Below are 288358 nucleotides of genomic sequence, written 5' to 3'. Positions count from 1 at the left end.
TCAGGTTTAAGTCCCATAATTAAGGTTTTTACAGTATTAAGATGGAATGAAAGGGACTGAAGAAAGTTAATCTTTTTATGAAATAGATGGTAAAATTCTCTAGCTGACGCATTGATGGAAATAATGGATTCCAAAGCAGGTTTCAAATGGATTTCAGATAGATTGAAATAATGTTAAAAAAAGGAAGAAAATGTCTGTATTATCCAAGAATACATGTAATCTATAATTTAGTGCATAATATCTACTCTAACCCAGACATTACCTGTCACAATATGAATCATTATTATATGAAAATGAATACCTCAAAAATGCTAAGTGCTATATGAAATCAAGTAGTATTTTTGAGTGGCAAAATCTTCAGAAATGAAGAGTTTCTCTCCAGATCTTTACTAAATCACACTCCTGATCATGTTAGGAAAGGAAAGATAGTAATTGTGCCTGCATAGTGCTAGTACAAAAATGTAAGATCTTTTATGGGAATTCTCATTTTTAGGTATTAAAAACCTCCTTCTCATTCTGCAGGTAAACTCCCATGTTCTCCTAATCTGTATGCACCTAATAAAGCAGATGGGATTGCTAGAATAAGAACTTGCCTCAGCAGGCAATTCTTCGACAGATTATAACATTTTAAAACTCAGTTTGAATGATCTTTCACAGTAACACATAGTTTTGGGAAGTGAAATGCATTGGTTATTCCTCACTGAAATTTTTTTCCATATGAAGAGCAATTTTCTTTCTATGTAGAGTGAAAAATAGGGGTCAGATATAAAACAGTTTAGTGCCTTTTTTGAGAAATCCCAATTGTCACATTCAACTTCTAGTTTTAGGAGTAAAGTTGAACTTTTAATTGCAATTCTTGAAGTGCAAACTTATAATTCTATTTTCTGTACAAGTCTACAATACCTATATATTAAAGTTTGTTATAAAAACCTTCTGAAGGTCAAGTCTTGTCCTTAGTCTGATTCAAACAGTTTGAAATGTTTCCTTCCAAACTGACTCTCTTTGTAGTTCTATCGACTGACAGTCTTTCATCTGTCTGAAACACATGGTTGTTTTGACAATGGAAGACTATATTTCTTGTTCATTGCTCTGTTGAGTGGTATTGATCACGGCATTTGGAAGAAAAATGCTCTTTCATCTGTCATAATTCTTTTCTCTCATATATTTTTTTTTCTTATATATTTTTTTTCCTTTGGATGCATCTATACAACATAATATAACATAATGCAGTGCCTTGACAGGCAAAGCTGCCTTGGGCACCAAAAGCAGTATAGCAATATTGACACAACAATCTGCCTAGGTTAATTAACCTGGCTGAGAAGATAGGCAGGTGGAGCATCATGCAGCTACTGTAGCCTTTATTGCACCACAATTATGTTGCAAGGTATTTCTGAATCATAGTATAGCCTTGTTCTTCAACATTGGCAGTGTCAGATGCTGCAAAAAGACAAAACCTTCAACATCTCAAGCAGAAATATAAGGAACAAGGATTGCTATTGTAAAGGCAGAAAACTCACATAGAAAAATCCCTTGGTCTGCCTTGGCTGCCGAGTCCACTGCTACTATCTGTTCCTGACAAGGGCTTATGAAGACTGAAGTAGCTGTCTGTGAGACAGAGTGTGTTCACAACACTTGAGCAGGATTATAAAAATCAAATCTTATAATCTATAAAGAATATCACATTTTCTAGAGGTCATCTCGGAAGATTGTTCTTCAGCATAAGAAGTCCAAGTCTTTTGTTACTAATGATGACTGCAGTGATTGTGTTGCTATTGAAGACAAATAGTCCCAGGATGCCACTTCTTTTGTGGAGTTATCTTTTTGGTTAATCTGTTTTATGCTAATAAAATAGGCAAACAGTCTGACTTCAATCTGGAAGAAATTGGAAGTAAAAAATTTCCCCCAAAAGACAACAACTGTGTTCAGTCTTTTTTAATTATCTTAGCCTCTCTAATGGCTGATAGGATACACACATGAAGTCAAAAATAGCCTGTAGACTCAAGCAGATTCATAATGTGCCTATACTTTCATGAGTGGCTACAAATGAAACTAATTCAATAGCTTTTACTTGTTCTGTGGGACTGGAAATAGAATAATGAAAAAACAAATATTCAAGGTATGTTACACTTGTGTGCAAGATCAGCTCCTGTGACATAATTCAGCTAATGGATAAAATATCAGCATGTTTGCTGATAATAGGTTGGAAACAGAAATCTTTCTCCCCATAAACCATCTGCATGGATTGCTCACAATGAAGACTTTAAATGACTGCAAAAGAAATGACTTTATATTAAAAGAACAGTTGTTGCTCAATAAGGTGTTGGAATACTCAAGATATAAAGGTCCTTTTGCGGCAAAGACAGGACATTTGGTAAAGTGTGGTGATTTGCAGTAGGGACAATATAAATTACAGCCAAAATAGAATTTAATTAACAGAAATCTTGCTAATTACTAGCAGTGGTTTATTAATCTTATGACATTTCTTCTTAAACAAATTAAAATAGCTCTACTTTGCAATGTCAGTGGCTGGAATTGGAATTGTTATGCAATGGCATGTATTAGCTGCAATATTACATAGTTTGTTTACACAAAATTATTTCTATCAAGCATATGGTTTGGAGCTGACCACAACCTTAGAAATGACATTTTAAGCAACTTGGGGATGGCTGTACCTGTGAGCTGATCAGACTGTATCTAGAACAGACAGGCAGAAATATGCAAGAGAAGCTGTTTACTTTGCTATGTCATAGGAAACTGCAATACCTGATTCATTTAATTACCTGAGGTCAAACCTGGTGTGTCTTGGGAATCTCTCAGAACATTAACACTGGGCTTCAAAACCACATCATAGATACTACTAATATACCTGTTAAACGTTTCCTGTATGTCTTTGGAGTGCCGTTAAAATCGGCTTCCAGTTCTAGTGTAGCTATGCAACACTGTCCAGAAGGTGAGTCAGGAGCATATACAGTTACAGATAGTTTTTGAATGAACACAGCTATATTGCTTAGTGATTCATCACTACAGTAGTTCAATTATGTTACCTAATTAGATGAAGCTCAAGATGAAGGCAAATGCATTCTAAATGTATTTGTTACCAGAATTGTGTAACAGGGTCATGAAAAAGGCTTTAGGAATTTTCTTCCAGGTATTTCAATCTTTTATGTAGCATTTATTTTTAAACCTGATGCAAATCTTTGTCATCTAGATATTTATCCAGTCTTTTGTAGATTTGATGCAGAATAAAATGTCATATATAAATAAAGAATAAGAACAAGCAAGATACCTGACATTGCTCATGGGTCAGCAACAGCCTCACTAACTATTTCTAATCTTGAATATCACGAGATTCTTGTAGCTAAACCAAGACACCAGTTCTGTCTATGAGAATGAAGTAAGTAATGGAAATTATAGTCTCTGAAAACAGATGTCTGTATGAAACCCCCTTAACCCAGTAGTCATCTATCCTGGTCTGAGTCTTGCTTAATCAAAGAAAGAGGTATGCAGTTCCCAGGAACTCAAAAGGGTGGATATAGGGTAAGAAATGTCTCCATGGAGCCTTCAGAAGGGCCAAAGTTTGTTTGTGGAGGCAAAGCTTTGTGTTCAATTGTGGTGTAATTACTGGGTAACAAGGGCTCATAGTGGGGGAATACATATGATGTGCAAAGTGCAAATAAATGCTGCTTTATGGAAGTAAGGAAAGAAGAGGCAGAAGGACTGCATTTTGATGAGTTACGGGAAAGGAAGATAGTTATAGTGAAAAGCTGGGAGGGAGGTAAAAAGAAAAGAGTAAAATTATGAGAACGGAGACACCAAAACTAGTCAGACAGACATTTTCAATTAATTTGATGCAATATAGAATAAGGAAAGTGTTGTTATTTCCTATCGTTTTGCCTATGTCCTATCTTCATGACCTGAATCAGTATCACTTACAGTTCAAATTTTCAAAAAGACCTTTGACATACAATTTCACTTGAGACTGCTATGAATCTGATATGTCAAGAAAAAAATATGCAGGGTTTTGTGGGCTGTTGAGAATAGCTTTCCTAGGCCATGTGCTGGCTACATGGCTAAGCTGGATGTGTTCAAGGGAAGGACCTGAAAAAAAGGCACAAAAGATCTAGAGCAGAGCAGGTGAGCAGATAGATTGCTCTTGAGAAGGCCATGCATGCAAAAACAGTTGGTGTGCTTTTTCTTAATTCAGGATGATTCCTGAACTGTATCAGGATGTGGAAGATTAACAAAGCTGCTAGCCAGCCTGTTGATATAGCTCCTGCTCAGAAGTGAAATCCCTCATTAAATCATGACATTTAGAAAACTCCTAGAATTTATCCTGTGCCTGTAACATTTGGACACTGATTAAACCGGATCATCAAACGGAGTCATCAGTATCCAGTTATACAGAGCAGTATTTAAAAAAAATAAATCACTTCAGCTCACAACAGATGGACTTGTGATGTGAGCTGCAGGAGTGAGCACTAGCAAAGAGCTTTGGACAGACACAGGAGCTCAGCAGCTACATCTGAAATACTATTTCATCAACTAAAACTGAAATAATTTCTTGGTGTCCTCCTAGTAAGTGTCAAAAAGATAATAAGAATCTAAAAAAGATATTTATTTTTTTACTGATAAAGTATAAAATACTACTGTAATAAATTAATTATTACAGTATGTAATAAATGACTATTAGGAAGCCAGTTTTTTAATAGACAAAAATGTCAAGGATTTTGGGGATGCAGATTGCTCCGGTGTATGTTTCAGACTGGCATCCTCTGTGCAGAGCCAGCTGTGGTAGAGTGATTTGTCTTCACCCCTGCCATCTGTATGATGTTTTGAAATGATTACTCTGTCTGCATGTGTGTGCGCACATGTGTGGAAGGGCCGTCTAGTAACACCCTTACTGGTTTTAGAAGCTTTCAGTGTACTTCCATAAAAAGAAGCTGAAGGTGGAGTTTCCACAGGAAGGTAAACCTGCTGTGGAAGTCTGTTGCAAGCTGCTTTGTTTGACAAGTAACTCAAAACATTTTTTTAACATATTGTAATTTTTTCCACCTTTTTTTAAGTTACTTTTTAAAAGTTAATGTAATTTGTATTTTAATTTTTCATGCAAATATTGAAGGAGAGAAGGTCTTACTATGAATAAAGAAAGACTGTTTCAGTTGCAACATGGTGGAAGTTTTGTATTTTTAAGGTTTTGAGAGGGCTCCCAAAGACTTCTCTCTACTGTGAAATCTGCTCCTCACTTAAGTGACTTTGTCACAGTCTCTGGATGACACAGGCACAGAATTCCTGTGCCTTTGATCTCAGTGCCTATGGGTAGTGTGAAATGACCTTGGTTTAGGGTTTCTTCCTGGGAGGGTTTAAGTAGTTTTCTTAGGATTTCATGCATCCAGTTCTGTGACTGGAGTTTGCCAGGCAACAGTCTATAAATTCAAATCTTCAGTTCAATTAATTCAGTCTACAGTTAGTACTGTACAACACATCTGTAAAATCAGGTGCAGAGGGCTGCAGGTCATTCTAGGTGTGGTAAAGTACATTAGAACAAGTTAGCACAGAAATGTATAATTAAGTATACAAAACATGGGATTTTTCAAATTTTGAGGTAGATAATGCTGCGTCTTCTGCTTCCCTGTGCTCTTGGGAATCAGAGAATCATAAAATAGTCACAGTTGGAAAGGACCTTAAGATCATTTAGTTCCAACCCCCCCTGCTATGGTCATGGACACCTCACACTAAACCATGTCACCAAGGCTCTGTCCAATCTGGTTTTGAACACTGTCAGGGATGGAGCATTCACAACCTCCCTGGGCAACCCATTCCAGTGCCTCACCACCCTTACAGTAAAGAACTTCTTTATATCCAATCTAAACTTCCCCTGTTTAAGTCTGAACCCGTTACCCCTTGTCCTATCACTACAGTCCCTAATGAAGAGTCCCTCACCAGCATCCCTGTAGGCCCCCTTCAGATACTGGAAGGCTGCTATGAGGTCTCCATGCAGCCTTCTCTTCTTCAGGCTGAACAGCCCCAACTTTCTCAGCCTATCTTCATACGGGAGGTGCTCCAGTCCCCTGATCATCCTCGTGGCCCTCCTCTGGACTTGTTCCAACAGTTCCATGTCCTTTTTATGTTGAGGACACTAGAACTGCACACAATACTCCAAGTGAGGTCTCATGAGAGCAGAGTAGAGTAGAGGCGCAGGATCACTTCCTTCGACCTGCTGGTCACGCTCCTTTTGATGCAGCCCAGAATACAGTTCCCTTCTGGGCTGTGAGTGCACACTGAAGCTGGCTCATGGCCATTTTCTCATCAACCAACACCCCCAAGTCCTTCTACGCAGGGCTGCTCTGAATCTCTTCTCTGCCCAACCTGTAGCTGTGCCTGGGATTGCCCTGACCCAGGTGTAGGACCTTGCACTTGTCATGGTTAAACTTCACGAGGTTGGCATCAGCCCACCTCACAAGTGTGTCAACGTCCCTCTGGATGGCATTCCTTCCCTCCAGCGTATCAACCGAACCACACAGCTTGGTGTCATTGGCAAACTTGCTGAGGGCACACTCAATCCCACTGTCCATGGCACTGACAAAGATGTTGAACAAGACTGATTCCAACACTGATCCCTGAGGGACTCCACTCATTACTGATCTCCAGCCGGACATTGAGCCATTGACCACAACTTTTTGTGTGTGGCCATCCAGACAGTTCTTTATCCACTGAGTGGTCCACCTATCAAATTGATGTCTCTCCAATTTAGAGAAGAGGATGTCATGAGGGTCATTGTCAAATGCTTTGCACAAGTCCAGGTAGATGACGTCAACTGCTCCAACCCTGTCCATCACTTTTGTAGCCTCGTCATAGAAGGCCACCAAATTGATCAGGCAGGATTTCCCCTTAGTGAAGCCATGCTGGCTGTCACCAAGCACCTTGTTGTTTTTCATGTGCCCTAGCATGCCTTCCAGGAGAATCTGCTCCCAGATTTTGCCAGGCACAGAGGTGAGACTGACTGGTCTGTAATTCCCTGGGTCATCCATTTTCCCCTTCTTGAAAATGGGAGTTATATTTCCCTTTTTCCAGTCATCAGGAACTTCACCTGACTGCCATGATTTTTCAAATATGATGGACAGTGGCTTACCAGCTTCATTTGTCAGCCGCTTCAGGACCCGCGGATGGATTTCATCAAGTCCCATGGACCTGTGTACATTCAGGTTCTTAAGATGGTCTCGAACCAGAACGTCTCCTTCAGTGGGCCTAGGGTTTCATTCTCACAGTCAATATGTTGATGTGGCACAGTCTGAAGGAACATTATTTATACTACTCATGTTACAAACTTGAACTGATGGAAAAACAAGAGGACTTTCTGCATTGTATTTCAACTTCATGTTGAAAGAAACAGAAGCTGAAAAGTTATCCAAAGGCTAATACTTCTCAGTCTGAATTCTCATGGAGGGGGTTTTGTTTTCCAAATAAATCATAGAGTCTTCTTATGCAGCACAGACTGGTTAATGCCTTGACTCAGTCAATGAAAAAAAATTTTGGCAGATACATTTTCAGCAAGGTGTGATTTGGTCACACATTTGAGATGAGGTAAACAAAGAAAGGTTCTTGTACCTTCCCACATCCTGTCTTTAAATGCCAATTTTAAGGAATTAAGCAAAATAGTAAGTTTCAAAATCTGTTTCTCTGCATTTGCACATACTTAAGTGGTCTTACTTAAGGTTTTTATGACCTGTGTGAATAATAGGCTACTTAGGTCACACCCCACCCATTATTGAATATTTTATGACATATCAGTAAGATATAGTTAACATTTTAATAAAAAAAATCCAAAGCCTGAGCAGAAACAGATCTTTCTTGTGCTTATCCTGAACCATGCAGGAGGAGTCTTTTAACAAAGTTGTTTGAACATGCACAATAATTGACCAGCACTTTTGTACAATATAAATTTCAATGAAAGCAATGATTTCTGTGTGCTGTATGTTTCTTATTTTTTCTTGTATATGTGCCCTGTATGCATATATTATTTTGTCTGAAGCACTTAACAGGTGCTGATTTTTAATTATTAAAGGTTACATAATAATTAAATTATTATTAAGGTTCATTCAATAATTTACACATGCAAGACAGCAAATTATTCAGTCAAGGTATTTAATATGTCCTTAAAATAGAAGAGGTGAAGTTCAAGCAACTATAGCTTTAACATTTGGCACTCCTTCACACAGAAAAAGTTCCAGTCCTTTCTCTTCCTCCAGCTCTGCCCTTGTCTTACTTCTGTAAGGTACTGTGAGGCTTAAGTGACTATTGCATTATGGAGCCCGTTCTCAGCACTGCCCAAAGAAAGCTTCCAGCTAAATGCTACATAACAAGCATATGCAGAATGTAAATAAACCCATCTGTGGGCATAATGATGGACAGTCTAATAATTCTGTTCAGTGTAGCCTAAGATTTTCACCCAAGACTGTACCAGGGCATGTTTCACTTTGTGTTAGAGTCAGCAAGTGGTTCCAAATATTTGCAGAAGGGACATTAAATCGTTTTCTTGTAGCAATTTTTACTGTTATTGATTTGCAGAATATGCAAGTTTACCTGCCATTAATTCTTTTTAGAATGTGGAAAAAACTCAGTATCTTGTTAGAGTGTAATTGGATGAGCCCTAATTTATGACTTAGGAAAAAAAGATCAGCCTTCATTATAATGCACAAGACTGGATTCCACTCAATTATGCTGATATAGATCCACTGTAATTCCATTAGCCAATGAAGATTTTTCCAGATTAATGCCAAAGTGACTGAAATTCAAATGCTTCCCATAATTTCTATTACCATCTTGAAGCAAAAGGCAAAGTCTCTTGGTCTTTTTCTTTCTTCTCAGACAGTTTTTAAAGAAGGACTTAGGGAATGGTAGGTGAATATGAATGGATTTTTATTATATGAGGGCAAAATTTTTGGATCCCTATTTGACAATGTGGAAATACTGCATGTTTACATTTTTTTGTCAGGGGACAGGTAAAATCATGCTGCACCTATTCCCTTGCACTGCAAGAAAGACCTGGGCAGACCTGAGCACTTGTCAGGCTGGAGGCATTCCCAATGGGCAGAGGATGCCTACAGTTCCATCTGCTTAAATACATATGCTTGTCCTTTTCCAGATGTAACTATGCAGTATCATTACTACTGCTTCATTCATGTACCTAGAGCTGAACAGGCACCAAAGGCTGATGATTCCAGGCCTTTTTCCAGATACCCATCCGTTAATTAAATGTTTGCCACACATTTCTAAACCAGTTACCCTGGAGCTGCCCAATTATGTTTTTTCTAAATCAATTATAAGCAATAAAAAATAAGTGAGATTATGGCTGTATTTCAATTATGATGATTAATAACATCAGTATGACAGGAAATTTAGCCCTGAAAAAATGAAAAGTACTGTTATACATAGAAATGCTATATTGCCTTTATTATGAAGAAGTAAATGACATTCTGTGGCCTAAGGAGAGCTTGAAAAATGGGAAAATAGCTGCTAAGAATATTTTAAATTTAACTATCTTTATAAAAAATATTTTTATCAAAGTGTATCTGCTAGGAAGAACTTTTCCTACATCAAGCATACTTCTGCAATCCATACCAGAAAGTGTATGTGCACTTTTTTAGAAATTTCAAGAACCTCTGCAATATAGAAATTACAGATGGACCAGAATGTAATGTCATGCCTGAAGCTACATGTTTAAGTCTTTCTCTGTTATGCACTTTAAGGAAGAGAAAGGAGCCTTTAAAAGAGACTTTTACAGTATATCTAAATTATGTCAAATGAATGCTCAGACTAGCTGCTTTCTTCATGGCAATCATGCATTACTTTATCAGGCAGTTGTATGAATTTTAACTTCTATTGTTCACTTGTTCACAGTTTCCTGAGGTGAGCTATTTGGAGTTGAGGTTTGAAGCACAATCATGTCAGATTGCTTTGAAAAATCTGGTCAAAACTCTCTGATGTTATTATTGTTGTGAAAACTTGAGGGCAGATGGATCAGTTCCTCTTCCATTCTCTGGTGCTATGAAGGGGAGAAATTTCTTTGCCTCATAACCAAAACCATTGGGCCAGGTGCTGACATTGTGCAATACCAAGCATAGAAGTAACATGCTTCAGATGGTGAAATCTGTGTGCCAGTTCTTGAAATAGATGGACTTCCACATTTGGTATGGAAATGGGAGAAAGATATCAGGTACCTGCATCGTATGCTATTTGCACTAATGCTTACAAATGAAAGGAATTAAATTTGCACTAATGCTCCTTCATGGAAAGAAGATACATTTAGAAGTAACAGTAAAGTCAACATGAATAGGTAGGTGCTTCAAGGTGCTCACTTATTCAGGTTTTTTTAGATATTTTTTAAAACATGCTTCATCTTCACCTTGAGAGATTTGACATTTGTTAAAGACTTCTTCCCTACCAGTTGACTTAAATTGGAAATAATTTCAATTTTGAATACAATGATATTAATAAAAATATTCTGAAGTATAAAATTCAAACTGAAAATAAGAGTGGTATTAGAAATTTACTCTCTGTACAAAAACTGTATCAGTTCAATTCCATCCATTCCTATCAGACCTAATTTCTGCAACATTTGTTTTTATTTTAATAACTCCTATTTGTTTTGGTTTTGGAATGATAAAATTGTATGTTGATGAGCTTCAAATATATGCAGCTGTGCCAGTATGCAGAATGGACACTTTGTAGATGAGAAAGTGTTGTCTAAGCAGTGATTGGGAAGATATTTATAATATGCAGAATCAGCTACTGGCATTACAATTCACTTCCTTTCACTCAGCATGTTTTCTCTGTTAGTAAATATGATTCTTGCTAGAAAGCCTGGCTAGCTTTATTCAACAATGTAAACAAACTCAGTAATGGGTCAGTGGTCATTCTGATCACTGATATGAAACACAGCTTAATTTCCACAAAGAAGCTGTTGTCACTGACACAGAATGGCATTCAACTGACGTTTGCACCTTAGGAGTTCATGTTTCTTGTCATGTTCTGAAATTAACGGTTTATATTGTGCAGGTATGCAAATGGAGAGTCCCAGGTTCAAAATCCTTTCCAAGCAGAAAACTGGTAGATAACTTAGGGAATTTTAAGACTTCTGACCTTTTCTAAACTTGCAATTAATGTTTCATTGTTGTGTATTTACAGTCTCTTGTTATTTGAACTTTTTTTGAAGTTTTGACTTTAGCTGGATGTCTGAGAAATGTGAAAATAAAACTGTGAACAGTAAAAAAGTGGAAGGAGGAATTTTTGGGGGTTTATCAAATAATCAGGTTTTGGTTTCTTTTCATTTTAGATTTCTTTCTAAATTATACTTTGCAAACAGTAAAATGACCAATACTATATCATGTTACTTAAGCAACATTTCCTGCTTTCATCTCCTAACATGTGAAATCAGGGCAAGGTTACAGCCATGTCTATCTGTGGTAATGAAAGGAAGGCATGTGTTTCATACCAAAGTATAATGTTTTACTACAGAATGAATTGCAATTATGGGCAGTTGCTCTGATAATCTGGTTGTACTAGCACTTTCTTTCAGAATGAGGGGGAGAATCAGGTGAGGAAAGAGACAGAAATGCACCTTCAGCCCTTCTCCATCATCTTTCCTTCAACTCTCATTAAAATTTCACTAGAAAGTAAGGATGCAGAAAACCCCACATGTATTTTATTTTCATACTAAGCTTTACCTAATCTCTTTGCAGACTCTGAGACTCTGGTGATTGATAAGCCTTCACTGATATCAGTTAGTGATGCTTAATGGGGCATACAGCTGACCAACTGAGCTGTGAAGCTCTCCCTAATTCATTCCAGCTGGGAAAAACTTCTTGTCAACCTCAAGCTAATATCTCAGGTTGCAGATTAATTTCACTTGGACTGCAGTCACACCACATTACCTCTCTGAACATGTCTGATGACAGCAAAATACAGATTTGTGGTATAAAAATGGCATAGGAAGCCATGAATTTTCTGTTATTCAGTGAGTGAAGTATAAACACTGCATAAAAATATAATTTCCCCAAATTACCTAATTGGTAGCTTTAAGCCTCTAATTCAGGATCTTAAAGCATAGCTCTTCCTGCAAGAGACAGTGAGTGATCATCCAGCAGCTACTCTTATCTGAATCCAGCTGTGGCTGTGGGAGAAGTGCAAGGACCCCTTATCCCTCACTTTACTTATTACTGTTTCTTTATGAGAAATTACTGCCCATCAGACTTGGTGGCTGAACTGCCTGTTTTCTGCTAGGTGTATAAGCTGCTTCTTGTGTAAACTGTGCCTTAACTGGCTTCAAGAAAAGTGAGCTAGTTTAAATAGTTTACGTATCTTTACTAACCTGGATTAGCTTGGTGCAGTTATCACATGAACCTCCAATCTGAGGAGACCACAGTGGTCGGGATCAGCTAGGTGTGGCAGCAAGAAGTGATAAAAAACTCATCCCTTGGCTCTGACAGAGTATACATGTATCTGTATCTGTGACTGATTATTGTTAGAAGAGAGCATTTTGTGGTCAAGATGCTGATATGCTCTGAAAAAAAGAAATAAAAAATTTACTGAAAGTCACTGAAATCAGTAGAATTCCATCTACAGCAACTGGGGTGAGAAGATAACGTTTTGAAATTATGATTTATCCTATTTTTGCACTTTAACAAGACTTTGTTACTTATGAACGGAGGTTTTGCACTGTTTGTGTTTCCATGCTATGGCCAGGAACAATCTTGAATTTCATCTCACTCTTTGCTGTAGAAGGCTGGCAGTGAAATATCATCACTTCCAAACACAGTGTTTTACCACTGATTTTTTTTTCCGGGAGGATGCCTCCACCTGCTCTGACACATTTCTACCATTTCTGTTCTAGTCCAAAAGCACCAACACAATGGGGCAGTTGGAAATATGCAGTGGCATTTCCCCACTGAGACCTTTCCTAAAATGTCTCTTGGTTTCTTCTCACAGCACCAAGGAGGTTCTGTACCAGGGTAGAGCTCATCTCAGTGTCATGTAATATTCTGTGGAAAATTTTTAAATCCTGTTTTTAATTACTGTCTTTTAAAACCTAGGTCATTTTTTCAGTCTCTTGACATACCTTAAGATACCATGTCCCTAGTCTCAGACTTGCAGTCATGAGTTACTATCTTCCTTTTAATTGTATTTCATTCCTTTCTGAGTATATTCTTCAAGAGTCTTTGCAAGTTCTAAGACTCAAAATACACTATCCAAACTAGATCTTTGCTCTGCAACAGGTACTGATGGAGAGTTCAAAGCTTCAGCTACATTAAAGGCAATTTTTCGCACATCTCTTTTTTTTTTCTCCAAAGTCATCAGATGGAATAATTTGTGGGAATTTGCATGAGACTCACAATTGCTTGTTCTTCTCAGTTCCACCTGTAATCTACTTATTTCAGCATGGTTACAGCAGGTTTACACATCAGGCTCAAATGAAGTCAATGGAAGCTGGCCTTTAACATATAATGCCAAACATGCTGAAAAATCAGATCATAGATATTATAGTGTGGCCATTCAGTGTTACTAAATACTATTTACTTTAAAATTTCTGGCCTACATCCATAAGGGGAATCTCTGGGAAGATATCCAGAGATGTAGTATCCAGCTGATATGCATAGCTAGACTTTCTATTTTTTACTGCTTTTATGCAGAGGACCACTGTCATCTTGACAGTTCTGAGTTGCATGAATCCTCTTCCACAGGTTAGCTTCAGCTGGGTTCACAAAAGAGGCTAAACCTTGATTCAGAACTGCTTATAAGAAGGAAACAGTTCTGGATAATGAGGCTGAGCATCAGGGAGACAGAAAGAAGGGTTGTAGTTCCTGATCTGGTGAAGAGGTACTTACATAACTGAGCTTTATAGGGAAATATTGACAGTTCGAATTAATCATGGACAGTATACCAATACCATAGTAAGAAATGTCTGCTGATAATAAACATAATCATATTCTGCTGTGATGATAAATGGTCAGCCATGCTGGTTGGATACCCTGCACTGGGGCCCAGTCCGGTGTCACACTGCCCAAATCTGCTGGCTCCTGACTTCAACCCTCTGTTTTTCCAGATGTAGTCAAAGCAGTGCTGCTGTACAGTCAAGCACAGGCCTCTCATCTTCTGAATCCACAGTGTGGGGAGTCCAGAAAAGGTCTCTGCTTGGTTTGAAAATCCCATTGTTTTGAGGGCAGAAGGAGGGCAGAATTTCCTAGCAAAAAATTTAGAGTCAGGTCCCAGGTCCACAGCAAGAACAGAGCATTGGGAGAGCAGTGAGGGAGTGAGGAGAAAAGTAACACCCTCTGAAACCCTGTCTCACATAAACCTACAAGTGCTGCAATACCCAGAGGTGATGTATTTGTTTTCAATTTCAGTACTGTCATATCCAATTAGGATTGATCCACATTAAATCTAGTTACGCAGAAGAAGGATTTGCATCTATTTTCTGTATTGTAGATAAAAGCTATTACCTACAAACTACAGAGCACAAGAAGAATGGCACAGACTCCATCACCCTGGTGCTCTCTTAATTAATCACAGAGGTAGGTCCTTGGCTGTGAACCTTGAGGGGAATAGAAATCTCCCACTCCTGGAAAAACAGTGCTGACTCTGTACCCTTCCTGGCAATATTTTTCCTTGGCTAGCTAATGCTGTTCTTTGCTCTGTTTGCAGTGGGCCAGGCACTAAATGGCAGGGTGTTTATAAAGTATATGCTACAAATTACACCCTAAATCCTCCTAAGAAAATAATTCCATGTCCTGGTTCTCAGTTTTGAACATAACTACTTCCACCTACCTTGCATGGATGTTGAAGAAATGCATTTAGATCTAAGAAATACCCAGATACTGGGGAAATGCAGAAAAGCCCATAAGAGGCTAATTCCAACTTTGGAAGGGGTTATAGAGTGTGGTAAATGACACCTTGTGAGCTGCATGCTGAGAAACAAGAAGAAAGCAAGTATTAAATAGCTGGTAGCTGCATAAGAATCTTGGGCTGAATAGGAGGGAGGTTAAAAAAAACAGTATATCATAAAAATGAGTCATAATTTATCGTTATACAGTGAAATAATTAATGTTGTACAGGTTTCCCCTAAATGTCAAATGATTACTTTTTTAAATTCTAATTTTTTTTTCAGGTATATAGATATACGTGTTTTTCTTTGAAAATGAAGTCATGGATTTCCCTAGGGAGTTTTTCCTCACCTTGTCCTATGAAAACTTTCTTACAAAAAAGTAAACCTGAAGGGTGTCCTGTTGAAGGAATGGGCTGATTTCTTTCATTCAGTTTTATTCTGTATATGACAGCTTTCTCCAGGGCAGACCTGCACAGACAGGTCTCTGCTTGAGCTCTGTTTCACTCTGTGCTCACCTGGATCACCAGGCTCCTCTCCCCTACCCCTGATACCAGCCCACAGTTTGTCAGATGTGCATCATTGCCTCCCATGCAGGAGTGTGCAGAACCCAGCTGCCTCTGATGGCTGCATGATGCTCTCCTTTCTGCATGTGTGCACCCAGCAGCTGGTTGGAGCAGATCGGAGAGGCTTCTGCCAGGTGTAAGTGTTGCTCATTTACCCACAGATACAAAGAAGGCCGAAGTGTTAAACACACACATCTGCTTATCTGCATGTACAGTGTCTACCCTTCTTAGAACTTAGATGGATGTCCAGCTATCTCAAGCTCAAACAGCTAACTCCAATTAGCTCTCCATTCCTGCTGCCTGCTGAAGGCACCACATATATGCAAAGGGTTTGTATATAAAAAATAAAATATATAGATGTATGTCTATACTTATCTCTTCCCAAGCTACTGCTACTTGCTCACCTTCTTTTTCTGCTGTCAACATACTATATTTGATTTTCAGGTTGGCATTTGTCTAAACTTAGATTTGACCTCAGGTTGCATAGCTCACAGCAAGCAAGTAGGTGTTTTCTGCTAATTAGCTCTCTTCCTGCTCCCTGAAAGACTGACTTCCATTGTTCACCCGTGACCCCCATCCCGGCAGAAGGAACCAGCGCATACAGTGAACAGCCTTGCAAAACTCAGTGACTTTCTCCAGTCTGGGCAGACTTCATAATGCAGAGCAAGTGCAGGTCTCAACTTCTCTCTATAGTTATATTATCTACTCAAATTCTCTTGCACTGAAAGCTTTATAATTTTGCATCAGCATACCCAGGCTTTGGCCTTTGTTAACTTTAATTAACATTTTGAAGAGCTCAGTGTGGTTTCCTTTTGAGGTTATCACACTGATGTAGGAGGCCTTAAGAGATGACTCCTGCTGCCACAGGCAGCTCTAGGAGTAGTTCTGGCTAAATGCCCTGGGAATCTGATGGAAAAGAGAAAATCTTTTAGAGCAAAAGATGAAGAAGGGAAGAATAATTTTATATGTCCTTCCTGCATGCACATTGACCTTCTGTTTGCCACTGAAAAGCAGAAGCTTGGAAACATGTAATTAACTTGTCTTTGTATGAATTTCATTTTCAAGCCTAAACAGTGAACAGAAAACCAGAGATAATCTGCTGGCTGTAGCAGATACATCAAAGCAGCTTTCCCTTTGCTTGAAACACACTGGAATAAAGCTTCCAGACGCAACATCAAGGTATGAACTCCATACACCATAATCAGTGTACTGTCAGATGCCAACCCCACCTGTTCTAGAGGAATGAATAAATAAGCATAAATTAAACTGGCCAAGAAAAAAACAAGGGTGAGGGGAACTGTAGTTCGTGTAGTGCCCCTGGCTTTAAAATCTTTTCATGTCTCTAAGCCCAGACCTATGTTTTATATCAAGCCTTTCCAACCGTTTATATTTGGATCAGTTGCAGACCCTGATATAGTAGCCAGAGCATGATGGCCATGTGGTTCCTGTGTGTGGCAAAAGTAGCTCATCTTCCTTGTGTGGTGAGGTCCATTGTTTGCAAACATACCTAGTTTACCAAGCTGTTTCCTATGGGCTTATGTGGAACTAGAAAAAGCCAGGCAGCTCAGTTTTGGATTTACAGAAGATACAGAGATATTATGCTTCAAAATTGAAAGAAAAATGATGAAACACACAGCTCTCCCCCCCCCCCCCCCCACTAGACCAGCCTTATGTAGCACAACATAATGTTATTACATGGTTAGCTGGCTTTTTGGCACTGAATGTATTGTGTTCAGAGCATGGAGATGGAGAACTCTTTTTAATACCTTGTCCAGTGTGCCACTCTGTCACTACTGAAATCTGAGAAGGCCAAGAGCAGCAAAGACTTCAACATCATCAGTGTGTAGAAGTCAGTGAGACCCAGCAAAAATAAAGACTTCATCTTTATCATATCCAAAAGTATGTTATAGCATTAAAGTTGGATTAACTACAGGGAATATGAGTAGATAGCCTCATGTATAATTTGAAAGCTTCGATAACTTCATGAAATAATGCTTTGTCTTCTTAGTACTATTCAGTTATTCTAATTTCAGAAGTTCTCTCTTGCTCTCTTTATTCAGGCATAGAGTCTTTCAAGGCTTCATCAGGAGACAAATATTTTTGATTGTGAGACAGAGCCAAAATTACTTCTATGATCTTTTAGGAGTGTGGCAAGTAGCATTCTTTAAGATCAAATCAGTTAAAAAGAACCCCTATAGGTAAGGGGTAAAGTTTTTCCTCACACTTTCTTCATGAAGTAACAGAGTTAATGCAGCTTTAGAGAGGCATATCTAATGAGCTTTAACAACAAGTGGTAAAACTCACCCAGTTTAACTGATTTTGGCTGTAAATGAGTGTCCCTCAGGAGAACCTGCTACAGAATGGCTCACTTCTTTTAATAATAGCAACCTCTGTTTCTATGGAAACAGCACATCATGTTTGCTGCTTGCAAGACATGTGTTTAGCCCCTTTTAAAATAAACTGTGTTCTCTTTACATTGTTTTTAAGACTGAAAGGATCACTCTGCTTCCAACACACCGAATTGTTAATGCCTTTCTCTTCTGTCTAAATAAAAACGGCATTGGTGTACAGTTTGTAATTGTTAATTATTATGAGAAGTCATGGCCTTTATGTAGTTTGTTGTTTCTAAGAACAATGGGTAGCTCAGTGCTTTATGGCAGGGCATTGGAAATTTTAGAATTGCGGCAAAAAAAACAAATGCTATCTTCTCAGAAATGGTATCTGTTTGGCATCATTAAGCACATGCTTCCCTGCATGCTTTTCCATATGTCAGGATTTGGTGATTTGCACCACTGCACTTTGAAAGTGCTTGCTCTTCGTATTGCTAGATATTGGAAGATAATAAAAGACCATCTGCCAAATACCTGAAAAGATATATGTGTGCATGTACTTACCTATATTTGTACTGGTCCTTCAGTTTTTCAGCTTGAGTGACTACTGAAATTAATGAGGTGTTCCTCCCAGACTGCTGATATGAAGCAGCACTGGGTAATAAATAAAATAAGATGTTAAAAACTTGTCTATGTCATTGATGGATGCTTTGATCATACTGAAACAATTTCGTAATCTGATGAGTTTACCATGGAAGCTGTTTTTATAGCTTTCCCTATCTTGAGCGGTGAAGATAGACTGGTCTGTTTCAAGCTGTGATGGAATGAAGATTTACAGAGCTTGGACAGTGAAAAGGATGGCATTATAGGGTTGTCAGAGTAACAGGCCTTGGGAGTCTGCACTGTTTACATTTAAAGGGAGAAGTCAGCTGGAGGCAGACATCTGAGGCATGTTGGATTGATTTTCAGCTTAAAAGCAGATTGTGTTTGAGGAGAGAAGAATGGAATTCTGGTTTGCATCTGTTTCATATAACGTAACAAAAAGAGGCTTTCTTGAAAAAATGGTATTAATGCAGCCCCTGTTCAGCAGCAACAGTTTCAAACATCCAGTGAAACACAGCCCCATCTTTGCACTAGGTCAGTAAGAAAGTTGGTGTCATGACTCGTATCAGAGCAAACCAGTCTAATACAGTTAAAAATGAAACAAAATAAAACCAGAGAATTATTCAAAGTTTAGAGAAAGGCACATCAGGCAGATTTCATACACCACTTTGCATGGTATTTGAATACCAAGTTTTGAAGTATGGAAGATATTTGGTCCAATATTTCTCACTCAGCAAGCTACCCTTTCTTTGATTATCATGTACAAAGTATAAAAGAATAATTTGCCTGTTGAACTTAAAAACAGCATTGTGGTGAATATAGGTTGGGAAGAGAGAAAAAAATTGCAGATGCTGTAGGGCATTACCAAGATCAAATGAAGGATTTATGAAGTCTATATATTTATTCGCTTGATTCACAATGCAAACATGGCTAATAACAAGCCAAATATCTCTTTCTTTTGTGGAAAATAGGAGTTTTATTGTGTTAGGAAGCTTTTTCTGTTTCTCGAGTACTTCTTGGAGTTATTTGCTGCAATTCATTACTGCAATGGACTTCCTTGCCTGTTAGTTAAATAATACTGCTCCTTAGACAATTTGTGAAGATTTGCAATTTCCTGTCTGCTCCTATTGTGCTAAATTGCACTTCATCTCCTATTACTGTAGCATTTTCAGCACTATTGATCAACATGGCACACTGTCATTTAAAGGAAACTTCCATACAGTTGAAAAGGTTTTGTACAGACACAATAATTTTCTCCCAAGACAAGTCATCTTTCCCTCTGATTTGTTCTATGCTATTTCTCTGGATCTTCCCTTTACAGAGAAAATTTTTAATATGAGCTTTTAAAGATGCAGGATTTGTCTCCATTACAGCTGAAACCGCTGATTAAATGGGTAGAGATATCATAAACTTTTTTAGCCAGTTCCTCGTGGCTATTTTAACCCTCAATTCCACATAATTCAAGCTACTTCTAGAAGAAACTTTTTAGTCTACAACAAGGTCTTTCAGCCTCTCCATTCTTAGTTTCTGTTTGAATGAAAGTATTTTCTGGAATCATCCAGGTATTTCTATGTAAATCCGGTGCTGAGGGATACAGAGCACCAATGAGCCTTTTGACTTGTCCTGCTCTTTTCCAATTTTTTTTTTTTCATAGGTGCTGGGAAGGGTTGTGTGACTTGTACAGTGCATCTTCTATGGACCCTCTATCAAACAGATCTATGCAAATCAGTGACAGTGCTTTTATGTTGACTGAGCAGAACTTAAAACATTAGAGCAATGCACTTTTGCGACTGATACACTGCAAACAAAACAAACAGAGCTGTAGGAAGGAGGAACCATGCACAGCATGAGCTCTCTCCTCACACAGGAGAGCATCCTATTCCTGCTTCACTCTTTGGTGTTCCCTCACTGCAGCAGCTCCTCTGCTGGTAGCACATCCTACTCCTCTTCAGCCATGCAACCCTCTGACATAATGGACATTGTCAGGCTATATATCATCTTTTCTGGCACAGCTATAGCAGTCTAAATCTTGTGTCCAACCTGGTGTTTATTGAGCCGAGAGTTTCTCTGCTGGTATCCAGGCTGTCAGAGATCACTTTCCTTCCCTCAACATCTGTCTGAAAAGTCATGACTGGATGCAGGACTAGTACAGGTAGAAAAAAATGCCTTTCTCTCACCAGCAATAGCTAGAGTAAAACACTTGGCCCCAGCTGTTGAAAAATGTAAGCCACCGAATAAACTTTTTTCAATCAACAGAAGGGGAAATACTGTTTTGTAAATGTCATGGAGAATTATTCTAGGCTGTAATTGTTAAATTATTTCTTCCGGTTTGTTGGTCCTCAGCAAATTTTGAAAGGCTGGTATGTGGGTTTTGATACACATTCAAAAATACCTCAAGTCTCACAAAGTCATCACTTTAACACCAAGCGATACTATGATTATGTCGATGTTCTGTGTAAAGTACACCAGGAAGATGCACCCAGTAAGTACAAATTCATGCTGAAAACGATCAGGTCTCCTTCAATCTTTCTTACATGATTAATGTCAACACTACTTGTTCACTCTCCCGTAACAACTGCAGCAGTGAGAGGATTACTTTTTATATTAAAAATCTTATTTTCTTAAATCTCTACAATTTATTTGACATGTTATGACAATGTTTGTTTAAACTCAGAATTGTAATTTTTGTGCTACCTTTGCACCAGTAATTGTAGTAATAGCTGTTTGTCCCATCCATAGGCCATGGCAGAGCTGAGAAGCTGTAATGAGTTTAGAAACTGTGCCCCTCAGTGACCAAATGTGATTCTAATACAGTTTGGGAAAGAAAAGGAGGATGTTTCTGCATCCATGTTCATCAAAAAAGAAAAGGAAAAATGTGATCATGAAAATGTGATCAGTGTGATCAATGTTGTACGACAACATATAAAAGGCAACTTCCATTATAACAACCATTATCAAAATCTTAATTTTCATTGAAGATCAGAACACAAGAAGGGAGAAAGCACTGATGAAGCATTTAAATACAGATTTCTCTAATTTTAATGATTTTCTCATTTCCTTTTCATTTGAGCTGTGTGAAATATTGTATGGGATGATTTGCAAGGACATCACCAGCTATTGCACTTCCTTGCAAATTATTTTGAAACAAAGACCCCTTTTAGTAGTGTTGCCATGTTCATATTTTCTTCTAGGTTGCCTTTCTGGCCACAGCATCACAACATTGATACAAACAGCATTGATAGAAACCCTAGCATGAGAAGATGAGTAGCTGCAGGGAGAGGTAGAGAGAAAGGTTGCTTCTTCCAGCCTTCCCTTCATCTCCTATTTAGTGAACATGAGATAAACAGCATTCAAGCACAACAGTATAATCTGGATAAAATTAATTGCTTCAAACACAGTCTGGTGATTTCAGCCACAAGATTTCTCCCATTTCTAGAATCTTTCAGATTATTTTTCACAATCTTGAAGACCCTTCCACATAGCCTTTGTAACATAGGTTGTTCATTTGGTCCTGGTTTTTCAGACTGGCCAATGACTGCTACTGCTAAACCCAGGACACCTACATAAGATTGTTTCACAATACCAAGGATGTTTCTGCTATCTCAGGCAACTTAGAATAAAAGTCCCATTCTCTGAATCTCATTTGGACCATTGAACACAGCTCAGCAACAATTCCCAAAGCTAAATGTCAAGGTGGTGCTGTGAGCAAGCTGTGAACTTGATGAAGAGAAGATAAGGACAAAAAATATGACATCCACCACTGCTTCCTGTGTCCAGCAAATGCACCCAAGCAACTAGATCTGCAATTCTGTACTTCAGTTGTGCTCCCTTTCTCACTAATCAGAATCTCCCAGTGCAATTTTTGTGATACTACTTAGTATTTAGCCTGTCTAGTGATGAGCAAGCACTAGGATTTAAAGAGGGAGAAAATTGAAAGTATAATTCAGAAACCTTTCAAGACAGTAATGAATTCATGAATATGGAATCGTGATAGTGATCAGCTTTTTCTAAATGTGTGATTTTAAAACACTAGATTTACTTCAGAGTAGATTTCCTGTGGGAATACAAAGCCAGAACAGGCCTCCTGAATCATCAAGGCCAGTCTTCTGTTTTGTCTGCAGTCTCAGGCAATCACATCACACACTCTTAATAACTGTTTAAGTGCTGTCTTTAAGTTAAGATGCACTTAGATGTTTTGTGCATTAGGAGAAGGTCGCAAAATGGTTTTTGGCTAAAATCTTACAATTTCTTAGTCTAACCAACTAAATAAAAGCATTTTCAACTGGATATACACTTTCATGACCCAGTAGGCTGTAGACTTCATGGGCTCCCTGACTTATAATCAGTCTTGTTTCCACCTCAGGCTGGGTCACTCTCATTCCTATTCTTCACCCAGCCTTTGGCCTGGTGTCCCAGTTTTCATATGTCCAGTAAGCTCTTTTTGTGTTCTTAAATACTCTTCTTTTTTGAGATAGCTTAAAGATTTTCTGCAAATATTTCCCCTTATTGATGTGACTGAAGTTCCAGATGAGTCATGGTTGAATCTTTGACTGCAAACATTTGCTTTCAATCCCTTGAACACTCCAGGTTCCTTCACAAACTGTTGGATTTACCACCATTGGCTTTGTCTCCATTCCACCCTCATGATTGCTTCAAGAACTTTCAATTCAGCAGAAAAGGTTAAAAGTGTCTGAGCTCATCATGGCACAGGCTTGAAAGTGTGAAGTATGAGGTGGGATAAAAATGCTTGAGGGAAGTATAAGGAAGTCTAAGTATAAGGAAGGCAAGTATAAGAAACACAGAAAGTGGACCAGAAGATTTGACCAGATTTGTATCCTCATGACTCAGCTTTTATGCTGGGGAGGAGGTTTGTTCCAGGGAAGAGAGTAAGGAGGGCTGGCAAAAAGTCACACAAAAGTCTGCTCAGGAGAGCAGGCAGTTACTTCCAAAAGCAGAAATTCTCTGACTGAGCTGATGGCAGCTGGTGAGAAAGTAGGTGAAAAATGGTAAAACATGTAAATCCAAAATACATCAAATTGCAATCTTACACAACTTCTGCGATGTTCACACTGTGGATCCCACTGTGCCCAAAAGGGATCAGTGGCAAAGTCTGCAGAGGTCCAGCATGCAGTCAGTTTTACACCATGTCCTCTAGTAGCCTCTTTCTTTCTGTTAATCACAACAGCAGCTACTATGTTTAGCATTGCCAGAGTCTTTGCAGTGGTGCACAGCAACAGGACAAGGAGCAATGGCCATAAAGTAAAACACAAGAATTTTCACCTTAACATGAGGAAGAACTTCTTTATGTTGAGTGTGTCAGAGCACTGGAACAGGCTCCGGGGAGGCTGTGGAGTTTCTCTCTCTGGAAACATTCAAACCTCACCTGGACACGTTGCTGTGTAACCTGCTTTAGGTGGCCCTGCCTTGTCAGGGGTTTTGGACTAGATGATCTCCAGAGGTTCCTTCCGACCCTAATGATTCTGTGATGAACTTGGAGCTACATAAGACAATTCTGCAACTAAAGAATTGATTGAAATTATTTTTTTTGCTTCATAATAACCTGTGAAAAGACTGAGCTGTGTAGTACATGAATGAATACCAGGGAGGCTTTGCCTTTTTTGCATACTTAACAGATAGCAGGCTGTGGGGGCCACGTTTTCTGTTGGCTGAATGAACTGTACACATCTAGTGCATACCATCTAGCTGAAAGCATACTTACAATAGATGATCCTCCCCAGGTAGTCTATGTGCTCTTTAAATATTCAATTATTTTGGGTGTTTATGGTAATTATATGTCTCAGGCTCAGTACTGTGAGATGAAATTCACTTTAGTGCATGATTCAGTTTCTAAGTGTGTATTGCTCTAATATTTAAACACGGGAAATGAGTTGCTGATTACATTTCAGTCATTACTTTTGATTCTTTGGTTTTGTCGATTTAATCAGATCCCATTTATTTAAATACTCAAAATTACCTTGTGATTTTAAACATGCAGCTAGTTATGCTGGTTAGTGTTTAATACAATGAACAAATCACTGCTTTTTTGTGTTACAGTTTTTGCAATGCTTTATATTGTGGCTAACAAAAATGTTATAATTTTTCTTTAGTATTATTCATTTTAAGGAGCTATAAAGTCATACCACAAGTATAATGGCAATGTGGCTTTTTGTATTTCCTTCCTTTTGCAATAGTAAAATAGCATGAAATCTGTTGGCACAATTCCAAGTTATGACTTTTCCAGTATATGCATATGTGAACTACTTTATATATAGAAAAATCTTCTTTATGCACTGCATGAGATCTGCTTAAATCTGTGGGGGGAAAAAAAATCTTTAATGTTTGTCATACCAGTGAATGTTTTATTCTTCCAACATTCTTTTCTCTCCCATTAATCATTGTGGGAGTGGCATTATAAGTAGAAAGCATATGCCACCAGCATCATAGTACCTAAATTCTTCTAAATGGTTGTGCTGTTGAGGCTACCAATACAGATCCAAGTTTGATGAATTCCTCCAGTATTTAGCATTCTATTCAAATGCAGCTATAATAACTCAAATTAGGATAGATTAATTTTAGACTTTTGTCATCTGTTTCATAAGATGAGGAAGAAAGTAATCACTCTGTATGTGCCTTAGTATGTTGTACTGTGTTTAATTTATGGGATTTTTTTTTCAGCTGACCACATCAGTGACAGGTAAGTCAATTAGATGAGAAAAAAATAATGTATCTATCTGAGCTATCCTGCCCCCATTCCTCCATACACAACTGGTTTTGTCCTGAAAAATACCAGTAGCTGAGTATTTCATCCACTTCCTGACTCAAAGGTTTTATATTAATAAAGAATAGATTCCTGTGTATGCGAGGATTCTGTACTCCACAGTAAACCCAGAAGACAATGCATGTGGTTGCAAAGAGCTTAAGCTGATTTCCAAAGCATAGCAGAGGCAGCACTTTATTTTTCACAGCACCTGGTCTGTTGTTCATTCTCAATCTTTTCCCATGATGATGCTTCATGAATGGGTAACTCAGGATACCATCAAAGAACAGGCACACCAGAGAGGAAGAGGAGGTTCAGGAGGTTCAGGAAAAGACTTAAATCATTGGAATGGGAACAAACCATTAGCACCACCAGTTAGCCTGGGCTCTTATGAAGGGCCAGTGTTTATCTCTGAAGAGATTCACCAGGAACTTCCCCACCTGAAAGTCCCATAGCTCTTCCCCATAGGGATCCCAGCTGTTTTGCAAGTCCCTCACAGGGTTCACTCCTCCAGGAGTCATCACCCTTTGCCAAAAAAACACCACTAGGAAATATGAGGTAAACCACATAACCCAAATCTCTGACACAGAGCACATGGTAAAGTACAGCCAAAGCAGTGAACCTGGAAGAATGTGGTCTTCCCCATTGCAACAGTTAACACAGGCAGTGAAGACCTGTGCTGCATAGCAGGCATCACTGCAGAGAGATGAGCTTACCCTGCTATGAGAAAAGGTAGTTATCCAAGAAATACACAGAGGATCATTTGACTTGTCTTGCCAATATCTTCTGGTGGTAAGACTATAAAGAAGCTTATGTCAAGGCAAAAAGCTGTTTACAATATTCCAGCAGTAGAAGTTTTGAAAAATAGAGTTGAAATAGCTTGAGAAAATATGAAACAAACAGGTGCAAATGTTACAAAACAAAGCAGAAGTGTAAAAGTTGATACCTCAATCAGGAAAATAAACTTCACTCCATGAAGGAGCATTTATTGCTGTAGTTTTAGAAGTAATCATAAGAGTCCATGTTTTTTTTTCATAATAATCTGATTTTTCATAATAATATAATCTAATTCATAAAATAATAATAGAATAATAGAAAAGTAATGTTTATATATACTTTTGAACTAGAAATTGACAGAAAACAGGTTTTTCATAAAAATGGCTAGCTGTTTTTTCCTATCCCTCTTGTGGAGTAAATGATATTTTAAATTAATTTTTTTTTTTTAATGACCAGTTGCTCAGAGTGTTTGTAAAGCATTAACTGACCACGGGTTGATTTAGGGTGCAAAGTAAATCCCAAAATTAAAATTGTGGATTTATCACTAAGTACGCACTGGGGAGCAGCGACAGCCCCATAAGCATGAAATCATTTTCTATTTGCATTCATAAATCTTGAAAGGACTATTTTTATCAGCAAGAAAGATAAGTAATAACTCATTTTGACTTTATACATTTCTACATAATCTTTTCTTTATTTGTTTTCTTTTCTCCCCTGCGTGTACTTTCTTCAGATGTTTAGAGCATTGCCTCTACCTACTTTATTCTCTAAATGCCACCAAAGCATATGGAATGTTTAAAGGAAGGATAAAAGGTCTGTGCTTAGCACAGACTAAGATAGGTCAGTTAGCCTATCAGCTAGTAATAGGTATCAACAGGGTTCCTGGCAAAAAGTGTAGGAGCAGAAGATCAGATGGGGAAACTGGGAATTTAATATAGGATTACATAGATTTACATGAACTGTGTAGCTCCTGCTCCATATGCACATCCCAATGTGATACAGGAAAGGCTGCTGAGGAAAAACTGGGAGCAATTGGGCAATTGGGAGCAAGATGTTAAATATTCCAGATTAATGCATCCTGCCTGAAGCTGAATGTCTAAAGAGGCAGCCGGAAAGAGGACCAGTGGGCCAGATGACAAATTTTCTCAAGGGCTGGATTTGACTCATAGACTGTGCGCTGGGTGCTCCTTACTTGGAGTGCTTGTTTAACTTCACCACAGGCCACTGAAGGTTGGATCAGTTTCAGCTCACAGGAAAAAGGATATTTATGAAGTATTGGTGTTTTTTGCATGACTCACCTGCTGTATATTCACTCGGTGGAGATGGCAAGGAGGAAGTGGTTGTAGGAGTGCTTCCTTACCAGTGCTGAGAGTGCCTTGAAGCCAAGCTGGACACATCCCCTGTGGTCTGTTTACATCTGCATTTTTAATGCCTTTGCTATACCTGCTCTGAAGTAACATGTACCTTGTCTGTCCCCAAATCTTTCTCTGCAAATGTTTATTGCTCAGCATATCTGGCCTTCACGTGTTAATTTAATAGAAAACTAATCAATTAATACTTTTGATAAAGAACAGGCTTTCCAGTTGTTGCTCAAGCCAAACACAAATCACATTTTATAATTAAGGTGACAGATGAAGAAATTGAACATGCCAGGGGTGAGCTCTGCAGTGGGCAATTCTAGCACTATAGTTGTGTTTTCTTATTGTCACCCTCACATTTTTCTAATTCCATTCCCCGGGATCTTTGTTAATGTCCAGATTATGATATCATTGCATAATGTAGGTTGGAAGGCATCTCTGCAGGTATATCATGTTGTGCTCTCCTTGAGAAAACAATAGAGAGTGTCATTTTCAAATGCCATAAGAATAATTAGTGTTTGTTTTCCCTTCCTCTACACACAGGAAAAAGTTTCTTCAGAGCAAACTATTTCTTAGTGATTGTACTTGGGTTCAACAAACCAGATCACCTGCTTAATAGGACCATCCCATTCATTCCTGGGACTACTAGGTCAAATGTATCAGTTACACCACATTTGCTTAGCTACCTTTGGAATAAGAATCTAGCTTTCACACTATTTTACTTTTTGAAAACTTGCTAAAAAAAATGAAGCAGAATTATAGCTGGTAATGGTCTATACAGTATCACAAGCTAGAAATAGCTGGTTTTTCTAAAGTAGTTCTTTCTCTCCTGCATAATGCTGTGAAATCTGCCACAGAAATTGTGTAAATACTTTGATTGACAGTATTTATACTTCAGCACTTGAAATACTAGTTTTAGTTCAAGACTTCATCAAAGCCACAACTTTTTTCTGAAAGTGTTGCCCTCAGATCTTTCTAACCCACAAAAATGAGAGACTTGGCCTCCAAGAGGTTGTCTGTTCGGTGTGACTGCCTGGTTAGTGTGTTTGCCTGCTGTGTTGAAAGGACATCTGTATAATATCTGATGAAAGCATGAGTACACACATGATCATCGTTTTGCAGAATGCATGAACTGTCAATAGGCTTATGATATGAGGCTTGGAGCTATGCAGCCCACAATGATGATGATAATGTGCACATCAGCAGTGGTTGCAATGGGCCCTGGTATCTTGCTCATAAGCAAGTGAGATGTGGGAAAGACCCTAGCTATTTGAATGCTTCCAGAAAGTCTTGTCAGAGGAACTGAAACAGAAAAAGCCTGAGGGAGAAAGTGGATGAGTGTGACGTGGGAAAATATGGTTTCAACACAATACCCAACCCACTTTGCATGCGGCTGTTGCTCAAATGAGAAAAAATGAGTGTCATGAGCCAGCTGGACACCTCTTTTGCCCATCTGTTCCATAGTTATTTATTTTTTCAACATTTGATTTACTGTTTAATGTTTACATTTCTCATCTTTGGTACTCAGTGGAGAACTGCAAAAAGCCGTCAACGCTTCCTTCCCTCCCAGCCATCCTGGAATTCCTGCAGTCAAACATGGCTGCAAAACCAAGCAGAAGCTTTTCACCAAGCAGATTGGCACTTGATTTATATGCTTACATCACTTTCAATAACTGTATATTTTCCAACTATCTTCACGCACTCATCACTAGCATAATATACTCCAGGATAAAATAATGTCTAATTTGACTTGGAGTTTCCTATTTTCCTTTCAAAGAATCAATAAATTTCTAATAGATGAACAAATCATAATCCTAAATCTAGTATAGGAGCAATCCTAAATTCTCAAACCCTTTCTTCACTTTCCACCTTCAAAAGACAAGAAACACGATGTGGTTATTCTTGGAAAATTTCGGGAAAGAGATAGAGGGAAATGAAACCAAATGCTAAATGTGCCTCATAGGATGCGTCTTTCAGTTCCAATTTAAGTCAGTCATTGCATCTCTGGGAATTTTCAAGGCTGGTAACCTGTTTTGGAAAGCAATCTCACAGATATAGTCTCAATAAATTAGTTTAGTTTTGTACTTGCAAGGCTGTTTCTTCATACTTGTTAATATTTGTATTGTATGTTTGCTACCGGAGGGACACAAGAAAAGAGAACTGGGAAGAATAAAAGAGTTACCAAGTGACCATAACCTTAATAAGCATTTAATGATGTAAGAGATCCCCTAACAACTACCACTCCTGGCAGCATGAAGAGTTAGAAAGAGATCAGATTGTTCTTGCTTAGAACAGCTAAATCCTAAGCACTCCCAAACATCTCAGACCTAGCAAGTCTAGGAGGCCAAAGTGCAGGAACTGCAGTTTTGAAGGAGCTGCAGACCACAGTACGTGGTTTGTGATCACTTTTGCCACAGCTCCACAGCAAACACCATCGCAACCACTCTCTACTATTTTTACTGAGTCAGGAATACAATGTGAAGTTACCAGTTTTATTAGCACTGCAGGAAAACTTGATTTTCCCTAGAAGGAACAAGCACTTGAAGTCTTATCCTGCACATCTAAGCTTGGCAATGTCTGCCATTTTTTCATTAATCCATTTCACATGTTATTGTTTGGAAGACCAGAGCTACTCAGCTCTTACATGTTGCCTGAATTTCTCACCTTTCATCCAATATATGGGTAAACAACCACAAACACACAAAGCAGTAGGAAAAAACACACCTTTTATCTGTAGTCCTACTGCAAGGCTCATGGCATAGGTGGATTTGTAATTTTACTTGGGTTTATAAATCCTTGTTGAGGAACTGCAACAGTCATCCAGACAGGACAAGGGAGGACAAGGAAGGAGGACATAGTTTGAACTAACCATGAGGCAGGCCAGCACAGCAAGTGCTCCTGTAATTGCCATATACTACCTGAGTAGCATGAATTGACAACTACTGGTATTATATATTTCCTTTTAGATATTTCTATATTTTCTTGTTTAAAACTTTGTTAATTAAATCATAGTATGCAGTTCATTTTGTTATGCTGATGGTGGCCTACAGAACAATTCACCTTTCCTGTTTTCTTTATTGTACAAATCAAATTGTATTGTACTGTTTTACTGCTGCTTGCAAGATTTCCAGAATTCTGATTTATTATTGTTTTCAGAACCTGGGCTGAGTCACACCTCTATTAACAGTAGTCACAGTACAATGAATTTTGAATTGAGCATGTCTCACTCAGAAAGATCTTCGTTTCCCCGAGTCTCCCACAAGTTTGCACAGTGTCTATGTAATTAAGCCTCTTCTGTTTAGGCTAGTTTTTTTTTATTTCAATGGGATAGATTTTTCTTTTCAGAAAAAGAGGACTCAGAGTGAAATTGTTTAGGAAAAAGTCAAGATGGTATTTTTGTAATACATCTAGTGTTCCCAAGCTGCGTGGGAGCAGCAGTGTATTTAATGACAGAAGAGCAGGCAGCCAGGAGAGCTCCAGTGGGACTGGGCTGCCCACATGGATATTCCAGAATCAAGAGGCTGAAAATGCTCACATCAGTGAAGTTAGTTGGTCAGGAGAAACAGTGCTGAGGCAATTCCTAACTAGATTTGCTGCAGAGCCTCACAATAAATAAATTAAGGCTGGAGGGGTTAGGCAGGGCAAAAAAAATGGATACAGGGCACATGTATAGTCCTGGAGATCTTTACAATTGTCTGAAAAGATTGTGATATTTTTTGGCATATGTTTAGGGCAGCATCCCAGCAGAAACCCACTCTCGTGTCAGCTGCCTGGCAACTGCACACAAGAGACGTAAGGATGGGCTCAACAGGGCTCTGCTGCCTGCAACCAGAGGTGCATTCCAGCTGATGCAGCTTTTTGCCTCTTGGTCTCTGCCTCAAGAAGAGGGGATGATTTAAAGAAGTCCTAGTCTTTCTCCATCTGATTTCATGACAGGAAGTCACTAGATAAAGAAGCTGTTTTGGAAGAGCCAAATTATTTTTGAAGTAAAGATATTCAGCTCTGTTACTGGTTCTGTGCCTGTATTATCTTTATTTGTGCATGAAGTTAAGGTCCTTTCCAACCCTAACTATTCTATGATTTTATGTATAAAACCCAAGAGTTAGTAACATTATATTTAATCATCAGAAAGCCCTTTTGTAACTAAGTTTATTTGGAGCAGTGCCTGGCTTTATAACACTGATTTTACACTTCGCTGAAATGATTGCTGAATTGCTATAGAAGAACCACAGCATTTTATGTATAATTACTTGGCAGTGTTGGGTTAACAGCTGGACTTGATGATCTTAACGGTCTTGGAAAGCAGCTTCAAGGAACATTTCATCCAACCCCCTGCAATAAGTAAGGAGATCTTCAACTAGATCAGGTTGCTCAAAGCCCCATCCACCCTGAACTCAAATGTTCCCTGTGATAGGGCATCTACTACTTCTCTGGGCAACCTATTCTAGTGTTTTACCACTGTCATTGTAAAAAATCTCTTCTTTATGCCTAGTCTGAATCTACCATTTTTTAGTTTAACCACTTCCTCTGTACCCACCCCAACTTTCCTGCTGATCTTATGACTTTTGACATGAACCCAAACATAATTGTATGTGATGTAAAGTGCTGGTGTTTTCTTGTCTCTATATTAATATCCAGCATCAGTGCATTGGGATCAGAGAGGAAACACAAAACCCTGAAGAGAACTGGCAAGAATAAAAAGTTCTTCGAAACAAAGCATGTCTATGCTTTCTTCCCTAAACCTTCCTCACATACCAGTTTAGGCAAGGAAAATGCCAGTTGATGTGTAGTACAGATGTGAAACAGTGTGGCTTATCCCAAGCACAATGCATGAGTCCTAATGGGATTTAATGTACCTGTTGATAGCAAAATATCCTGCACCCACTTTAGCTGACTCATGTGGGAGGTATGAACATAGGTGCAGGGAGAAAAAAGATCAAATATTATTCCATACATTGCTCTTCATATTATTAAAGGGGAAAACAGCTCTATTGTACATTTTGATACAATGCATTTATTAAAGTACACAGACACACCCCTGGAAGAATAGAAACAGTGGTTAGAGAGGGTAAAAGAAATACTGTAATTAAAAATGCTTATATTATTAATAGTTTTAAAAATAACCTAACCAAAACTATGTGACCAGATTTTGCTACCAACATAGCAATGGCTGTCTTTCTCCTTCTGTCCCTAGACTTTTTGTTTATTCATGTATAGGAGCATTTTTGGGATCAAATGCCTTTTGGAGGCAGGTTCCACATCTAAGTTATGCAAGTACATAAATAATAGTCAGGCTGTCTCTTTGGGCACACAGCAGTGTAAGAGGATGTGGGGGAAAACTGGGAGCTTGGAGATACTGTTGTTGAAGGGAGCAAAGCCTCTGTCTTGTCCAGAAGGTGAGAATGCCATACTCCTGAGACAAGAATAGAAGGTTGTGGGGTGACTGGGAACTCCAGGATATATCTTATATGGCTCTTCTGCTTTTTTTTCTGTCTTCCAAGAGCTATTAGCCACACACATACACAAACAAACCAAGAATAGTTAGACATGCTTTTAAAAAACCTTGCACTTGTATTGCCTCTTAAAAAAGGGTGTTGATACAGCGACAAAGCCAACAATATCCCCCAGCCAGTCAGTTATACTCAGTATTTCTTGTAAAATACACTCTATGTACTTCCCTGCTCTCCCCAGTCAGCCCTCCCACACTGCGGTGGAGGACCACTGTTTACATCTCCCTGCCCTTGCACCCTGCTTTTGACCCTATTCAGGCAGTACTAGAAATGTCATGCTCCATCTTGTCACTGGGCTGATCTCTGTACAGGAGCAATGGCATTTCTCTTTCATGCAACAAGAAGCAACGCCTGGTTCTAGGGGGAGGGGGAAAATAAAGTTTCAGATCCAATACTTTCCCATGTAAATTCACTCACACACCCAATGCAGAACTTGCTGTGGCTGTATATGGCAGTGTTTTGTGCAGAAGAGCACCTTTGTGAAGGTCTAATATGCTCCTGAAGCATCTGCTGCACTTTGAAGTTTAAAATCTTTCACTGGGAAATAATCAAAAAGTAAAGAATTCATAGGCAGAAAAACACTGAACAATTTGCAGGACACAGGAGTCACAGCAGGAATTGACTGAAGGTTTGATTAGGCTCATTAGTCTGTAGATGTTGAAACTCACTAATTAATACTGAGTGGTGATTTCGATTATTTAATTACCAGTCTCCAATGCACTGCAGCTCCTGAATTTTGTATTGCAGTTATTTCCTACAGAAAAGCATTGCCTTTCTTCCTTACCTCTTAGAAACACAGTTAAGAAAAAATAGAATTTAGTGCAAAGTTCCAGAATAGCAATTCAAGGGAATCAAATCTCCTTGATTATCTAAAGAAGACTTGATTATTTAGCCAATCTAAATTATCTAAAGCACTGCAGTGCAAACTTTTTCAATTGCCATGACAATGTGCCTAATACTGCCATGCAGAAGCACAACACAAGGTATTGAGTGGGTGTTTCATACTCCTTCGTTATGAAAACCTTGGTGTCTGCTCAACCTTCTACCAGGTCTTCCAATTAGTGTCAACTGTAGTGATGGTTTTGACCATGTGGATGCTTTTCCTTCAGTAAACTGAGTGAGGTCCCACTGCAGATCTGAAACAAGAATTCCTTGGTAAGAAAACAAATCTAGGAGTTCTAAGAATAGCATCTCTGAATGAAATTTAAATTACATATTTGCAATGTATTAAAATCCTTCAGATATCAGGATTATAAAAATATGAGAAAACAATGGTAAATAATAATAATACCAAAATATATTCTGTTCTTTAAGATACCAGTAGCAATTACTTTTCAGAAACCAGAGGAGAGCAGTGATAGAAAGCAGTTAATATTAGTGACAGGCTGCAAATGTGAGATAATTTTACACAAAGCCACTGCTATCATAAGTTATTACTTAAATTATTTGTCTCTGTTCTAAAAATCATTTGGACCAGCCATACCTGACTTTTAGTGCATATCAGTATGTGTTATTATTAAAATTCATCAATTCCCCCAAAATACTGTTGAAAGAACTCTCTGCATTTCAAAGAGACTTTGAGCAGTATTTCTTGGTTTACTTCTGAAATTAAGGCATGTAAATGATGAGCATTTCTATAGAGACAGAATGACTTGAGGTCAATGCAATTTTGTTTCCACCAAAATTCATTATACATGTGGGGAAATTTAACAGTGAAAGAGGACTGGGAATCTTCAAATGGAATAGAATAAAAACAGAGAAACAGAAAGGAAGAAAACTTCTGCATACATGCAATGCTAGTCCATGTGAGCATGCAGAAAACAGAAGTGTCAGCAGGGAAGATGTTACATAAGTACAGATTTCTTTAAAGATCATTCTCAAAACCAACTTATGCATCCCTGGATCTCCCTTGCCCTGTTAATCCAGAAACCTCATAGCAAAGTTACACTTGTAGAACACAAACTTCATCCTAGCTGGAAATATCCTGATGACTATGAGTAGTCATCATTTAGACATCGAGGACAAGGCAAAAGGCGTCTCTCTTTCCTACTTCAGCTTATTTCTTGAAAACAGGATGTACTGTTTGTTGAACTATTAGGAACATCAGTCACAGCATGAAGAAGGTGGCAGCTATGTCAACGCACAAGGAGAAATGCTATATTTTTTGTCTCTGTTAGCTTTTTGTAACAGGAATTGCTTTGGAATCAGCATTTATGTCTTCTCATGTTCACACCACATACTCCCTCTGCATTTGAACTAAATTTGGCTCAGGTGATCATTTGGATTTTCTATGCAACTAGTGAAAACAGTAACAACTGAAAAGGAATGATGAGCAGAAGTTTGTTCTGGAATAGGTATAATGTAGAAGGATGATTGAAAGAACCCGGTAATAATACTTTTTTTTTTTTTAATATTGAGGGTTGTTGTGTATTTCCAACTTCCGAAACATTTTCATTCAGCATCTTTCTGTTGGTTTAGTGTTATGTTTATTGCTTTCACCACAGGCTGTTCTGAAAAAAAGTTACGATTGGCTTTGCTTTAGAAAATCTAAAATCTGCCAGGGAGAAAGAAAATTGACATTTCCACATATTCATTAGATGAACTGGTCAAGTAACTGAATTTATGTGCTGTTAACATAGAAATGGGAAGTTCTGTTTTCATTCATCACATACAAACTTCTCTTCTACCAGGGTGGCCAGTTCTTAGCACATAGTCAGCTTTACAGCTCAGTCTGTGTCTGAGCAAAACATAAATTTGGTCTTTCAGGCAGCGAAATGCATGTTCAGTCCTCTTCGTATATTGTACCTCTGGATCAAGCTACTAAGCGGAATTTGGGAATCTTATTTTTCTTCCAGGAACAGCCAGCACAGGGGGAAAATTCTGCAACACATCAGGACTTCAGCTTACACTACATGCTCAAAAAGAAATATGCTCAAGCTATTACTCGTAAACCAGAAGAGATTTCTTCCCATCTCACCCCACAAGGATCTCATGTGGCTGTTTATACTCTTGTCACTATCAGGCCTCTTCATTTGTCTTCAGGCCTGAAGGCCTCTGTCCTCAGAAAAGCAGGAGCAGCCACAGCTGTCCTCTGCTGTGGATTTTGATGAAACAGAGCTAAGTTCAGGATGTTTGGAAAAAGCTGGAAACTTACATTCATAGTAAGTTTAGGCCTAGTATCCCTCTACTAACTGGTAGACAAAGAAGGTCTCTGAGGTGCTCTGAATTGCCCTTCTGTAGATCCTATTGTTTAGTGTATCTATCTGGGTTTGTAGGGAGCTAAACTGGGTTTCACCTATGGCTGAACAAGTGCACAAGGGTGAAATTCATTGACATCTACTAGACACAGATGACATCTCTGATTGGGCTGCAAAGCATCAAAAGCTAGAAGATTATTCTAGGGAAGTAATTTTACACATTTGCTCTATTTTTTTTTTTTTACTCTTTTCTGGGTCATTTTCTGTTGGTTACTTCTCTGAGTATTCTGCATTTACTTACGTGCTATGGTGTGCCACAGACAGAACTCAGACAAGCTGAAAATCTTCACCTGCCCCCAAAAGATAAATGATATACTGTAGCATGGCACCCCAACGTACCAGAAATTTCCACAACAGTGATAAACCTTAACTATGGAGCTTTTGAAGATTGACTTGCATATACATCTCATTCTCTAACTGCTGAGCAATCTGATCACCAAACTTATGGCTTTGAATCCCACCAGCTGTGTAGATGCTGATGTACTCTAGTGTTGTCAGTGTTAAGACTGAAGATACAGCTTTGTCTTCATCTCAGAAAGGCAGATACCAGAAAAAAGAAAGTTGTAGGTACCCTGCCCAATAAAGTCTTCAATAAGCAGCCTGCAGGGAAAGAGACAAGAGCTCTAAGATGGAAAAGGGTTAGCACTCTGGAACATGCAAGGACACATGGCACATTACTATGCTCAGGACAAAGGATGTGCTAGGCATGTGTTTCAGATACTTAATATACAGTAACAATCTATTTTAAGGAAAAATGTTGTAGTTATTTTCTACACTTAAAATCCAGTAATTTCAAAGTGCGCTGAAGATAAAGAAGAAATGTTCATGAACTTTTCAGGGATTTGGATCAGGCTGTTACAAATATCAAAACATCAGAAAAACAGGTCACATTATGTTTCAGCTGTGCCCAGCGCAAAGGACTGCTTCCTTTTCTAAGGCATTTTTTGGTATAATGAAGTCATAAGGAGCGTGCTGGGAATTAATTTTCTAAAACAAGACAATCTATTATATAACATAGATGACACTTTCAGGGCCTTTAATGGCTTTCATACTTGGTTGTAAATCAGTCACTGCTGAGATGCCAGGAAGGTTATAAAGAACGCTGCAGTGTAGCAAAGCCTTGAGGTGTGTTGATGTGTAGAGCAAACAAGAGCATAGCTGCAGTATTCATTTCTGAGTCAAAGCAGTGTTTCATTTTTACATCTTGACCTACCTTAAGTTCTCCACCAAGAAATGAGGAATGGGAAAATCCTCCTTCCTTAAAGTCTTTTGCTTTTACTATCACTGAAAATTGAGGGGGGAAAGACATTGAACGTACCTCTTTGTATGCCATCTGCATTTTTGTCAAGCTCCCTTACATCTGCAAACCAACAATGTTCAGAAAAGCCCTAAGATTACATCTCAGAAACATTTTACCTAAAGTTGCAATGGCTAATCGTGTTGTATTGTAAGTTAAAAGAATTCTTCCCACACCAGGCAACATATCATGCCAAGTTTATGAACCTTTATAGTATATTCCCTCCACATATGGCTTTCTGCCTGGGGCCTATCAGAGTAAGCTTTGTAAGGAATTCTGGTAACCATATTAAACCAAGGAAAGGGAAAATATGTTTTGTTGTGATGAGTCTCATTTTGTTCTTTTAGCCCTGCCATATGCTCAGTTCAAGGAAATATGGTACTCCTTCATTGCAGTTGTACAAAGAGGAATTTTTAGGTTATTTAACTTTGAAGATTTCACAGACTAAACTCAAATATATTTTTTCTCCATTTTGACATACATGTACACCCACATGTGAGAAAGTATATCCCACAGCAAGAAACATTTATAGAAAATCCAGCTATACATATTGTGCTGCATCAACAATGATATCAGTGGAAACAAAAAAAAAAATCAAGTTCACATCTATGCTTTGGTTGTGTCTAATTATTGCTTGAGTTGAACAGAATGAAAGTTTGTAGCCAGTGCTGAAAGCATACTTTGCTTGACGTCAAAGAATTGCCTTATGCAACAAGAATAGGCTTCAAGAAAATCTTGGCAGTGTTATTTAGGAACAAAAAATATTGTAAGCCTCTTGCATCCATCCTTACCCTGAAAACATGCCAGTAGCCGCTTATGATAATAGATCTTAAGATAGAAAATTAAATACTCAGAATAAATTATGTCTGAAATGGAACAGCTACATTTGCAGCAAGCAGCTTAGATCTTAGCCTTGCTCCAAAAGGTTTCAGGTTTTGCTAGGCAACTGTACATGTACCTTTTAAATTTTAAAGACATTGCATCTATTGTCTGTGGGAGTAAAAAATAAATGTTTCACATCACTTGGCTACCTGGGAGAGGTTTTATGACCACACATCTATGTATGTGTGGTCAGTTTAGAGTGCAAGGGAAAAAGTATAGAGAATTAAGCTGGCCATTTTCAGCAAATGAAAAGCTTCAGACAAAATAGATCGGACAGCCTAGGGTAAATTAAGGCTCTTCATTTAGTATATGGAATAACACAGTCTGCAGCACTTTTAGCTCAGTGTTAGTGAAACATTTCTACTAGTTATGAAAAATAACACCATCTAATTACAACTAGTGTAAGTAAAATGTACACATACAACTTTGCCAAAGGAGAACATTCTAGGTAAAATTCTGAAGAATTCTGATCAGAGGTAGTTCTTAGTGTGATTCTGGTTGTGAAGTCTTGGTTTACTAAATAAACTACATGACGAACATGTTTGACTGGCAAATCCATAGTTTTTCTCTGAATATGATATTAACTCTGAAAGTTTTCATGTGATTTAAAAAAAAAAAGCATGCAAAGTAGGATAGGTGTATTACAAGACCTTGCACTCACATGTATCTTTTCTTCAGGCAGGAAACAGAGCAGGTCATTAAAGCCATGTAGTCCCATGAAAGACAGGACATGGTTTGACACAAGTAATGCAACAGATCATTTGAATTGCAAAGAATTTATGTTTTAATCTCTAAATTACATGCATATTGATGTGATAGGATTAGTCCTTCTTGCCAAAGATTTTAGTGGTGTTTGTCTTATTATTTGTCTTATTATTAATATTAATACAGTGTTTGCAGGTTCTTATTCAGACTTCACACTGTGTTAATGCCAGAAATTGCTTACCACTGGCTTAAAATTAACTTTTTTACCAGCTGTATTTCATAGTTGTTTCAGTGAGTGATGAACTGAGCTCCATCATTAGTTTTCATAATTTTTTCCCTGATTTCACTCTGTTTATTGTAACAGACCACTTAAATGTTAGAACAATACTATTACTACTATCATTTTGGTTATTAAGTTTGTTTAAAAGCAAGACCAAAGCATAACTGTCACTGCAAAAGTAAATGTTGCAACTTATTCCAAGAATAAACAGAGAACCTGAGACAGCAATTTTATGTTCCTTTGAACAATAACAACAAAAAAGTATATTTCTTTCCCTTCTGTTCCAACAAGCATGAATATTCTCACTCTCCTACAGTGGGAGTGTGAGAAGTGTGGCAAGTGTGGGAGTGCAGAAGCTGGCAATTGCAGCTGGAATACCTGAGTGACTGAAGACGTTGCTCTCAAAATAATAGTTTGTTTTACCAGATAGCCATGAGATGATGAAGCAGATTTGACCCTGACACCCACTTCTGACTAACCCTCAGCATAATTAGAAAGCTTAGATTAAAGCTTTTCACTTCTAAAATTAAATATCTACAGGACCAAGCCTTAATAATTATGAAAAGGGAGGAATCAGGCATAGTGAGTGGAAAATGTAAATGCTGCAAAAAGTGGCCTGCAGGTAGCTGAATTATTTTGGCATGCCTGTTTAGTAACCACTGTGGTTGGGAAAAGGCTTCAGGCACTCAAGTCTGCCAGATGTGTTTCCTGGAAGCAGTCAGGTAACTAAACAGGAGGAGGAACCTAGAGAAGAGGTTGAGCTAGAAATTATACAGGAAGGCTCTGTGTATCTGTCACCCTCTCAGATGCCCTTCAGACATGAGTCTACAAGAGGCAGATGCATTCAAAGCCTTGCAAACCGTTTAGAAATAGTTCTCACTGGATACCTGCTTCTCTTCTCTTTGTGTACTTTCACTGCATTGAGCTGAAAAAGTAAATGGCTTAGAATAATGGCTTGGAGTTGGCTCAAGTTCTAGAAAAAATACTGGTAAAATCATACTGTGCCAATTACTATGAGCAGATGTTTAAAGACAGAAGCATAAATAAGGAAATGTACAGCAGTCAAGCATTACAAAATCTACTTAGAAATGCAGGCAAACTGGTGTCTGAAAAGACAGAAATTAAGGCTGAAATGTGATGTATAAACTAATTAGCCAACATAGGAGTAATACATTGCAAAGTTTCACAGACTTTCACAATGAACTAAAGGCTTAAACACACTTTGTTCTATTGTATGATCAATACAAGCACAAGCAGTTTTAGAAATCACAGTTTAGTTACTTTGAATTCTCAGTGATGAATTTTCAAACAGAACTAATTCTGCATTAACGAGCAAGCAACCAGAAGGGTTTCTTGTTTGTAAATTAGGTTTGGTTTAATCTGGAAGAGTTCAAAAATAGCAGCTATGGCTACTGAAGACATAGTGTAGTTAATGGCTAAGGATTTCAATAATAAAAACATCTGTTTCCCTTCATATCCAGATTTTGGGAAACATTGCAGAAGCAACTCCCCACAAACATAAAATAAAATCTCAAGGACAGAATCTCCCTCCTCAGGATTCATTAAACACTTGCTCTAAGTTCAGACTGTGCTTCTGCAGAGCTAAGAAGCCCTCATGAGTGAATGAAGATAGCTCCAGTGTGCTATATGCGTTGTGAATGCATAAAAATGACCATCCTTGCCCCTTGAAAACCATGACAACAAGCCTCAAATATGGGAGAGTATACAGAACATATGAGAAAATCTTTTTTATCACAGAATATGGTGATTTCAGACACCAGCAATTGAACCACTCTCAAGATTGGTTTGGAGGCTGCATGACAAAGGAGTTCCTACAAGGTGGCTTTCATGGTGATCCCATGGTTCTTTGTTTCTCAGGCAGAAGGGTCAACCATGACAATAACATGGCAAGGGAAAGTGGTCTTGCAGGCCAGTTTAAAGATGTAGGGTAAGGAGGCAGTGTGTGCATGTAACCTTCACAGTGAGAACTGCAGTGTCCCACTGTGTTCAAGAAGGTTTTTGCAATCTTTACTGAGATCAGCTTCAGCAAGGCATAGATGCCAAATGGAGAGGTACGAGGACCAAGACAGCAGTGCACAGGACAGCCAAGGAACTGACACATGAATGGCAGAAGGGCAAAAGGGGCTGGAGGGGGAAGTGGATTCACTGGTCAATTTCAGATAGATTTGACTTGTGAACGAAAAGTGTCAACTAACCATGAGAAGTGAAAGGAAGCTGCAAATTACCTGTGCAAATGAAGAAGAGCCAAGCAAAGGAAAGTAGCCAATAAATCTCTAACTCTGTGTATTTCAGAAGTGAGATTAAAGAGTCGCAGGAGAGGAAGTTTAAAAAGGGATTAGACGAGAGGAAATGCAAATACTCTGACAACTTTCTCTTTGAGGAAAGCTACAAGATCCTTATGCAGGATACAGAAGAGGAAGATGTAAAAGAATTGACACAAATGTAGCAGTAAACCAGCAGATTTACTAATTACTACAAAACAAAGATGCCTGGGAGCGGGGCTGCCCCCACCTCCTCCCTGCCCTGCCCTTCTCCGTGGCTGGGGATGACCAAGCAGGGCACTGGCAGCCAGGGACCATCCCACCATCCCCTGCCCATCTGACCTGGGCAGTAGACATCATCATTATTGTCAGTCAGGTCAGGGGTGAGAAAGTCTTAGTGGCTTCCTAAATTTTGTTCTCCTTCAAAATTTTCTGAATTTGAACTCTCTCTAATTACATTTCTTAAGTGTTTTTAAACATTCTTTAATTTTTAAAGAATGTTTAAGGAATGCAGTGACTCCACGTTTCTCACCAACTGCCTTACGTAGTAGGTTCACCCCAGTGATCCTCCTGATGCCCTTGGGGATAAAGAACTGTGAGGTAAAACAAGGAAGGAGTTACCAACTGCAAGAGTTGGGTGTCTCAATTCCATCAGCTTCCTGCTTTAGTGGTCTTGCCTAAGTACCTTAAAATAGAGCCGCTTACGGCCCCAGATATCCCCCCAAATGGTAGCCTAAATTAGTCCAACTGAATCAAATAATATGTCATTCCCTGGAGACATTGCATCTTCGTCACCAGCCAGAATTCTTGTGCAACTAGTTATGAAAAATATAGCAGACTGATCATTATCAAATAACTGTAATTGAACTTCAAAGCTATATTTGGGGCTTTAAAATGTGTCCCTTTATCAGAGATCAGGATCAGAGTATATGCTGATTTAAGAGAGTAGGAAAAGAGTAATAGAATATGTTCTGGAAGTATATTACATAGTTTGAAAGCACAACAGACCAAGTTATGAGGTAATGTGCTAGCTTACTACCTCCAAGATCATTATCATAGGAAACAGCACATTTGTCATGGGATGTGTATTATTTCTCCAATGAAAGAGCGAGACAAATTTTCAGCACTCTTCCTTTAGGAAAAAATATAGTGTTCTTCATTACTCCTTGAGTAATCACTACTTAGTCAAAGCCCTACAAATAATGCCAACAGTTACAATGAGGTGAGTTGAGGTGAATTTATACCCTACCTGTTGCACTTCTGAGGTATTGAACCTGGAGCAAGATACCAAGATTAGTGTAATGGCTTACACTATTGGTAATCCCTTAGGTGAAGCTATTTCAAGTAACTTTTGTCCAGAAAGCATTTTAAATAAAAGCCCAACCCAGTTCTCACCAGGTACTTTTCTTAAACAGTTCTTAAAGTATCTAATTCTTTAAGTGTCTAAGTGTCTCCTATGAAGTACTGAGTAATGTCAGTTTTCAAAGTCATCAATCATTTCTTTCAGCACAGAAATTCAGGATGCTTTCCTCTCTAAGGACCATTAAAGTCAATGAGGAACAGCAGATGGGTGAAGAGAGAGACAAATGCATGCAGAACTGCCACTGCTGATCTCAGGAACCAGGTACAGGGAATAAGAATCTAACTACTAAAGTGGTCTTTGTTAAGAAACCTGCTGTAGTACCCCTTTCTTATACCACCAGTGTCACAATTTTTTGAAAATATACTGATTGTGTTTGACACTCCCTGTGACTGCTGCATAAAACATTTAACCATGCTGTCTCTTAGAGCCTCCAAGGCTTTCACAGTCAGCTAAAGGCTTCAACGCTTTCATTTGTAGTGTATGAATAATGCATACAGCTTTAACATCTCAGAAGTCCTATTAGCCCTCCTGTAATGGGGCTTCTTATTATCAGCACCAAAGTTTCTGTGAGGTTTTATGTGTGATAAAAGTAACAATGCTTTGTGAATCACATACCTCCCTGATAGAATCAATAATCACTCAAGACTGTGCAAGTGAAATCTACATATAGAGGGAAAAGAATCCCTGCCAGCTTAAAAGAACACTTATCTTAACAGCTTTGTAATTACAGAAAATGGTCATCATCACTCATCTTTTTCCTTCTATATGTGCTTTCACTCATGTATTTATTTTTTAAACCATACGATGATTACTGCACATCTAGTGCTGCCATGTGTTGCTAGTTTAAACAGCAAAGCCAAAAGTTGGTTACCCCTATGTGTCTCCAGAAGAAGGAATCAGCAATCAAAACCCTGACCTGAAGCTAGACTGTATGCACATAGAAATGGGTCACTAAGACACCCAGCATCTTTTTATTTACTGTCCTAGAGTAGTAGTCGAATGTAAGCAGGTAGACTAGGAAGCCGGAGAGAGGAGTATTGGGTTCTGTTATGGTACAGTGGAATCCCATCAGATATGGCTGCTGCCATGTGCAACCATTTTGTCTGCAAAACAGGCCTTTAACCCCTCCCACCTATGCTTTTTTATTCTGGACCTGGGTAGGCCTTATAAGCATGATAATATTTTTTTACTGGACTGTGGTTTCATGAAGATTTGGTAAATTTGTATTTCAGTTCAGTGCTTGCAACCCATGGATTAACACTAGGAAAATAAGATATTGTTTAAAATTCTGTCAGTAGAATCCACACATTTAAACACTTCTAGTGTTAATCAGCTCTATCAGTGAATAAACAGTCTTTGCTGGAGACAGTATCAGGACACAAAAGAATGAAAAATACTGTAATAAAACAATTTTCATCAAGAAAATATGAACAAATTCTTCCTGCATCCGAGTGATCTGTCAATAAATGTCATCCTGTAGAAACCATGCTTTAAGTACTGGCATCTGCCTTAGTACAGCTTATCTTCATTAAGTCAGTGAGGCTTCTCATGAGTGGACCACAACATTTGATTTAAACCCCCTTGAAAGCAGCTGGGGACTGCTCTTTGGAGCATTCAAAGCATCAGTGGATAGTATTCCTGGAACAAAGATTCATTTAATTTTCACTTGATAAATCATACTTCCATGTAAAAAGTTTACCAGCCTTTAGAATACATTTTTGTATTGACATATGGTTGTATTTGCCTAAGTAGTTTTCCTTCTATTTTTCAAAATAATACACAGAATCAATTTGCTTCCTGTTACATATTTGTTATTGAGTTCTAGGATGACATTAGGAAACAAAGAACATTGCACAAGGCCTTGATTTATTTTTAACATGCTACATATCCATTTATTATACAATTTGAATTACTCTCAATACAATATCATCCCATGACTCAGCAGGAGAGCTGTCAGGAATGTATGAGCAGGTTACTCAATTTTTCTATGTAATTTATGATGTTTAGCTTAATTATTCACAGAACTTCTGTAGAAGACAAGCAAATTGATTCACGTCAGGGCAGGGAGAAACTAGAGAAAACATTTATCTAGTAATACATTCAAGTAGACATATATTAACACTAGCATTTGAAGAATTTATACTCTGTATATGCAATGACTACAAACTGATCTCTTCATGAGACCAAAGGCAGAAGGTCATGATGGGAAATTTGCTGATATAAGGTTTGAAGAAAACTTGTTCATCTGGTTTGGTCTCTGCTGATTAATGTATAAAATCATTCATATTTCAATCCTTTGCATGCAAAGTATGACCAAAATTCTGCTATTCTTGTTTTAACAAAGTGTGTCATGTCTCCACTAGACTCTTAGCCAAGCCAGTCTTTGCTGTTCAGGCACTACTGAGAAGAGCATAATCGTAGTCAGCTTAGAAATGTTTATGCATGTGCTTAATTATCTCCCACAAGTGGCCCTGCTGAAGCCAGTGAAGCTATTCTCATCAGCAAAGTTAAACATGTACAAAAATGTAAGTGGCAGCAGGGATCCAGCCTGTGGTTGCATTCAGACAAGAACCGAAGTGGATTTAGGCTAAGTTTAGGCACAGGTGTCAAAAGATTGCATGTTTACTAGTCAGAAATACTTTTGGAATTACATTTCTGACTTTCAGCTCCAAAAACTATTCACAACAATAGTGAGTAATGCCTTTGTGTTCTCTGTATACCCTCAAAGAAAATATTTAGCAATACTGTCATAAATGACATGATTTTCAAAAACACAGAGGGGAAAGGAGTGTCCTTTCCATCATGCAAAAGGAAAGGAGAATTTCCAAAGGATCCTCTGGAGCTGCAGGATGAAATGATAAAAGCTTGATTTTGAAATAAAATAGACTTCCCCTGATTTTGGGGGAAAAGGATGCTTAGGTCTTTATAAAGCTAGGATATCTGTGACTTGTGCCCATGAAAGATGAAAGAAGTGTAGACTCTTGTGTAGAATTTCTTGTCCTCTGACTTACTCCTACAACAAACTACTGAAGTGCATGCATGCCTCGATGTGGGATCCTATTCGTGTATTCCACAGCCAAGAAAATGTAAGGCACTTGAGGAATAAACTGCAAGCCTCAGGGCATGCTTAGAAATCTTAATTTAGGAAAACCAGATTTAAATATGGCTCCAGATACGGAGCATACAACCGGTTCATCATACTAGCTTGCATTGGAGGAACTCCACTGAAATAAATGGCAATCAGAAATCATCTACTATCTCCTTCTTCCATGCCCAACTGCAAAATTAGATCAACAGTGTATTATTGAAAAACTTTTATGTAGAAGCAATATGTTAAAAACTGTAATAACATGTAGACATTCACCAAAATATTCAGGATAGATACTCCATTCTCTCGAAAATACATGACCTTCATTCTTGCCATAAAACTTTATATTATTTGGGAATTTTGGTGAGAGAAGGGGTACCTGTGATAACAACTAAATTTAAGAACTTAGATGATTTTTAGTACAGAAAGGCACCAGTCTTATTCCCCTCCAGAAAATCCAGCATTTTGGATAGAATTAAATTTAAAAATTGATGGGTGAAGAAAGAGACAAATCAGGGACCTACAGCCTTTCCCAAGATAAGTGTTTACTTATTCATCAGTGAGCTTTCCAGTTATGTGAAGAATTACATCCTCCAGTTCATCTTCTTCACATGGAACTACACAAAAGTAGAAGTGGAAGGAATTTTCAGAGGCAGTGGCATTTGTCTCCCTGCTTTGCAGTACAAACAGGTATGCCAGTATCATTCATGACAAAAATTGAGTACCCTTTTCTTAAAATTGCCATCAGCTGAAAACCTTCAAGCAATGTCCCTTGGGTACAGAGACAGGGAGGACAGGAAAGTGGGAGATTCATGAAAAGGTGTCAAGAATATCACAAACCACTGAGCAGCAGCTCTTTTTCACCTGTGAGAACAGATTGTGACCACTGGCTGTGATGGTTCATGGGAAACATAGAGCTGATAACTAACATTAAATACAGGTATACTGCAATTCTTCCTAGGGAGGAACAGTTGTTTTCAATGCATCACATGGGAGCAAATGATCCAGAGGAAACACTTCCAAAAAGCTGGAGAAGCACTGTTTTCAGATACCTATTTTCTATTTGAATTGCTAGCTATTCTTTTCCTCTTAATTGTAATGGAGATCTTATTTACAGTTTAATTGTAATAGAGATCTTATTTAGAGTTTAAAGCTATTGCCTTTTTATTCCATTCATACCTCCAGTCTTTCTTGGTGAGCATTCTCACTGCTGGGTTCATTTTATTGGTCTTCATGTCTCTTAAACCATGGATATGCAGTATGCATTTGTACCCATTTTCCATACAGCTATTAGTTTCAGTGAGAATAAATTTTCTTGGATGGGGTATATGAGTATGTAATGAAACTATTTCAATGCATACAAGGCATGTACTACTTTTCTCCCACTCACAAAGTATATTGTCTTGTCCTGAAAGGAGTTTACAACAGTCTGAGGTGATTTGTTCTTGAAAAATATTTTTCTCATTTTCTGCTAATTCTCACCCATGCTTTGCTTATTTATTCCAGAATTTCAAGAGATGAAAATTTATTTGACCAGAGCCAAAACTCTGGCTCTTCTTTTCCCCTTTTTTAAAGACTACTACATTTAGACTTTTCCTCTCTTTCACAAGCCTACCCATCATCCACAGGTTTTTAGATCACTACTCTCTGTCCTGAAGTAGCCTTTCTCCATTCTCATGCTAGTGTAATTCATCTGAAACTGCTAACCAATTAGAAAATATCTTAAAGAAAGTAACACAAACACATAAACTCCTCATCCAAAATCTAGCCTAGTTTTGTATATTTTTTACTCTCATTTTATTTATAGAAGGTGACTGTTTATTGTAAGACTTTCAGAAAGATATTAACCACTTCAGACTTCTTTCCTTCATCCATTAATATAATCCATCAATTGCTGAATAGATGACAAATATTTTGTCTTCCTCTTAAGTCCTAATATGCCTTTTAAATTACGTTTTTTTAGCTTTTCTTACCCTTTCTGTCTGCATAGCCTTTTATAACCTTCCATTTTTCCTTTGTACATTACAATTATTTATCTTTTAAATGCATCTTTCAAATCTAACTTTTTTTTCTGCCTTATCTACATTTTCTCTTTATTTCTGTGAGGTCACTGCAGAGTTATCAATGCAGATAGCTTAGTCTTCTAGATCTTTCCATTGCTTGTCTCATTGGACAGTTAGGATTTGCAGTTCTGGTGTTAATACTTTCTGGAACAATCAGTTTCCCAAAGTCTGGTCTATCCAGCAGTTTCACTCATAAAGAATACAAGCTGAAAGCCACCATAGCTATTCTGATATTTTAACACTTCTCAATGTTTTTTTTCACCTGACACATTGAGGACCACATCTAGAGGTGGAGGAAAGCCAAGGCTATTACACTTCTGATTCTGGATGGGAAAATGTTCTCTGTACTCCTGAACAGGGAGAAATCTCTTCATTCTTTCCAATTTTCTAAAAACAGGTAAGCATGGAAATTTTTTAAACATTAAAAAAAATCCACAATAAAAATCTGTGAATACTTTCTTATTTCCAGGTTCAAACTTATAGAGGGGACATCTAGATATAAGATTAGAGGTAGATATAGATGTAAGATTAGATATAAGGATGAAATTCTTTACTGTTAGGGTGGTGAGGTACTGGAATGGGTTGCCCAGGGATGTTGTGAATGCTCCATCCCTGGTAGTGTCCAAGGCCAGGTTGGACATGGCCTTGGGTGGCATGGTTTAATGTGAGGTGTCCCTGCCCATGGCAGGGGTGTTGGAACTTGGTGATCTTAAGGTCCTTTCCAACCCTAACCATTCCATGATTCTATGATTTACCTAAAACACTATTTTGCTCAGCACTGAAGAAAAGTTTATACTATTCAAACCAAATTGATGACTGGTGTCAGTAACAACTCTTTATGCTCATTTTGGTAAAAGCCATCTCTCCCACAAGTCACTGTTAAATTTTAAACTTTTTGTGTATCAGGGAAGTGCATGAAGAATTGATCCTTAGGAACAGAAGGAAAACTGGATTTTATGCTCATTCAATGTTCATAATAGAAGTTCTTTGTACAGATCTAGCAGTACCAGGCAACTTCTGTTTTAGAAAAACATATTAATTTTGATATTCAGTTTTTATTAATGGATAACCTCGGAGACTGAAAGACACTACAAGTGTTAGACTGGTGACTGTGGCACAAGGAGTGATTTACTCATAGAATACCTAAATTTGCTGCTGTTAGTGCTAACAAGATTATTTTTTTTTTAATTTAAACTTCTTTTTTTTCACAGATCATTGTGAAATGAACTTTTTTTTGGCTAAAACTCTAAAACCTTTGAGTAGGATTCTGTTTACAAATCTCCTTTTCTGTAATGGGTTGTAGAAATTCTGCTAGCACCAGCCAATGTACTTATATTAAGAACGAAAACTGTCTATGGTTTGTTTATTTAGAAGTTTCTAAATATTCCTAAATAGTCTTCAGTGTATCTATTTGCATCCCACTGTGGCATGCATGACTCTGAGATGTGCTATATGGTTTTCTCTTAGTAGCAAAAAATAACCAACCCACAAAAAGAAGATCCTTCTTGGACCACCATCAAGAGGTAAGAGGAAGAACTTGACAAATACAGAGTTATTTTTTTTCAGAGATGCTCAACTACATTACACTGGGCCATAATTAAATCAGCAGAGGGTGATATCTCTGGAACACCCATTGTAAATCAGACTGGTATTAATCATCTCCAAGGTGATCCCAGTTACTATGGGAACTACAATATTTGTTTGTGTTCTTAGCACTGGCTGGTGGCTGCCAAGTTTGGCAGCCTCCTTGTAGTAATCCAGCAGATTAGAATGTTAAGTCTCTGTCATGAATTTTTCATTACTGCTGTCAGTATGAATCTGTCCTTTACAGAAATAATTACTAATTAATAAATCCTACTCTGTGTTCAGACAGGAAAGGTCTGTGCTAAACCTGCCATTTTATAACCAAGCTGTTTAAAACCTTTTGGATTTTGTCAAGAAAAGAAAGCTTTTTTTTTTTTTTTACTTGCTAAACTCTTCTTTCAAAAATGTGTAAATACATCACCATTACTTTTTTCGCCATGACTTTTAGAAATGTTTTCCTGCTTCAGTGGATGTCTTTCCTCTGTGTAGATGCCATGCTTTACTTCCCTTTTTATTTTGACAGGAGGAAAGTGAACAGCCCTTATAAAGTCAGTTGCACTTGGATTATGCAAAAAATCTTATCTCACTTTGCTATGAAGCAATATAAATTCTAAAAGACACCTTCATTGCAATGGTGAAGTATGGAGGTATCACAGTGCCTGGTGTTCATACACTTCTCTTTTTCTACAGAAACATGCTTACCCTAAAGAAGTTGCAACCACCCTGCCCCTTCTCCTTTCTCTTTTATTTCTTTTTTTTTTTTTTTCTGCTAAAGGGCCTTTTCAGCACCCATATCTAAGCCTTACTCCAGCCTTTGAATTGATTGAGGGCAAACCAGAAGAATTTCAGGGGCTCACTATAAAGATTTCTTGGAGGAATGGGGCCTTAATGACGATCATGGAGAGTAGTTCAGACCCTTAACAGGATGGCAAAAAAATCAGAGAGCAACATACAGGAGCCAGGAAGAATGAACTAGGAGCCAGTCAGGGCTGCTCTAAAGGAGAGCACTTGTAGGCAAAGTGGAAATTTTCATCTGAACTTGGTTGCTGATGTTCTGGTGTAGCCAAATAGGATCATTGGCAGCATTAATTTGTGCTGAGGAATTTGCATCTCCATTTTAAATAAGGCTGTCTTGAAAAATGTTACCTGAACACAAGATGTGTAAATGCTAAGGAACAATCAGTCAAGTGTTTAGAGCCAAGTGAAAGAAAATTTTGACGTTTGAACATTTGAAAACCTGTACAAGCAGCTTAAATAACTTAAAGAACCTATATCACACACACAAAAAAAAACCAACCACCAAAACAAAAACCAAAAGAAAACAAGACACCTTCGAGAATCCCAGAAATACAGTGTCAGGAAGTGTGGGTTGTTTACATTATGATAGAAACTCTTCGAAATATGACTGGTCTACGGTACACTTTTAGTATAGCAATGTATAAAGCTTATTGAAACATAATAAAAATGGATATATTCAATAAGCATGAAGACAAAGAATTTCAGTCAAAAATGAGACCCAAAACCAAATCTATAGAACTAATCTTGTGAAAATTTTATAATACTTTTATCATCATTCTATAGAAATAATAAAGTAGAAATTAAAAAGGACAAATTCTAACCCAAAATAAAATTTTCAGGTTCTTAACAAAGGATAAATCTTTAAAAGCATCTTATATTGAAAAATTAGCACAAAAAGGCTTTCTATTCTCTCACACCTTTCTGAATATTTTAACAACAAAATATGTGACATGCCATCCAGTAAGAATCACTGCAAATATTTACATCAACTTTATAGCATCACAGAAAAACATCATCATCTGCAACTTCAGAGACAAGGAAAATAACTGGTGAATTAATTGACCAAAATATTGGACAGGGAAAATTCTACATTATTCAAAAAGCCAATAAGTGCTATCACAGTTCTGAGAATAGTGGTTCTTTGCATATCACAGAGAACTGAAATCATTGAAACCATAGATCTGTTACAGAAGTAGAAAATGTTATGGAGTTTCTAAGTACATAATTTACATTTCTCCAATTATCTCTGCCATATATTACTGAAGTTGTTCTTTACTCCTATGAAATATTCATCATGCAGATTATTTTATATTGTCCAACATTCACAGTTATTATAATCTTTGTTTTTTCTTTTCTATTAAAATAGACTTTTATCAAAATGAGTTCAATTTAATTTGCCTTGTTCTTTGGAGAAGGAGCTTTCCAAAGATGAAAAAAGCAATAGCCACACAGACGGGCACCTAATCCAAGGCTCCTGACCTAGTCCAATCATTCATCTAATGTTCTGGCATTCTGCACATCACTTTAGACATAATAAATTAGAACTTTTGACACTCTTAACTTGGAAAGGCAAGGCAACCTCATAGTCACAATTCACTAAACTGCATGCTACCAGCAGCTCAGTGCTTAATTGTACTTACCAAAGAAATGCCAAAGGTTTATACAGATGTATTCTCAACATCAGTACTTCAGCCCAATTTTAGCTACTTTAAACGTACATAGAGTATGTGAGTCAGACATGTAGATAAGCTAGAATTAATTAAGATCCTTAGTCACACTGACTATGCCATAAATCAAAGCAAAAGTTAAAAAGAAAAACAAACTCATTTTCAGGTTTCTCTGGGTGGATGCTACAAAATATGAATTAGGATTTTGGGTTATTCTCTGCTCAGCCTACCATATTTTATGCCTGTGTTCAGTAAAATACTCACAGAGATTCAAAACTCATTTAAGAGGATATTCTTCCTCATCAAAAATGAAAGAGCATATCACATGAATAACGATGAGACTGAAATTAGCTCTTGCTCTTCAGAGAACCACCAGCTCTGTCTAGTTCAGAGTAGTTATGGAAGAAAGGACATCCTGGTGTCACAACTGTCTTTTGAAATTCATGTTGTCCACAGGGTATGACCACTGTCTGTGCATCACTCATGCAAGGCACCCTCATGAAAAGCACCCTTTTTCTGTGACTTCCTCATGGAAAGAAGCTGTTGTGAAGGGGGTGATAGCTGAACTGTTTAATCCTTTCATAATGAATTTAGTACTTGTGAAATGTATCAGATGAAAGGGTCTTCAGAACTGCCTGTGCACATCATAGGTACAGCCAAACCTCCCAACAGGGATCTGGCAGTGTGCCTTGCTTCTCAGAAAAAAGCATCTTTAAAGGTAACAAGGCAGTTCAGCCTCTGTATCCAGCCACAATTTCTTTCCTCTGCCATCTATAATCAGCTTGCCTTGCTGCAGCTCAGGCAGGGGAAACCACATCTTCCAGTAGTGCATCAATAGCAAAACTAAGACTATGTGATAACTATGACACTTAGTATAGAATTTTGAAAACTGTTCTGGTGGTAACTCAGTGATATCAGGCAAATATTTTGCAAAAAAAAAAAAAGTTTTGGTTGCATAAATGCATAAATTTGGGGAAGTTACTTTTCTTCATAAATGCCAGTATCTTTACATACAGAAAAAAATCTTGTGTATAAAGATTATTCAGTATTTGCTTTTCAATGTTCTTCTATTTAAAAAGCTTCTGTCACCTAGGCAGACAACAAAAAATACTATGAAACGTAGGGTTGCAGTTGCCAAAGGCATCTCAGGAGTTAACTGTCTGACATGGGAATCTGCAGACTCTCATGAGCTTCATTTAGAATGCCAGCTTGGATGAGCATTCAAATGTTTATGCTATTGTACAACAACCAGCAACATAAAGAAAAGTCAGGTTGCAAAAACCCCTTCAGGACTAAATGTAAAGGTACAATTTAGCTTCGACTAGCCTACATTCAAATTATTGATTGCTAACCAGGTGAATATCTGCTGCTGTTAGTTTGAGTATTTCACTGGGTATCTCTTTTCCAAATCAATATTTCAGAACAAAATATTTTTTTATGAAACAGCTAATACACCTCACAACAGGAAGCAGATTTTAAAGATAAAAGCTGAAAAAATGGAAAAATTGAATGTTATTTGAATCTTATCAGGAATCCTGTAGTAAGTGTTTGTGTGAGTACAGGGCTCTTGGTGGGAAGGAAAGGAGGAGTTATGTTTTAGCATAGCTGTTCATAACAGAATTAACATTTAAGATTTGCTTTTTTGTAGTTTTATCACCCAAAAACTGAAAAGAGAGATGGATATTTCATTTCAGGTCTGTTAGTGGATCTCTGATGAAAAAGCACCAAATGGAAAACTAGCCCCATCATAACCAACCATGCTAGAAATAAAAATAGAAGTACTAGTTGTATTGCATGTGTAGTAAGACAGCTCAGATATTATTCTCTCATTCTGATTTCTTTCCTCCACAGGAATGCATCATTCACTGTTCTCAGCAAACACCAGCATTGCATTACGTGAATGTCAACTTGATGGAAAATTAAACTGAAGGTAACCTGGTGAATCCAATTGCTGGCTTCACCTGACTTGAGGTGCTCACCCTAGGATGTGCCTATCAGAGCCTCAGCTTTTTGTGCTCAGCAGCAATGCCTAAACTCCATAAGGATACAAAGCTGCAGAAGATTGCAAGCTGAGAAGCCCTTCTGCATCTGGACAGCTCATGTTTTAACATCAGCAAGTTTAAAGATTCATTTGACCTTAGGCAAAACTTGAGGTTGTATCTATATCCCTCATTGCTGCCCTTTGGAAGAAGAAGGTTGGGAAAATTTTCTTGTAGAAAGTGTTGTGCAAGGCTTACTATCCAGGACTAATTTTTAGAAGAGCAGTATGCTGCTTTTGGAGAAAAAAAACCTCAAATTTGTCAAATAAATTAGAATTTATTAAAAATTAAAAGAACAATTAATTTCATTATTGAATTTAGTAGATTGGTTTAAGGCCAATATTGGCCTTATGGCTTAAGCTCATAGACTAATGATCAATCATATATAGCTAGATTAATTTCCTGTGTTTTTTCAGTAAAGGTGCAACAAAATGCAGCAATGAAGGAAGAGAGGTCACAGCTGAAGAAATCTGCTTTCACTGTCACTGTTGCAGTGTAGGTCACTGCAAAGCTTGATAGAAAAAGCAGTGCTGTGACCTACATTTACAGTATGTCACTTCACTTGCAGGTGGATAAACCCCATGTGATATTACTGTTAGATGGACAGAACTCTTGCCCCAGTGCTACCCTCAACAGTCAAACTACCATGTATGATCTGGCTTCTAATAAGTTTTAAATTTCTGCACTGCTTAACTAGGGAGAGTAATTCCAAGGTTCCCTTCCACACCAGTAAAAAGAAACTGGCTCTTCCAGAAGGTTATTGGTGTTTTAGATACATTGGATCACATTCCATAGAGCTTTTTTTTTTTCCATTTATGTATTAAATGTAAAGGCATTGGGGCAACTTAACCTCACTTTCAAGTTTGTTTACATGGAAGGGAAAGGAAAAGGTTTCAAACTCCTTTGCTTACCAAATAAGCTGCAATAGTTTTACATGACAGTTTATGTTAACTTCTGCAGCTATCAGTAGGAGTGCAAAAGGAACTTACAAACTTGTGAATGTTTGTTAAGAAAAGTAACCCTCAAGCCTGTCTTTTTTAACCTTTATGGATCATTTGCAAAAACATAGACAGAATTATTGGGCAGCTGGGATGCAAATCTTTCTTCATTATAATATCATTTATCCCAACATTTCAGCACTCTGACAGTCAGACAGAATGCCACTAATAAGGGAATACTGTCAGAGTGATAACAATGCAGTAATGGCACAGATCATCCAGATAAATTAATAACAGAATGGCTCGCTTTTTCTTTTAATTGCTTTTCCTTTTACTGAAAGATTGAGGCTCTGCTTTCTATCCAAATCTTTTCACAAGTAATTACTGGGTGCAAACTTCTGTCAGAAGTTAATATTTTTCCATAGTCCTTAACCAAAATAGGCAATAGAACATTAGGTCTGGCATTTCTAATTACAACTCTAATTACATAAAACCTTTTTGCCCAAAACAGCAAGAAACAGTTCCTACTGCTTAATGACAGTAGAGCTCTCACCAATCAACATTCTAGTACAGTATTCATCTATGTAAAAGTCTATTGCTGCATACTACCCACTGCCAACTGTTACCCACATGTAGCTTGAGTGGCAAAATCCATCCAGCAGTGTATGATCCTTCCAGCTTGCTTTAAAATTCTGCCTCAGCATGGTGCTTTTCATTTTTTAGTAAGTATGTTATCAACAATAAACTAATATCAGAAGCAATAGGGAATCTCGGCTACAAGCCAGTGAGTTCCAGTGTTTTTTATACTATCACTGAAGCACAGAATCATTTAGGTTGGAAAATATCCTTAAGATCATTGAATCCAAATGTTAATGCATCACTGGTAAGTCCACCACTAAACCATGTCCCTAAGTACCACATCTACACATATTTAAATACCTCCAGGGACGGTGACTCAACCACCTCCCTGAGCAGCCTCTTCCAATGCTTGACAACTCTTTGCGTGAAGAAAATTTTCCTAATATCCAATCTAAACCTCTCCTGGTGCAACTTGAAGCCATTTCCTCTAGTGCTATCACTTGTTACTGGGGAAGAGAGACATTGTGCCAATCATTGATAAAGACACCAAACAGAACTGGCTTCAAAACCGAGCCCTAGGGAACTCCACTCAGTCTCTCATTTCTGTTTATCACTGTTTATCACTGTTTCTGCATCTTATAGGCTGAAAGGCCACTGGCAGCTGATATCACCCACAGATAAATACCATATAGCGTTACTCACCAAGATCTTTCACCCAGAAATAAAAAAAACAGGAATGGAACCAAATGAAACAAATACCAACGATATCCAAGTAAGATGCCCTAAAAGGGAGTAGCTTGCACTGTATGGAAAGGAGGGGGAGTGGGTTAGGAATCTCAGGATGCACTCTTATCTACATTGTACCTTGCCTCCTCTAACTACCTGAGGAAACATGGAGCCCTACACAACAGACAGACACTGGCAAACATCATCATAACCAGGGTTTCTTCTACTTCTTTTTTTTTTGCTTAATCTTATGTAAAAGAATTTTTGAGCTCAAACGAGTAAAAGATAAAAAGAGAATGCAAAATTCCCAGCAAAACACAGCTTTCTACCATTAGGAAATGCCAAACAGCTAGCCAGGAAACAAACACATATTCCTAGCACAATAGACTCAGAAGCAACTAGCAAAAGTGGGTGACAATTTTATGCTCTTCCTGCCCAGTGTTTGAGTGCATGTAAACTGCATCAAGCTCATGCTACCTCTTACTTGCACGTAAAGACATAAGACCATACTCCTACCTAGATGGTTGTGCCAGGCTGTAATGTTGGTCATGTATAGACCAAAAAATTCTTGCAGAGGAGCAGAAATATCATTAATGCTGGCTTTACTATACACAGGCATCCCAACTAAAGAGTCAGAGGAAATCTTTCCCACCTGCTTTTGCAGAGCTTATGCTCAAATTCTGGAGCATGATTTAAATAGCCAAATCTGACCAAAAGTTAATTTTTATGGTATTTAGGTACCCGTTTCTCATTGCTACCTTAAAAAAAAAAACCCTACAGTGAACACTGTAAATTTGGCTTCACCCATATACAGGCTATTTTGCTTCCTGCGCTTACATGATATCAGATCTGTGGGCACATTTCCAGTGGTATGTCTGTAATTTCCAGCTGTATTCCCAGAGGCTCTGTCCTGCAGAAAGGCTTCTGATAAAAAGTGGTGATAAAATGGAAAAGATTCCATTGCAGTTTTGCTGTAGATCTTCCACATCAAACATCTTTCCATGGGCTAAAAACAGACCTTCAGCCTCTGCTGGGAATAACAGAAGTATAGCCCCAAGTCTTTGTCTTACCAGCATAAATCTTTGTGTCAAGCCACTGAAATTCTCATGTTCGACAGAGGTTGCCGAAGCAGTACAAAACATTCCTTCGTTGGAAAAGAGAGAGAAAACACAGAAAAAGAGAGGAATAACACATTTTTTCTTGATGCTTGAGATTAGTGGTTAGGATACTATAGGTGTTGCCTAGATATAGTTAGGAAAACTGGCAAATAGGGTTAGCAATTAGATAGTGGATCAGCACATACAAGCAACTAATCTGAAAGGTCTCTGATTGAGAAACAAACACTGAAGAACAGCAGTGAGAGGGAGCCTTTGACAAAGGAACCCAGCAGCTCCATTCCCAAAAGACAAAAAGGCAGTTAACCCCAGGAATGCCTGATCAGTGCTATCAGTCAGCTAAATGCATTGTTCCTTATCCAGATCCCAAATATGGCCTTTTACATAGACCTCTGCCTTGACTCATAGGCTGAAGCCGGTTTCTCCCTTGAATTTTTTAGGCCCTCACCAGAATTCCTCACTTGAATTAGTTATGAGAACAGGATATCAAAATTATGCATATGCTTAACAGAAAACAACTGTCTCTTTCAGTTGGTTAAAGCATTTCTTCCTCTTCACCTTTTAATTTTCTTTTCATTTAAAAAATCGTAATTATGCCTCAACATTATTCTTATGACTTTTGCTTCTCCAGCCTGCAGGAAGGGTCAGCCCCAGGGCTGATTTGGAAACACCTGCAGGGAATCGGCTTCCAGTGAACACTGCCCGGGTTGGAGGTTGCCTCTGGTCCTCCAAGATCATATGAGCCCTGAAGGGCTCTGCCATGCAAGAAAGCAGCCTCTGCTTATGCTTTGGGATGTGTTTGCTGCTACACTCCCCAAATAAGGACAGCAGCCATCTTCTGTAAATGGTGCTTTCTTACATTCTGTATTTGCAGGGGAAATCAAAATACAAATTCATTTACCCTGCAAGTTATTCTTCTCACATAAGAAGCATCCTTTCCAATGTTGATTGCCCCAAGAGTCAGCACATACCTAATCATCTATGTCCCAGGGTCTCTCAACTATTTTTGGCATCTTTGTGCTGTCTCTGTGTGGTGTTGTTTTCCCTGTCCACGGGTGGCTGAAGGCTCTGCTGCAGCCTGCAAGGCAGAATGGCACTCTGAGTGGGCAAGAATGTATATTTAGCTGTCAAGCACAGTTGGTTTGGAGCCACTCTGTCTGTCAAGTGCAAAGAAGGGCCAGGTTTCAGGGCAGTGTAGACACAAGTGGCAATGAATATGTCTGTTTAAGGGTGCTTACTCCACTTGCATCAGCCTTCAGCCACCAGCACCAGCTGAAGCAGACAGTTGACTTGTGATCTAGGAGAGAAGCAGAACAGAGCCCCTTGTTTCCTCAGGATGTGGCCCCTTTGCAGGCTGGCCAGCTTGTGTATATTTGTTGTGTACATCAAGAATGTGTTAGGGCCACATGCCTGGTCCTAGGCAGATTTACCCACAAAATGTTATAGGTATGTGACTCCATAGGATCCTTGCAGCTTCCTGCATGCCAGGGAGCATCAAAACAAATATTAAGCCACCTTTTTTGAAAAGCTGATGATCTATAGACACTTATATAGATCTATACAGATATATAGGATCACAAAGATCTATAGACACTTATATATTTCTGCTGATCATTGAAGTCATGCAGACAGATCCACACATGGGAGAAGAATGCTGTTCCCTTTTCCCAACACACCTGTCGAATGACCCCTTTTCACATGGCTTTGTTTCAAAAAGATGTTCAATAAATAAGGGATCAAGAACCCAAAGAAAGAGAATGAGAAAATCTTAGACATCTAGGAAGTCCGCAGCTTTCAACTTTTTCTGTTCACCAGCTCTGTGTTTTAATCCAGGACTCACTGAATTAAATGGTTCTTAGTACAGGTTTTAGTCCTACCAAATTCTGTCACTAGCCACTTCAGAGTAAAGAACTGGATCTTTCTGAAATCCAATATTGAAATAAATACAGTGTCATGAAAAACATCCCTTTTTTTCCCTATCTTTACACAAAAGCACAGAAACTACCTTTTGAAATGAGACTTCTCTTTCCTGCTCTCTCTTTCATATTTTCTTGTAAGGATTCTAAATGAAAAAAAAAAGCAAAAACTGGGCCAAAATCTGTTATAGGAGGAATCTCTCCAGATACACCTGCAGTTGTGTGGTTTATTCAGGGGTTACAAACTCATCCACCCAGTTAGACATTATGAATCCCACTTATCAGCTCCATATGCAGCCACAAGAGAGATTCGGACTCACTGCTGGGGTACTTACAACCTTTCCACATCAGATGAACATGTATGTTTTCTGCAGGAGCACACAGCCTTACAAATAGTTCCCTGTCTCCACAAGGATCTAACCTCCCAAAGCTGAGCCCTTCTACCTCGCCCAAATTCTCTTTAGGCCGAGGTCTTCAAAACTGGGCTAAGTCCAAAAAAAATCAAGAGCCTCCCTTTAAAAATTCTCAGATATTTTACAAATCACTTCTTAAACTTAAGGTTTTGTTTAAAACTTAAAATTTTAAGGTTTTTCTAAAACTTAAAGTTTTGCAGGGCAGAAGGCAAAGAATGGAGTGGTTGTTGAGGGTTTGTTTTCCCCTCTAGTGAGAACATGTATTCCCACAAACAGCAAGAAAATTAGTCTCCAAATACAGCAAGATTTGCAAGAAACCAATTGGCAATATGGTAAGACCAGCTACAGCAGACCATTATTTGGTTCCTGCTGCTTTCCAGGACTCTTTCTACTGGCTCTCAAACCCCCGCTTCCCAAAATACACAATTCCCAACATGATACTGGGTCATTGTCTTTGACAGAGCCCTTTGAGCTCTGTTCTCAGCCAGCTTGTTCTGATTCTGTGGAGAGCCACCCCTCTGACAGCTTTCTTGCTTACTCATCAACCTGTCCAGTTTATTGTCACCAGACTCCTACCCAGTTCATAATCTAGGGCAGCTGATAGATACCTCAGGCATTTCTGCTATCTCTGGGCTTGAAATTTCCTGCTGACTCTGATTTTTTCCAGGCTGAGCTTCTGCAGTGATCTGTTCTATCGTTGCTGATTCCCCAAGCTTACTGCCTGGCTGGGGGAACTGTTGTTCTGCAGCTCGAGTTTGGATGCAGAACCAAAACAACAGCACGCAGACCTCCAGCCCTCTCGAGCTCAGGAAACATTAGGCAAATTGGGAGGTGGGTGATCTCCTCTATGCAAGACTTTGAGGCAAAACAAACCCTAAGAGTCTGCAAAAATATGCCTACCAGACATTCCTTACTTAAAACCCATTTCTTGGTGTCCAAAGCATAGACACAGTTGTCACTGATGCTTGCTCCTGAGCTTCAGGGATACAAGGGACAGCAGGAGGGTTATCTCCTTCCTTTTTTTCCTCAGTTGCCTGTTTTCTCTCTTGAGGGATGCCACCTACCTCTAAGTGAAAAAAATTGACATTTTCTCCAGTCTGTTGATCTGTTAATTATTCCATTCCTTCTCATCCTTTCTGGCAATTTTTCCTCCATTTTCCTTGGCACTGTCCCAGCACAACAAGCTTCTTGCTCCTCAGCTGGCTGCCACAGCAGTTAGCTCAATTTGTCACCTGCTATGGCATTTGTAGAAAAATGTGTATTTAACTAAGAAAAGGTAGCGGCTGAAGTGTAGAAGGGGATGTGAGAGACCAGAGTGCAGCTCCCGTGCCCCTTCAAAAAAAGAAAAAAAAAAAAAGCTAAGTCTCCCTTTATTTAATAGCTTTGTGTGGGAGTAAAAATGAAAATTCACCTCCATTTTTTTCTCTTTCAAAATAAGCATCTTCACAGAAACTTCTACTTTTCAGTGACTCCATTTTGAGATTTTGTCATATATTCTGACTTTCACTCTTATTTTCATCAAAAGAGTGAAGGAGAATAAAAGTGCTGTATGTGGAGGAAGCAAGAATGATTCCAGCGATGAAGGAACCAGCCCCCCTCTGTCCCCTGATGCAGGTATATTCAGAGCTGTGGTCACACTCCAAAACAATACAGATTTTCTCTTTTTTGTCTCTTTGATCCTTGTCATATTTATAACAAGGCTTGAGGATGAAAATGAGGTCAGGCTGTGACCCCTGCCCTGCCAGGACTCTCTGTGGACTTGAAAAGGCTGTTCCATCACCACCTTCCCCATGGCTGTTATTGAGATTTGTGTTGGGTTTTTCTTTCAGGATATTAATCAGTGCCAGACCAGTATCTGCAAGGGACATTAACACTTAGCAAAACACTTTCCATCCCACACACAACATTTAAACCAAGCAAGAGATAGATAAAACTAACTGCAGGGACTTTTGTCTCTTTGAACTCAAATGTGAACAATGCCCTGTTGTGTGCACACAAGGTCTTTTTGTGGCTGCTTTAGAAATATTCCCAATAACATCAGTTCTTGGTTTCATAAGTGTTCACACTAGTGAAGTTCTGTGAACCCAACAGAAACTATTGGATTTAACTTTCTAGAAGACGTACAAAGCTATATTTCTTCCTTTGCTCATTCCTCTAAGAGCAAAATGGATTTATATTTGGGATTTTACAAAGAGATCTTAAACACGGACTAATGTGTTTCCCAGCATGCACTGGTTTTGATGGCACCTTTGAGCTTAGGAAATCTGTAGTCTGAGGTTTGTGATCTCCTTGTTGGAAGATGTGGGCTATGAAGGATAAGCAGAGATCCTGCAACAGAGTTAGAAGGACATAGAAAAAAAAATCAACTTAGCTGCGGTTGCGATGGAAAGGCTGCAGGAAAGAAACCATCTGTAGGGGTATGAAGAAGACCACAAATATTAGAAGTACAGTAGAAACCCTAGTATATGCATAAAGTGATGCTGGGATGTGAAGTCCACTGTATAATAGGAAGTAGTGTCAGTTATGGACATCAAACCTTCTTTTTCCACCCTTGTTTTGAGTCTGTATGTGGGCAAAATGAAGATGTTTTAAATGTGAAAAGGTTTAATGCAGAAAATGGAGTGAAGTAGATGTACACTTTCCACTGCATGAAGGAGCATGTCAGGCACACTGCTCTGACTGCGTTTTCTGCCATGACCCTGATTTTGTTGCATTCCCTTAAGTATCCAGTGAATCATTTTTCCCAGTGAGCAACTAAAGATGCTGGTCTGTACCTGCTGAAAACAGACACAGTTTGAAAACGACTGACAAAATCAGGAGAAAAAGTCAGTTAATTTTAGGGGTAGAAATTGGAATGGCAAGTGGCTGAAATAGGAAAGATTTAGACAGTCGGCTGGGCAAAATTGTTTTCTTATCTGTTAAAGCCAACAGTCACTGTGACAGGAAACATGGAGTAGTGACAGGGCTAAGAGAAAAAGCAATATAAACCTCAATTCCTACCAATAGAAAATTAAATTTCTGTTACTATAACTAGTTAAACTTCTGATATATACAACCACATACTTACTGTGGATGTTCATATACTTTCCAATATGTTATTTATGTTCCTTGGGGAAAGCAAATGTTGTTTTCCTTTTAGATAACATTATAGCAGTTATATATGTCCTTTGTCAGTATTACTTGTGTAGGAGAAAAAACAGATGGTTCCTTCATACTGAAAAAGGCAAGTACTACATTCTGAGCCTTAGGATAATGCCCACAGGCTTGAGTAACAGAAGAATCCTGAAGGAAATGATTGTAAATTAAGCTATGCTGATTCAAAGAGAGATAAACTTCAGTGGAAACTTAATGATAATTTCAAGGTCTCGATCCTGCTACTCCTGTTGTTGATTACCTTTTCTGATACTATCCCACTTTTCCCATGTTACTAGCTTGAAGTCCAGAAAATAAAGTTTTTATCAATTCTACTAGTCACTAAATGCCATTTTAAAATAGCTGAATCATTTGTACCATCAGATACTGGAGTTGCTGAAGATACAGCTGACTGCATGAAGATCTGTACCCAATACTGACACAAACCTTATTATCAAAAAACTAATATTCAGTAAAAGCTTCTTTTAGCCTTGGTAAAGTTCTGAATGCACCTAATGTTCCTAAGATAGTGAAATGTTATTATCCCTTACAGTTTAGCAACATATATGAGATAAATAAGGGGTCTTCAATCTGGTTTAGACACTTTCTTCTCACTATGACATTTTTGCTAAGTTTAGTAATTTTTTTTTCTACTGTTCCTACTACTAGTTCCTACTATTATCTACTAATAGAGATTCTATTAAAAGAAATAGAACACTTCAGTACTCTATATTCTTGAGAGGCTTTATTTTAAATAAGGCAGATGCCTGTTGATGAACAGATATGGAATGGCCTACATTTTCGTGAAGAGATACTGCTGACCAGCTCCAAAAATCTAACACACAATATATATTTTAGGCAGTTGTATGCAGCAAACAATTGGCCAGGACACATTTCCTCAACAGCTTCTGTTCTATAAATAGGAAAAGAAGAAAAATCCTTATTTCAAAGTTGTCCACATAATTTATCTGCTCTCTAAAATGGTATGCATCTAATTCTGTCAGCTGATGATATTTATGTCTTTCCACTAGAGCAAATCTATTTAGAGTTCACTCAATGTTGTGGGTTTTGACAAGAAGCAAGAAAGTCTTTCAAAACTATGCTCATTCAATTTCTACAAGTTCTTTGACAGCTTCATCACAGAGAAGATGGGTTTGAAAGTTATTAAATTGTTATTCCTGTATGACATTATTTTCTTCTACACCCTTAAAAAATAAGGCAAAAGACTACACTACCTTAAGGGAGAAAGAGTAAAGACAATGATAACAGGATCATGTTTGTCCTCCAAGTGTCTATAGTTTTAAATTCATGTATGTCGTGGTTTAAACCAAGTCCCCCAACTCCCGGAGAGTTAGGAAGGAAAATCCAAGGAATGTAGCCCCCACGGATTGAGATAAGAACGGTTTAATTGCTAAGGCATAACACAAAACCCCTACTGCCATTTACTACTACAAATAATAATGATACAGCAAACAGCAAGTGAAAAGAATACAACACCCCACCAGCCACCGACCCATAACTCACTCCACCCTGCCCGGCTGAGCACCATGTGCTCCCTCCTCCATTTTCCTCCAGAGCTCCCTCCTCCTGCCTTCTCTTTCCCAGTATGCCTCCTGGGCATCACGTGCTATGGTATGGAATACCTCATTGACTAGCCTGGGTCAGGTGTCCTGTCTCTCCTTCCTCCCGGCCTCCCCTCCTCCACCTGGCTGGAAAAAACCTTGAATAAAAACACCCTCAAAACATGCTCAAACCATGACAATGTATAACTTACAATTTTATACTAGCAGACATAGTTACTCATTCAGGAAGAAAACCATCTATAGACAGTAAAAGCAAAGCACATCTCTAAACCAGTCTCTTGGCTGCTTAGGAGGACATTTTTGTAGGTTATAGCTGAGCTGAGATTTCTGGACACCTAGTAATGAACCATCATTCTTCCCACAGCACTCAACCTAGATGACATTAAGTAGTTGCAGAGAATCTATCAACTTCAGCAGATTTAATTTCACCTCTCAAGAAAACCAGTATCCTCTTCACATGTCACTGTGCTCAGGCTCTAAATGATTCATATCCTTTTGCCTCCCATTGTATGTGCTTGTTTATGCTAAACCTATATTTTAGGAAATAGAGAAGCTTTCCTCAGGTAGATAACATGAAAAATCAAAAGTGAATGAAATTTTCTGCAGATACTAATTTGATTAATAAGGTCAGCTGAACTGTGGACATGATCTGTGTATGTGTTTTGGCAAAGAGTACTGACACATTGCTTATTCTGGCACCTGTGATGAAAGTAATTATAAGCATTGATATTATCAAAACCAGATGTGAATAACATCCTTGCAAATCAGGTTACCTATGATTAATTATTTGTTCAGCTCAGTGAAAACTAGTCTTTCTTTCCCCAGACCAAATTTTAGCCATGATCCAGGATAGTGTATTGCATTTCATGGAGTTTGTCAAGTCACCGACCTAGTCTGCTTCAGGTGAAGCTGATACTTATCTGATACTTATCTCCTTATCTGATGCTTTGCATTTGCAGATCACATTTGAAACAAGGACTATTCCTGAGGGTTATGTAGTTATTTTGTGTATAAATTAAAACTTTTATGTTGCAAACCATTGTTCTTTTACAATATGGGAGCATTTAAATGCCTTTCAAGCTGCCAAAGCCTAAATATGCAAAGACTGGTGTCAGCATCTCTGAAAATAAGAGCTTCTTTACTGTTAAACAGATTCCTGATATCAGGGAAGAGACAAAGAGAAATCAGAAAAGTTGTGCAATTACACAGAATTTACTGTTTATGTTAATCAGTATGAACTCTGCAAGAATTCTTAGCCACTGACTTTCTCAGAGACCTGCCTCAAAGAGGCTGCAATTCTCTGTCACAGAGTCCAGTAGCCCTTACTGGTTTCACATCAGCACACCAAATTTCAGGATATCAAAAGGAAAGAGTGAAGACAGGCTAAGAAAGGGCTGATCAGCCTGAGGAAGAGAAACTGCATGGAGACCTCATAGCAGCCTTCCAGTATCTGAAGGGGGCCTAAAAGGATGCTAGTGAGGGACTATTCATTAGGGATTGTAGCGATAGGACAAAGGGTAATGGGTTTAAAATTAAACAGGGGAAGTTCAGGTTCGATACAAAGAAGTTATTTACCATGAGGGCGGTGAGGCATAGGAACAGGTTGCCCAAAGAAGTGGCAAATGCTCATCCCTGGCAGTGTTCAAGGCCATGTTGGACAGAGCCTTGGGCAACATGGTCTAGTGTGTGGTGTCCCTGTCCGTGGCAGGGGGGTTGTCACTAGATGATCTTAAGGTCCTTTTGGACCTTAACTATTCTATTCTGTGATTGATTCTCCCATGGGGAATGTGGAAGCATGTGCTTAATAATGCTTTATACTACATGTTAAGGGGGTCATTCTTTCTCAAGGAATTCCTTTATAAGGTTTTTTTGTTTGTTTTTGTTAATAGTGTATGATAACAGTACAAGTAATGGACTATTCAAGTCTACTGCCAGCAACAGATTGCTCTGTAATTCTGACCATTAACCTTTTATTTTTTCTGGAGTTCTCCAACAACGATAACATCAGAGACATCACCTCATTTTTTAAAAATCAGAGAATTTGGTAACGTGGTGGCCTGAATCCTTCAAGGGTCAATTTGGTGATATATTAGTCTGCATCTTCACAAACTCATTTTGGCAACCTAGATTTTTTTTTCTTTTCTTTTTTTTTTTAATGTCTTTTTAATCTCATCAATAATTTTCTCACTTTTCTAAGTCTTTGTTTAATGATTTATATTACACTTACTTCCACTGAGACAGGAATGGATGAACGCAACCCAGCATTTTAAACACAGGCATTTTCCTCTCCCCATCCACTTTGCACCATGCTGTTTACCTCTGCTGGGCAACAAAAGCAGAATGCTCTAAAGTAGGTTGGCTTCCAGTTCCAATAAAAATGTTGTGTGTGTATGCATATATACCGATACATGTAAAAATGCATATGCATATATGATCTAGGACATGATTCAAATTAAATGATTTATTTAAAAAATAAACCTTTCAAGCTGTTATGGAAATCAGTAAGATATAGAGGGCTCAGAGGTACATAGTCTTAAGTTTGGAAAGCTACTTATAAGGTCAACTAATTATGATCTAAGGACCTCACCTCAGAGGAGAAAGTAAAAGACTATTATAAACACAGAGTCATTAAAAAGCACCCCTGCTACCTTTAGAAACAGAACAGAAGCTGAATTAAACATCTTACCAACAATACAGATCAAGCAAACTTTGCTCTTTTCTCTTTTCAGGAGTGGATTTTGATTTCACCAGATGGTGTGCCCATTTATATGCAATCACCAAGAAACAGTCTGATTGAAAGATGACAAGAGTAAATAGAGACCAAAAAACATAGACGGGTTTTACATAGATTCACAGGCATTCATTACCAGAACGGATATTCGAATCTACAGATAGTCCATTCTGCTTCTCTAGAAGCCATTACATGTAGTGGTGTCCAAAATTACAATTCATCTGAGTCACTATGATATTAAGAAGATAGGGTGAGGGTCACAATCAGCCAAAATCAATCTGCTGCCATGGCAGTCTGGCTCTTCCTCTGCACTTACACAGACCGGCTCTCTGATCCAGCTGAAATCTTTGAAGCAGTCTACCTCTCTGATCCTGTGCCTTTTTGCTGCTGATGGTTGCTGCAACAAGTTGTTGCTGCTGTAGTTGGTTTTGCTGAGGGCTTTTTTGTTTCAGTTCCTGACCTGGTTGACCACAGCTGCTAAGGGAGTAGGGGGAAAGGGTGGGAAGAAGGAAGGGAGTGGGAATCTGTCCCTTATTTTGGCAGAGAACGTCTTAGATCAGTTAAGAGACTAGAGACTAAAGCATCACTGTATAGGTGCTACTGTAAACATCAGAGAGTGCTTAATTACTTCCAGAAATTCCCTAACCTGTCCTACCTGCAAAAGAAAAGTGCAGAGTAAAATGAAGTATTAAGAAATGAAAACTTTGCAAAACTGACAGTCAGGATAACTGAGGTAGGTATCAATGTTATAAGAATAAAAACATTAATTCAAAAAGACAGTAGAAGAGAAAGAGGTGTATTTTCTCCCTTAGAAGAATGACCAAGACTATCTTCTATGATAATAAGCAAGAATCCTCCATTTCAGTGTTATGAGTTATATAGTTTAATGAGAATCTAATGTCCATTTCATTAATTCTAAAGCCCTCCTAATCTCTGCACTCACCTGACTCCTCTACACAAGCACCAGTCGGTATTGCCATTTAATTAAGTTGTAAGTCTAATCCTCTTCCTAGTCCTCATAAAGATAATAAAGAACACTTGTTTGCTGGAGATAATAAAATATGCTCAGTTTTTGTATCAGTGCTTCCTCTTCTTGAAAACTATAATGAATTCTCTATAGGTGCAAGAGGAGTTTAACTATATTATACCCTCTGTGTGACAGTAGCTGATCTTCTCCATATTATTAATTCACATATTTTTATCTGAATCTATTGAGACCCTTGAAAAACTAGTGACTACAATAAGACAGTAACCACAACAGATTGGAGCAATATTCCTTCAAGATGGAATAGAACATGTCTAAATTGATAATTATTTCTGAAACATGCTACAAAATGCACGCTGGAAAGAGTTTGTGAAGTGCTTTTGTATGGTCATTATTTCAAAATTGCACTCACTCTTCTCAGTGAAGGCAGCACAGATATATATATGTTCAACAATCAGACTGAAAAATAAAATTTTGGGATTATATTGAGAAAACTGTAGAGGTTAATAGCTGAACATGTTATATTCCGTTATATCTATTTCATTAACTCCACATAACAAAGTTTGTTATACTGTCATCTTGGATACTCAGTCTCAGCTCACTTTTCAGAACTATATTGCTCAAATATTTAAGAACTCCAGGCAGTCAAGATAAGTAGCTAGAAGGCACAGGAATATTTTCACCTTGTGACAGTTGAATTAAAAAGCAGCAGTATATTGATGATGCCTAACCAAGTTAAACATTGTCTTTAACTTGAATTTTTACCTTTGCCTTGTAAGCACTTAATTTCCCAGAGAAAAAGTCTGTGAAAAAATGGTGGTTGTGACAACTAGGCAGAAGAGCCAACAGACGTCTACCACAAACAATTGCTGTAGGAAATACTGACAGGCTTTTGTAAAGCACTGATTGTGCCATAGAAAAGATGCTCCTAGAAACTCAAGTGCTCGTGAGCTGATCCAACGAGCATTAAACAAAAAGGATAAACCACAGTGGGAGTCCAAGTAAAGTGTTGATTTCAGCTGAACAAATTTTGATAATTTCAGGAGAAAAGTAGTTACTGAAATCAGCCAGGCAGGAAGGCTGCTGCTCTGACTCTCAGGTAAGGCAGAGCATTTTTCAAACCAAGTGCACACAACCATGTACCTTGACTGTAGAAAGCTTCTGGAGATAAATCTAGGCATTGGTTAATGACAGCATCACCAAAGCAAAATAAATTAAGAAAACCCAACCAACAACCATCCAAACAACAACAAAAAAAAAAGCAAACCAACAAACCAAACAACCCCAAAACCACAACGGAGGAAACAAAGTGGGGAAATGTATGTTCAGGCACACTTTAACACATGTTAAAAATAAACAGCTCCCCCAAACCACTAGAAGTGATTGGTTAAGTCTAGATTAAGCCTATACACTAAGTGAATATGTCTTGGTTTAAACACAGCCACACAGTCTCTCTCACCACCCCATCCCCCTCCTTTTTTCCTTCCCCCTGCCCCCTCCCCACTTCTGGAGGGATGGGGAGGAGAACTGAAAGAATGTAACTCCCATGGGTTGAGATAAAAACAATCCAGTAACTAAGATATAATACAAACCCACCGCTGCTACCACCAATAATAATAATGATAAGGGAAATAACAAGGGAAGAGAATAGAATACCACCCGCCGAAATGAGCCCGACCCAGAAGAGAGCGTGCCCTTCCAGGGAACTCCCAGTTACCTCCCTGGGCATGACATGCTGTGATATGGAATACCTCTTTGGTCGGTTTGGGTCAGGTGTCCTGTCTCTGCTTCCTCCCGGCCTCTCCTCCTCCCTGGCAGAGCATGAGACTCACTAAGTCCTTGGTCAGAGTAAGCATCACTTAGCAACAACTAAAAACATCGGTGTTATCAGCACTGTTCCCAGGCTGAAAGTCAAAACACAGCACTGCACCAGCTACTAAGAAGGAGAAAAATTGACTGTTGCTGCTAAACCCAGGACAGAATACTTTGCCTCAGCTTGGTAAACTGCATTAGCAACAGATGAAAGGCAAGGTGACAGCAGGAAAAAAAAAAGTCTGGAAATGGGAGATAGGAAATTGTAGAAAGTCAAGAAAGTAACGGTGAAAATGGAAGCTGTGTAAATCCTCACCTGTGAGAAAGTTTAATTCAAGCTCTGAATGCTCTCATGGTTTGGGGGCACACAATCTCTGCTATAGTAGCCTGAAAAAATTGGCATGTGAAATACATTGTAGCAAGGAATTTCAATAAATGTACTGAGCTGACAGAGGGAAGGCAATGTGTATTAAAAGTAGTAATCTTTTAAACTGTACTTATGAAATGGCAGAAGAAAGGAAAGGAGGAATTACCTGTTCACTTCCAAAACTGTCAGTAAGATACAGGTAGTATGGAAAGCTTCAGAAAAAAGTAATTTCAAGGCACTAAAGACAAAAACGAAAATGGGAAACAGGATAAGATGATGAGTAGAAATGCTGATTAGATCATGCCACACTGAGCTGATCTCTCTTTTTGAAATAACTTTCTAGACAAAATATGCAGTAGATCTCATCTGCTCTGACTTCAGTGAAGCATTTCATACAGTGGCACATGTGAAATTATTAGCTAAGATGAAGAGAATCAGAAGGAAAATATGCTCAGTATTAACCAACAAAGGAGGAGGTGACAAATTAGGCTGGTAGGTGATGTGTAAGGCACAGGGATGTTATTAGTGGAGTTTTTCAAGGATCTGACTTAGAAAAATCTTACAAAATGGCATTTATTATCACATTGAAGAAAAATATATCTTTGTGCTGTTACAGCACTCACAATTCACTAAGGGTGCTGCTAAGCATTTTCCAGGTTAGTACTGTTCTTTTGAAACAAATCTCCAAGTTAGCTGTTTTTGTGAATGCCATCCTGAATAATTACATTAGCTGGAGTAAAAGCTGATAAGGGACAAGAATGGTTCTACGGACAACTCACAGTCATTGTATATTATTGTCCTCTAAAGCATTATCTATCTGAATTAGAACCAAGACAACAGATTAAACATACAGCTTTTTCTTTAATACAGTGGGTTCTTACATTTCAGTTTCAACAAACTTCTGAAATAAAAGTATTGTAACTACTAGATTTTCATTCTCTAAGAGAATCAGGGCTGTAATTCTGTCAACTGTCATTCAGACAAGTAACGCTATTAAAAGCCAGGCTTTACTGAATGTGTAATATACTCCAGCGATCTTAATTTGAAACACCAAGTCCTAACATATAAAACATCACCATACATAGAACATTGATGTAAGAGTCAACAACTGTGACCTGAAAGTTAAACATGTGATAGCTCTGTTAAGTACAATTAATTTACTCCTGAGTTTAATATGAAAAGGTTTAAACAAAGGACATGAACTTGCCCTTCAGTGTTAAATCCTACATCCAATTGCATTCTCTTACATACCTTCACACAGTCTCGCTAAAGGATTTCTACTTGCTCATCATGCTGTCTTTTGTAGAAAAATTAATGAAAAAAAAAGTAGCATGGGGAAGCAGAAGTTCCTGGTAAGGATCAAAAAAGACTCGCAAAAGAACTTGAGTGTGAAGGACTAAAGCAATCCAGGAACCTTAAATGCTGTCTGAAAAGCTTTTGAGAGAGAAAGCTGGTGCTGTAGGTTTAAAGTAGTACCCAAATTTCACTCAGCAGAAACCAAAGAATCAGTAATACCGTATTTGAAGGATAAGTAAAATCAGGTTGAGGTCCAAGAAAGGCACTCTGATAGGCCTGCACAAAAATACAGCCTCAAGAATTCTGCTCAGTTGTTATGTTAAAATTAAGTTTCTTTCAGAGCCAGACTGGTGGTGCCAGGTTGTCTTCCCATTCTCTAGAGTAAACTGGGCTCCCCAGAGGAGGAGTTAAAGTATCAGACTGGCAAGAATCCAGTCCCTGTTTCAAGAATTTTATCCAGCAACCATTTTATGTAAAATATAGAAACAATCCCCAAGAGACAACGTAACCCAACATTTCTGCTCAATCTCAGTCATGCTGTTCATTTACTGATGAGCCTTGCCCAATAAATGAGCAGAGAGAAGCAGCTTTGCCCAGGAAGGAGGGGCAGACCTTAACATCAGTCTCATACCTAGATAGTGGTTAACATGCTTACCTGAAAGGTATTTTTTTTACTAGTCTTAGTCAGCGGAAGGAGCAAACTAATTTCTTGCACAATCTAAATTATTTCCCTTTTGGAGTTAGTACATACAGAGGATGCAGTATTGTAACATTTCCTCTGGCTAGATCTAGTGTTTAGCTTCTCATTCCAACAAAACGCTTATGGTGTGCTTACACAATTATTTTGTTTGACGATAAAACTAGCTTAGAAGCTCCTGTCTTTGGCTTATTTTTCACCCTGCAGTTGTACCAGAGCAACTCATTGTGGGGCTGCATAGAGCGTTGATAACAGAAATTAAAAAGAAAAAAGTCTGTGAACTGAATCAGCAAGAGACTGAATATAATATGGGTGCCCTAAAGATACAATTTAAGACATGTTTTTGTCTTCACCAGTTTCTTACTTGCCGACTGTACATGGCTCCTATTTTGGCCACTGTAAGGTTCCTAACTCTCCTCGTGTACTACTACATTTTTGCTCTACTGCAGTTTCTGACTTCTGTACATGAAGACTAGTGTTCAGGCCTTTTAAATGTCTGCAAGTTTTCCTGACTAGCTTGAGCTGGAATTACCAAAGTAATATGGAAGGATGTGATGTCCTACATTAACATCAAGGGAGGGGATCCTTTCCCTCTACATGGCACTAGTGAGGCCACATCTGGAGTGCTGGGTCCAGTTCTGGGTTCCTCAATACAAGAGAAACACGGACACACTGGAGACATAGCAGTGAGAGGCCATGAAGGTAATGAAGGGACTGGAGCATCTCTCCTCTGAGGACAGGCTGAGAGACCTGGGAGCACTGCTTAGCCTGGAGAAGAGAAGGCTTAGGGGGATCTTAACACTGTGTGTAGGTGTACAGACACCTTAACACATAAAGGAGGGCACAAAAGAAGGAGCCAAGCTCTGAAAAGAGCCTGGTGCCCAGTGACAGGACACAAGGCAATTGGTGCAAACTGGAACACAGGAGGGTCCCTCTGAACATCAGATAACACTCTTTTACTTTGAGGGTGAACAAACACAAGCACAGGTCACCCAGGGAGGTTGTGGGGTTTCCCTCCTTGGAGTTACTCAGAAACCACCTGGACATAGTCCTGGTCAACCAACTCCAAGTGGCCCTGCTGGAGGAGGGGGTGGGACAAGATGACCTCCAGACATCCCTTCCAACAGCAACCATCTTGTGGTTATCTCAATGAAATATTCCCTTTTGGGGAAAATATTCAATTTGGGGGTAATTTGGGAATGTTTTGGTCTGTCAACCACAGAGTTTCTTTGTATGATATTATTTTGATTTCTTGCTTTAAGTCAGTAGCCTTACTCTGGTCCCCCAAGTGGGTAATTTTTCCAAAGTGAGTATATTTTTCAGTAAACAAGTATCTATGTTGAAATTAAACCTCATGCCCTCGTATCCTTAGAAAAGAACCACTATTCCCACATATGATGGTACCCAAAAACCAGTCTTTTAAGCTATGATTTAGTATAGCTATTAGGAAAATAAAAGCTTAAATCATTAATGTCTTTAATAATGTTTTCCATGTTTGTAAGAAACCTACTGTCAAACTGAAAAGAACAGGACATTCTTTTTATAAAAAAATTCCTTATATCAAAACCGCATTTCACATTACGTGAGGAAAAAACATCCAAGCCTTTACACCTATAAGGATGTCATGGAAATCAATTAGTCATAGCCAAATATCTAGTGGCAAGAATACATATTAAGCACAATGTTATACACAATGTTATGATACCCAATTATACTTTGGTATGGAAGATTTGAGAGCACAGAGGAAAAACAGGTCTTAAACCAGATATATGTAGATAGACATTTTATTTCAAAAAATAGCAAATGTCTTAAGAACACAAACCAGAAAGTTATTAAAAGCTTCATAGCAAAATATTTAGCCAACTTTTTTACAATATATAGGCTTGAGGTTCTAACAGTTAACACTATGCCTCAATTCACTGAGCGAGTAATGCTCCTGATACATAAACATCACGCAGTTGAAATACGGAGTTTAATATTAAAAAAAGAGAGGGCATTTTCATCTTTGATCTTCCATAATCAAAGTAAATGAAGAACAACCACGTTTTAACAGGTTTTATTCTTTTTGGGAAAAGCCATTAAAAAGAATTCCTGAGTATTTAGATTAAGTAAAAATATCAAAACCAACCAATTAAGACCAACATCCTGTTAGGTGAGCCTTGCAACAAATGTCACTTGAAGTGACATTCTCTAGCACGGCTGTCATGGCAGGATTGTGGACTAAATACCTTAGTGAAATACATGAAAACCTTCTGGTATGCACATTCAAATTTTCATTTTCTTTAGTAATACAACTGTCAACTGTGAAGCTCAGCTTGCTGAGAAAAACATTGTTTTAAATGTCACTTCCTTTTGCAAAATCTTGTAATGCAAATTGCCACAGCTAAACCTTCAGTGAACCATCACACCAATAATTATGTGAAATACGGAAATCAAAATTTAGTCAAAGGTCTTTCATTCTTTGTTAGTATACATATTGAACTGTATGCTTTGTATCGGTATTTTGAACACAGAGATCAAGCTATTTAACTTCTTGTTATTGTAATGAGAGGCAATATATTCATTTTCCATTATTCTCTTCAGATGCATGTCACAATATAATCTTATTATACACTATGTTTCTAAAATCCTGTTGGCATTCATCGTGTTCCTATGATTTTAATTGAATATGTATATTTTTATTTTAAAACTGCTGCCAATCAAAGTGGGTTAGATAACTAATCCCAGAAGAATTTTCAGATTTCTTACTTTATATATGTTTTCCCAGAATTACAAGATTAAATTACAGTGGACGTAGTAAGATTATTGTACAAAGCATAGTTAATAATTCACAACACTGGTATTCAACTCGACCAATTACAATGAATTTACAAAAATGTTTTTAATTATACCCACTCCTTTTTATCCACCCATCCCAATATGTAAACAAGTTTCTCACAATGACAATGGCAAGACTGAAGTTACCAAGATGTACCGTATGTAAAAGACAACACCTAGGATATAGGCCTGGATTTGACAATTCCAGGGTGTGCTCCTGTTCACTTCCCATTCCAGACTGCAAGCACTGTTTTCAGACTGTTGCAGTTATGAAATAGATAGAACCTACAGGTAAATGGAGCTTTTTTCCTAATGCAGACTTCTGGAGTCAATTGATAAAAGATAGCATGCTTATATAGAACAAAAGCAATAATGACTCAGGGAAAATTAGAATCAGTTCTACCAAAACTCTCTGAGCAATTGATAATGTACAGTATTGCAGCTGGATGTTACTAAGACAAAAAACCTGACATTACAAAGATGAAGATCTCTGTTCACACAAACCAGTTTTGATGGGCTATATTAAGCATTTGGTTAAAAACAGGCTAGTACTAGTGTCACTGAAAAGGAAACACTTGTCAAAATGTTTTTTAAAAAATACTGTGTGACATCTTCTATATTGCAATTTAAATATTAAAATCTTGTTTCAGAAGTTCCTCTCTTCAGGTTGTTACTCAAAAACTCATCATGTTCAAAACTCAAATTATTATGAGATCTTGATATCATAAGAAGTTTTTCCTTATTAGTAAAGTCTTTCTTGACTGCCGCTTGTGGCACAAGTAACCTATCCATTGGGTCCTCTTTGTTTTCTAGTTTCATATATCCTTTACTGTTGCTCCGATCCAGTCTGGGCCAGCTAGGGTGCTTCCTTTGTTCAGCTTGGACAGTGAGCATAGACGGACCCCTGTCCAAGTCCAGGGACTTTGAATGTGAAGACAGAAGATGCAAAGATGCATTGGACCCAAACTGTTTCCTGGCAGCACCAGGAGATAAAAGCTTTCCTGTGCTTGGTCCAAGAGTCATAGAAGATTTGAACTGATCAGATGGACTGTCCCCAAAAGAATTGTGTCTTGGCAGCATGGTAGAGGCTGGTCTATAGGATTCATTGGTATCAGTTAGTGGAATAGCCAGAGAATCCATCGACAGATTTCTAGACCGACTCCTAGTAATCTCCGAGTCCTCAGTTATGTTGTCTATACTGGGTTCATCAATAACACAGTTATTCAGTTTAATTACTGGTAGAGTGAAAGCACTAATTGAAGATGACACAATGGATTTTGTTTCACACTTTATAGAGCTAGTGTTTTTGTCATCTGAAGCCTTGCTGGAGTGAGGGTAAAGTCCAAAGACTGAACCAGATTGCTCTGTCAGCAGAGGTGGCAGGAGGCTACCAGTAGTTCTGTCTTCATTTAGGGCAGTCTCATCTTCTTCAGCAGAACTATCCATTCTAAAATTACTCTTGAAGCCAGAGAAAGGTGCAACTGTGTTTGCAGCCAGCCGTGAAGCACACAAGCTCCCGCTGTGCCCGAGTTCTCCTTCCCCCAACAAGCCAGTGAAGGCACCACTCAGCTGCTTTTGTTCCTTGATCCTCAGTGTGTGGATGTCTATTACAGTGGAGTATATGTCTCTCATGTGTATGATTCTTGTTTCCTTGTCACGATTTTCATGCAGAATGGCATTTGCACAAATAAAAATGAAGATTCCAATGCCCATAGTAAAAGGACCCAGCATTTTCATCTTATCCGAGTGCACATGCTGTTCAAAGAAACGAAGTAAAATGCTTCCTTGGCTTCTCAAGACTTGGGTTTCATTTACAGAGAGATTATCTTCAGATCCTAAAAGCTGTTCCTTTTGGGGCCAGTATCCAAGGATGGCCATTGCAATTCCAAAGAATGCGATAAGCACTCCCAAAACAAGGAAGAATCCCGATGGAGAATAGAGACGGATTTTGCCCCTGACAATAACTACATCTGCCCTAGGCCGGCATCTAACTGGTTTCTTCTCCTCAGTAGCTGGAGCTGTAGAAAGATTTATATGTTGCTGAGATCTTGCAGAGTCTTGCCTTTTTAAGGCAGCCAGTCCTGTTATGACTCCTCCGGTTGCTATCATAGTTCTATATTGTGCCCTGGGGAAGCAAAAAGAGAACAAAAAGCATAAATATTGAGGCAAGCAAAGGTTGCGTCTGCAAATGAAAACAGCAGTTTGTTAATCTGAAGATATTTCTATATGATAATAATATTAGTGAATTTTAAAAAGCTAATATATAAGAGCTAGTGCTCTTACTGGTGATATATCAGTATTAGAGATTAAATACTCAGAAGTCTTAATAGACAATTTATCTCTGGATTGGTCTGCAGCAAAATCAGTAATATACTTACATTGTATGCATTTTAGATAATTTCAGCCCCTTATTAGTTCTTTTAAAAACTTATTTTAAAAACATTTAAAAGTTTATGAACATGGATTCACTCTACATAGGCCCTTGAGGAGACCTTTCCTTAAAGATTTCAGCATATATTATACATATTTATTCCATAATTTAAAGATGCTTTTATTAAACCTATTCAGATCACCTGAGTCTGAACTACATAGAGTAGCTCAAACTCAGAACCATTTTTGTCTTTCCTAACAAAGCTGATTCTCTTTTATGCATATATAGATATTTTTTTCTCCCCTCCTTGGTTCCTCCTGGACTACAACACAAGTAGCTGTAGTCCACAATTTAATTTACCAGATAAGAAATTTTCATAAATTTCATCAATTCAAAGCTTCATCAGTTATAAGGAAAAATATTCATTTTAGACACAGTTTCATGTCTGGCTGTCTATTACACAAAAGTATTAATGAGCATGGGTTTAAAAAGAGAAAGACATGTTTGACAGTTTCATGAGTAATAAATGGAGCAACACAGCTAGGATAATGGGTTCACACTTAAACAGGGGAAGTTTAGATTAGATATAAGGAAGAAGTTCTTTACTGTGAGGGTGGTGAGGCACACTGGAACAGGCTGCCCAAAGAAGTGGTAAATGCTCCATCCCTGGCAGTGTTCAAGGCCACGTTGGACGGAGCCTTGGGCAACATGGTCTAGTGTGTGGTGTCCCTCCCTGCTCATGGCAGGGGAGCTGGAACTAGATGATCTTAAGATCCTTTTGAACCCTAACCCTTCTATGATTCTGTGATTCTATAACTGTATTTTATTTTATAAGGCATCTTATAATCAGACTCAAAAATAGTTTGTGAGCTTTATTAATTAATATTAGAATGAATACTAGATAATATTATAGAGTAAACTTAAGATATTGTAAGACAGGTACGAAAAAATTATGTTCTCTTCAGTGGCATTACTAGGCTCAGAGATAAAAAAGGCTGACAGTCTGTTGCAGAGGAAAAGACCCTGTTGAAGTTGGTGATGGCTTAATGAGCAGCCAGAGCTAAAGTTGGACTAGGTGAACAATGTGAGAGGCTGAAAAGCAGAGGCAAAGCAAGTCAGTGACTTCTTGCAATTCACAGGCCTCAATTTTCATCAGATCTTTGAAAAAACATATTTTAAAAATCCTAGCAGTGCACCCATGGGAAAAAAAAATTAGATCTATCATAGTATGAGAAACAGACAGATGTACACTGGGACATTATCACAGATTTCCAACATTGCAAGCAGGTGTCACATAAGCATATCTATGAACAGAAGTCGGTCCAACCCACCGCATATTAACTTGATTATGGAATTAATTATGAAATTAATAATTTGAGAAAGGGGTCAAGAAGAAGGGCTAATTAAAAAAAAATAAAATATCCACTGTTCATTATTACCTGTTCAGTAGCAATTTAGATGACAGACAGAAAATGTAGCAACCTGAACTCCCTCCCCACACCAATTTTGTTCTAGGACAGAGCACTTCCTTTCTCTGTGAGAAACCTTTTCTTTATGAAGAAAGACCTGAAAATAGACCTAGGGTGCTAAGTATACAGCATTTTCTGAACTTCTGAAGGAAACTCATAGCATTATTCCAAAAATCTCTGAAATTTCACTTGTACTGTCATGTTTCATTTTCCTCTGGAAATTCTCACCCTTTGCAATTCCCTTCCATTTTTATGCTGTGATCTGGGCAATTTCCATAGTTTGATGCCAATTAATTTCTTGAGTGCTTCATGAAAAGCCTTTTTTTATGCAACAACTTAAAATCTCCCACAGAAAGTTATTTGACATTGATAGACCTTAAAAATTAAAACAAAATTTTCTCATATGCTGATGTGTTTAAGGGTTTCTGCCAAAATAAAAGATCATTATTCTGCAAAACAATGTTTTGAATCTCTAGACAGAAATAAATACGACTTGTCCGTTATAAAAGAGTTGTGTTTTGTCATTACTCAATTAAATGTAGTTAGTTTTCTCTATGAAATAAATTACAATAAAGTTAGCATATTTTTACTGAAATGAATAATGATTTACCCATAATCTAGTTTATTCCATTATTCTTTTCCAAATCCCAGACCTCTGGATGGGGGGGGGAAAGGAGTTTCTATATTCATGTGGTATTTTACAGGCACATATCAACTCACCCTGTCCATTCCCAGGTCTGCCAAGGAACTCCACAGGTAAGACTAAACCACACTCTGCCAGTTGGTAAGATTTGTTATTTTGTTTACTGTACTGTGCTTATCACAGCTACCTGGATTACACCAAAGGATGAACTGTGTGAACTCACATTGTCTTGCTAATTATTTTAAACAAACCTCTAGCAAGAGCTCCTCTCTAACTCTGAAAAGAAGAACCAATAAAAAACATTCTTAAAAATTATGTCTTGAAGTGTCTTTCTATAGAAAGTTCTCATTGGCAGATTTTGCAAAAAAATGCAGGAAAACCACATCTCAGTTTTGTTATTAACTGAAGGACATACAGAAACTGAGATATCTTGAAGTCAAAGTGAGACAGGAAGCAAGATCTCTCAAGCCATGTGGCTGAATCCTAACTATTCTGTGATTCTATGATTTCCTCCCACCATTTCAGGAGAGCATGTTTTTCCTCTGTTCATTTTACCTGCGTCAGAACTTGAGCACAGGTGAGAGAAAGTCTGGCAGTAACAAGGTACAAGTATATTTTACACACAGAAAGACTCTTTCCTGAGCTGTTCACATCAATATTATTAAATCTTCTTTATGGAAAAAACACAATCAGTTTTGTAAATAATAATTTGTAATAAGCTACAGTGTTGGCAAGGTTTATAAGTTACTTAACAGCTGAATTTTGATCTCTTCTACATCTAGTAAAATCAATGGTATTAACAGACATATTCCTATGAGATGATTTTATTTCACAATGACAGCTTTTCAGAAACTAATTACAAAGAAGTGCATATTAAGATGTAAACCATTTTGATTTTTTTTTTTTAGGAAATGTTACATTTAGAATAAAGTGACATTGTATACACATTCGATTTATTCTGCAAATCTTTTTAGTTTGCCCACATAACAGCCATAATGAGTGCCAGTGACAAATGCTGCTTCTCTTATTTAACTTAGTACAGTGATTACATTTCATTTTACCCTCAAGCTTGAATTCAAACTTCTGAACAAGCAAAGACTTAGAAGACTGACTCAGAGGTAAATAAAGATTGCATGAAGAGCTCAGACAGCGTCTCTTTGGTGGCACTGTGAACAGCACAGGCTGGCTCTAAAAAGAATGATAAAATGGGTGTGGAATATAGAACAAAAAGGAAGGGACAAGCCTGTAATTCATTTCATAAAACAAAACTGTCTTGCTGATACAAAAGCACCACAGCTGCCAAATTTCTTTTGAACAAATGTTGAGTGAGTCTCTAACCTCATAGCTGCTCTCTTTGTTTCATCTTCAGCAAGAACATCAAGTCCAAAGTCCAGGACAGCTTAGGGTTTTAGTCTTCAAAGAAGCAGTGGCCCAGATTTACCTCTAGATTTAGCTTTGCTTTGCAATGTGGTGTGGTAATGGAGTGGCCTTGACACCAGCCCTTTCAGCCACTCAAAGATCGGCCAAGAAAAGCCTGTTTTGGTAGAGATTCTGCAAAGCAGCTCCCACTCACCCTAACTCTTAAACTCTCTTTGCATTGTTCACACAGGAGAATGACTCAGGCTCTTGATGCTTCAGTTCTAACCTCTTCAATAGCCATTATCAAGATGTACTTCCCACAGGCTGCCGTTCATCATGCACTGCTCCAGCGTGGGTCCCCCATGGGGTCACAAATCCCTACCAGCAACCCTGCTTCAGCATGGGTTGTTCTCTCCATGTGCCACAGGTCCTGACAGGAGCCTGCACCAGCATGGGTTCTTCACAGGGTCATGGCCTCCTTCAGACATCCCCCTGATGTGGTGTGGGGTCCAAAGCTGGATATCTGCTCCCCTATGGAACCTCCATGGGCTGCCGGGGCACAGCTGCCTCACCATGTTCTGCATCACGGGTTGCAGTGGAACCATTGCTCTGGAGCACTTCCTGCCCTCCTTCAGCACTGACCTTGGCTTCTGCTGTTTCTCCCACGTGTTGTCACTCTTCTCTCTGACTGAAGTGGCACAGCAACTTTTTCCCTTCTTAACTACATTATCCCAGAGTCACTACCAGGGCTCAGCCTTGGCCTTGGCCAGTAGTGGGTCTGTCTTAAGAGCTGGCATTGGTTATAACAGACATAGGGAAAACTTCCAGCAGCTTCTTACAGAAACCATCCCTGTAGCCCCCCTACTACCAAAACCTTGCCACACAAACTCAGTACAACACCTGCAAAAGTATGGGTGGGTAAGGGGCTGCAGACCATCTAACAAGAAAATACTAGAGCCAGAGGACTAAGTTCATGCAGGAAAGGTTTGCAGACATAATGCAAAATGGGTAATGATAAAAGAAGTGTCATCTTGGGATGTGGAGTGACATCTGCTTTTTCCTTATATTACACTGGCTACCCAAGTCAAGGCTGCCAAAGAACCTGAAAGGGATTCTCCTCTACTATCTTTCCATATGGGGAAAGGTTGCTCAGACGCTCAGTGAAAGGCTGTCATAAAGGAAACATAAGAAAGAGGGTAAAAACAGCTTCCATAAAACACTTTGTTATGAGTAACCACTAGACTTGCATTCACCAAGCAACAAAGTCAGGAGGTCAAACAACAAAGAAATGGTAGATTTGCTCTAGACAAGCTGTAATTTAGCACAAGTGGGTAAGGATCCCTCTTTTCTACTAATACATGAGGCTATCACTGACAATCAGACAGAAATTTGGTGCATTTATGCTGCTAGCATTACCCACACCTGACTTTGCCAGCCTAGAGAAAGGGAGGCAGGTAACCTGGGATCTCACTAGAGTAGCTGCAGCTCACGGAGCAACCTGAACAGCTTGGACATGTCCAGAGAGAGGTATGGCAGAAAAAAGGAGTGACTCAGAGTCCTTTGGAAGCTATGAACTGTCTTCAGAAGTAATACCCAGTTATCCTTTGGAAGTTAAGCAAATGACAAAGTGGGTGGGATAGGATTTCATGGGATTTGAGTCCAGTTGACTCACTGATTGATTATCCCAGATGTAAGAGATGTGTCAACTGCAAGAACCAATTACAGACTGCACATTTCTGTTTTATCAGCAACTGAGGCAAGAGCTGCTATTTAGACAATGGCTCCTGTGCTGAGCAGCTTAGGAAAATCTGAAAGATGTGTGTGCAAAAGCACAGACTCAGTGGAAGGAACTCCAGCTTGTTCTAGTGGCTCCAACTAACTTCTCCTGGTTCCACAAACTATAAGCTACTTATTTCTTTTACCTAAGAGGCTGCTACCTTAATATCCCTTTTTCTTAAAATCCCTATTTCCTCCTTAATGACTAGCATCACCTTAACTGTACTGCTGTCAACTAACGTTTTTTCAGAGATGTGACTGAAAGTGACTCAATTTCAAATTTTAACAAGAGGACAAATTTTAACATTAAAGAAAGTTTCTTTTACCTTTGAAGAACCTGGATGTCTAGAAATGAAGCAGGTATGTAACATACTGCTTACTTATAAAATATTTCTCATAATCAAGGATGCATATGATAAAGTAATAACAGAACTGATAACATAACCGAGTAAACAAATCAATATTAAGCTGTATTTAATACATTAATACTTTCCTCCTGATATACAATTATACATATCAATGTTAACAATGCGTAGGTATTGTCATCTGGTACAATCTATTCTATCCCAAAAATAAAAATATGCAACTTCATAGGCCCGAGGGAATTAATCATTCTGGTAGAGATGATACAGCAACAGCAAAACAGAGGGCAGTTCCACAAGCAAAAAAAATCACCTCAAATTACATTTTTATTTAGCAGTTTAACAAGCATCCCTCTTCAAGTGCCTAGCATACCAATGGGACTACCTTATAATGCATCTCTCTACTCACCTCCATTCCTTAAAAAATTACTTGATGGAACAGATTAAAAAAAGAAAAGGAAGCAAGAATACAGATTTCCTCTGTATTCTTGCTTATGGGGTATTTTAAATGTACTTTAATTGACAATAGGTGAGAAGAAAGCACGTGAAATGTGGTATCAAAAATCTTCATAACCTCAGCTGGGGTTTTAAAGTCATGCTAGCAAAAGGGTAGGAAACCGCATGCCCATTTAAAACAGTAAAGCTTTGAAATTTCCAGCTGAAAAGTCCTTTTTTATCAAAGTGACTTTGATACAACTCTGAAGGAGCCACACTGAATATATCAAATCTCTGTTTGGACTAACATCCATCCTATTTCATTAGCAAGCCTGGGCCATGACATTGCCTATCCTGACCTTTACGACTGCCCACTGCCTTGTGTTAAAGCAGGACTCTCACAGCTAGGAACATCCAAGTGTGACTATGAGTAACCCAACTTCCTAATCTAGCCTTCCTCAAGCTGTTACACTAAGTGTCTGCATAATGACTCAGCGGAAAGGTTATAAAATGACCACAATTCACAAAAATTACATTTATAAAAACAATAGAATCTTTAACCCTCTGTTATTATTTGGAGGGGGAAAAAATAAAACGCCAATCAAATCCAAATACAAAACAAAAAACCCAAACCCCACTAACCTATTTTTATAAAATCACGACTTCATTACTATTAAGTGAACCTCTCAGCTGGAGAAGGAATAGAACTTAGTTACAAAGATACAACCGATTGGTACCCAACCTTTCACAGCTAATCAGTTTGTGTCAGCAGCAGTGCAAGCCTTTCCATCCTTTATAAAACACATGAAAGTGAGCTTAAAGACCATCTTATTTTTCAAACAAAATTTTGGGATATACTGTCCAAGACAGCTGACTCAGGATGTCAGAGCCCTGGTTCATATACACAGTGTGAACACAGGATCATAAAATACTGGATAATCCAAGCTAAGCAGGGGCTTCAGGGGTCTCTAGTTCAACCTCCTGCTCACAGCAGAGCTAGCTGGACAGTCAGACCAGGTTGCTTATGGGTGTGTTCAGTTTGGTCTGGAAATGTTCCCAGGACAGAGCTGGCATAGCCCTCTGGTCCCACTGCCCCACGGGGAGAAAATTCCTCCCTATATCCAGTCCAAAAGTCTCTTGTTGCAACTGGTGTCTGTTGTCTCATGTCCTAACATCATGTGACACTGTGAGGATCCTTCCTCTGTCTCCTCAGGAACTTCCCTGTAGGTACTGGGGGATGTTGTTAGGTCCTACCAGAGCTGTCTCTTCTGCAGGGTTGAACCAAACTCACTTGCTCATTCTCTTTGCTGAAGCTCTCTCAAGAGCTTCAGCTCTTGACCTCCCCAAGGGCTCCATGCCAAACTTGCTCCAGTCTGCCAGTGTCTGTCTTAACATTTTATTAGTGTGAAATTCCTTTTTTAAAATCACCTGTGATTTTACTTGGCTCTAAACTAACTTGAAATAATCAACTATGAAATTTCAACTAAAAATTACAAACTCAGAAATATTGATAAATATAATTGTAAGCTAAGTGAAGATGTCCATTACCCAGATTTGGGGAATGCTGTGGCTACATTCTTGAAATCACACCAAAGAAAAATCCCTTTTGGATTCCTTCATCATTACAGTATCTCTCATATACTTTAAGTATTACACCAAGGTCAAAAGTAAGCTGAACACCCAGCAATACTGCACAAAGATGAATGCCTGAACTGCTTATCCTCTTTGCTATTATTTCTTCAGCCAGAAAGTTTCAGTGGGTCATATATATTGTAATTCTATGCAAAATCAGCAACATTGAATATTGGCAGCATTACACAGAGCTCGTTAGCCACTCACAAAAGCACAGAGCACACATCAAAGAGAGAAAGAAGGAACCTGACTTTCTATATTTTGCTTTCAAGACACTTCTCTATGACTTGGCCTAGATTTGGTGTACAGGCTTTTGCCTGGCCCAGTTGCACTCATTTTTAAAGTTGTTCAATCCTCAGATACACCTACTGGCATACTGCAGTAAATCAGGTGTGAGTCTATAGAAGTTCATTAATTTTACCAGCATAAACTTCAAGTAACATGAGTTTGGCACCAGGTCTCTCATGTCTAGAACAGCTCCACAGGGATGGTGCACTAAAACAAACATGTTCTCAAGGCCACAAAACATCTGTCTCATGCAACATAAACCCATCTGCCCTACCATTGTCATGTGGGATGTCCCAAATTTCCAGCTGTCCAGCCCACAATAGCTTTACCAGGTTAGCTCAGGTCTTTGATGACAGACTAAATAAACATAAGCTCTCAGACACTGGATGTATTTGTTTGTGGAATTCCTACTGTCATCTCTGTATTCACAGTATTAAATTATCAATAAATGGAGAGCTGTAACTTGTTCTCAGATGTGTGCACTGGTAACTTCTTTACTTATGCATGGAAATTTTCACTTATGCACAGATACATCATGTCCTGTTCCAAAGTATGCTACAGAACTAAACCAAACAGCAATGAGGAGCTAAAAATAAGACTGGAGAAACAAAAATTGGAAGAAGCTTTATTAGATTTGCAGACAAGGTGTTTAAAAGGTGGTTCCTAGATGAAAAAAAAATAGAATATGCATATAGGAAAATAAAAGCTGATACAGTAGGATTTACTTTTGCTTTTATTTGCTTGCATTCTCCAGTTTGCCTCAGTTTTTCCACTAAAAAGCAGCTAGGGTGTTTTGTTTGGTTTTTCTAGCCTAAACTGAGTAAGGTGATAACTATCCTGTATGACTAAAGTGACAAAATCTGTTTCTAAGCTATTCTAGCACTTCAGTTTGCGTTCATCCATTTTCTAGTGAAAATCAGTATTACAAGTGGAAGCAGATACTGGCTGTCTAGCCAAATATTCTTAATTATTTTAGACATATTTGTCCATTCACATTATTAGTGCTCATATTCAGCCATTTTAAAAGTTCCTGGGTTATCTATGTTTACAGGTGAAATAAATAGACTATTTTTTTTTATGCCAGACAATCTATCTGCTTTCACTGTTAACAGAAAGTAAAGTTTTTCATTGAAAATAATCACTTTAGGAGCACAATCTAATTTAAAATGTGTAAAAGAAGCATCTGGATCTTAATGCATTTATTCAAGTTTGCTTTTTTTTCACTTTTTATCTGTTAGACATTACAAAAAAATGAAAAGAAGGAGCTTCTTTTAGAAGAAAGAAAGTGAAAACTGTGAGGTAATACTATAGCTCAGCACCCCTAGAACTGAAATCCAAAAATGCACAGATCTAATAGGAGTTCTGAAGCAAGCTCGAACACAGGTAAGAGTATTAATCAGCTATCAACCACGTCATAAACCAGATTTTATGAAGGTCTCTAGATGTTTCTGAAAGACTGAATGTGTAAAAGCAGAGTAAAAGGTATGCTCGCTGTCATCTACTGCAAAGGAAAGGCATGACTAAATACTCCAGAGCTCAGTGTGCCAGCTAAATTGAGTTTGCTAATACAAACTGAACATGAAACAAGATTGAAACTGTTAGGAAATATCTTCATTTACAAGTGTTAGCATTTTGGGTTCTTCAGTTCTTAGGCAAAAAAATTCAAATAAAACAGTGGCAGGCACTTGGTGTGGAGGTATAAAAGCACAAACAGTGCTGGAGTGCTCTGGCTACCATGCACACTCACATCATCTAGCTTAACTAGCAATCTGCTACTTGATTTAGTCAGAGGCAAAATCTCCAGCCTAGAGACACACTTAATGTAGGCAGTGACCAGCTGTCATGAGAACAAACAAATGTCCTTATCTGCACTACATGCTCAGTTAATCATGTCAATTAGCAGGTTCTAACAACTGTAATTTCCCACTGTATACAAGCACAATGATTGTAAGATCAAATAATATCAGGAACAGTTAGGCAGTAGGTATTTCAAAGAAGGTGTAAATAATATAGATATTAGATATGAAATATAATCTATTTGCTCCACAATGAAGATGTTTGAGCAAAGCTTTCCCACTGACCTAGGAAATACTTCTTGTTCTATAAAACGTACACACTCAAAGGAGTAGAAGTTAGGATGCTCTGTTTACTGCCAGAGACCTAGAACCAATCTTTCAAACACACTCAAATAATGCAACCACATTGTGAGGTTCTATTTGAAAATCTCCGTGCATGATAGAGGTACAAAAAACATGTGAAGTGCTCAACTTAGCAGAACTTAAGGACCTATGATCAAAAAGTAACTGTGGAAGCACAGGCTTAACCCTGCTACTTGTTCACTAAACCTGGCAGCATAGTTTTAAACCAGTGGCCAAGACATTTCCTGGTTCCTTGGGTACCCCCAGCCACAAGGTGAGAATGTTTATATGGCCAAAAGGAACACCTGCTTCAGCACAGCTGAGCTGTGGCCCTATGCTATTGTTACACTCATCTGCTCTGTCATTGCCTTCTGAAATGCTCTTTTGCGACTATGATCTAAAGAGCACTTATAAAACATGGCTCAACGTTAGGACGTCTTTCACACTGAAGACCTTTGTATGAGTTAATTTGCACTGCCAAGAAGCAAGACAAATCAGCCTCTCCTAAGGTCTCTGTTGCCATAATTAGCAAAGTCATAGTATCTGAGCTGTCACATTTGAAGTCAGTTCCAGCACCTCTACACTAACTTCCAGTGACTCATGGGTGCAGGTGGACTCTCAGATAGTTACAATATAATTATATTCATCCATAGGCGCATAATAATCAGTGCATGAGGTTCAGGTTATTCTATCCAATTAGGTTTTAATAATAAAACAAATAGGGCACCATTACATTATTAGGACATTAATAATGGAATGAAAATTTTCTTGATTCTCAGGAATCCCCTGAAAATAAATAAACTGGTTAGTGTGATGCTATTCTGAGTAAGTCAACAATAGTTTCAAATGCTAGATACAAAAAAAGGAGAGTCAAGCAGTGTTCCATAGAGAATGGAAAGCACAGCTCAAAAATACTTCTGGTATCCTTCACATTCGAACTTTTTTGCCCATTAATGGATGTCACAGAAATAAATGATGATTAAATTAACAGTAAAAGTCAACCATGTCTTCAAATGCAGACTACAGTGATCGAGAGAAACATCCACATGGGGGCATCAGCAGAACCTGTAAGCATTCACACTGCTACTCGGCTTGTTGACTGGTAAACACAAGTTTCGAAGTACATGTAGAAGCAGGAGTTTCAAGACAAAAAATATTATTTTACTTGTATAAAACAATAGAAATGTCAATATGAAAGCTTGAGATCACTCCCATTATGTAAATTATCCTTCACAATTTCTTCTGTACTTCTAATCAACTCCATTATCACTTCCATTATAATAACCACTCTCCCTGTGCTGTAATATCCAAAACTAAGGATACTGTTAAAAGGAAGAACCCACATGGGTCAAGTGACCCAAGAGTTGTGAGATGCTAAGAGAAAGAAATGCTGAAATACTGTGTGTCACATTTATAGAATTGTATCTTAAGCTTTGATAAGCAGAATTCACTTACACAGATAAGCGATTTGCTTAGTAGATCCTTTTTTCCCTTTACCATGAATATTATGTGAACAGCATTGGAAGTTAAAGCCAAATAATTCCTTGGTAGTACATAAATTAAGGCCAGCTAAGTAGAGCAAAACTGCTACCTGCTCACTTCTACTTGCTTCCAGAATGCCCAGGTGTTGTTCACACAGGGAACACACCTAGCACAAACCTTTCTTTCACAACCCTTAAAATATCTGCCTCCCTCACCTCAAACATCTACACTGCATCCTGTTGCCCTGCATTTCAAACATATACAGCTTTTCCATGAGACCAAAGCCTCTGAAATATGGCAGTTGCTGTTACTTCATTTTGCATCTGTGAATCAGTATATGCCTGTCCTTCTGTTTTGCAGAAAACCAGCTCCACCCAGTTGTTCCAGTTAGATTGAGTCACTTACAGAGAGTTTGTGGAATAACAGGCTGCCAGGCCTTAAAAAAAAAGAGAATATTCCTTATACATGAGGAATGATTAATGGTACTGCTAGCTACAGTGTGGTGCCCTAGTTAAAGACCTATTAATGGCTGCGTTGCAGAGAGCATGCTAGCTTATCCAGTATGTTGCACTATTTCAATGCCTTCCATTCATGAAGTCTATACAACTCTGTTTTAACATCCTTGAGCTACCCTGTGTAATTAAAAACATCATCTGAGTTGACCCATATGATCAGGACAGATTTCAATACTGACTGATACTAGGTAACGTTAATTTTAGCAGATGACAACTTTTATTAGCATGTATTACAGGTTGCAATTTTTTTCACAAATGACTCGCAGTACTCTTTCCTCACATCGCTATTGGTACATCTTATATGCTATTAATATTTTACTTAATTTTAATTTGCCTGGACATGGTCACTGTTAAGTAAAAAGATAAGTATCTGTTTATCTTAATGAACATAATCCTGACTTACACAAAGCCAGGATAATGTTCAGAATCAAGCATTTATAAGTAAGGCACACTTAAACTAAAATGAATACACAACTGAAGCTATTTGAGGTACCTTGTTACAAACTGCTGGTTGATCTCTGATGCAGATATAGACGGCATGAACAACTAAGAGAATATTTCAATAATGAGTTAAAAGTCAAGACAGAAAATATACTGTCAAGTTTTTCCAGTTAGTGTAAAATTTACATTTTTGTCATATGTCTTTAGGGACTTCTAAGCTCATCACAGAGTATTTGTAGGTGTCAGTAAGTCTGGTATGCCTAAATCTTTAGCCTGAATTCTAAATGCACTGTTGAGGAGAAAAGAAAGCAAAGGTAAGTAAAACTCAGCAGAATACCAAGTACCAACAGATACAGCATGGGTTACTTTTTTTAATTTTAAGAAACTATTGATAAAATACCAGCTCTGTGTGTGAAAAGCAAGATGAAGAAATGAGGAGGAGATAAGTGGAAAATATATTTATGGGTTGAACAGCAGGAGGCTACCAGCTGTCTACCATAAAGTTTTAAGTTCAGAGTATATGGGAAAGAATGAAATACAATATCACCAGTTACTTATTTTTCAGTAGAAGGCTAGCAATGTGTTAGCAACGTACCAAATGACTTGAAATAGATTTACTTAGATAAAGCAACAAGCAAAACTAAAATGAAAATTATCTGCATATAATAGAATGTATTCTATAAAATTCATAAAAAATAGGATAATTTTTAACTAATGTTTCTTTATGATTACTCTTTTCTCACAGTTGTGCTTAAAGGCATGGTTCAATCCTTGTCCCTCCTAGTGGAAAGACAGCAGAAATGTCAGTGAAAGCATGGAGTAAGAGGCAACAGACATTAAAATACAACAGACATTATTAAGTAGTTAGCACTATCCAGATTAGTGCAGATAACACCAACCAGAGCATGCCTGAAGTGTAACCAGTCTCTAGTTTTGTTGAGATACTGTCCTAAAAGTTCAGTTAATAAGACAGGTATTAAGTTAGCTCTTTCACTTTGGGGAAGTGTTGAGAGCTTTGATTCTGCAGAAAAAACACTTCCTAGAAAACCAAGGGTAAAGTAAATGGGTTAGACAGCTGTATTACTATATATATATGAATGCAAGTTCAAGTTAATTATGTGACTAAAATGTGAATTAAGAAATTCGTACTTGTTTAAGACAATGCAAGTACTGCAGCAATGCCACAGTAAGCCAGATACATAAGAAAGTAAAAGAAAAACTGTTATTTTTTTTCTAAAAATATGTCCAGGAATTAGCAGAGCAAATATCACAAGGAAAAAGTTCTGTACAACATGAACTCAGCTTTGACATTTGAAATAGTGGCTGATAGAACTGCAAACATTGAGGACCACCCAGAGTGAATAAAGAGGTAGAGGACTATACAGAGATGAACCAGATAGTGCAACTATGTGCAAACAGCCTGGAATGTCAGAGATAGAATGTAATTTAACCAATGCAAATGCCAGAAAAATGAAGATAACAAATGAGAACATGCTAGCAGGCAAGGAAAAATCAAATCAACAAAGAGACCTACGCAAACAGTGGAAAAACATGACAGATGAGAATGAAACCAAAAGGGAAGGTTAAAGAAGCATCTGCTTATGAGAACTGTTTTATTCATAGGAGATGTGTAGCGTCTGTGGGAGTTAACTAGTTGGATGTATTTGCAGCTGCTGGCAGATTTGGAAGCTGATCACATCCCCCAGGTTCAGCTGGAGGATAAGATTTTACAGAACAGGAACCTTCTCCTTTCACATCACACTGTTGTTTTTCCCCTACAGAAAGGATCAGCCATCACCTGCCCAGTGGCTGAAATGACCACTTCCCAGGTGCTTCATGTAAGGCTTCTCATTTACCCTTCAATTTTCCTTATCCTAGAGCATTGCTAAGATAGTGAGAAAATTTCCTACAGTCCTAGAAGTCCAGAAGTCAGGGACTGCTCTATACTCAGTATAACCAACTAGCACAGCCACCGTTGGTCAGAGAAGTATGCAGTACTCTGAGCTGTTCATAAGCACCTAAGCCTCAGTCACTTGTGCCAGATGGCTCCCTTGGAAACATGCCCTAGTACACAAGTACACCTTCTCAGGCTGCCTTGACACCCTAGGTGTGGCTCTAAGTGAGGCATATCCTTACTCAGAGTGTTCCAAATTCCAGCCAATTCTGATGCTTCTGCCTTTCAAATAACTGTGAATTTGAGAAGATTTAACATAAGCCCCCTGCAATTTTTCATGGCTGATTGCTGAGTGGGTGGAAGAATGGGTCAGAACAGAGCACTCACAACATTTCTCCTGTAGCCCTCAAAAGCTAAATTCAGCAGAGGAAGATCCAAAGATAAGGTATCTACGACATAATTAGAAATACGGTATCTGTACTATCAGAAAATCAGATTGATCATGTTGGTTTGTTTGTTGTTGCTCCTGTTGGCAAATTTCTGTTGTAATGTTTTATTTAGGATCTTTGAAGGACTTCTGGTCAGCTGCAAATGGCAACCATGAATATCCCCAGCCTTTCAGATTGGCTGAAAACTGTGTTTAGATTTTTCACTTGGACAGTCCATCTCCATACAGTTCCAAGTTACATTTTCCAAGCCATGGAGAGATGCTTTTGTAGCAGACCCCTATTATGTGCTTGCTGGTAACACACAGCAGTGTTTTTCTGCCACTTACACAGAAGGAGCCTTCCCTATACCTAGGAACAGTGACAATACTACACTTGATGGTTTCCCAAGGACTGTTACAACATGCCTTTGCTGTAACAGGAGCACAACATTGAGCTCATTGCTGCCAGACGTGCTAAAAGCAGGAACACAGTATTACGATCTTAATGCTCAGTATATGTCTACTTTATTTAAGCTGACTTAAATCTGCAAACAGAAACCCAGCTGAGCACACTTTTCCTAACTTTTCAGTTCATAATCCATACGTAGATCCATAAATATAGCCTGAAGACTTCACACGTGAGAAACAAACCATGACCTATTTTACATAAAGCTTTTGTGTGCACATTTTATGGAGCCATGGTAGCACCTTAGCAGATTGTGAAACCAAAAAACCCCAGATAAGTAAAGCTGCTTTGGGACCAGGGGAGCAAATTCCTAAATAATCCCTAAAACTGGAAGGAATTATTGTTTCTCCAGCTCTTACCAGTCATCTTAACAAAGATGACTCCCTTGCATGCAGTCTACATGCAGAAACCTTCTTGATGAAATATTCTCACACTGAAATCATTACAGAAATGTCAGTAAAGAGTTTTAGTGTTAATAACATCATCATCCTCTGGTGCCATAAATATCATCCCATGTGATTGTGCTCACACAGCATTAATATATGCAAGGAGATTCTAATTTTCTTTCCATCTAAGGTATGATAAATATCACAGAATTCCTAAAAGCAAGACCATGGTATCACCTAAACCCTTTTCAGAACTGCTGGAACATTGATGTCACCCTGAAAGCCTCATGTCCTGTGAGCTGAGAAGTGGAGAAGAGTGGAGATAGCAATGTGCCAGATTTTCCAGCTTGGAAACTCGCAAGCCACGAATGACGTTGCACCCTATGCCACCCAGATTCTATTCTACTGTTGTTATACTCAAAAATAAACATAGTGAAACCTGTCCTTGGTAAGTGTCATATAGTCCTAATCACATTACATCACTGTGTAGTACTTGTTCTGAAAAAGCATTATGAAGCACACTGATGAGGTGCAGTACAGCCAGAGTATTTCTATGAAACCTTCAATTTTCCACACTTCCTGATTATCTTCTGATTTGAGCCATATGACCCAGCTGAGCATTAACATTGATTTTTGAATTTAATTACAGACACTTTGGCTTGGAGAGCTGTGACACTGTGAAATTCAATTGAACTGGGCTTGCCCTGGCATCCTTCAATACACACTGTGCTGATTAATTCAATCGTGTTCTGATTTTCTGCAATGCAGGCTACATTTATTTGTTCCCATTCCTTCACAATGAATGCTGTCCAGCATTTGCATCCCTGATTCAGCACTGGGTTATCATATGCCCCTCCTCATCTTGTCGTACTTTGTTGAAACTGTCATCACAGAAAGCTATGGCTTTAAAAAGAGCAGGATCAATAAGAACAAGACAAAGGAAGGACAGATGGGAACTCAACATGTGTTTTAGGGAAGAATTTACAGATTTAGATTTGCATAGGCTGCAATAGGCATATATTACTCAGAATATTTTTATTCTTCTACATCTGTATTCCTACCCTTTCCTTTGAGAGCACGTGGTTGTATTATAGCTCTGTTTTAAGAACCTTTATTTCACCAGAAATGTAAGTAGATTACATCCACCTAGTGCCAGCTCTTGAGGATTGATGTTAGCTATGGAATAGTGACAAATACTTGCTTACTCTGTAGGATTACTGACGGGGTAAGTAAGTTAAGAAGTCCTCATTCATGTTCTTACCTATAAAATCACAACCAGACCCCAGCATACTGGAACCTCTTTTTAGTCAATATCAAAATAAAATGGTGTTCCAGAATGTCCAGAATACAGCTATAAAAATTATGTCATCAGGAGATTATTACCAGGAGAATTTAAAACAGTTTAAAAAGCTTAACATCCATTTCCTCTTCATAGAACAGCTAATGCTAAAAACCCTTAGAGCAAGTGTTTTTCAAGAATGATTCAGAACCTCTTTCAGAAGTTACCTGGGAATCCCAATTCAAAATGGAAATTTTGCTCCTGAATTGCTTAAATGTTTTTGACACTTCCACCCTTAGGGTCTGAACCTTCAGTAACAGAAAGGTTCACCTTTAAGCATTTGAGGATTAGGACTTTGCTGTTTCCATCTGTTAACCAGGCCATGGCTCTTTTGCTCTGATCCTACAACACCCTCTTCAAATTCCTATTTACTAATCACCAAGTAATGAAGTTGTAATTGTTCCCCCTAGACAGCTATTCCTTCCCCATTTCTGCCTTTTCCTCCACATACATCAACCTTATAAAGAACTGGGTTTAAGACTTTCAGGCAACCTTTCAACCAATGAATTCACATCTTGCTGTCTTTAGGTGTGCAGATCTGTAGCGCTCTACAGTCTAATGGTCTTTATTAATGAGAAAAGGAGAAAAACCTTTTCAAACAAGTATACACAGGCTATATTGTTCACTGCCCTAATGTGTTTATAGGATGGTGTCTGTCATTAATTTGTGACCAAATCTTTGCATTTTCCACTTTTTATTTCAGCAGTTCAGTCTGCTTGAGGTTTTGAGTTTTACACAAAATGCAGATTTAAAATGCTAAATGATGCCCAAATTTAGTAATACCTCCTTCAAATTACAGTAGGCTTGATACAGCAACAAAATATAGGATGCATGATTGTGTTCATGGAAAAAAAAATCAAACAACAACCTGTCAATTCCAAAGGCATTAGCAAAGTTATTATCAAAGATTTACTAGTCTTTTGCTGAAAGGACCATTCTAATTATAAAGTCTTTCAATTTTGCTTTTTGAAAATATGCTTCCTTGTAGTTCACAGCCCACCTGTGAACTTCTGAAGAGCTCTTCTCTAGAAAATTACAGGGGAGGGGGAAACAACAATATATCATGAATATACATGGAAAACATTATTTATTATAAAATATTAGTAAGACATATGGGTAGCAGCAATAGTTTCTTCAAAAGCTCTCTGTCAGTTGAGCGTCTAACCTGGGGACTTAGCATCAATATTATTAACATGCTTAACAACAAAAATTCTGAAATATAAGTAAATTCAAAATTGTGTGTTTCTACTGTTGTAAGAATGATTACACAAGGGCTACATTACTGAATATACCACACATTCAAAATTGACTTGTTTACACAAACAACAAAATAAACATATCAACAGAATAAACAAATTTTGTAAGGATTTGTGGGGTTTTTTCCTATATAGTCTGCCTTGCTAGAACACTGAAGCTGGCCCCTAGACAGTGTCGTCTTCATAGGGATTACTTCATATTTTACATTTAATATTCAGCTGCTCAGTAAACATTGTGTTCTTTCTCTACACAAAATTAAAAAGAAAGCCATGCTTTGTACCATGTCAAGTGCAGCACTTTAACATTCAAAATAACTTCTACAAATATAAACTCTTGCCAATTAGGTGAAAATGTTTTTTTTTCATTATTTTTTAATTACTCTCTCTTCAATTCTGATCTTAAAGCCAAAATAAAATCTAGGGAGAAAACAATTAGTTTAGTCCCTTTACCAATAGTAAAGATAGCACCAGATACTGTTTTAAAAATGTAAGACTGGAAAAGATGTATGCTTCTTTACTTTATAATCAAAACCCATTTATAATCTTTTTCAACAAATCCACAGCTGCCACTTTAAAAGTGAAGTATTTGTTCCCACTGTTCCACAGGGATCACTTTACCTCAATGTCTAGAAACATTATTGTCACTTCCAGCTCCATTTTATTCCTGGATTATGCTCTTTTTATGCTCATTTGGGTTTGTGTAACATATTCTGATGTAGTTGAAGACAACTACATTTTTGAGATGCATCTCTGCTATTGAATCAACCCACTTCTGCTCCTCTCTCTAACGAAATAATTTGTTTCTGTACCTTCAGAATACCCAGTAATACTAAGCAGGACAGATTCATCACTTTTTACATTCTCAGAGCCATCAGTACATTTAACCCATCAGTACTTTTAAATGTATGCTAAACTTTATGAATATGAATACTGCAGCTGACCTTGACAGCATTACAAGTGTGCTTCACATTTTTAAGCTAAAATGCTCTGTGCATTGATGGGTTGAAGAAATATGCTCCTCAAGTTGCAGACTGAGGCCAAGGGAGCAGGAGGTCAGGATCTGAAGTAGCCAACACAACAACAAAAAGAGCCAATGCAGTGAGGACAAGCTTGTGCCTCAGTTACAGTATAATATTTGTAGGGAAAGGAAGTGTTGGTGTTCACTTTTAACACAGTAATTCTTATTTCTTCAATCATACTTACCTAATACTACTCTAGCAATCTATACCATATTCACATATAATTCAGATGATTAATTAGAAATCAAAGAAGAAAAGAGTACTCTACCTGATATCAGTGAATATCTGGTGAACTGTAGCAGTGGAGCACCTAACCTGCATCTTCTCTGTGTCTAGTGAAATGTGCAAGAACTGTGCTGCCAGTTGTAAGGCATATTAATCACAGAAAACAAATTTACCCCTAGCTGCCTTTATTATAACAAAAAGATACTGTAATTTTCATTATTATATAATGAAAATACTGTCAGCACATACTTAATCTTTTGAAGCTTAAAAAGCTTTTGATTTCAAATATAAAGAGCTTGTTTCTTTTTTTTTTTTTTGTAATGCAGTCTGGTTCTCCTGTGGGTGAAGATGAAACACCCACATTCATTACACTCATTGATTTGTAACCCTTCACATTGTCTTCTATTGTATGTTACTTGTCTGATGTTCAACCCTTTCAGTCTAGTTTCTTCAAAGAATTTTGTAACTTATAAGAACAGATCTGATTAAAATTCTCCTATTGCCACTCTAAAGCCTGTTACTCATAGTCTTCTACAGTCTTCTTTTTAGTCTTCTCATAGTCTTCCATGCTCATCAGCCACGAATAAAGAACAGTTGAAGACTTACATGTTATACTGTAAAATCTATAGGGCAGGTACATTGCAGATGATTCTTTTTTGTCTTCCAAGCTGTGTAGAAGTTCACCTTGATGTATACACAGCAGGTTATGTGGCAAAGCATCCCTTCCTGTTCCCCCAAATCGATAGCAAAAATCTAAGTCCATTAAACTTTGAATAATTTTTAATTAACAGAAGATTTTAAAGTGTTTTCTGTTGCTAGAAACATTTCCAAAATTAAAGCAAATGCTCTGAATTAAGTTTGCTTTGACACTAACTAATGAAATCTTCTGAAAACATATAAAGCAAAACTTTTGGTTCAGTTCTAGTCGCTGGGAAAAAGTGGCCTCATGGGCCTCATTGGAACCATCTTGACAGACACTTGCAAAATCTTGAGATCAGATTGTGTACTATACTCCTCAGGGGAACATTATTAAAAAAGAGATAAACTTGCAGCCAGTGAGATTTAGATGGACTGTTTGTACTAACCATAAACACAGATGTTTTCTTGAGTCACTGCCTGCCAGGCACCCTCGATTAACAAAATTAAATTCTCCTATCATCATAGACAAAATACAGATAAAGAACCGCCTGTGTGCTCTCATAAGCCAAATATCATATACTTAAGAGAGTATCTGCTGCTCAACAAAAGTGAATTTAATTATTTTGTTTCAACAGCAAATTTAATTATTTTGTTTATCTGTGAACATTTACGTGAAGATATATATCTTCGCATTTGCATCTTGACATGACTAATGAAAGTACAATGTTTTGTCTGCAACTAAATCATTTCACTTAGTATGGCAATGACTGATTGATTTCATTTTCTGGTGTGGAGGACATCCTGTGACACAGTCAATGTTGCTTCAGAACCTCTGAACTTAATTATCTAAAAATAGAAGGCAGAGTAATAGATACTATTTTTCTGTCTCTTTTTCTCTTTATCTCTGAAATTACCTTCTGTATATCAGAAGATTTTTCGATGATGTTATAGTTAAGCTAATACTACTGTTATTGGTGCTCAGTTCACAACAGGAGCTTTTTTGCATTACTAAGGCATGTAAAATTAGATCTGTAAATGTCTTTTAGGATTATGCTTAGTATAATTTATTGAAAACAAATTAGAAAAAAAAATCATCTACAATTAGAGGCCTGGTCCTACTTTTCTAAGTACATATAAAATTGTGATTGGCTTTTATGGAAGTTTTGAACGTTCAAGGAATACAAAATGATATGAAGTCGCCCTCTAAAATGATACAGGATTATCAATACCACATAACTACACTGTGATCAAAGGACACTGATGATGGGATCTTTTGAATTTTGATAACACAAACTTACAAACCTGCCCTCTCAATGTAAAACAAAGTTAGGTATTTTAGTTCAATTTCTAATTGTTTTAAACAGCATTCAGAGACTTTGCACACTGTTGCCAAAGTGTCTTTCCACTTGTCAGTACTGGGTTAATGGTTAGACTATATGATCTTAAAGGTCTTTCCAGCCTAAAGAGCTCTATGATTCGAAGCATTTCTTTCACACATGGTATCATAATTTGGAAGCTACACAAATGTGGGCAACACCATAGAGGAAATAAATAAAATATAGTATGCAAGAATTACTTTTTTTTTAACAGTGCTAGTTTTTCAAAACCAAAATATAATTATTTCTAATATTTTCTAGAGAATATTCAGTAACATATGTGCCAATTCAGCATTCTGAATTTTAGTTGCTGATATGCTGGGAAACCTTAGGCCCAGCACCCTTGCAGTGATCCTAAAAATGGAGTAAGACAGAAAATTGTTTGGATGTGAACATAAATAGCTTTTAGCTTTCTTACCAAAATCTAAGCCACACAAAACTAGTTCTAGGTCAAACAACAGATTTTCTTCTATGTTTCATTACCATTTTTAAAGAAGTTATTTTTAGGGTGATTTTTGACTAAAAACATACTTTCAAAAGGAAAAAAAAAAGAGAAGTTTCAGTTTCAACACTCAAAAAGTATTTTGGCTGTCTCTAAATCTGTTTTCAATCATTATTGAGGATTATATGGGTGCCCACACAGGGTTTGTCTTCTTTTAATCTATACTGCATTTTTGCAAACAGACTTCATTAGCAAAAATGCTGTTCTGATGTATATGTAGTGTATTCTCAATTTCAGTTCCATCCTACTTCAAAGTTTTGACAATTATTAAATAAAAAAGATGATGAAAAGAAACTTTACACCACTTCTTTCATATTATTGTCAACTGTGAGTGGGAGTGAAATGTTTCGCACGTAAAAGTGATTTTTTAACCAAAATATTGCACGCACAGAAAATGAGTCATATTATAAATCACACAACTTCTGTCAAAAGAAAGAAACAGTTCACATAGAACTGACATTCATCTAGTTAAAAAACTATCTGTTTTTATGAAATGTGATTTTGAACACCACAAATCATGCTGCTCATAAGAAACTTTCATACAATATGCACACAATTTTCAGATCCATACATTACCAGCTGTCAGACTGCAAGCAGGCCTGCCCCATTTTCCAAATTCTTTTCTTTGCAATGGAACATCCTACAAGCCTGCCAAGAGCTGAAAAGTTGATGCCCAAATACAGGAGACTTATTAGAACTGAAGATGTTTATGACAACGACCAGTTATTTCCCCTTAATGTATTCCATTGTTCTCTCACCGAAAGCTACTCTTGGTTGCCAAAATTTGTAGTTATTCCTGTTTGCTGAGGTTTATAAAGAATGGACTTTTAAATGGTAGCTGCAACAGTATTTTAAATCAGGAAGCTGTAGAAAATGGATATTCTCTAAGGGCAATTGACTTTCTGCACCTTATTTTCACTAGTTTTTTGTTAGACAACTTATCCTAAACAGAAGTTCAGTCAGGAAAACTTCTTGCAAGATATTAATCCCATTCATAGCAGCCATGTCGCACCTTCCTCTCTGCCAGGCAAAAGACTGCACATATCCACAGAAGCTCCAATTGCTGCCTGGGGACTTCAGAACAGCATTCACTGAACTTTTATTGCAGTGTCCCCTCTGTCCCCTTTTTTGGGCTACCAGCCTGGTATCATACGTATCTGCTGAAATCTGCTTATCATAACATAAGCAGAGAAGTAGAACAGATGGACAACAGATGCCATTGCTTCAGACAGGTGAAAGGATACAGTTAAATTCAGAGTCACATAACTCCCATCAATCCCTCAACCCACGTATTGTCACAAATGCCTTTTGTCACTGGCAATAGCCCTCTGTATGCACCCCAGCTGTAACTAACTTCCGTGCAGTCTTATTTCCCAACTTTGACACTGGTTACAATAGTCAGCTTCATGATTAGCTTCAACATTCAAATTACTTAAATTTCTATACAACATCATGTAACTGCTTATACCTGGCATTGAATAAATATTGACACATAACATGTAATTTAGAACTGAGATATCAAACACTGCTAAGACACTACTATATTACCTCCAACTGAATGTACTAGTGAAATTACGACGTTTTTTGATGCAGGATCAGCCTGTAAGATGCCAGGAATGAGGACTGCAAGGTATTGAGCATTTTAGCATTTTGGCATCCAGTGGTCTGAAATAAATTTTTAGCCTGAGACACATTATCAGGAAAGCAGGTTGCTTAACACCATATTCTCAGACCCACACAGGAATCTTCCAATTCAGAACAAATACAACACCTTGATCTGGCCTTACTCCACACTTAATAATTACACATAGCTAACTAAAATAAAATCAAATTTTAAAGACTTTCTACTGTTTGCTTTACTTGTTACAGCAACAATTGAGAGCAACTAGAAAAAGTCCACGTTTTACCTTAGTTTTGTTTATTTGCTAAGTATTTTTTACAGCAAGTTTCTCTTGCAACTGTTATTTGTAAGAGCTTTTTACATGGTAATATAGAAAACAGAAAATAAGAGCATTAACATTTTCAGGAGCACTCAGAAGTCTAGCATTTGAAACTTTTATTAGGTACTGATTTCTAGTGCATGTTGGCTTTTAATATTCTTTAATACACAGATAATGATGGAGCTAGGCTTTTTTCAGTGATATCCAGTGACAGGACAAGGGGCAATGGGTGTAAACTGGAGCACAGGAGGTTCCACGTTAACATCAGGAAGAACTTCTTTACTGTAAGAGTGACAGAGCACTGGAACAGGTTGCCCAGGGGGTTGTGGAGTCTCCTACGTTGGAGATATTCAAGGCCCACCTGGACAAGTTCCTGTATGATGTACTCTAGGTTACCCTGCTCTTGCAGGGGGGTTGGACTAGATGATCTTTCGAGGTCCCTTCCAACCCTTGGGATTCTGTGATTCTGTGATAATACATAAGCCAGAATAACTTTACAATTATTTGCACTAGTCCCAACACCCAGCCATAAAACTCACAATGAAAAATAAAATGTGATGTCTTCCAGGAAATTACTTCAAGAAAACTGCATCATGCCACCATCCAAAAAGCAAATACCAAATTCCAGTTTCCAGAGACAAAATGTCTAAGAAAGACTAAAAAACCAAAGAAGAGGGCAAGCCTTAGTACCTGTAATTCAGCTAGCAAAATATTCATATTCTAAATCAGTGAGTTTTCAAACTTCCGATGTTTGTAGACACCTAAAAAATTTCCAATGCAACCTCATGTATAGTTAATATATGTGAACTTTTTTTCCTCAGTCCTATTCCAGAAGTAGTCTTAGAAGTTGTTCACAGACCACAGACCCTTCTACTCTCCATGGAGCCCAAAGATCACACTGTGAAAGCCAAACAGAAATTCAGCAGCCAAATGAACTGTCCTTTAAAAATAATTGAAATCTTAGAAGACAGGTTTGTGAGGGAAAATTACAGGGGAAAAAACACAAAACCAAAACAGAATCAAAACACATATATAAAATGTCTTGATTGCATGTAAAAAATGATTCCATAGAAGTGTTTGGATATTGTAGCAAACTTTTTGACTTGCTAATTTCTTATGAGCAAACCCTACTATCCTCATCCCACAGTAAGTTCAGATCTCCAAATTTCTTATGTCCTTAATGGATTGCTACTGAAAGTCAGTGGCTAAATCTCATCTCGACTGACTTCCTGATGACAGAATTGGGGAGTGATCATATATCAAGTCTCTTCATGCCTGTTATGTCTCTGCCAAATAACTCCCTAAATCTTCATGGCAAACTGTTATTTTAACAGTCAGATGTCTTAAATGGGCACACTTGTGCTATGAAGCAGATCTTCCACACAAGATGGGTCCAGGCACTCCATGCTGATTCTGACTGAAGGTGTTTCAAATACATGTAAATGTGGGGAGTGCTATAACAAATTAAGAAAGATCTCTGCAGCATAAGAACAAGTAGACCTGATAAGAAGTAATGAAAATAAGAGGCTAGAAGAAATCAGAAGAAACAAAATGCCTACTATGCACCTTTTACTCATAGGAAGAAAGTAACCATACACTAGCCTAAGAACTAGAATGGGGGGAGGGGAAAAAAAAAAAGAAAATAATAAGGGATGATGTCTGTCTTAGGAAGATTAGTTTTCCTGGAGTTCACTGAATTTTCAAAATATATAAATAGGCCGCTACTTTTACGCAAATGTTCACATTGGTTGTTTGTTATTCAATTCAACTGTGTTAATGATTAAGCCATCATAACTGACATCATTTTCAATAGTCTCAGAATTCAACATTCCACCCTACAAATGCCAAATGGAAAAACACTTAGGCAATAAAGTAAAAAGTCCCTGGATGCTGTTTATCAAAGTAGTAACATCTGAAGATTAATTCAAATGCATAACATCTGTTGCCCTGGTGCCATAAAAATCCACAACTGCATTACAAGCCACATACATTCTCTCAGGGTATCTGCTGAGATGGGGGAAAAGAACCCTAACCCCACTAAGAAAGACCAGCTAAAAACCATCTGTCTGTAACCAAGATATTGATACAGACATGGCATCAACATAGAGCTGAAATTCAGCCATATTCTTGAACACAGGGTAGCGATTCGCTGCCTATATTTGCAGGCATTCTTTCCACAATCAGTACTTTGCTGGCTGGGGCTAGAATCTGTTGCTGTTACTCATCCGAGGTACCACCACACCACAGGAGATCTACAGTCTGTTCAACGTAGGAGTACTACAGTAGCTCACAGAAATCACTCTGGGGCCCTTACAGACACCAATTAGTACCTTCTTCTGTTAGAAACCTTTGAAGTGGAAATGGGGCTACTCATATAAAAATTTCATTTACTGCTGGTAGAGATGCAACAGTTAGACCTTTATAATTCTTAAGAAAAATCCATTTTCTAACACACTGTATAAGGCAAATTCTAAAATCCTAGAGGAGACTTAAGAACAGGCCAAACAACTAACACACTTTTCAGTGTTCCCTATGAATGTTTTTGGTACTTTTGTAGAAGGCGGTGAACCCAGGACAGTGCCACTTTCTCATTAGGACCTGCCCACACCTTCCTGAGGTAGGATTTGACTGCCTCTCACTTGGTTACCAAGGATCCCTCAAATCATACTGCTAGGCTTCCTTGCTCTCCCTTGCACTGGAATTATGGCTCTACATATCTCTCCCCATAACTCTGTACTTGTATATGTGTTTCTCTAGCTCTTCTCCATCCTATCTGCACTGAATCTTTTCTTCATTCACTTCATTCAACCTTCCTCATTTTTTTCCTATTTAGGAGATGAACCATTCAGGATGTTAATGTTACTGGAAGGATTGTAAGATCTGAGATAAAGATCTGTTATGCCAAAAATGCTAAGAGCTGGCACCAACAAGTTCTTTGACCTCCTGCAATGTTTCCCACACTCTGATTTGTGCACAATGGGCAAGTGGAGATCCAGGGAACAGAACAAAAGCATAAAAAAAAAAAAAACGAACCAAAATACCCCACACAAATTTAGCAAGATAAAACTCTAATGACAATTAAGAAACATGTAGATAGGAAACGTTCACAAGGCTAGTAAAACAGTGACTGGAGCTCTTCTCAATTAAGCTGGGTCAGCTTCAGCTCAGCAGGGTTAGGTGTTGCTACCAGGGAAGTACCGTCATGCATGAAGTTCAGTGGATTAAGTGCTTTGTCCTGCTGCATCCAGCCCTAGAACTTCTCAGTTCAGTCTTGCAGTGCCCTTGCAGAACATGAGAATTAGATATGCCAGGACAAAAGTTACTGCAAATTGCAATGGAATATATGAACGCTTTGTTACTCTTCATTAACAATTCATACTAAATGCTAAACAATTCATACTAGATGCTAAAATGCAAACTGTAGCAATGGAGGAGTCATGTGTTCACCTGCTACTCGCAACAGAGAAAGCCTTTGATAAGCACAGGGATGGACAGTTTCAGAAGAAATATCTTAAATCACCATAGCTAAATTTGCTACTGAACTGGACTCAGAGGCCAGAAGTGCTGTCTAACCAGCCAGATGTCTGCACAGCCTTTTGGTAGATGGAGCACAGGTTACTGAGCTGAAGGTGTTACTCTACCAGCACTGCATGAAGCCCGTTTGTGTAAGGGCATATAAAAGGTGAGACTGCTTCATTAACTTTATCCAATCAAGGACCTTTCCAATACATCAGGGGATAATAAGCAAAGAAGGAAGCAATAAACAAAAGCACACAAACTGATAGACAAGGGTAAAACAGAGACAATGCCAAAGACCTCCAGAAACTAATAGGTGGCGCATTATGAAACTAACTCAGCGTGCATGGGGCATCACTGTGTATTCACCCACAACCTTCAAGTTGAACTAGTCAGTGAGTAGCAGGCTCTGGGGACCTAGCAGGGGTATCAAGTGGGCAGAGGGTTCACGCTGGTATTTGATGGAACCCATGAGTGTGGGGTGCCTGTGGGACAAGTGTGAGTACACATGACTCAACAAGCACTGAACTAGACCAGCTGGTGAGTGGGGGACCCAGGAGGAGGGGCTCCACCAGTGCTTGGGGGATCCATGAATGCATGTGTGCTTTCATTTGCTAGGGAACATCAGTCCTTACCAGCCAAAGAGGAGGGAGACTTGGCTGTTAGTTCACTCCTAGAAGCATTACATGTGGGTGTGGCTGAAGGAATTGCCTTGCTTATGGCAGTCTGTGTAGCCAGCCATGCACACATCCTCTCTCTGTGTGTGGCTCTGGGGTATGTGCTTTGCCTTGCTAATGGTTGAACCTGTAAACAGAAAAGCAGCAGCTATGCCCATCAGTCTGGGATGGAGACCTCTAAGTTTCAGGGCACCCTGGTGGGCTCCAGCAGTCATGCAGGAGGAATTTCCAGACTCTTGGAGCTGCTGGGAGCAATAGCTACTTATAAGATCCCCTAATTGTGCTTAAAGCTGATGTATATTTGGCCTTCAATCCTACAGTCATATCAACATTTCTCAAGTAACAGCAAGGTCTTCTTTACATGCCCCATAATACAACTTCCCATTAAGAAAAAAATTGAATCCATGCCGATAGGTCTTAGCTCACTGCTCCTGGAAAACTGCTGAGGATTTTGAAATATATGACAAAAGAAATCCATCTTACCCATCCCAGCAGAAAGACAGTAAAGGTATGCCATAAAGATGAAGATAAGCCCACACTTTGTTTAGCCATTTAGTTCCAGAACTGTTATATGCATTAATCTTTAGTTGAGAAAAAAGGTTAGCAATGAAGATGTATGGAAGCCAGCAACTTCTAAGGTTAACTTTGTTCTCCAGGCTTTCTGTCTATCGTTCATCTAATATTGCCCTTTGCTCTGCATAATTTTCAGGTCATTGCATAATTTTCAGGTCATTTGTCTTATCAATTAGATATCAAAGGCCCACATATGTGCTTTGAAAGTGTGTAACAAAACAAAAAGTTAAATCCTAGGTTCAAGCAACAGGAAGCTGGCATTAGTTTAAATGGGATCAGAATGTTATATGTGACTTATCTTCTTGGTGTGCGTTTCGCTGCCTTTTCAAAATAATTGCTACCATGTTTTGTTATTTGTATGCTTTTGAGTCTTTGGAGGCTGTCCATCTCAAATCTTAAGAGATCTGATCTTGTTATTCATTCACACTTCAGCATTAAACTGGCTTATTAAAAAATATGATGATAATTACCTTGGAACTTAAAAATGCTGATCTTTTCATAACCCTAAAAAGCAAAAGACTCATTTTAATGGACCCACAGGAAGTACAGGAACTTAAATTATTATTTCTATAGTGACAAAACTATGCTTTATGTTTACAAATTTAACAAACTTCTACATACAGCCTGATTTGTAAACATGTGCTTACCTGCACTTTTTCTTCATTTCAAGGTCATAAAGCTTTTACAATAAATTCTTCAGAATTATTGCACCTGTATGCAAAATAACACTATAATCTTAAAAGTTGGATGCAGAATTTGTTCAGAAAAAAAAATGCCTTTAGTGCACCTAAATCCTGGAATTCCATCCATTACAATTGGCGTGATTTTTCTTGAGACTAATAGCTGCTAGAACTGGCAAGAATTTGTAGATCTGAGGCCAGAGTACTACAGCTTTTCATTCTGCTGCTTGGCAGGTAGAGAAAAAAATCTGTCATTTCACATAAATTGGCAGATCTAATCATTTGTGTAATTTCATATGGTTTTGCTTATCAATGAAACACGAGCCGTTTAATTTTTCTAAGCTTGCATTTTATTTATTTTGCAGGATTGTCACTCTGACCAACCAGAACGTATTAATAGGACACACATCACCAAAAAGTTAAAAAACTATTTTTGAAAGTAGTCCTGCTGTGTAAAGTTTCTTCCATTTTGAACTTAAGAAATAAAACTACTTCACAACTTGTCAGCAGCAGGTCACACGCAATAACAACAGCACCTATGAGTTCTTTCACCAACCAGGACCTTTCAGCAACACATGCTATAAAAATAGAATGAATCAGTCCACATCTCAAAAATATTTGTTTCTTAAACCTTAAACGCGTTAATTTTCCTCACTGCTTTATACTTTTTATTTTCCTAATAAGTTCAATTTTGGGGAGAGAAAAACAAACAGAGGAAAAACACAGACAACTATTATAACCTCCCCATTTACTTTACCTCACCTAATTCTGGTGACTGCAAAGAATAAGCACCTTCTCTCCTCCAGGCACATCTGTGTATATGCTTCCACCAAATGTAATATTACTATAGCTCCCTCAGCTCCCCCTAGATTTTCACTTTTCTATTACAGCACATCAACTATCCTGAGAAATTCTTCCTCATATTAAAATTAATTGAAATGTGCATTCAGCAGTATATTTTCATGCTCAGAAAGCTGACTGCAGTGAAGTATGGCATGACCACAGAGAAAAATATTTTCTCTGAGTATCTTTTTAATGTAGGCTTGTCATATGGTTCTACACAGTAAAAGCCCTATTTTGGCTTGCTCCCAACCTTCTCTTGAAACAAAGCCTGTTCTCTCTTTGGTAGATTACTTGTCAGTATGTTAGCATACATGTTCAGATCCTAGAAGTAAGGCTGGTTAGATTTTTGATTCTATAGAGGAATCAGGAAAACTCATGTGCTAGTTTTTATCAAAGTAATTCTAAAATGCTGACTCTTAGAATGATTGACATTTCTACTTAACATCTGCTATTGCCTCATCTTCCTTCAGAAACACTTGCAGTTTCAGAGAGACAATAAAGGCCTCATCCAAAGCAGCTTTACAGCAAAGTAACCACTTAAGTCCACTACATGTGCAGTATAAAGTAGACCACATGAAAAATAATTAAAAAAAAATAAAGATAATATGACCGAGTAAAAGGAGATAACATTACAGAAAGAACAGGAATTAATGAAAGCACTAGTTCACTTTGGATTATCACTGCTCTCATTAGCTCTCCCTGCTTCTCTTTGGCTTTTACTACATGACTCACTCATTTGTCCCAAGACCTTAGGAGTTTCATGCAGAGCAGCACTGGACAGAATTTTTTGGTAAAGATAAATCATAGAATTACCTGAATTAATGTAAGCTATAAGTGTGCAGAGTGGTATAGCTTTTACAGAAGTGGAAAAAGATGTACTTCATCTTCAGTGCATATGTTCTAATGTACACTGTCTACCTGTACATTAGTACAAATGTACTAATACTCAGTGAATGTGGAGACTGCAAGAAATAAAAAATAGTAAATTGTTACTTTCAGATAAAACTGGAAGTTTTATGGATAAAGCTAATACATTTACAAAATCTTTGGGTTTACAATGTTAGTAACATTTTTACAACAATCACTGGATATTCCTTGTTGCCTGGCCTTTGAATAGAGATGCAGGATCTTTTGCACCTCTAAAAAATATATTTTTCACTTTGTTTACCAGTTAGAATTGCAGCCACTAGGCATATTTAACTATGCAATAAGTGCTGTAAATTGAACTGAGCTACAGCTAGCAAAGTTAAAATTAAAGCACCATGCAAGGGTGCTCAGTGTTACCTAATATTGTAAGAAGCAGCTCCTGCTGCTTTGATTGCAACATCACTTTTCTATTTCATTTTGCAGGGGTGCTACTTTCTCCAGATGGCATGATGCTGATTAAGCACATAAGGAAATCTCTGACATTGCAATGTGTAGATACAACCAACTTTGTTTTCAAGAGCTAGCTATTATCTGAAGGACTCTCACAAAAAAAAAAAAAAACTAGCCATGCCCTTTATACACTGGTATCATGGTTTGCTGTGTCTGAAGAAGCTGCATCCTAAAGAAAGTGCAAAAGAAAATTAGTCCTCATACCTGTCCTCACATTTCGAGAGCCAGTGCTTGTCCTCTGCATTCATCCAAAGGGAGTCATCTTTTAGCATGGCTCTGTGGGACTGACAGAGGCTAATTCTTTATAAACATATATGACAAAGCTGAATATTAAATAAACAGTTTTAGGGAAGATCTTTATGCAAAAGGTCCGATACAGGCCACTTAGTATTTTGCAACAATCTGACATTAACTTCAATTTTGGGATACTGTATTAAGACAAAATATGCCTGACTGCAAAGCCTGTCATTCACTAACAGATAAATGAAGGATGAAAGTATACAATTGTAAAAATGTTTAAATTACATTGTGTATTAAACAAATTCTCAGATTTTCAGAAAACCAACACACAAGTAGAGCTTAAAGATATATTTTTAAATTATTATGAAATATCTGAAATCCCCATATCACAGCTGCTTGACATCCTCTCTGTAAAATCTCCTGCTTTCTCTGTTACCAGCATCTCAATTTAAAATGTAACCATTGTTAACAATTACTACAGTTAGATATACTCCAGATGAAGAGCTTTTGCAGGTAAATTCAAACTGAGCATACAGAAACCTCCCATAGTTCATTGAAAAAAAAAACGCATACAGAGTATGATTCATCCTCCTTTCTGCGACCTTTATAAAGAAGAAATGGTTATGAATATTTGTAATCCTTTGGCAATTCTTGTCTTCTTCCTGCTGATATTTGTCAAGATTATCCACTAAAGATACTCTGCTTCCTCAGTAGTTTTCTTGTACCTCACTGAAACCTTTGGTTTGCAGGAAAGATGAAATTTGGAACTAAGTTAGACCTCTAGACCTAAGTTAGTTTCAAGTATATTGTTTTATAAGGTAATCTGAGCCTCCAACTTTTAATGCTTCTTTTAATTATGTGCCAGGTATGAGAATGAAACATCGTGGCTTGACAGTACCCAGTCCAGCAGTTCCAGATGATTCTGCCACAGGCCACAAGAAACCATAAAATGACCATTCTCAATGTCCCTTCGTGTCTGATTTTCTGTGACATATTATACTGTGTATCACTGCAAAGGAAACAGCTTCCTTCTCCAAAGTCCATTTAAAATGCTGCCAAGTTAACCAGTTGTCTGATTATTTTCTTTGTAAATCCTTGTTTGTAATTTTGCCAGAATTTAATAGCTATGGCCTTTTATGGAACAGGGCAGCCCTGGATCTGTGATGTTTTTGAAAAAATGTCGCCGAAAACTGGTTGCTTGACTACTAAATAAGATTGGGGAAAAATATATAGCAATGGTGATATTCATATTTGTAATTGGCTATTTCAAAATCTGCATCTCCTTACACATATGTAAATTCTCTGCAGACTGTTTGTATAATCTAAGTGGGACATGAGTTCTCTGATGTCAATTTTGTTCGGACTCTGCAATAACCTGAAAGAAGAGGATATACACACATACAAAAATAGATATCTGTTTTGACCAAAATTATAAAATACTGCTTAAAGGGAGGGAAAAAAAATAAAATCACAAAACCTTCCTTTATATAATACAGATTTTGCAAATGAATACCTAAGCTCTCCATTATTAACCAACCCACCTAAATAAGAACGGGAATAATTTGGAATGATTCATATAACAATCTGCCAACCTTTCCTATAAATGATTCTTTTTCTCAAAAAAGATACTTCATAAAAAAGAACTGTTGAATCATATTGAGCTACAAATCTGAATAATAACAAAGTTTGCTTATGTAATTTTTGAAAATCAGACCTCGGCCCAGCTCTAGATGTTTTTCAAATATAAGGCTTTGGTGAAGTCCCTGAAAGTTTTGGGTAGCAAATGCAAATTTTAGAATTAACAAATCATTTATGATATTTAATTATGTATATTAAATTCTGGCCCCACTGAACTTAACAGGCAAACCTTTAATGATTCTTTGAGACCACCACACATCATGTGTTGGGGTTGGAACTAGATGATCTTAAGGTCCTTTCCAACCCTAACTATTTTATGATTCTATGAAGTGAAGACTATCACCCACACTTTGGTCTAAGCTTGCAAACATGTAAGCAACACAGTAATTCTGCTTCACAGTACCATCAGCAAGAGCTAGCTGCAAAACTTTTTCAACCTGCTAATTATCACATAAACATGCCAAACTAATTCTTTCACAAACACTGTGGCTTGTAATTTTTATATTCTTTGTTAGATGACCCAAAGTGTTATTTTTCTTATGAAAGCATATATTTCTCCTTAAACTAAGTATTTTTTGAGATAGTATTTACATGAGATGCTAGAGGGATTAGTATGTTTAAAAATAATACTTCATTCATAGTTATCCAGACCACACTATCATCCAGCTTGTTTCTGTCTGGGAAGAACTGGCATGTCCAGTTTTCCTTCTCCTAAGTCTACCAATGGGAACAGTCCAATATTTCACCAAGAACAAAATATAAAGGTCATAATGCCCTGTTTCCAAAACTGTGATCCACCCTGATTGTTGCCTTGGACAGAATCTCCAAATCCCACACCTGAGGCTTACCAGGGGACAGATACCTGTGACTCAGCCAATAGGCAAGAAGAAGGGTAGTCTTTTACAACAACACTTCCTTCTTTTGGGTGCCAGTCACAGAGCCATCAAGGGTGATAGCCTGGGCAATATCCCCAGGAAAGGAAAGAGCCTTCTCACTAACTGGAACATATATGCCATCCTCCTCTTCAGGGCGAACTTCTCATATAGCCCTATAGCAGACAGGGTGTCTCCCTGCCTCCCCAGGCAGACCTGTTCCCAAAATTTCAGAAAAATACAGAACCTTATAACCCAAAAATCTCTGACACTTGATACTGTGGTGATAAAATATACTCTTAAGCATCTAATCAAAAATTTATTTAATTAAAAGTTAACCTTGCAGTTAAATGGCCATAGTAACCAATTGTCCTTCTGTCCAATGCTTTTTCTGAGCAAGACAAGCAGTTCGCTATTGTTGCTTACTGGCAGATGTTTCCTGAAAGTCAGAAGCCAAGCCAGGATATGGAATTAACACAAAGACCACACATGATGCTCCATCTGTCAAAAAATGATCAGAAAGGTAGCCCTGATAGACTTCTTACAACATGAGATAACACTGGGCATGGAAAAAAAAATCATATTCCACTAACAAGAGGTTTTAAGATGCAAAAGTAGTGCCTGCCTTCGAGCTATTACACAGAATCCCAAGGGTTGGAAGGGACCTTGAAAGATCATCTAGTCCAAACCCCCTGCAACAGCAGGGTAGCCTAGAGTACATCACACAGGAACTTGTCCAGACGGGCCTTGAATATCTCCAACGCAGGAGACTCCACAACCTCCCTGGGCAACCTGTTCCAGTGCTCTGTCACTTACAGTAAAGTTCTTCCTGATGTTAACGTGGAACCTCCTATGCTCCAGTTTACACCCATTGCCCCTTGTCCTATCACTGGATATCACTGAAAAAAGCCTAGCTCCATCATCCTGACACCCACCCTTTACATATTTGTAAACACTGATGAGGTCACCCCTCAGTCTCCTCTTCCCCAGGCTAAAGAGACCCAGCTCCCTCAGCCTCTCCTCATAAGGGAAGTGTTCCACTCCCTTCATCATCTTTGTGGCTCTGTGCTGGACTCTTTCAACCAATTCCCTGTCCTTCTTGAACTGAGGGGCCCAGAACTGGACGCAATATTCCGGATGCGGCCTCACCAAGGCAGAGTAGAGGGGGAGGAGAACCTCTCTTGCCCTACTAACCACACCCTTTCTAATGCACCCTAGGATGCCATTTGCCTTCTTGGCCACAAGGGCACATTACTGGCTCATGGTCATCCTCCTGTCCACCAGGACCCCCAGGTCCCTTTCCCCTTCACTCCTTTCCAGCAGGTCAACCCCCAACCTGTACTGGTACATGGGGTTGTTCTTCCCCAGATGCAAGACTCTACACTTGCCCTTGTTGAATTTCATCAAGTTTCTCCCCACCCAACTCTCCAGCCTGTCCAGGTCTCGCTGAATGGCAACACAGCCTTCTGGTGTGTCAGCCACTCCTCCCGGTTTAGTGTCATCAGCGAACTTGCTGAGGGTACACTCGGTTCCCTCATCCAGGTCGTTGATGAAAATATTAAACAGCACTGGTCCCAGCACCGACCCCTGAGGGACTCCACTAGTCACAGACCTCCAGCTAGATTCTGCCCCATTGACTATTATTCCTTTAGTTCCCAGAAGTAAGGTCCAGGCTTTGCTGATGAACTGCTGAGACAATGAGCAGCGAGGAATTCCAGCAGAGAATTTCACAGGGCAAAAGTCATAACCTTCACAAAAGCACAATACAAACACTAGACCTCATCTCCACAGTCAATAAGGGTGTCTATACACTCATCCACATCTGAAATGGCTCCAACTATATACATATATATGTGTATCTGTCCAACTATATGTCCCTGAAGCATGCAGACTCATATGCACACAAAGCAAACTCACTCTTAAATCACAGAAGTATAGAAAACTTCAGGCTGGAAGAGAACTCCACCACTAACTCCTAAGTTAGATTAGGTATGCAATTCATATTCATTTTCCTACAAAACTGCAAAGGAAAACAAAAGAATGTTATTTCAACTCAGGAAACAGTTCAGAAAGTGCTGAGATGATCTAGTGCTCTAGTCGTGTGCTATATAAGACACACAATTCAAGTCTTTGTTCAGTCCATTCAGAATATTACCAAATTGCTTGTGTACAGTATTGTACATCAAACCTTGCTCTTTACAACTTGTAGTGTGACAGTTGCTCCTGAACTCACAAGGTGTGTGTAAATTACCCAGTCCTATATGGAGACATCTCCATATAGGAGACATATATGGAGACATATAATGGAGCAGACATGTAATAGTCATCCAATGTCTGATGCCCCCGTTAGCTCAGGCATCATTACAAAGTATTAAATTTCATTAGGCAGGCTTACCAATAGCCACCCTACTTTTGCCACACAAATAGTGCATTAAAGGCATGGTCCATCTGCAGAATTTTACCCCTATGTAGACACGTTTGTTCCATTCACTACACTGATCATGGGCATTCTAAACTTTATCCAAGGAGTTGTGTGCTGTAGAACCACATCCAACCTCTCCAACATCTGTTTATCAATGCAGCTGGGGAGAGTTGCCTAAAATAAACATCTAGGCCATTCTGTTTGTCTAAATAACGAGCTTACATTATACATTTCAAAGTAATAGCTTTGATGGAATTTAAATCCCTCTAGAGAAAAGCAGTATTAAGCCACAACCATATAACTGTTCCACCAAAATATATATGCATGAATATTTTAGGACAGAAAAGACCATTGTCATCTGCACACTGCATACATAAACAAGGAAATTCACCTCTGATTTTCATATCACACCTGTAACTCCTCAATTTAGATATTTCAGAATGACAGCCTTGATTTTTAGAAAGCCAGCTCAGCTTTTGGAAGGTACTTTAAGAATTAATTTTTATCACTGTTAGAAATGTTTCCAAATTCAATTGTTATTTTATTTTCCATTTCAGTATTTTAACTTTCAAGACATTTTGGTACATTAATGTTCCTTCTGCCATTAGTGTCTGCTCAGATACCAACATTCTCAGAGCTCTTCACTCAGGATATATAATACAGATTTGATTTTGCATAGCACCTTTCATTCAAGTATCTGAGAAATTCCTCGTGTATTTGTGAATGTTAAACCGCCTATAGAAATATCCCCATTTTGCAGACAAGCAAACTGAAGGAAAAGATACTAAAAATAATATTCTTCAAGAAGATTAAAGTAACAAGTGATGGGACCAAGGTGCTTATGTATTTCTGGGAAGGCAGGGTCAGGCAAGCTCTCTGAAGTCACAGACGGCCCCTTGGCAGAGCCAAGAGTAAAACCCTCATGGTCAGATTCTTATACCTGGAGTTCTATATCAAGGCCATTATGATCTGAATACATTACTTCTAGATACCATTGTATAAAATTGAAGTGTACAAGCCTGTATTTAAAACAGCTCAGACAGGCACTACAAATTTAATGCTAACTTTTCAATTACATTAATGGTACAAAGTATCCAGCACAGGAATGCAACAGGTTTTACACTGCCTAAGCAACTGGCTGTTCTCACCTTATTTCATACACTAAGGCACTTTAAGCCTAATCACTCATAAACACCTGTACTTGGAGCAAGCCCAAATTTGCCTTGGCAGCTGCTGAAACTTTGACCTGTGGCAGAGACTATGAAGACCTCAGCCCAACAATTTAGTCCCCAGTGACTCTATGTCAACAGAAAAGCACACTTCTTTTCACATTTGAACCTGGAGAAAAGCTTTTTCTGGGTCAATGCACATTACTGAGTAGATGAAAAAACCTAATAGGTTTTCCCAAAAATGCAGCTAATAGCTATCAGAGTACATTTGGAGAGGAGCCTTATTAGGCACAGACCTCTTACTCACAGCCTTATGTGATATAAAGCAGTAGGTCAGATCATAGCAAGAGGCAGAAAATTATGGTGTTTCCCATCCCAGCAGATGGGATCGCAGAACCAGAAGAAAGTAAATTTTCAGTACATTTATATAACCTTTCCTACAACTCCAATATCATTGCTCAAGCATGCTGGGACATAAAGGTTACTAAGATTTTACTACTATTTTTAAAGTGAGGGATATAGGTTTTCATGAATGGCCAGCTTTTTACAAAATGAACATCTGTCCCAAGATTTACTCACCTCATGAAGTCCTTCCTATCTGCATTAAGACATTTCTGAAAGTTCTCTAGAAAGTGTTTCCCCTTGACTGAATATATATCTTCCCCATTGTGCTTCCATTAAGAGTCTGAATATCACTAATAACGAAACTGAACATCTACTCCAAATCTTGATTAACTTAATTAACCTACCATACACTTCCATAATATTCTATTATAATCAGTGTAATTAGATGGGGGGGAAAAAAAGCATTTCTTACTTCCAAAGATACTCAGACATGTTAGATATGCCATTTAGAGATTTTGATGACAGATATTTTAAAATCCAGCCAATAAAAGCATATGTTTAGGGATGTTAAAACAACAACAGAAATACCACCTGAACATGGCTCAGGTAAACTAGAAAGTCTTCTCTGCACATCCTGGAAGGCTTTGGAGGTTTTTTCCAGGATGGCAGCTTATTAGCTGTAACTGATTGTCATGGCTTTGAACTAAAACTATTCTAGCTCCTGAGAGCAGTTTTGGTTTGCTAGTGTAATAAAGGCATGATTCACAGAAAACGTCTTTGACATTTCTGGGCTGTATAAGAACTAATACTAGGTCCATGACTACACTGAAATCCTAACATCTTAAGGTCTTTTCCAACATGAAATCCTGATCTTTTTGAAATACATAGGAATTCTGCATTTGATATCATATGGTCAGGATCTCACCACAGTACCAGAACAACAGTAAGCAAACAAGAATAATTCAATCTTTTACAGTGTTCTTGAGATCACAGCAGGAGAGACCATTTTTTACATCATCCAATTCTGTCTGTAACCCTCCACCAGTTTTGTGACATATACTAAAACTTCCATTAAAATCAAGGATTTATACTGGTATAAAATGTTAGTAATGATAGCAAAGAATCCAAATTCTTACCTCTTTTCCAGCGTGTATGATTTTTACAACTCTAAAAAATTAACTTTGCAGGAGTCATTGAGTAGTCCAGTGTGCAGTTCCTGGCTGTGTGCAACATAGATATAAGCAAATCTAAATACCCTTCACTTCCTGAAGCATTTGCTGCTCTGTTGTAGGAAAAACCAAAAAGGGAGACACAGAGCAAAGGAGGAGAGGATAGATCTCCTTTGACATAAATAGAGGAAAGACCATTGCAGAGACACACACAAAAAAAAATGAACGATTTAAAGGCCTATCTCGGAAATGGAGTAAGTCAGCTGTTACCAAACCTTTCACATAACATTGTGTCCATGAGAGTCTTATGTATTGTACTACACTCTGGTATCTTGTCTATATGTATACAGGGGTGTTTCGGGTTCATATCATAAAGTAGGGCTACAGCTTTAAGAAGCTTTACTGCTACCCTTTGAAGCACACAACAAAACTAGAGCCTAGGTGCCTCCATAGGAGGCAAATACACTACCTGATTGGAGTTTGTTTTGGGTTGTTTTTAACAAAAAGAGGGAAAATAATTCCATTCACTCTCCTTCCAAGATTAAATATATACACACATATGCATACATAGCAAGTCCAGAGGATGGCCAAAAGGATAAGGGGGCTTGAGTACATCCCATACAAAGACAGGCTGAGCAAATTGGGGCTGTTCAGCCTGAAGAAGAGAAGGCTGCATAGAGACCTCATAGGAGCCTTCCAGTATCTGAAGGGGGCCTACAAGGATGTCAGAAAGGGTCTCTTCATCAGGGACTGTAGTGTTAGGACAAGAGGTGATGAGTGCAAACTTAAACAGGGAAGGCTCAAGTTAAATATAAGGAAGAAGTTCTTTACTGTGAGGGTGGTGAGGTACTGGAACAGACTGCCCAAGGAAGCTCTGAATGGTCCATCCCTGGCAGTGTTCAAGGCCAGGTTGGATGTGGCCTTTGAGCAACCTGGTCTAGTGGGAGGTATCCCTTCCCATTGCAGTGAGGTTGGAACTACATGATCTTTAGAATACACATAGAATCATAGAAAAAAAAAGGTTTCCTTGAGAAAACATAAAAAGCACATGGAACTGTTGGAACAAGTCCAGAGGAGGGTCACGAGGATGATCAGGGGACTGGAGCACCTCCCATATGAAGACAGGCTGAGAAAGTTGGGGCTGTTCAGCCTGGAGAAGGCTGCGTGGAGACCTCATAACAGCCTTCCAGTATCTGAAGGGTGCTGGGGAGGGACTCTTCATCAGGGACTGTAGTGATAGCACAAGGCATAACAGATTAAAACTTAAACAGAGGAAATTTAGATTGGACATAAGGAGGAAGTTCTTTACTGTGAGGGTGGTGAGGCACTGGAACAAGCTGCCCATAGAAGTGGTAAATGCTCCATCCCTGGCAGTGTTCAAGTCCAGGTCGAACAGAGCCTTGGTGACATGGTTTAGTGTGAGGTGTCCCTGCCCATGGTTCCTGATTGGAACTAGATGATCTTGAGGTCCTTTCCAACCCAAAGTATTCTGTGATTCTAAAACAGAAATTACTGTCAGATCAGACAAAAGAGCCATAGCAGATTCAGATAAACATTCAAATAACACAATACTGTCTTGGCTACATAGCCATACTTTTTTCATGCTCCCTCTTCATCCAGGCAGAATGGAGAGAGTTGCTGCACTATAAATATACAGACTGTAGTAAAAACAAACAAAACCTATACCAAGAACGAGCAATAAAAAAAGTTTTACAATGAAGTATTGTGAAACCTAAATCACAAGCCAAATATAGAACCATTAACACAAGCCATTTATCAACTTCAATTTTATCATTCTCCCAAAACCGTGACATGAAGTTGTATAATCTTTTGGGAGTTTTATGAAATCCAGGATGGTTTCTCTGGCTGTTTTTCAGATCTCTGCTGTGGCTCATATCTTCTGTTTTTACAGTTTGATCATTCTGACTGAGAGCTCTTCTGAAAAAGCAAGTTATACTCAGTAACAATCACCCTCTGCCTTTTGCACACAATGAAGCTGTTTAATCACAGACACCTGGTTTTATATGTGATGCATGTGAAAGTGATTTTAAATGCTTTTTAAAACATTTCTATTGTTTTGAACCAATCTCAAATTCTTTTTCTTCACTGCCTTTCCCCTCCAAGAAAACCTGACTACATCTAAAACATTCAGAAATGCAGAAAGTAGGGTTTGTAGACATTATTCGCCTCACTGATGCTTCTATCTGAGAAGATAATTGCCTATCCAGATAGGATTTTAGGCACAGGAATTGTAGAAATCTGCCCAGCACCTTAACTTCAAAGTCCATGTGATTACATGCACAAATCTCATCTTTTGAAAAATCTGCTTCAAGATCTTAATGAAAAATCTTGCAAGCCTGAAATTAGTGCTCATCTCAACAACCTCTGCAACTACCCCTCTTTTGTCTACCTTCCATACCCTGAAACAGCATATGTGGGCTAGAGCTTGTCTAGAATATTTCCCTAGGACATACTACACATGACCAAGTACATCACAGTCTAAAAGGCAGAAGTATGGTCAAAAGGCAGACAAGAAGCAGTACAAACATGCATATGACCATGCTAAAGGCAAACTTTCGGTACAGTGAATCTGTTACTAGAGAAGTTTTCAAGTTGAGTATTTGTGAAGAGTTCAAAAGCCACAAACTTCTGGAGAATAGTAGGGTACAATGGCAGATCAGACCCCTTTCGTAGGGCCGTTTTACTGCTGCTTGTCAAAGTCTCTGCTGTCATGGCTGAAAACTCCAGTGTTATCCCACCACATCTTCCCTAAACTGTTAACCATGGCAAATGCCAATGCCTCACCTCATTATTCCTTATGGATTTACTGAAAGACAAGAAGGAAAACAGTGTTATCATATTAATGCCACACGTACTTCTAGTCACACTACTGCTTCTAGACCTGCTCCTTATACTTCCAATTATTTACATAATAGTCTCCCTACTACTTGTCGAAGACATTATTTGGAAAAATATAGTCTTGCCCCTATAGAATAATCAATGTTTGTGGTTGCTGCTATGCTACTGACCTATCTTTCTCTCTAGCTACCATCTGCTTTCCTATCATTATATTCACAGTCCTGCAGTTGTCAAGGAGTGAACAGTTTGCCTACAATGTTTTAGAAAAGTGTAATAAACTGTGTCAGTTTCAGAGTTTTCTGCAGCACAGAGCTACTGAATGTGTGCAACTGAATCAAATGCAGGCAGTTAGGCGTAACAGTATTATTAATAAAAAGCAATAGAAGAATCCACAAACAAACATTATCCAGACTTCAAAGAACCAAGTCTAACCTAGGAATCTCCAAGCCCTCAAGTATTAGAAGTGCTTCAGTTGCATGCTGTTGAGATTATTGGTATTCCCAGACAAAGCCTCACTGTCAAAAGGCGATATCCTCAACTAATTCCAGAGTACATGACTCCTCAGAAAAATCTTCCAACCCAAATTTCCATTACATCAGCACCCTTTCACAGGACCATCTCTGTGTCAGACTAGTTTACCAGCCTGTCTCTCTCTCTCCACCTCTGAATTCACAGTTTACTGTAGTGGACCTTCATTTCTTTTTCCTTTTTTTCTTCCCCATTTTCCTCAGTAGATGCTTCTTGAACTGTAAAGTGGAAATAGCTAGATTAGAACAGAAGTTTGGAACTGAATTCTGAAGTCCATTCCTTCAGCCACGAAGTTTAACAAAAGCATACTTAGCTTGAGGGTGATGCCGATACTGGCTTCTCAAGGAGTCATAAGCAATGGGCTAGGCATATTTCCAAGGCACTCAGTGTTCTGGGCTGAAAATTACCCCTTAAGCTCAAACCTGAAAACCATGGATGACAAGCCTTATTCAAAATGAAAGTGTGCCTAGTAACAATTAGAATAGTCTGTACAAAAGAGAAGTTGTCCTTGAGACTAGGTTTCAACTCTGGAAGGAGGGACTGCAGAAACTAAGAATCACAGACAATCTTCTGCTCCAGTTCTCCCTTTGGACTTTGCCTTCCCAAACACAGGGTAAATGCCTATTAACATGCACAGTGACAAAAATAGTTGTAAAAGCAAAGATTAAGTATTCCCAGAATTCCTTAAACTATGAAAAGCAATGAATTTCACATGTCATGAAGACATGTCACAAAGCACAATAATAATATATTTGTATGAACTGCTATGAAGACAGCACAAAAATACATTAGTAAAGTTATCTAGAAAACATTACCAGAAACTTATACTAGTTCATCTGAGCCTAGCTTCTCACGGTGCAACTCTGAGTTGTGATAAACTTAGCTCTTTTACAGGAATTTTATCTAATGTATACAATACCATCTAGTCATAACCTCCAAATCCTGTTGGAAAATAAAAATAAAAATCTAACTGAAAGAAAACATTCACAACATTAAGAACTAAAAAATTACCACAGTCTCAGCTATAACCTATTTTCCTTCCCATTTAAACTCTACAGCCAACAGGACAACAAAAAATTACAAACTGGAGTTTTTAAATGCTTCTGTGCGTAATGTCATCAGTATGACTCGGGTCTTTCTAATAGAATATAGCCTATTGAACTATGTTCCAGCAAAGTATGTAGAACCTTGAAGATATTCCACCACAGGCACCAATTAATGAGACCATGTCCTAGGAGGATAAAATTGAATTAGAAAAAGAATGGCAATAAATTCAGAATAGGCGCCTATGAAGTAATTTGAAAAGAAATTCCTTCCTGGCAAAGAGCAAAGCAAACACTTTGCAGGGGTCATAAGAAGGGTTTGGGGAAAGCACTTTGTCACTCAATTAATGCAAAGTGATTCTACTGCTTTAAAGTCTATAAACTGTATTAATAGCCAAGCCATTACTTCACAAGAAGCATCTGTGAGGCCTCTGGATGTTTATTATTATTAGCCTGGTCCAAAAATGGCTAGCAATTACTACCAGGCCAATAACTGTGACAAGCTAGAGATTTATTTTGTGTGCAAGTCTGTATTTGTTTGGTAAACCTCTTGTAGCCCTTTTGGTATTATGGTGTCCCAGTATGTTCCACCAATTCCACATATATTGTGTATCCAAACATAATGTTCCATACCCAGTTACCATAATATCAAAGTTACTACTGAGATAGAAAATTGACATCAGATTTGTTTAAATGTAATTACAGCAAATAGTGGCTTTCAAAGATAACTTGTAATACCTTACTTATATTTCAAATCCGAGTATATTAGAATTATTGTAATAAGACTGGGCTGAGGTGGAAAATCATTTTAACACATCATGGATCTACTGTCCAGTACCAGTTGCTGTGCCTGAGCAGGGGCCCAGGCAGTGGGACTCCATCATGTCTCTTTCATACTATCAGAAGGATGCCAAAGCATCTGTGGCTAAGGTCAGCTAGCACTCCCCCAGGCATTTAGTTGCTTCAGTCGAGAAACTCCTTCTAACCAGGCAGTTGGGATGTGACCAACTCAAGGACAGTTTAATACCTGCATATAGCCAGATCATTCTGGCTCATTCTGGCCAGAAAACAGGTCTTTGCTTCATTAGTATCTTAACACAGACATAGCTAACATGTATCAGAAAGAAAAATCTTTGCCAAGTATGGTAGGTAGCCAAGTATTCACTTGATAAATCCACTTAATTATCCACCATTTTGAAGGAAGTCCCCAGTGTGCTTATTGTGCTCACTGGTCTTCTGTGAGACAGTGACAGATTACATAGATCTGCATGGTAGTAACTTCCGAGTTCAGAGTATTAAGCTGTTTGCAAATGGAAACAACAGTTCACCTAATTTGCAAGCACTTCAAAATCCAGTTTCTACATTCATAAGCAAACTATACTCCTAGCTGCCTTTCCTTTTATATGTCTGAGCTGATTTGCTTACAGTATAACTTCTGTAAGCAGTGTTTAAGATCATTTTTGCATATCATCGTTCTTTGATACACAACAAAGACAAATAATTTAAAATGCATCTTAGAGAGACAAGAATTAATCTCTTAATTTTCCAAAGTCAAAAGATAGGAATGCTTAAAAAAAAAAAAAAGCACTACCATATCTTTTGGTCTTACTATTCTATTCATTAGCTACATTCAGCATTATAAACAACTTTCATCTTTACAACTGCAACTTGCTGTATCTCATCCTTTTTCTGCCTTCCCTTTGTTTTCGGTTGGTTGGGTTTTTTTCCCCTTTCTTCAATATTTCTTTTTTGCCATTTGCTCTACTTTCCACTTTCCCTTCTCCCCTGCCTTCTTCCTTGGTTTCTGTCTGTTACATGGAATTTAACTTCTTTCTACAGAGATATAGTCACACCTCAGGTGAAACAAGCTAACTGTTAAATACACAGTAATTCATAGCAAGAAGTACACAACTGCCAGGTCTCAGACACTGTATCAGGTTTACTCAACTGACCTCCAACAGCCCAGCATGACATCCATGTCTCCAGAACAGCATAGTTCCATGGTGCATCTCTTTTTCTGAGTCCAGTGGGCTGCCTCATACTTTATGCACCAAGACAAGATAATGCAAAAAAGGAGAAGCTACACAGCTAAGATATGTACACCCTGTCCAAGTAACACTTCCTCAGGAAAGCTAGTCTGCTGCAGCAAAATGCTACCCCAAGATACGATGCTGCCTTCATCTGTTTTCATAAAGGAATATATACAATGTACATTTCATGTGCAGTGTCAATACATGCCAAATTTCACATTTAAGTAAAAGATAGTGTCTGTGCAGAGAAAGTATCATGTCTAAAAATACAGGTAATACGATCAAGTCAATTGTTAAGCTAGAATAAACTTCCTTGGCAATCATGCCAACTTGTATGAAGAAGAGCAAGCACTACCAAGGAAACGTAATTCTCAATTTATGAGTTTTTCCAGTACAGAGAAAAATAGTTTGATATCCTAATAACTCTGAGAGCTATTGATTTATCTGCAGTTTCTTACACACTGAACCCTAACAAATCATAAGTAGAAGATTTTCAATAATAACAAACAAAAATTGGACCTTTTTTTCATTGCAACCTACCTTCTTCTCTATTTCCTCTGTATTTTAATATGTGATATGCTTTGTTAGTTTGAATTATACAAAGGAGAGAGAAAACTTCAGTGCTTTTTCAGCTGCAATTTTACACCTGCACCTAAATGAATGGACAAGTAATAGTACTTTTTTTTTCATTTAATACATAGCAAAACGTAAGTGATAAAATTAATATGATACAAACTTGTTCTTCAACAATAGGCAACTGATTACAGATAAGCAGAGACATTTACCATTCATTCAGGCACATTCAGATGGAGAATGTGAAGAAAAAAATCTATTACTGTTACCACTAACACCAAATCTAATACAAAAAGTGAAGCTTTTTAACTGCCTCCTAATTGATCTGCTTGAAGATGGTTTATACTGACAAAAATTAAAAGTACTTTTGGAATTCTGCCCTTTATTGGAAAAAAAGTAGCATGATTATCATTGGATAGATATAAAAATCTTGTTTTGATTTCATATCCACTCTCTGAGCTAAGGCTACAGATCCCAGCATAAGTTATAGGCATCAAACTATAAACCCCTGCTACGTTGAGTTAAAAAATTAAGCCCCACTAACCAACTGCCAGAATGCATAGGCTATTAGTGCCCAACTGTATCAATGCTTCATTGAAAATGTCTTTCCCACTTTCCAGCCAGAGTGAACTACAGAAATACACAGTTTCAACGGGCTCAAATTTTAGCACTTTTTGTTGATGGGTTTAAAAACCATTGCACTGGGGTGCAATGAACTGTACTTGTGAAACAGCAAAGAAAAAAAACCAATTCATGTAAAACCATATTTTTTCTTCTTCCTCTGTAGTTCTTCATCTTTAAACTAGTTTCTCTGAAAAGTAACCTAAGCTATATTTTATACCTCTTGTGATTTTTAAAATCTGTTTGATTATTGTATGTACCTAAAGCGCTTTTTATTGAAGTGACAAAATCCTAGTTTCTCTGATTCAATGTGTTTCATCATTTCACTCAGTGAGACAGAATTAAAAATCAATGTAAAAAAAAAAAAAAAGTGTTTTGTTTCTACTTATTTTAGTTGGAGGAAAATGGTCACACTTCCAACCAAAGAACTGACTAAAATTCCAGTGGGATATAAATAATAATGAGACATTTATATAAATGCACACACGAGTAAAGTGGCAACTGTCTAAGACTTTTCAGAGACTTTATACACAAAAAGGTACTTCATTATTTCACTTTCCACAAGTCTGTTTTCCTGAAAATTTCTGCTACATCATTACTTTTCACTGATGTTGTTTCTCAGATGCGCAGTTTTGGTAAGGTAGCCCTGCAACTCCCTGTCTCACTTTTTTAGGTACTGAAACATGGAGAAAAAGAAAGAACAATAACCTTCCCCAGCATGAAACATAGAAGAGCAGAGGAGATTAGTGAACACCAACAGAAAAAAAAAAAACAAACAAACAAACAAACAAAAATCTTTCTCAGGTCTTCTGGTCATTCTTTTCAAAAAATGCCAAGTGCTCCTTGTAATATTTCTGTCACAAAAAGACCAAAATACAAAAACTGAGTGATACAAAACATGTTCTGCTACTGCTGCAGATAAAAGGTTTCAAGTAGCTCTGTATTACAGATATCCATCTCATTTGGCTAGCTGTACAAAAAAAGATAAAATTGATTTTTAAGAAAAGGCACCTAGGCAAAGTCATGAAGTTTAAAATTACTAATCCTGTAATAAAGTTTGGGAAAGAGAATGTAATTCCATTTATAGTAAGAGACCAGTATAATCTGACTACTTCAATACTAAGTTCAGTCATCAGGTCCACTTGAGCTGCTCCTGACAAGATTCGCCCATGTGAAAAGCAATTACATATATACACCATTATTGTGGCATGTATAAATAGTTAATGGTGGAATAGAGTAACAACTTCATGCTGCACAGTTACACTAAAGTTTCAACATGGAAGTTTAGAACAGCATTTATTCTCACAAACTTCACAAAAAGTGAACACCCAGGAGCTAATCTAACTAGTGGGTAGGATAACAGCTGTGCAAAACATCTGTTCAATAGTTTAATTCACTGATGTTGTCAGCATTTCACCTTTCCACAAAATTGATAGTCCACTTATTACCTTATTACCCAGATATTGTGTGGGGTTTTGTGTTAGTGAGTAAAGAAGAAAAGCAGAAACTTTTCCTTACAATATTTTTATTTCAAAACTAAAGTACTAACTAAAAATAAAGCACTGACTGAAGCATTGTCTGAGATTTCCTCTTATTTCTAGTCGGCTTGGAGAGCATACACAGTTCTATTTTAAAATAAGTATCGAACTTCTCTATGAAGATTTCTAATTCTTAAAGTATTGGTTAGTATCTTTGAGTAACTCAAAGGCCATAACCAGTTAGCAGCACAGAAGTAATACAAGGATTCTGATGGTATCAAGAATAAGATTTCTCTAAATCCTGATAGTAATGTCATGGTTGGGATGTCTTCCCACATCTGTCATACTCTGCTGCATCATAACTCTTGATGACAATGTTTCAGAGAACAGGTTCAAGTCCTCTTTAAGGTTTTTAAGTAGAACTGCAGTACAAACATTAGCTAATAGGATATTCTTCCTAGTCTTCATCTGCCTTTCTAGAAATGTTTGGGTTCTTCTTGGACCCTGTTTGCCAGCCTCATACATAGGTCTGAAACACCTTAGAGTGTCTAAACTGGCACAAGATGCCTACAATTTAATGAATTAACCTCACTTTTACTTTCTAATCTTGCACACGAGAAAATTATTCACAATTTTCTTTTTGTTCCAGTATCACAAGATCGAACACGTAGACTAAAAGTAACTCATCTGCTTATAAAGCATAATGGCACCAAATCAAATGGACACATCATCACTAGCTAGGATATCAAGCTCCTCTTACTTCTACTACATTCTCTACCATTATCATAGGCAAGACTGACAACATTCTTCTGTTTAAAAAAAAATCATGACAGCAACCTTTAAGTTTCATATTTTTTATATCATAACTTTGGTTTCAGCAGTTTCAGTGGGAGTTTTCACTGATTTTCAGCATTTCAGATTTTTGGCTCTTAAAATACACTGAACAAGGCACAAGAAGTTGCAGTTTCCTCCTGCTTTTCCATACATGCACTTTACTCCTTAACCAATTTTCACTTTTCATTTTCCCCTTTTGCCCCCAGATGGGTAGGAGTCAATCAAGAATATACAATCTGTGAGATGTAGCCAAGGTGAGCATCTGTGTATGACATAGGTAGTCTGTGTCATATGCCCAGCATTCACAGAATTGGAGCAGAACACACTGAAAGACTGCTTGGTCCAAGGAAAGTCCAGCAATGCAGTTAAGGCAGTGAAAAGTTTCACTGAAGTTACTAGGACCTAATGCTATGTGCAATGAACTCGCACCATAAGTGATCGTTAGGGCTGGAGTGTGGACCTACGTACCTGCTTGAGCATCAGCACATCAGTGCTTTCTCAGAGCTTGCTTACTCCATAGTTCATAGGATTAAATTCAGATAGCCCAACTTTTGTAATGTGATGACTGAGCTTCAATAAAAATAAAATTCTGTGACAATTCCCGCAAGGCTGTATTGGGCAAAACCATTTCTGTCTATGGAATAAAATAATTCTAATATGCTGAACTCTTGCATTGGTAGTCTTTTTTCCAACTTTCGTTTGGATCACTGTTGCAATCCAACAACGGAGCAACAAATAAAATGTGTTTCTATGCCAACAAAATAGAAATTATATATGATTTTATTTTCCAAATAACTACTTAAGTACCACATACCTTTTTCCATGAGGGTGTTTCTCTGTGTTAAGGACAAAAATCTAATTATAACTCATGTTTCAAATTACTAAAAATTGTCTTATAATTATCTTCTAACAAGTATTTTGCTAAAAGTACATTTCCTGGCAACAGAAGAGGTACATTAAAATGTTCCAAACCTGAAAGACCCTTTGGCTTAATTATCAAGTAATTTAAGTTATATTCAATGGAAATATCCTTTTTCTCATATAAACGGGCTTTCCCCCCCCCCCCCCCCCACCTTCTGCAAAGCAACACAGAAACTAAAGAAAAAAAAAATGCACTATTTCTTTCTATCTGGACACTTACTTGATCTCCACCACATGGATTGGAAGTACCAGCTCCTTATAGAAAAATAACGGAACAGTTGCTAGTTGATCTAGCACCAGGGTAAACCACAAAAGGCAAAACCTTTGCTGATAGGATTTAATTGAACAATATAGTCCTTGTATCCCAAAAGCACTCTGAAGTGCAGGTCCACTACATTGCTACAGGTTATTTTGTAGTTCGTGTTACACAGAATGCTACACTAGAGGAACACTTTCGCCTGAATAGCTTTGCCTTTGAACAGGAAAACCCGTTTTCCTTTTCACAGCCACAGCATAAAATAGAGTAGCAGCGGTTAATGACAGTCTTAAGTGTCAAGTAGATGCAGCTATTGCAGTTCCAGATCTGCAGAACAGCTGCACGCATATTGAATTCAAGCACAAGCACCAACAATGGTTATGTTAGGAAGGTATGTGGAGCATGTACCACGCACCCAAGCTGTTTGCAGTACTTTTGTTTCAAAGTCTACCTCACCAGTAAGCTGATGTCTAGCCGACAGCCGATTTATTTAGCAGCGAGTTATTTCTAAATGCAAGGGAACAGGGCAACCCCCGTGACGTCCCCATCTGCCTCTCATCCATCCAGATAACCCGCACACCACCATTTTTTCCTCAAACAAAGGTTAAGGAAAACCCAACTTCTATGCAAAGGGCAAGCCTGCCGGGCCGGAAGCGGCAATGGGGGGCGAAGACCGGGGCAGCCCTTCTGCAGGGCAGGGCAGGGCTCCCGACCGGCGGGGCAGGCGATGCCAGCGCGTAAAGTGCCTCGGAGCCGAGAGCAGACAAAAGAGGGTGTGTAGCAGCCGCACGGAGCGTGGAAGCCCGCGCCGCTCAGAGGCAGAAAGTCCGTTTCTGGCAGGGCAAAGCCCACCTACCCGTGCCAGCCCGCATCCTGCTCCCAGTCGCCCCAAGCAAGGGCGTGTCAGCCGTTCCCTGCCACCGGCAGGAACGGACACGGCCCAGCCCCTCCGCTGCCGGCCGGCTGCGGGCGGGATGAAGTTTTGGGGCGACGAGCGGAGCTCTCCACACACACCCCCCGCACCGCCGCTTACCTCTGGGGAGGCGCGAGGTATCGGCAGCCCTCAGCGCCCGGCGGGGCTGCGCGGCACCCGTAACACACAGAGCTTCTCCGGTGAGGCGGCGGCTGGCTCAGGGAGTGACAGGGCGGCGGCTCCCCTCGCCCTTCCCCGGTACCGTCCTCGGCGAGACGCGGGCGGGGGTAGGCATAGTGAACAGTCAGGCAAAAGGGCCGGGGCGGTCACTGCAAGCCGAAGGAGGACGCCCGCCGACCGGGGACTGCGCGCCCCCCCGCCGCCTCTGCACGGCCAGCCGGAGGCGGCCTCCCCCTGCTCGCCCCGCGGCGACGGGCGGGTGCCATAGCAGCGGACTCCGCGGGCCGCCGGGAGCTGCGGAGGGGGAAACGGGAGTCAGGCAGCTGTGGGCGGGCGGCTGCTCCGCGGAGCAAAACTTTCCCGGCTCCTCAGCTCGGTGCCCTGCCGCCGGCCCGAGGGAGGGCAGCGTGAGCCCTGTTCTCACGGCAGCCCCACCGGGCCGGGCCGGCCGCCCCCCTCAGTACTGCCAGAAGCAAAGTTTCACTCCGGGACCTCCGGGCTGCGGTCCCGGCGCTATAGACACAACTCCCCCATTTCCAGCCACTGCAGGGAGGAGGGTGACGGCCGCCAGACTAAGCGGCCCCCTCGCCCGCAGAGGCTGCAGCCGGAGCTCTGAGCGGCTAAGCGGGCAGTAAGCAGCTCTACTGGGACTAGGGACGAGGAGCCCCAGAGTGGGACATGGCAGGATGGCGGCCAGAGAAAGGGGCAGGAGGAGCCGCGGGGTGGAAGCGCCGCTCCTTCTCTACTTCCCGCCTGCCGGGGAAGTTTCGCCTCCCTGCAGGGAGAAGCGCTGCGAACCTCCGGTACCAGGCAGCCGGGGAACCTCCTCTGCAGGACCTGCCCGTACCGCTCTGCCCAGCAGCCCCCTCAGAGCGGCGAATTTGTAGGGCGCCCGGTCCCACCCCGGCGGGATGAGGGGCCGCGGCCACGAGGGAGGAGTCACCGGCAAGGGCGGGGGGAGGAGTGCGGGCTTGCCCGTGGCGCGGCGGGGGTGCTGGGGTGCACCCCTCCTCTGCCTTCCTTTCTTCTCCCTTGTGTGGAGCCGGACGGGAGCCGTGGGAGCGCGGGGTGATTCACTGAGATGTGGGGGTTTTCATCGCAGATACAACTGCACTTTTATGATTCAGTTCTCCTCTTTTTTACTTTTCTGCTTATTTTTGGTTGTCGGTTTGGGTTTTTTTGTGGTCGCCCGCCCACTCCTCGTGTCCAGCTAGGGAGCTGAACTACCTGCTGGCTAGCACTCGTCAGATGGTGTTGGAAGAGGTGGAGACTCCGGCCTGCATGGGAACTCCACATTTGTAAGTCGAACATAGCCTTTTTGTTTTGGGGGAAAAAAACCACACTTTGCACATGCTTTCAGTTGGGAAAAGGTTTTATTTAATTTTCAAAAACTCTTTGGACTTAAGCATTACCATTGCCTTTCGTGTGACTTACCAAAATTCTACCTAATGCACCTCCCCAAAAGAGATAAAAATGCTGAACTTGGCATAAGCATATATAAATTTATCTCGGGTAATGCTCTCCTCAAGATAGGTAGAGACTTAGTAGCTTCCATCCACCCTGCAGTAGGACTTTTAAATCCTAAGTGTGTACTGTGGTTGTATAGTATGTTGTCAGTTCTCAGTGTACACTTTATAATGATTATACTCCTGCCTCATGGCTGCAATGGCTTCCACATTAAATATATCTTCTGTTACCACCTTATTCTAGCAAGGAGACACCCATGTCAGAAACTCTGGACTATCAAAGAGAAGAGTAACATTCCTCGGAAGTCTGAAACATTGGATTTTTAGCTGTTCGGCATATTTTGATTCAAGGAACGAAGAATCTCTTTCAAGTGTCAGATTTCTGTCTGTTCATTCAGGTATTACTGGATCTGTAATTTGGTTTGTGCATAATGTAGCATGTATTTGATGTCAGCTAGAACAGGTCTTCAGGCATATACGTACTTTAGAAATGTCAAACTCCCTAAGACCCAGCTGTGCATCACAGAGGGAAGGAATAAAAGGATTATATATACCCACCAGATCCCTTTTAGGTGCAGTGTCTCTACAAGTAAAAATTCAGAAATTTTCTCTAGAATTTGTGGAAAATGCCACTGTGGAAGAGATGGAAACTTCACCCTCTGATGCTGTCAGTAGATGATAAAATGTGGACTAAAGGTGTGATGTGAACCAGTGCCGGTTTGACTGCTCTTGCACTCTCTCTTGAAAGGCTTGGACTTGTAAGTCTGAAAGGAAAATGATCTGTTCAGTTCTTGCTAATGACCTCTGTTTTCTCCCCAGTACTGGATGAGGTACAATAGCACCTGTTAAATCATCATCTCTGATGATTTAACCCCAGGCAGCAATTAAGCCCCACACAGCCATTTGCTCACTCCCCTGAGGTGAGATGGGGGAGAGAATGACAGGAGTAAATATGATAAAACTCATGGGTTGAGATAAAGACAATTTAATAAGTAAAGCAAAACAAGCAAGCAAAGCAAAACAAGGAATTCAGGCAGGTGTTCAGCCATCCCCAGGACAGCCAGGATCCATCACACGTAATAGTTACTTGGGAAGATGAATGCCATCACTTCGAATGTCCCTCCTTGCTTTTTTCCCCAGGTTTGTACACTGAGCACAGCATCATATCATAGGGAATATCCCTTTGGTCACTTATCCGGCCTGTGTCTCCTCCCAGCTCCTTGTGTACCCCTAGCCTGGTTGCTGGTGGCATTAGGGTGAGAAGCAGAAAAAGCCTTGACTCTGTAAGCGCTGCTCAGCAATAATGAAAACATCTGTTATCAGCTCTGTTTATAGCACTAGTTCAACACAGCCCCATACAAGCTACTATGAAGAAAATTAACTACCCCAGCCAAAACCAACACACTTATCTATTCATGTTTTCATGCTGTAAGATCCTTCTCAGATAAATTTTATCCTTTTGTAAGTGCTGGCTTTTAAAATAAGTCCTCTGATGATTTATGGTCTCAAACAGCCCCCCTCGAAAAAGATCCTAGGCAGGTGATGGTAAGAGCCAGTGTGATTTTGGGGACAGAGTGAACAGGTTGCGGGACCAATTTCAGTAGCGCTGCTAGGGTGAGAAGCATCTCTAGGATAGAATTCCCCTTGCATTTGCTGTATGTGCAAAACCCACACTGCCACTGAACAGCGGGATTGTTGTTTTTACATGTGGCCCATAAGTTCTATGTAGGAAAATGTGACAATTTAAATGATTGTGGGCAACACAATCAAACAATTATATGGGAGATTGCTGTGGGTTATGGTACAACAAGAGGGTCTTCTTGTGTGACAGACATCTGGGAGACGTGTCTTTCAAGCAGATTGACTTTCAGCTTTGCTTGTTACCTGTGTTGCCTGGATTCTTCTAAAATTCTATAAAGAAATTTTTAAAGAGAGGTAGTGCCTGTTCCTTTTCCTACTTACAACAGTTTTATACTGATCTTAAGACCATTGATTTAAGGAATTTACTCCTCATCTGCAGTAGAAAAGATGACAGCGCCCTGAGCTCTTCAGATCTGAGTTGTCTGCATACCTCTGGAGAGTCAGCCAGTGTCAAGACCAATATTTCAGGCTTTTAAAGTCAAAACTGATATTGCTAATGCCCATTAAAACAAATATTATAATGCATTAATTATGAAGGTGGTTGCTTTTGAACTTATAGCAAGAATCATTAATAAGCCTCATGAGTGTGATCCTCCTTTTTAATTTATTTAAAAGCATGGAGTACTTTTATTTGCAAATGGAATGTTAGTAGTGTTATACTAGTTTCCCTTCCAACCCACACCTTTCTGCTCGTAGTATGAAAAGTCATTCATTTGCTGTATAAGCAAGGCTGTGGGAGGATTAAAGTGTAAGCGTATCTTCTGTAAATTTAATGCAATTGAAGAGAAGGCTGGCATTTTCTTTAGTTCTTACCTTTTGACAGGAACTTTAAGATCTAGACTTCTTGCTACTTTGGCTAGAATTTGGCTAGAAATTGAGACACTTAACTATCCTATATGATAAGGAAGTAAGCGTGAAATTTTCTGAATTTGGAACACGAATGAATTTAAAGGTTGGAAGGATCCCCACTAGAGATGAAGAGGTCTTGTCAAGTCTGGACTATTACTGTTTTTATTTTTGCTAAGACTTAAAGGGTGGGTGTCAGGATGATGGAGCAAAGTTTTTTTCAGTGGTATCCAGTGATAGGACAAGGGGCAATGGGTGTAAACTGGAGCATAGGAGGTTCCACGTTAACATCAGGAAGAACTTCTTTAAGAGTGACAGAGCACTGGAACAGGTTGCCCAGGGAGGTTGTGGAGTCTCCTGTGTTGGAGCTATTCAAGGCCTGCCTGGACAAGTTCCTGTGTGATGTACTCTAGGTTACCCTGCTCTTGCAGGGGGGTTGGACTAGATGATCTTTCGAGGTCTCTTCCAACCCTTGTGATTCTGCGATTCTGTGATCCTGTGAATAGTACTGAGAATCAGTTATCTTACACAGCTTACTTTCCATGTTATATTAAACTTTTAAAAATACCTGTGAAAGCTGTTATCTCTTTAATTCTAATTAAGATGTAAAATGAACCTTCAATCCTTCATTTGTTCATACCTATTTTTTTAACGTTTAATCAGTGAGAATTTGGTCTCTGTAAACAGAGAATATGGGTACCAAGAGTTCCTTGTTGATAATAAATTACATGTTAGTCAATAAATAGTAAACATGTAACTGCAAAGTATGTCTAGGTCTTTGGTTTAATGGCTGATTCCTTCCACTAAATATACAAAATCTTAAGATCTTTCATCTGTACATGAAAAAATGGTTAAGCAATCAAAGATCTAAATAGTGTCTAAATATTAAATCACAAGTGTATTATGTGTTATCAGGAAGTACAAGCTAGTAAGCAGAATTCAGTCATAAAATACCTGAATCACTCCAGTGTTTCCCAACAGGAAATGGGGTTAACAGTGTAGGTTTTTCTGTAATAAACTTCTAGAGCACACAAAATGTCATTGTATGCTTTGCTGTATTTTCCCCTTGAATTAAGACAGTGAAATTATTATTAGAGAGGAATGATGCCACAAAGGCTGTTGTTTTAACTTATGATGCTGTCACTGCCTCCCACTATCTGTCTCTTTGAAAATAAGCAACCTTTCCTCTCCATCAGAGGTCTAGAAGCTGTGTCTTTCTTATCCCATGTCCTTTTCTTATTCTATGCTGTACTGATAGGTCAGCTCCTGGCCAACTGCTAAGGTGTATAACAAGCAATTAATTCTTTAGTCTATGGCGCTCCTGCCTATCAGGAGCTCATGGTAAGTATTATTAGAGCTACTTCACTGGGTGTCCTTGTAACACTGGTGTGGAAGTTCTTTCTATATTGCCCTAAAAAATCTTGAAAGTGGCTAAGCTGCTGCAATGTCAAAACCAAAGACTCTCAGGCTGACCAATCTTTTACTCAGCCAGATGTTTTTCATGGCAAATAGCATCTTTGGTTTTCATCTGTATCCCACTGTGAGGAATCATTGAGGTCCCATTCAGCAGAATTATGGTGCAAATGTTTGGTAACAGCAATGTAAGCCGAGAAACATGAGGCCAAGAAAATGTCAGGATCCTGTAAAATGATCCTGGCATGTGTCACTATTTATCTTTACAGTAGTTAAGCAGCATGGAATACTATGTAATTTACCATTTACTGACTTGAGCTTTACCTTGAACACTTTCTGACGCTAGTAAGAATACAGATAGAAATGTCTGTTTCCAAATGATTTGTGGGGTGTCAACAATATTTACAATGCTGATTTAACTTAATCCTTTCATGCTTTCCAAAAGTCTTAACTTTTTAAAAAAGAATAGTAGCTCTGCTCTCCAAGTGTGTAAAAAATGTACATGTATAAAAATAATCCTTTGAAATTGTGTGTTAGTAGTTTCTGTAAATAGAAAGTCAAATTTTTATCTGCTCAGTATTGAGAATATGTAGGGCTTTTTGTAGATGAAGAATTTTCTGGAATATCTGTTCTCTTGTTAACAAGTGAAGTATGAACCAAGAGTTTGAGTTTAGTAGGTTTTAATCTGTCTTGAAGTGGTTTAAGAAATCAGGCTTTCTTAAACATGTTCCAATTCTGTAATAAAAGTTTATTATGCCTTTATTTGAAATATATGTCTGAAGAAAGTGTTGTTATATTCTGAATACCTGTATATGTTGGATATATATATATATATATAATGTTGGTATCTAATAAAACCACACATAAATCTTACCTAGACATAGAACCATTATTTTTTTATATGCACATGTAGGTGAAGAGACTCTGAATAATACACTGAATAAAGGAAAGGAAGTTAAACGCATATGTCATGGTTTAAGATCAGCCGGCAACCCAGAAAACCACGTACTGTTCACCCACTCCCCCCCTTCCTCCCCCTCTCCAGGAGGGATGGGGAAGAGAACCGAAAGAATGTGTTGTGATTTAAGACCAGCCTGTCAATTCAGCCATGCAACCCTCACTCACTCCACCCCCCTTCCTTCCTCCACTCCCAGAGGGATGGGGTGAAGAATCAAAAGAATGTAACTCCCACAGGTTTATATAAGAACAGTCCAGTAACTAAGGTATAACACAAACCACTGCTGCTACCACCAATAATAATAATGGTAAGGGAAATAACAAGCGAAGAGGATACAACAGCTCACTGCCCACTGACCAACCGAGTCCGACTGAGTAGTGATCTAGCCCTTCTGGGTAACTGCCCCCAGTTCTACATCCTGGGCATATGGAATACCTCTGGTTAGTTTAGGTCAGGTGTCCTGTCTCTGCTTCCTCCCAGCTTCCCCTCCTCCCTGGCAGAGCATGAGACTCAGAAAGTCCTTGATCAGAGTAAACATTACTGAGCAGCAACTAAAAACATCGGTGTTATCAGTGCTGTTCCCAGCCCGAAAGTCAAAACCACAGCACTGCACCAGCTACTGAGAAGGAGAAAAATCACTGCTACTGCTGAACCCCAGACAGCATATGAACTGGAACTCTTGTTTAAGGCACAGGATAGTGAAGAAAAAAATTCTTCCAGAAAGGTGTGTCTTTTATTTTCATCATTGCAATTTAAGCTTTGGTCTATGTTCAGGAGACTTTCTTGAGTTGGCATCTTTAAATAGCAGCATCATGTTGAAGATGGAGAGTAATATGTAGCTCTTATATCCATTATAGCAGAAGCCCTCAATAAATAAAGTATTAGTGCAATTTTTAATCAATTTTTCTTTTTAATTAACAAATATATAGAAAATGTAATCTTTTCTAAGATTACTGAATTGCCTGCAGCAGACACTTTTTCTTCCCTGCATTAAAGTTTCCTGATACTCCATCATGAATCAAAACACATAGGTCTTCTGTTTGGGCTGTTTCAAGACAGGTAAGTGGGATGCTGCGACTACGTGTGCATTTCCTTCTTTGCATAAGGACTTGTCTCTTCTTTTGAAATGCTAGCAGTAGTGCCAGCAAAAGAGAATATGGCTTACAAAACTGCCATCTTTTCATCATGTGTTTCTGGGAAGATAACAAAAAACAACATGCTGTGTGATTTAGAATGCTAGTTTTGTAACAAGATTCCCATGCAAGTGCTGTCATGAGCAGCAGTCATACTATCTCCATATAAGATTCCATTGGGGACATTTGGAAACTGAAAGCAAGTGAAGCAGAACTATGTTTGAGAAAGACATTGTTGCTCTTCTGAATGTAAATCTAAAAATTTGTGAAAATAGAATTTCTTCACAAATTTAAATGATGTCACTGAAGTGTTTTTTATGTCACGTATTTATCTGTGGTCATTTCAGTTGTGAGTTCAGACTTCACGGCATTCCATACCATCTCAAATTCTTCTCACCATCACTGTGGGCAAAAAGGTATGGAGCACTAGGAAAAGTGAACAGATGACTCCCATTTGAATACATATATCCCTACTGAAATGCATCATTAAGGAAAATATCAATTATTCCTCCTGCTGCCTACTTATGTAGGAAAAAAAATTGAATCTTGTTATGTAATACATGTAATTAATTACCTACAAGTGCTACCAATGCGGTTCCTAAATATTACTATTTCTAGAAAAAGAAATTAGAGCTGAACTACAGCTTCCTTCATCAAGAAAGCATGAGGGTGTTAAAAGCCTTCTGTGACATGATCAGATATGCAAGCTTTGCTAAAGCAGGAATTTTACAAAGTGATAGGTACCTCGAAGAAGGTGCACCTCTCCCACAGTCATTAGCATTTTATTCCACATAACACATGCCATTACTGTCTATCCTTGATTAAAGAGCTAGATCTTAATGCTTAAATTAGGGGAAATATTTTAGAACAATATTGATATTCTAAGGAAAATAGCTAAAACATCTTCAGCAGAGAAAACTGACACAAAATCATCTTTATAGATTCCCATTATGCTTAAAGATTTTTAGGATGGGTTTTAGGATTCTGCATAATAGTGGAGCACTGGAAGATATTCTAATGGGGAGAAGTGTGTTTGCGCTAGATCTAGACTAATGTCATGAGGATCTCTCTGTGTGACATGATTATGCAAGTCTCCCAAATAACCGAGTCCCACTGACAGTCTAGACAGGAGTTGTGTTTTATTCAAATAGCTTAAGATGGTGCACAAAATCCTAAGCTTCAGGTCTTCATGAAAATATACTGTAAAATGTAATTCAACAGTTCCGAGCTTTATGAAAAAGAGATTGTGATTTGTTGTTCTGTTACTCTTTATGCCTCTTTCTGAAAGGCAAATGCTGTCTGTAACAAAGACTACCAAATGTGGCAATTAAAGCAAACTCATTGATGACATCAGGAAATTTACATTTACTATGAGAATAGTATGAAAATGGTATTTATGCCAGCTAATCCAACATTTTAGTTTCAACACAATACAAATCTATAGTCTATGTTACCTGGTACTTCAAGGACTTAATCCCATATAAAAGATTAGACCATGTAGATTTTGTCTCAACAGTCCTCTCATTGACCAGTTTTAGCCACTGTGCTCTCTGGTTTTTAATTCCAGTGAAGATTTAAGAAGAGACTGTCAGTTTGCTGACAAATATTTGCCTCAGTTTACTGAAGCAAATTTTTGGAGAAACTCTGGGTTTGGTTTTTACATTTCAGTGGTGTTAGCAGCTAAAGTATGGATCCAGAGAGCAATGCTCCTTGATTAAAACTGATGGAAGAGTAAAACTAAGAATAAATGCAGCAGAATGCAGGGAATGATCCCATTTCTGTTGAAATCAACAGTAATGCTCCCTTTACATTTAGTACCCCAAACATTTCTTTTACTGAAGTGTTGCTTGAGCCTCCTGAAGGTGCAGAGTATTCAGCCCTATTCAGTAAAACATTTCAAGACATATTTGACTTTAAACATGAATAATGCAACTGAAAAAAAAAAAACAAACCATGTTGCTGTTGGACAGTGTTCTCAGTGTCCTGCTAAACTGACTCAGTTTAAGCCTACAAAGGTATAAAAATAATAAGAAAAATAAGAGTCATGCTATAAAAATAATGATCTTGAACTCACTTTATATTAGAAATTTACTAAAATGTGGGTGCTAGATAAAAAATGCTATTTTGTAGTTTTCAGACTTCAGTTTAGCTCAGCAGTAAGGCTCATCACATAATCTGCTTGTTCTCCTTAGAACGTGTTCTGAAACAGTGGAGAAATATCCTAAACCATGAGTTAAAGAAGGTAGAATGACTTCATGCCTTTTTCATTTGGATCTCCATAGGAGATACCTCTGTAGTCACATGTCCCAAAGACAGATGCATGGTAACATGTTGCAATAACTTACTTTTTTTCCCAGCTCCTAAGAAAATGTTTTGGGTTTTTTTCTGGTATGGAATTTGTACTTGTAAACAGTGGATTTTTATTGCATACGTGCATGAATACATACATACATTTATATATTATAATTACTGGTTGGAAAACATGCATTGTATTCAGGTTTCCCTCCTTCCTGAGAAATTTTGCAATGCTTAGGGATTTGAGTTTTCCCACTAGAATCAAGGAAAACATACTGGGAGGTGCAGTACCTTTAGAGGATTGTATACTAAAGCATATCAATCTGAAACATACGTCCTACCTCACAAAATTAAAAGGAAAGACACCCTTTAAATTTTTGGCCCATTTTGAATATGCATTCCACTGTCTATCATTTTTGTAGTGATGAGTGAGAAGTCTGTAAACAACACTTTCATTTCTGAACCAGTAGCCCAGAACACTGCAGATTCTCGGAATAGTTTATAGCAGGAAAATATTTTAGAAGAGACTGTGGAGGTAGCTACTGTGCTAAAATGTAAAAAGAAAAAATGATAGGGCAAACCTCTATACAAAGATGCCACTGAATTATTTTCTTTAGGTTTTTAAAGGTCTCTGTTCTCGCTAAAGAACTGTAAACGCCTGTTAGGGATGATCTATATACGAACATGAAATCTGTTGCGTATTTCCAGTAAATTACTGGCATAATATGCTCAAAAGGACAAGAAAAATAACAGCGGAGCCATTCATTAATGTCAACAACTTTCTGTTATTAATAATTATGTAACAATCATATCAATCTACCACTCAGCATATTTTATCACAGCATTGCGTCAAATCTCATTTATGAATGGATTATAACTGAATAGTTAGTTATGAATATTTTATTTGCTTAAATGGTAATTAACATAGAAGCTTGATAAAGGGGAGCCTGTTATTCATTATTCCCATATGTCTCCCAGGATTTATTATATCAAAATCCTGAGCAGAGCAGAATTACTTTGAGAAGTATTGATAACTTGTGGTAACAATGGAAAGGGATCGTGTCAAAATGTATTAACCTGATACTAGGAGAAGAATGCTTTAGAAGAACTTTCTTTTAAAGGTATTTGTAAGCAATTTTCCAAACATTTAAGTTAAAGGAGATACTCTGTAACAAAATGCTCTGCAGGATGAGCTTAACAATCTTAGCATATTGCTAATTGCTTCATCACATCTGCAGATGAGCACACAGCAGGCTGACTGGAGACTCTGTTGAAGTTTGCCAAAATACCTATTTATTCGTTGTGTTGAAATGAAGCACAAGGATCTTTGTCAGTATCTCTTTGTTTGTTTTACTCTCTGTTCTGAAAATATCTTTTTTCTTCACAGCTTGACCAGAGCTGGATAACATCTTCCTCAGGAGAGCAGTTCTGTTATGGTTATTTATACCTAACTAGACAGTTTGTTATGTACCCATCTGCTCAAATTCTCATTGACTTCAGTGTGAATTTATGGCAGAGGAGGTACTGCTTAGTGCTTACTTTCATTTTACCTGTCAACGAAAGCCATCATGTTTATGCACAGGGTAATGACATTCTCTTTCTGGTATTTTTTCCATCTGAAAAAATCTACTGATGTTAACCTTGGTTTCCCAGTTACATTCCAGCACACATATTTAACTTTTTTATTATCATTATTATTTAAATTCCCTCTACAGTTTCCAGTTTTCACAGCACTCCTGTTTTCACCAGAGCTGTTAAATGGCATGGCTGTACACTGCTGACTGAAACATGAGAGCCTCCTTTTTTCATTTAGTCGTCGGCTGTGTTTCAGCTCTATGGTTTATTTGCCATGGGGTCTGAAGCATCTTACTATTCTCATAGAGTTTCTTCCATCGAGGGAAGCTTGAATCCAAATCTTTAGGGGAAAAAAATGCTTCTGAGTTGCAATAAATTTTAAAATCTATTCTGTTACTAACTTCGCTGGTAACCAGTTTAATTCAACTAAAATCCCCTTATCTGTGATGTAATTCTCTAAAAGCACTTGATAACGCTGAGACCAAAGTCATGCATGCTGACCAGGCACATTTCATGGTGTTTCCTAATTCGGTGTCTTTCCCTGTGATGTTAGATTGTGGTCCTCTGGAGTCACAGACTATCATGGATAAAATAACATTGTAGAGTATGACTTCTATGAGTATGCTTTATATTCATTGCCAGGGCCTTTGTCTTCAGACCTTAAGTCATGCAGTATTGTGACATAAGAAGTGTTCAAATATGCTGGCTTAGGACCATGTGGAGTAATGAACTTTCATTATAAAAATGTTGGAGTTTGTTAGTCCAAGTTTTTCACACATAATATTAATTAGAGGGGTTTGGGTTGAAATGAGCACTCTGGAATAAAAGACAATGAAAAGGCAATACTCGAAAATGCAGTACCAAACAGAAAGGCATTACAATAGCACTGGCATCAGGTGCAGCGAATGATGTTGCCCTCCATTGTTCAGAGTAGCCATCTGTTGCACAATAGGGAAGAAGGGCTGTTAGAAATTTGCTGGTATAGGAAATATGCCAATATTATGAAGTGCTCTGAAACTGCATCAAAGTAAAAATGACTATGTAAATATAGGCACTAATTTATTTAAGGACAATGAGTCTCCCATGTCATTCTCAGTGCAAATTTTAGGTAAGAAATGGCTGTACAGTTGAGTCTGCAACACCTGTGCCAATCTGATTTGAACCTGCTCTTAGAACCAATGTTTCTGACAAAAAAAGGTTTGAAAAATAACAAAGCTATTCTTTACAGATGTCCTTTTCAGGCTTATGGTGTGTTGAAAGGGGATGTTAGAAATACTAGCAAAGTACCTACCTTTTGTCCTGTAATGATGTGTATGAACTCTACAGATTTGTGAATTCTGGAAATAGGAAAGCCTTTTGGTTGGAGACATACTGAAAAACATTTAAAACACTGGACTTCTTGAAACAGCTCTGTTTTTTTTTGACCTGTGGAGAAATTTGAAGTCTTATCTCCATAACACGAAAATAACACAAGGTAAGGCATGAATTTAAACTTCATTTGCTGTTGTACTGTTTCCACATAGATATATCTGTTTGGATTTAGGAACTCTATAGGATTCAGTTTAATCCTCCTCTACGAGATAGATATTCTGCCTTCACTGTAGTGTGTCAACATGGATAGCTACTGCAAAATATGTATTGATTACAGTGTCCCTTTTCAGTGGTCCTCAGTGACAGGACCAGAACTGATGGTCACAATGCGAAACACAGGAGGGTCCCTCTGAACATGAGGAAACACTTTCTTACTGTGAGGATCATGGAGCACTAGGAGAGGTTGGCCAGGGAGGCTGTGGAGTCTCTGTGTGTCCCTGCTTGAGCAGGGGGAGTTGAACCAGATAACCTCCGGATGTCCCTTACAACCTCAATCACTCTGTGATTTACTCATTCAATTTACTCATTGCAGGAGGATTTATCAGATGAAGAGAGGATAGAATTATTTTTTGTCGACATTACAGAAAAAGGCTGATGATTTTCTTAACTTACATACTAGTGAACGCTTTTTATCTCAAGTTAGCAAGCCAGAATTTATCCTTTGCAAAAGCTAAGGAAAAACACTGAAGGTAAGTTGAACTTAATGTGTTTCCAACAGGCTGGCCTTATATATTTTCAAATCAATTAAAGTTAATTGCAAGTACTCAGCATGGATGCACCAAGTTCCCTAGGTGAACTTTATCAATATATAATGTATTTACAACAATACAGCTGCAGCCACATTCCTGATACACCCATTTGCCTTTCCACTGGTTTCTAAACTTAGATATTATATTTTCCTTATTTTCTATTATCTCTGTCCTTACTGTTTTCCCAGGTTCCTTTAGAACCTGTACACCACTTTTGCGGTGTACATAAATTAAATTAAATTATTTTTAAAAAGAATAAATAATAAATAGTAGTAATAAGTGATAAATAATAATAGGTAATAAATAATGAATAATTATTTGTAAATATTATGTATTTGTAATACAAAATACAAAATATTATTTGTAAATTATATGTAAATAATACATACTAATTACATTCTAAATAAATAATAAATAAAAATAAGTAAATAAATAATTCTTGACGATTATTAAATACTGTCCAGCAATTTCCACAGCACTGATGATTTTGCAGGAGCTTCAACAGGAAAATTCTACATTTCATTAAATATATCTTACCTTACAAAGGTTTAAGTACAGCTTCCAAACTCAATGGCTTTGGAGTAACAATACGGAATCTAGCACATGATTGAGTACTTTCATTTATACAAAAATACACCTTAACTTCAGAAACATTACTTGAATTGGAACACGTTGCCAGGATCATAGCCTTACCTTTGAAGTACATGTCAAATATTAACATGTGTTTATACTGTTAAATGCCTCACTGATTTCCTACCCTGTCCACTCTCCTCTGAAGAAACACCTGGTAGTATTCTTGTGTGAATGTTTTAATTGATTACTCTTTTTCCTAGTTTTTGGGACTTCTAAATTACAGATTGATTCAAATCAAGCCTTAAATACCTTACCTATAACTGGATATCTCATAAAATCAAATCTCAGTTTAAATACTCTTGTCCAGTGGACTGTTTTTCATTGGTCTCTAAATCATAGAAGTTTTTTAAACAAGGATTTGTCTTTCATTTTTTTGATTTTGATTGCTTCCAAATTAAAGTCTCCTATATTTAACAGTAAAGCAAAATAATACATTTCCAGCTCCCAATACTTAGTAGCAAATTGTTGTTTTTTGTGTTTTTTTGTATTATAAATTTAGGCAATTGTATGTAGAATTATTTTAAAAACCTTCATCTTATAGGCCAAGGAGAGAAGGCAGAGAAGGCAAAGAAGGGAGTAACTGAATATTGTTATTTATGGCTATTGTGCGGTGGTAATCAGTGATATATATTTCAACTAATAGGAAGATAAATGGGTAAAGGAGATAAGAAAGATAATAGGAGAAAAATAAGTTTATAATTTCCTCACAGATGTTTACTGAAAGAAAAATACCTTCTTTTCTTCAAATAGATGACATTTTACAGAGCTACAGATTCAGAGCTTAAAAGCAGGTGTGTGTTTAATGTTTCTTAATCCAAATTGTTTATACAGTTTTAGAGCTATACCTTTTGGCAAGAGCCTTTTACAAGGCGGATGGCATGCTGTTATTCTGCTTTCACAACACAGGAATCGTGTTTCCATGTTTCTCCCTTCCACAAGGCAAAAAGCTCAGTATGTTTCCTGTTTAGTTTTCAGTGGACTCCGGGTTTCTGCTGAAACCCACTTAGATTTGACACTTGGCATGATAGAGAGTGGGCCAAGTACACCACTAGCCTGGCCCTGATCCCTGTTACCCTTGCTGGAAAGGAAGCATCAGTTCCTTAGTTAAAATACTGACATCTCAGAATATTGACTTGTGAGATGCAGAAGGCAAGGTAGTATCTAAGTCCTGATGGACTGACTCAAAGAAGCAAGAGAAACTTTCATGCTAGTTTGGTAGCAGCAGCAAGACTTTTATGCACTTCAGAGTATCATCAGGACTTGAAATTTTGACAGCTGATCTTCCAGTCCAAGCTTAGGAAGAAAGATTGATGATAGAATCAATTTTCCTCAAGAAAATGCATATGAACAGATGAATCAATGTTTATATATCACACACAAATGTGTACAGTTTCTAAAAATAAATACACATATTTAGTTGTTATATTTTATCTTTGTTCTACTGGACTTCAGAAATTATGTTTACTATTTAGGCTGTGTTATGCTTAATTTGAATTAAAGTTACTAGATTTTCTCTGAATACGCTATTTTCTATCCCCTGAAATACATACAAGCTCCCTCAAAATACAAAATCCATTTCATTATAAACAGCAACATCTGCAACACACTACACATAATTTATGAGCTGTAGGTCCTCTGCTTGCCAAAAGTCTCCAAGCATACGTCAATCCTGATTGAATGAAACTGTAATTTCATCAGGGGATGATGCCGAGATCCTAAATCACACATGCACAGCTCAAGCAGTTTGTGAGCAGTACTCAATCCCTGTGATAAAATTCCAGGACTGGAATTTAGCTCAGGACTGTGTTACCCACCACCCTGGTTCCTTTCTGAGGTGAAAGAAAGTTGTCAAAGGCACAAGAAATAACTCTGAACTACACTGCAAAATTACCTTACAGAAACTGTTAAGAAAAAATGCTCACTTTGGCAGGGCAGGGATTAGTCCTAAAGACTGGAATATAAAGTAACCGATCTTGCAGTCATTAATGCAATTAATTACAGAGGAAATTAGATAGTCAAATAAAAGGTTGCCTGAGTAAGTACTGTAAAACTGGCTTCTCCATGTGCCAGCAGTGGCATTGCGAAAAACATGAAGTGTAACTGACTGACAGCAGCATGGCAGAACAGAGATTATTGGATAATGATGTTGATTCGTACCAGCAAAGATCTTGCTTACAAAATATTTTAGTAAGTCGTCATTATCCATTCCGAATTTATGATTGTTGATTGTAAGATGTGTACAGAGGCGAGAAAGGCCAATCAGAGCATCTGAGTCTTTAAAGCTGAATGGACTGAATTATTTCAGTCCATTTACTGATGTATTTTCATATCCATTTTCCCTCCTGAGAAGGTTTTAACTTAGTTTTTCCTCTAAAGAGAAGGAAAAAGAAACCAAAAAACCCCAAACTGTAATTACAGTAAAACCATGAAATCAGAGAGGATCTGGCAACCAGATGAAATCCATTTTCAGTCTCATACCCAACAAGACAAGGTGATGTCAGTTGTAAGTTCACAACATAGCTCAGAAAATGGTCAGGCATGGAGGTAAGCTTCCTTCTCTGCTCTCTTGGTTCTGTCTGGCACAATATCATACATATATGTGATTTATCTCAGATACAGACCATAGCCTTAAATTAATACAAGTTCTGAAAGAATCATGTATTATTTTTTTTTCACTATGTTATAAATATTAGCTTTCTTAGAAGCTTTTTTTCCCCCTCTGTTTTCATATCCAGCTTGGCCAAAATGTACCTAAAATATTCATAGAACATGAAGTAGATTTTTTTCAGACAATTACTGACTGTGCTGCCACCTAGTGAGCCTGTGCTGTCTCTGGTAATAGTTTTGCTCACAAAGAGATTTAACTCCCTTTTGGGGGACAGAAGAAGCTTTATTTTAAGAACTGTTTCAATAAAATAAGAAGCTCAACATTTATAAAATTAATTACAATTTTCTTTAAAATTCGGTTTAAAATAACCAGGTACAACTATTGCAAAATGTTAATGCTTCGAGCTTGGGCGTTGTTATTCATTAAGGACCCTTTTCTTGTAGGATCATTCTACAGAATTCTCAAAAAATCTTAATCCTGAAGTCTAAGGCCACTCTCTAATGTTTAAAATGTCACCATTTTAGCAACCATCCTGGGTTTGTTCCTACACAACTAAAATCAATGTGCTTGCCATTTACTTTAATTGAACTTGGTTCTTCTGTAGCTGCAATACTTAATCCATATGTTTGCCAAACTTATTAATAGAAATCATCTGCCCAACAAGCATACCAGCCCCTGTTTGCAAACACTTTTTTAAGGAAGAAAGACTGCTTGGATTCATCTAAGAAAATTACACAATCAGAGGGTTTGAATGGGGTTTTATTTTCTGCTGTGCATCTTACTGCAGGAAAATGCTGAGTAAAATTATTATTACTGGGAAAAAACAGCAGCTGGTCCACAAAAAAAATCAATTCTTGCTAACAGTAATCAGCATTCCATAAGGAAATTCATGGCATAGCCACTTGTTATCTGACATTTAGAGTCTTTCCCATGTAAGTGAATGGGAATATATGGAATCTTAATGCCCTATTCAAAATCTAGAAATACATCCTGAAACTCCTCATCCTATACACTTATTCTCCCTATTCCATATCAAAATAAGCCTAGAAAAATAAAGACAGTTGATCAAGGGCTGTATAATACACATTTGTTTCAGGGCCAACTTTTGTTGCCAGCCTGCAGTCAGGGATGAGTCTTGTTTGCTCTTTGTTTTCATAAAACTGTGTTCCACATTTGCAAAGGGAAGTTCTCTCTGACCTCTGGTGCTGGAGCTGACATGTCCTGGAGAGTCTTAGACCAGGCTGTTCCACAGCCTGGTAGTCCCATTGCCCTCAGATTGAAGATGGTCTAAATCCAGGTCATCTGTTTCCTAGATGAGTTACTGCACACTGTTTTTCATTTATAAAGGACAAACAGAAATGAATAAGGAATAGTCTAAGCAGGTCTAAAATGCTGGGAGGTTAATCCAAATCTGGATATCGTCAACTGCCTCATAATCCTAATGAGTTTGAGTTCAGATGGGTAGCTCCCCAGACCAAGTTTCATCAAAACATATATGAGCATACACACATTGATGGCTCACAATAAAACCATTTCATATTGAAGATACATCTCTCATAAGTATTCTGAGGCTGATTTTAAGCATGTCTACAATAAGCTAGCACTCATGAAGACGGGAGCATGAGCCAGCCTTAGGTTTAACAGTAGAAAGCCTGAATAAGATTGGAATATACATGAAATTTAGATTGACAGAAGCTGTTTCAATACTATTCAACCCCTGTGTTTTATTTCCTAAATAAATTATCACCACACTAATTAAGTCTGTCTATATAGCTCAGGCTGTGCTAATGAAGTGCAGGGCATGGCCAGACAATGCACCTTTATCTCACAAAGCCTGAAGAGCATTTGATTTTACAGATCAGATGTAAAATAGAGCTCTTGAGAACTTTTAGTCTTTACAGGACTTTGCAGTTTTTACTGATATTTAAGTTATGTTACTGATATTGTTACTGATATATAAAAGTTGTTACTGATCATTATATCCTAAAATTTATCCTAACAAAGGTATCAACTGGTAAAGTTATTTTTCATCCTATGTCTGTTAAAAAGTATCTATCTGTGGTATTAAGAATCATAGAATAGTTAGGATTGGAAAGGACCTCAAGATCATCTAGTTCCAACCCCCCTGCCATGGGCAGGGACACCTCACACTAAACCATATCACCCAAGGCTTCATCCAACCTGGTCTTGAACACTGCCAGGGATGGAGCATTTGCTCCCTGGGCAACCCATTCCAGTACCTCACCACCCTAACAGTAAAGAATTTCTTCCTTATATCCAATCTAAACCTCTGCTGTTTAAGTTTCAACCCGTTACCCCTTGTCCTATCACTACAGTCCCTAATGAATAGTGCCTCACCAGCATCCCTATAGGCCCCCTTCAGATACTGGAAGGCTGCTATGAGGTCTCCACGCAGCCTTCTCTTCTCCAGGCTGAACAGCTCCAACTTTCTCAGCCTGTCTTCATATGGGAGGTGCTCCAGTCCCCTGATCATCCTGAGAAGAAATACTGAAGAAACAGTCCTGTGAACAAAGGCTTCACTTTTCTATTCAGGGTAGCTAAAAAAAAAAAAATGAATAGGAGAATGAGACATTATCATGTAGTTAGTCAAACTTTGAGAACCTTCAATACAGAATTTAAGCTGTTCTAGACACACCACTTTCCAATAGGCAATTATCTGCTTTTATTTCTGGTAAATCAGTAGCAGAATGCAGCATGTAATCCTAAATGCAGGATTATATGATGTCCTGAGAACCAAAATGCATGGTTTGTAATAATCCCATACACTATGACATTCATTTCCTGCTTTAGAGAGAATTTAGAACTATTTCTGTACTTAAAAAAAAAAAACAAACAAGCTATTAGTTGCACAAATTAGCAGCAATAGCCAAGCAGAAAGCCTTAACTATGCCATGTTAAATGATGTCTCAATTGAGTATAACTTATTTCAGAATGCATTCATAATAATGTTATTTACTAATAGTAATGTCTTACACAGGTATTTCTCTTGGACGCAGTTCTGAAGGTGCATAACTCCTAAGGACAGTGCGCACTTAGCCACATTATCACTGTTTCCTTCAGAGATATATAGTGATGTATATAATGATCTTGCTTTAACAGTTAAGCCACATTACTGCATAAAGATAGTGTCTTATTTAATCCTCAAAAAATATCATTAAGAACACCTCCAGAATCAAATTTGGCAGCAGAAGCAGGTGACTACTGGAGGTACTGTGAGTGTAAAGTCCTGGCCATGGCAAAGTTTCAGTGAGGATTTGGTGTACAGTATACTATAGAAATATACTTGTCACCTGGAAGTGCCAGTCATATACTTACCTAATGATATAACTTTGTTGATGCTTTGCAGATTCCTCTAAAGGAATGAAAAGGGAGAAAAGTCAATCATGTGATAACACATAGTCAAAACTCACAGAAACCTTTCTACACTGAAAACACACAGAAGAGGCTGAAAGGCAGGTAAACTGAGGCAGAAGGAAAGCTACTCCCTCACTGGTAAAAGCATGTAATCTGAATCCAAGCCATATTACTGTTTCTGAATAGTCCTGCCAGGGTCCTTAGAAGCAACCTTTGTCTGGAATGCCTGGTAATGTAGGTTCAGTGCTACTATTCTGAGAGAGAAAGGGGAAAGATCTTTGGGCCATACAGCTCAGGGAAATATTATCCCAAGTTTTCTCCTGGTTATACTCAAGAGAGGGAAAGGACCAGCAGAAATTGGAATTGACATAGCAGCTCAGATGTGGCATTACCTAAGTGAAATTTCTGAGTAGGAGGTTTTGTGGTTAGCAAAACTTACATGAGCAAGATGGAGCCATGTAAAACAGGGGAGCTTCTTTCAGAGGAAAAAATGGAGTAGTATTGCATGTGTTCCAGAAGGTTCTGAGACTATTCACACTTTCCACAAACCACGTTTCTGCAATCCCTAACCATGAACCCTTCTGTTCAGTCTCCTTGGACACTGCATACTGCCAGCACCATGGTCACAGCATCTCTCTTCTCGTTCTCAGCGTAAGAATCCTCAGCCTCTTCTGTACTAGCCAGTCTTTTAGTAATTCACCAAATATTACACTTTTTACACTCTGCTGTTACCATTTGCAGGTGCTGGATGCCTGGTAAGGGTCATGTTATCACCAAAAAGGAAGGGCAGTGAGGTGGGAGGGAGGAGCCACATTTTTTATACTGCTGCAGGAGTCATTAATGAAGAATCAGGACAAATGCCTATTTTCAAAGGCCTAAAGGGAGTGCAGTGAGGAACACAATGACATCACCCACCATCATTATCCCACCTGACATCCTTTGGGTTTGAAAGGCCAGAGCTACCTATTCTGAAGTGAAAAACATAGACTCTCCTGATCATGGTGCTACAACAGAGTACTTTTGTGCACAGAAGTTGCATTTTTTATGCCCTGAAGACATGCAGAAAGTTTGTAGTGACATGAAAGGAGTTACAATTTTTGAGACTATTAGAAGATGCAGTGACCTGTGCCTGTCACCTTACCAATGCCTTACTATTTGTGCATGCTTAGGCATTCAATAAGCAGAACATCAGGATTACCGAGTTTTGAGTGAGACACCACCACTTCTCACATGCACACAAAGCCATGCAATTGTCCTACTGAAACGTTGTGCTTTTGTGCTAAGAAACATAAAAAGACTCTGTACTATTCCATAGAGCTTTACAAATTACTCTGTAACTTTCTATGTAGTCTTAAAAGAGCACTGACTAAGTTTTGAGGTAAATACAATTATTACCATAATTCAAAGTCTGCACTGTACATATGGCAAGCAGGATCCAGCTTGCATGCTGCATGTATGCATGAACCATCCAGCCCTTCACAAGCAACAATAAGTGTAGCACAGAAAGAAATTGTTTCTGTCTAGAGACATGATTAGGTACAGAAAATCTTCAAATGCACAGGCAAGAACTTTTAGGTTATCCAGTATGGAGTCAGGATTTGGACTTGATGATCCTTGTGAGTTCCTTCCAATTCAGGATACTCTGTTATTCTATAATTCACGTTTATTTTCTGAAGTAGCCATGAGGGGTTTACAAAGGGTTTTTTGGGGTTTTTTTTGTTTTGTTTTGATTTATGTTTTTACTTGAAATGAATGTAAACACCCATCTGTTTTTAACATAAGTAATATTTGAGAGTAGACATTATATGTATACATTTTTATTCACATATAAAATTACTGGAAAAGGTTTGTGAAATGTTCATTAAATATGCAGACCTTGGGCTGAAAGTGAATCATAGTTTCTGATAAACTAGTCAGTCAAAGCTGTAAACACCCAGGAGCACCAGGAAGTCTGAGCTGGCTAGTAACAAATTGTTTTAACTACAGTTGATGTCTTAGTATGCATACGAATAAATAAATGAATAATAGCAACCCACTGAGATTATAGCAAAAACAGTTAATGCATAACTCTGCATGGAATTAGGAAAATACCAGTCATAGGAAGGATAACTGGCAAGTGTCCTGCATCAAAGCTTTAACAAATTGACAGATAGCTTAGTTAACATTTTCTTTTACCAGTCTACTGGATCAGTTTCCATGTCTCCATGTATGTTAGGAATAAGTGTAACTAAATCTATTGCTTCACATATAGCTTGAACTATAGATACTGATATAGCTATTGAATTGATCTCCATTCTTTCAAGCAGCTGCTCATATTCCTTTTACTGGAGGAACATAACTTAAAATAAAGCTCTGTTCTGAGACTATTTAAAGCATCTGTAATTTTTAAAGTTAGATATCTTTCTCTCTCCTTACCTGGTAATGCAATCATCAGAGTACCAGAAACAGTATATGCCACTGGAAGATTAGATTATTTTAGTGTGGCTCAAACTTTTCAAACAAAAATAAGGGAGAAAATCTATTCCCAACCAAATGTGATTATCAACTGCCATGATTTCACACTGAGGTGAATGAATCACCACCGCTTCAAGGTGTCACATACTTAATTCCTGAACAAACTATTGTGGCATAAAATCCCTAGTTCTGAGATATGCAGGTTGCCTGTACAGTGAGCAAACCATGTGGGGTATCAACTGAGGGGGTCTGCATAGAATGCTTAGCAAATTAAAAGCAGCAGCTTCATAGTGCTCCTGGCCAAACTGGGTTAGCCTGACCAGAATGCTCCTTCAAGCAGTTTATCTGTTCCTGGCCCCCAGGATTTTTTTGCTTGGAAATCAGTCAAACCCAGCAGTTTATTATTGCTGTCACTCGCAAAAGACATAAAGGTTTCTTTCAGTCATATAATATCAGAACTGGAGAAAAATAGCTAGCAATAATTCACTGTCAGTAAAAACAGAAATAAAACCCCTGTTTTTTATTTCCTGCTTACATTGAATAAGGCTGGTAGCTCCGAAAGTGTTCTATGATGCTTTTAATTATGCTGAAATGCTATGAAATTTGATCACTGTTTGGTCAAAACCAACAATATGCTTGGCACAAAGGAGCACATTAACATTTTTGGCTATAAACTTTTAAACCCATTTTTTTTTCTGCATTGTTCTTGTAGTTTTTGAATAGTTGGAGTTGTTTCGCTTGTTCCTGTTGTTCCCAGCCACAAGCATTTTGTTTGTACTATTTCAGCTCCTGTACTAGGGTCAAAATTCACACTCTCATCACCCAAAATTTCCTTTGACATCAATTCTTTTACTTTATCCTTCAAAAAATGCCTACTGTGACAATATTACATACACACACAAAACACAGGCAGCAGGGAGGACTTTCCAGGGTTTCTTTTCTGAAATTTGCTGTCTGTATAGAAAAAAAGGTTGAGGTGGTTGTGAAACAGTTCTTAAACTAACCTATTTAATAGCTTGGTATTTTAAAGTAATGCAGAATTAGCTGTGGCTTGCTTTTATAATTCAGTACCCTAGCAGTGACATGCATTATAGAAATACTGATGAAAAGCTGTTTATCCCCTTGGAGCAGTTTGGTGTAATTATTTAACATCAAAAGATCCTAACAGTCAAAACTGGGAAATGCAGATAATTATTTCCTCTCAGTAAAACTGTTTTTGCAGACAGCTTTGTAAAACAAAATTGATAATATACCTTGAACCTTTACAAACATTTATAAAAATTATGGAATAAATGTGAGAACTACTTATTCTATACTTTGACCCAGGGAATTACAGACCAGTCAGTCTCACCTCCGTGCCTGGCAGAATCTTGGAGCACATTCTCCTGGAAAGCATGCTAGGGCACATGAAAAACAACAAGGTGCTTGGTGACAGCCAGCATGGCTTCACTAGGCAGAGATCCTGCCTGACCAATTTGGTGGCCTTCTATGATGGGGCTATGAACTGATGGACAGGGGCGGAGCAGTTGACGTCATCTACCTGGACTTGTGCAAAGCATTTGACAATGGCCCTCATGACATCCTCTTCTCTAAACTGGAGAGACATCAATTTGATAGGTGGACCACTCAGTGGATAAAGAACTGGCTGGATGGCCGCACACAAAGAGTTGTGGTCAATGGCTCAATGTCCAGTTGGAGACTCGTAACAAGTGGTGTCCCTCAGGGATCGGTGTTGGGACCGGTCTTGTTCAACATCTTTGTCGGTGCTATGGACAGTGGGATTGAGTGCGCCCTCAGCAAGTTTGCCGATGACACCAAGCCGTGTGGTTTGGTTGACACCCTGGAAGGAAGGAATGCCATCCAGAGGGAGCTTGACACGCTTGTGAGGTGGGCTGATGCCAACCTTATGAAGTTTAACCATGCCGAGTGCAAGGTCCTACACCTGGGTCGGAGCAATCCCAGGCACGGCTACAGGTTGGGCAAAAAGGAAATTCATGGTAGTCCTGCAGAGAAGGACTTGGGGCTGTTAGTCAATGAGAAAATGAACATGAGCCAGCTGCAGTGTGCACTCACAGCCCAGAAAGCCAACCATATCCTGGGCTGCATCAAAAGGAGTGTGATCCTGCCCCTCTGCTCTCGTGAGACCTCACTTGGAGTATTGTGTGCAGTTCTGGTGTCCTCAACATAGAAAGGACATGGAACTGTTGGAACAAGTCCAGAGGAGGGTCACGAGGATGATCAGGGGGCTGGAGCACCTCCCGTATGAAGACAGGCTGAGAAAGTTGGGGCTGTTCAGCCTGAAGAAGAGAAGGCTGCATGGAGACCTCATAGCAGCCTTCCAGTATCTGAAGGGGGACTACAAGCGTGCTGGGGAGGGACTCTCCTTTAGTGACTGTAGTGATAGGACAAGGGGTAATAGGTTCAAACTTCAACAGAGAAAGTTCAGGTTAGATATAAGAAGAAGTTCTTTACTGTGAACATGGTGAGGCACTGGAATGGGTTGCCCAGGGAAGGTGTGAATGTTCCATCCCTTGCTGTGTTCAATGCCACGTTGGACAGAGCCTTGGGTGGCATGGTTTAGTGTGAGGTGTCCCTGTTCGTGGCAGGGGCTTGGAACTAGATGATCTTAAGGTCCCTTCCAACCCTAACAATTCTATGATTCTATGATGAAACGAATTACTGTATGGTTACATTTCAAACTTCATTAGGAGTCACTGTGCTACCCTTTTATTGCCTTAATTACATAAGTAATAACAGTCAGCATTGGTTATTTTTAGCCCTTTAAGGTATAGTTGAGTTTCAGATGCTTCATAAACTTTAAAGATGCAAAGACACATTCAAGCGTCTAATCTTAACATCTTCATGTGACTGGCAATTAAGAGCACAGACAAACCTTAGCTGACACAGGAAAGGGAATATGAAGGACAAAGCAATCCTGAGGCTGTTAAGAGTTTTCAATTAAAAAAAAAAGAGAACACAAATAATTCCCAGGACCAGTTTTGAGGCTGCTTTTGCAGCTGTGCTTTCCTCACTATACCCCCTTCTCTGAACCAGACAGCCAAGGCAAAAGTGCTGCTACACTCTCTTCCCAGGTACACCCAGGACCCCACAGCATGGACTGGAGAGATAACCACAGTGTCTGTAGGTCATACTGGATGAAAACAACTCTCCCCGTATTATGCAGAGATAAGTACACCCTTTTTTACAGGCATGCAAAACCTGTCCTATGCTACACTCTAGACACAACCTTCCACAGTGCTGGACTGGCCTGAGCTACAACAGGACATCTGAGTTCCAGCACTACAGCAACAAAGACCTCATGATGTGGCAGGAAGACTCAAGGTTTTTGTGTATTTTATTAAAAATCCTAAAACCCCAACTGTACTTAGACAAGAAGAGAAGAAGGAAAAACACATTTGTCTGCACTTTTAAAGAACACAAGGTTTTCAAGTGTAATGTGAGAAATTCCAAATACCAGCAGTCTTAAATAATTCAAGTTGCCTAGTAATGCTGATTTCCCTGTTCACTCTTCATCTATTGCTAAACATTACCCCATCTACATCAAAAAGGTAATGAAACCTGTTTGCCCACCGGAGTCAAACAAGTTAAACTAACAAAGAGGATTTGACTTTATATTAAAGTGGCCATGAATACCTCCTCTTCTACTGACCAGGGGGTAGTGAGCTGCCAAGCAGCAGTAAGGTACAGCCAAAGCACTAACTTCCTAAGTGACTGTCACAGCCATTTCTGCTGCAAACATGTAAATGGAGCCCCATGGACCAGCACCAAACCTAAAGACTGAATCTGTTCTGCACTGAATTTGAGCCTGATGAATGCTCAGTTTCAGAAGACTGAGCCTGAGCTAACACCAGCAGCAACATCACCTTCAGAAAAACAGAGAAACCACTGTACCAGCCACTGCCCAGGGCTCCAGGAGCAGTGAGGCATGGATGAGATCTAGAGAACCCCAGAGATGAGCCAGCCCCTCATCTGCAGGAAATCCTCATTCACACTTTACCAAACATTCCTACCAATATGATTTGTAAGAACTGCTGAAAATATGGATGTCTCTAAAGATGATAAAGGCTCACCTACTTGGCATCTGACGTTTCAGTTAGACTCACTGTGAAAAACAGCTGTAGTGATTTAAGGTATCATGCCTGCTGTATCAGTGATTACCTACTGCATAGCTAACCTGCATACAGGAGTACCCAAACAGCTCTAACAGCTTTCCAGCCAAGAAACAATAAGCAGCTGGATGCAACACTTCACATCAGGGCAGCTCTTTCCAAAATGACTGTTTGTCAACATCCTTATTTGAATCAGGCACCAGTTCAACAGATATTTTAAGCCAACACAGTTGCCAAAACAAATAAGTCTTAATCCATGGTAGCTCATTGCCACCTTTGTGCCATCAGCTCATTTTCATCAGCTCAAGTATTCATACAACTGTACAGTGAACTGGACGAGGGACCAGATGTGACAGAAAACTCACTATCTTCTCAGTTTTCAGTGGTGCTGGTCCTCTGATGTGGCTTATATGCCAGAGAGCACTTGTGCTGGCAGGGAGTGTGGAGGCAGTGTGGGCAAGAAAGTGAAAAGATGGAAGAGTGGAGAGGGACAACTTCTTTCAGTGCACCCCCAGTGTTTATTTGAGCTGAGCAACAGAGCATCCAGAAGGGAGTTGCCAGGCAAAATGACTGTGTAGGGCTTTTTATTTAATCAAACAATGAGAAAAGGGAAGAAGATAATGTTATTCTTTTTTTTTAATAACTTGAATTAGCATGAAGTTTCGGAGAAAAAAGCATGCTAAACTCCAAAAATTATCTGATTCTATACTAAGCACAGTTTTCACATCACAATGTCTCTCGTAAATGCCCAGTTTCAAGTATTCAGGTAGGCTGCATGTGGCAGCTGAATTAGTATCATCTTACAATTAGTCCCTGAAGAGTAATACACCTAATAACATATACATATCATATACAGTGAAACACAGGAGTAGCAAAAATCCCAAGCAGTTTACTTACTTACATAAAGTTAATATAGTATTTTTAATTAGATCTTGGGTGTTTGGGGAAATTATTATTCTGCTCTTTCATTTAAAAATTAATTTCAATAGATCTTTTTGCATTCTCATCACAAATGCTATGATTCTATTGTGTCCATAAATACCATCTTTATATTACTGCATTCATAAAATCTTACTAATATATCTGTGTGTGATTGTATATATACTGGCTGTGTGACAGTAAGCTGTGCTGTCTTTTGGTATGACCCCAAAGATGCAAATGAGAGAAAAATGACTGGAAATATCAATATAACAATGTTGTTATGTATTTATGGAAAGAAAAAAAGTATTTCAAACTAAAACTTTCCTGATATTTGTCAAAGAAAGACGAAATACAGAACATGGCAACATTGACTGTAACAGAAGCACCCCTGTACCATTTGCTGTGTAAAAAAGTGCTTTCATTCCTGGTTTTATTAAAGCCAGCCGATGTGACTTTGTGGTGTGTGTCAGGAAGATCTTGGCATATTTCTTATCCTTGACTGCTGAACTATGTATACCAAAATATGTCTTATTTCACTTGACCAGTGTCCATAACTAAATACACATAACTAGCAATGTGTGTAGCTGTATCGGATACATATTTGCTTAAAATTATTAGCATTTTAACAATGAAATGATGTTTTGACATTAGCACTCCAATGACACACATGCAGAAGAATTTCACGCCTCTTCTGTTGTTGTACTGCTTCAGTCTGACAGTCTGCAGTGCAAACAAGATCTACAGTCAGAAAAGATTTATTCATACAGCACACACATAGGTTTATGAGCTACGGAATGAGTGAAACAAAGCTAAATCAGTGAACCCATACATTTTCCCACTTATATTGTGACTGCCTGAGACTGAATCACAAAGCTGATTTCTTTCAGCTAGTTTGGGAAACAAGTTTATCTTCATTATATGGATGTTTGAATGCACAATATCTACCTGTCTTAAGCCTGCAGTAAGGTGTTTTCTTTCCCCTGAGATCCTCACTCCAGGCCTTTCTCCTGGAGAAGAAAAGGTCTATTAACTAGGCTTGTGAATTCTTTTACTTATGTCATTATTACACTATCACAACGTAACAGGAGTGCATAAGTGTTCAGATTTTCCAGTTCCCTATCTCCATCATGCAGGTAGTGGCTTGAACTAGCATTCTTGTATCAGATGAAAAAGTCATGTAAACACTCCACATCTGGATATGACAAGGAGGCAGTAACACAAAAGCACTGGGCAGAAATACCAGTTTGGTATTGTAATACAGTAAGAAATGGACTGTGTGTCTCCTAAACATCAATGAACTAAATAAATGCAATCACTCTGTCCCCAGTTTAGGTCATTTTTTAGAACACCTTGTACATAAAGAGCTGGTACCGATGGATACCAAATTACTTAAGCTACTGTTTTTAGTGTATAAAATAGGCCTATGAGACAACCTGTTTTGTTTTTACCATCTAGCTTAACAATACCCAGCTCACCTGGCTGCATATGCTAACTCTATTCCTTAACACAAAAACGGATAATTAATACTACAAAACCAAAACTATACATCATATGTTAGAATTTAATTGTTCATCATTGCCTCCATAGTCATGTGATGGATAAGCTGGAAGAGGAGTACTGTCAGTGATTAGTAACCATATAATTTAGGATTCCTCAATCATGCTGAAATAGAAATACTAAAGTGGTAGGTGGAGGCTTGCTCCACTCTTTGACTCAGTGATTCCTAAAGGCTATCAGTATTTCTTAATAAGGAGGTCCTGCCCAGCTCCCTGGGGAAGGAAGGAAAGGCTAGTGCAGGACAGACTTACTGTGCCCCCCAGCCTCCCCAGTCTAACTTCAGCATGAGCCAAACAAACCCCAGGGGTGTCTTTCCCTGAGCAAGGCAGACCTGGGTCCTTTGCTTCAAACATATTCACTTGCTTTATTCTTTCAAAGTGCTGATGAGCTGTGAGCATCTTACTAACTATTCATAAGGTGTAGCAAGCTCTAGTTTTCCCAGTAGTATAGTGATCACCTGAAAAGGGATCTCTCCACAGATTCTCACTGGCTAGACAAAACTGATTTTGTAGTCACCAGTCTCTACCCATGAGCGTAGTTTGCTCCATTTCAGGGTTTCCTTTTATGCCTTCTCAAGTAACTGTCACTCTTCTACCTGGCAGATTCATCCAGCTGATCAAATGCCAGCAGAACTCAAAAACCTTTGCTGAGGTTCTTGTTTCTTTGCTGTCTCTTGTAAACAGTTCTTGACCCAGGTAGTAGCTCTTTTTGAGGTTGGGCTGTCTCAGACATGTGGCAGAGGGTGGTGATGATATATTTCAGAGCCTAGCAAAGACCCTTCTCAGTGAGAGGTCAGATCCTGACTTTGGGCACAATTGAGTCACTGCTTGACAAAATTTTGTGTTGATTCAAGACTTGTTTTAAAGATGTGCAATTGTTTGTTGCAGTCACTGTGAATCTGGAAAGACAGTGCAAGTACAGAGTTCTGAGGGGAAAATCCTCAAAAATATTTTTTCCCTCTTTAAAATTTATTCCAGCTGCACTGGTAGATTGTTTCACTGTTCAAACATGGCAAAAAAAAAATCTTACTTTGGGTGCAGGTTGTATTACAGACTAAAACCAATTAAAGTATATGTACAAAATTTAGTTGATGAGTTTTGAAACACCTCTTCAGCATCAAAGGTGTAAGTGCTCTGCAGATCTGGGAAACTCATGTAAATGTCATGTATCCATGTGATTCCACATAGGAGACCAAATTTATTCCATAGCTCAGCTATGCAGACTCACTTAGGGATATGTATCTCTTTCTAAACGTCACCCAGGCTAAAAAGGTTTCTGTATTCGTCCCTCAGGAACAAGAAAGTGGCTTTGTCAAACATTAGCAGCTTTGAGGTGCCAACTGAAGCACTTACAAATTGCCACTCACCCTTTTCTATCAGAATAGATTGGGTAAGCTATTATTTTCAGTTAACCTTAACCATTTTTTGTAAGGTCATGAAGACTGACTACTAGTTCATCTTTCTGAACTGATTTATGGTTCTAAATCAAGAATTGAGCAAGCAAATAATAGAAACTTGCACCCATCCTTCTCAGTAATTAATGGCTTAGCTTCACCACTATGAGTATTCCACGTTATTCACCAGAAAAGCTTGAATGGGTTTCAAATGGGACTGAGAGTAGTCTTGCAAGAAGCAGGGCCAGTATAATCCAAGAAAAATTATTTGAGGGAAACGAGGTGAGACATTTCCCAATTGTTTTTGGATGTGGAATAGTTGCTACTTACAGTTTGGTTTTCTGGTCTAACTTTACAAGTCATTCCTCCATTAAGACAGAAATCTTTGTTGTTATAATGCACTGTAACAATGATCAGTCTGCACCTTGATGAATCTAGGGGTATGGTTCCACCACCTATTTTCACTCAGTTGGCCAGGGAGATGTTTAAAGGCACTGATCCATTCAAAACCCACCATATCAAAATAATTGTGTTTTCAGCTTAGCCTGCTCTGCTAACTGCATGATAGCACAGATGGCTGCAAAGAAGAGAGCTGGATTGTGACTGTTGTGATTTAGGCTGCTGTGGAATCACACTACAGGGCTTAACTATCCAATATCTCTGCACCTCTCAGTGACAGGAGCTGCAGTCCTTTGCTAAGCCAACTTTGAGACCCGGCCTTTTACAATATGCACCACACAGCTGTGATGTATAGATATGCACATATCACATTCCTCAGTCTTGTATTAAAATGTACTAAAATTAACCTTAATTAGAACCTCAGTGACATCCACATGGAGGCCTGTTAAAGGCTGTGGTATTTGTAACCTTTGATGGCATAGAGTCTCTCACAAACCAACACATATACTAGATATAAGAACTCACTTTTCTTGTCTAAAATGTTTTGATGTATATGGTTATTCATTTATAAGTGTCACTTCAAGTTGATGGTAGCTCATTGTATCTTCTCATAAAACAGCTGCACAGTAAATTAGTGCATGCACAGTATGTCTTTGCCAGCACAGGTGTGCTGGTCAGGAACCTCATCTCTTGTTATTGTGTAGAAATCTGTAGCATAGATGGTCTTTAGCTTGATCTGATTAAAACCATCAAGATTTTCACAGAATCATAGAATCAACCAGGCTGGAAAATCAACTATGGGATTTTACAGTAAAAACAAGTGTTATCCTGGCTCATCCTAGGGAAAATTAATCTTTATTAATTTCATCAATCACAGCTGGTTAAATCCTAATGATAAGCATTTACCTCAGGTGTTTGAAGAAATGGTTCCCAGTATTTATTATGGGCTGTAATAATGGGCTGTATTTGTTAACAGAGAGGGATCATTAATATGTAGAACTATTCTGAATTTTATTTGAAGTTATGCTGTAAATACTGTCTGACTTTAAAACACTGTCATTGATTTTTAACATATTCAGACTTTTAAGAGTTAACTGAAGAACATAAATAATCATATATTTTACCACACCAAGCTCAGGGAACACTTCACAAGGTAGTCTTTTGATGCTACTGTAATAAATAGAATCATTAATGAAGACAAATCTCGGCATCCATGCTCAGTTTTTCTCATTTGCCTCCATAATGCTTCTAGTAGTCTCATGTGCTCTTTGATTATCTCCTTTATCCATAATATATGCAAGTAAGTGAAATAACTTTTGAGAAGCATTTCAAAGTATTTGTGGGTAGTGACCCTTAGCACATATTGTAAGCTAAAATGCTGAGCTGTAAATTGGGACCACTCTGTTGAGAGCAAGATGTTAGGTTGTAAACTGGGACAGCTTTGTTGAGAGTAAGATGGGCCGGTGCGACCTTGGGGTGTGTATAAAACAAGAGTATCCTATGTAGGTAAGAAAGGAATGACCAAGACAGACTGGTTTATTCAAGATATTGGAACAAACTAACCTAAAACACAGAAACGATTGTTAAGTACTACACAAGAGTCTTTTCACATGCGCAAACACAGAGATCAGTCAGCAGAAGAGTATTGAGAACCATCAGAGACCCCTTGAGACCACCACTCAGCAAGAAAAGTGCATGAATAATTAAAATGCAAATATTAAAATTAGTTCCAGGAAATGTCATGAATATGTAAGACATTTCCCGGAAAGGTTGTAAATATGCATAAGTTTGTTGAATATTGATGCTGCTTGTGGACTCCAGGAGTGCTCACCTTTGTGAAATGATTCGCATGTGTGCCCAGCACTACAATGAAGAACGCCTGCTGTCTAAAACTCCAAATCGAGTCTTAGGGAGTTTCTTCTTGTAGGATGAAGCAGGACTTTTTCCACCATTTCAATGTATCTTGCTACTTTCACACTGCTTGGCTGTTAAGGCAAGTATCTTTCTGCTTTGCATTTGGTTTTATCTTTTAAGTTTGGGGTGCTTTTTCCTTTCTTTTTCCTTTTTTTTTTTTACCTTGCTCTTTGTAAGGAAGTAAGAAGTGTGACAGGAAGGTGTGACTTTTAATTTACACCAGACTTCTCAACAAATAATGACTTTTCACACCCTGTTATTGCTATTTAGCCTGGGGGAGGACTTGTATGGCTACTGTTGTCACATCAAATTAAATCCACTCATGTAATTCAGAAAGACATTCCTCTTAAGCTTAACCCTTCTAAAGTTGGTGAAGTCTAGTGGCACAAGAGCACAAGCTGAAGTGAATCTGTTTTGGGGGTTTCCTGTTGGTGAAGGATAAAAATAAGGATGTTTTTATTCAAGGGTGGTGCATGGGGCTTTTTCGGGGATTGGTTTGGGGTTTTTGTAGTTCAGTGGGCCGGATCTTGGTGAGGTTTGTGTGGACGAACCCTGGTGTTAGAGCCCATGAGCTCACTGCAGGCTCAGAGGTTGTGCATGGGTACATTTTAGGAAAAGAAAGGTTTGGCCAATGATGCCAGGCACTCGTGTTTTCAACTGAAAAAAAAAACCCCAAACAAACAAAACAACAAAAATTCAAAACAAACAAGCCCTTGCCTGAATAAGTTCCTCTGATATTGTTTGTTGTGAATTGCAAGTACAGTCATACAGCACTGGATGCTCCTTTGTGCACTAGGGCTAAATCACCCTCAGAGAGAGTTTTCCACTGTCAAGGAATTGACAGAGCAGGACAAGCTTTGGCTTTGCAAATTATCTTCTGAGGTTGCAGCTCGTTTTGGAAAGCGAGGTTCCCCCCTCACCCCTGCTGAAACCGGCCCTTCGGGGAGGCTCACAAGAGACGTGCTAAATAGACTTACCAGGTATAGGGATCGGGGTCTAGGTCTCGTCTCTGTGCTCTCTTCCTTCGCGGGGCGCCCGGAGCATTTTCCCGAGAAGCACTGGAGCCTCAATGACAGAGCTAACAGGAGGAGCTGCCCCCTCCCCTATCTTTTCCAGGAGCTTTATTGCTCCTAATTGCTGGTAATTGTGGGTTAAGTATTCGCCTGAGTACCTGCTTGGTGGTGCTGAAAGGGTTAAGGTGCTTGATTGACTCTAAACATATGTGTGATAGAATCTTGTCTGATGGTGGGGTGGTTTGGGTTTTTTTTCTTTCTGTGAAATGTCAGCCGTTTCCTGAGGAGCGTGGTGGTGAATTTCACACCTTTACTCTCCTCTGTGTGGAAACCTGGGTGTTAATGGTACGGGAGCAGGTCGTATTTTATAAGAAATGAGACTGTCTTTTAAAACAGAGGGAAAGCAGGGAAGGGAGAGGAGGTGAAGAAAAGGATCCAGGGAGACTGCCACTTGTAGCTGGCATTAGTGGGATTATTTTGTACTTGTTTTATTCAGAGCATGTAAGTGCAACATTATTTGTCAAGTACGTTTCTTTTTTCCCTATGAAGTGTTGGAGCTTGGCATAAAAATAATCCTTTCTTTTAATTTCGTAGTGAAATCTTGCATTGCAACACCTGAAGATGGAAAATTGGTCGGTTGATCAAGTCTGCAACTGGTTGAGACAGAGAAATTTAGGTGAACTAGTTCCTAAGTTTCGTGGTAAGCATTTCTGTTGTTTGTGTGGAGTTTGTTTAGTATTTCTTTCTGTGCCTTTAAGTTGGTAGTGCCTACCCTTTTTTTTTTGGGGGGGGAGGGGGGCATGTGTATATGTGTATTAGCTTCAGACTCACAGAAATTAATTATGACTAACCTAGATATGATAAATCAAAATAAGTGTTCAGGCTTATTATGAAGTCTCTGAGAAATTCTGGGGGGTGAGATTAAGCCTGAATGTAAATAGATACACCTAAAACCAAGCTGCCAGTTTAAAAAGGCCTACTTTATATTTCATAAATCTTTTGAAACAATGCAATTGTACTGTGTAAATGTTTTCTGCCTGAGTATATAAACGCTCTACAGAAGAGTGCATGACAATCTGTTATGTCAACAGGCTATTTGTTATGCGTTTTCTTAAAAAAAACCTTTGCTTTCCTTCCTTAATCAAGTAACAGTCTGCTGTGGTCTAAGCAAGACCTGATTTAAAGCATTAAAATAGTCAGTGCACTGCTTTTTGGCTTTTTGTCAAGGGAAAGTATCTGGCCAGTGACTGGGACTCCTGGCACTGTTAGGAAAAGGACAGAATCTAAACCAGCTTTTTAACAATTGAAGACCATCAGGAGCAGAAAGCATTCTTGGCGCTGATCTGTCACGGTGTTTTTTGGCATATAGAAGTTACTGTAACTGTAAAGTTATTTTTCAGAAATTCTTGAATTCCCTTTGATCTGCAGAAGAAGAAGTAAGTGGAGCAGCTCTTCTGGCTCTTAATGATCGTATGGTGCAGCAGCTGGTGAAGAAGATTGGGCACCAGGCAGTGCTGATGGACCTGATCAATAAATATCAGCAACAAAAGAGTGGTCTAAAATCCCTGACATATGACTGTGAAACAGCTTATCAAAAATTTCCAGAAATAATTAGTGGGTGAGTTTGTATATGGCACAGAATATACCATTTTTTGGTATAGTTGCATTCTTTTTGTAACACTTTAAAACTCATATTTGCTAGCTCATCAGCTCTAATTTGTAGCTGATTTTTGTACTTTGAATATCTCTAACATCATGTGAAATGCAAAAAAAAAGGTTGTTGCCTTGTGGTTTTAAAAAGGGCAGCAGCATTCCTGAGCAACACCATTAATTAAAGCTGCTTTTTACTTCCAGTTGTAGGACCTGGTTTTCATTTGGATGAGGCATCATCAAGCTTCATCCAAAGCTGTCCATCATAGCTAAAACTTTCTGTATTTGTGATATTAAGGTTGTGAAGCACTTCTAAATATTTGCAAGTCTGGGAGTAAAATCATCATTTAGTCAGAGATGGTATTTGTGTCACAGGTATTTAAATACAGTCTCTCCAGAAAAGCTCTGAATTTGATCTAGGTGTAAGCATTTAATGATCCCACTGTATGGAACTAGATAGATTTTTTAGAAACAAAATTGTCTTAATTGGGCACATTCTGCTTTTTTTCTTTATTTTTTCTTTTTTTTTTTTATTTTTAACTTGCCTGTGGTTTCTTTGGTGGGGGCAGAGGTTGGTGGTTTTGTGGTCTGGTTTGGAGGGTTTTTTGGTTGCGTGTTTTGGTGTGGGTTGGTTGGGTGTTTTGGAGTAGGTGGGTTGACTGGTTTCTCCCCTATCCAACCCCTTCATTCCAATCTATTGTAAATCTTGCAGGTTTTTTTGGTTGGTTTTTTTTTTTTTTTCTGGTGTATTGGCTGAAGAGGGACATCCTGAGCTCTGAATGCTCCCTTCTAAGCCAAAGAATTCTGACAGCAGAGAATGGCTTGTCATGGATGCAAAAAGCACTTTTTTGAAGGGAAGGACTCTAGCACTAATCCTGTATTAGTACACAGTTGTAGCCCAGTAGGAACAGATTTGTAGAGCATTCTTCATTGCATTTGCCTTGATCCTAAAGGAGTCCAGTTTGTGCATTCTGAGATGACTCCATGGTGCAAACCAAAGCATGGTAAATGATGATGACTGGATTATTTCCAGGCAAATTGCACTTGTGAGCATAACTAAACTTGCTCACATGATATATCCTCTTGTCCTTGTATTTATGAAACCCCTTGGGTAAATAGTCCTGCGTCATTGGAGGGAAAGAGAGTGTAGGAAGAATATGATGTTACTGCAATTATGATTTATCAGAGACCTGAAGTATACAATCACAGCCAGTCTTTTTTCCCTGCTCCAGGGTCCTGCCTCACTTGATTTATAGGAAGCTTCCTCTTTGGAGGGAAGAGCAAGTGTCTGTTGTGAAGACTGCTGTATGCGGTCCCTGTACTTCATGCAAAGGGTGGCAGATACATAGTGATTTCAGCAGGGAGATGGAGAAGAAAACCTGTCCTGCTTAAGGCAGTGAGAATGCTGCTCTGAATATTTAGGTTTTATCCTTGACTGTCAGGGAAATTTGGCTAGATTGCCTCTCAGATGACTGTTCCCTGTGTACTTCTCAGCCCCTGTAATCAGGCCATACTGTCTCACAAAGGGCATAGAGCTGCTGTAGTGTGAGGGTACACCTTTTCTGTGAAGTTCTTCAGACTCCAAAAAATAAAATGCTGAAATTTTAATTATTAGTGAATATAATAGAATACACCTTAAAATCTGTCCTACCTAGATGTCTTGCCTGGAAAGTAAGTTGCTGGTATTCCTCTGTTTATTGGGAAGTAAAGTAAACAAGCTGCTGTTGCTGAGACATTTTCTGTGTCAGAGTCAAGAACCACAGAATAAAACTCACGCAAATTTAAGAAATGCATTGAGTCATGTATTTTTGGATGAGTAAAAAATCATTATATTCTATGCAGCTTGTGGTATAGAGTGATAGAAAAGCTCCTGTGGTAAAAACAGTATTTTCTTATAGGCTATATCCTCATACACAGATGGCCCTAACCCTCTGGAGTGCTTGCATTTGTGATGCAGTTAGAAATTATTTTGTCTGGTGCATCTTGAGCAAACTCCTGTAAGAATAATTTCTTTTGACCTAAATCAAGGACTCATAACTAGAAGAAAGTGTATGAGGCACTGTTTTAAAGTAGCTTTTTTTTTTTTCCTTGGTATGCTGCTTTGACACAGAGGAACAGAATATGAAACAAAACCAAAAATTAATAGATCCACAGTATATGAGAAGTAAGCTTCCATTTCTTTTGTTGCCCAGTTATGTTAGGCTGAATTGCAGTCTTGGTCCCTGTCATATTTCTTACGTGTATGCTATCCACAGTGCTTGTTGGTGCACTCCTGGCTGGCCACTTCTTTACCCTGCTGTCCTTAGCATGTTTTCTAACTGCATGCAAATTTTGCTCAGCTCACCTTTCTGCTAGAAACAGAAGTCTGGCATGGAGTTTTGAGTATGGTAGGTGAACACTTTCCATGTGGAAGTAGCAGACTTGTGAAATGACACCTAGCGTGACTTGCATCTCCAGCAGTTTGGATTAGGACACTGAAAAACCATCTGTCTTGTGTCTGTCTCTATTAAGTGGAAGTGTTCTGGGTCATGCAATAGAAACTGTTTATGTGCGTATGAGGAGCTTGCCCATAGATATTACCAGGTAAATAGCAAGATCTTTTCCAATTCAAGATTGTTTCTAAAACCAACACAGAGAACATACTGGATTTTTTGTTTGTTTGTTTTAACTGGAAAGCTGAAAAATACTGATTTGTGAAAAGTCTGTGGCTTCCAATAGTAGCCTTTCATGTGTGAGTGAAGCTGAAGCTGGAACAGTTTATAAAGCATCTTTGAAGTTGGGAGGTTCTGAGGAGATGAGGTTCAGGAAGAAAGCTATATCATCCCCCCCTCCCCAGATGGTTGATGACAGCTATGAATTCTTGGCAGCATAATAATAGCCCCTATCTTAGCTCTGCTTTTCCCCCAGTGCAGGGTAAAAATGCTGATGTTTGCTTCTACCAACAAAAGGAGAAGAAATACATGGAAAAATGAGGCTGACTTGAAGGTTCAATATGGACTTACTTAATCTCTGGAAGAAACGAAACTACAAAGTTCTAGTTGAATAGAAACTGCCTTATAATACCATGTAAATCACTCTTTCACCCCTCTCCTAGAATATTGTAATGTTTAGTTATTCCCAGAGATGCCAGATTATGAAGATGGCAGTTGTCCTGCACTTCTGAGAAGGTTTATTTTCTTGGGTTTTGTATCAATGTAGTGATTAGAATATCACTGCAGAATATTAACAATTCTCCTTTTAACTTCTCAGAGTCTGATAATTGAACTGCAAGGCTGATTAAGAGATATCAGCATCACATAAAGTCATAACTGTTCAATAAGTATGATAATTTCTCTCCTTTTCTATTTCTGACACTAGTATTTTAGAAACCTAAAGTATCTTTTTCTATAAGTTGTTAAAAATGTGACAGTGAAAATATTTATTAAATAAATAATAATTAATGTTAAATAACTATTTGTTTATTAATTAAATAATTTATTAATTCTTTCAGGGCTACCGACAGACAAATGTTAAATTCTTCTGGTCCTGTAGAGCAGAAAAAATATCTGTGCTCAGCTGAAAAGGAAGCAGGACTAATTGATCACAGAGTGCTAAAGCAAAAGTGAGTAATTTATAATGCATTTACTAAATCTTTGTTACCTTTCAAGACCCACATAAACACTTCTTTTTGCTTTGTTAAGACTAAAGAGATAACTTATGAAAAGTTATCCTAATTATTGGAGGACAGGTTCAGGTATACCCAGGTATATTTAGAAAACAGCAGAAGCAGGAATTTGGTAAGATTTTACTGAATTAAATAGTCTAACAGTGTTTTTTCTGGCCCCCCATCCTCACCCCTTCCTCACTGTCTCACATGTTATCTTATGCAGAGAGCAATTTATAGGTTTGGTTTTGTCCAGTTTTTAAAAAGCCTTTTTTACAGATGTGTTTTCAACAGCAATCTGGTGAATTAATCACTACAGAGTGGAATATGGCTATAAAAATATTCACATTTGAGTCATCTTAAATATAGCACTCAGGAAGATGAGCATGGCAATTGCTTTTGTATGCTCATTTTCCTTGGGTATCAAAATGAGGCTCCCTAAAAACTGGAGGTGAGGTGAAGTGCTGGGGGCAGTTTCTTTTTCTTTCCCCCTTCTTTTTTCCTACATACTCTTTTCTTCTTTGAGATGGGCACTTAGTATTGGAAGAGCCCCATTCCTCTTTCAAGGCAATGTTTTCTTGTTTGTGAAGTTTAGTTATCCCCTTGTGCTCCCACCTGCCGTAATTTCTACCCCTGCTATAATTCTCCCCCTTAGGTTCGATTGATATGTTCACTATTCTGAGATAGGGAAGGTCTTCTTGCAAAAAGAAGTCTATTTTTATCACTTAAAAAAAGTAACAAGGAGTTGGGGATAAGGCTGTCTGGGAACAGAGTAGAGAGCTTAGTGAATCACAGTTAATGGTTTTAAAATAAAGTCCTGCTATGAGCTTCAAAAGAAAACAACAAAAACCTCAAAACCTAAAGATCCTGTCAGCATTGTTATAAAAGAAGCAAACCCGAATCGCTTAAAACCCTTGGAACAAACCATTAATATGATCATGTAATGATGGATTTTAGCCTGTGCTTCCAAAGGATACTTATTTTTAATTAATGATGAGTAATTGGCCTTGTGCTGTATGAGGAGTTTTAAATGAGTTATATGAATCAGTGAAACCCAGAATAGACCGGCTTTAGGAAATGTTCTCAGCAAATGTTGTCAGTACAGAACTTTCAAAGGTCTATAATGGCTTCTTAAGGGAAAGGGACTGCAGAAGAGCAGTGCCATTTCACCCTGGGGTAGGCAAGCAGAGGAGGACGGAAGCCTGCTGTTGTAAATGAAGTGCCCCTTCTCAGTGAAGTAGTAGATGCCCTGAAAGTCAGTGGAGCTGTGATGATTTGTAGTCTTGGAGACCTGAGTAAATTTTATGAGGGCTTATCTTTAAAGGTCAGATGAGAAGCTGGCAAACATCTTTCTCAGAAGCAGCTGTTTAACTGACTAGGACTGAGGATGGACTTGAAGAGCCCTTGCATCCCTAACTGCTGAACTAGGTTCATCCCAAGTTAAGTACTATTTTTGGATGTGAATGCTGCTGTTTTAGCTATGTCTGTGACTTGACCCATACTGACAAACACAATTTTATAGAGTTTAGGTTTGATTTTTCCCACACACACCCCCTCCTTCCTGCCTGCCTTTCCATAAAGTACCCACTCACTGCATTTTCAATAACCAATGGGAAATTTAACATTTTATATGCTTGAGGGGATTATGCCAGGTATAAGCAGGTTGTGAAGGGCTAAAGAAGATGTTTTAGAAATTTGATCACAGGAGCAGAAAAAGTTGCTTTGACTAGAATGTAATGATAGATTCTTAGTCTGGAGTATAAAAGTAATCCTGCTGTCTGCTCTGCTAATATACTTTGAATGCTAGGTTGGTTGGTTTGTTTTTTTCACTCAAGTTCCAGTTTATGGATTTAGGTGTGGTGGTGAAAAGTGATTTTTCACATCACATTAAGGGTGGCTATTTATTGTATTTTGGTATAATGTTAATTGATATTTCTGTTAAATCAGATAATGAATTTCTTCCATTATTTTAAATTCATAATGCTTAAATGTCTGTGCATTTGTTTCTTTCCCCTAGTCTCTCATCTTAACTTATGGGGAAAGGGAAAATGTAGTAATATAGGGAGATGGTTGTACAAAGAAAACTGTTTTATTCCAAGTAAGAAAGAAGGTAGGTACTTGGCCTTGCTGGTGAGAAACAGATTTGAAAGAGCAGCTAGAGCAATGATGGCTCCCACTCTTCCTTAGTGGGTGTTTGTACCCAGTTGGCTATATGGCAGCAGAGCAGTTTCATATAAGCTCTTCTAGAGTGAGTTCTGTCAGGGGTTAGTTTCATTCAGTAGGGATGGTTTAAATGTACAGTTCAAATGATTGTTATCCGGCCAGTGTAACTTTTGTAGCCTCTGTTTTCTCGTTCATTTACTCTATTCTATAAAAGAGTTTAAAAGTTGGGTTGGGTTTCTGCTTGGGTTTTTCCCCCCCCCAAAGCACCCATGCAACTACAGCTTCAGTGGGTGTCATGGTTTTGCTTAAAATGAATTAATGGGTGCTTTTCTAGATTATTAGCACCGTGTCTCTGTGCTTCCTGTGGAGGTAGTCCTAACAGCTGTGTTAAATACACTCTTTATTACTAAATATTACAAAAATCAAGGAAGATTGATTGAACACAAAAATAGAAAGTCAGCCAATGCAGCAATTGTATAATTTCATTTCTTTTGCATTGAAATTGTGCATATGTGTAAGCAGATGAGGTTTGCAGGTTACTTCTGTGAGAAAACTGCTAGCAATTACAGAAGTAAAAATAGTCTGTCTTTTTGTCAGTCTCCCAGGAAGATTAATCTTGAAGAAGTGCTTTTGTGTGAAGATAATAAAATAGCTACAGAGGATGATTCGATAAATACACTTCCCCTATACCTGCTTTTCTGTATCAGAGTATCAGCAGTTTGATGTCTCCTGGCAGTCTGGTGTTTATCTTGTTGCTATGACAGAGGCTGTCATTACTTGTAAATACCTGATAGTCCTGTGAAAAACTAACCTTTTATTGGTTGGTTTATACATTCTGTCTGCCTTTCCTCAAGATGTTTGTCAAATGATGTCCCTAATGTATCCTCTTTTCACTGTTTCCAATATAACAGTCTGACTGTTTTCCTTCAAGAGTGATGTCCTGATACAGCTTTATTTGTACATATATTCTGTCTGTAAAAACGTGTTCTGTAACTCTTGAGTGTTGTGTAACAGATTCACTGTTTGAATGCCTTGCAATAATTTGCTCAGAGCTGGCTGATGTGCACAAGCAGGATAACAGGTGTTCTAGACAGCCCTGACAGCCTTGAGCTTTTCTGTTTGCTGTGAGTTTGGAAGATATAGTCAGTGCCCAACTAAACCTGGGCCTACTAAGTGTTCATATACCAATAAAACCATTCGCAGCATTGACAGCATATTGGTGCTGGTGTCTGCCTAAATTTGAGCTGATAGCAAGGACAATGAACTGGAAGATGTATTTGAAAATAGACATACCTCCAAGATGGCCATGCATGTATGCTTGCAAACTGCTGTTCATTTCCTCCATGCAGCTGGCTTGCCTGCTGCAATGAAAAACCCACTGATAGGCACTGGAGGTGAGCACAGCATGGAGCCACAGTAATGATGCTGTACGCCTTCTTAGTTAGGGTAGTCTTGCATCTAGTTTGGTCTGACTAAAGACCAATGCAGAGACTACTGAGAAAGTGCATCTGAAGTGTGGTTTAATTCTGGCACATCATTCTGCTAGTGATCTTCACAGCACTGCTTCCTTTGCTTCCCCACTACCCATACATTAGTACTGTTGGTCTGTGTTTAATGTATTTTATCAGAAACATGCTTGTACTTTAAAAAGAAGAAAGGAAAAAATAAAAAAGAGCTGCTAGCTTAAGAAATTGTCACTGAGTCCACTATTTCTGATGATTTTGTTTCCCTTACACAAAAAAATAATTACTACTTTTATATGTATACATACATACACTTATGCAGCAATAGTCCTACAAAAAAATCTCAGCCATCCTGTGCCTTTGTACATATATGTAACTGAAGAGCTTCCTGGCTTCTGTGGAGAAACTTTACTGCTGATGTAATAGAATTATTTCTAGTAGATGTGATGATTTTTATTCAATTAGTTCCCATGGACATGAAAAGAAGCCAGAAAACCCCCCTATGTTTAGTCTTCGACAATGTTTTCTTTTTGTGCGGTGTTTTGCTTTTGTGTTGTTTTGCTTTTCCATACCAGTCTTACAAATGACTCTCAGGAAATACTAATTGCATTGTGTTGTTTAGGTTTAGCAAAATCATTAAAACAAACAAGCAAAAAAATAAAGTTATTTGGATGCAGTATAACTCATCTTACATGGGTGAATACAAATAAACCCTGTTTCTTTAAAGTAGCCTGATTTAGCTGGCAGTTCTGTCAGTCAGATTCCCCAAGGAGCGTTTTCTCTCCCCCTGTCTGTGACCTACAGCTGCTGCCCTTGCATGAGATGGAAGTGCAGAGCCTTCACTTATATGATGCAGCTCCTCAGAATGGAAACTGTCAAAAAATCTTGACTCCCTCTAGAAGATGTTTGTGCCTGCCCCTCTCTGACTATGTTTTTTAAGCTGATTAATTTTGTCTGGAATTTTGTGCTTGTCCTGAATGTGATGGTTTCTATTGCAAGGGTACTGTAGGATAAACTGAAACAGGAGCTGCTCTGGGAAATAGGCAGCCATGGTGTGTCTCTACTCCTGCGTCCTAGCCTGCCTGGAGCTAACACTGCTGCTGGTAACTCCTTGTTCAGTCTAAAGGATACCTGGCCATACATTTAGTGGGAACTGGAAAATTAAAAGACCTCATCAAGCACTAGGTAGACTACTAGTCCCAAGCTCTAGGGAGTAACTGGGAAACTGCATTTGTCCTGGAAAGTAGGAATGGCAATGAAGAACATGAACAAAAAGGCATGAGAAGCTTTCAGACACTGATCTCAAAAGTGTGAATAGAAAAAGAGAACACTATTTTATCCTGCTATTAAGAGGGGGAAAAGGGTTTTTTTGATATTTCACTGTCATAATCTTTTCCTTTTGGTGAAATAACCTTTACAACTTTAAACATTGTCATAAAGTTGAAAGTGTATTATATATGAGTTGGGGAAATGGAACATTTTCTACAGCTGCAGACTTTTCCTTTTCTTCACATCTGCAAATTCCATGTTTTCTCTTCTTTTTTTTTCTTGACTTTGTAGACATAGGCTTTTTTCTATCCAACAAATATTCAGACAGGAGTCTCTTGCTGATGTGTGGTGTAGATACATGAAAGGTTAAGCCTGAACCTGTGACAATGGGAATCCATTGAGGCTCCACTCATGTGCTGAGTTTTATTTGGATGAACTGAACATGGGAACCCACTGATGTCAGCAAAGTTCTGCTCAGCTGTGATATCCTCTGATTAACTGGGGCCTGAGCTGATGCAAGGTGTAATAATGGGTGCTCTAGACTCATGATCTCCATAAAGCTGGTAATAATAAAAGCTAGTTGCACACAGCATCTATATGCCTGTGCTCAGTTAGCTTTTAAGTCACTTTTATTCCTAAATGAACTAAAAAGATACAGGAAACTGATCCTTCTTACCAGTATGCTCAAGTAGCTTAAAATTGACAAAGCCTAATTATGATCTTGTTTCTAGGACCCTACTACACTTTGCACTGCTATCGCTGTCTATATTGACACCAAGATTATTTTTACTACCTTGTTACAGCTAATTCAGGCAGCTCTGTGTCTTTGTGTGAAGTTGCACAGGACAGTGAGCTTGGAGACCATCATGATGTGTTCACTCACTGCTCTTCTCTCCAGTGAAGTCTGAAACCTTTGGTGGTCTGAGTGACACTGCAAGTGTGTAATCCTCTGCCTTTTTGGCAGTAAAATAAGATTTCCCTGGGATTAGGGATGCCAGAAGTTATACAGTTCAAGTAGGTGTTTTTTTGGGGGTTTTTTGGTTGTTTTTTTTTTTTTGTTGGGTTTTTTTTTGTGTTTTGTTGTTGCTCTTGGTCGGTTGATTTTGGGTTGGGGTTTTTTTTCCCAGCTGAAGGAAACAAATGGCTCCTCTCAAAATGATTTATTTTACACTTTTTTGTCTTGGTAAATACGTTGTGCATGAGCAATGTAATGGAGCCACAGGAAGAAATAGCTGTGTGAAACACTGATGTGACTTAGCACAGTAAGTAAAATGGTAATCTACAAAAGTTGAGGGGTCAACAGCAGTGTGACTAGTTGTGGCCTTGCTGAGGAGATGATTCTTAGCATGTATTTCCATATTGCAGTTAAACATAAAGCTTGCTTCGTTTGCTTTCTCTTACCTTGTGGGGAGACGTTTTGGGAACCTAAACTGTGAGAAAACTAAACTGTGAGGAAAAATTAAGAACTTTTTCACTTGTAGCTTCTTAAAGTAACTTGCCACAAGGTTAGAGGCTTCCCAGTACCAGTAGGAAAGGGGTAGAGACATATGACAGTGAGGGAGAGGGGGCTGACACTTGGCAGGAGTTAGCCATCAGATTTAGTTACAGCACCAAAAGTCTTCAGAACCGAGAGGAAAAAAAAAAAAGGATGTGGCAATTTGCATTTTGGGATTTGGATCTTATGTCTGTCTCAGGTTAGCTGGAAGACCAGGGAGGGTTGGTTAGAAACAGGCTATGTATGCTTGTACCTAAATCTCCAACTGTTGTGATCTGTTCTCCACAATCACAGAAGGTCTTGGCTATGTTCATAAATCCCAGTGTGTGTGCAGTTTAACTGAACTATTCTTTTAGTTAAACAAATTTGCATGCAAACTTTTCTGAGGATGTAGTGTGGAGTGGTGTCTTTTTTCAAATAAACTTCTATTTCACTGTAAAATATTACTGCACGTATTTAACATGCCTCCTCAACAGCAATGATTCCAGCAAACCTAGAAAAATATTTAATCTCTTGCACTGTGGAGACTAAAGTAATTTTTGGATTTTATTTGGACAGAAATGAAGTATTTTGTATTGGGTAAAGCTGAAGTGAAATGGAATTTGGAGCATATTTGTTGTATTGGTAAATGTGAAGGGACTGGCAGAGGGGAGAGTTCCCATGCTTCCCTGGCTATTTGCTATCCCAGCTGCAAGAAACCTTTATTTCTTCAAGTAACTGGGTATAGTTCAGTTTGTCTGAACTGAACCTTCTAAACTTTGAACCACCTTCTCAAAAAGGGGCAGCTTCATTGATGTTAGTGCTGCTCAGATACAAATTAACACATGCTTAAACTTCTGTCCATTTTTGACCTAGTTTAAATGATATACCATGTTGAAGAGTATGTAGTAACTTGCAGCCTGTCTGCTACATCACTTTTATCAGTAAAGTTGGTGAAAGTACAGGATTCCAACTGATAGGCTACATTGCTCCTTGATGCTACACTGAACATCTGCACTTTATTTGCATAGGAGGGATTTCCAAGTGATTTCAGAATCTGGACTGGGTTTTAATTTCCCATTTGTGTATTAGGTTATCACCAAATAAGGACATGAATGTGTCTATGTGGATATGTTGTCACTCTTGCACAGCTTTTTCTTCTTTTGAGACTGCAAAGTACTAATAGAAGTTCACTGCAATTTGCATGTACTGTTAATCATCTGTGTCCCATACAATCCGGTGAGCTTGGAGAGACAGCAGTCCTGACTATTTTGTACCTGTTTTACATGGGGAAGTGGTAGTGCTGTGAGTACTGCTACTACTGTGAATATAACTGTGAGGATTAGATGAGGGGTTTGGGGGTTGTTTGTTTGGGTTTTTTTCCTGTCTGCACTGCGTAACAATTTGTCATAGTGCTGGGTTTGGTGCAGTTGTGTCATGGCTGTAGAGCTTTTGCTAACCTGCAAGTTACATTAAAAGATCCCAAGTTATTGTGGCAGCATAACCAGGTCAACAAGGTTGAAAGTCACAGGCTAATCCACTCAAGAAGATACTAAGGTTGTAACTGGCTCAAAATGAGGTGCCTCCCAGGTATATAGTAGTCTTCCAAACTGGTGTAAATAAAGCTATTGCAAATGCTCATTCATTGGTATTGCAGTTCATTTTGCCAGCTTAAAGATAGTGGCTACCATGTTTTTTGTTGTTTCTCTTTTTGGCCATTGGTTGTTGTTGGTTGTTGTTTGTTTTTAACATCCTTATCTGAAAGAGTCTGGATAGCAAAACCTTCCAGTGAAGGCCTTACTAAAAATCTGTTCACAGCTCTTATTTATATGCTTAGCTCTCGCTTATAGGCTACAATAGAGACCTTCATTTATTTATTTAAGGAATGAAAACTTGTGTATGTTGACTGGATGAAATCTAGCAGTATTTCCCTCCATAACTTTCATAGACTCAAAATCTAGTACAGCTTGGAAGGGACACCGGAGCACACCTAGTCCAGCCACAAGTTTTTGTGTGGGAGGTTTCCCTTATATCCCCCAAGTGGGTAATTCTTAACTTGAAGCATATAGAACACATATTTCAACAACTTTAGTACCTATCTTAATTTCCTTCATCATTAGCAGAGGGAAATAGATAAGAGAGAACACCTGGACTGATTTAGATATCTTTGGTTGCTCTGTCATTCTTCAGTGGTGTTCGTTTCCTTAGTGAATAGAGAGGGACTACAGATGATTAATTTAGACAGATCATGTAGGCACCTACATTTTTCATCTATAATGATACTATTTTATTTTTAAAATTCTTTTAAAAATCTACTCTTTTTTTTTCCAAATTGCTTTCTGCAGTCTAAATTAAACATACCACCTACGTAACAGGACTTTTTTGTTGTCTTTGCTTCTCATTTGAGATTTCTTTGTTGTCTAGACCATTATGACTGGAAAGCTGTCTAAGGCTGCCAGGACCACTCTATTTTCAAGGTGGCTCTTGATTGACTTCCAACTCAATTTATCTTTACCTTTCCCTCTGTTCCTTCAGAATTAGGGTTTGGCAGGCTTTCTGGAGGTGGGAAGCATTTGGGTAACCAGTGGTGGTATCCTGCCTAAGGCTCACCTCAGCTGGGGTGCAACATCTGTAGACAGTGTTGATGGTGGTCTTGGGAGAGGAGCTGCAGGTACTTAGGGGCCGTGCCTGCTTTATTTCCAGCCACGTGCTGATGGTAATTGCTTTCATTCCTTCCTTGCTTTCCCCTTTGGGAGGACCGTCTTAACTAATGACATGGATAGTATTTTATTCAATTAAGCTGTTGGTCTTACTCTCACTCATAAGTTAGCAGAACTGGTAGGAAACATAAACGATGACAGATAAAGTTATTTGCAACAGTAGGAAGTTCCCAGTGACTTCATCTGCCTTTTGCTTTCAGATAGGGGCAACCTTCTAGTGTCTGCTGATTATAACATTTCACATTTGACATCTGGTTTTAATCCCATATTGATTGCAGCTTTTGTAGATATGCTTTATGTAGAAGCCAAGAGAGGAAGATCTGAATTTCTATAGCAACAACTTTCCTTTGTGTTGAGTTTTTTCTTGTATTTTATTTTCCTGTCTGCATTCCCATAGAATGATGTGATCATGTTGATATAATATTTTCCTTTACAGAAAAAATCTGAAATCATTTTTTGCAAGATACAAGACATTGCAGTGGACAAGTTCTTATGCTTTGCCAGACTTCCCTTATGATGTCAAGTGCATATTAGCAGAAAAAAAATGCCCTGATCACAGTATGAGAATAAGAATCATTGAATTTTTACAAGCAGACATGACAAAATACCTAGAAGGATCACTGTGAGTAAACATTGTTAGATTTATTTGGGGGTATTACCTATTAGCTGCAGAATCAAGTTTTCAAATGGATGTAAAACCATTCTTTTTAATAAGCTTGCTTAAATAGAGGAGGCTAAGGGCCTGAAGCTTGTTAAAGCCAATAGGAAGATTTCATGGAGACCTTAAAGCTGTTCCCCTTGTTATTCAGAGGGGAATCAATAGTCTGAGAAATAGTTTATTTAATGTAGCTCAGTATAGACTCTAGACAGTGTTTGGTACTGTCTAGAATACCAACTATTCATTTTACGTCTCTGTCTTGTTTGCACAGGTATCCGAACAGTCAGCAATATAACATCGTTGTCAATGCTTTGCTGCAGGCATACCCCTTCCTTGATGAAGATGGGAATGGCTTTGTAAGTACTGTAAAGAGTACTTCATCTTGTAAAATACAGGTTTTGTTTGTTTGTTTTTTCTGTTTATTGTTTGGGTTTTTTTTCCATATAAACATTCACAAGAAAATAACCTACATCAGAGGAAATCAGTATTGATTTCTTATATACTGGCTGTATTCAGAGCTGTAAGCTTCACTTTAATGTGTTTTGGCATATTACATTCTTCTTTCATGACTTTAATTAAAAATTAATCTAGTTATAGCCATTCCTTAAGGCCGTGAGATCATGCAGACCTGTACATGAAGTCCCTGGCTGCTTGTTGGGTACCTTTGCTTTCTGGATTGATTTTTCCCAAAGGATAGATTTAAGTAAATGTGACTTATTTTTGTTTGTAAACAAAGAAGCTGAGTCTTTAGGAAATTGCATGAGAAGTAACATGACTGAGGCTTTTGCAATTTACTATAATCACTTGTGTGTTAGATATCTAGCTACAATGTGTAGTAATACCACTGGTTTAAGTATGTCTGGAATCTAGGCCTAATTTAAAAGAAAAATAATTATTTAAAAACACTGGTTGTGATCTCAGTGGGGACAGAAAAGAAAGCAGTGGAAGGAGATGACTTAAATTTGAACTACATTTTTTTCACTCTTGTGAACTCTGGTACTTATCTGTGGTCTCAGAGGACAGTATTCACCTTTTGACTTCACATCATTGCTTTGCCATGTGATTCTTTTATAGCATCTTGTAAAAGCTTGTAAGACTCAGTGGTGATTGTTAGCTTTAAATGTATATAAATATATCTCTTGTGTGCAGTTACTGCAGAAAGCCAAATAAATAATTTTGAAAATAAAGCAAAAAAAATAGGAGGATTAAGGGGTGGCTATTCTAGTTCTCCCTTAAGTCCAGGCATTGCAGGAGGGAAGGGACGAAAGAAAACAAGCACATCTCAGAGAGGAGAAAGGGAACAGAAGGATGAGAGCGCAACAGTCCGCCCTTATTTTCAATCAGGACGCCTATCTGAATACACCAGTGGGGGTCCTCAGCCACGGTCCCGGGTCATGCTAAGGCTTCATCTGTCTCCCTTAGTGAAGGGGAGCTGAGATGACATTCAGGTCAGGTCCAAAGACCTTTTTACAGCCTTTAACTTTCAAAAACATATTTTTAAGCCAGGCTTTCAAAGGGCTTTAATTGCAGCAGGACCATAGAGGGGGTGAAACTGCTTATAACTCCCTTGTTCTAAGGGCTCATCATTTTCCAGATCAATCCCAGAACTAGTGCTGGAGAAGTTATGTGGTGGGGCAGAGACTTCAGAGTTGTTCTTTTATTTTGATATTTCTCTCATGCTTACTAGAAGGCATATCTGGAAGAAACCACCGTAAGTAAGCAAGGAAGCTGGAATTAGCTGTTCTCAATATTGCTAGTCCAACACTTCTAGGTTGGCCCCTCTCTGTTGCCTTGGTTGAGGTATGAAAAAAGGTGTATGTCTGTATACTTAACTTTAGACAAGGGGGTGAGAATGAATTGCTATTTTTATTTGCCATACTGTTAGACATTTTGTTCTTCCTTCATGATCATAAAGGCTATAAATACTTCTTTTTTCTTGATTAGAGATAGTTGTGTTACAAGAGAAACAGCCTAAAACAAACCCTACCACATTTGCAGAGCTACTTGGCATGAGGCTTGCAGTAAAACTGAATTCATATGTTTTTAAGAAACAAATGAACAACAGCAGCCAAATTGGCTAACCACTATTCCTTCATCTTTTCTCAGAAGAGTCTTCAGCGACTGAAAAATGTGAAGTTTTTGTAGGCTTTTCTTTTAAAATTGACCCAGGTTTACACAAGACTTTAAGACCTGCTGCTTGCTGGTCCTGATAACAGTATTGATTCACAGGTCTTGTAAGATGTAAAATATTGCTTATTGAGAGGTTTTGAGTGCCTTAAACTTGTTTATTTATAATAATTAGACATTATAATAATTTTTAATAGTACATTGAAAGTATATAAGAAAAATAAAATAATAATAAAATATAATAATTGACCACTGTTCTATTTGTATTTATCTTTTTTACAAGGGTTACAATCAGCCATTTGGAAAGAGTCACTGCCCTTATTTTATTTCATTTCAGACAACGTGTTGAAAATTGCTCAGTTTAAAGAATCTATGTTACATGAGGAAGGAAAAGAGAGGGCTCTCTCACCCGCACAGCTTGCCAATGGGCTTTGCGTAAGCAGCTCCCTTGAGCTTGAGACTGTCAAGGGGTGCCGTGACACCAGTGAAGCCCGGGATGACTGTGCTGACATGCCTTATTTATGTAACTGCTGCACGCAAAATGATTATTCGCTAGTAAATTACTGCTTTTAATCTGTGTGTAATCCTTTCCCTTCTATGTCAGATAGACACAGACTAATCCTTCTGCTCCCTTACAAACATTGTAAACCTTCCTGGGGTGGTTTGGGTGGGCTGTTTGGAGCTTTTTGAGTGTGTGTGTGGAAATTAACAGAAAATAAAGTTATCAGCTAAAAAACAGTTACAAAGGCATCCCTTTTAGAAGACATGTTACCCACTAGAATAACCCCATAAATGTATATGCTCATAGTCTCATTCATGACATAGGTATGTGAGAAGGGACTTGTCTAATCTTATGGGAATCCTAGTACAAAAATAGACTTAGTTAGAACTCTTATTTTATCTGAGGGTGAGAGGATAAAACAGATGAATGTTTTGAACTTTGAGGGATATTTAAAGCTCTGTATAGGTGTCAGCATATTCTGTCATGTGGAAGAATAAGCAAAAATGTCTTCCAGCCAAACAAAAGTTTTCAAAAGAAAGAAACTATGTAAAACTCAACTAAGGGGATATTAAAATTGTCAGCTGCTAATATATTCTGGGATGATCATGTTTTAAAATATTTTAACATCTGTTGAACACTTCAGAGAAGCATTAAGGTAAGGTTTTTGTTTGTCTGCTTCTCAACAGCTTTAAAATAACAATGATCCAAATAAATGTTGCTAGGCATGTCATTTTGGGGTTTTTACGTCAAAATGTAAATGCATAGGACAGAACTGTAAACATAGTTAGGAACCTTAATGGTTCAGGCAGACAGCAAGTGGGATTTTCATGTGTTGTCACCTTAACGCTTTTGGAAGCAGTGGCTCTTTTTCCTTGTGTTCAGGATGGTGATGTCATGACTCCTGTTCTGGCAGAATCCAAAGCCTGGAATTTACATACTAGAAATGCAGATGGATTTGTTTCCTTTCCAGTTCTTGGATGTTCAGGTGTGACTGGCAGTGAGAGGATATTTCTGTAAGGGCTCATTGGTGGGTGGTAGAAAGCATCCCTCCAGGAAGGGCATGGGCTGGCCCAGGTCTCCTCAAGAAGAGCCAAGTTAGATGCTACAGGAGTTTTGTCCTTGGAGCTTTTCCACTGTCATTTTCCTCCACTAATAGAGGTCTTGCTGTTAGGATTGAGGGCCTGTAAGTCAGCTAGTGCCCCAGGGAGGTGGGTGCAGTATGTTCAGCAGAGGAAAGATATGGTCATGCTGCCTTCACCACTGTCTGTTAAAAAATCCTCCTAACCGTATCCTGTGGGTGAGAAAGGCAGGCATGTCAGACTTGCTGTAAAGAAAGTCACTACTTCTTAGTCTTCTTTTACTGAATTCCAGTTTACACCTAAGTTAACCCTTAAAATTGTGTGACCTTTATTAGTAAAGGTCACAAAGTTGGCAAGAAATTTGGGGTAATCCTTCTTCTGTTTTTATTTGTTTCAGTTATGTCAGCTGTACAGGCTTGAGTGTAGTGTTAAGTGAGCATAATACTGGAGTTGATTTTAGAAAATAAGGTAACAGCTGCTTGAATCTCTCTTGCCACGTCCTGTCATTTGAAGTCACTTCCCTGACTAATTTTTGTTCACTCTGACTTTTGAAAACCCCTCAATTACTGGAAGAAGCAGCTGCTTTTGAGGAACTGGTGAAACATTTCCAATAATCGCAATTGCCAGTTTTGCATGCAGATCTGTTTAGCAGTCATTGCTTTATAATTTCTTCTCCAAGTGTTGGTAGTTAACGAAGCTGGACCCCATCACAGAATCCCCAGCCAGGGACTGCAGGTAAACGGGTGTCTGTCCATAAGGATGCATAAGGAAGTTGCTGTCCATTCAGTCTTCAGAAGTGAATTTTCGGTACCCAAGTAAAAAAGGACACAAGTGTGATAGAAGCAGTGGGACCACATAAATTCCATCTTTGGTTGCCAGGGAGTGATGAATGGCTCCATTAAACAGGGTCTGCATCTACTTGCAGTGCAGAACTGCCTTTAAATTGCAATTTTTATGTCTTGAGGGGTCTCACAAACACTAAGACCTACTTAAATTATCATTTTAATTCAGAAATTTTGAGTTCTGTTTAATAATACACTTGATCCAGTGCAACTGTAGGCTCTCTGCAAACAGGAGCATCCCCCTGTGTCTTTCCCACTCCCTTGTGTTATATATAATAATTGTACAACTGCACAACCAGGCAGATCCTGTCAGAGGAGGAGAAAAAATAATCCACTAAAAAAACACCATTAGTTTTCTGTGGCATCAGTGAGCTGATCTGATTCACTGTGTAGTTTCATGACCTGTTGTCATGAATGGAGCATCCCAAAGAAAGAGCTGACAAAAAGAAAGCAAACTGCAGTTTCACAGACAGGCCTGATTATCTTGCATAAATCTAGCCCTTAGGTTCAATTGCCATGATCCTGAACAAACTAGGGTGGTGCCAGTAGCCTGGCTGTTTAGTTCCCATCATCATATACCACAGATGCTTGTGTTTCCTTCAGACCTGAAGCCACAATATACTGACGCCACCCTATAGAGTCTTTTTCTGCTTAGTGGCAAATGCTTTTTTATAAAGTAGAATTAGATAAAACAAAGTGACCTGCTTTAGGAACGGAGCAAATTTTAGAAAGATTCTGGTAATGACATAATATTTTTTTCCATGCAGTTGCTGTGGAAACGGGCCCTTAAGGATCGTTTCAAGTATGTGCGGAGACCCATTGAAGATGATGAGCAAGTCCTGAGGAACAAATGCAAATTTGGTCACAGGAGAGGACAGACCAGAAAATGTTCATTTGCTGAAAACAAACCTGACAATGTCCAGGTGCAGGTAGAGGTAAGTTTTTTTGGTTTTGGTGCTTAACTGAGTTCTGTGTCTTCCAGCTCTTTTGCTTTCAGTAAGGCCATGTGCCATTAAAGGGGAGAACAAAGTGATCTCATCATAAACACATTTTGTATTGAATTTGTCCTATAGCCAGACCCTTGACATTTTTTTCCATTTCTGGAGAACAAAGTATGAATAGTGGAGCTAAACCCAGTATGGAATGCCTTGCAGATTTGTCGTCATTTAGAGTTATTTTCAATTGGACAGAAAATTTTGGGGCTTTTTAAATGCAGTACTGCCAGTCTGCTTTAGGCTACACACCTCCAACTAGTGAAAAACAACAGAGGCCCATGTCTAAGAGCTGAAACCACTGTACAAAAAAGAATGCAAAGTGATTTTCGAGCTGCTAGCAAATGGCCATGTGCTACTGTCGTGGTTTAAACCCAGCCACACAGCTCATGCACTTACTCCCCCCCTTTCTCCCCCAACTCCTGGAGAGTTGTGGAGGAGAACTGAAAGAATTCCCATGGGTTGAGATAAGAACAGTTTAATAACTAAGGTATAACATAAATCACTACTGCAACCACTAATAATAATAATAATAATAATAATGATAAAGGAAATAACAAGTGAAGAGAATACAACACCTCACCACCCATTGACCGATAACTCACCCCACCCTGCCCAACCGAGCACTGACCGATACCTCCTCCAACCCCCAGAGCACTAGCTCTTCCGGGTAACTCTCGGTTACATCCTGGGCATGACGTGCTATGGTATGGAATACCTCTTTGGCTAGCCTGGGTCAGGTGTCCTGTCTCTGCTTCCTCCCGGCCTCCCCTCCTCCCTAGCAGAGCATGAGGCTCAGAAAGTCCTTGGTCAGAGTAAGCATTTGAGCAGTAACTAAAAACATTGGTGATATCAGCACCGTTCCCAGGCCAAAAGTCAAAACACAGTGCTGCACCAGCTACCAAGAAGGAGAAAAATGACTGCTACTGCTGAACCCAGGACAACTACTTTCACAGTGCACTGTTATATAAAAACTGTTTGTGTTGATGTGTGATATACATAGGGATGCTTGTATGTGCAGTTGCTGTATCTCCCTTTAGCTAGAGAATTTGGAGAATTATCACTGTCCAGTAAGTGTTTGAAGCATTCTAATTAATCTGTACACTTTCATAAATACATTAAGGTTCTAGTTATGCTTTACCAGCACTCCTCACACTTCCTTGTGCGGCAGTTAAAAAGTGGTAAAACTTAAACGGTTGTAAGAATGTGATAATGATAGGTAAACAGATATTTGACTTTACTTGACACATGTCCACCCTGTTCTTTAGTCAGACACATGATATTTAGGGGAGCAAGAACGGTTTACTGGATGAATTTCTCCATATGTTGCCCTTGTGTTCAAAGGCATTTGCAATTTTCTATCCAAAATGCACATATATGTTTGGGTTTGTTTTTTCATTGGGTTTTCTTTGGGTGGTGGGTTGTTTGGGGTTGTTTTTTTTCTAGGTTTTGTTGGGTTTTGCTGTGTTGTGGTTTTCTGGGTTTTTTTTGTTGGTTTTTTTTCTTGTGTGTGTGTTTTGTTTTGTATCTTTGTTTTATTGGTTTTGAGCTTCATTATTTTCTATTTATCTTCTTTTGGTTAATGTGTGTAGGAATGAACACTTCCCTCTTTTTGCCTGCTTTAATTGAAAGGTTTGCAGAATATGTGAAGTAAGAAACCTTTAATTTGGGTACAAACAATAAACAGCCTTGCATACAGTAATGGAGAAATGATAATTTCCTGGGTTTCTCCATGCATCAAGAGTTAGCCATCCTTTATTCTCTAATACTTGAAAAGGGGTAGGTCTCTTTTGTCACATCAGGTAGTTGAGAAGAGCTTTGCAGTGACCTTGTAGGGAATATATGCTCAACTTCATTTTTCTATGGAGAAGGTGTAACTGCATTGCACTGTGCCTGGAATCATCGCTCTTTTTAACTGCATTGTCCAAGGACATCACTGCTCATTCTTTGTTTGCTTTAGAAATTGAAGAAGAAAGTATGCTGCTCAATTTCTTCCAAAGTCTAGGCATTTTCTGCTAGTGTTAATGCTGTAATAAAAGAAGGGTTAAACTGGAAGGGGGCAAGAGGATTCTGAGTACCCCAATTATAGAATCATAGGATCATAGAATAGTTAGGGTTGGAAAGGACCTTAAGATCATTAAGTTCAAACCCCTCCAGCCATGGGCAGGGGCACCTCACACTAAACCATGTCACCCAAGTCTTTGTCATAGAATCATAGAATAGTTAAGGCTGGAAAGGACCTTAAGATCATAGAATCATAGAATAGTTAGGATTGGAAAGGACCTTAAGATCACCTAGTTCCAACCCCCCTGCCATGGGCAGGGACACCTCACACTAAACCATATCACCCAAGGCTTCATCCAACCTGGTCTTGAACACTGCCGGGGATGGAGCATTCACAGCCTCCCTGGGCAACCCATTCCAGTGCCTCACCACCCTTACAGTAAAGAATTTCTTCCTTATATCAAGCCTAAACCTCTGCTGTTTAAGTTTCAACCCATTACCCCTTGTCCTATCACTACAGTCCCTAATGAATAGTCCCTCTCCAGCATCCCTGTAGGCCGCCTTCAGATACTGGAAGGCTGCTATGAGGTCTCCACGCAGCCTTCTCTTCTCCAGGCTGAACAGCCCCAACTTTCTCAGCCTGTCTTCATACGGGAGGTGCTCCAGTCCCCTGATCATCCTCGTGGCCCTCCTCTGGACTTGTTCTAACAGTTCCATGTCCTTTTTAAGTTGAGGACACCAGAACTGCAGACAATACTCCAAGTGAGGTCTCACAAGAGCAGAGTAGAGGGGCAGGATCACGTCTTTCAACCTGCTGGTCACGCTCCTTTTGATGCAGCTCAGGATATGGTTGGCTTTCTGGGCTGTGAGTGCACACTGCTGGCTCATGTTCATTTTCTCATTGACTAACACCCCCAAGTCCTTTTCTGCAGGACTACCATGAATTTCCTTTTTGCCCAACCTGTAGCTGTGCCTGGGATTGCTCTGAAGATCATCAAGTTCCAACCCCTCTGCCATGGGCAGGGACAACTCACACTAAACCATAACACCCAAGGCTCTGTCCAACCTGGACTTGGACACTGCCAGGGATCAAACATTCACAAACTCCCTGTGCAACCCATTCCAGTGCCTCACCACCCTAACAGTAAAGAACTTCCTCCTTATATCCAATCTAAACTTCCCCTGTTTAAGTTTCAACCCATTACCCCTTTTCCTCTCATTACAGTCCCTAATGAATAGTCCTTCACCAGCATCCCTATAGGCCCCCTTCAGATACTGGAAGGCTGCTATGAGGTCTCCATGCAGCCTTCTCTTCTCCAGGCTGAACAGCCCCAACTTTCTCAGCCTGTCTTCGTACGGGAGGTGTCAACGCTTCCTTTCTACCCTGTATCATGATTTTTCCTGTATCATGAATATAAATAAAAAAATAATATAAATGCAAGAATTAACACTTACAGAAACCTATTAGGGCTTAAGAATGAATCCCAAAAATTGGGGGAGTCATGACTTTCTTAGTTCCAAATGTTTTTCTACTTTGAAAGCAGGTGTGTCTGACTCTAAGGTCCTGAATTATGTCATTACAAATACAGCTGAACAAGATGTCTGTTTTATATTCTTTTAAACAAATGTAGTGTTGGTGTTTTCATTTTGTATGTTCAGGGACACACATAAAAGCACCTTTCTGCCAATCTTGGCACTAACTGCTTTGTGATAAATTTAAACTGCTAAGCAGAATCTTAGCCTCAAAAAAAAAATGCTTGATCTAGAAGTGGATACCACAGACAGAACCAAATGATTCTCAAATTATCATTACACAGATTCCCTTGCCTTCATTCCTTTTCTAAGACTGGAGGAACAGATCAGCCTTCTGTGGACTAGAAGTCAATGCATCAGGATTATTTAAGGTGAAAGGAGGGGAAAAGGATCCCAGGTTAAGGAAACCTTTGGAGAATCATCAGTGAAGAATTCCTAACCCGTTTGTATCATCACACTCTCTCTTAGCTGGCAGAGTAGAACATTTAGGGCATTATAAGCCAAAGCCAGCTGGCAAGCAGTGCAGATGAAAGAGCACATCTGTTCCCAACAGATGACCTACTTACCAGGCACACAGCTGACTTCTATATTGAGCTTTAGTTTCTGAAGAGTCATAAGATGTAACTCTGTCAAATGTGTTTTGTGTCAGTGTAATCTTGGATTGTTAATGTTATCAAACAGATAAAAAGATTATTTACCAGTAAGAAATGCCTCACTGGTATACCTGGCATTTGGTTTCATATAAAAAAGCAGTAAATTTCTTACTACTAATGAAATCCTTAACCACACTTTCTATTTCATAATGAAAAAAAAAAAACCAGTTGCTTGCCAAGACATGTTTCCTATGGTGTTCTGGGATATGCTCAGAGCCACAGATGATATCTGATCCTTGGCCTGACCAAGCCCCATTACCAGCCAGCAGGCATCCTTGCTCCAAACACAGCATGAGTGTTACTTCACTTCCCATGTAGGGCATTGCTTCCAGCTGCAGCATCTGGCATTTTCTCCAGTTTCTTTAAAACATCTGCTGATGTGTTCCTTGTTAGAGAGCATTATACTCAAGCAAGATTGAAGAGTATACTCACTTTAGATGCTAGCATCACAGCAAAGGTCTTGAGCAAGTGCAGGTGTGCAAAATAATGGTAAGTACATAAACCCATGCTGGAGCTGTCTGTCACTGAAGGATGTTTTGCTTAAAATAGTGCTCCCTAGTTGAGCCACCACTGGAAAAAGTTTGGACATTAATATGAGCCTCCATATCTGAGGGATATTTAGAACTTGAAAATAAGGAAATCCTTCTTAATTAACAAATTTTCTGGCTATGAGGTGAGAATCCTTCTCAGTCGTTTTCCAGTCAGACAAATATCCTGGAGCTGCAGTAATCCAGGGCAGGGTGCTTTGTAATCTTAATGACATTCATCTGCAAATGGAAGGTACTTTCCATGAGAGGAATGATCAAACCACAGAAATGAACAAGGCAAGCCAATCTCCCCTCCACAGCCAGAGTGGGGTTACTTCAAAGTCAGCCATCCAGTGGCTTGCTCTGACTGACCTTATTCTTTTTTTTTTTTTTTTAACATCAAAATGTCATCTTTATGGAATTACGGGGCTTCTGGTCCTTTTAGGCTATGAGAGAAACTGCCTCTTGCTAGTTGTAACAGGAGGGGCCCTCGACTTGGGGGAGCCAAGAAAGCAACAGGAAGATAGGACATGCTCAGTGTGCATCTTTGGCCAGAGGCTTATCAAAAGGCAAAAGGTGATGAAGAGGGAAAGTGGTTAGAGCTGGTGATTTGCTTCCATATGATGAAAGCATGTGGTTCAAATGCTAGCTTGGTCATCACAGGGGTGGTGATCAAAGAGCAAATTGTCCTTTTCAGAACTTCAAGTTTTGGAATTTTGTTAGTCTTGAAAAGTGAAATACAGGTTGTCCCTTGGTAGCGAAACAAGATTTCACCCATTTTGCTTACATTGTGTATTTCATAGCATACAAATCAGAAGGGAATACAAACTGACTTATGTGGCCTTGAAAGTTTGCAGTTAGCATTAGCATGTAATCTAGCTCTGAGAGTCTGCCTGTCCCAAAAGGGAAGTATATGTAGCTAAAGCAGAGACTGCTTTAATTAAACATCTAATTTGAGTACAACACAGTGTGAATCCTGCAGAAGGTTGCATGGTCAATTTTGCATGAAAGCAGTCTGCCCATGTTGCTTCACCTGTGTCCCGGTTTGAGCAGTAGCAGTCATTTTTTCTCCTTCTTTGTAGCTGGTGCAGTGTGTGTTTTGACTTTCAGGCTGGGAACAATTGCTGATAGCAAGTATGTTTTGAGTTACTGCTCAAATGTTTGGTTTGTCCAAGGCCTTTTCTGAGCTCATGCTCTGCCAGGGAGGAGGGGAGGCCGGGAGGAAGCAGAGACAGGACACCTGAGCCAGGCTAGCCAAAGAGGTATCCCATACCATAGCATGTCATACCCAGGATGTGACCGGGAGAGACCCGGAAGGGCTGGAGCTCTGGGGGGGATGAAGGAGGTATCAGTCGGTGCTCGGTCGGGCAGGGTGGGGTGAGTTATGGGTCAGTGGCTGGTGAGGTGTTGTATTCTCTTCACTTGTTATTGGCTTTATCACTATTGTTTGTAGTAGTAGTAGCAATAGTGATTTACGTTATACCTTAGCTATTAAACTGTGATTATCTCAACCCATGGGGGCTACATTCTTTGGATTCTCCTTCCTAACTCTCTGGGAGCTGGGGGTGCGAGGCGGGGGGAGTGAGTGAATGAGCTGTGTGGACTTCGTTTTAAACCATGACAACCTGTCTGTGTCCAGTGTTTGGTTATGAGTGGTGGCACAGTTGTGATGCCTTCTCAGTTCTCTTCTACCCCATGGGACAAGAAGATGGGTTCTGAGTGGTATCCAGTTTACTGCCTGCTTTTCAGATTCAGACTTGCTCCAGATCAATCTGCAGCATTTTGTTTGGTTTTAGGCTTTGGGGTTTTTTTAGCAAATCATACCTTGTCCGAGCATCTATCCTGATCTAAAATGCTTCCGTGTTCAGAAAACTAAATGTCATTATGATGAACCTGAAAGTCACCATGCAAAAAGGGCTGTCCCTTACAATAGTGGTAATAAAAACTGTTCTGGGACCTGGGGGTCCTGGTGGACAGGAGGATGACCATGAGCCAGCAATGTGCCCTTGTGGCCAAGAAGGCAAATGGCATCCTAGGGTGCATTAGAAAGGGTGTGGTTAGTAGGGCAAGAGAGGTTCTCCTCCCCCTCTGCCTTGGTGAGGCCGCATCTGGAATATTGCATCCAGTTCTGGGCCCCTCAGTTCAAGAAGGACAGGGAATTGCTTGAAAGAGTCCAGCGCAGAGCCACAAAGATGATGAAGGGAGTGGAACACCTCCCTTATGAGGAGAGGTTGAAGGAGCTGGGTCTCTTTAGCTTGGAGGAGACTGAGGGGTGACCTCATCAGTGTTTACAAATATGTAAAGGGTGGGTGTCAGGATGATGGAGCTAGGCTTTTTTCAGTGATATCCAGTAATAGGACAAGGGGCAGTGGGTGTAAACTGGAGCATAGGAGGTTCCACGTTAACATGAGGAAGAACGTCTTTACTGTAAGAGTGACAGAGCACTGGAACAGGTTGCCCAGGGAGGTTGTGGAGTCTCCTGTGTTGGAGATATTCAAGGCCTGCCTGGACAAGTTCCAGTGTGATGTACTCTAGGTTACCCTGCTCTTGCAGGGGGGTTGGACTAGATGATCTTTTGAGGTCCCTTCCAACCCTCGGGATTCTGTGATTCTGTACACTGTGTTTTTAAGATGCCTTGTGTCTCTATGTATTCCAGACAAAATAGTAAACCACACTTTTCAGTATTCAAAAATCAAGATACAAGATTCGCATTATGCTTACTTAACTACCTGTGAAAGCTGTTTCTCATCCTGAAGAAGTTACAAAACCCAATTAATGGAAAAGATTATTCCAAACAAGGAAACAAGGGTCCCACTATACTCTTAGTGGGAGTATTCAAGCATCATGTTCTTTGTTTAGGCAGATAGAAGACACTGAAACTGCTACTGTCAGGTTTTCTTGCATAAGTTCCTTGAACACTGATGCTAATTCTGATGCAGGTGTAGACTCAGCAATCAAGAATTGTTAGCAGCAGCAATGTTCTAAGCAATAACAGAATTTGGCATACATTGGCATCTAGCAAGAAAAACCTGAAATGTTTTTTCAAATGAAATATAATTAGCTGCTGCTGGGAGCTTACAAGAGCAGTAATAACAAAAGGCAATACAACAGCTGTACCAACACTGCTACTCATCAGCAAGGCAGTCCCAAAGTATGGTGTAAAAGGAGCTCCCATTCAGTGCCAGCACCACTGAACCTGTCTATGTGGCACTGCTGTCGCAAGAGATGGTTCTCACTACTATCACATGGTTTCTGCCCTTTCCAGCAAGCAGCTTAGTCTCCATCCAAAGGAATTACATCAAAGAAACAGTCCCAGAGCATCCCAGGTGAGGAACCTGAATCCATGGTTGGCAGTGAAGAGATCAACAGCATGCAGTGCAGTGTCCTTACATCCATCCCTTTATCTCTGCTGGTCCTATCTGAATTCAGTCTCTCAAACTGAGGAACCAGTAAGTTTTGTTGGCATTCTTCAAAAAAAAGAGATCTCGATCATTGTTGACAGCAATGCGTAGGCTACATTTACCATTCAGGAACTGCTGTAAACCCTTGTAAAGAGAAGAGATTCCTGCTGTCCTCCCAAGAGCAGCTTCCATCACTGTGATTAGTCAGTCATGTTACTTTGTTACTCACACTAATGACTTTAAGGATTCATGATGCTGGCTTTAAACAGTAACTGAAAGCTTAGACCTTGGAGATACACATCATTCATAAGAATTGCTCCATTCCTCCCCACAAACACATGTAGCAGTTTCACTTCCTTGGTTGTGGCACTGACTCATAAAAATGTCCCTCTGTGCTGGTCTTTTTACAAGAATATGGTAATGTAATCTCATATCATATGGGAAAAATCAAGATCCATCAAAAAGACATTAAGGAATTTGGCATTTATTTAAAAACCTGTCTCTGACCAAATGACTAATGAGCCTCTTGCTTCAGGAGATGAGAAGCATGAGGGATTTGGAGGGTTTTTTTTGAGGTTTTGGTGAAAAGAAATTATGTTTTTTGTATGTATGCTTTCCTGCTTTAATGTGAGCATCTTAACACAACCTATGTGTATATGGTTACAAGTAGAACTGTATCAGTTGGGGGTCACTAGGGAAAGGCAGCTGGCGTGTGGGCAAAGAGCCCTACAACTCATGTGGCTTCTAGATCCAGTGGCTTTAGTCACAGATAATCTGAAATGCCAAGAGGTTCAGGGAGCTTGTGAGCATGGGCAGTCTGGGAAGGGCTCCCTGTTGCTGTCACCTCTTGTGTGTGAATCCAACAGAAGGTTTAAGAGTCTTTCCAGGACCATCCCTCAGGCAAGGTCTAGGTTACATTGCCATGCAAGTACTGGATATCCTATGCTTACCTCATTCACTCCCTTTCTGCATCCCTTTGACCTTTTTCTCTATTTCTCATGAGCTTGTGACATAAAGCAGCTTGTTTTTTAAAGGCATTGAGGTAAATACTCATTTGTTCCACAAATATATTTTTAACAAAAATAGAACTCTTATGATTTAAAAAGAAAGGAATTTCTTTACATTGAAAATGAGGTTGGTATGTTGCTAAGTAAGATAAAAATCTATCTACAAAAATAATTAAAGATCACCAATTAACACTGGAGGTTGGTGACCTGAAGAATGAAGGATTCTCATTTAAAGCAACTATTTTTTAAGTTGTGTCCTGCATATATGCTGAACTGTTAGCTTTGGCTTCTATTCTTCAGGCATGGAGACAAGAGCTCCTGGCTTTGGTCTAGATAGTTTAGCTTTTCTGAGTACTGAAATAATTGAGTTAATAATTGAGCTTTAACCTTACTGTCAGAATTTTACTAATAAATTGCTGTGCTCTAATTAGCTTTCTCACTTTGATGGTTAAAGTGGAGAGGAACTAGAGTCCTCCCTAAACTAGCGCATGATAGGGTGATATAATGGTTCAGTAACCAGCTTTCCAAACCCAGATTCTTTGCAAAATGGCGCCCCACTGAGATGACTTCTTTCCCACAAAAGAAAGCCAACTCTTGGTTAACTTTCCATTTACCTGAAAAATTAACTTGTTCATAAATGAAAAACTGAAAGGAAAAAGTTAAAACATTGTAAGTGATTCCTGCATTTAGGTGTGGCTGAGTTAATATCAATTCACTGCACTTTACTAGGAAAAAGGCAAATTTGCAAAATAGGAAGAAGGTCTGAATATAATAGGAATTGAGTTATGAAGCAAGTTATCAAAGGCATTCTGCTGCAAGCACAGTATTTTGTAATTTTTCAATAAAAGCATAGCCTTTTTTGATGTTAGAATCTAATAAATCCTGAAGTCAGAAATAGTTTGTGTAGAATTCAGGTGATGCTAAACTTTCCTGCTCCATCAAAAACCTTCAGACTGTATTTCAATAAAACTATGCTTAGAAATAATGAAGAACATAAATCAGAATGCTTTTACCCTTTTCAGCTAGGTTGACTGAAAACAGCTACTCGTCCATAAACATCTGAAGTCACTGTTCTCTAATTCCACAGTGCTAAAGACAGCCACTGCCATTTGACTTGATGCACCAGTGAGGTCTTACTGCTGTGTTCTGTTTTTTACTGATAAACATGGATCACTTGTGTTAAATCAGCTGGAATTAGAAATATGCAATGATGCAGTAAATCTATTCTCCCAATTATCAGCGGATCTATATTTGCATAGCACTATATACTACAGTATGCTGTTTGTATTTCCCAGAAGGAATGAAACTGTCCAGGGACAAAATGAAGTGATTAGATATATAAGGCATGCACTGTCACTGTATTAAAGCCATCATGTATAGTCAAGATCAAATCATAGCAACTGTGGTTGCTAATACCAACCCTAGAACTGGGTTTTCACCTGCTCTTTCACTGCATGCAGCATTGTTTTACAACACCCCAAGTATTTTACATCATACTCATCATTGCCTGTCCTCAAAGTACATTAACTTCACTTGTTATGTGTCCACCGCACTTTAATAAATAAGAAGTAATCTCTGAAACATCAATACCTATCAAGGCCAGTAGAAAACTGTTATTAATTGATATCCAAATGAGGCTACAAGGGATCTGGGACATTTCTGGAGCTCTATTACTTGCCTGAGTTTTTAAGATGTGTTTTATGGCTGGAAATATACACCTATTACACAGACTACTAGCTTAAACAAGCTATGTTAAGGAGCTTACAGTTCAGAACTACCTTTCTTCAGCCTAAAAATGGAGCTTGAAAAGGTGGAAAGGCTACAGATGGTCATTGCTCTAAGCAGACTGAACACTGCAAGGAAACCAGGTCTAACACTGATTTCTGCTTATGTTACTCAAATGTAATGGACGATTTACACAATGAAGTCTGGCCTTCCATCATATTATTTTTTTCCTAGTAGATAAGTTTGACAGCAATTCTTCCTTATACTACTGCTGTATTTCTATTGGTAGTTTGCCACTGACGCTTACAAAAATGTCAAATAGTCTCATTTAGATAATTAATAATATCACTACCTAAACTAGCTCTCAAAGACAGAGCTGACTACATTGAGAGCTTGAGCTTTGTTTGCCTTGACAAGGGGGATAGAAATTAGCTGGAGTAAAGGTCATAACTTGTTCTCGGTGTTTGTTTCTAAGCAACCCAGTCGGTTTGTCTGTGGTTACAGCACACCAGATTGAGTTTGTTTTGCTTTCCTGCTTCTGCAAGTGAGGCACTGAAGGTGATGGCCCCTCTGGAAATGAGCCACAGCAGGTGGTTGAAGAAGTTCCTGCTCTATGGGCAGGAGGTTTGGAAGCAGACCCAGAGCAGTAATAACAGCTCTTTAGAGTCAGAGACCTCAAACTAGCTTTTGCCTGGAGTGAAAAACACAACGGTAATTAAAAAACCTGACCATCTGTGTACAAGTGTGAGAAAGCATGAGCATCTTGAGACTGACAGGAGTAAACCAGCCCTTGGTTTTGTGCAGTGGTCATACTGAAGCAAGAGCCAGTCCGTCCAACTCAGAGCAAGTTAGCAGGTTAAGGAACAGCTGAACAGCTGACTTGGAGATGTGTGAATACTAGAACGGTATTCACAGTTGGAAGGAACCATATTGACCAAAAAAGCTACTGTCTTTACTGGCCAAATTGGCAAGAACTGTAATGCAGATCCAAGAGATGAATACATAGGGAAGGAATCAACAAAGTTTCAGTGAAAAGAAGTAATTCTTCATCAATTCATTAGTTCTTTGAAGTATTCAACAGCCCTGAGGACACAGGAAATCCAATTGATAGATTTTATTTTAACTTCAGAGAATACTTCACCACCTGCCTTTCAAAGACTCTTAGAAGTTATAATCTGAAGGATAAGCAAAAAGGTAAGCAAGAAGGTCCTTGCATTAATAAATTAGAACAAAGAAGGCCAGGCAGAAATAGCTGGTTTTTACAGCAGAAAAATTATTAATGCTTAGTTTAAGCAGTTCAATATCTTTCTAAAAGGTGTGGAAAAAGGATAGTTGGCTGACCACACTGGGTGATGATACTGAGAGTAGTAACAACTAACACTGTCTGAAGAACTGCAGAAGGACCCAATGCCACTGAGTGACAGGGCAAAAAACCAACAGATAAAACTTGAGAGTGTTAGATGAAAACTAAGGCACAAAGAGAAAACCCAGCCCTAACAACATTTACAGTGATGGGCTCTGAGCTTATTCTTACTATTCACAAATGGTATTTTTATATCATGCCAAAGAAAACTTGGCACAATGCTAAGCAGCAGAACAAAAATGTATATTAAATGCTCAGAATTATGTAAGAAAAAAAAATAAAAAGGATCACGCTATTCCACTGGATGCACCTGTGGTGTTTCAACATCTCAACTAGCTGAGGGCTGTGGTGAAATTACAGGATATGCAAAACCAGTAACAAGGATAACTGAAAGTTTGGACCAGGTTTTCTATGTGAATGACTCAACAGCTTAGGACAGTCTCGGCTGGAAAAGAGGTGGCTGAAGACAGAATACAACATATCTACACTACAGTGGCAAGAAGATGGTGAATAGGTTTTGAATCCAGAATGACAATTAGAAGGTAGAAGCAGCAAGATAAAAATATTTTCCATCAGTGTACAGTTAAAACACTGAATGCAGGATGTGTAATTTTATGAGAGTTGGAAAAGTGACTGGGAAAAATAATGGAATGAAAAAATGTGCTGAAGGCTATTAAATCTAAAGCCATAACCCTTGGGAGTCCCCACACTCCTGTTCAGTGGAGTGTTTATAGAACTCAGGGGAGGTGCCACTACATACACAACCTATTGTGGACCAGATGCTTTTGGAAACAATGCTAAGGCACATGAAAAACAATGAGGTGGTTGGTGACAGCCACCATTGCTTCATTAAGGGGAAGTCCTGCCTGACCAATTTGGTGGCCTTCTATAATGGGGCTACGAAACTGATGGACAGGGATAGTTGACGTCATCTACCTGGACTTGTGCAAAGCATTCGACACTGTCCCACATGACATCCTTGTCTCTAAATTGGAGAGACATCAATTTGATAGATGGACCACTCTGTGCATAAAGAATTGGCTGGATGGCTGCACTCAAAGTGTTGTGGTCAATGGCTCAATGTCCAGCTGGAGATCAACCTCATGAAGTTTAACCATGCCAAGTGCAAGGTCCTACACCTGGTCAGAGCAATCCCAGGCACAGCTACAGGTTGGGCAGAGAAAAGATTCAGAGCAGCCCTGCAGAGGACTTGGGGGTGTTGGTTGATGAGAAAATGAACATGAGCCAGCTTCAGTGTGCACTTACAGCCCAGAAAGCCAACCGTATCCTGGGCTGCATCAAAAGGAGCGTGACCAGCAGGTCAAAGGAGGAGATCCTGCCCCTCTACTCTGCTCTTGTGTGACCTCACTTGGAGTATTGTCTGCAGTTCTGGTGTCCTCAACTTAAAAAGGACATGGAACTGTTAGAACAAGTCCAGAGGAGGGCCATGAGGATGATCAGGGGACTGGAGCACCTCCTGTATGAGGACAGGCTGAGAAAGTTGGGGCTGTTCAGCCTGGGGAAGAGAAGGCTGCGTGGAGACCTCATAGCAGTCTTCCAGTATCTGAAGAGGGACTACAAGGATGCTGGGGATGGACTATTCATTAGGGACTGTAGTGCTAGGATAAGGGGTAATGGGTGCAAACTTAAACAGAAAAAGTTCAGGTTGGATGTAAGGAAGAAATTCTTTACTGCAAAGGTGGTGAGGCACTGGAATGGGTTGCCAAAGGAAGGTGTGAATGTTCCATCCGTTGTGGTGTCCAAGGCCAGATTGGAATGGATCCTTGGGCAACATGGTTTAGTGTGTGGTGTCCCTGCTCATGGCAGGGGAGTAGGAACTAGATGATCTTAAGGTCCTTTTCAACCTTAACTGTTCTATGATTCTACAATTCTTTTTCCCAGCACTCATCCATGGTTATGGGACTTAAATCGTCTGACCCACCACTTCTGTCCCTGTGCAGTGAGGAGGAGGGTAGGAATGCCTACTGAAGTTGGTCATGAACATATACTACTCTTGTAATGCAATCCAGATTAAAGTCCTCTATTAGAAAGAGTGCAGACTGTGATAATACAGCAGCCTAGCATGGGCCAGGGGAGTACATGTGGGGTCACAGTAGGTAGCTGTTTTGCATGTATGGCTTATTTTCTTCTGTGACCCCTATGGTTATTGAAATCCACAGATATATACTGGGAGGGAGACAGGTTTTTAAACTGTGTATGTTGTGCAACCATTCTCGGAATGCCATATGTGCAATTTAAGAAAGGATGTTAATTAAACTGGAAAGTTTAACTGCACATACAGAGCACTGTGAAGCAGTTTTGGATGTTGTGTATTTTGTAGCTCTGTCTTAAATGTTCTGGGGAACAGGATGAAGTGTTTCAGCTCCCGCTGACGTTGACCTACAGGCCACCACTGACAGAGACAACAGTTGCATCAGTGATAATACATATGGAAAAAGCCAGGGTAAATGCAGCCTGGGAGCAGTAGCTGTACTAACAGCGTATCTGTACATCATCTCAGCTTGTTTCTATGAGCAAATTCACTGCATCCCTTTAATAGAAACTTAACAACTCCAGGCTACTGCCACTGATATACTACTCCTTTGGATAGCCAATCTTGTTCTATAAATTACTGGGTTTGGAATTAAAGCATGGACAATAATAGTAATTTTGAAGAGGATTGTTAACAATCTTCAAGTACAAGATAACTTTTTGAATACACTAACAGTCAAACTACTCGGTCATGTTTTCCATTAAAAGTTACCTGTGTTCAGTTGTTCTCCTTGGAGGTAAATACTCCAGTTGCATAAATGTGAAAGTTTATTGTCCTGCTGTAAGGACCTGTGTGAGTAAGAAGAAAATACTATTCCTTCAATTAGACAAACCAGACACAGGCTTAAGAATTTCATTAATATCCTCAAATATGTAATTTAAGCTTGGGAGACTTGGCTGATATCTATAGTATTATATGAAAACAGTTCTTCATTTAACTATTAGAACATGAAGGAAAGTCCACAGAGCTGGTACTGAAACAATACTACAGGTACTTTCTGCTGAGAGTTTCTACACTATGACTACACTTAAATCACACAAGCTACATTGGATAAAAATTGTAATTCATCACAGTTCTGTCCTTTGTTTCTTGATAGGAAGAACCAGTTCATCTTGAAGGCAGTGCAATGGATGTACACATTAAATGGCTTAAGCAAGAATATCTGAAAACTCAGAGGAACTGGAAAGAAGTGGATAACAGAATGAATATAACAACTGAAATGCGGAGAAAAATGATCAATAATAAGGCACCTTTAAAAGACATTCTTAGACTATTTCCTTTCTTAAGATGCCCTTATCAGGTAATAGCTATTTTTAATATTGACATAGCATTTCATGTTATAGATCTGATATAACCATAGGCACATGTTTTACAGTGTGTTTCCAGTGAAGTATCCAACATTGTTCTCTTTAACCTAACTCACATTTTTACTGTTAACACCACTTTGAAAGGTTCACCAGTTCTGTGTTAAATATACCATACAAAACACCAGTGCATTATTTACAGTATTTTGGTGTTACTTGATGTATTTATTCCTTGCTTTGAAAATAAATTAAACCATCCCCTCTGATTTATAATCTTTTTTTACTGAGCTAGTTTTATCCTGTCTTCAAAGTGTGCATGTTGTGCTGTTTTCAGTTCCCAGGATTGCAATAATACCAAATATTTGTTTTTCTTTTAGCTCTTTAGGGAGTTCCAGCTTCTCACACACATGGACATTTATAAGAAAACAACTGAGATTTTGGAGATTTATTCAGAAAACATATTATCTTTGTATGCGGTGAGGAACAATCCAATTAACGTTATGCTACAAGAAAATCTGAAGCGTCACACAGAGCAAGACATTCTGAAATGTCAGTACAAACCTTCTATACTCTGAATATCAGAGTTTTGTTGTAGCTAATTGTTCTTACTTATGTAACTAAACTAGCTCCAATTTTACTGCAAAAACATATTAAAAATGTCACGGTTGCCTGAAAAATACACAGCGATGTGGAAGCATTAAGAATAAAAGCTAATGAATTACTAGGAAAATTAAGTCAGGTATTGAAGCTTTTAATTGAATTAAAGACTGCAGGATAAGTATAGTTAGATGAGCAGTTACGTTTTTCTGGATATGTAAAGGAGTGCTTATTATTTTCTAAAAAGTACACACAGAAAACAAATTTTCTGGTTTAGAAATAGTCTCATAAAAAGAGATCATTTCCTTTAGAAAAAGAGTTACTGTTTCTATGGGTGAACTCCTCATCCCAGTGAAAGAACACTAGTAATTACCACTGTGTTTCAAGTGCCTCATCTCTGCAGACACGTTTCAGGAATAAGTGTGCAAACTGGTACCTCTGGTGAGCAGGTACCACAGTCATGCAAAAACCAGGAACCTCGAAGTGTTCAACTTCCTGGCTGTGAGGGAGTAAGCACGCACTGTCACTCAACTCCTTTCAGTCTGAGAAGCCTGGGGAGCATGGTTCTGGAAGGGCAAAACCTTTGAAGCAGTTACTTGAAATCGTTAACCTTCCCAAAGTGCAGCTGTCAGTGCTTATTGCTTGCGCTTAGCTCTGTGAGAAGTGCTCCTTAGACTGTCATTTTCTACCACACATGCATAATGCCAGGATGTCAAATCAAAAGTGACACAGTACAAATACATGTGTTTCCTATAGCAGTTTCACTCCTTTTATTACCAGGCCATTTCTTAAAGAAGCCAGCAGAGTAGGTTAAAATACTGGGGTTTTCTTTCTCTAAGCTTAAAGCCATAAGTACTCAGTAGCTCATGACAGATAAAAAAGTGTCAGCAGGCAGCCTAATCCAGAAAGCATTTATGGACTTTCTACTCATACTTTTGGCCTTAGAAAGTTATGGATCTAAGTAATTTCTCCTTTTCTTATACAAAGTTTTAACTCAACATCTTAGTAAAGTCCCAAGGCTGAAACTTTCCTGTTTTTCTATCACAAACAACTTGACCTGGCACCTAGGTAATAAATGCCTGACAAGACAGGTTCAGTGAAACACATGGCGCCTGAAGCCTGACCTGCAAGAAAGATGTTACAGTCAGTAACAGCTGAACCAGAGGGTAGCACATACCATGTCCCAGGAGGTCCTGCAGCACCAGCTCATACCACAGCCTTCAAAATAGAGTCTTCTGGCACCAAGACTCCCCAGAAATGTCTGATTTACTAGGGAGAGAAGAGTGGGCACAGATGGGTGGTGTAGGAGGCCTACTCAGCTTGCAAAGTCCAACAGGAGCAACCCAAAGGCCTATTTACGTATTGCGAGAGAAATTTAATTGTAATACTGAGTAGCAGTGCCATGAATTATTTGAATACCCTTAGCCAGCTGAGGTGCCCAAACCCTCACTGTGGTACAAGCTACTCTTCAAAATGGATGGAACAGTTCCACTGCTGAGCTGTTAACTATTATATAGGCTGCAATCTGCTTTTCCAGGGCCATACTGCAGTGCTAGAATGTTTGCATTTGTAATTCAGTAGAAATCCTTGCCTTTGACAGATATGAAAATGACTGCTGCATGTCTTCTCCTGCCAGATGTCTTTGGAGATGATTCTAGTCTGTTTGCTGCTGTGAATGAGGAGGTAGGAGACAGAGCACAACAGGTTTGGTTTCTCTTGCTTGTATCAGCTGCCTGGGTGCATCACTTGGCCTTCTGGCTGCTCAGCTTAGTTCCTGGAAAAGGTTGATGTTAGTCTGTCTTTTGGGTAAATCACCAATATCAATAGAAATACTAGCTAAATCTAAAAGTGCTGTTAGTGTTAGTTAATTCTCTGACCTGTTCACCAAAGCAATACTGTGGCATCATTTGAAATCTCCTTTTCTTAAATTTAGGTAAAGGCAGTGACACCAGTATTGGAAGTAAAAAATCCTTTCCACGTGAATTCATGTGAGTTTGTGCTGTATGTAGAAAGAGAAGAGCTAGCCCAGCTCGATGACTGCACCATGGCCCTGGCAGCTCTGTTAGCTGCATTTCGTGTGTTCGATATCCCATGCCCAAAGAGAATCCACAGGACACTGAACTTCCTGGAGTCCCTGGTCTTTGAGGTGAGGAGTCCAGCATCCCTGTTCACCCAGGTAAAGAGAGAGCTGGAGGCATCCAACTATCCCAGTATCTGATGGTGTACACAACACTCCTCTCAGAAGCATTTGACAAATTTGTCAAAATAAATTCCTCTGTTGTGAACATAAATCAGTGCCATTCTTTTGGTGAAAGTGTGTGTATATTTATAAGAGTTACATTTAATAATGCCTTTTTTTAATTAATTGTACTAGCTGCTTTTTACAATTTAAACCTAAGCATTTTCATTATTTTAAATGGAAATTCTAGAGCAGTCTAGAGCATTAGAGATAATAAAATTTTCCAGACTACTGCATGTGTCATATATTTTTCCATATGGAGCATCTGACAAATTCAGATAATATTTTGACCCTCAGAATTTTAAAAACCACATTGTGAGCAAATGTGAACACTTCACAGCTTCAGATGCTAATACAGTTAATGTTTTGAAGTAGCACAAATGAAAGATTTGCTTTTTACCATCATTTCATTATATTATCATCACTAAAAGCCTACTATAATAATTTCCGTATTTTAAAATGGTGGGCCTGATTTTTGGTTTTCAGGCAGATATGTTTCTAGTATCCTCTCCATGCATAAAACCTTTTTATTTTTACATTAATCCTAAATTTGCTAAAGAAGGATTCTAAGATGAGTTCTCAAAGCAGCAAGAATGACTTATCTGGGATGCTGCCATGTGTGTTTTTAACCACAGCTTTGGCACTGGGAAGAGAATGCCTCATTTTCCTGAATTTGTTCCACAGAACAAATTGGCCTTCTCCACATGGTGACTATGTCTGCCCACACAGAGCAGAGGCCCTCTCCTCTCTTCTTCCACAGCCTCCTTTTCTCCCCAACACATTCCTCCTAACTCCTGCGTGTCTGGAAATCCCAGGGGCTACTGCCTGACAGTGCATGGCTTTGGACAAACACCTAGTGATGGACAGTAGCAACAGCCCCCAACCACAACTCATTGCATGAAATTAGAAATCAAAATAGATTTTTATTAATACATTGCATTCTGCCAGAGATCAGTCTCCTACCCATTCTAAAAATGTCTGTGCAGGCAAAACGGTGTTTGTGGTCATCATCATTCTTTAAACACTCAAACACACAGCCTGGAAGACCACAGCTGTCTTGTTAAAGCTCAGCTGTGCAGGGGTGACTCAGTGCAGAGACTATATTGGGAGATCCTCCAGGATAAGGAGAGCTCAGTGCATATGAGGGACAGGCTCTGTAACTGAAGCCTTAGTATTTTTCATGTGGTTCCATGGAAATCAGGGGACAACTTTTACCTGTGTGACAGCTGGGCTACCTCCAACATAACATACAAACCTATACCAACAGCCATTTTAAAGATTTAGTAGGTGTCCTGAGAGGTTTTAGTTTCTAAGTAAATTTGTCAGGTATAGTTTTTGTAACAGAGGTGGTTACACTCTGCTACTTCATGGCACTGGATACAAAAGTAAGGATTATGCATGTCCTCCCTGTTGTGATAGCTGTATGAACAGAAGGTTGGTCTCTGTACCATTTAAGTGAGGTTTGCTCTAAATTTTGTGAACAGTGCTAACTCAAACCCATTTCTTAAACCACAGTACTTTGTAAGTAAGCATATAAAAATTCAGGGAGCTGCTAACACCTCCAAATAATCTCTGTTGAGCAGCAAATCTCTTCACTGGTTCTCACTGCAGGCTACAGAGCTGGCTCACAAGAGAGACACAAAGGGTGAAGGAAAATAAACTATATAGAAGGATAGAAGGAAAGAAAACAGAAGAATGTGGCATTTGACTGATCTGCATGGGCAGCTTCAGGTGCTGCCAGTGACTTTGGCCAGGTCCACAAATGGCCTGTGAGCCTTAGGAGTTAAGTGTTTAGGGGGAGGGCAGACAGCAGTAGCTAAGTGCCTTTTTTAACTCATAGCCACATTGAACTACAGTGAGGGATTACTTGGGTACAGCTGGGTTCATCTGAAAATCCTGGGCACACACACATGTAACAGACGGCTCCAGTTCAGGTTTTATTTGTATTGTAGTACAATAAGAGTGCAATTTGAATGTACAAATATTGAACAAAATGTAAAAAATATTAATTATGTAATTCTATGGAAGGAAATTAACAGAGCAATGCAACTTACTTCATATTGACCCTGTTTTACTTCCTATTATGGCAGGTACTAGTCACCTACATGATCTGGAAAGGGCACAGAGTGTTCTTGAAATCTTAAGGAACTTCAGCCAAAGAACAGCCAGGCAAAATCTGTGGGAAAATGCAAAATTCTCCCAGCTCCGTGCAACGGAAATGCTGTTTGTTCTCAGCTCTAAAGGCTGAGCAACTGCCCACCACAGCACTAAGAGGGCTGCCAAAACTCCTGATCCAACTCTTTCTTGCAAAACTAGTATTCCGGAACAGTCCTCAGTACACACATAGCTAGGCTTTCTCCCATTTAAAGTGCATCTGGTTTACATCTTACTTTACATATACCAAGTGCAACAACTTTCCCTGACAAATCGGTATAATAATCCTCCAAGAAGGAAGGTTGCCTCACCTAAGTACTTGCTGATGGCATTTGCAGCCTCCTAACAGCCCAGTGAAATGCATGCATTTTACACCTAGAATGTGCTGATGCACCATATGTGTTTAAGTATCCTTTTCCTCCAAGCTTTATCTTTCCCCCTATGCCTTATTTGTTTATAATCAGACTTTCCAACTAGGAAGTAGTGGTGAAATAATTCTTCACCATTGGGAAAACAAACTTATGTTGAATATGAAGCCAGAGTAGCAGTCCTACCTTTGGCACCCTGATTTTCTCCACTGTTGTGGTAATTACACTGGAAACTTGCACGTGCAGATATGAATGAATCTATTTTCTTTTTTGCTAATGTTCTTACCTCAAAATACGTGTATTTTCCTTGATGTGCTGAAGGACTGTAGTAGGTTCCCATGTGAAGGCTGGGACTCTATTGTGCAGCATTAGCAAAAAGTCTTCTATGAAGTCAAAGTTCATTTTTCAGTTGCAGCCTTCTCTATACTGATATTTTGGTAAAATACATTAAATGCTGGTGGAAAACTCACATAACATTTTTGTAATCGTGCAAAAGTAAAAACATTCAGTTATTAAAAAAGCATTATAATTTCAACCCCAACAAGGTTTGTTTTGTTACAAGCAAACAAACATTCTTATAATCTGTAAAGTTATATGCTGTAGCATAAAGTGCCACGTATGTAACATTGTGTTTCATTTTTAAACTATGGCACACATAGGTATTAGCCATAACAGTCTCATCTGGCTACCTGTAGCCTAACTTTTGGCTATTCAGTTTTTATTTTATAGTATGAAGTAAAAGCTTCTGAAAAGTAAACTGGGTACATGAAGTAAATTCAAGAATTCTTATAAAATATTAACATTCCCTTATATAATACACCATAAATAATTCATGAAGGTTTTCTTGATGTCCAGAGAAAGTTAGGGATCCTAACCATCATTGGAGAACTAGCGCCATTAGTTTGGTAAAATAAGACTAACTGACTCGGTTGTTACACAGTACCTTCTCAAAAGCTTGAACAGTTCCCAGAAGGATTCAGATGTGTACTGGCTCCAGAATATAAACAGTTCACCAGTGCTGAACATACATTTCTTCCTTTCTGAGAGTCCTTACTCAATAGTTCTAGCAAGTCTTTGTGCTTTGAATAAAACATGAGCTCCAGTGGAGAAAGCTGACTCGTACACATTTCCATTCTCTTCAAAGTTCATTGTGTGAGTTTTTCTCTGCAGCTTTGAACATGAGAATGGAATTAAAGATTTTTAGGGCTGGTCCCAGTTTAATGCTCATTATTTTGACTATGTCTGATTGGGTCATTAGCAGAAATGCTTCTCCATCAATTTGCTGGAAAAGAAAAAACACAAAATGCTATGAATAGGTCTGACAATGCAGCAGTATAGATGTTTCAGAAAACATGAAAAGAAAATTCTTTAATTTCAGACAGTGTAAAGGAATGGCTAAATACAAACACTTTGAAATGCTTTCAGGATAGCTTTGATTTAAACCTTTTAGACAGATCAGCTAGTCTAAAAGAACAGGATGATGATCATCTTTCTGCCTGAAAACAATTTTGGCTAAATTTTAGCTAACCAGCTCTTATTTTCATACTGACAGTAAAAAGTAAACGCTACTGACAATTAAAATGGATAAATGAAATAACTTCAACTGTACTGCAGCACAATAATGCTTTTTAACATCTTAGTTACTCCTTTTATGCAAGCCTTTGTAAGATTGCTTCTGGATTTCATTCCCAGCTACAGAACTGGAACCGCATTCAGGCCACCTCTTTCTGTTAATTAAATAGCAAAATAAAACAAATTTGGTCCCAGATGTAAACAAGGGCCAGGCTACATATAACTGCTTCTTTGACACAAATACAGCTTGTCAAAACACTGAATATTTTTATTTCCAGCTTTGTAGTGTTACTATTTCAATAAATGTTGTAAGTGAATATTCTGTAAGCAAATCTCTCAGTCAGCAGGAGTGATAAATCTGAACATGAAGAGCCACAAGGCCCTCACATCCAAGGGCTTCAATGGGGCCAACACTTCTTGTGTCACTTTAGGTCACTTTAGGTATCTATAGTAAGTTTTCAGTGTAACCTAAGCAGGATATCGACAGTGGTTATATCAGGAGCACTGCTTAGTCTTAGATACTAATTTGAGATAAAACCAGTGTAATTAAGTTTCTGTAGGACTGGAAGACAAGCTTTCTGAATCAGACACAATGCAAAGGGAAGCCTGCTAGTTACATTCCAGCACTGTAAGTCAAGGAGCACTGAAGTGAGAACAGCATCACACAGTTACCACAATTAGTTACTATTCATTTTGTGCACGAAGCCAGACTGGGTGGACTCTGAACCAGAAGTGTGTGAATCTGGAAGTGCCCAGCTTTTTGCAGCAATTAATATATGGAGGATAAGGCTTGATTTCCACAGCAAAGTTTGAACCAGCACCTTCTACCTACTGAAAGACCTACTGATGCCAGCAAGTCCACGCCAGTTAGCCTCACTGGTAGAGGTTTAATCTGCTACTCACACAGACAAAACATGAGAGGATGAATCCTGAAGACAGGAAGTATTTTCTCTGAGAATGAAAGTGTTTAGGATTTATCCGCCTCTCTGGCACTTCCCACCAGATTACTTGATTAGCTATATGCCAGCTTTTATTGATCTTAAATTAATTGGTGAGACACCCTAAATGACACAGGGGATGACCTAGGCCTGCATACCTGATGCAGCTGTAGAATGCCTAACATCAAAGCAAGTGCAAACAAAAGGCCCAAAGATGGCTTGTCAGTCCCTTGATATGCAACTGTAATAGTCATTCTGATTTAAGCACAGCCTGAAAACTTGTTGCAGGAAATTAGCAGGGCCATCTGTATACATTTTCCTCAGGGGGTGCCTTCTCAAGCCTAAGTACCAATTATTCTTCAGTTGAAAGGCTGCCTGACTTGGGATACTACAGTATCAGACTCTGCCCCTTCAGGTGACCTGGCTGGAATAAACACACGAACTATTCACAACATAGAATCATAGAACAGTTAGGGCTGGAAAGGACCTTAAGATCATCTAGTTCCAACTCCCCTGCTATGGGCAGGGACACTTCACGCTAAACCATATCACCCAAGGCTCTGCCCAACCTGGATTTGAACACCGCAAGGGATGAAGCATTCAGAACCTCCCTAGGCAACCCATTCCAGTGCCTCATCACCCTTACAGTAAAGAATTTCTTCCTTATATCCAATCTAAACTTCCCCTGTTTAAGTTTTCACCCGTTACCCCTTGTCCTGTCACTACAATTCCTAAAGAAGAGTCCCTCACCAGCATCCTTATAGGACCCCTTCAGATACTGGAAGTCTGCGTTGAGGTCTCCACGCAGCTTTCTCTTCTCCAGGCTGAACAGCCCCAACTTTCTCAGCCTGTCTTCATACGGGAGGTGCTCCAGTCCCCTGATCATCCTCATGGTCCTCCTCTGGACTTGTTCCAACAGTTCCATGTCCTTCTTATGTTGAGGACACCAGAACTGCACACAATAGTCCAAGTGAGGTCTCACGAGAGCAGAGTAGAGGGGCAGGATCACCTCCTTTGAACTGCTGGTCACGCTCCTTTTGATGCAGCCCAGAATATGGTTGGCTTTCTGGACTGTGAGTGCACACTGAAGCTGGCTCATGTTCATTTTCTCATCGACCTACACCCCCAAGTCCTTCTCCACAGGGCTGCTCTGAATTTCTTCTTTGCCCAACCTGTAGCTGTGCCTGGGATTGTTCCGACACACGTGTAGGACCTTGCACTTGGCATGGTTAAACTTCATGAGGCTGGCATCAGCCCACCTCACAAGTGTGTCAAGGTCCCTATGGATGGCATTCCTTCCCTCCAGTGTATCAACCGAACCACACAGCTTGGTGTCATCGGCAAACTTGCTGAGGGCGCACTCAATCCCACTGTCCATGTCACCAACAAAGATGTTAAAGAAGACCTGTCCCAACACCGATTCCTGAGGAACACCACTCATTACTGCTTTCCAGCTGGACATTGAACCATTGACCACAACTCTTTGCAACATAAAATTAATCTTTTCACCAAGATTTGTACTCTGTGTCTTCTTGAAATAAAATTCACCCACCTCATCTTTGAACACCTTCCCATGTTCTTCACATCCCGGTAAACTCCGTATAAATTCAGAGACCTGCCACCAAAGCATATAACAAAAGATACAGTGAGACTGGTGTTTTCTCAAAATAGTATCCAAGGCTGACAGTCATTAAAGGTTTTCAGCTACTGTTTCACAGCCTCATATTAGAGGCTCCACCTTCTTCTATAAGTACATGGAGTCATGCAGCTGGTTGTTTAAGGACAGGATTCACAAAATCCACAAACTAGAAGAGCACATGCCTCTTTTTTCCACAAGACTTGTAAGAGTGGGATATGGCTACTCCCTCAAAATTACTCGTTGCTCTCTCCATGCAGATCCAGAACAATGAATCTTCCCTCAGCGAACAACTTCTGACAAAACATTTGCTGCCTTCCTCTTCTTTATTTTTCACTGCATAGAGATTAGTAAATCCTTTTTCAAACTTCACACTTATTTTTTTCTCTGATTAGAGAAAGTCTGACTGCCCCAACGGAGACAACTGCCTTAGTTACAGGCATTTCTGAAACTAAAGCAGGGACTGGATCCTGTCTGTCCCAAGCATTATTACATACTTGAACAGCAACAGGACTCTAAAATCTTGAAACCATGATTTTAATATTTTAATGAGTCATGGTCTGACCATATCCATGCAGTTCCCCTCTGCCCTATATTCTCACCCCCAAAAACAGTGTGCCACATCAAAACTATGCACCAGGAATAGCTCCTTGGTCCATGCTGACACTTAAACTATTTCTCCAGAACACCTATGTGGGTACTAGATGCTTTTAGTGTAGACTTTGGGCACCTGATCTGCTGGGCCATACGTTTAGCTTTTTCTCTTTTTTCTTTTCCTTTTTAACCCCAGTGAATATGTATATATACACACATATTTATCTCTGTCTATACACAGATTAATTAATACGTACTGATTCCAGGGCTGAATTGTAGCTATTGGGGATCTGTTATATCAGGTCTGGCTGACTGTAATCCTCTGAAGTACTGATTGTTAATCTATGGGTTAATCTAAACCTCTGAATCAACCAAGACTTCCGTAGGGCAGTGGTAGTGAAATAGAAGATACAGGGGAAACCTACCTCATCTGTACTCCACTTAGAAACTTTACTGGCTGGGATTCCAGCTACACTTGGAAGGAGCTTGCTCTGCTGTTCCCAGCGCAAAGGCAGCCCAGGGATTTGCAACTTAGAAGACACAATAACTGGTTGAGAAAGAAGCCTCTGTGTGCTGGGCTCTTCAACATCTTCAACAAGAGAAAGCAACAACAAGCATTATATCCCTCTGTCAGTGATGCGATCAGTCACAGTAAAAGCACGTTCATATCCGTTGGTATATATGGTCCTCCTTACACAGGCTGTGCAGTTTTGCTTGCAGCAGAATTAGAGTAGCACCATGACTGTTCTTCCACTAGTATGACTGATTACATTGGCTCTATACAAATGTAACTACTCTTACATGGAAAAAGTCTCTTCCAACGCAACACAATTCTATGCCGACACAACTGTTAGTATACCACACTACAGGTCAAATAATTTTAAATATTTTGATACATTAAATCACACCTACATTTAATAGCTGTACAGCAGTACAAGAACTAAGTTACTCCAGGGTTGAGCTTCTATAAATTCATCAAAAGCAGCACTGCACTGTTACAAAATTCCAAGTGAATCAGTTCTAGCCCACACAACATCTATGCCTCATCCACAGCAACATGCCTTCCACTGCTTCTGAGAGAAAGAAAAAACAACACAAATGTCTGTAAATTCCCTGCTTTCATTTTAACTGTTTTATTTGGAAAATAACATTTAACTCCTCCATGCTGCTCTGTGCTGGATTTCTTTTACAAGGTCATTTCCCTTTTTATCTCACTTATCCATAATGGAAGGAATAAGCTCCCATCCCACCAGCCTCAAAGGTAATGTACTGCTGGGAGGGTGGCTTCAAACACACGCTGCTGTTGCTGTTTGGAGAGCAGCAGCAGTTGCAGATGTGTGTAGGAGGAAAGAGTGAAAAGGCATGTCTCCAATGATGTCGAACTGTGTAAGACATCTACAGTCATTTCGATCCACGGCAAATACAAAAGCAACATGCCTGAATGTTTCCCAATTGCCAAGTAAAATTGTGGAAAAACTCGGAAATTCATTTCTGAATGAAACAGCCAACAAAGAACCTATGCCTAATATTCTTTACTAACATGGCTTCATGGAATTACTCACAAATCCCTACGCTATTTTTGTTTGGATCACTCACTTCTATTACAGCTCCATTCTATTTCCATTTTTGGGAAGTTGCTATAATTCACAGTTCTCCCTATCCTTACTGATCAAGTTTTCTTACATTTCTGTCCAACAAGTAGGGCACAAATTCCTATTACAGATTTTTCCCACCACAGTGGGACTGGTCTAGAATATGTATCATGTGGCCAATATAGGATGTGATTACATGCACTTGTGTTATTCTGCTCCTCTAGCTTAAATTTTTGTTACTTCCAGGATTTATCCTCATTATGTATTGTCAGCCAACTGATTAAACTTTTTTAGAAGACTCCTTATTTTTTTCCTAGCATCATACTCTTACTCTTGGAAGTGAATTCTCTAAATGCCTGTTTACACTTCACTGTTACTCTTCAAATATTCCTTAGGGCTTCTACTATTACTAAAAATCTCAGTGAGAAAGGAAAGAGTCTTGTAAGGCAGCAAGCATGCTAAATGTAAAGCCTGTTTTACCAAACAGTATTTTTCTCATTGTTCCCTTGAATCCCTTCCCCACCCTCATCCTCTGATTTTTGATTTCCAAAAAAGGTCTCTTAAGAGTTGAAAATGTAAATATACAGCTTTTTTGTTGTTGTTGTTTTCCATTTGCAAAACATGTAATACTTTGATACTGTAACATAATTAGCAGATGACAATACCGTGTGAAGAAAATTCCAAACAAATTACCCTCCATTTTCACACATTTAAACATATATATATGTAAGAGCAAGTAACTACATGCATAGTGAGTAGCAGCAATGACAGTTAAGGATACCTAGTGATTCCATCTGTCTCTCTTTTCAACAGTTTACAGCTGTGTCAAATCCTAACAGTTCCACATGGAAAAAATCTATGCTGGACATCTGTTCATGCCATGTTTTTTTGCAAAACTTCAAGCAAACACAGGTCAGCTGGTAATGAATAAGGTTAGCAAGTTCACTAACAAGACACTGCATAACGCTAAACTTTGTATTCCCCATCTATTCACATTCAAGAGGTCTATTTAGTGTCATGGATTTGTAATGCAGTGCCTAATGCCTTTGAGAATGTGGGGAAAAAAGTCCCTCTGCTTCTCAGCTTGTGGTATCTGCCTCATGGGTTAAGATCAACAGCACAAAAGGAGCATACAAAGTATGAATTTACCCAAGTAGGTGCAGGAAAAGAAAGAAGTTCCCAACCCTGCACCAGGTATTAACCACACCCCAGACAAAAGCAAGTTTTAGTTTAGTGTAGGTAGCTTACTGCAAAAAACAGTGCAAAGCACAGTATTTTGGCTACAATCTATGTCTGTTACACCAGACATCTGAAAGTCCCTACTCTCATGCTCTGGTTTTCCTTGCTCTGCAAGACCAGCTGCCCATAGAGAGGCAATATGCCATTTTGGGCTAGAGAAAATATGTGTTGTACTGCAATTTATGCCTCAATTTGGACATTCCAGATAAGAGCAACCTGAAATGCAACATGGGTTAGCTAGTTTCACCACAGAGCCACAAAGAGCTCCTTGAACCACATAAGTGAAGAAAGTCTGATTGCCAGCTCCATGTGAGATAGCAGAGCCAGATGCATTAAATTCACACTTTTAACCCTGACTACTGTTGTTCTCTGTTGACATTTTGCTTCAGCATCAGCCCACCTGCTTCCGCATTCTTCCGCATACTTAAGGCCACCTTGTTATCCTTCTCCCTGAATCACAGGTTCCTTAATTCATCTCTATTTTTCTTAGTGAGTTATCTTCCAACAAAATATAACCTAACGCTTCAAAGAAGCTAAATGGCAAACACTTTCTGGCATTAATGAGAGACCATTAACACTGTTCATTCCTGTCTGCATGTTTTAGCTCCTTCCATGCATCAGGTTAAGCACAGGATTTGTGTCTGTAAAAAAGCTAGTATGAAGCTATGATTTCAGTGGAGTTTTTTAGCTCCAAATATTTTTTCTCCAAAAAGGGGAGATAACAGTACACATTTTACAAAGTATCAGCAGAGAATTGGTCAAGTAAGTATGGCATAAGTAGGTTGAAGAATAACAATGTGACATGCAGAAAAAAAATAGGACAAAAAGCACAGGTACTAGCAGTTACAGTTCAAGAATGTCTGCACAACTGCAATTATTTTAGCTTGTCTCTTCCATGACTATGGTAGCAAGAGCCCAATGATCCCCTTTCATCCTAAAGATTAAGTATTGTGGCACATTTAAACAAATAATGGCACAAAATTATATGTATGAGAAGAGGTTAAAAGGATAACTTTGTTAAAGAACAATGTAAGAAAGTATTCTAGTTTTATAAATCTAATTATGCAAGACTCTACACAGAAAGGTATCCAGACCTTGTTGGTGAAACTTTAACCAAATAGCCAATTTCATCAAACTCAAAATGCTTCACAAAATCAGGCCAGTTTTCTTAGAATAAAGAAAAAATTGCAGACAATTTGAAATGCTCCAAAATATTTGATTTCAATTTTTCTTTATTGTGTTATAAACACAAAGTCAAGATCAAACCAGTATGTTTCCATTCTGCTGAAACAGAATACTTCAAACACCCCCAAACTCTCTTTCCTTCATCTGCTTCTGAGAGATTCCTCTTTTAATGTTTAATTTTCTCCAGAATTCTGAACTACATTGTGTTTCAGAATACTGTAAAATTTTGGATATTTTTACACCTTTTGCACAGCTCTGGTAATAGACAGACTCTTTCATACTTCACATGCTCTTCAAAGTGCCTCTTAGATCTATCTGAAAAGTACTGGCAGACGATGATTTAAGATAAAAAAAATGCATCAGAGTTAAATAATTAAAAATAAAATGCTACCTTAATTTCATCTTTATGCAAAGCTCTACTAGCCTTAAAGAATTTCCTAGGCTTTACAAGACTGAGCTCACTTAAAAGCTAAGAAATGTAGCCCTTAAAGGATCAGTGTTACTCAAATCTGCAGATTTTTCATGAAAGCCTTACAAATTTTATGTTGCACAACAAATTGCTGATGAAAAAAATCTAAGCATTTAAGGACTTAATTATGAAATCAACAAATTTAGCTTCTCACTGAACTTGCACGAGTTAATAAAATTACTGCAGCAAAAGTTGCACTGAAAAAATGCGTTGAATCAGTCCAATAACTAGTCTGTCATACTAAGTTTCACACATGCAAAATAACTCTTAAGACTGTGATAACTATTAAGACATGTAAGACTGAGATGTTCTGCATTTGTGCTGTATTCTGCCTAAACAATGAAGACAGAAATGAATACAAACAGCTACCTCAATCTGTCCAACTGGATCACTGAACAGCCAAGACTTTGAACACAGCAGTCCACACAACCAGGCAGAATCACTGAACCAAAGAAAACTCCATGTTGGAAGGGACCTTTGGAGACCATACAATGCTCTTCTGTTAAGAGCAGGGCATTCGATTAACTTACCCAGGGCCCTGCTGAGTCAAGTCCTAAATATTTCCAGCAAGAGTGACTCTCTCTTTTCCAGGCAGCCTATTCCAATTGTTCTCATGTTGAGAAGCTTCTTCCTTAGATTCAGACAGAATTTTCCCTAGTGAAACTTGTGTCCATTTCCTTTTTTCCCACCACTGTGACTCCTAGAGGAGGGAGTACCTCCATCTTCTCTATAACCACTTTTTAGTTACTGGAGGACTGACTAGATTCATCCAAGCCTTCCCTTCCCAAACTCCTCCAGCCTTTCTTCATATGTCAAGTCCTTCAACAATCTAATCATCCTGGCAGCCCTCCACTGGACTTTCTCCAGTTTTTCAGTGAAATAAAATTTTTAGCCATCCCTCTGTAACATATTAAAAAGAAAGGGCCCATTCTGCATATGGGCTGCTAGAAAGTATCAGACTGCACAACAGGCTGATGATGGGTTGGGTAAGTCACCTTAATTTTGCATTATGCCTGTAATGTATAAATGCATTAACTTTCTTCCAGTACACGTATGAAGCAGTAAGTGAGCATTACACCTTTACAACTCATACATACTAGTTTAATTACCTATTTTTAAGTCAGTGGAAAGCTATTCTTGACATTAAACTTTCCATACCAGTACTTAGTTTGCACTTATCTTTACAAATGTAATACAAGTTCCTGGCAAAGCCTTTAATGATTATAAGATAAAGAAACATAGCATTAAAAGTGCTGCTGTCAATAAATTTTGGACACAAATAGCGAATGTGGAAAGTAAGTTGCAATGGCATTTTATAAAGAATTTCAAGAAATATCACACTTCTTTAGTTCTGAAAATTTTAATATGAAACAAACAAAATACTGCCAATTTACCTTTAATTTCATTTGAAATGAGCAGCTTATTTTCTGTCTCCTCCTCTTCACATTCTTTGTTCTTTATGGAGTCCTTCATTTGTAGTACTCCACTGAGGAAAATACAATGTTTATTTTTTATTAATACATCATTAAAATCACTAAGCACAATGACATCTCTTGCTAATAATGCCATTTACACAACAGGATTCCCATACAAAGAAAGTTTTATCACCATAAAGTAAAAAAAAAAAAAAGAGGATCTAATTTCTGGCAAATGGCATGACTACTGACAGGAATTTTGCAGTGAAGGTTTGAGAACAGTATAGATTAAGATTATGTAAATCATAGCAACACACAACTTCATAACTGAAACTGGAAAATATACAAATGAAGGCAGTGGATGTGTCCATAGCAGAAGATGGGAAGCATCAAGAATGCATATATAGATCCATCTCCTACAAAGCCTTACTGGCTATCCGGGCCATTTTCAGATGTCTGAAACAACATTTACTCTTTTTCTCTGCCCAACCTTCATCTCCACCCTACCCCAACACCTGTACTATACTGACACTGTTGTGCAACTGCTAATGATACCACTGAAATTATCTGTATTCATTACTGGTTTGCCATTACTTGTTACCCAGCTAAAACAGTTGCTCTTACCCCTGGTGCCTGTGGCTGCTCCCTCAGCTTTGCCAGCCTAAGCATTTGCAAAGAGGGAATGCCTTCCTCCTACTGAGAAAAATAAGGCAAGAGAGCTGGAAATAAGGGAACTTCTCAAAGGGGGGGTGAGTGTATTTGCATCTTAAAAGTCAGTTCCTGGGAAGTTCCTTTTCAAACTCTGCCTTCAGAAGTTATTTCCAGCCTTATTTCTTACAAAAATGAAGCTTACATGAACTTGCTGACATTATGTATGTATTTCCTTCTGCTTTGAAGAACGTGATAACACTTTGGCCGATTCTTACTAAACCATCACAGATCCAAAGCTCTCAGAGATACTAACGGCATAATGAACATTCTCTAAAAGCAGGCACTACACAGAATGACCTTAAAGTCTAAATTGCAAGAAAGCCCACTACATGAACCCACGCTTTACTATCTACCAGAGAAGCACTCAACAAATCCCCTTCACACATGTCCCAAACACAAATAAAAAGCCAAACTAGAGATAACACTTTGTTAGATATCAAGACTAACAACCCTCAAAACACAAATCCACGGAAGAAACAGGCCTTCTTAATTCAATTGTTTACATCTATACTATTAAATACTATTTATACTATTAGATATAAGTAAGCATTTGGGAATAAATCAGCAAGTTCACCAACATCAACAAAAATCTACTTAACACACAATTTATGGTGCAAAATGAACACAACAAATGGAAAAATACAGCCTTTGTAGTATGGTAGGATACAAATAATAAAAGTGTGACAAGGAATGCCATTGGAATGCATACAGCAGGCATGCCTTCTTGTGCCACAAAGGACTTCTCCACCGTCACTTCCTCAGAACTATCACCTGATTTATTTACTTTGAAATTATTTCCCTAAACTCTACAGACACAGAAGACTTTTAAAGTAACATGATACAAAGTAGTGCAATTAATTACAAAGCCAAACTAAATGATCACTGTAATTCAACATAAAGAAGAGGTATCACCAAAACCTGTGAGGAAACATGTATCTTCCAATTTTCTTTAGGACAATTTTCACAGCAACATACAACCAGAAGTTTTATCTCACTAAATACAAGACAGCGTCATGAGCTGTAGGTTCTGGGGAAGGGGTTGGAAGATAAATGTAATTTTCTTTTAAGAGAACTGAATATGCTGCAGGAATGTGATTTTTATCTTGAATTTTAATCTCAGGAACATACCAGTGGGAGAGACTGCAGTTTTTGCACATGTATTTTTGTAAACCAAAATTTTCTAGTATAACTGCTTATAGGTACAGATACCTCTGACTTGCTAAAGAGAGAGACAAGGAGTAAATTGGAACAGGAGATTAGCTGAGTACCACTTAGATGTAACTCAAAAAAGTAAATCTCATGGGTGGGTTCATACGTTGTTTGTTCCTCAAACAGGGACTTGTAAGAAATAAAAGATTACCTGGAATATGAAGGTATATACAACTGTTAACGAAGTTAAACATAATTAAATCCACACTACAAGCTCAGCAGCTAAAAAGCACACAGGTACCTATGTCTTCTATTATGCATGTGTACTTTGAAAATACATCTAAAAAGATCCAGAGTATTGCAATAACTAGATGTTAAATATTTGTGTATGTGAACTTCAGCAGTTCACATATACCTAATTTTGTGAACACTATTTTTCATGCCTTTTTCAAAGGAAATTTATTCACCTGGAAGTCCTTTCTGACTATGCTGGATACATATGGAATATGGAAAGCTAGATGATAAAATGTGGAGTCATCAGTGTATTCAAACAGATCAAATAGCGACTGCAAAGCCTCTGGGGAGTTAGAAGTTGGCACAAGGTTGTTATTCTCTTAATGTAAATGACTCAATACAGTGAATAGACAGCATAGATATTGCTTATTTTAGGTCTTCATAAAGATACCACCCTCAAAAAAATGGAATTAAAAAAGAATTGCTTTTCAATTAATTTTAAGAGATAGTCTGTGAAGTCAATGTTTATTTCTAAAAAAAGGTGAATTTACGACAACTGTTAATTTACTACAACTGGTTAAAGTTATGAACAACGGCTATTTAAATCAGATTCTCAAAACCGCACATGAAACTATCTGCCGTTTAAATTCGCTTGAGGATGACTAGTGAATGCTGTTTATTTGACTTATGGAAATTATATCAACACTGCTTGATGTCCCTACTAGATCTTTTTCAATAGAACGTGAACAATATCATCTGACTGAAATAATGTGCAAGAATGTTCTAAAGAAAAACTGACTGATATTAAAAGATGTAAAAAGCTACACTTTATTTGTTTTTATTAGCACTGTCTTTTTGAATAAAGGAAACAATAATAATTCAGAAAAGAACAAAAAATCTAAAGGAAAAAGGAAAGGAAATCAAACCCCACTGCCAGATCTGGAAAACCCCATTTGAAAAAAAACAGTTTGAAAAAAAACCTTACAGACGTGTTTCAGAGGATTTAGCTGATTCTTAAAAAAAAACAGTTAAGTTCCAGTCATCAGCTTTACTGTTGAGGTATTTACTGTACAGTATGAACTTTCTAAAGTTTCTCAAGACACTACTACTGCTAAAAGTTACAGTTCATATATGAATGTATGATAATGTAGCCAACATAAATACGTAACAGATGATGCTTCTTGATCCAGTGGCTTCTATTTCTGTATAAAAAGGCCAATCAAATAATACACTGATACTGTAACTAATCAAAAACATAGAGAATCCTAATGCCTCACATATCCCCATGAAAACACTGAATTGCATCTTTCTAGTTTCAAAGACAGCCTTCTTATACCATAAATACTATTTTTTAGTGCAAGCTTGGAGACTATCTCATGTCATTTTCTGTCAAAAAGATACTCCAAATCCTGAGAGTTAAGGAATTACTTTTCATTTTTAAATACATGAACATATTTGTACATATACAGTAACATTTCTAGAAAGGTAAGGAAGAAGGATCTCAACTTCCAATACTTTCTCTCCTGCAGTATGTTCATTCTCCTCTCTGATACACATTTCTTATTTCTTAAATACATTGTGACACTCCCTTCCCCCACTGTTTCTAATATAAAGACAGCTGAAGAACTTACATCTCCTTCCCCACTGCTTCCAAGAGTCCCATGGACAAATCACTGTATTGCATTGCCTGGTTAATTTGAATTTTAAACTGACTGACTCAAAATAACCCATACTTTGAAAGGAACCAACAGTTACCCAGGTGCCTTCTTTTCTTTCACATCACATAGCAGGGACTTCTTGCAAGGAGATTTATTTTCTGCTTCTTCCTGCTTAGTCATTTCTGGTACAGTTTTTCCAGATGATCGATTGTGAGCTGAAGATTTCATACCTATGTGACCAGGGCTGGGGCATTTTCTGTCACTGTTTAAAACAAATTAACGAAATGTTTAAAACTCCAGCAGTTGAGTTGTTCACCTTATTTTCTCTATGGGTAAAGAATCATTCATGTAATTGACATAAAAGAGTTTTGTTCATTTAAGAAATACACAGAAGTTTTTCATCTGCCACCAACAGAAACCACAACACAGAACTCTTCTCCATGAAATCAAAGGCAATACATGTAGGCAATTCGACAGGAACGGATTTTGCCTAATTTTATTTTTGATAATAAGCTATCCACTTCAAATATTTGTAACACAAGACAACTCCAAAGTATCATTTTCATCTGTCCATTCTCTCCCTTCCATGCTATACAAATGTGCAGCCACAACACTGAAAAAATTTTATGTAGTCTCTTACTTGCGGAAATGAAAAAATAGCACTTGACACAGTCCCTGCCACACATAGCACTTCTCACTGTTACTGGCTTCACTGGGATGGTACCTGGGCTACCTATCACAGGGCAATTAAGTCACTTCAGATTTCTATAACCCTACATTTATAAAAACAGTGAAACCAGGCAGCACTGTGACAGGTGAATATTTTGGTTTTTAAAGCACGAAGCTGAACCTGAGTCCAAGAATGTAATTTAAATTACCATCTATTGACAATATGTGGTCATTACAACGGGAAATGGAAATCTTCACTACAGACATTCACATTTTCATATTTAATGTAGCACTCGAAAAGAATGGAGAGACTCTCTTTTCCTTTCCTTCTTAAATTCACTATGCATCCCCACAGCCCAAAATAATCACAGGAGTCAGTGTCCATAATTTCTGATAGAAAACGATAATCTGAAATCATTATCTTGATATCACATGCCTTTGTTTTTTTCCCAATGCTCTTCCTAAAAGCTTCAGCTACAGAATTTAACATTGTTCTTGCAAAACTCACTCCCTGCAATTTGATTCCCCACTCCCACAATAATGACAGAATTTATAGTGGCTATTCTTCAAAGTGCAACATTAATTTACAGTCATGTCAATAAGTCCACCCCAGCAAGGAAAAGAAATTCAAATAAATAATTTTCTTAAGTGAAACCAACTGGCAAACACTCAATTTTAAATTTCAATCAACCACTTAGTAGTCTAGATAGTTACACTGAGGATGAAACCAAATACTTGTTAAATCATACACAGTAAAATCAGTGCCAATCTTTGACAGCTTGCTGACCTTTTTGATGAGCACTGATGAAACCATATGTAGATAAATAAGCAGGCCTTTCTGAAACCATTCAGCCATTACAGAACCACAAATTACATTATAGAACACTGAAATAAAGTACTGTGTTAGTCACAGACATCGCTTCAGTGGTAATTACTTGATTACAGGAGAAGTAGATCTTTCACTTGCTTCCACTTTTCTGTTTCTGGGGACAGGACTGGCTGCAGGCATCTCCCCACTCAATCGATCAGGTAAGAGGCTTTCTTTGTTCAAGTTCATCTCTGAATATGGGCAGCTGACTGCACTAGAAGTTTAAGAAGAGAAATGCCGCCTTATTGTCAGTTCACTCACTTCAAATGAAATAACATCAGAGACCAGTTTTCTAGAAGCAGCTGCAATCAATTAATATAAAGAAGATGAGGGAGAAAAAAGCAGTAAGTAGTCATACTTTAAAATGTTAATAAACCTCAACCTGAATGTTTTTCACCTTTCCTTTCAACAGCAACTTGTAAGTCAAATTGTATTAACTTGCATTACAGCATACAATCTGGAAAAATGATGAATGTTTAGCCTGTTTTTTCATACTTTTAGTAGCATTATATACATAAAATACAGGTTGCCTTTTACTATACCCACGTCTCTCCAAATATTCATATTCCCATGGTTACTTTTGCTGTAAAGGAGGGTATTTCTATTCTGTATGTCCCCAAGGCAGCTGTACTGCAAGGGCACAGCATGAGGAACAGTGCACATCATCTTACTGCAGTGAGTGCCCCATCTTTGCAAATGCCATTTTGTGATACTCCATTAAAAGACACTGTTATTTTCATAGTCTTTCCTATCATTCAGCACTCCCTATTCCACTGCACTCCAGCTAGGGAAAGAGAAAATTTGACACTGTGCATTGATATAAGGACTTGTTAAATGTGGTGTAGCTCCTGAAGCCAGAAAACCTGCATTTGCACAATAGGTAGGAAAGTGAAGAACAGTAAAACAAAATGCATGGGCTAAACTAGGATCTTTTCTTTAGAAGAATGGAGTGTTCAACTTATCAGTCAGGCTATCTACTCTCACTGCAAAGATAATAGCCTGAACTCTGAAAGGGGTGTATGTGCCACAACAGCAGATAACAGCATGCTCAAGTTTTCAAATCTCTGTTTAAGATACAGGAGAGGCTGTACTAAACATGATGCTCTGTTTAGTACGTGGCTCAGGAGGTATGACACAAGCTACAATCTAGCATCATGCTTTCATACTTACCTGTATTATCACAATGGTAAAATAAAAAAACAACCAAAGAAAACAAACAACAAAAGCATGTCCTAAGGTATTGCTTATTTTCTAATTAAGAATGTAACTACCTGCCTTTCAACAAACAGCCATGTTTTCCTTGTTTCACTGACTGCTACATACATGACTTCCAAACAGAACTAATACAAACAAGTCTATCTAGCCAGCCATATTCCCTGCCATCTCCAATTTACAAAAAACAAATAGAAAACCAACAGCTTTTATACTCATGTTTCCTAAAGCACAGCATCTAAAAAAAAAAGAGGCCTATAAAAATATGCTGCACGTTCTCAGTTTCCTTTACTGATGAAGCTTTGGATTCAGAGTAAGTATGAATCAACTCCTATCACAAGGTTGAACCAATACTGATGGGTCTAATTTTGGTCTAACCACCATAAAAATGTTGGTGGAAATTTACATTTCTCTCACCACTAGCATAGAAGGAAAAAATTCCTTAAGGCTACTGCAGGTGTTAGTCCCCAGCACCTCCTCTGAGGTACAGGCACTGAAGTTTTTTGCCATAAGAACCTTCATACCAGGAGTTACATAGCCAAATAAGATACAGCCACATGGGTAGCTGGACACCAAAGCACTGCACTTGACGTTGGGTACTCTTTTGTTAATGAAATTGTTTTACAGACATGGAACAGAATATACAAATAATAATATAAAAAAAAACCCTCTGAGCATTACCTTTTACTTCTAATTTCTCTTAAGCAGCATTTGACATTTTATTTTATCTGCCTCTACTTGCACTTATTTTTCAACCTACTGGTTTTGTCTGTCAAAGGCTAGACTCTGCCAGATGTCTTAAAAGAACAAAAAAGGCCCATTAACAGAAATATGGGGAAGAAAACAGGAACAGCAGGAACGAAGGGAAATTGGTTTATATTTTCAATTCTTTATACTGCTGCAGCTATCAAAATGATGTGTTTTTCCCTTTCAAATGAACTACAGGATGAAAGATACAGGCTTCTATTCAGAAAAAGGTTTTAAGGAGCCAAAGCTAGTGGCAAATTCTTGCTGTGTCAAACTCATACCACTGTGATGAAATACAGTTATCAGAAACTCAGGAATATATTGGTTAATCTCAGTTCTGCCACTGCTATGAGGCAAAACATGTAATCTTCTGGCTTCCTACGCTTACACGGGTATTTTGAGGCTTAGTGTTTTTAAGCAGTTAGACGGTTGTCTCAAAGAAACACTAAACACTACCACTGTGCTATTTAACTTCAGTTCCATAGTATTAAACAAGCCATACACCACAATGAAATCTGACAATGCAATTTTGTCTCCAGCAGGTCTTCTGTTCACGAACACCACTAACATGTTTTAAATTTAAAAAAAAAAACCCTCAAAATTCAGTCCTTCATTAGCAGAATTTGCCTGCTTATAAACTGCCTTTTCCTTTAGTACTTTCTGGAAAAAACAGAAACTGAATGACAATTTCAGGCAACAATAGCTATAATATTGCTCTAGAACACTAGATTCTGATGAGATTTTCCTTCTAATTAATAGTTTGAGTTGTTGTATGATTTATTTTTATTTTTTTTTAAAAAGAACCCTCAGGTTTATACAGGACTGTAAGTTTTAAGGACTTATGTCAAGGCTCAGGTTAATTAACACTGAATTAGGATTTTTAGCTCTTCTGTCAACTTAAACCTGCATTTCTGCTTATATTTTGCCTTAGCAAACTATCTGCAAAACAACAGAAGTTCAGAAGGCAGTTTCCAAAATGATCAGATGTCCTTGACTTGGCAGTACCAAGGTCTGCCAGAGGCACAGGGAGAATAGCAAGCAGCAGAAGCAGCAGCAGGTGCTCAATTTGAAACCTCTGCTATACATGTGACAGGGCTGTACACCCCCAGCACTGCTCCACAGCTTTGAAACCAGTCCAATACGATGATCTCAATTATCATCTGAGCTGCTCCAGTAGTCTTCAGTAAACAAAACATTCACATTAATACCACCTGACCCCCCTGCACAGGAGAGTAATCAGCCACTTCAGAATGGTGAAGGATCAAGACTGCACAGCAATTATCTGTCTGCAATACACTTTGCATCCTACTGAAATGGCATTAGAGTGTCTGGCAACACACATGTCCGTAAGACTTTTCTGACGAAAGGGAGCCACTGTTTCCAGAGTCCCACATAGGCGGGGTACAAACTGAGCATTAAAATAAGCTTTTTTATCAAATCATTATACCATTTGAAGAATTCTCAGGATCCCAGGTCTGCGTTTTTCCAGGCAACAGAGGTTTTATGTAACCATCCCTTTCCAGAACCTAAGCGCTGAGGTAGCATACCACATTTGTGGTTATTTTGCAACTGCTCTTCCATTACTCTCAACATCTATCTCTAGGTAGGGTTACACACACTTTTTTCACTAAATTTCAAGGGTAGTAGGATAAAATTGAGCTGCTGATGGATAGGCATGGACCTTAGTCTTCTACAGACATCTGGAAATGCTCCTATTTTCTAGTAGTATGCAAAGTTTCTGAAGCACAGAGTCCAACTGTATTACTCAGCCTCAGGTACACCTAACATCAAAAGGGAATATTAGCCAGGATTCTCTCATAACCTGAAGCGTAACAGTGAGGTTGCAATTTCTTTGATAAAAGAATGTTAATATGAAAGTATTTTTTAATATAGATTTGTAGTCTTTATGACTGCTTGGAATATTTCACAACCTCTGTGAAGCCATGGACAGGTCTCCTGGTTTACCTCTACGGGCTGGAAATGTTATCAACCCCAGGTCTGCATTACCATTCAGGTACAGGTTTTTGCCAAGCACTGCCAAGGGATGAGGTTGTATGGCAGCTGCAGGACAATTCACTCAGATTTGCTTAAACTCTCTTCCTTGACAGGTGAAACTCATACAGTGGTTTAATTAATGAATTAGACTTTATGTGCAGCAGCATATGTTGAAATGACTGCATCTGCTGGTAGTGATAAGTAATGAGCAAGAAGCCTCCAGCAAAAAAGGTCCTGACAACATCTGTGGGACGTTTTTTTTTTTTCCTGTTGGATTTTTCTCAAATGTTCACTTCAGTTGACTTTATGAAAACATTTTTAAGTAGCCTGGAATTAAGTGATACAAATGTTCTCTTTCACAATTTGTAACTTCATCAAAGCATTCTTTTTCAGAAGAAAGCTGTTTCATTCAACAGTCTAAAGTTGACTTGAGAGTAGCTGGTGAGACATCTTGTTGTGGCCAAATGACCTTACATAAAAGATAAAATGAAATTTGAGGCCGGCACCAAAATCAGACAAGAGTGATTTCAACAGTCACTGAATGAACAGATGCAACATCCTGCTGAGCTGAGGTTTCACACATTTTTGCATTGTTCTCTTACAACACGTTCACCACCATGACACATTCAGTTCTTCTCAATTTACATATAATACATGTCACGTTTCTGGTAAAAACCTTTATTCCTGGAAAGCTTACCCAAAACACTAATGGCCTGCTTACAACTGACCACTCTGCATTACTGCTTGAACTTGAAAATTATCGTATGCATTAAACATCAGAGGACATGAAAGTCACAATGATAATCATGAGGATAATATGCATAATGCTACCAAACTGCATATCAGTCTCAGTTTCAACTGTGCAGCACAAAACTCAACTGGAGATAGATACCTTATTAATATAAATTTTCTGGAAAAGTAAATGCTTTAACCCTACATAATCACCAAGGCTGTCATCTATTTCCTAAGGAACAAGCTCTCAAAATTATTTCAGAACTACTTAGCATTTTAATTTATCATCTTTTCTGACACACTGGCCTTTTTTTTTTTTAAGTTTCAGCCTTGGACTAAGAATTGGTACGTTCACCTGATTCTAAGTAACTGAGATAGTACACAATAAGGAATTGGAATTTATTGCCTTACAGATCAGATGTGCTAATAAATTAGAAAAGACTTAAGTCTACTGGAATATGAAACAAAATGGATTTCAGCTAAGCAGCCAGGAAGCATTTTAGGCAAATCTAGTTTTCTTCATATTTTCAGTAGACAAAGAAAATGAATGCAGTAGTTTACCATATGCTAACTGAAGGATGGAAGTGTTCAAGGCCAAGTGGACAAGACCTTGAGCAACTGGTCTAACAGGAAGTGTCCCTGCACATGATAGAGGGTTGAAACTAGATGATCTTTAAGGTCCCTTTCTACCCTAACTAGTTGATGATTCTGATTCAATGGTAATGTCTTAAGTACTAACTTGACTGTTTAAGGAGTTATCCTACTCATTGAGTGCAACAAACCTTCCCTTTTGAGAAAAACTGTAAAAAATAAACCAAAGTAAAAAGAACATAGTCAGAAAAAGACAAAAGGAAAAGCATGAGAATAATCTAAAAGACAGCAAGGCAGCATACTGTGTAATGACAATCCACCACAATTCATGCTGCAACAAGTTTTGTCACTGGTGCTAACCTACACACATACCTTCCTGGAGATAAAGCTTGTACTAGCATCAGGAGTTCTGCCTCCTAACAGCACAAGGACAATGCCTCTGCTGTACGCAGGAAAAACCTTTCTGCAAAAGATGCCTTTTTTACACTAAACATGTAACAACACAGTGGGTTTTGCTGGCAGGTATCTTTGGAGGGATGAGTCAGGATTTCAACAAGTGCTGATACACCATCAAAACCTCATAGCATAATTCAAATCCACAGGACATAATTCTCTCATCAAGAACATGAAGAGATTGCAGAGCTAACTCTTGGATCATCGCAGTTTAATAATATACTTAAAAACCATGAACAGACAAACAACCGAAGAGTAATTCCCTAGCCATACATAAAAGCAGAAAGCACTAAGTGATGAGACATTCAAGGATTGTATGACTGTGTAATGGAAAAAAACCAGAAAACTTCTGGAAGCCCTAATTTGCAAAAAAGTAATAAGATGACATTTATGATAACTGATTCTCAACTTAACATGTGACTTTAACTGTATATCCCTTACTGAAATTCAGGATTCACCTCATACTGCAAATATCTTAAAAATAATAAAATTCTGACTCAAGCAAATGTTTCCCATTTATTCCGACATTGTCTCTCTGTCCCCCACTCCATTCCCCATGCTACTGCTCACTCTGTGTCAACTCTCCTCTAGGACAGCTTGGGACATCCACATTTCTGTATTATATTTTCAAAGATTTATAATAAAAGCATCCTTAAAACACTATGTGCAAACAGTAAATTGTTCAGGCTGTCACTTGGGAATATGTCAACCTGAGCTTCCTTTCTAGCATCTTTCCAAGAGAACAAACAAATCCTTATGTCTACCAACCAAGCAGAACAAAGACATCCAAGCTACATCAGAATTAGTGGCCTCATATTTCGAAAGGTTCAAGAGTTATTGCTTTATACATATCTGTTAATAACATTTTGCAATCTGAACAGCAAGCTGAGGAATCCTCATCAGAACAAAATAGAGACTAACTACAAATTGTGACAATGTTCAATACATTTGATCTTGGCACACACTGGTGAAATGAAGTTACACATTGCTAATGTTTATTTCAGCATGCTCACCATGGCAACTGCAATCACTGTATCTTTAGGTTTACAATATTTCCTATTTTCTTCCAGCTTGTATCTGTTTTCTTGTGAACAAATTAAAAAAAAATAAATGTGCAGACATCACTAAGTCGAAAGAATAAAATTACAGTTTCACAGCACATACCTATGATGGCCAATATGTCTTGCTCTTTTAATGTGTCCAACTCCTTTACATCCTGCTGTGGGACACCCTCCATGCTCTAAAGCTTCCACCAATTCCAAGGGAGCTGTATGTCAGGGGAAATCATATGAGAGATTAAAAAAAAGTATCTAATCTTTAGAAGTTATACAAACATGCAGGAATATCAGACTATTATAGCAAACACGAAGAATAAGTAAGTAAACAAAACCTAATTCTAAAATACTTTTAAAAAGCATTCTGCAAAAGCGTGATGGACATTCAAACAACTTAATCCACTGGAGAAAAGAATTTATTCTGTGTGAGTACATCTCTACAGAAGAGGAGGAACTATATGACTTCAAGTTTCTCTGCTATTAACTACATGTAGCCGGAACCTGGATGTTTTGCAAAAGCACTGACAAAGTTACCCTGCTGTTCCGAAAGACAGGGATCTGTTTGCAGTGGGTACTGACCTCCACTTTTAGCTCAGATTTTCCAGGTAACAAGACATGAAAACAAAGCCTGAAAATACTACTAAAAAGAACAAGCCATCAGGAGATTTATTAATCTCATTATTACTTATCTGAATTTATGTGTTTATCTGATTTTCATCAACCTGAAACAATGATGCCTGCAGAAACGTTAAAGCACACAGCTGTCAGAACAGGCTTTGACACTCCAGCTAACACAGTATATAACCCATAGTTTCATAGCAAGTGAAACACAGACTTCAGTATATGAAACTGAGAACACCTGCTGCAGATCTGCAAACATGCGCTGTCTCTCTAGTACTGGTTTTACTTGCAAATTGCATGAACTTGTATCTTCCCTTACAGTTACAATACTAAATAAAAAGGTCTATTTAATAAATTTTCCTAGATGAAAGGTTCTTGATCGCAGATGGATAATCAAAGACAGAGAATTAATATGTTAGGACAAAACTAGGACAGTCCAAAAACATTTTCTAACAAACCTTCCAACTATGATGTTACAACACTGTGACTACACTGAAGTCCAAAGAATTCTATAGGCTTTAAAATGGTGTAGTGCATGAGAGAACAGTGCCTCCTATGCTACCTCCTAGAGGAGATGACATGTTTTATGTGATGGGCATCTGTATTTTGTTTCTTTTAATGTCTCCAAAAAAATGAAGACACCTAGGCTAAGAACCTTTTTTCTTTGCAATCTTAGCTAACAGAAACGTCACAATCTTATTCAGCTCTTTTGCCATATGATAAGATTTTTATTTATGTGGCCACAGACCACCTCTCCCACAGGACTGTTCCTTTATTCAGTATGTAAGATACACATCTCAGATTAAGAAGCAGACACGCAACATTCTATCTTCTCCTCATTATTCACTTCGTGCTTTGGCAGTCACGTCACCCTATTCAAACTCTGCTTTGAAGGCAGAATGATTAACTTCCTAATGTGTAGTCATCACTGCACCACTGGAGTACTCATAAAACTAATGAATATACTCTGATCATGCTCTTGATAGGAAACATTTCTGCTTGACATTTTACAGATGCTGAATTGAGGTACCGAGACTTTCAGGTACCATGTTCACACAATCTGTGTGTGCCTTATTCCAGTTATTTCACATTTAATTTTCTCAGAGTACTTAGCATTGCTCAGCATTTCTTATTTTTCGAGTGCAGCTTTTTCTAATCTCGGTTACAGCTGTGAACACTCAGTAATCGTGCATACCTCACAGTCACAATATAAAATGATCCCAGAGAAGAGCACTCAGTTAAAAATCATCTGCTACAAGTTTGGCTAAAGTGATTTCACAACCATTATCCAGAAACAGTGGCATACACAGGTGCATACCACAAAAGTCCCTTCTCCCTGCAACCTTCAGTCTCACTTAAAACAGACTGCTCACTTCAATAAGTAAAGCAAAATTCCCAGAAAGGGCAAGTTGGTAAGTACAGTATTATTACTGACACCATGGTTCTGTTAACTTATTTTCAGTGTGGGCACCATTAACCCCTCTTTGCTCAGCTGCAGCAAAAAAAGGAATTTAGCTGGTTTTAAGGATTTGCAACAGCATTTGAAAGGAGTGCCTTCTGAGTGAAGTCTGAACTATTCTGAGATAAAAGCACACTAACCTTCAAGAGGCCGTGGACAGAAGATTTTCAGAGTTAATCATCTCTACTGAGTGCCAGAGCAGTCTTATCAGTGGCTTCAAGAGATCTGTATCATTACTTCAGGTTTTGACCATGGTTCTTATGCATACAGAGAAACACTGTATTTCCATTACAGTAAGGGTCAATAAAGCAATCTACTAAAAAATGATTAATTACCAAGATGGTTGATTTTTGCACTAAATGTCACATTTACATTATTTTGCATGTCCTAGCTGCTCTTTCTTGGATGACACTGGCAGCAAAAAAGACAGCATAGTGCACGTGCCTTTTAACATCATTACATTATAATGTGATTTCTCTTACTAAGCGGGGGCTGAAGAGGGTGTCCAGTTTTTGTACACCAGCCTGCAGGATGGATGTCAGGGCTATCTACATCAGTCCAATAATCATATATGCTATCCCAGCCATCAAAATGGACCTAAAACCAAAAGGAGAACAAGATTAGAAAAATTCTCTATAAAATCAGTTTCCCTAAGTAATCTTTAAAAATTACATGTCCATTAGAGAACTCACTTTAAGAGAACTGTCAAAGTTGCACAGATAATACATGTACATTGAATTATGGACCCATGCATACTCTCACTAAGAAAAGCCAAGAGGTGTCATTGATTGTTTACTATGTCTTGGATCATCAGTCTCAAAGCCCAGGAATAAAGCAGGACAAGTTTAGCTATCCCGTTAGTATTTCAGTTAAATGTGAGTTTCTGCCTTTTCTCTCTATCAAAAAAAACCTGTAAAATCCAAACATTTTTCAACTCCTGAACGGGACTTAAGAATAGCAGAACAGTAAACCCTAACACCCTTATGATTTACTACAATCAGACTATGAAGGGTAAGGACTTGAAACTGAAGAGAAAATGACGTGCCTTCCCATAAAACTACCAATATGGACTATAGATGCATTTTTTTTCAAGTGGAAACTAAATAACATCAAATTTTACTTAACCTTTGAACTAGTAACTAGCTCAGATCTCTCGTGCACATGCATAGATGCACGTACACACAGATACATACAAATAGAGCTTTATCAACATATGTCAAATTACCACCCTAGAAGCTACAAATCCTGTGATTTTAATAAATAAGACTGAAGAAGTTTTGGTGCTGGTTTTTGGGGTTTTTTTGTGTTTTTTTTTTTTATTAACAACTAAAGTTTAGATAGAAACTGTGTAGGTATGAATATGTTAGTTCTGATGGCTCCCTACCACCAGTTAGTTCAGATTCAAAATTAAATGTCAGATGCATTTCCTGCTTGAAATACCAGGTATGCCTAATAAATCTTTACAAACCACAAACAAAAGTATCCTTCATATCCATCTAACTGGATATCCAGAATATTCTAGGCCTTTTAACAGTGAAGGGTTTCCAAGTGTAAACTGGTTTTGTACGACAACAGAAAAAGAATTCAAATATACAACTTCTGTAAAACTGCCATTTCTTAAAAATACATTATCTGAGATTAATCCAATTTATAGTCCATAATCAATATAAACTTCAGAATTGCAAAAGTCACTGACAAGGCACAAGAGATCAGGGTTATTTTTTCATGTTTCACTTACATCTCTCTCCTACCTAGAAGTTTATAGAGACAGATTCAATTAACCTGGGCCAAGGCCCTAATAGAAATACCACAGCAGGCCTTTGACACTTGATGTTAAATCATATAATTTCTTGATAGAATAGACAACTGTCTTACATCAACTATTCCCAAAGCAATTTCCCAATATATTCAACTATGCTCTCTAATTACCTGTGTCAGCAAATGTAACTAAAAGGACAATAAAACAACCCCTTCCAAAGGAATTATGCATGTATAAATCAGTGAAAAGGATAAGCAAAAGCTTATCAAGACACAGCAATGTGACTCATTTCTTCCTGTGCTTAGTTTTACAACTACAGTATTTTGGTTTTAGAGAGTACCCATCAGTCACTCAAGCAGGATATTACAGTAAGACAAAGAAACTTACTTTTATTCTATAGTCATCAGTATCTACAATGGTTGCTACTCTGATAAATACTGGATTTCTCTTGTCAACCACTTCAAGTTTCATGTTTTTCTGAAAGCCATGAGAAGGTTTCTAGGCAAGAAGAACAGTATTATGTGAAACAGAAAAAAACTCAAAAATCTCGCACAACTGTAAAGTATATAAAATCCATAGAAAACTTTCTGCCTTCGTTTTCTCAAAATCTGCCCTTCTTGAACAAATCCAAGCATAAAAGTATAATTCAAAGCAGTGTTATTAAAGTAGAGGAATAAAGTAACTGCTTTGGGATTCCAGGTTCTCCTGGAACGGACTGGATTCAAGCCATACAGAGAAGTAAGTGGGGATTTTTATTCTGAATCAGTTGGGGTTTTTTCCTAAATTCTCTAAAATATTTTTCTCAGAGATCTTGGCCAACAGTTTCAAAGCAGTACTGAATTAATTATTACACACCAGCAGCCTGAAATGTCTATGAAACTGTCCACAGGAAACATATTCATGGTTTTTAATATGCATTTTCACTTTGTGAATCAAGTTTTCCTTTTCAGTCTCCTACTGAAAACATAACTAATACACAGCATGAGAGCAAATACTCACTCAGAACAAACAGGACCAAATACCTTTTTCATAACACTATTTTGGCAAAAAAGTATCTTTGTTAGTACTAAATTTTGTCTTTGCCACCTAGCTATGAAATCTAATTAAAAATTGCTGCCATTTTAAAAGAACATATGAACAAGACAGTTATATTTTAGATTTCTAGGAAAACAGTATATCTGTCTCTCTAAGACTTCCTAGAACATTGGTGCTTTTTCCTCAGGAGCAGCTTAACTCTCTTTACTTCCATAATACAATATACACCACTGTGACTGTCCCAGGATGACTTCAGTAAAACTCCAATACAATCATCAATTTATTCCCATTAAACCTGCTTTCTTACTGTTTAAAACAACTCAATATGCTTACCATAATATTAGTATAGAAAGCAGGGAAGTTATTTTCTCTGGCTGTGAAACCAAAAGACAAAGCACAGACAGCTCCCCTTCAGTCATGCTCTTGTTTCCCTCCATCCTCAAAGCCAGATAGCCTTGTCTAAGCTACCTTGTGGGACTTACACCATCCACAGATGCTCTCTGCTCATGTGCTTTCTGGAACAGTGCTGAGTCAGGCCAACTAGCGCTTTCATGGTTTAATGCTGTCAATGGCTGCATGCCTGTGACATGTCCTGTTCAGCGCCCCAGAGCAGACATAGCCAGATGGATCTTGCTACCTGAAGGACCCTGTGGGTCACTAGTGGGGCATTCCCACTGCTGAATGATGCAGGGTGGCTGGTCTCTCCCTGAACCCAGGGGGTAGAAATTAAAACATGGATCCTCAAAGACGAAAAGGAAAAATTTTGCTTTTAGCTTGATGTAGTCAAGGTCACAGCCCTTCACTGCTTTGCCTCTCAGATATAACCAAATACCTTCCTAATCCTTGCTCTGAGTATTCTTGCTGAGAATGCAAGACTGAGACGTGTTATTAGCCAGATGCATTTTGAGGTGATAAACAGCAGATCACTAGAGTTTATTACTGACCTGCCGATCCCAGGAACTGCTATAAGGAATACATTTATTCTTCTTTTGTTAATATAGCTCTTAGCAAAGCATTATTCAGAATTAGTGACATTAATCTGAAAAGATGAGAAGGCAAACCAGCTTGAGTGCGCTGCGAGACAAGGGGCTGGCTCTTAACAGCAATGCTTTCTGAATTACTGACCAGTGCACTCTGCCCCCTGAAATCCCAGGAGCTCAAGAAAGATGAGTGTCACTGTAAAAAACTAGGAAGTACAAAGCTAAAAGAAATAAATGTTGCCCACAGACACCACAGTTAAAACGGGGAGGTGCCTACGGATGCTGCCCATGTGCCCTAGTCATAAGCTTGCAGATGAAAAAGTCCATTGAAGGGTATTAAATTCAGAAGCTCTCTTGGCTACAGCCAGAAACAGCAGACTAGATGGACAACTGGACTGATCTCCAACAATCAGTTTTACATTCTCTCTGCAGTCATAGCAACATTTAAGACGTATGGATAGAAACACATACATCCAAAGTATGTTATGACGAATCCATAGCTATCTCATTATTTCTAATAACTAGGCAGTAATTTCCCCATAGCAAATTACATTCATCAGTAATATTTTGAGGCATTTAATCCCATTTATAATGATTAAAATAAAGTGATAGTGATTTATAACAATTATTTGATTTCCAACAGTGAACTGCAAACTTGCATTAAAATAAACCAGGTATTATGCAACTAATTAACTGGATACATCTGGACACATAGGAACACCATATAAGTGTATATTTTTTTTTTATTTTAAACTATTTAATTATAGGCACTTAAGAACATGAAAAATGTAAGCGTTCTCTCACCACTTTAAAAGCCCTTGCAGGTGCAGGTAATGAACTAGTTTCTTCCAAATACTTCTCCCAAGAAAAATGCTTAGCATGTGGATAATCTGGCAGAGAAGAAATATGAGCAGAATTAAACACAGCAGTGCAAAAAGCAAAATTGATGGCTAATTTACAGAATGCAAATACTTTCATAATACTGTTCTGACTTATGCTTCACATTTATAAAATAATTACAAGAAAGGCTATTCTAAATTGTCTCTGACACATTCACCATGTAGGTTAAAATACCCAACAATCTTCTCATCCACAACACTGAGTAGCTAGTGGAAAAAGTCACAATTGGTTTGGATATGAGAACATAAATAATGTGGACTGGAAAAACCTGTCCACTTAATTCACAAAATTTATTCAAGTATTATAAGCCTAATCCTGTCTTTTGTTGACAATGATTTATTGGTAACACAACATAATCAGTGATAACTTTTTACCACAGCAGAACACACCTGTCTATTTGATATTCTTTTAGTGAATTTATTTTAACTAAATTGAAAAAAAAAATTACAATAGCCTGGTCATTTACAATAACAATTTACTGACATCATCAAATAAGATGTTGTGGTTTTCAGAAACTGTCATGTTTACAAACACTTTATGCAAGATACACAAAGACAGCTTTGCTCTTAAAGACAAGGCAGTGAGTGTCCTTTGCTTTTACTCTGCACTGGAAGTTTATCTTCCAAGTTTAAACATAATGACTTATAATCCAGGGGACAACTAAACCAATTCTGACTTAGTATAGAAGGGATTTCACTGAATAATAGGCTGTAATTAACCTCCTGACAGACAGATTGCTTACGACTTTTCAAGATTGCTGGCTATGAGAATTTCTGTCAAAGTTGGTTTTAAACAATTAAAATTTTCCAAGTTCTCAGACCACAAGTGGTAGTTTCTGCAACAGGGCATTTAGATCATCCAGCTTCACATAACAGCCCTGAAAAACAGTGCTAGTTTTATAGTTCATACTAATGAACACACTGTCATTGTCCTGTATCATCTTTCTCATTATGTCTTCCTTTCAAAGAGCCCTTGCAAGTTTGATTCCTTGATCACCTAATGCAATCTTCTCATCATATGCATGTTATCTTGCATATTTAGTTCACATGAAGATGTTTTTTTATATAACAACCTCATACACATGAAATTTGTTTTATCAGCATTTTCACAATGTGAGTCTTAAATAAGTGAATACATTCAGCTAAAAATACAACCTTGTTCAGAATCCAAGGCTTATCTTTCATGAATAGATGTCTCTACTAAAGCAGGACACATGTGCATACCTATAACCTAATATCTATTGTAATTCTAATTTCAATACAGTGTCCTTTAAAAAAATTTCAACTCCCCAAATACCAATATTTAATTACAGAAAGAAAATATCAGGAGAGGTACAATAAGCTTATTCTAAATTTTAATGTGGCTAGCTGACTATAACCTCCTTAAATCTTTCAGATGTGCAGTAAGATACAAACCTGGCGGGGTGATGAGAGTTCTTTTATGCTCTTTACACCATCCAACAGGATGAATATGTGGACTAGCTGCCTCACACCTGGAGGAAGGGAGAAAAAAGCAGATTGATAATGCAGTTCTTCAGATATCCTATTATGCTTAGAAATCAAGACATACCAAAAAAAGACTTAACAAAACACAATTAACCTATGACACCTTCAAGTTCAACTTAAACTGCAAAAATAACCTGAAAATAAGAAGACATTTAATACAGACTTGTTAACACTTAAGCAAGCATAAGGGTTTTTTTTTACTAGAAGATCAAAAAGTCAACTCCTTCCTGGAGGATAAACAGATCAACTCCTTTAATTCAGTGGTATATCTTCACTGAGAAGCTATAACGCTAGACATGAAAAAATCACATGTAGAGATTCATGGTAGAACCCTGTTGGCTTGTTGCAAGGACAGTAATTCCATTAAAAAAAAAATAGGGTTTTGCAATGGCAGGACTGAAACTTTAAACCAAAAGCTTAGAGACCTTGATTCATGCTCCAAGTTGCACCTGGAGACAGATTAGAAAATCATGCGTAACTGCAATGCACTGCCAGTGAACGAGTAAAAATGCAAAATTTATTTTGAGTGCCTTGAATGAAGCTGTAAACATATTCTTATTAACCAGCAGCACATAAGCAAAGTAGATCCGAGGTACACTGTCACCAAAAAAAAAACAACCAAACAGAAAAGCATTTTAGGCCCCAAACTGCTTGAAAAAAAATGGAACTGATCAGTGATCCAAGACAGCAAACTGCTCTAAAAGAACTGATCAAACTGTCTTACTCAAGGGACTAACAATTTCCCATAATTTCTGTCATCAAATTTTGCATGACTGCTGTTGTCTGTGGCATGCCACAAGAACCAAAGACTACCAGGGCAGGGTGAGCTATGCTTGACATGTGCTGGCATCTGTCTGAAACAAGGAGAGATCGCTCTCACTTCTCTCACTGGTCTATTACATTGTGCTTAAATGAAAGCAGCAGTGAACACTGGCTATCAACTTCTGTTAGCAACACAAAACAAAAAGACACACACTGCAAAATCTTAATTGATATAAAAGTAGACGAGAGAAAAACTGTTTCAACCATACAGTATTATGAAATTATTATATATGGAACTATAGAATTTTATTATATTACTTCATAGCATAATAAATTATATGCAATATAACATATACTGTATAGAATATTTAATGTATCTACTATAAATATTGTATTATTACTCAATATTATTAGGGAAGGCAAAAAGTAAGACTGATCTACTGGAAAAGTAAAAAACCATCAGACTCTGCTATGAAACGTGCATCATTTCTGTGCCTGCATTGATACTTAATGACTGTTTCCGAGTTGTCTGAACAATTAAGAGTGTTTTTTAAAGAAGCAGATAGTATTTATGTAGTCAGAGTGACTAAGGAACATTATACTGACACAAAAAGCTAGCATTAGTCTGCATAGCACTGCACTACACTGCAAACACATCATTCACCTCTGTTTAGCTAGAAACTTGTATCTAACCATGAAATCCCCATGTAGATCTGTCCTTATGGACTTCTCTTGGAGTCTGTCCCACCTTATTTCTCCTTTAGCTAGTTAAATTCAATATTACAGTGCACTAGCTCTCTCTTACACTACTTCCTAAGCCTAAGGGTGCTGCCGTAGCTGACATTAAATATTCCCAGCTATGTGCCCTCTCTCTCCTGGAGAATCCCATCAGCATTTCTGCCTCTCCAGTGACCATGAGCCCAGTGCTCACTCACTCCAAGGACCCACCAAGGCCAATAAACTGCAGTCTGAGTAAGCTTATGTAGCTAAGATCTTCATTCCCCAGGGACTGATCAAGAAACCAAGCTTAAATAGCCAAGCAGCAGTCTAAATAGAAACAGTCTCTCCCTCCTGCTGAATCCTACTTTCCAAACACTTCTCAAATATGTAATGAGAAAAGAAGAAAAAGCAGAGAGCATTCATGCATAAAGACGCTTACTTCATATACAATAATCATCGCATGAAATACTGAAACCCTCATTCTGATCCAGTTTCTATTTAACCCTTCTCTGAAGTCAATGTGTCAGGCATTAGGCTGGAGAGTAACATGTATTCCCCTTCCTTTCTCCTCAACAAGGCAAAATATCTGAACAGCAGGCTCGTTCTCTCTGATTGTTGTAACATAATCATTACCAGTATCTACCTAGAAAGCGTTAGCATGATGGAAGTTCATATTAATTATTTTAATTAGCAGTGGTAATGTATATTTTTTAAAAAATACCATGTTGAGAATCTGTAATACCTAAGAAGGTGCAATGAACTGTGCATGACAGAAAAGGAAGTCAAAAGCAAAACAGCAGGCACACTAACATCTTAAAGCTCAGATCAAAATGGTATGTCTGCAGATCCTGAACAGAAACATGTTTTAAGGACTGCAAAGGGAAAGACAACACAGAAAAGACCAGACTGAATCCTGGGCTACTCCCACATTGCAGTTTTGAACCTGTGATGCATAAAAGAAAACCAAAGGAAAACATCATAACTAGAATACACACAGTAACACCAATCATTTCTAAAAAAACTGAAAAGCAATTTTACATAACATCTAACATTCACCACGGAGTATGGACAGACCTCAATAACCGAAATGCAGGATGGGTGTCTCAGAAACATTGACTCACACACAACAAGCACTCCTCTAGCCTTTTACCTGAAAAGAGTCAAGAACTAATGATGAAAAATACTGGCCAACCTACTACAATTATCTTGCTTTATGTATGGAAGAGCTCTGCTCACATTTCTTTTTAATGATGCTGAACAGATCAACTTCTAGCAGACAAAACCTACCTGTGACAGACTCTGTAATGGCTCAGACAGCAGCCAAGGATTCAGTTCACTTCAAGAAAATCAACCTTTTGTCCTACTACAGTATATAAAGCTATACAGTATATAACTAGTATTTATAGTATCACAGCAATTACTCTCAAAATCACTGAAGTTGCCACTAATGAAAGCAAGCAAGAGGACTTCTGTGATAATTCTGCACACTCAGCATCTGACTCCTAGAAATGCTTTGCTCCAAACAAATTAAAGAAAAGGCAAGTGCTTCATGCTCCCTTTGTCCTCCTCCTTTTACTTTACAGTAACTCTGAAGAGAAGCTAACAAGCAAGACGGGCAGCACTTCTCTGTCCTATCCCTCTCAAGGTGGAGTTTTACATGGAAGAAATTTACATGGATAAGGTATCCTCTTACTTCCTGAAAAGTTTTGGAGTAAAGTCCACAAATTATTTCAAAAGTCTCATGAGATAATTTGGAACAAGACGTATGCTCATGAGTCACTATGTTATTATGAGATTATACAGTATTAAAATAATAAGGTAGACGTCTAAAAACACCAGGACAAACCTTCTAAATGTATTTGTTCTGTTTTGCTTTTTCAAGCATAGCTTGAACATACATTTTTATAAAATTCAGAAAAGTAAATGCCACTGCACACACTTCTTGCCTTGAAGATTCAAGAAGCAAGTGACCAATGTATGTTGCAATGAAAGATGCACTCCTGGAAGATGCTCTGACATTACAGCAATGGCAGCAAACATGGAACATGCAGTAACAAGCACTACACACCACAGCACTGAAAAACAGCACTATAAAACATCCATCACATTCTGATTTGCTTTAAAAGAAACTCCCAGCCATTACAGATGAGCAAAACCAGGTCATACAGTCCATCTTTACCTACTGATTTCACACAGCCTTTAAGCTTCTAACCATCCATTTAGCATTAAAAAAGTAGAGATCACACACAGTTTAAAACAAATCTATTATGTTTTAATGTGTGTTATTTCATGGATATATTATCTAGTTTGGAAGAACAACAATGGTCTACCGCAAGACACGTCAACTGGAATGCTAAAGACCACTCTGACTTTTCACGATCAATCTGACACATCCCACAGCTTTTTATCTCCTTTTTTACAAAACAGAAGACAGATCAGCTGACTCACATGCTTCATAAAACACAATGATCCGTGAATTACAAGGATGCATGCTAGACCAGAAAAGATATTCATCACCAGCCAAAGCTGAAGAAATTTGCACCTCCAAACCTATCTACCCCTGGGCCTCAACAGAGCACCACCACCTTCTACCACATAGTGGAGACACACACATGCTCAGCTAATAAAGCAAGATTGGAACATCCACACAATTCATGCTGCTTCCTATCCACTCTTTTTGTAATGTCAGAACATCCAGACAGAAAAACACATCTATTACATATACTGGAAACTGAAGCTAACTCAGGAAGCTGAAGTGGAGCCAAAAGCAGCAGAGTGCCAGCTGAACCTTAAAAGAGCCATGCAGAGGGACAGAACAAGCTGCAGTTCCACTGAGTTATGGGCAGTTTAACTACATCTTAGAGAAGACATCAATGCAGGGAAGAGCTACATGACATAAAAGACCAGGAAGAAGTTCTGCAATAAGGAAAGCTGAGGGCAGCTGACAGCATGACCCCCTGGTACACGCACAGCTCTGTAGGAAAGGAACGTGTATGCAGTCCCACAACCCTTAAGTTACGGCACAAGAGCACGTCCCAGTGGGAGATTTAGGTATGGAAGACAACTTAGCATTTTTTTATTGATTGATTTCATCTGTCCTGTTAATTTCTCCCCAAAATCTGTTTCATACATACAGCTCATTACATTCAGATCAAGAGAGATGGATGATAATACTCGTTGTTAAAAAATTAATATTCAGTTCTAGAAAAATATTTCCCCAAACAGGTCTCCACCTGAAGATCTGGACAGAAGTTTTATTTAGCAATCATCATTTTCTTTAAAATAAGCTGCATGTATTATACTCATTTTCTGTTTTGAAATAACAGCTGATTTTCCCTTTTGGGGAAACAAAACTTTTGGTATTTTGTTTTTTACTTTATTAAATGTAGATATAACCTGCAATGAAAATGTTATCTATGAAAACCTGTTCATATACACATGCATTTTACCCATAAATAATAGTATGCCCTCAAGAATGCTACTTATACAACTTCTTGATTGTGACATGTCAGTCATCTAACTATATAAAAGAGTAAAACACAGAAACCATTCTGCAGCCCCATCTAGTGCATAACTGAGAATACTTCATCACTGACAAGTATAAAACTGGTATTATTTTAGGTCAGAACTTCCCAAAACATCGCCCAAGAGATTATTCATCTAGAGGTGATATAGTAAGCTACATTAACATATTTTCCATTTAAAGTCTAATAAGACAGGAGCATAATGATTTGCATGAAATTTTAGAGCTTTAGGGTCAGATAATAGTCCATTATCCATTTAAACAGTTAAAGCATGCACTACGTGTCATGGATCTTCAAGACTGTTTTACCTTCTTTTTAATGTAATATAACCACTCAAAAAACATTGTTCCTCTTAAATGAGTGGAACAAAGTTGTTTACCTCAAAAAAGAAACAAGCAGAGCATGACTTTTTAGGACTTGGCTGCTAGCAAAGTAGCAAATGCTGGTGGAGAGTATAACTGGCCTCTTAGTCCCAACACCAAAATCCAGTCTTGTTCCAAAACTCATACAAATTAGAAAATGGTTCAGAAAATCAAAAGCTGATTTGACTTCACAACATACCTTATTTTTTTTTTCTGTGCAAGACAGAAAGGAACAGAATGGTGAGTGAAGCACAAGACATCACATTTTCTCACACTCCTGATAAGCTGGTCCCAAAAGCTGACTAGTACCTTCCCTGTAGGATAAGATCAGATCAAGCCAAGGATGAGGGCAGCCAGAGCTCTCTGACCCAGCGAGTTTGGGCTGCAGCATGTCCAGCACAGCCATCTCTCCACCTCTCCTATGGGCAAGCAGCGACAAGTCCAAAAACTCCCAAACACTACTTCCAGACTCAGAGAACCGTAAGAAAAATTGGAAATCCCACTAAGAAGGAATGTCTTTGGCTCTCAAAAAAAGTATTGTTTTATCCAAAAAATGGGACAGATCACAGAATCCCAAGGGTTGGAAGGGATCTCGAAAGATTATCTAGTCCAACCCCCCTGCATGAACAGGGTAACCTAGAGTACATGGAAAAGACCTGACTGCTTGTACCATGTAGGTAAAAAAATTTCCTTCCCAAAGGAGTCTTAAATTTCATAATCTTGTTCACTTTTCTCCCTCTAAAAGCTACTGCCAAAGGACAATTTAATGGGATTTATAATGCCCAGAAAGTATCACCACCATGCATTAAAGCGCAGTAATGGCTAATTCTAGCCAGGGTACTTATTTTCAACCATTAATGTATTTTCCAATGCCCTGGGGAAAGTCAAGAAGAGTTATCTATCTTCAGGCTGATAGCCTGACACTTAAAAAAGCTTAGGTGATAACAATTTCTGTTGCTTGAAGTCCAGTAAAATCAGTCAACTGTCTTTTATTACCCAGAAAGAGGAAAAAATATTTAACTTCAATGAAAAAGTTCAATCTACTCAAACAAACTAAATCACAAAATGTATATGGAAAAACAAAAGGTACTTGTTTGAAAATAACTGAGTACATAGACTACATAATTTCTCCATTATCATTCTGAAATTGAAACTTATATGCAGGCACAGGGAAACTGTGAGGCTTTGCTCTGAGTAATCCCAGAAGAACTTTTCATTTTTAGTTACAGACACCAGTTGGTATATGTGAAACTCATGCACCTAAGGTATTTTAAGGCCCCTATAAACCTGGTACCTAAAATTAAAAATGTGTGATGCATTCAGGATGCATTCCCACGCTTTTTGTTGGACATTCAACCATTATTTTCATTTGCCATTCAAAAGAACCCCATTTTCTTTCCCTCCTCTATTCACTCTTGTTTTCAATCACAGCAATGCAGAGGCAGGTCATGCCACTCAGAATTTAATTTCAATGCACAGTATATCCAGCAGCATTTTCTTGCTCCTTTCAGAAAGGTATTTTACAATTTCATCAAAAGAACAAATCTTCAGCTTGGCTTCAGTATAAATACAACTCCAGCAATTTCTCAAACACCCATACATTTTCCACTTCAATCTTCCCATATCCTTCAAAAAGGTATTATTTCATGTGTTCTACAGATGAAATTCAGAAAACCCACTTCAGAATACTATGACTGCAAAAATGTAAAGCCTGATTACGTACTTAAAAAGTGCTTTCCCCTCTTCTGAGAGGATTGAAGGACAAAATTCCTGCTGACATGGGAATATCAACAAGCCTGAAATATAGTTTATGTCTGCTATACAACAGTGCAATGTTTTAGAGATACCTATGCTACCATGGAACAAACTACAGGTTATATTGCATTATTGTTTCCCCTAAAAGCCCTGCCTAACTTCTGTTTTCATTATTAATTACTGGCATAAACTGTTATTAGTGAACATTCAAATACCAGGAAATTTAGAATATCTTTTCCCAGTCCCCAGTTTCCTACTGCTTTGTAGAGGAATGTATGTTCTGTGTTACTTCTTCATGGAAATAATCACTTATCTTTCTGGTCTCTGACTCAAATGGCCAATTATCTCGATATTCAGTTCTTGACTTCAGAGAAATGCCTTTTCACCGCTGCTTCAATAATTTAGCTCTCCTACAGCTTATTTGTCATGTAGCTCATACAATTACTATTTCAAGAGATAGACTCACAAAGTTTTGAAGTTACGTAACAGTTTCACGTCATTCTCATTGATGTAGTACCTAAAGCAGTTATCAAATACAGATGAAGAAAACTTTCTTCATTTATTTTTACAGGCTTGACTATACAATAAAGTTGCCACTGCCAAACCCAAGATGCAGGCTTACAATACCCCACCTGTTCTGCAGTATCTTAGTCTTTAAACAATGTAAGATATATTACTTTGCTCTAAATTATCTGGCAAAAGAAGAATCAAGTGCAAATAGAAACCTGCACTGTGACAGTCAAAGCCTGAACCTCCTTCAGTATCTTTATGCTCATAGCATGTCCTGTTCCTTCCACTGACTTTTCTTTATATATACACAAAGCCCTTCCAGAATACAACATGCAGAAACATCATCTCTAACACGGATCAGGGTAACAGGATCCCAGTTTTCACAGGAACACAGAACACAAAGAACAATCCAGATTTTGCAACTACAAATGCCTACAGAATGCCTTCCTACTACAGATGCCTTACAGAAGACAGTTACCTTTCAGTCTGAATAATGTCAGTGGATCAAGAACCTTAGGAAAAAAATGCAGCCTTTCAGTTTACAACAATACATAAACCTAACTCCAAGTACAGTTAGTCACATTATCATGGTGTGTATACTTCACTAAAGCTATCAATTTCGGAGATACTAGCTAATTAAAAAAGATACTATGCAATTCATAAAAATTAATCCACAGCTCCAGATGTAACAGCACATTAGCAAATACTCATTTAGCACAATCGTGAGTTTTATGTGCAACCTGACATGGGAAATTTGATTCCTCCAGTTGGCCACATACACCAGTGGCTGTGATTCCAAATCCAGCAAAGTTGGTAAGGTAACTGTATTGACAATCTGGAAAGTATCACAAAAAATAGTGCTTAAAGCTATCACACTTCTGATATGTCTCAGTAAGATACAAAACAAAAACATCATACCAGTAGTCATAACTCTCATCCCAGTTGTCAAAATGAACCAGAAAACGATTGTCCACCATGTCTGTTACCGTAGCAACACAAATGAAAGTCGGGTTCTTCTTGTCTACGGCTTCCAGCTTCATCCCCACTCGAAATCCCGATGGAATCACTGTCTACATAGAGAAAGAGATTTAATTGAAAGGAGATACTATAAATCCATAAATCACCCCCGTGTCCACAATCAATATATTCATGTCACTTCCAAGGTTCACAATTAGCTGCCCCAACAGAGTTGCAGCAGCCTAATTATCTGATGTGACAGATGCTTAAACACAGAGGCTCATGGTTTCTTAAATAAAAAAGCCCTAAACAATGCTGTTAAAACTAAATATGTTGGGTTTAACTCTTAGATACTCTCTCTGGAAGACTGTGCTTGTTCCACAACATTATGGTGCAAGACACAGTACTAACAACAAGTCTTAAATTTCATTTAATATACTATTTCTGCATGTGCCAGTTCAGATATTTAGACAGATTAGTGAAAATTTAATCGATCAGAACTGCAGAGGTGAACTGAAGTGGAGGTTGTTATTGTATGTGTTGTAAACATTTTTATCTTAAATTTCACGTTTCAGGTCTGCCACTACTAAAATGTGCCGCAAGTCTGTACCAAACACATGAACATACTAGCAGTTTTCCATGCCAACAGTAACAAGTGAGTACTTACTGCATTCTGGTTTTCAAACAGTGATTTAGGAGCAGCCTGAGCTTTGCATGCCTTTAGGTATGAGGGCCAGCTGAATTCTTCTTCCTTATATCCTAAATGAGGATCATAAAAGAAGGGGAAAAAATGACAGGCATGAAACACAACGTGCATGAAGGTGATCTGATCATAATTGATGAAATTATTTTCCCCATCCAGTTCTGAACTGCTTCTTAAAATTTCAAAACAGAGAAGACTATGTACAACTAACTATTTATTCTAATTTTATATGACTATGTTGGGGAAAGTTACTTTAAAACTACCTATTAATTCTGCCCCAATATAAACTCAATGAATCTCTGAGAGAGTGCTAATTTGGATTATTTGAAATCTTAGCAGGACACACTTTACAGGAATTTCTAGAGTTCAGAAGAAAGTTGATGAAGCTTTTCTATTTTTACTTGGTAAGTAAAAATATTTTATTTACCGAATATTTGGTACTACAAAGAGGAAAATCACATTCCTTAGGGTTGGCTGAGCTTCCTTACCAAAATGTCAAGCTTTCTCTAAATTAACAGAAACTAAACTAAACTCTGTCTTCTTGAGCTGAACATGACCAATTTCTTATAGTTGTCTAGGACTTTAATTTGAACTGCTTAATTTTCACCTGGGAGCAAGACTAGTCATATAAACAAAACTCTAGGAAAGAACTTAGGAGATTTCAGTTTGGTTTTGATATCACCTGCAAAACAAGCCCCTTCTAGTTTCTTAAGGAAAAAATAAGATATTTGTAATATATTGAACTTCATAAAGTTCATTCAAGTTATACTGGATTGCATAAAGTAATTCACAATGAACAGCTTGTAATTCTAATCTCTAAAACAATACTAAGAGTTGGAAGAAAACAGTCTTCCTCCTGTGTTCTCCTGTTAAATAATAGTTATAGAAACATCTACTTTAGTTCCAAAGTTACAATGCAGTAAAAGAAGACCAAAACCACAAAGAACTTCAGTGACTGACTCCTTTTTCTGAAATGTGTCAATCTCTTGACTCTTTGAAGTGTTACTCAAATATGCCACGGACATATTTGTGGCATATTTGCTCTGTTTAACCTTCAGAGAATCTCATACTTTCCAAGGAACTGCAAGTAAAGAATCCTTCACTTTCTCTGCAACTGGCTTCCCCACTTATCATTTTAAATACTAGCCAATATACATTAACCTCTAAATCCATACAACAGTACTTTATACTTCAAGTGCGTTGTCTTGATACACTATAGCTGTAGATCAACTGTAACCATTTTAAAGGAATGTGGTATCCAGGCTTTTAATTTTAGAGGATATTCAAATCTGACTCCAAGTTCACAGGAGACACCACAAAACTCCCACCTACTGCATGTGTGATGAGATCAGGTACTCATACTGGGACAATGTTCATGGGAAAAAAAAATGGCTTCAGTAGACCATGAAACAGTTTCTGGACAAGGGGCTCTTTCTGTCACTAAGTGAGATAGGGAGATCTCTAGCTCCTACCTCACCTCTCAAAAAGGGCCAAAGGTGAATCTGATTTAGTCACTGTAGAAACAGAACAGTCAATGCAATTTTTTACTTTGGGACCCTTGGTGACAGTTTTCAAGTCTCTTCCGCTCTCTGCTGACAGCAGAGCAGCTCCGCTAATGTGATTTCAGAAGACCATGCAGCCTCTGCTGCACCAAATTCTCCCTTTTGCATCCATATGATTCTTGGCCAATTCAGGCAAAATCAGTATTATCACAACAGAACTCGTGATAATTCTAGGAACACACACACAGTCATTCCCTCTCTGCAGGTCTCACCACATGAGACAGAAATGTGACCTCCTGTGCACACAGGACAAACAACATCCTAAAACACCATCTCTTTTTCCTTCCCATGAAGCCCTGTTCAGTTTTGCTGCTCCACTCCCCTGTGCCTGCTGGCAGCCCAGCAGCAGCCGCCTATTGCCTCTGCTGCCCCAGGGATGGGAAACATTCTGCTGCAAGGTACCAAGATCTTCTCTGAAGTGGTATTTTAGATGAAATATGGTGTCCTATGTCATAACTAGTATAGTTTTAGTGTCCATATGATTTGCACTGAGCACTAAAGAAAAATCATTAAAATGTTATGCCACAGAGAAACCTAAGCAATCTGTCCAACCCAATAAAAACACACAAGAAGCCCCAACAACCTAAGATCAGCATATTCTCCATCCACTTGGAATAACAGAACTCCACAAATATTAATAAAACTAGAAAAAGTATGTATAACTACTGAACAGCTGTTTGCCCTCAGCCTCCTTTCAGCACATGACTCTTCAATACTGCTAGTTCTTTCATCCCACCCACATTCAAGGTAAGCTTGCACTGGGCCAATTGAAGAAATCCCCTGAGTACAAAAGCAGGTTTTGCATTAAAACCATATCTCATCAATGATAAAAGTGTTTACCACAGAGGTGAAGCAACAGCCAAACCATGCAGAGGGGACAGTATTTTGCAGGTCTTAGATAAAAATACGAGAGAAAATCTTGCTATTCAGAGTCAAGAATATGACTTGGAGATAGTACATGGCTGTGCAAGATAACAGCCAGTTTCCTCACAATCACCTTCACATACCCCCCTAACTTGTCTCCCTCAACACCTATGACAGGCTCCATGACTTCCTAAGTGAAAGACCCCATTCACTGCTTCAGTATGCTGAAAAAAATAAACAGAAAAGAACAATCTTCCCACCAGCTTAAAACTAGAAGAGAAACTAAAGAAACTTTTCATAAAAGTGACTCAGAGAAAGTCAGTAGCTTTCCTACAGCAGCAGTAATTCATGGTTAACAAAAGATGAAGCTTTCTAAAACAGGCATTTAAAACGGAAAAGATTATATAGAACTTCCTAAACATGCTATTAATAACGTCAGTATTCTACAACTGGAGACTACCCACTTGCTACATATAAGTTACTACATCAGTGGAGGCTAACCTTCTGAGAATTTCCAATTTATATGCAAGAAACTGCTATTCCTACACAGTTATGCAGAACTGTGTCTCAAGGAAAACTCCTGCACGGGGGTGGCAGCACTGAGCACTCCCTGCCCTGTAGCCATAGTTGAGATCACAGACCATTCATGAGCAGCACACAGTCATATTCCTCCAAGGCTCAGCTGGAAAACGCCGTGCTCTGCCACAATGGCAGGCCCCATGACTCTACAGTTCCAGTGCCTTTACCCTCACTTTCCATACTTGAGTGCTTACATCCAGTTTTATAATCCTCCATAAACATCCTTTTGACTCTGTACACTCATCATTTTGCAGCCCTTCTAAACCACATTATTCTGCCTTCACTGTGTATGTCAAAACACATTCATCTATTTCTCACTCTCTTTCGGATTTGATCCCTGCATCCCCACATATTCCCTTCCCTGTTTCAAAAGGGAGCCCACTGATCCCTTTTTCATGGTACAGTTCAGTGCAAATGCCTTCCATCTGCCAAAATTAAAGAGCATTTACATGAGCAAATGATGTATTTCAACACCTGCACAAGGTTTACATAAGCTATGTACAAATTACACTTTCAGGCTTGTAGTCTTCCCCTTTTTTCTCCATCCTTATCTGTTCATTCCTCACCTCTATTTCAAGCTCGCTCTTTTTGGAAAGAGTGCAATCTTTATTAGTGTGTGCCAACACATGGACAATAATGACGATCGGTATCTAGTAATGCAAATGCCCTAAGACTTTCCACGAGAGGATTCTCAGCTGCCTGTGAGATGTCAATTTAAGCATACATGTCACCAGAAAGCTGCCATTTTACTTGCAATAAACATTCATTTGGGGTCTAGGTTTACTGCTTTACTTTCTTTCCTAATGCCTTATGAGTGACTCTTACATTTCATTTTTTTTTTCTATGAATTTCCACCAAATAAAAAAGGTAGGCTTTCAGCCTTCAGATTTTAAACAAGACTTAAAGAGTTAAATTTGCCACATTCAAATACTCTGACTAAACTGAAACATTTCTGCCAAAACTAAAAATTACAGTACTATACAGACTTAACCTCAGAACTGAGAAACACACACATTTCAATTAAACAATACCTTTCGGTGGATGAAGCTTGTGACCTGTTTTTTCACACCATCCAACAGGATGAATGTCTGAAGAATCAGCGTTCACCCAGAAATCGTAACAATCCGGGTATCCATCAAAATGGAGACGTATTCTGTAGCCGCAAACCTAAAAGCAAGAATGTACAACATATAACACTGTGTTTTAAAATGTTTGCCCTTCACACAAACAGCTTCTGTTCAAGTATTCTGTATGACAATAGTGAGTTTTCAGTCAGCCTTTTACTTCTGCTAAAGCCAATACTGGATGAATCAATTCATTTGACAAAAAGAAAATAATAAAAAAGCAAAGGTATTCTCAGTCTGAGTGCCTCCTCTTCCGGTAAAAAAGAAGTAACTAAAAGCTGGATGTTGCCATTACTGTCTAAAAACTTGAAAACTGTTCAACCCAACACCAGAACAAAGCAGAAACCTGACAGAAAAACATGAATACATCGAATACAATCATGGACAAAGCACAGATAACAATGCTCTCAAGGTATCCCAATTAATTAATATCCAAGGGAGCACTCAGCAGTAACTATGTTCAACAGGCTCTCCTGAGAGATACTGACAACACTGAAGATGAGAAGTGAGTGGAGGTCTCACCCAGAACCTTCATTTTTTCAAGAAGTAATAAGTGAACCACTGAGAGGAAGAGAAAAACAGGACAAAAATTCTCTACATCTTCCTGAGTTAGAAGAGTCACCAGTGAAAAACTCTTGACATCAAGGTCACTCTGCTTTGTATTTCATTTATACTCTGACATAACTTTCAGTTTGCCACCTCAGAATCCAGGTCACTCATCTACTGACATAACATCCACAAAAAAAATGTAACAGACATCTACAGAAATGGGATAAGAATATGGGCCATGAAGAGATCCAGAAATGGGAACACAAAAGCCTAGGCTATTAAAATATAAGCTGCAAAACTGCTGTTGCCTAGAATACAGTGACATAGTACCTACCTACTCCTGTTTTAATTCGAATTTTAATGTTTCCCTGTTTTAATTCACAAAACAAAACCAAAAAAGGATCCTTGGTTAAACTATGTAAAAACTAATGTAAGGTATATTTGCCAGACACATAAAATGTAAGTGATAAACAGGTTATCATTTATACTACTAAAAGCAAAGAAGGTGTCCCTGAGAAAATGTATTTCATAAAGTGTAGCAAAACCACAGACTGCATTTATATTGTCGTACACAAGTCCATGGGACCTGATGAAATCCATCCGTGGGTCCTGAAGGAGCTGGCAAATGAAGTTGCTAAGCCACTGCCTATCATATTTGAAAAATCATGGCAGTCAGGTGAAGTTCCTGACGACTGGAAAAAGGGAAATATAACCCCCATTTTCAAGAAGGGGAAAATGGATGACCCGGGGAATTACAGACCAGTCAGTCTCACCTCTGTGCCTGGCAAAATCTGGGAGCAGACTCTCCTGGAAGGCATGCTAGGGCACATGAAAAACAACAAGGTGCTTGGTGACAGCCAGCATGGCTTTACTATGGGAAATCCTGCCTGATCAATTTGGTGGCCTTCTATGATGGGGCTATGGAACTGATGGACAGGGGTAGAGTAATTAATGTCATCTACCTGGACTTGTGCAAAGTGTCTGACACTGTCCCACATGACATCCTTGTCTCTAAATTGGAGAGACATCAATTTGATAGGTGGACCACTCAGTGGATAAAGAACTGGCTGGATGGCTGCACACAAAGAGTTGTGATCAATGGTTCAATGTCCGGCTGGAGACCAGTAACGAGTGGTGTCCCTCAGGGATCAGTGTTGGGACCGGTCTTGTTCAACATCTTTGTTGGCGACATGGGCAGTGGGATTAAGTGCACCCTCAGCAAGTTTCCCGATGACACCAAGCTGCATGGTTCAGTTGATACACTGGAGGGAAGGAATGCCATCCAGAGGGACCTTCACACGGTTGTGAGGTGGGCTGATACCAACCTCATGAGGTTTAACCATGACAAGGGCAAGGTCCTACACCTGGGTCCGAGCAATCCCAGGCACAGCTACAGGTTGGGTAGAGAAGAGATTCAGAGCAGCCCTGTGGAGAGGGTCTTGGGGCTGTTGGTCGATGAGAAAATGAACATGAGCCAGCTTCAGTATGCGCTTACAGCCCAGAAAGCCAACCATATTCTGGACTGCATCAAAAGGAGTGTGACCAGCAGTTCAAAGGAGGTGATCCTGCCCCTCTACTCTGCTCTCGTGAGACCTCACTTGGAGTATTGTGTGCAGTACTGGTGCCCTCATCATAAAAAGGGCATGGAACCATGGTTGCTCGCAGCCTCTACTTACCTCAGCCACTGTGAGAACACAGTATATCGACTGGTGCTCAGGATCCACACCCTCCAGCTTCATCCCTACTTTGAATCCATTTTTGTTGTATGGAAAAGACTGATACTACAATGGAAAAAAACAGTTTCAATACTTTTGAAACTATAAAAGAGAAAGAATATCTTTACAAGGAAAAGAACAATGATTTTTATTCATAAATCACTGTAAAGTAAGTTTTGTATTTTTAAAAACACACAGTGGAAAAGAGAGAATGATTGTTTAAAAACCACCTTGATACCAGAATGACTTAAAACTTGGAAGTATGTAAGAAAATCATAAGAAATTAGAAAAAAAGGTTAATTAAGGGAAAGAAGATGACATGATTTATCCTCAACTTTTTTCACTAGTTGTCAATAAAACATTTTAATAATGTAATTATTGATTTTTCAGCCTGCTCAGTAACATTTTGACAACTTTCTGTCATCTTTCCTATTATAATAACGATGATGCTCTAGTTTGTCTTTTAATTTCCACATTTCAGGATATGAAAAATGAGCTGCTATGGCAGAAATATGAAACACTTTGTATACAGGGATGGCCTCTTGATGCCATTCTCCCCTTTACACGTTTGCATCACAGGAACATGACTACCCTTGTAACTCATTACAACAAGCCCAGAAGAATATCTTTCAAAGAAGATAAAGTGAAAACAAGACTAAGTAGAACAGCTTTTTCAGTTGGAAGGCATCAGCATCCCATGTATCATGCTCCCTTCCCTCTGTTAAAGAAGGATATTAATGTTAAATTGGAGGGATTATCAGAAAAATAACTGAAGAGAGTTTCTTTCCACGGGTTAACAAATTCACAGCCAGTTTTATGCCGAAAATGGTTACAGCAAAATATGGAAGAAGCATCTTATATGCCACTCCTTCCTTCTGTTTCTGCATAAAAGCTATGCATGCTCCCTAGCCATCTGCAGTACCTCTGCAGTCAATGGAAAGAGAATAGTACCCAGGGAGGTATTCAGAGAGGTCTCACCTACCCGGAAGGAAGCAAATCCTCTCTTTGGTGGCTTTGGCTGCAACTGCTATAAATGAATAATAAACCCAGGAGGAAAAAAAAAGCAGTGCATGGCACAAGAGCAGGAATGCAGTCAAGGGGAAGGGAAATGGAGAACCAGACTAATTTAAATCAGCCTAAAGTGGCCAGCTAATAGATGTTTAACCACAGCTCTAAGTCCCTATCTAAAAATAGCTTACATAGTTTTGTAGACCTCTGTTAAAGCATCAGAGTATCTCACTGCAGAACATGCATTTGAGAAGTTATTTCATCCTAACATCACCATACTCATTTATTATCAATGAATGTTTAATTAAGTTATACTATGCATAATTTCAGATACTTCCTCAAGAGGAAATGTGAAATGTGAAAGCAGAGCATTTTTTTTTATACTAATAAACTCAAATTTTTAAAGTTCACCTTGGTACACATACTTGCAGTTAATGGCATCTATATTGTAAATACTTCACAGGTAAAAAAAATTCTGGAAAACTGAAATCCTAGAAATACTGACACTGTGGAACAATAGCAAAAAATGTAACCAACATTTCGCAAAAGCAAGCACAAATCAAATTACAAAGGAAGGAAACAGTTAAAAAGTAAAAAATTTATCTTTTCATTATTATAATAAACAATACTGTACAAACACTAAAAAATTCTACAAACAAAACACTAAAAATTAAGCCATCATCAGACAGGTATTTCCCAAAATTTAAGACATGAAATAATCACTATTCTTTTCATTACCAAATCTGAAACTTCTAAGGCAACACAATCTGGTTTTCTGTTACAGCAAAATAACAGGCAACTTTTAGAAGACTAGTAACTTTAACACTCTTCAAGAGATTTCAGTTTTGTGCATTCTTCTCAGTACATCACCCCAGATAAAGCTATGGCAAACTTAGTTATCACACATTACCTTCACAAGAAACATTTAAAGACACTTTGTTAAGAAGAGATACAAGAACAAAATAAGAGTAAAGGTAATTAATGGCAGTCAGCAAATGAGGAGACGGCAAACTAAGGATCACAAATGCTTATATATGGTGCAAGAACATACACAAACCCCAAAAGATCACATGAGGGGAGGTGGGGATTGAAAAAATCAAAATTCAGGGGTCGATAATTTTTTTACTGAAGCAAAAACAGCTTGTCAGTCACGGCCCAGAAATAACTCTAAAATTTAAGCACCAAGAAATGGCAAGGACTCTGTTACCCTGACCATTCCTAATTAAGGATATGCAAAAACACCATGAAAAGTACTGCTTTTGAACTGGAAAAATAGAAAAAATATAAGAATAATTCTCACAATCCAAATGGAAAATGATGATTTAAAATCAGTGGTGATGTTTGGGGGTCAGTTTTGTTTTGTTTTTTTGGGGTTTTTTTGTGGTTTTTTGTTTTGGGGTTTTTTTTGGGTTTGTTTTATTTTGCTTTGTTTTTTTAACTTTCCTGTTCCTGTGACTTCTTTGTGCATCTGTAAAAAATTACCTGGACACTTCTGAGTGTTATTAACAATTCTCTCTCCACTACACACGTTAAATACTGCACACTACATAAAACCCTAGTTACCCAGGGGCTAACGAATTTAAAACAAAATATGAAATAATATGCACTGAATTATAATATGCTTTAGTAAGTCACATGGACTATTACCCACTTCTAGTGATCCATGTGGGTGCTAGTGATGTAGAGAACATAAGGAAGGACTACAGAGCCCTGGGAGACATGGTTAGGGGCTCTGGAGCTCAGTCTTTTCGTCAGTTCTTCAGGGCACAGGGTAGTACCTTAAAAAAGCTAGGAGGATTGGCCAGGTTAATGGTTAAAAGAGTGGTGTCATAGTCAGGGGTTTGGGTGTCTTGAACATGGGGCCCAGGTTTGTAGGCCAGGTCTACTGGGGGCTGGTGGAGCTGCTCTGATGAAGAAGGGGAAGAGTAGTTTTGGTAGGAGGCTTGCCAGGCTGGTCAAGAAAGCTTTAAACATTATGTGATGGGGAGGGGGGGCATCATTCCATCCCAACACACCCAGTCAGTTGCCAGCACCTATAATAAATGGTAGGAGCAAGTAGAGATATTCCAGCTGCTCCAGCCAATGAGCCGGCTTCATTTGGAGCTCAGCTCAGATGCCTCTATGCAAATGCCCATAGCATGGGGAATAAACAAGAGGAATTAAGAGATGTGTGCACGTCTACGGGGCTGTGATATAATAGGCATCACAGAAACATGGTGGAATGGCTCCTTTGACTGGAGTGTTGGAATGGAGGGTTAGAGACTCTTTAGAAAAGACAGACCCGGTAGGCGGGGAGGAGGAGTTGCCCTTTATGTTAGGGATAGGCTGGAGAGTATGGAACTCTCTCTGGGGACAGGTGAGCAGTAGACAGAGAGTTTGTGGGTCAGGGTTAAGGGGGAAACAGTAATGGGAAACATTACTGTGGGGATATGTTACAAACCTCCTGATCAAGAGGAACCTGTGGATGAAGCGCTCTACAGACAGATAGGAAAAGCCTCACGCTCACAGGCCCTTGTTCTCATGTGGGACTTCAACCACCCTGATATCTGTTGGAGGGACAGTACAGTCTAGCACAAGCAATCCAGGAGGTTCCTCGATTGTGTGGAAGACAACTTCCTTCTGCAAGCAATAGAGAAGCCGACAAGGAGAGGTGCTATGCCTGACTTCGTGCTCACCAACAGGGAAGGGCTGGTTGGAAATGTGATTCTCCAGGGCAGCCTTGGATGCAGTGATCACGAGATGTTCGAATTTGAGATCCTCAGGACAGTGAGAAGAGCGTGCCGCAAGCTCACTGCCCTGGACTTCAAGAGAGCAGACTTCGGCCTCTTCAGGAACCTGCTTAGTAAGGTTTCATGGGATATAGCCCTAGAGGGCAGGGGATCCCAAGACTCTTGGATGATATTCAAGGATCACCTGCTACAGGCTCAGGAGCATCGCATCCCAACTAGAAGGAAGTGCAGCAGGAGAGCCAGGAGACCTCCTTGGATGGATAAGGAGCTGCTGAGGAAAATTCAAAGGAAAAAAGAGGTGGAGGCAAGGACAAGTGGCCTGGGAAGAATACAGGGATGTTCTCCAGGAAGCTAGGGACCAGGCTATGAAAGCTAAGGCCCAGTTAGAATTAAACTTGGCTAAGGATGTTAAGGATAACAAGAAGGGATTCTGTAAGTACGCAGAAAATAAAAGACAGACTAGGGACAAAGTAGACCCCCTCTAGAAGTTATCAGGAGAACTGGCTACCCTGGATTTGGAGAAGGCTGAGGTTCTCAATGACTCCTTTGTATCGGTCTTCACTGGCAAAGGCTCTGACCGCACCACCCAAGTCTTGGAAGGCAGATGCAGGGACTGTGAGAATGAAGACCCTAGGCCCACTGTAGGAGAGGATCTGGTTTGAGACCATCTTAAAAACCTAAACATACACAAGTCCATGGGACCTGATGAAATCCATCCGTGGGTCCTAAAGGAGCTGGCGAATGAAGTTGCAAAGCCACTGGCCATCATACTTGAAAAATCATGGCAGGCAGGTGAAGTTCCTGACGACTGGAAAAAGGGAAATATAACTCCCATTTTCAAGAAGGGGAAAATGGACGACCCACGGAATTACAGACCAGTCAGTCTCACCTCTGTGCCTGGCAATGTCTGGGAGCAGATTCTCCTGGAAGGCATGCTAGGGCACATGAAAAACAACAAGGTGCTTGGTGACAGCCAGCATGGCTTTACTATGGGAAATCCTGCCTGATCAATTTGGTGGCCTTCTATGATGGGGCTATGGAACTGATGGACAGGGGTAGAGCAGTTAATGTCATCTACCTGGACTTGTGCAAAGTGTTTGACACTGTCCCACATGACATCCTTATCTCTAAATTGGAGAGACATCAATTTGATAGGTGGACCACTCAGTGGATAAAGAACTGGCTGGGTGGCCGCACTCAAAGAGTTGTGGGCAATAGCTCAATGTCCGGCTGGAGACCAGTAACGAGTGGTGTCCCTCAGGAATCAGCGTTGGGACCAGTCTTGTTCAACATCTTTGTTGGCGACATGGGCAGTGGGATTAAGTGCACCCTCAGCAAGTTTCCCGATGACACCAAGCTGCATGGTTCAGTTGATACACTGGAGGGAAGGAATGCCATCCAGAGGGACCTTCACACGGTTGTGAGGTGGGCTGATACCAACCTTATGAGGTTTAACCATGACAAGGGCAAGGTCCTACACTTGGGTCCAAGCAATCCCAGGCACAGCTACAGGTTGGGTAGAGAAGAGATTCAGAGCAGCCCTGTGGAGAGGGTCTTGGGGCTGTTGGTCGATGAGAAAATGAACATGAGCCAGCTTCAGTGTGCGCTTACAGTCCAGAAAGCCAACCATATTCTGGGCTGCATCAAAAGGAGTGTGACCAGCAGTTCAAAGGAGGTGATCCTGCCCCTCTACTCTGCTCTTGTGAGACCTCACTTGGAGTACTGTGTGCAGTTCTGGTGCCCTCATCATAAAAAGGACATGGAACTGTTGGAACAAGTCCAGAGGAGGGCCATGAGGATGATCAGGGGACTGGAGCACCTCCCATATGAAGACAGGTTGAGAAAGTTGGGGCTGTTCAGCCTGGAGAAGAGAAGGCTGCATGGAGACCTCATAGCAGACTTCCAGTATCTGAAGGGGGCCTACAGGGATGCTGGGGAGGGACTATTTATTAGGGACTGTAGTGCTAGGACAAGGGGTAATGGGTTGAGACTTAAACAGCAGAGGTTTAGACTGGATATAAGGAAGAAATTCTTTACTGTTAGGGTGGTGAGGCACTGGAATGGGTTGCCCAGGGAGGTAGTGAATGCTCCATCCCTGGTAGTGTTCAAGGCCAGGTTGGACAGAGCCTTGGTGACATGCTTTAGTGTGAGGTGTCCCTGCCCCCAGCAGGCGGGTTAGAACTAGATGATCTTAAGGTCCTTTCCAACCCTAACTATTCTATTATTCTATGATTCTATGAATGAAAAAGGTACACTCTGGAGAAAAATAAAGGAAGGAGTGCATCATGTAACTCCAGACTTTACCACTACAGTGCCCAGAAAGGCTGATATATGCCTGTGTGCCAACAAGAGCATTTCATGGGACTTCAGACAGTCAGAGCAATGCTTTGTAAATCTACCGTCCAGACAGAGACACTACATATCCATATTCTTTTTCTTGTTATATTTTCAACCAGTAAATAGCACAGCGTATATAACTAAGAATGGTTGGGTAACTGTCCTTCTTGCACCTACAGATCTATGGACTCTGTACATTGGAATCGCAGTTCTTTATTTTTGTATGTCAGTAATGTCTAAAAGCACCAATTAAAGGTAAGGCTCACATGCATATGTAAACTGAAAAGCTAATCTCTGCACAAAAGATTTAACAGTTGAAGCACAAAGCAACCTAAGAAATTGATACAAGAAACAGACTACAAATTTGAACAGAATTATCAAAAAATAATAGTGGATATACATAGCAGAAGTGCAGCAGCTGAGACACGTTCACATGTTTTACCAGGTTTTGCAAGAAAGGAGAACAGAATGGAAGCTTTGAGAATTTGTGTAGAGAATTCTCTTCCAAGCAAGAGAGGCAGCACTAGAGAAAGTACTGAAATGACAAATGACAAAGACTACCATAGCCAGCAAAGGACAAGCAAGAGATGATGATGTGACATCCACTCAGATGACAGACAACTGGGAACAAGCCAAACCAGTATCTAATGTAATAACGTACGTCAGCAGGAGCTGCAAAAAGACAGGTAATATAATCAAAACAACAAGCCAAAAGATTACCTTTGTACCACTTTTCTAAATATGTTTGAAGAGAATGATATGAAATAAAAAAATGACAGTATGTTATTAGATGCTTAGCTTCAGAGATTAGAAGGAAAGGCTAGAACTTGTAGATTTTGGAAAAGCATCTGCTTTCTGTAGTCTCAGTTAACAGCATTTATCTGCAACTACAGAATTCTCTGAAAAAGCAAAGAAAGATAACTAATTTCACATTTTCCAACTATCTTGACGATTGCTGATGGATAGCATTATTTTAATCATGTAGGGTTTTCCCCAAGGATTTTTAAAATCTCCAAATTAGTTTTTTTTAATTATTTTCTACAAATTTCATGATCTTAGGTAGCTGTCTTAAGCCTCAGAATGTCATACCTCCTTAAAAAGCTTAGTAGGTACTGCAATAGCTTTTTCTTCCTCCAGATAGGATGCCCAACACCATGCTTGCCTTCCTTTAGAGGGTATAGCTGTAAAGAAGCACACAACAGCAAAGGAATTCTGTAACTGGTACTTCTGAAGAAAAACAGAACAAAAAACCCTAAACAACACTTCGAAGTTTATAATACACCTATCTCAAATCTACATTTTATTAAATGCATTCATGGAGTTTCTTAGTACTTATTTCTAGAAAAATAAGTAGGAAATTTCTAGGAAATAAGTAGCTCTGTAGGTTTAATAGCACCTGGAACGCAAAGATTCCTGGTTTGCACAGAAAGATTTCCAGCAACAGAAATTTGATTAGTAGTAAGAAAAAGGTCTTTCAGGTGACAAGAACAACTTACGAAGTCTTGCCCCCTGTCCTTTTTCCCTTATTGCTCATAAGCATTAAGACATGCAATTTGCCAATGTGTCAAAAGACCAGTTAAACTCACAAAGTAGCTCAATATTTTACTTTTTTTTTCTGAGAATTTCTTTGCCAGCAAAGCGTTTGCAAATGGATAGAACTTGTGATAGGTTTTTATTTTTTTTTTTTATCACAGTTGAAATACCTGATTCTTTAACTCTGTTCAGAATGCTTCTAACCTACTCCATCTTTCTAGTTTGATAGTTTCAGGTGGAGAGGCAATGATTTAACAGTAATTTCTCCAAGCCATCAAAACTGTCATCAGTGCTTTCTTCCCCCCATCATGTTATTACCACACGACAACAATCTCTCGTTTCAGGTTTGCTTGTATAGTATGAATACTCACATACACTTGCATGGAAATTGTAATATTGGTTACAGTCCACCTTAATATTGGCTACAGTCACATCAGTGAATAACACTTCTTAGGACTTGAAAATAAGGCACTAAGTACACTAGCAAAAGCCAGGAACTTCAAAACCAGACGGTTTGTGAGGCTAGCCATGTATGTATTGACTTTCATACACCTCTGCCCTGCTTTGCTGATCTTTACCTAAGATGCTGCCTCTGCACATGCAGCTTAGCTTTTCTGACCATAAGCTTATGCTGCCAGGAGGATTCTTCACAGTCTGCATTATGATTTTGGATCAATCCTGATCATGGACTACTCAAAAGAGAAAGTCCCTTAAGTAACAGTCTGGCTAAGTATTTTTATAATTAAAACATGAACCATAATAATGCCAAACTCTCCTGAAGAAAGCTGATAATATAACCAAAAGATAACAAAACTCAGAATGACAGTGATCGCTCAACACTATTAAAGCCCATTCATCTTATTTTATCTGTGATTTACCTAGTTTTTATCTATGCCATTTAAAAGATATGTTGCTCAGCACAATACAGTTATGTGCTTGGTTCTGAATATAAATTGGTCTTTTATTCCAAATCTCTTGTGCTGAACTGACATTTTCCCTAATAAAAACAAACAGAAGAAATCTGTACAGATCATTGTCAGTGGACAGCAGTGATTTCCATAGAGCATCAGCTTTGTGCTTGCATCTCACAAGCTTCTTATCACACCTCAGCTCTGGAAACAACGGTAGAAATAATATTCTTATTTCAGGAGTAATTCTATCTCAGGGGGGGATCTTCCATAACTTTTATGTGCTGCATCTTCAATCAGTATTTCATCTGCCTAGTGTGCAGCAGAGTTGTTTGGAACTCTATGATGATTAGTGGCTCGGCAACTTCTGGTAATGGCTCCCAGTCTACCATAAGAAACACTTTGCAGGGCAAGATGTAGGTTTGTGCTTGGTGTACCACTGAGGTATAATAGCTACTGATTCTCTCTATTCTTCCTATCAGCTTGAAAAAACTGCACTCATTTAAAATATGTTTTATTATGCCGCTTGATGCAGTGTATGTCCCTTTGGACTGATTACAGCAATTATTCCTAAACATTTCCACTAATGTGTCTCCTTCCAGCACATACAGTAGATACAAAATTGCTCCCCAAGGAAACAAAAGTAAACTTTCACTTCTACTTTAATACATGTCTTTCAACATCTGGGAATTCAATGGGCCTGATTCCCTTTAATATTGACACTCTTTAGAAGGATGAAAAAAATCCCTAAAATGTGTATCAATTACACTTACACTCACTATATCCTCCTCCACACTGCCAGACATATATAAACTGGTTCTTTGTAAAAGGTAATCAGTCTCCAAGCGATGTGGTTTTTTCCCCAGAATTCTCTCAGCTCTTGCAATTTTTCAGTCCTTAAAACTTAATTGCTATAAGTAACACTAATGCTCTCTTTTTACAGAACTGAACTGGAAAAAAAAATGCATTCAATAGGGAATACAAATTCAGTCAAACAACGCTGGCACTTCACAATAAGAGATGGATGTACTAAAGAATTGACAGCTGAGATTTTTATTTTGTAATCTAACTTACTTTGCTTCAAAACTGTTATTTCCCCTTTTCTTTTTCTCCTGGCTCTCTGTGAGACTCTCAAGATCCTTCCTTCAGGTTTGTCTTCCTAAATTAAAAAAAGAATAGAGTAACATCATTAGTTCAGAAGTCTAGTACAGTAAAAGTGAAGACATCCAAGGTTTAACTATGACTTCATTTAAATGGCTACTGACATAGCTCTCTGCTATTTCGAACAAACCTGCAGATGTCTAATAAAAACAAAGCAAGCCATCAGTGACAAATCAAGCAAACACAATGAAAATGACAGAGGACTCTCAACTCCCAGCACTCAGCCAGCCAGCCTTGTCTAGACCAGGAACAGATCACAAAGTCTGCAGCAGGCCTTACTGCACCAGAGATAAATAGCAGTATCTTTGGTATGTTCATGCTGCCAAAATAATTTAAAGGAAAACCTCTTACAGTTTTAGTCTGTTCTTTTCAAATGTACAACTGCTTTACTAACTATAAAATGGCACTGATCCTTTTTATTTATTTCACTGTTTGTGTATTAACAGTTTTGTTAACTGAATAGATGAAGAGAGTAAGTACCCATTTAGGAAGGCAGATACATGGAGGCAACAGAAGTATCCCCAGACTTTTGCCTAAGATACTGCTATACAGACAACTACAAATTCCCTTCCAACAACCCTACTGTCTTCAGCCTTTTAACAGTTTGGCACTTCTAGAGCTCTCCCCTTCTCCCTCAAAACTGTGCTCCTCCCAGCAGTCAGAGCTACTAGGAAGAAAACAAATATTGCAAGAAAACAAACATTATGGGAAGATACTGTGCTAAGTTAATTTTAAAATGAAGAATAAATCCAAAAGGAAAAAAAAAAGGGTAGCCCAGAAGACATTATACTAACATAAACCAGAATCAAATCTTTATCCACAATTTTCTAAGGCAAATTACACTAAGAAAATCAAAGCTATTCTCTTCTTAACTGCAATGTAGCTTTCTTTGTAAATAAATTATTGGTCTGCAGTCATTGATTTATGTGCAGAGTGACAAAGTGACAGGTGTTGGCAAATATGTACTCCTATTTTTCTACGCTGAACATGTAACAAGTCTAGGTTAGTATCATTTTTCCTTTAAATTCTTTTTGTTGTTTTCTTAAGAAAGGAAGGAAAAGAGTTCAAAACCAGCTCTTATCAGTTCATTGTCAATAATTACAATTTACAGATGAGGCATAATTTAATTGGTAAGTGAATCAACTAGTTATTGTGGTGCTGACAGAGTGATGCCGTCACTTCTCTTTGTAGACTGGTGACGTTACTGACATTGCAATATAAGGCAAAACTCCCACTGAAATGCTTGCAGGAATGGGTTTATGAGGCATACTAACATTTTCATCAGGGTTTTCTTTCTTCTCCCCATTATCCCTGGACTCTTCTCTGAGAGGTAACTTTGCTTTTCTTTTCCGAATGCCTTTGGAATCATCTTCCCCATTGCATTCCACACTGGGCTTTTCCTCCTTTGGTTCTCTATTACAAGAGTAACACAATGACACAAAACCAATATTATTTCATTTCTCATATTCATAAAACAAGTAAACAGCGAGTAAATCTGAAGGTCAAGTTGGTCCCAGAGTATTATAGCAAATATATTCTTAGAAATGCTACAGGAAATTACATCTGTCAGATGAACTAATCTGAAAGACACACAATAGCAACTGCAAAAAGAAAGCTGTCAACTTACACCAAACAAGTTCTGCATGTTTTAAACCGTGTGTCTTTTCCCATGTACCATAAAGTCTCATGGAGAAGCAAACTGTGAAATGCTTAGGACTGCAGGGCAGCTTACAGACAGAAAAGCAAACGTAATTGTTAAGACTGACAAATCCAATTGCAGAAAGTTTGTGTGTGATGTACAAATTGCTAGACATGCAATCAGAACAGAAGACTTCGAAGCAATTAGTTTATTTGAAAAACTTCAAAGCAATTTAGCAATTAGCTAAAAATGAAGGAAAATGCACAAAAAAATCATAGATGTTAAAAACTGCCATAATGCAGTAATATGATACAAAATGGACACACTAACACAAGACTTCTTTTATGATGAGATGAACTGCACTAACTAAAAGGAACTGAGAAACTACAGTATGTCCATGTTTTTACTCACTGTCATCTATAACATAGCTCTTGCACTCCATTAAATTACCACACCAACCATCTGATTACTGATTTTCTTAATTCTCATGATTATGAAACAGGGTAGGATTCTAACACTGATTCATGCATCCCATAGACTTTTACCACTTGCATCTGACAGTAGAACACAGCACACTGAGCAAAAAAAGACTGCCTTCAACATCAGTGTCAGACAAAACCAAATATTGTTAATGCATTTACATAAAAAACAGCGGAAGAACATTAGAAACCAAAGGAAATTCACCAAAATGTGTCTGCTTAATATCTCCCTTTGATTTCAGGCTGCATTTATGCCAAATTCTTTGTTTCTATGCATTATAAAAGCACCTACTTGTTTTTTACTTGCTGGGCACATTTCTGGCTGCAAAACTTTCCTTCAGGAACAAATTCTTCTATGGTACCATAGTGGTAACAGTTTTCACAGAAAACAAGTCCATCCATTTTTGCAGTTTCCTTCAACCTTGTGGGGATCCCTGTCTTTTCTGAAAAGGCTGTACAATGAAAAAAAATAACTTAACTTAGGTAGAGGTGACACATTTCCAACCATCCTCAGCAGGCCTTGCCAAGCAAACAGGAAAACAGAAGTCACAACACTCTTGCTAGAACTAAGAACTGGGAGTTATTATCTGTATGGGATCCATTCTCCTGACAAGCAAACTCGATTTTCATATTGCAACACAAGAGAGAGGAATCCACTGATTTCATGCTTCTGCAATCAGTGAAACATTGACACTGCTTGATGTGACTTGTGGAAGGAGTGAAAATTGTGACAGGCGCTACACTAACTGCCCACCCATCAGTGCATGGAATCCATCATCTCACCTCATGCTGACATGCCTCACTTTTGACCTGTATAAAAGATCATTTGGGAAAAAGATTTGGGGGGGGGGAATTATCTTTCAATATGTGAACTTATTTCTGGAAGTAAATCACTGACTAAATCTATGGTCCCTCAGAGCAGTAGCTATTGCTCAACCTGCCTGACATCCACAAGAAGTAAAAAAAAAAAAAAAAAAAAAAAAATCACTGATTTGTAACAACATCTTTTTCAAATACAAAATTACTTCTTCTAAGCTACAATTTCTCCACAAGAGGTGTGTAGACAGAGAATGCAGTTTCTTTCACTCAAAGGCAAGTATGAAGCACTGTAAAATTCTCCAGCTTCTATATCAGGTCATTGACTTTGCATCCCTCCAAAAGGCAAATTTCAAGTCATAAACTCTTTCTTTTGCTTGAGCACCCTATTGTCTTTGAAGGCAGAGTCAAATGAACTCATCTGTGCAGACTATCTCCACTAGAAGAATGTATCATTGTTTTATTTTCACACCAGCACCATTAGGAGTTCAAAACAACTATTTCCTCTCACAATAGAAAATTTCAGCAATATTTTTACTTTTGGAGAGCATTAAATTAATCAAAAACAATGTAAGGTAGGAGTAGGATGATTACTTGGCATATTTATGTGTCCATAAACATACTTTAATTCAGTATTAGCATTATTTGTTTAGGGTTTTTTAGGTTTCCCAGACCAGAGGCAACAATAGTTACTGCAGTTAACTGTGACCTCTCAATCTAAGGAGAGAACCTGTTTTACCACTATGTTATCACATTGTTGCTACTCTCATCACAGATTTGAATCTTGAATAACTATCACTGCCTTGGAGACAGACCTACAGAACAGAGTAGCTGTGGTCTGAAGCTGAAGACCTCACAGCTGAGGTCCAGACTACTTTCCCACTGGTGTAAATGTTTTGCCTGTTCACAAAAGACAAGACTTAATGATGGGAAAGTAGCAAAGGAAAACTATTACTGACTTTGCTTATCGTGTTTCTACTGATAATTATTATATCAAAATTTAAAGCCTGCTTTTCAAAGACCTTACAGAATGTGTATTTTAAAAACAAATTGGTAAAATACAGTATCAACAAGGAAATAAACTAGGTAGTTGTAAGTAATCACAAAACCAGTTGTGGTATTCTCTTTCACACTACTCCTTCATTGCTGGAATCAGAGTATCAAGATTTTCAGAACTTAGGACCATGTAAAACCAGCTTTCTTTGAATAAAAAAAGTGTTTCCTTAGATGAGTATTTTAAATCCAGGAAATACCTTATTTGGTAGACAGATACTACAACTATTAAAATTTTATTATTCAAGATAAACATAAATGGTTACTACCCACTAATTTTAATACTGTAAAAAAGCATAGTCAGCAGCAGCAAAGCAAGAGTGCAAACACACATTGACATCAGTGGTAGCAGCTGAGCAGCAGCCAGCATCATGGGAAGGAAGTTTACAGTGCACAGTATTTCAGTCACAAATGAACTGTAGGCAGTTAGTAAAGTCTGTGGGCAGACTGGTGAACTGGTTCAACAAAAACAACTTCTGAAAAATTCTCAGTAATTTAAAAGTAAGAAATTGACTATTTTGCAAATCTAACAGAGGGGAAAAAACAATTGTAAACTTAGAAAAAGTTACTGTTAGAAAAAAGGTGACAGCAATTGAACTTCAGACGTTTAACAGTAGAATTATTTCCTTTAAACTTAAAATGTGTTTCTTTTCATACCCCAAGAAACAAGTGAAATCAGAGATACCCTGTGCCTTAAAGCAAATAAGGTTGGGTTTGTCTGGGTTTTTTTTGGTTTTTTTTTGCAGGGCAACCTTTCAAGAAAAACTGATATATTAAAACATAGTCTGTCACAGAAAATGTCTATCACCTCTTCACTGACCTTCTTGAGCCGTTGGAACCATCCAGGTAGTGGTAGCAGTTGCCTTTTTAACACTTTCCATCTCAGTTTCATCTGTAATCACTTCCAGGGCCCCAAATTCATTCACTCTAAACTGTAAGAAAAAACAAATGCCATAGAAAATAGTAAAAATTTACTAATACGCTCTTTTGGCATCTCCTTCTATTCACCGAGATAATTTTTACACAGTGTCCTCACCATATTACCTAATTTCTATGTGTATCTGCTTATCCCCAAGGAACTGGAAACAAGCCTTTCTTGTTTCTATCAAGCAAAATGCAAAATCATGTTGTTATCTAAAAATATTAATATGCAATAGACAATGCTATAAATTGCCCCCACATACACACACAATAATCCAAAAATCAGTAATAGAATTTCATGGGAAAATCTCCTAACTGTATGCTTTTCACTGCCAGCAAAATAACACACTCCATTCACTGAGTACTTTTGTCGAGGAAAAGGGAACTGAATGTCAAATACAAATGCTTCACAGGGTACAGAAATTTCAGCATCCTCTGAAAAGACAGTACTTCTCTGCTGTAAAGTGCACATAAATAAACACCTCAAGGCAGTTTATGAGCTGCTTAATTACATGCTGAACGTGGTATTACTGTCAGCCAGAAGCAAGGCTCAACAATGCCCCACATGCTGTGCTGCTTACACAGGAGCACCGGGAGTTATAGCCATTCTGCTGCCAGCAGAAAACCATATTCCAAATGCTGTAATGATTACAGTACTACCATATGAAAATAAACGTCATCATTCCAGTCACTATGTTGTTTGCAGACCCAGCTGGTTACACATGTTGAATTCAAGGCAGCATTCTGCCCCTGACTGCCTACTCTGAACATTGAAGGGGTATCCCTCTGAGCTTTGCCACAGAGGACAGGTCTCTAGAAGTGTGATGCTGTCACTAATGGAGATCAACAAGAACAATTACACCTGAGAGTCTTCTCAAAGCTCCACAGCACGCACCTGTGAGAATATTCTTTAGGGGCAAGAGTATGAAGCCCATTTCTATTTCTCTGGCCGGGCAACTTCACCTGGGGAAAATGAGAAGGGGAACAATTGCCTGGCAAGATGCTGACCTCTGTGCCTCCAGAGGCTGCAGGATGAATTGGACCCTGCTAATGGACAGTACTGAAAATAAGCCATTCTGACTGAAAGCAAAGCTAAGCCCCATGCGTATATATCACAACAGTGTGCTTTCACTAATACAGTCCTTCCAACTTCAGCATTTGTGAAGAACCGCTGGGTCCTAAGGAATGTGAACTAAGCTGAGGGGAGGGAGAGCAAGGAGAGGAGGACCTCACACAGTCATAAGACTTCTGCAGCCAAGATTTTTACTTGTGATGACAATGCTCAGAAAAGGTATGCAAGTGTGGGTAAACTGCTGATACATCCATCTGGACTGAAAGTCCAGGAGTTCAGCCTTGAACTGAAGACAGCAACACTGTATGCTCATACTCCAGTTTGTGGACAGACAATCATACTGTTCCACCCAAAGAATAGCAGTTACCATTCAGAAGAGGATCTCTGTGTCTTATAGTTGACTTATGCACCCAGCATGGTTCCTATTTTGGTTATGCTCATATCTGCTATTTGTTTACGCTCATTTTTGTTATTGGTGCTTTGCTGCCTCTGGAATAAGTGGATGTCAGAAGGAAAACCTTAATTGTTTTCAAAGGCTCTAACTCCTCAAGAGCTGGATAAGCAAATGGGCTGTGAGCACAGACTAAAACATGGCGCTGCAGCGTACCAGCTGACAGGCCACAGGGGGATTGCTAACTGGCTTCTGGAAACACTTGCCTGCACCTTCATACATAATCAGACAGAACATGTGTACACCAAAGGCATTTCTAAGCAGTTCAATTAATACCTATGATATTTCTGTATGATCTGATCAATGTTCAGCCCTGACACTATACATATGTTCTTCCCCCACTGTGGCCTCCTGTGGTACGCAAGGATGTTACCCTGGCTACTGCAGTGACCTACCGGCCCTTCTCCCTTCAGATGACTGACTGACAGGCATCAAACATGATGAAAGGCTGATGATTGCAGGGAAGCCTTCTCCCCCCCCACCCTTTCACTGGAGTGTGTTCACGGCAGCAGGAGCCAAACTATTAAGGAAGCAGCTCTTCAACAGCTGGGCTACCACACCAAGATGGATGCAGCAATGGAGAATAACCAGTCAGTACTGCCTTAGCAGGCAGAACATAACCACCTGGCAGAGCCCTGCCTCATCTGACCTCTGTACCTCCTGCTTTTGCCCACAGCCTCCACGTTATAAGTGTCAGAGGCCTCCAGCTCCGTTTGGACACAGACTGGAAGGAGATATGTCTACTTTTGTTCATTGCTTCCCTAATTAAAGCTTTAGCATTACTGTGCATGCTGAGCTCTCCATAGCTGACCAGAAAAATGCCTTAGACCTGGGGAGTGGGACTCTGGTTTTAGCTGGGGAGAAAAAGCAATGAAAACTTTTGACAGAGGTTAACTGCTTAAAACTAGGATAAACAGATGTACAGAGCAGCATGTTGCACAAAGCTATCACACCGTAAGAGCTGCCAGAGCAATGTGCCAGCTAGTGTCTACTGTTGGAAATGTGACAAAAGGGAGCTACAGTAATGGTATTTATGTTTCTATGAAAAAAATAACACTTTTGTAAGCCTCTTCTATTTAGGAAGCAAGCAACAAAAACAAAAACAAACAAACAAAAACTTAAGGTTCTCTCATAATGTTTCTTCTATTTTTGGTGACCCAAGCTAAAACATATTAACAGCAGTCCTCCCATATAGTTCCCTAGGTGTCTTGACAGTCTGGAAGTTTGCAGTAGGTGATACAGAGGAAAGAAAAGAGTGACACTGAGCTAACTTCTGAGGATGGAGCCATAGCTTTCTGAGAAGTAAACATTTGAGTTTAAATCACAGAACTCCTTAAGTAAATGTATAAATTTGTACTGGATAAAGGGATTTTCTTTAAACCTGTCTTCATCAAGGCAAACAGTAAAACTCCCTTTGATGGAAACAAGTTCAGGCCATTATCAAATACTTCTAAAATAATCTCACAAAAAGAAAACCCCAATTTTTGTCATTTCAGTGTTTAAAAGACAATAAATTATAAAGCTTATTGGGTATGAATTTAATCCACTTGACTTTTGTCAAATACCTGTTTGCAAATTTTAAGTACCCTCTTAAGATAATTTTCTATGTCACCCAATTAAGCCAATGGTCTTTTAACACAAAATATATAATAAACTGAGCTGGCAGGATGAATCCAACTGTTAGTGAGTTAAGTATACAACACAAACTTACTTAGCTGCCTTGTTTAAAAGTTTCCATGAGGACCAAAAGGGAATTAAACAGTAGCTTCCACCTAAACATCATTAGAGAGTCTTTCCACTCAAGAGCTGAGATACATTTTCACATTCTGAGGAAATGATGCCCTGATATACCAGGATTTCAGTTTATATGACAGTTAATTTCATCCCCAGGAACATTTTAATATTCATAAAACAAATATAGAACACACTGAGGGAAATGAAGGCTTAAATAAATAATAATCAAGCATTATAAATACTTTCTGAACAATTTCTGTCTATCCACATGCTAAGTTCTTCTACAGGGATCAAAATTACTATGAGTACACACTCAAAAAAACAATTAAAATTGCGTTAAAATTTACACAGGATAGGAACAAGTATTGTAAGCCATTGAGATGAAGCTTTTGTTTACTGCAGGCAATAGTACCACATAAAGTATTTCATAAATGTTTCAGCTGCAATGGAGGAACAGCCAGTTTTCTGTTACCAGTGCCTCTACTGAGTGTCCAGTCCTGAATTTCTTTCTCAGAAAACCTTCTTCTAACTTTTTACATAGCTCTAGTACCCCAGCACTTACTATGGGTATATATTTGAAGCAAGGAATTACAACCCTGAAACTTAATTTTATTAAGCTACGCACAAGCTCCCTCTGCTCTTCTTGGGGACTTCTGCTGTCCCTCCTCCTGTGGCTTTAGAACCTTTCAATTTCTAATGGAAATTCTTTGCCTCATCATGCAGGCTGGAAGGCACTCCATAGTTTTATGTAGGGGGAATTATATGTTAAAAGGGCTCTGAGTTCTCTTTCTCCACATTTCACAAAAATACTCTCTGCATTTGTCACTACATGGGATAAAAATAAATTTGCAAATAATGCGAAGTGTCTATCATATTGCAGATTAATTCTTAGAAAATCAAACCTGTTGGGAAGAAATAGATACAATCTAGTTTCAAATTGAGTCCTCACTGTCGCGTATCTCTGCTGCTACTTGTGCCCTTTTAACAGTATGTAAGGCCTCATCAGTACCCACAGAGATCAAATCAGAATAAAGACTGCTATTGTTTCATACGAGATAAAAATGCATTTTGGGGGAACAGGCAGTAAGGAAAAGGAAGAAAAAAAGAACAATCAAAGTGCAAAGGACAAAAAGGAAGAGAAAAACCAACGCATCTTAATGCATTGCTTTAAAACAAATTAGATAAACCAGCCAACAGTACCATCTACTGGGCAAGTTAAGGACAGAGCGTGCATTGCAATGAGGACAATTGTTGCTGCATTCTGAGAGTAACCTTAAGAACAAAACTCATCTTGATCCCCGCGCAACAGTGTGAGTGTCGACTAGCTCAGAAGGGCCCTGAAAAATTCGTATTACCCAAAACAAAAGTAAATTGAGTAAACACTTTGATGCCCATGAAGCAACTACGCTTAAAGTAGCAGTTACATAGCAGTCTGCCAAGAGGATCGACAACTGGGACTCCACAGTGATACAAGCCAAAGAACTACACTCAGATCTCTGGTTGGCAAGCAGTTACCATCATTCTTGATTTTAATCACCGTACAGTGATTTCAGTAGGACTGCTCAGATAAATCAGAGCCTTTCTGGCACCTTACAGCTCCTCCTCTCTTTAAAGCAAAGGAATCGCCTATAGGCATTGTATTGTCCAACCACATCCTGCTATAAGCCAAACTATTTTTTTTACATATTACTAAAGTTTAATAACTTGTAAATGCCAGAACTTGTTCATTCAACCATTCCCGTCTTCTGTGTATGTGTGATAAAGCCTTTATTTGCATGATCACATACTATTTTTTTTCCAGAGAACCCCTGCCCCAGGCAGCAGTTGGATAGCACTGAGAAAATGAGGCAGCTGTTGGGTATTTCTATGCTCTTTCTTCAAGCAGTAAGGCTAGTCTTATTCACTCTACCTGGTTTGAAAGTAGAATGATAATATATTTTCTTTAAAAAAAAAATCAACCCCAAAAAACCACTGAAATAACAAAGAGCATGTATCTAAAAAAGCTTTAGGCACTCTAGCAATTACTGTTACAATGCAGTGCAAAGTAATTCCTGAAACAGAATCTGTTGAGCCACATACAAAATAAAATAACAGTATCTCTTCCTAGCTCTTCATCCTTCTCAGTACTCTGCTCACAGCTTATTTCAAAGCACGCAGTAAGCATGTGACCCCTCATGCCTGCCTGGTCACAAAATTTTGACTTCCTCAGGTATAAAGAAGGTTAGGGGGATGTGTCCCTGCACCTTCACTAACACTGAGAAGGGATCCTGCAGCACGCTCCTGCTCTGTAAGTATGGCTAAAGACAAACAACTTTAAGTAGGATCCTGGGCTGTTTACAGCCCCCTAAATCATAACTGACAAGGATTAAAATCCACGCCATGACCAAGGGGCAGGGCTAGACCTCCTCTCACTGGGTTGATGCTGAAAACAACAATCTTTGATTAGTTTTAAGATGCTTCAGTTACACTACAATAGGCTAATCCTGAAGTAACAGAGTAGAGACAACAATTTGCATCCAAAAGAAAAGATTTTTTCCTATCTGGGCAGGCATAAGCAGGAAAGGATTACTACAACCTTAAAAAAACACCCAAACAAACATTATCTCATCACTTTTGAACTGAAAGCATACATATACACCGTTAACAAGAGAGACTGATGTTTCCCTAGCAAATTACTGATACCTCAGTTATCTTTGCAGTAATACTTGTCTACTTTATTCTTAGACACTCCTCAGGCTCCTTCAATCCCCGCCCTCCACCCTGAATGCTCAAGAATTATCTTAGTACCAGAGGGCTTCTCAATGATTTCTCTCCATTGCAAACTCAGTCTGCCTTACTATCACCACTTGAGTGGGAAACTACAGCGAAACAGACTTTCTTAAGGTGACATATACATCAGCGACAGAGCCAGAAGTCAAGGCCTGCCAAGATGACACTTACTGATCCAGAAACAAACCTACAAAGCAACCCTCTCTAAGTTAATTTGGCCTGAGTATTTCTAAATACCAAACACTAATACCTCATGGGGAACCCAAGCAAGTTACAACTAAAAAATAAATGGCTACCTGCCAAAGTTTTAGTTCCAGAAAGTTGCTCAGCCCACACAGGAAAACTGTGGTAGAAGCAAGTGCAGCACTAAGCTTTCCTGTATGGGATTTACCTGCATTAATCACAAAATTATCCCTTTTCCTTCCTGAAATCCTCTGCCCAATTATTTACATGTCTGAAAGCATCCACAGCAAATGACACAGTATGTTTTGAAGTAAAATAGCAAGTGATCCCTTAACTGAAGACTCTACCATGACTACACATGAGGAAGCCCAACTAAAGATCCAAAGGTAAATCTAATCCTGGCATTTCTTGGCTTTGAAATTTTAGCTTAATCGGGAAACTTCCTTTCTTTTTTTTTTTTTTAAGAAGGTAAAATAATTTTATGATAATACAAAGTTTTAACCAGAAACCTATGGCAATGAAATACCTTTGCACTAAAAAAGCACTGTGCTTAGTTATTGCCTGAGACACTACCAATATCTCTGTCATATAATCCTGTGAAAAAAAAACAAACGTGTTTTCAAAATGTTAATTATCTTGAGCAAGCTTGAATGCAATTTCAGAATGGGCAGGTGGAAGAATGTATCTTAAGGCCTTGAGTTGTTTGTTGCACGTATGCATCCAGAAACACTCTGAATCACCATTACCTTCTTTACAATGCAGCTGGAAATATCAAACACCAGTGATCATTATTCCACCATTCATGGTCCACTATCATAGTTATTTTCCTACAGTATCAGCTGCCCAACCTTATTTATTTATTTAACTTCTTCCTCATGGTTTTTGTTGGTTTTTTTTTCTTTCCCTTCAAGCACAATTTGCAATCTGGAAATAATGACCAAAATTCTGTCCATGCAGTATATAATAGCTCACTTTCCAAACACAAGCACTAGAAAACTCATTACAAAGTATTTCATAAACTTCTGTCACTGCAGTAGGAAGTGACTGTAAATTATTACAGCTTTTCCAATTTAATGAGTACATTTAAATCTTGAAGTGATGGTGTTACTGTGTGAACTCAGCACAGAGATTGAAAAAAAAAAGAGAAAAGAGAAGTGTATTTCACATTTACATTCACACCATGCAGAGTAACTGGTAAGCACTGATGTTTTTCAGATGAGCATACATTACTTAGCCTGCCACATGAAGGCATTCTGTAATTTGTAAACTATTTTAAACTCTACTGGAATTCAAGTTTTCTGGTTTATTTAAACATCTTCAAAGAACTAACATACAATGCCAAAATTTTTGTTCTCAGTCTTTGGTGCATCATACTGTACAATTTTTAATTCTACCTATCCCTCCTGTAATTGGAAATTCTAGTGTTTTCCACAACCTGTCACACAGCATGCTCAAAGCAGCATTCAAAAAGTATTAACTATTTTATGACTATTTGTGCTAAAGACTTTCAACAAAATCTGTGTGAGAATGTATTTCTACCGCCTTCTCCAACAACAGATAACAAAAATTTAACCATTAACACTGCCTAAATTAATAGGAAAAGAACATTTCCAGCATTTTACCAATGTGGAAACAGATGTAAGCACAAGAGAACATAGCATGGCTGAGAATGGAGGTTTGGTATCTGACTTGATTCCCTTGCTTTGATGAGACTGGGAAGTGAGTGCCCCCTGGTGCATAAACGTCTGATAGGCATGAAACCACCCATCGGACTTTGTAACAAAACCGAAGTAACGCATTTTCCTGTTTCTGATTTAGTTGTTCTTCTGTATCATAAGAAAAGCTAAATTTAAGCAATAAGAAAACACTAAGAAAAGTTATTTATGTTTCAATCACTTTACACTATTTAAAACAGTTTTTCATTCATAGATGAAATTACATTCAAAAAAATGAAGTGGTTCTTAAAAAAAATGGTTGCTCAGATAGACCTACCTGGTAACCTGACAAGGCTGGATACTGATACGGCACACAAGAAAGAGATTTCTTTAAAAGTGCATATGTAAAAAGAAGCATGAAGCTTCATCATGCAAGCAGTAAAGACAACCAAACGCCATATGACTTCCATGACTAAAGATAAAAAGTTCAAGTAGGTAAATCCCAAAATGTCAATATTAAAAAGTAGCATTTCAACATTTTTGTGTACGTTTAACTTAAAGCATGCTCACAAAATGCAGTTTAAAATACAGTTTTCCCCAATATTCTATGAAGAAAAGGGACTAAATGTGAGAATATAAACAATACATTGGCTGCAATGAATAGTTCAGCCATGGCTTATTATGATAAAAAACACAAGTACTCTAATCTATTACCAAGCTGTAATCTTTGGATTTGTGCATCCTGCTAGTAGTGTTTTCACCGGATTTTTCAACTGCATTTCAATGCAAATACATGGTAATGGCTTAATAACTTCACTGGAATAAGTCTATTATAATTTTTGAAAGGCACATGCAAGCTTACAAGAACTAACTGTTACATAAGGCCATTTTCTTTAGGTTCAGGACAGTATTAAAATACTCTTGTTATCAGGACAGTTCAGGTAAACCATCCACACTAACTCTATTCTGAGAATTCCACAAAGAGCAGAAAATATCTTCCACGATCACATTTACAGTTTCAAGAGATTAGTCACCCTTTCAACCATCAGTATTTCAAAGCAGCCCTGAAAAATGAATTGTTACAATTATCTCAAAAGTTTAAAAATCCTTACTATTCTAACAGCTCAAATTATTTTGCTATTTATATAAATGCCCAGTCTTTCACTGAGTCTTGGTGCTCCCTGGTCCAGTGGTCTCTTCAGGCTAATTCTGCATTGTTAGAAAATATTTTTCCTTCAGTCAGTATTGGAATGACTCAATTTCAATTTCATCCACTAACCCCTTGCTTTAGAAGACCAGAATGAGCTGTCTGGCCAATTCTCTGTATCTTTCATCATTCTGGGTACATTACCATTGTACCTCCAACTATGTCTTCCTTAAGGGTCAAACAATCTCTGTCCACAAATAGGTTTTATTTCCAAATAAAAACGAAAGACTGAAAAACACCACAAGCACCTCCCCACCCTCCCAAAACCCCAACAAAACAAAACAAAAAAAAATCCAAACAAACAAACAACAGAAGAGCAAGCTTAAAATGAAGTTCATGCTTTTCCTTGAACAGGACATTAGTAAGAACCTTCTTACACAATTTCTTGATGTTACCCTCAGCTAAACCTCCTGGTCTCTTCCCTCACTTTGTATGGAAGCTTTCCCATTCCTCACCTAACTAATGACCTAAACTTTGCTTTGGTTTTGTTTCTTTTGACACAGAGTAATCAGAGCTGAACAAAGCAGGCACCAGTGATTTATAGGAGATTGTTGTATCTTCCCATATTGTTCTCCTTTGTATTCCTTGAACATTTCAATATTACATTTGCCCTTCACACAATGTTGCTTATTAAAACAGAAAGGAATTTTAAAAGGCTGGACTTTCAAAAACAAACAAACAAACAAAAAAAAACAAAAAAAAAAAAACAACAAACCAAAAACAAACAATACATTAAAAAGCCCAGAATTGGTCAGAGATGTGGAGGCTGATGATAGCCTTGGCAGCAGCAACCAGGAGATGGTGAAGTCTGAAATCCTGACAGAAGTGAACAAAATGAATACTGAAACAGCACTGGACTTCAGGAGAGGCAGATTTTGGCTTGTTCAGAGATCTGCTTGGCAGGATCATACTGATGATTGCTTTAAAGAGTAAAGAGGCCCAGGAAATCTGAATATCTCTCCAGGGAGTTCAAACCAGCAATGATGCATGCCAATGTGCAAAAAGTTAAGTGAAGTTAAGAAAAGTTAAGCTAATGTAGATGAAGGCCAACAAGAATTAACTAGGGACTCCTGACTTAGTTCAAATGGAAAAGGAAGCAAGCAGCTGGTGAAACGGGAAATGTTATGCAGAGAAGGCATATAATGATATTGCTGCAGTGTACAATGATGAAATTAGAAAACCCAAAACTCAGCTGGAGAAGAAACTGGCAAGGGCAACAAAGGCCTCTGTGTGTGTACAGCCAGCAAAACAAATCACCAAATTGGAGGGAGTTGCTGAAGGGCAGGTTTGTCATTCAGAAAGCCCTCTACAAGATGAAGATGCGCTACAAGATCTCATGAAGGTCTGCAAATGCACACACAAGGCCCTGCACCTGGGACAGGACAGCTCTAGTACAGTACACTAGTATAGCCTGCAGGGCAACTATCTGAAAACAGCTTTGCAGTAGACAACCTAAGAGTTGAACATGAGTCAGCGATGTGTCCTGGCAGGAAAGGTGGCCACAAGCATCCAAGGCTACTTTAGCAAGAGGGTAGCCAGCAGGTCAAGGGAACTGATTATTCCCCTCTAACACTGATGAGACCATACCACTGTGTTCAGTACATGAGAGACACTGACATACTGGAACAAGTCCAGCAGATGTCCACCAAAACTAGTGGGGGCTACAACAGATAACATGCAAGGAGAAGCTAAATGAACTTGTTTGCTTGGTCCTAAGACCAGGAGAGATTTTACTGCTGTCTTCCAGTAATTAATGGAAAGATATAGAAAGGATGGAGCCAGGTTCTTCTCAGACGGGCACAGGAAAAGGACAAGAAGTAACAGACCCAAGCTGCAAAAGGAGAATTCAAATAAGTATCAAAAAAAGCCCAACAATCACTATGAGGGTGGTCAAATGCCGGAATAGGTTGCCCAGACAGACTATGGTATCTCTAACCCTGCAGATAACCAGCTCTGTACTGGACAAGGCCATGAGGTCCTTATGGTGTCCTGAGGTCCTTTCCAAAGAAAATTATTCTGTGAATCTATTCTATGGTTCTGTGAATAAGAGAAAAAACAGCAACAACAACAAACCCCCAGCACAAACACACACTCGCAAGATATATCTACAGATTTTCAAACTTTTCTGACACTTCAACAGAACTTGTATCAGGCACCAAGAGATAAAAAGTTGTTTTAAAAAACACAGTTTCTTGTGAGATCCCTTTAAAAAAAAAACAAAATTATGATAAAACCTCATCAATGTTAGTCTAAATGAAATTATATGAAAATATTGACTATAATCAACAGGGAATAGGCACAAGAAAGTCTCTAATATCGAAGCTGTATTTTTAGCTAATGCATCAGATGATATCTGACGACACAGTAAAAAGTATCAGATAAATAAAAAATATTTTGAAAACAAAGCTGTTATTTCTTCAAAAACTAAAACCAGAACGAAAAATGTAATTGAAAGTACTATTCCAATGTAATTCAAATTTCTAAACTATATCAAAATCAGAAGCATTCACTTTATTCATTTTTCTAGGCACCCACATGACAAAAGCACAGAAAAAAAAACACCTATTTCTAGAAATAAAAAGAACTAAGAATATGAGATGTTGAGAGTCAATAACGGTATAAAGATTCTTAGTGATATGGTAATACAATGCTCTAAGTGGACTGAATTTTCACATTTTTGAGATTTCTTTTGGATTTTGTGCACTTGATTACTTCTGTCTATATCGTGAGGCAGCGCTAATTTATGCCTTCCTACGGGGATGACGGCTGTCTGTGCCAGCACCAGAAACTGAATCAAGAAACTCCAGAGCTAAAAGCTAACAGGCTACAGGCTCTTAACTCGAGCTGCAAATTCATGTTTTATTCATAACATCAGGTACCTACACACCAGCTTGTGAAATGCATTCTTTCAGCATTTAACATTTTTATTTCACTTACTAAAAAAATTACACATCTTACCTTTAGGTCACTTCCTGGCAAAGTACCTATGCCATCCTTCCAGTCCATAGCACTAAATACATCAAACTCTTGACCATTTCCACTAGAGGCAGATTCATTCATGATGCATATACTAAAAAAAAACGAAAAGAAAAACAAACAACAAAAAGAAAAAAAAGATTTTTATCTGAAAATGCTGTAAGTGGCTTAATGCTTTTATCACCAGACATTCTTCAAATGAACTTCATAGTCTAGTATCAAATGTTTCTGTCGGCATACCGGTAATGTGAATAACTGATGACAGTGCTGATAATACACATTAATGTAATAAAAGGAGAAATCTTCGAAAACCTTAAAACCTGTTTAACACACTGGGAGGCTATTAATGAGGCTATATAGAAAAGAAATGAGAACTTTCAAACTGCAGATAAATTGACAATGGGAAAACATACCTCAAGTAAACCTAAAAAACCCATTTGTTCTGGAGAAAGCAAGACCAGAGTGCATGCCTAAAAGAAATACATTAAGCACTGATTAATAGACCTGCATTCCCTTATTATTTGATCACATGCTGCTGCAAATGCTTCACCCAAGTTCAATCTGAAATTTCAAAATTAATTTGAAACTGTCTTTCATTTTCACCATCTGACTCAGGAGACTCAAACACTCCTTGTACATACAGTTTCACTAAATCTTGATTTGCATTTGTAAGATTTATTTACATGGAGAGAAGCACATATACACCAAAGAAAACTACTGCTTTGCAAGACTTTATTTTACTAGATCCCTCTGTTTCAGACCAGTGAGAGAATATTCAGATATACTGGATTTGAACATCCTTTTCTGTGGGCAGAGCTTAAACCAAATAATTTGCACAAACAGAAGTATCTAACACTTGCCACTGACCCCTGGCATTGGCCCACCGCTTGACAGCATCAGCTGCACTGAATTGCAAATGTAGCATCCAGTTTTGACTACGATCAACTTCTTCCTTTCCACTTCCTACAAACCCAGGAATCTTTGAATCCATGGCCTAGCACCTAATTTACTGTCTGTTCAATGTGAAATCTGACTCATTCATTTTCCTCCTGAAGAACTTGTGTGCTGCACCTAGCAGCTGAAATAATTAGCAGAAAATTAGCTCTGTCTTTGGTTTGTGAACTATTAGCAAAAACTCACCCCTCTGTAAATTTACACTTTCTGAACCTCTTCACAAATGCTTTCTAAGGCTCATACTCCGTCTGTAGACTGCAAACTTTTGCTGCAAGTATCAGTATTTGAAATTCAAATAGGTAGAGAGCTTCCTCAGTGCTTGACCTTGTTTTCTAAAATCTAATTTCTAACTTAAGGTCCCAGTCCTAAAATCTGTAAATATCTATTAATACGCTCTGGAAATCTGGATTTTCCACAGAAAAAAAAAAAAAAAAAAGACTTAGTGGTATTTGTTCACTCACAGATAACAGAAAAAAAGATGCAAACTAAGCAGAAGTAAACTCAGGTCATCTAGAAGCCTTCTACTGAAAGTCTGAGGGGAAAAATGCTTAGCTAGTTAACTCTGTTGCTTGAAAAAATTATCCAATTTACATTATTTTAATCAGAAAAATTGTACCAATCACTGTAATACCACCACAACAAACAGATACTACTCTAGTTTTGGGTCTACACCTTGTCTTTTGCCTTGGTTTCCTACGTATTCCCAGCAGAATCCTTTAAAACCCAAAAAAACACCTTATTCTGGGAATACTTCGGTTACACTAGAGCTGCTACACAAAATCAACCAGGTAACAGGAGCTGGACCCCAGTCAGTAACCACTGCTTAGGGTGAAAGCTTCTACATTCCCCTTTTCATACAACAGTAAGGGTTTATAGAAGGCTCTTCAAGAAAATTTTGTGTATTTTACATGACAAGCTTGACGTTAGAACCACATGATTGTGTCTTCTCCATCTCCAACTTCAGTAATCCTCTGTGAGAAAGTAGTGAAAACCATACCATCAATGCACAAAAAAATATTTTAAAATATGTCAACAAATCTAAACAAATTCAGTGCAAACTGAGAAATTCCCTAAACCAACAGACCTTATTTTTTAAAAGCACTCCCAGGCAACATCTGCCACGCTACCTCAGGGCAGCTTCTGCAATACAACTTGGGCGATCTCTAATCCAAGAGCGTGATACATTGCAGAGCTCAAGCCCACCAAGCATCCAGTCTTCCACACAGCACCAGACCAGCTCAAGCAGTCTTCCACCAAACTGAACTGGAGCACAATGGCAGAGGCGCAGACCTTCTCTCAAGAAGGCAAGACCCAAGCTGCTAAAGAGTAGCTGAAAAATTACATCTATCCAGAAACCTGTGAAATTTTGAGGATCTGATGGTTTAAGCACATCAGTAAACTAGTGCTTATGATGGGTAACAAGCTCCCCATGATCACCCTGGCTAAGCAAATACAAAGCTTCATTCTGTATTAACTGAAGTTTCTAAGTAATCCTAAATTACTACCCTATTTAGAAGACACTTGACTCTATCCTCCTGTGGTTTATCCATTAGAGAAAACATGTTCCAATGGTTTCTGCAGAAGGCAGGGCAGAAGATGGGAAGAGACCAGGGAGGCTGTGGGAAAACACTTCCCAACAGTGGCTGCTGTCCCATGCAGCAAGGAGCAGCAGACAGGCATTCCATCAAATGCTGGTGTCTCTCAATAGTGCCAAGCTTGTTATAGACACACTTTGCAACAGAAACACTTTCAAAAAAATGACATGGGAAAAAAGAAAATTTAGAGCCCAGCATACTGAGGCAGGATGCAAACTGTGAAAGTAAAAAAAAAAATAAAAATTGAAAAAAGTTCAGGGCATACTTCTCTCAAGAAAATATACAGATTTTAACTTATTTACACCTAACAAAGGGTCCTCAGGTAACAATCAGCAATAATAATCTATTCCAGTGTTTGATAAGGTACTCATTAGTGTTTTCCTTTTAAAATTAACTCAACATCAAAGACATAATCTGTACTTTCACACACTGCAGCCTTCAGAAGTGCTCTTGGTGGAGATGAAAAGGTCACAGGGCAACGCAGATAGAAATTAATTTACCAAAAAGAGTAACATTTAACAAAATATCTGTTTCCAGCTTTGTTGAATTTGAACAGATAAAAGATAGGACTGTTTCCCTCTGCTAATAATAATGTGGAGTGAGATAGAGACCAATTAAATTGTTACAGCAATAAGGTACAAAAAAAGGATGAAATCATCGCAATATATACATCTAAATCACAGAACAAAGAAAACTACAGAACGTCTTATCTACTCTTTTTTTTTTAAAGCTCTGATGTAGTTCTTTGAACCAGTGTAACTCTTTCCATAATGATTTCATTTGCTATAATTTCTGTTGCTACACTTCCAGAAAAGTAGTGAAAATACTCAAATAACTAGATAAATAATAATACTAGGTTAACAAGGCAAAGGAACTACAGTACTGTTTCTACGCCTGTCACTGAATGACATCTAACGTGAAGGAAAGGACATAAAAGTAAGAACTTGGAACAGTCATCTTCCAAAAGCATCTCCAAAATCTATTAGGGATGTAGCTGTATCTCAGTCTTCACAGCCATAAGCTGTAACTTTTATAGAGGAGTTTGCTACATGTTAACATTTCAACATCAACTTTGATTTAGACATATGTAATAAATGAATTAAAATAAGCAAGCATGTAAGATAAAATTAAGACGTATCTCTTAGAAATAACTTTATTTTTGCCAACTGGTTCAACAGTAAATGAGTCCCTCACAGAGGACATAATAACAGCACTAAAAATTAGATACTTTCATCTGGCGAAACTCTCCAAAGATGTAAAGCGAAGAAATAGGAGAGAATATGCCAATTAAGCTTACAAGTAGTTTTTGAAATAATTACAGGGTTACGTACTGAATACATAAAAAAGTAACAGGATACTTTTTTTCAGCTTTAAAAACTACCTGACACCTAGCCAAATTTTGAAAATCTAAGATGCTACCTGTGAAATGTCTGTACGATTTCTAACCAGCAGGGCCAATGCAATACCAGGTCACTGGGCAGCAGAGAGAGGAGATTTCAGCAGCAAAGCCACCAGTCAGGACTGCCAGACTGGCATAACCAGTCTGTAATGGAGTGTCTTTTCTTTTCATGCATCCCTGTGTATTTCTATTTTTACTTCAGAGGATTTCTGCAGCCACCATGACAGGACAGCCTAGCAGATTTCCCCCATGCTGGTCCTTTCCCCATCCAACAGCTCTTGCGAGAAGAGGCAAAACCGTATGTGGAGCCAGAGGAGGTCTTGGTCAGTGGCACCAAGGGTGACGTCCAAGGAACGAACAGAGGACCTTGTGGAGACTAGACGTGGTCCCTCTTCCCCACAAGGCTGGGTGACACCACCACTTATGGATGTTCAGAAGCAAAGCCAACAGGTGAGTTTTTTATCCTAACATCATAGATGGTTATTTTGGGCACCTCCAAGGGGGAGGGCTGCTTGGCTTAGCACCCATGGGCTGAAATGCCGCATTTTCCCTAAACAATAAATCAGGAAAACAAAGCAGATCACAGGGGGACAACTTGGTGTATCAGATCTGCAAATATACTTACTTCTAGACACCAAGGGACAAGTGGATGCTCAGCTTCAGCTTTACTTGACACATATGAATGTGAATACTTACCAGGGCTTACTTGTTACATTGCTGAAGCCACACAGAGTAGAAATACCCCTCACATCTTAAGCTGCCTCTACTTCAGAGAGACTTTGTATTAAGCTAGCTTCATGATGACAGCAAAACCAAAGCCAACTCACTGTAAACCCAGAGGGGAGAGCTCTGCTTTTTTTCTCCCAATCCCCTCTTTAGCTTGGGTGCACCCAAAACCTGTTTTTATATCACCCTTCATCTTTTTGCACCTTATTCTTCACTGAAAGAAAAACAACCACAACAGGAACAGTTCAGGAAATAGTAAAACGCTTTGAGGCTATCCACCACATTTTAATATACACTTTGCTTTATACCTGTTCAATGATTCAACTATTTTTATGTTTAATTAAAAAAAAATATCTGCAGATGACACATCTCCTTCCAAGTCTCTTTTTTTTTTTGTTGTTTAGGAACTACTTTACCAGTTCTGCCATGTTTCTGTTCTGTACATTGAAGAGCTGTCTAAGTAAATTTTACTATTTTACCAGTTGCTTATGATGTTTATTACCAGTAAGTTAATTTAAAGGTACATAGCTTCTATACATACTCACAAAGGGACAACAGCTTAAAAATCTTTGCCATTCTTAACACTTGTTACAGAAAACTGACCAGATTTCCAGTTGATGATGTCCCTTCAGCATTATTTCCTCTTCTTTATCTGTTGCTACTCTTCTGCCTGCTACATTCTCCAGGGGTATTGTGTCTGTTTGTTCCTGCTTCCCAATACTTTAGCTTAAAACCTTTTTCCTCACAGGACAAATCTGGACACAGATGCATTCAAAATGCTGTGAAGCCCATGTCTGCACTAGTGCTAAAGGAGGTTCATGCTGTTCTCACCTGAGTCCTACCTTTGTCAGCAAGCTAACACAGGTATTACTGTAGCATCACTTGAAAGAAACTGGGTAACGCAGTTACATGCAGCTTCATCTACCATCTCATTTTCAAATATCCACAGAACTCTACAGTAACAAGAGTTACACAATATCAAAGCTATCCCATCATCTAATGAAACAAACCACTAATAATTTTCATCTTGTTCATAAAGAACCTGTACTTCACACCAAAAATTATTTCCTCTGCAATGCTTTCATGACTCCTTTATTTCTGTCACTGTCTGTGCAGGCCTGGGTGGAGGTTTAACCTACTCAGATACCAATATTTAAGTACAACAACTCTGAAAAGTCTTGGTTTCTCTTAACTCCTTGAACCAGGCACAGAAAGTTACAAAACACTTCTGCCTTCATGTATCTGTGCCCCCTTTCCTGTGCAGACACCTTCTTGAGAAGAACTGTGATGCACCAAATTTTCTCACTGAATATCTATCACCTGACCTATTTCATATTGTTTTTTTTTTTTTTTTTTTACACAAAGCTAATTCAATATACGTCTGAAGGCTCCTTTTGTCTGACTGGTGCACTGCTCTTCCTCTTCTGTCAGTTCTCGGCAGCTTCCATGAGCTCTGCTGTCCTTTAGCAATTAATTCAACTTTTTCTAGCTCTTAAATACACTCAACAGGTTACTGTATTTATAGACCTTCCCTTCTTCCTCAAAAAGAGCTCGATTCTCACACTGTGATGAGCGGTCCTACTACTAGAGCACTAGTAAGCTACAACCATGCACACACGCTATCAAACTTCTCAGGAAGCCCCATGCCAGGTAATCACTGGGTCCTCACACCCACCACTCACAATCCATCATCCTACTTACCAGCAGTATTTAAAAACCCAGACAGCAAATGGAATAGCCCGCAAAAAGTCAACAGCCTCTGCTCACAGAATAGGCGATGCCCAATAAAACTGAACAAGTCAGAGGAAAAGTACTCATCACATAATCATTTTCTTAAGTTGCTACAACTTTTAAAAGCAACAGTAGAAAAACTCATTAAGCTGAAGGTGAAACATACACCACAACAACACACAAAACCAGAGTTCACTGCAATTGCCCAACTGTCAACAAAAACCATCCAAGATGATTGGTTTGGGCACTTTCACTAAAGCACCAGTTTAGGAGAAGACTAACTGGATCACAGTCAAAGCTGCTGAAGTCACACCAGGAAAAAACGACTACCCGCACCACCAGATTTAAGCAGAGTGCTTTACTGCGTTCAGCTGCCGGTTTCAGGGAGTTTCTCTCTGACAGATATTCATCACACAAACTTCTGTGAACCTGATAACTTCCTTGGTAAAACGCACCAGTTTCCTGAACAGCTTTTAAATTTGCATTGAGAAAACTGTGTCACGATCCTGAACGCAGACTATTTCCGAGAACAGCACACGCTGAAGTTTTTGTATCCTGAGTTTTATTTATGCTCACCACCTGATTTTTAGCACCCACGACTAAGCATCCATTCATGAGCAGAAACAAATAGCAAAAATGGTCAGTCCAACACCACTCAACTATACGAGGGAAATTAAAAGGAAAATAGAACAAAAGTGAAAATGCAACTCGTGGTACCCTTCACTGTAAAGCTTACACACCCCCCCATGCTATTAATTAAGCACAGGTAATTAACACCACGGAAGAGGCTGTGACCCTCACCCCCCGGGGAGGCTGTCGCATCTCCAGGGGCCTCCTTCCCCAGCCGCGCTACCCGCGGTCGCTCGCACCGCGCTCTCCACTGGGACAAGCGACACGGCCACGGGGCGCGCCCCGCGCCGCTCCCCACGCAGGCCGTGGGCCGGGCCCACCCGCGACGAGACGGCTGGGAGCCGGCGGGCCCGGGTCGCGGCCGACCCGGAGCCGGCCCTGCCTGCCTCCCTCTCGCCTTCCTTCCCTCTCTCCCTCCCTCCCGGCGCGGCGCAGCGGAGCAGCCCGGCAGCCGGAACGCGGCGGCGAGGCCCGGCGGGCGCGGCCGCCGCTCCCCGGCGCCGGCAGCCCGCGGCCTACCACCAGAGGTCCCTCCTTGGCCAGTTTTGCGGCGTGTTTTTGCTGCACTTGAAACTTTCTGGAGAAAACCCGGGCTCAGGTCTGCGTCTTCCCCAGGCTCGGACAGAACCTCCGAGACAAAAGCGCCCGCCCGGCAGCCTCCTGCGGGGAGCGCTCGGGGAAAGCGGTTCTCAAGTTGTTCCGTTTCTCTCCTGAATTTGCCTTCCCCCACACACCCCCTCCGGGGGCAATTAAAGGCAGCTGAGGGGGAGTGCCCCTGCCCGGAGAGGGGGCGAGCGCCGTGCAAGGGGGTTGGAGAGGAACTGGGTGTTAAATGTTCCTGAGGAAGTTGCACAACGAGAGAGGGACTCTGCTTGTTTACCGGGTCCTTGGCTTTTTTAACTCCCCCCCCCCCCCCCCCCCCCCCGCCTCCTTCCGCCCCCCCGAGAACGGGATCCGGGAAAAGGAGGCTCTTTCCTAGTGGAAAGGGAAAAAAAATATATTTGAAAATTGAAAAAATGTTACCTTCTCCTCCCTCCTCCCCTCCCCCAGCGCGGAGGAGGAGGAGGGGGGCGAGCTCTCTTTTTTTCCTAGGAAACTGCTGGGGTTTGCTCCCCGGCCCCTCGGAGCCGATCCCCGCGCATCCCTCGGCGGTGAGGTCGCCCCTTCCCGCGGGCGGGGAGGGCATACACCGCCCCCAGAGGGCTCGCCCCCCGCCGGCCCCTCAGCCGCCAGCGCCCGGCCCCGCGCTACAACTTTTTCTCTCACGCTCTCGTGTGCGCCCGCTCCGACGGGGAGGGGGGGAAAGCCATGGCGGTGGGGAGCGGGCTCCACTGCGGCCCCGCCGCGGCGCCCCCCGCCTCGGGCGCTGCCGCCCCGGCGGCCTCTCCCGAACCCCGGCCCCGGAGCGCCTTCCCGTCGTCCGCCTCCACCCCCCATCCCTCCAAAATTCGCTTTCCGCCTTCCCCCCGCCAACAAAACACCACCTCACACACGTTAGCGAGAACAAGTGTGCCCATATCCTGTTGTTATGTGCACCGGCTGCGAGGACGCCGAGGGAGAGATAGGCTTGTGCGCGGGGGCCGCTCCCCCAGCCCGGCCGCACTCCAGCCGAGAGCGCGCAACTTCACAGGAAAGCCGCGTCCTATTCCCTGCCCCCCCAGCCTTCCTCACCACCATCACCACCACCCCCCTAGCAAAATGCGCACTCACGTGTATGTGCACTCACACCGCCGGCACCCCGGGGCAGCCCCAGGGAGCCCCCAGGCCGGCCGGCGGTGACAGACGCCGGCCCCGCCGCCGCCCGCAGCCCGGAGCGGGCAGGGGCCGTTCACCGCCGCCTCGCGTGTCTGCCGCAGCGCAGCGAGCGCCGCGCACGCACCGCACAGAGGCAGGAACTGAGCACTCGAGCTAAAGACTTTTTTTTTCGCCTCTTAAAAAAAAATGCCAGAAGCTTTTTTTTTTTTTTTTGGTATGTGCATGTGTGTGCAAACTTTCCCCAAAATGGCGGAAATTGGGAGATGATTATATTTTAAATATCTCTCGCACACAATCACACAAAGTGCAGGAGCGACGGAAAACACAAACTCCGCTGCGCGCTGAAGAGGCCTTCGCACACGGGAACCCACGGCACATTCAACCGGTATATCCCGGCAGCCGCCACCTCCCGCCGCTTCCGACCGAAAAACAACCCGGGGCTCCTTCACACCCCTCTCCGCCGCGCATTGCCCCCTCGCAGCCCGCACTTCTCCACGTCCTTCAGTCTGTGTGAACAAAGAGCCGGGGCTGGAGAGGGGGGGCTCGGGTGGCAGCGAGCCCCCTCCCTTCTTCCTTCTTTCCATCCCCCCCCTCCTTCGCTCCCCGCCCGGCGCTCACGCGCACACCCGTGTCCGTGTCCGCGTGCCCCCCCGCCACCCCGCCGCTGCACCCGCATCACATTGTTCCCAACAGCGCGTCGGTGCCCCGTAAGTGTCATTAAATGGAGCCAACTGACAAGCTCATTGGTGGGGCAAGTCTGCAAAATGTCTCTCCCCTTCCCTTCCCCCTCACTTCGGAACCCACTCCCCCCCACTCCCCAAAAAGGCCCCCCCAACACATTTCCACAGCTCCCTCCCCCGTAGATAGATATATATGTACATACACATACGTGCGTGCGTGCCCGTGTGCGTATATAAATACACAGCGCATACATCTACCCATGTACACCCTTCGTGTGTTTGGGAAGAGAAAAAGAAATACCAGGCACCTCTCTCTTTCTTTTGTTCCTCTTTCACACTCGCACACTTATGATTTAGTGCGGTCCCCGGTGCCCCAGCCGCTCCCCAGCCACTTGCGAGTCACTTGCCCACTTTCCCCAGCATTAACTTCCATCCTCCCTGCCCGAGGTGGTGGGGGAGAAGCCCCCTCCCCTTCCCCAGATACGTTTCGTAAGGGAGGGAGAGGAGGTGCGCCTCTCCCTTTATCTCTCGCGCTCTCTCCCAACTTTCATCCTCACCAAGGGGGAAAATCAAACCCCATCGCCAGCCTTCGCCGCTGCCGCTCCCTGCCCGGCTGGCGGATTAGCTCGGAACCCGCCGCTCCTTACCCCCCCAAATTCTCTCTCTTTTCTCCGTCTCTCGAGTAGTTCTGACAAATATGGTCCAGGGCTGCGGGCACCAGTGAGCATGCGCCCGCCGAGCCGGGGCTGGGGAAAGGGGAAACGGCCGTCGCCGCAGCGGCTCTTCCTCCCTCGCCCGCGCTGCCGCTGCGCCCCAGCTCCGGCAGCCGCCACTGGCCACCGGCCACTTTCGGCAACCGTCACCCTTCCCAAAACCCCGGCAGCAGCCAGCGGCTCCGGCGGAGGTGCATCATCTTCCC

At 38.9% G+C, this 288358-nt stretch overlaps 3 protein-coding genes across 9 annotated transcripts; 1 reads left to right on the top strand and 2 right to left on the bottom strand.

Moving 5' to 3' along the window:
* Nucleotides 1-74237: 74237 nt before the first annotated feature.
* TMEM200A (transmembrane protein 200A) lies at nt 74238-129513 on the bottom strand. The gene is made up of 2 exons (XM_005154735.3): nt 129266-129513; nt 74238-77313 (listed from the first exon to the last, which is right to left on the bottom strand). The coding sequence occupies exon 2, from the start codon at nt 77295-77297 to the stop codon at nt 75822-75824; it is 1476 nt and encodes a 491-aa protein (XP_005154792.2). The 5' UTR covers nt 77298-77313; nt 129266-129513; the 3' UTR covers nt 74238-75821.
* A 34277-nt stretch (nt 129514-163790) lies between these two features.
* On the top strand, nt 163791-202345 carry SAMD3 (sterile alpha motif domain containing 3). Its single transcript, XM_034060977.1, has 10 exons — nt 163791-163869; nt 164598-164787; nt 168310-168420; nt 177988-178173; nt 178481-178565; nt 183527-183694; nt 199114-199317; nt 199699-199870; nt 201519-201601; nt 201852-202345. Exons 1-10 carry the CDS (start codon nt 163791-163793, stop codon nt 202134-202136), a joined length of 1563 nt encoding a protein of 520 aa, XP_033916868.1. The 3' UTR covers nt 202137-202345.
* A 1723-nt stretch (nt 202346-204068) lies between these two features.
* On the bottom strand, nt 204069-288151 carry L3MBTL3 (L3MBTL histone methyl-lysine binding protein 3). Of its 7 annotated transcripts, none has more exons than XM_031054062.2 (22): nt 288087-288151; nt 277952-278063; nt 265822-265933; nt 263425-263584; nt 262289-262427; nt 260928-261012; nt 258502-258593; nt 251300-251404; nt 248982-249117; nt 244910-245001; nt 244204-244355; nt 235563-235639; nt 234052-234137; nt 231620-231730; nt 229956-230070; nt 227503-227605; nt 220676-220822; nt 219169-219333; nt 215299-215390; nt 209845-210008; nt 208742-208804; nt 204069-205961 (listed from the first exon to the last, which is right to left on the bottom strand). In XM_031054062.2, exons 2-22 carry the CDS (start codon nt 278051-278053, stop codon nt 205818-205820), a joined length of 2442 nt encoding a protein of 813 aa, XP_030909922.2. In that variant the 5' UTR covers nt 278054-278063; nt 288087-288151; the 3' UTR covers nt 204069-205817. The 7 variants fall into 7 exon arrangements, with proteins under 7 accessions (XP_030909922.2, XP_030909918.2, XP_033916830.1 ...); XM_031054058.2 differs by lacking the exon at nt 288087-288151 and adding an exon at nt 287997-288072; XM_034060939.1 differs by lacking the exon at nt 288087-288151 and adding an exon at nt 286715-286828.
* Between the last annotated feature and the right edge of the window lie 207 nt (nt 288152-288358).

The sequence above is a fragment of the Melopsittacus undulatus genome, chromosome 3 (assembly GCF_012275295.1).
Source record: "Melopsittacus undulatus isolate bMelUnd1 chromosome 3, bMelUnd1.mat.Z, whole genome shotgun sequence".
NCBI lineage: Eukaryota > Metazoa > Chordata > Aves > Psittaciformes > Psittaculidae > Melopsittacus > Melopsittacus undulatus.
Note: the sequence above shows the minus strand (reverse complement) of the source record. Positions and strands in the feature narration are given on the sequence as shown.

What these genes read in the sequence shown, in the direction of transcription:
- TMEM200A (XM_005154735.3), bottom strand. Translation starts at nt 77,297, where the DNA reads ATGATAGCAACCGGAGGAGTCATAACAGGACTGGCTGCCTTAAAAAGG.
- SAMD3 (XM_034060977.1), top strand. Translation starts at nt 163,791, where the DNA reads ATGGAAAATTGGTCGGTTGATCAAGTCTGCAACTGGTTGAGACAGAGA. An exon ending in CACAGAGTGCTAAAGCAAAA is followed by an intron (nt 168,421 to 177,987) that starts GTGAGTAATTTA and finishes TTTCCTTTACAG; the next exon opens with AAAAAATCTGAAATCATTTT. An exon ending in TCTTAAGATGCCCTTATCAG is followed by an intron (nt 199,318 to 199,698) that starts GTAATAGCTATT and finishes TTTTTCTTTTAG; the next exon opens with CTCTTTAGGGAGTTCCAGCT.
- L3MBTL3 (XM_031054058.2), bottom strand. Translation starts at nt 288,019, where the DNA reads ATGGGGTTTGATTTTCCCCCTTG. An exon ending in CCCTCTTCAGCCCCCGCTTA is followed by an intron (nt 227,606 to 229,955) that starts GTAAGAGAAATC and finishes CCTGACATACAG; the next exon opens with CTCCCTTGGAATTGGTGGAA. An exon ending in AGACATATTGGCCATCATAG is followed by an intron (nt 220,823 to 227,502) that starts GTATGTGCTGTG and finishes TTAAACTTCTAG; the next exon opens with TGCAGTCAGCTGCCCATATT.